The 217,730-nt window shown below is 43.1% G+C and overlaps 2 protein-coding genes across 3 annotated transcripts; both read right to left on the bottom strand.

The window, feature by feature from the left end:
* Positions 1-2,516: 2,516 nt before the first annotated feature.
* Positions 2,517-11,131, bottom strand: LOC115458931 (telomere repeats-binding bouquet formation protein 2-like; the record flags this gene model as incomplete). The annotated part of the gene is made up of 4 exons (XM_030188787.1): positions 11,061-11,131; positions 10,780-10,862; positions 3,688-3,769; positions 2,517-2,656 (listed from the first exon to the last, which is right to left on the bottom strand). Coding segments are annotated over exons 2-4 (286 nt in total), but the record flags the coding sequence as incomplete, so codon positions are not given.
* A 12,539-nt stretch (positions 11,132-23,670) lies between these two features.
* Positions 23,671-191,756, bottom strand: LOC115458932 (RNA-binding protein with multiple splicing 2). Of its 2 annotated transcripts, XM_030188788.1 has the most exons (8): positions 191,277-191,755; positions 110,291-110,368; positions 107,535-107,573; positions 97,687-97,749; positions 89,241-89,391; positions 65,151-65,299; positions 26,202-26,276; positions 23,671-24,785 (listed from the first exon to the last, which is right to left on the bottom strand). In XM_030188788.1, the coding sequence occupies exons 1-7, from the start codon at positions 191,334-191,336 to the stop codon at positions 26,211-26,213; spliced, it is 606 nt and encodes a 201-aa protein (XP_030044648.1). In that variant the 5' UTR covers positions 191,337-191,755; the 3' UTR covers positions 23,671-24,785; positions 26,202-26,210. The 2 variants fall into 2 exon arrangements, with proteins under 2 accessions (XP_030044648.1, XP_030044649.1); XM_030188789.1 differs by lacking the exon at positions 65,151-65,299 and having other exon boundaries at positions 191,277-191,756.
* Positions 191,757-217,730: the final 25,974 nt, after the last annotated feature.

The following is a 217,730-nucleotide window of genomic DNA, read 5'->3' on the forward strand; positions in this document are numbered from 1 at the left end:
AGCCGCTTCTGTGCCGTCGCCCAAATTAAGGGCGTCATAGGCATTAATGTCTCCAACCTCAGGGCGGCCCAGAGAAGAAGCCCGTCGAGCCGCGTGGCCGGCCAAGATGGCGGAGGCGAGGAGCGGGGGATGGGCGGTTTATGGCGGGAAAAAACGCCACGCCGGAGGAAGGGACCGGGACATTCATCGGTCACGAAACTGTCCCCAAACCAAGGGGCGAATCAGGCTTGAAGACCCCCGCATCCCCTCTAGAAGCGCTCAAGCGACCCGGGGAGCGACCCTTTGCGCCCTCGCCCTCCGACGCCATATGCCACGAGGAGAAGCATCGGGGAACCCCCTGCCCGCTCTAAAAAGGTAAAAATTACCTGCTGTCCGCTGGTGTCCCAGTGAGTAGCTGCAATAGACGCTTAAATAAACGTCGAAATAAACGCCTTTAAGGACGTTCAAAATTTTTTTTTTTTTTTTAACGGAGCCAGCGGGAGGGGGGGGAAAAGGAGGGACCTGGCACCACCAGGTTTGCACTTGCTCAAAAGAGCCCTCAACCCCAGGCACTCAACAAAACCTAAAAATTAGGCTTGGAGGCCTAGCCAGAGCTGCTGCTGTGTGTGACCACCACCTGCTGAGATAGAGAACATACTGAGGAGTTTCCGGCAGCACATGACCACATATAGGGAGGCAAAAGTTTGCTCTCTATCTCCACCTGCTGGTAGATGGACACAACCCACCAGTCTATGGATTGATCAGCTTGATGATATGGAAACCCATATTATCGAAATAACATGGGCGGCCATCTTTCGTTTCGATAATACAGTCGGGGACGCCCAAATCTCAACATTTAGGCCGACCTTAGGTTTTCAGCGATAATGGAAACCGAGGACGCCCATCTCAGAAACGACCAAATCAAAGTCCTTTGGTCGTGGAAGGAACCAGCATTCATAGTGCACTGGTCCCCCTCACATGCCAGGACACCAACCGGGCACCCTAGGGGGCACTGCAGTGGACTTCACAAATTGCTCCCAGGTGCACAGCATTCATAGTGCACTGGTCCCCCTCACATGCCAGGACACCAACCGGGCACCCTAGGGGGCACTGCAGTGGGACCTTCACAAATTGCTCCCAGGTGCACAGCTCCCTTACCTTGGGTGCTGAGCCCCCCCCCCCCTACAAAAACACCCAAAACCCACTCTCCACAACTGTACAACCCTAACATAGCCCTAAGGGGTGAAGGGGGGCACCTACATGTGGGTACAGGGGTTTGTGGTGGGTTTTGAAGGGCTCACATTTACCACCACAAGTGTAACAGGTAGGGGGTGGGTGGGCCTGGGTCCACCTGCCTGAAGTGCACTGCACCCACTAAATCTGCTCTAGGGACCTGCATACTGCTGTCAGGGAGCTGGTTATGACATTTAAGGCCGGCAAAAAATATTTTTAAGTTTTATTTTTAGGCTGGAGGGGGTTACTGACCACTGGGGAGTAAGGGGAGGTCATCCTCGATTCCCTCCGGTGGTCATCTGGTCAGTTTGGGCACCTTTTGAGGCTTGGTCGCAAGAAAAAATGGACCAAGTAATGTCGGCCAAGTGCTCGTCAGGGGCGCCCTTCTTTTTTCCTTTATTGCCGAGGATGCTCATGTGTTAAGCACGCCCCAGTCCCGCCTTCGCTATGCTTCCAACACGCCCCCGTGAACTTTGGTTGTCCCCGTGGCGGAAAGCAGTTGAGGATGCCCAAAATCGGCTTTCGATTATGCCAATTTGGGCGACCCTGGAGAAGGATGCTCATCTTCCGATTTGTGTCGAAAGATAGGCGTCCTTCTCTTTCGAAAATAAGCCTGATAATGTCATAGTTGTTTTTTGTCATTTGGGTATTAAGGATACACATTGTAATTAAAATAAAATTAAAATGCAAACTGATCTGCAAGTTAATAAAGTAGTGGAAAATGTGAGATACAGACATCAACCCCTGGAGAGTATATTTTATTATAGGGTTTTTGCTTTGTTCATGGAATGTTTATTAACATTTCCTTGTGTTTATCTTTGTATCTGTTATGTTTTATGGATGATTTTGTGTAGTGTTTCTATTGTGTAGTTTTTCTATTATATTAATGGATGCTTTTAATTTTATCTATTTTGTACACTGCTTTGTATAATTTCTATTTTAAAAGCAAGGGAAACTGTTTCTCAATATAATGAATATCTACATTGTTTTTTAAATTATGTCTCTAATGAAATCCTCTGAATTCCCCCCCCCCCCCCCCCCCCCCCCACTTACATCTATTAAAGCATCCATGTTTGGAGCCTTGTCACCAATGACATCATATAGGCACCTGCAGGAATCAATCAAGTGGCTACTGCTTGGCAATAGAATGGCAGAATTAAAGGAATTTTGAGTAAATACAAAATGGTAAAACAGAGGAAGTAATACTATTTTCTACTGTATCTCCAAATTATTATTAAGCACAGAAAGGTTGCAAGTTTCATTTAAAACAAAAGCATGTGAAACTTTTTTTTAAAAGATCAAACCTTTATGCAAGCAGGCAGGTGGTAGAATGAAGTGTCCCAAAGCCACCGCATTTCGAACTTTAGACTTGGCAGTTGCAGAGATATAACTGGAATGGAAAACTGTGGCCTTGTCACTCACATAATCTAAACTTTGGTATAATCTGGAAAAAAGAGATAACCAAGTTATAAAAATGCATATTTTTTTAGCAGAAGTTGTCTTCTTGTCTTGGCACTGGCTCCAGCATCATTGAACCTCTTATATTGTATGGACTTCCAGCTCTGCCAAAAGGCCAAAAAAACCAAATCTCAGCTCACAGCTCAGGTTCTGCACTTGAATCTTAGTCAACTAGTAGTGTCATCAATAATGATGTAGGGAGTATTACTGACACAGACATATCATAAAGACAGGCATAAGAAATGTTAAAACCAAGATAGTCAACTCCACTTCATGAGCAAATAGTTACGGTCAAATGAGTATTTCATGGATACTAATAATAAGAAGCATATATGGTTTGCAACGCCTATTTCAAAATTTTAAGCTTGAGCATACTGACATCTAGTGGCCAAACTGAAGCTGTATTCTGGAGGGATTCGTGGTCCATATCCCTGTCTAAAGACTGTTAGTGCAGCAGCCTGGTTAGGTGACATGAAAGATGTAAAAATAGGGGGGAAATATCCAGGAAGTTGCAAGTGAAGGTTTACAGTTCTGTCCAACAAAGGCAGATTCCATTTGAGATGGACATCCAGGACAGAAGAAATTGCTAGATCATAAACAGTGAAACATTCAAACTGCAAAAAATTAACGTTTTGTGCATCCTAAGTCATACTAATTGTATCTCGGGAATGATTTGCAATGCTGCAGTTTTAGACTTACAGTTATTTTCCATAGTATTTTATATTGGATATTAGGGCTACTATCATGTTAACAGAATTGACAAACTGATCTGATACGACCATTTTATGGTTATAAAATAAAAAAGGTTCAGAATCACTACTAACTTATGAAAAACAAACACTCAATAAACGCTAGGAAGCTGATTTTATGCAGGTTCTGGTGTCTTGTCTACAGTAAAATTATATTGCCTTAAAAAATCATAATGAAACTCCTGAAAAGAATAAGCTCTCAGCGAATTGTGTCAGCATGCCTTACATATGTTAGTACACGGTAATATAGCTACTGATGCCCATCTACCTCTGTGTGTCAGGGTAAGAAGCATTATTACTGAATAGATATTCAGCAGCAGGAGCATTGGTGATCACTCCTCCTTCCGTCACTGCAAAATAAAGGGCAAGTGAAAAAATTACATAAGCATTACTTTACTTACTTCTTATATTCTGCGTCTACCCATAAGAGTTCTGTGCAGATTACAATAAGTAGCAGGCATATCCTGCGAATTCACAACTGATCAGATAAATTACAATATAGGATGATAATAATTCTAATATAAAAAACTTCTTTAAAAATAACAGTTTTCAAAGCTTTTCGGAAGATAGCAAAATTCTGCATTTTTCAAACTTATACAGGCTGCCCAGGAGGGGAGGAACAATGTAACGGTTACAGTAGCAGGCTGCAAATCAGAAAAACCCGTGGTTTAAATACCACATTTTATTTGTTTACTTTTAAAAAAAATCCTTATATACTGTCTGCATTCCCCAACGCTATCAAAGCAGTGCATATTCAGGGATAGTGGGTACATTTCCATTCCTGGAGGGCTCACAGTCTGAGTTTGTATATAAGTCAACGGAGGGTGGAGTGATTTATCCAAGATCACAAGCAGCTGCGGTGGGATTTGAACCTGGCTCCCCTGGTTCTCAGCCCAATGTTTTAACTGGTAGGCTACCACCCTACATCACCCGCAGGAGTTCTTTATGACCTCAGGGCAAGTCCATTTATCCTATTGTCTCAGGTATGGCTTAGATTGTAAGTCCACTTTGGTATGGAAATAGATGGTGCACTTCAGTTTAATTCATCTTCAATTTAGAATAAATATAAAATCCAAAATTTTAAAAATTCTGCATAACAATACAAAATTTCAGTACGGATGTGCATAAGAAAAGCTTTTCACTACATCTCTCATCCCATTGCCATTAATGTTTTTTTGTTTTCTTTCACTTAGGGGTCCTTTTACTATGCTGTGGAAAGAACTGGTGCGCCTTTATGCGGCTTTTTCTCGTGTGTTGAGGCCTTTTTTTTTTTTTTACAGTGGTCGTAAAAAACACTATTTTTTATTTATTTTATTTATGGCTGTGAAGTAATGTTACCATTACCATGCAGCCATTTAAAAAATAACCACGGGAGCACTTACCGCCACCTAATATGAAAGGCAATTAAGGGCTCCCGCATTAACCATGCGCTAGCCAGTTAGCATGTGGTAATGTAGATCCACTAACTGGTATAGAAATGTTCACTCTCCACCACTGACATGCCCTCTCAACCCCCCCACCCCCCCACCCCACCCCACCCCAAATAAATAGCGTGCAGTAATGCATTAGTGTGCCAGGCATTTTTTTTTTTGCTGTGTTAGGCACAGGTTAGCACCTAATGCGGCTTAGTAAAAGGGCTCCTTAGCATGAACTAAAAATACAAAACAAAAACTTGTTTCTATTCTGTTTTTCTGATTAAATACAACATGAAGGAAAACTAATATCATTGTCTTCCATATCATTTTAAACAACTGGACATCCCTAAACTCCAGAAGAATGCACACAGATTACTGTATATATTATAGTATTCAAAAATCTATACGTGTTTGTTCACTTGAAATTTCCTCTCTGCATTGCAGTTGCCTTAACAGAGGAAGGGGACAATGGGGGGTCAGCCGCCGATGACCAGCGTTTTGTCCCCTGTGCAGCAAGTGTGGGACCGCTGTATGATGAGCTGCCCATAGATGACTGGGTTGATGAGTCCTTTGATTAGCACCGACGAAGGAGCGTCGATGCTCTTGGACCTGGAAACAACTTCATCGCTCAAAAATCATTTAACCACCATGTCCAAAGGGGTGGAGGAGTGAGTCAGGAGTGTATGCTGAAACGGAAGTCGTTTACAGCTGAACCCGTGTCGGCGGTGCTACTCCTAAACCCTTAAGAGTTATCAGCTTGGAGTTTTTGGCTCCCGTGGAGGTTGCATTGAATGTCATCTGGAGGGTGCTCCAGGACCTGACGGTGGTAGAGAATGACTTTGCTTCAGATATAGTCTTGTTAATGAGCCACATGGATAATCTAATCGAATCATTTGAGAATATACAGCAAATGAAGTTCTACTGAAGTAGAAACGGTTAAGATTTGAAAATGATAATAAGACCAGAAAAAATTTGAACAAAATGAATATTGTTGTAGATGATTAATATCGAGATTGTTGTTTTCCCAGAGTTCCAGGTATGACTCCTAATGTTTTTTTTTCCTCTGAAATGATTCCTCTTAATATATTAATTCAAAAGGAGTGAAGCCTGTGAAACTGGGATTACTTTAATCAGCGGGAATTGGATTGGAGATTCAAGGGTTTATATTGTTAAACAATTTCTGGTTTTAAAAGGGAAAAAAAATGAAATCAGGTGTATTACTTTCACTAATATTGGACAATAAGTATGTTTCCAATGAAATTGATGGACTATGCACCGTTATGGTCTTGAAGAAACCAACCAGATGATCAATGTGGAAAAATGATTTAGATAAATAATAACTGGGGATAATCGGGTTAATACCACGTTTTCTTTGTTTGCTGTTGCTTAAATTGATCTCCTTGTCTTGTTTCACTCTCCCTATTTATTTTGTGGTCTAAGAAAGAGAAAGATTGTACAAAATCCATTTATCTTGTTGAGATTGTTTTCTTCAAATATTGTTTTAATGTACAATCATCTCTGTTTTACTGTTTTGCAAGTGATCCTTGTAAAATGAAAAAATTATAAATAAATGATTTAAAAAAAAAAAAAAAAAATCTATACGTGCAAATGTGCACCCCACCCAGAGTCCGCCCATCTTGCTACCCTTCTTACAGAATTACCCCTAAGATGTGTAGCTCTTTCACAATGGCTTTCAAAAACTCGTCCATCGCTGGCAGAAAAGTATGGTGAATGGTCATGACTATGTAGAATAGTAAATACATGTAATACAAGAGCAAGCTTCAAACATTATTTTAATTTTTTATTCATTACAATATCTTCATTTAAACAAAGGTTATGGAGGTGGAAGCATTACTTTTCATCACTTGTCCTGACCTGAGAACACCTTTTTTCATAATATCTGGAAGTGTAGTTGCATACAAACATTCTGGGTGACTCTTCTTACTTATTTGCAGTGCCTCATGTGACATCCTTTACAACGGTCCGAAGAGGGGATTATTTTCAATAAGAGCTCGTTATTTGGGGCTCGAGTCTGAGGGGACAGCAGTTTTTGGGAAAGGCCTATATGGTGGGGGAGAAATGCATAATAAATCATTAGTTACAAGACTCACCTCCCACCTTCTGGTATTGGAGAAATAAACTCCACGCTCATATGGAGCTAGGACACACCCCAGGAAACTAATGTTTTGTTTTGTTTTTTTTTAAATCAATATGGAAACCGTATCTGTATGCAATATCCTCTAGAGCGAGAAGTCAAGTTTTGAACACTTTTCAGGACAATTCCTGGGCACCTTCATAACCTTTATTTATTTGTTGCATTTGTATCTCACATTTTCCCACATTTTTGCAGGCTCAATGTGGCTTACAGTATGCCGTAGTGGCGATCACCATTTCCGGAATGAGAAATACAAAGTGATATTGCATTAAGTACATAGATGGTAGAATAAAATATAGATTAAACTAGATAATCAGTTCATTTCGGCGTGAGAAATAAGGTGATAGTGTGTTAATGTTCATTAGTGATAGAGTTACTGAAGCAGTCAGGTATAGAGAGTTCAGTTTTGTCTAGTTCTGGAAGAGTTTCGTTGTCTGGTATTTAGGATGGATCATTGTGGTATGCCTTTTTGAACAGGTTGGTTTTTAGTAATTTTCGGAAGATTGTTAGGTCGTGCATTGTTTTTATGGCATTTAGTAATGCATTCCATAGTTGTGTGCTAATGTAGGAAAAGCTGGATGCATATGTTGATTTATATTTAAGCCCTTTGCAACTGGGGTAGTGGAGATTCAGGAATGTGCGTGCTGACCTTTTTGTGTTCCTGGTTGGTAAGTCTATGAGGTCTGACATATATACCGGGGCCTCACTTTAAAGTGGACTAACACAAAAAGCATACTAATATATCTGAATAATTATTGCCTCCTCCATTGGGCAATTTATTTCCATTGTCTCTGCTCTTCTAGTAGCCCATTCTGTTTCCCTTTGTTTTCATAAGAAATCTTTTTGGGGCCCTTTTACTTAGCTGTAGGTTTGGTTAGATTATTTAAACACAATAAAGAGTTGTATTTAAACTATGCCACGTATACTGTGCAATTTAAGACTTCTGATTAAAACATTTCCGTTCTATACCTCAACTCTCTACCTGTGGAAAAAACATTGACAATGTTCAGAGTCATGCTACCTACTTTGTCAAACATGGTCTTAAAATTAGTGTGTGTGGGGGAGAGGGAAAGTAGTACACCTATTTATATAACAGGATCACTGGCGGGTGGCGGCATGACCAGTTGGATTGTGAGACGCTCCTGCTAGGCTTTGAAAATAATTTCTTCTTTGCAACTATGCCTCACACGAAACGAAAGGGAATATTGAGGACAGTGCCCCCTCCTACCTCAACTTCTTCCCCGATACAACCAAGCCTGGAGTTCCAGGGTCGTCCCCTCCCTCCCTCCAAATTCCAGGGTCATCCCCTCCTTCCGAGTTCCAGGGTCGACCCCCCTCCCTCCCTCTGAGCTCCAGGGTCGTCCCCTCCCTCCCTCCGAGTTCCAGGGTCCCCTCCTCCCTCCCTTTCTTTGAGTTTCAGGGTCCTCCTCCCTCGTCCCTCCCTCCCAGTTCAAGGGTCGTCGTCCCTCCCTCCCTCCCAGTTCCAGGCCCCCTCCCTCCAAATTTTAAAAGTCATCTTCACTTACCAAGTCGGGTTTACGGCGGCCGGCAGCAGCAGTAAAAGGCGTGCAGGCTCGGCCCTTCTCTCTCTCAGCTCTGGTCCCGCCCTTGCAGAAACAGGAAATGAGGGCGGGACTAGAGCTGAGAGAGAGAGAGAAGGGCCAAGCCTGCACGCCTTTTACTGCTGCTGACGGCCGCCATAACCCCGACTTCGTAAGTGAAGATGACTTCTAAAATTCGAAGGGAGGGGTGCTGGAACTGGAAGGGAGGGAGGAAGGGATGACGACCCTGGAACTGGGAGGGAGGGGGACCCTGAAACTCAGAGAAAGGGAGGGAGGAGGGGACCCTGAAACTCGGTCCCCTGGAACTCGGAGGGAGGGGACGACCCTGGAACTCGGAGGGAGGGAGAGAGGGGATGACCCTGGAGTTCGGAGGAAGGGGGGAGGTCGACCCTGGAACTCGGAGGGATGGGACGACCCTAGAACTCGGAGGGAGGGGCGACCTTGGAACTCGGAGGGAGGAGGAGGGGGGCCCATGGCACACACTCTCATTCTCACACACAGTCTCTCTCTCACAGACACACTCGCACCCAGTCTCACTCTCTCTGTCACACACACGCACATTCACTCTCTCTCTCACACAGTCACTCTCACACACACTCTCTCAAACATACACACTCCGAGGAAAACCTTGCTAGCGCCCGTTTCATTTAGATAACGCAACAGAGTGGGCAACACTGTTGGTTTCCTTTGTTTCTGAACAAGATATTAATTCTGTTTTGAGACTCTACTTTAAAAATGCTAATTCTCACTTTGGAGGTGAGAATATGGATATACCCTGATGTAACAAAGATGACTCAACAGAAAAGAAAAGCTTTTTTGGTTATGAAAAAAAAGAACAGTGGAAGCAGGAGGAACTTTCTTTCTTGCTTATCCCTGTAAAGTTGGGTCAGCCGAAATACGTTTTTTATTCTCCTGATCAGCCGAAATCTTTTCTGGATTTGAAACAACTGAAATAACAACTGTTAAATTAGAATGGGGAATACACAGCCTTGTTTATTTATTTGTTATTCCTTGTAATCTTCTCTAATTCTTTAACGCCCCCAAGAGATTGTGGCCTAAGAAAGCAGAATAATCAATATATATAAAAGGCGAGTGTCGTACTCACTCGCAAATGCGCAGTAGAGACCTTCTCTGCCCCGCCCCTGCGTCAATACGTGATGACGGGGGGCGGAACAGAGAGGGTCTGCACTACGCATTTCTGAGGGAGGGACACCGCCGTCTAACGCTCCCCCCCACCCGAGTCGCCGCCACCACCCACCTTCTACCCGGTCGGGCCCTCGCTCCACTATTGAAACAGCGAGGGTCCGGGAACGCAGCACTGAGCTCTGCTGAGCTGCCGACATCGCCCTTCCTTCTTCTTCTCTGCCTCTGTCCCGCCCTCGACGACGTTACGTCACACGAGGGCGGGACAGGCAGAGAAGAAGAACGAGGCAGACGTCGGCAGCTCAGCAGAGCTCAGTACTGCGTTCCCGGACCCTTGCTGTTTCATTAGCGGAGCGAGGGCCCGGCCGGGTGGAAGGTGGGTGGTGATGGCTCGGGGGGGGGGTGCGAATTCGGAGGGGGAGGGGCAGCGGCGAACTCGGCGGCGGGGGCGGGCCTTTCAACCGACCCTTCCTATAATAGCCCGTTTTTACGGGCTCAAAGGCTAGTATGTTATAAGCAAAAAGTAACCTTTTTCTTTTAATGTAATTCTTGGATGAGAATAATTATTCCTCAAAACTGTTTTTGTAATTTTCTTTTTGTTATTTATCTGGCTGTATTGCATATGACAAGTGTACTCTTGTTAAAAGTTTAAAATTAATAAATAAATGAATCATAAAAAAAAGGATCACAGGCAAGTGGAACATCTATAATTGCCAACTCATTTATGTTTGGTGAACCAAGGAACACCCTTGTATAACATCAACCTATCTGCTCTACCAATGGTAGGTCGAATTATCACCACCCAGTCTCAACTCGTACTGTCACTTTTTTTATTTCTCCCCTTTCTGGTAGCCTTGTATTTGATGGTACCTCATCTGTATTCCTCTGCTGTGCTCATCACCTAAATGGCAGGTGAACTGCCAAGATGCACAATCAGACCAAGAAACTGGAGGTGTTGTGTCTGATCCAGCAAGTCCCATGTTATGTAAGCTTGCCTAAATAACAAATGCTTGGGACTAAGTAGTAAACGTACTTTTAAGCTTATCTGCCAGTAAATGGTAAATTATCAGTATATACAGACCTACCCCAGAACTCACACAGGTCCCGGCTCACGCTTTGGGAGAACCATGCCTTCTCACCTTGGAACATAAGGCCTGCCTGCAAGGAACTGTCAAAGAAGAGGAGAAAGCATAATGTGCCTTAATAAGCAATAAGGCCTTTATTAGCACCATTTGCCTTTGGCAGTTTAAGCTTTATAGTCTTCACTGGGTGGGGGAGTACCAGGGGCGTAGCTACGGGTGGGCCTGGGTGGGCCCAGGCCCACCCAATCTCGGCCCAGGCCCGCCCAGTCTTTTGCGACCCTCACCAAGTTCCACGACGACGACGACTTATTTTGTTGTCCGCAGCGGCGAGCGGCCGTAAAAGCAGCAAGCAGCGAGCCAGTCTCGACTCCGTCCTTTGCTTCCTGCCCTCTCAGCGTCCCGCCCACCCAAAAGGAAATGACGTCAGAGGAAGGCGGGACGGCACAGAGAGAGGGCAGGAAGCGAAGGACGGAGTCCAGACTGGCTCGCTGCTTTTACGCTGCAACTTCGGGAGTGGAGTGGAAGAGAGCCAGCCAGCCCGCCCATGTAGTCCATTGTAAGTAAAGAAGCGATTTAGTTTCCACTCCTCCGCGCAGCCGTCGCCGTTCACTCAAAACACAGGGCAAGCAAACCTGTGAGCTGCTGCATTCACATTCTCGTTCTTTTGAGGGGGGGGGGGGGGGCGGGGGAGACGCGAGATAGAATGGGGAAGGGGATTGAAATAAACAGGATGGGCAGGGGAGAGAGGAGAATTGCCGGACAACAAGGATTGATGGAGGGGGCAGGGGAGAGAGGAAATTTGCTGGAGATGGATGGAGGAGAAGGCAGGGGAGAATGGAGAGTTGCTGGACATGTATGGATGGAGAGGAGGGCAGGGGAAGGAGGAAAATTGCTGGACATGGATGGATGGATGGAGGGAAAAGGGGAGAGAGGAAATTTGCTGGGGATGGATGGAGGAGAGGGCAAGGGAGAATGGAGAGTTGCTGGACGGAGCGGAGGGCAGGGGAAGGAGGAGAATTGCTGGACATGGATAGATGGAGGGAAAAGGGGAGAGAGGAAATTTGCTGGAGATGGATGGAGGAGAAGGCAGGGGAGAATGGAGAGTTGCTGGACATGTATGGATGGAGAGGAGGGCAGGAGAGAGAATAGAAATTGCTGGACATGGCGCGGAGGGCAGGGGAAGAAGAAAAATTGCTGGACATGGATGGATGGATGTAGGGGAAAGGGGAGAGAGGAAATTTGCTGGGTATGGATGGATGGAGGAGAGGGCAGGGGAGAATGGAGAGTTGCTGGACATGTATGGATGGAGAGGAGGGCAGGGGAGAGAATAGAAATTGCTGGACATGGAGCGGAGGGCAGGGGAAGGAGGAAAATTGCTGGACATGGATGGATGGAGGGAGGGGAAAGGGGAGAGAGGAAATTTGCTGGGTATGGATGGATGAAGGAGAGGGCAGGGGAGAATGGAGAGTTGATGGAGGGAGGGGAGAGAAGTCAGGGTGGAGATGCGCATGGATGGAGGGGAGGGAAGAGAGGAGGAATGCTGGACATGGATGGAGTGGAGGGCAGGGAAGAGAAGGAAAAATGTTGGACAAGGATGGAGGGGAGGGAAGACAGAGGAAGTAGAGCACATGGATGGAGGGAAGTAAGGAGAAATGCTGGATATGGATGGAGGGAAACTGCTGAGTTAAGGGCTGGTTTGGAACACGTTCAGGGCAGATACTGAAACTCGAGGAAGGATAGGGACAGGGCTACAGATGGTAGACAGGACACATAAGGACACAGGAGGATGGTGGACTGGTGAGAGAAAAAATATCAGATGGAAAGAAGACACTGCATAAAACAGAAGACACTGGGACCAAAGCGAATAGATCAGACAACAAAGGTAGAAAAAATATTTTATTCAGAATTTATTAATTGGAATATGTCAGCTTTTGGAAATGTGAATCTGTGATATTTTGCATGTAAGTTTCAATTTTTCTGGTATTGCTGCATGCTGAGTCTGACTTCTTGAGTTAACTTTTCCAGTTTAGTATTTTGCCTTCATATTTTTTGTTTTCTAGTTCCTTGTGTCATGTCTATTGTCATGTGTTTTTCATGTGTGATCAAGGTGCAGTATTCTGCTAGCGTGTAGTATTTGCAGCCCTTTGGTTTTGCTTTTTTTTTTCACGAGGTAGTATATTAGTGTTTTACAGCCTAGTGTAATTACAGTTCTGCCTTTTCAAGCATAAGGTTGTAGCTCGTCCTGTCCTTGGAATTAGTGCTGTTATGGCTTAGTAAGGATATGAGTGTGTTTTTGCACAAGTTTGTGTATAGCATTTTGCAGTGGAGAGATTGTGGGATAATGTAATTATATTTAAAAATATCAATTTTTCCATTAAGTATGTATGTGGTTATACTGATGCAGGGCAACTGTTGGGCATCAAGTGAATTCTAAGGCATTATTTTGTAGGATCCCAAGAGACACTGCTCAAACTTATATAGACAGTGCATGCCCACCCATATTAGCTCTGGGCCCACCCAAAATCTCAGGTCTGGCTACGCCACTGGGGAGTACTGCCAGTTCTTATTAACTTTCAGCTGTAAATGATAAGGCCTGACCAATTTAATTTGTTAGAGATTTACCTGGTACAGATTATCTCCCACTCCCAACTGAGAACTGAAGGCTACCCTACATGCAACAGCTGAAGCCAAAAACAAGAAACTGCTGAGAATTTTGCAAACCCGGTAGACCTGCTTGGTTTACTGAGCCTTGTCTGCTCTCTCAGTAAAACCAACCACCAAATATATGAGGAGAAATTTGTAGCGATCAGTCGTCGCGTCGTACGCATGCTAATATAGTGTGGTTGAGTCTTTCAGGGACATGAGAACCAATCACAGAACAGAACACGTTTTAATGAACACCTGACTGACCCTAGAACCAGCCAATTAAGTTTGGATACTGTGCTGCGCATGCAATAGTTCAGGGCTGGTTCTATTCATTTGTCAGTTGGAGCTTGTGACGTTTCAGTTTGGAAAATATAAATATGGGACGTGGAATCTTTTTTCCTGTATCCTACTCGGTTTGGCAAGTGGTTTGCATTCAGCAGCTGGAGAAAGTACTACTTTCTCCAGCTGCTGAATGCAAACCTGAAAAGCCAGGATATGAGTCCTGTTAGACACAGACAGATAATACTAGAGCACATCCTAATAAGAAGGTAAAAACACACCCGATCCCCAGAATGGGGGGAGGAGAGCAGACTACTGCCTAGAGAAACCGGACTGCAACACACAAACCCTCATCAAATTTATTTACCGCATTTTTGAAATTGCAAAATAAGTACCACAGATCAGACAGGGGAACCTCAAATAGCAGTCTCACCCCCCCCCCCCCCCCCCCCAGCAATGTCGTACCTCTCCTCCCTCTCCTTGTTATTGCAGCAGTGGATTGTGGCCCCTACTGAGCTTAAGTTCCTACAGTAACTATCTTTTATTTTTTAATTTGGTGGCTCGTAGGCACGGTGGCTGGCCAAAAATTTCTTGGGGGACCGAGGTGAAATACATACCACAGCAGTACTTGGGGGGGGGGGGGGCGCAAAAGTAAGGTTCCCAGATTTTTGTTTTGGATAGCTGGGTGAGACAGAGATCAATTGACCACTATAATCTACTCGGGCATGTCTGAAGCCTTATGCAACCTACCTTCTGATACCCCAGCCGCTTTGCACCCTGTGTGGCCATAGCACCTCCACAGCCCTGAATTCATTTCCTTTATATCCTATTCTAAAGGCAGGGCTGTGTGAGCAATGCGGCCACATAGGGAATAATGAAGGCAGGATGCCAAAATTGCGCCCCATCTATCATCTGCCCTGCTTGGCCACGGCCACGCTGCAATGGGCGGGCAGGAATGACAGTGGACATATCGTGCAGGGATTTCAGCATGGTGCAGTCCTGCCTAATAGCGCACTCCTTGAGTTTCTTACCACAAAGATTATGATGCAGTGGCGTAGCCAGACCTGAGATTTTGGGTGGGCCCAGAGCTAATATGGGTGGGCATGCACTGTCTATATAAGTTTGAGCAGTGTCTCTTGGGATCCTACAAAATAATGCCTTAGAATTCACTTGATGCCCAACAGTTGCCCTGCATCAGTATAACCACATACATACTTAATGGAAAAATTGATATTTTTAAATATAATTACATTATCCCACAATCTCTCCACTGCAAAATGCTATACACAAACTTGTGCAAAAACACACTCATATCCTTACTAAGCCATAACAGCACTAATTCCAAGGACAGGACGAGCTACAACCTTATGCTTGAAAAGGCAGAACTGTAATTACACTAGGCTGTAAAACACTAATATACTACCTCGTGAAAAAAAAAAAGCAAAACCAAAAGGGCTGCAAATACTACACGCTAGCAGAATACTGCACCTTGATCACACATGAAAAACACATGACAATAGACATGACACAAGGAACTAGAAAACAAAAAATATGAAGGCAAAATACTAAACTGGAAAGTTAACTCAAGAAGTCAGACTCAGCATGCAGCAATACCAGAAAAATTGAAACTTACATGCAAAATATCACAGATTCACATTTCCAAAAGCTGACATATTCCAATTAATAAATTCTGAATAAAATATTTTTTCTACCTTTGTTGTCTGATCTATTCGCTTTGGTCCCAGTGTCTTCTGTTTTATGCAGTGTCTTCTTTCCATCTGATATTTTTTCTCTCACCATGTCCACCATCCTCCTGTGTCCTTATGTGTCCTGTCTACCATCTGTAGCCCTGTCCCTATCCTTCCTCGAGTTTCAGTATCTGCCCTGAACGTGTTCCAAACCAGCCCTTAAACTCAGCAGTTTCCCTCCATCCATATCCAGCATTTCTCCTTACTTCCCTCCATCCATGTGCTTCTACTTCCTCTGTCTTCCCTCCCCTCCATCCTTGTCCAACATTTTTCCTTCTCTTCCCTGCCCTCCACTCCATCCATGTCCAGCATTCCTCCTCTCTTCCCTCCCCTCCATCCATGCGCATCTCCACCCTGACTTCTCTCCCCTCCCTCCATCAACTCTCCATTCTCCCCTGCCCTCTCCTTCATCCATCCATACCCAGCAAATTTCCTCTCTCCCCTTTCCCCTCCCTCCATCCATCCATGTCCAGCAATTTTCCTCCTTCCCCTGCCCTCCGCTCCATGTCCAGCAATTTCTATTCTCTCCCCTGCCCTCCTCTCCATCCATACATGTCCAGCAACTCTCCATTCTCCCCTGCCCTCTCCTCCATCCATCCATACCCAGCAAATTTCCTCTCTCCCCTTTCCCCTACATCCATCCATCCATGTCCAGCAATTTTTCTTCTTCCCCTGCCCTCCGCGCCATGTCCAGCAATTTCTATTCTCTCTCCTGCCCTCCTCTCCATCCATACATGTCCAGCAACTCTCCATTCTCCCCTGCCTTCTCCTCCATCCATCCCCAGCAAATTTCCTCTCTCCCCTTTTCCCTCCATCCATCCATCCATGTCCAGCAATTTTCCTCCTTCCCCTGCCCTCCTCTCCATCCATACATGTCCAGCAACTCTCCATTCTCCCCTGCCTTCTCCTCCATCCATCTCCAGCAAATTTCCTCTCTCCCCTGCCCCCTCCATCAATCCTTGTTGTCCGGCAATTCTCCTCTCTCCCCTGCCCATCCTGTTTATTTCAATCCCCTTCCCCATTCTATCTCGCGTCTCCCCCGCCCCCCCCCCCCTCAAAAGAACGAGAATGTGAATGCAGCAGCTCACAGGTTTGCTTGCCCTGTGTTTTGAGTGAACGGCGACGGCTGCGCGGAGGAGTGGAAACTAAATCGCTTCTTTACTTACAATGGACTACATGGGCGGGCGGGCGGGCTGGCTGGCTCTCTTCCACTCCACTCCCGAAGTTGCAGCGTAAAAGCAGCGAGCCAGTCTGGACTCCGTCCTTCGCTTCCTGCCCTCTCTCTGTGCCGTCCCGCCTTCCTCTGACGTCATTTCCTTTTGGGTGGGCGGGACGCTGAGAGGGCAGGAAGCAAAGGACGGAGTCGAGACTGGCTCGCTGCTTGCTGCTTTTACGGCCGCTCGCCGCTACGGACAACAAAATAAGTCGTCGTCGTCGTGGAACTTGGTGAGGGTCGCAAAAGACTGGGCGGGCCTGGGCCGAGATTGGGTGGGCCTGGGCCCACCCAGGCCCACCCGTAGCTACGCCCCTGTTATGATGACTGTATATAATTCTAAAATTAAGGCATCAGTTTTGGAAAGTTGCTATAATACATTTCATCTTGTTTGTTTAAGATTTAGCTCACACCTGTTTCAGTAGTAACTTAAGGAAATTACATTCCGTTATAGAAGGCGTTCTCCAGTTCCCAGAGTAGTTACAAGCTAAGAGAGCCTGTGGTATCAAACCTTACCTCACTTTAAAAGATAGTTCTGAATTTTTATTGGAGGGAGCAGCTCGGGGGGGGGGGGGGGGGGGGAGTGGGTGGGACAGCACAAATCAGCACAGCCACAAGCTGATTAGCTACAATTAGCATGTAAGCCCATACTGCCTACAAAATGGGTGACAGAAAAAGCTTACATGCTAATTTTTGTTAATAGTCACACACTAATGGAAACATTAGCATATGGGGAGAACAAAAAGAGGAAGAGAAGATCCAAAATCTCACAATCTGTAGACATCAATGAAGTGAGGCTAATACAATGAGGATATTTAAAGATCAAGGACCTTTATTATAGTCCAAAAACAGCACATGTAGGACCCTACAGGGTCACGTTTTGGCATGTGAGCCTGCCTCAGATGTCATTAAATCTGTAAGCATATGTCAGTGCAACTACAAGTGACAATTAAAAGAAAGCAGTCCTGTGTTAAGTCAATTGCATCCATTACATCACCAGTTGGCCAGAGCTGTTAGCACATAGCAGAGGAGTGCCAGGAGCACTGCAATTGGAGGAGTGGCTTAATGGTTAGTGCAGCAGGTAATTTGTGGACCTGGGGAGCTGCGTTTAATTCCTGCTGCTACCTGATGGTTGATAGCGAGTTGAGATCCTGGGGAACCAGGATCAATTCTCTCTGCAGCTCCATGTGACCCTGGCCCACTCGCCTAACTCTGCATTGCCCCAGTATACTGTACTATTTAGACTATGAGGCCACTAGGAATAGACCCAGTACCTGCAAATGAAACTGTAAACTGCTTAGGGCTAAGCAGTATATAAATAATTAAACAAATAAACGACTTAACACAGGACTGCTTCACTTGCATTCCCACCAATATATTCTTACAGGTTTAATGACTCCTGAGGCAGGCCCACACACCAAAACACAGCCATGTGGGGTCCTTACATGTGTTATTTTTTGATAATAATAAAGGTCATTGATCATTAAACAGCCTAATTCACCTCACTACTTCGCTAACAGCATATGGTCATTAACTGGGAAAATATCAGTAATTTTCTGGCTGTAGCAAAAAAATGGCCTTACTGAGCAGGAAAGACCTACATAAGGGTACACTAAGGCCAGTTTATACTGCAGCCTAGTAAATGGACCCCAAAGTTTGTATCTAAGGCAATAGCAGACATGCCAAATCATACACAGACCCTACTCCAGCTCACATACTTTTGTGCCGCAATCTCAAGCATTGGTTCCTGTGGCCAAAGCAAGCTGCTTCTTCATTGCAGACACAGCTGTCTGTGGACTCTCGGATCACTGCTGCAGCACTCTGGTGCTTCCTACAGGTTATCAAGGCCTCTCACTCCACACACAGGCTAAGTGCCTCTTGCCCTTTCCCTTCACACATGTATGTAACTCAGGACAATCCAGGTGAGAGAAACCAGTGCTCCAGCCCAGGAAACAGACACTTCATTTATTATCATACAACCTGAGAGTATAAGTTGCATTATTTTTTTTCTTAGGGCAGACCCAACCTGTACTCTATAAGGGGACCCTCCCTGATCCCGAACCAGTATACACGCATTGCCATACTGGGACAGACCAAAGTTTGGTATCCTGTTTCCAACAGTGGCCAATCCAGGTCACAAGTGCCTGGAATGATTCCAAAAGAGTAAAATCAATTTCATGCTGCTTATCCCAGAAACAATGAGTGAATTGTCCCAAGTCCATCTTAATAATACTTTAAGGACTTTAGAAAAGTGCCCAAAGTTTTCATTAAACCCATTACGCTACTTACAACAGTCTTTGGCAACAAATTCCAGAACTTACACATTGAGTGAAGAAATTCTGTTTTAATTATACCAACAATTATCTTTATTGTGTACTCTTTCCAACTACAAGGGGTAGGGGGCAAACAAGCGAGCACATATACCTGTTCCACTCTACTTGTGATTTTATAGACTGGTCATAATACCCCTCCTTCATCTTCTCCAAGCTGAAGAGTCTTAGTCTTTTCCATCTTCCTAGGGAAGTCATCCCATTCCCTTTATCAGTTTGGTCACCCCTTCTCTGTATGTTTTTCTAATTCTACTGTATCTGAGATCCAGTGACCAGTGCACAAAATATTTGAGATGCAGTCACACAACAGAGCAAAACAAAGGCATGATATTGTTTTAATTCTCCATTCCTTTAATTTTTAAGATTGTAGTTTTCTTAGCCACCACTGCCCACTGAGCAGAGGGTTTCAAAAGTATCAGTGATGACACCTAGATAACAGTGTGGAGCCTTGCATCGAGTTGCTATAATTTGGGTTTCCCTTCCCTATATGTATTACTTTGCATTTTTTCACATGAAATGCAATCTGCCCTTATACTGGAAGATTGGGCTTCTAAATGGCAATCTTATCTCTTGCCTCAGAAAGCAGATTGCTTTTAGCTGTTCTGGGGGGTTGGTACACACAGTAAGAGGGAGTGGAGAGAAGGCTCATGGTTTTAAGTGTTACCTACAGTATCAAATTACCTTGGAATAGCTTGGAAACAAGACGTACAGCCATCTGTGATCCTTATCCTTGAACCCCAGTATGAAAGTGGATACAGTTTACAACTGTAAAATGGATTTCAATCCATGTTTCATTTACAAATCAATCACAGCCCCCCACCACACTGCTAGCTACACCTACAATACCTATGATAGTTTTGATATTTTCAGCCCAGCTCTCTAGTTTGAGTATGATACATGATTCATACAATATGAGCATTGGACACTGTTGTGATAAGCAAAGAGGACACAGTTTCTTTTTGGCAGTAGTATGTGTTACCTTTGTGTTCTACTTTATCATTATGATTTGGGGGGAATTTTTTTAAGTTTTATGGGGCATTCCTCAGATGTAATTTTACTATGTAGTTCCCCTTTTAAAATGTATTGTATGTATGTTTTTTATAGATTAAGTTGGTTTTTATTGAATTACTGTACAAGTTATATATATATATTAGATCCCTGCTCCAGGTGCTTGGTTACCAAAACACAGGCCATGTCAGGTCCATTTAAAGAACTGCTTTTGTTCTGTTCTGGAAAGGTCTTATGCTTTTTGTTTTGCTCTGGTTTCTTGTTATACTCAGAACCCTCTCTTTTCTACCTCAGTGTTGATAATGTAATAAGAATTTCAACTTAAGTTTCATACCACATTGACTGTATTTATTTATTTTGTTACATTTGTACCCCGCGCTTTCCCACTCATGGCAGGCTCAATGCGGCTTACATGGGGCAATGGAGGGTTAAGTGACTTGCCCAGAGTCACAAGGAGCTGCCTGTGCTGGGAATCGAACTCAGTTCCTCAGGACCAAAGTCCACCACCCTAACCACTAGGCCACGTATATGCTAACACCTTATTGTAGAACAATGTACATAGTCTTTTCCTCTCCACAGCTTAGCTATCAGATCAAAGATCCACTAAGTATAGGAAGTTGTTAGCAAGTGGGGCCAATCCACATCAGAACTTGTCATGATACCAAAAATAAGCAGCACGGGTGGTAGTACTGCTTTGGAACACAATTTGGTCATTATAAGGTAGTGATATTTGCCTTAGGCTAGTCTGCCTTTGAGGGGCTATATACGTTTCACTTTAGAGGTCCAAAGTCCAGGGATAACACAAGGATAGGGGATGCACTAGGTTAACCTTCAGCCTTACACATTGCTCCTGATCAAATCCTTCAGAAAATGGAAGAAACAACAGACTGAATAATACAAAACAGCATAAAGAATGTCAATTTAAATGTAAAGCACTGATAAGGAAGGCAGTGAGGTACTTTGAAAGAAAAAAAATGCACTGGAGGCACACACACACAGTAGAATTTTTTTTTTTCAAGATATATTAAAAGCAAGAAGCCGGCCAAAGATTCTGTTGGACTGCTAGATGATCGAGGGATAAAAGGGGCAATCAAAGAAGACAAAGCCATAGAGGAGCGATTAAATGAATTCTTTGCTTTGGTCTTCACCAAGGAAGATTTGGGAGAGATACCAGTGCCAGAAATGGTATTCAAAGCTGATGAGTGAGAAACTGACTGAATCGCTATAAACCTGGAGGATGTAATGGGGAAGTTTGACAAATTTAAGAGCTGCTAGCAAATCTCCTGGACAGGGTGGTATTCATCCCAGAGTACTGATAGAATTGAAAAATGAACTTGCGGAACTATTGTTAGTAATATGTATCTTTAAAATTGAGCGTGGTACCAGAAAATTGGAGGATGGCCAATGTAACACCGATATTTAAAAAAGGTGCCAGAGGAGCTCCGGGAAATTATAGACCAGTGAGCATGACATCAGTGCTGGGCAAAATGGTAGAAACTATTATAAAGAAAAAATTACAGAGCCATATTCAAAAGCATGGATTAATGAGACAAAGCCAACATGGATTTAGTGAAGGGAAATCTTGCCTCACCAAATCTATTACATTTAGTTGAAGGTGTGTACAAACGTGGATAAAGGTGAGCTGGTTGATATTATGTATCTGGCAAATGCCTTTTGAAAATCCAAAGTACCGTATGAAAGACTCCAGGAAAAAATTGGAGAGTCATGGGATAGGAGGTAGTGTCCTATTGTGAATTAAAAACTGGTTAAAGAGAGAAGACAGACTGTAGGGTTAAATGGTCAGTATTCTCAATGGAGAAGGGCAGATAATGGGGTTCACCAGGGGTCTGTGCTGGGACCACTGCTTTTTAACATTTATAAATGATCTAGAGATGGGAGTTCACTAGTGAGGTCATTGAATTTGCTGACAAGGTTATTCAAAGTTGTTAAATCATGAGAGGATTGTGAAAAATTACAAGAGGCCCTTACAAGAATGGGAGACTGGGCATCTAAATGGCAGACAACGTTTAATGTGAGCAAGTGCAAAGTGATGCATGTGGGAAAGAGGAATCCAAATTATAGCTATGTAATGCAAGGTTGCACATTAGGAGTCACCAAGAAAGATCTAGGCTTCGTCAATGATACGTTGAAAGCCATCGTAGCACACTGAGCAGAGGGTAAGAAAATAGAATGTTAGGTATTAGAAAAGGAATGGAAAACAAAAATAAGGACCTTATAATGCCTTTGTATTGCTCCATGGTGCGACCGCACCTCAAATATTGTGTTCAATTCTGGTTGCCGCATGTCAAAAAAGGTATACTAAATTAGAAACGGTACAGAGAAGGGTGGCGAAAATGATAAAGGGAATGGGATGACTTCCCTATGAGGAAAGACTGAAGTGGCTAGGGCTCTTCAGCTTGGAGAAAAGACAAAGGGAAGATATGATAGAGGTCTATAAAATAATGAGTGGAACAGGTATGTGAATAGTTTACTCTTTTCAAAAATACTAGAACTAGGAGGCATGTGATGAAGCTACAAAGTAGTAATTTTAAAACAAATCAGAGAAATTCTCTCTTCACTCATCATGTAATTAAACTTGAATTCATTGCTTGAGAATTTGGTAAAGGTGGTTAGCTTAGCAGGGTTTAAAAAGGTTTGGGTGGCTTTCTAAAGGAAAAGCACAGACCATTAATAAAATGAATTGGGAAAAATCCACTGCTTAGTTCTGGTATAAGCAGCATAAAACGTATTGTACTTTTACAGGATAGTGCCAGGTATTTGTGACCTGGATTGGCCACTGTTGGAAACAGGACACTGGGCTTGATGAACCTTTGGTCTAGCCCAGTGTGGCAATGCTTATGTACTTAGGGCATGCCAACTACCCTTCCCACAACAGTCCTGTAAAAATGCATACCTGGCCATCATACTTTTTAATATTAAACTTTGCTTTGTAAGTGCATGTGTATAATCAGGTTGATTTCCAGAAGTAATTTAGAGAGGTACATGGGCTGTTTGAAAAGTGGTCCATGTTGCCATGGTTCTTTGGTTTTGTGTTATTTTGCTTGACTGGTGCTGTTCTTTGCCATCCCTTAGAAGCAGCCACCTAGTTCGCTTAATGTTAAGGCAACCCTGCAAAAAACCTACTTGGTTTAATTGAAGTGATACAGCTATTACAGCTAAATGAACATTAAACTGCCCAATCAATGCCTTAGGAGTGGAGGAGTAGCCTAGTGGTTAGTGCAGTGGACTTTGATCCTGGGGAACTGAGTTTGATTCCCACTGCAGCTCCTTGTGACTCTGGGCAAGTCACTTAACTCTCCATTGCCCCCGTTACAAAATAAGTACCTGAATATATGTAAACCATTTTGAATGTAGTTGCAAAAACCTCAGAAAGGCAGTATATCAAGTCCCATTTCCATTCCAATATTGTGGGAGCTAACAGAACTGGCTCCTATGCATCCAGTTGAGTCCAATATGCATTCCTCTTCCAGTGGCCAAAATGGCATTTTCAGTTGATGCTTTCAAAGTTACTGAATGCTTTGCTAGTTTACTATTAGCCACAGCAGTAGAATGACAGTTCTGAAGACAGCAGTATGAAATGGTGATAAAAGCTTGGTGACCTGCTCCCTCCTAGCCAATGTGTCCTTGCAACATCCCTGAACCTCAGGGATTAAAGTATCAGCACCAAGTTTATGATGTGGATATTGCCACCCACAGCCTCAGTAGTAGAATAAAATATCAGAAGACAAGGATTTTTGCATTTCATATATTATCCAGTTTCACATTCTCCTAGGATCAGAAACAAAGCAACTCATTGCAGTCTTAATACAAGCAAGAGCCATGGTTGTAGATACTTCAGCACTTCAAGCAAAAGAATGCGAACAAAAACAAAAAAAAATTGCACAAATCTTAATGTTTTGTCCAACAGAATAATAGTCACTTTTTGGCTCTAACATTAACTTATCTTACAGATTACAAATTTTTTTTAATAATTAAATTGCACACAAATGCACACAAATCCTTTGATGCATAAATACTTTCTTATTACACATGGTACAAAAATACTCATACTTTTTTCTGTATTCCCACAAGGATGGCAATATTTGGCAAGACTGGAAAGTTTCCCAATCAGAAGAATGTGGTGGTAAGGGAGTAAGACACCTTATTTTACAAATGTTGGATGAAAGAAGAAAACCTAGGTTTCATACAGGATGAGAAACAGGAACAGTGCATTTAACTTAAAAAACAATAATTCCTCTGGTTTTACTGCAAACAGGAAAGAGACTAGTATTTGAAAGCCAAGTCCTCATTGAAGTAAGATAAATTATCAATAATTAGGCCAAGACCTGTTCCTATGGTTACACAAGCACTAAAAAAAAAAAAAGGATGTAGTTTAATTCATGCCAGGAAGCCATCATGCAAAACTGGTTTTTCTTCAGCAGAGCTCCATAAAGTTTGAGGAGACCCCCAAACATTGGTCTGTATTCAGTTAAATCTCATCTTGCACCCGTTATCCTGGTTAGGTAGAATAATTTTATTTTTATCCGGATTGAGCCTCTCAGACCAGGCTTTGGTTTACCAGAAAAGATGAGAATCTTGGTCAAGAAAAACTGATTCAGTTTTGGGGAGACATGAACAAGGGAACCCACAGCCCCTTATAAGGAGAAAGTGAAGTTACAGTACAGTTAGACACTCCTGGGTGCCTACAAAAGTTGAATTGATAGTGGGATCATTCCTGGCACATCACTTCATGGAGACAAAGTGAACTCAAGCTGAGAAGAGAATCTAAAGAGGAAAAAAAACACAATGGTATTAAGTGGCCACCACATTTACATATCCTATATAATAATTCTCACCACCAAAGTTCTAAAGTAGCTGCCTGTGTCCGTGGCACCTGGAGTTGCTGAGCTAGGCTCCGTAGCCAGGCTGACGTCACTCACAGCTGATTCCCAGGCGGGGGGGGGGGGGGGGGAGTAGGGAAACACACGCGGAGCAACTTGCTCCGCGTGTTTCCCTACTCCTCCCCTTGCCTGGGAATCAGCTGTGAGTGCACCGCTCAAACACCCCCTTGGCGCATCACCCAAGCCCCCCCGGCACATCAAACACCCCCCCCCCACCAAAGCACATCAACACCCTCTCCACCCGTAGCTGCCACTGGTAATGCTGTCCGGCCGCTGCTGCTTCTCCTGTTGAGCGGCAGCTACAAAAAGAAAAAAAGCCATAAATGTTTTTAAACATCAATCACAGCACCGCACACAGCCATTGGCTGTTGGCTCTGCAGCCGCTCCTCCTCTCGCCTCCACGTCGCTGCCCCTTGAGTAAGACCCTGGAGGAGCGCAGTGATGCGAGAGGCGAGAGGAGGAGCGGCTGTAGAGCAGACAGCCAATGCCTGATGGCTGTCTGTGGTGCCGCGCTTGATGTTTAAAAACATTTATTGCTTTTTTTTTTTCTTTTTGTAGCGGCCGCTGCTGCTCAACAGGAGCAGCAGCAGCTGCAGGTGGCAAGGGGGTTTGATGCGGGGGGGAGGGGTCCACATACTGTCTCTCACATACACTCTCTGACACACTATCTCTGTCACACACACAGACACTGTCTCTCACACTGTCTCTCTCTCTCTCTCATTCTGTCTGACACAAACACTCCATCTCTCACACACACTCCGAGGAAAACCTTGCTAGTGCCCATTGTCAGAAACGGGCCTTTTTTACTAGTTTAATTATAAGTTGTCAATTAGGGAAACAGAATATTACCCCATCTCAGTCTATTGAATTAATTGGATTAGATATCCCAAAGTCAGTCTTACACAAGTGGCACTAACTAACCCCCCCCCCCCCCCCAATGTCTCCCCCTTATGATCATTCTCCAAATTAGTCTATGGTTCATGTTCAGAAACCTGATATAAGTCTACTGGGCTCAGGCATGGTATGTTGTGCTCAGGTCTAGGAAGAAGAAAAAAAAATCTCCTTGGAGCAGTCAGTTTTTCTCTTGCTCCCAGGACCAATTAAAGTTCCATATGCTGCTTAGGCATGTTGTCTGGGAAGAACAAAAATCAAGGAGGGTGAAAACATTTATGATACAACCAGCTCTGTCCCTGTCCCTATACAGGTAACAGGGCTCAAATGAAGAGAGATTTCATTTTAGTTATGCTGCTACACCAATGACTAATAGGCCCAGATAAAAATGCATCAAAGTAGTACTTACTAAATAGCTTTAACAAAATTGACGAGACTTCCATCCTTGCTGTGTAGCTTCGGATGGAGAAGGATACCAGCGCATCTGCAAGAAAGTCAGTTTCTCAGTACTGCACAGAACTTAAAACCCGAATAGAATACATTTACTTTGCCAAAAATACAATTAAAAAAAAAAGTGTCCCTTTAGTGGTAAGTCACACTAAATACAAAAAACCTCAGCAGTTGCAAGCACATGCAACTCACTCATATGCTGTACTATTTGGCTTAATGTTCTGGTTGGGGCTATAAGTTTCATAGCACCAGTCGATACCATTTCAATTGACCTGGAGTCAATCTACAAAGAATCTTTGTTATGACTAGTGAAACCCACTTAAGTCATGTAGCATCTAATTCATAAAGGGGAAGGAAATAAAATTACAGTCTAAGGTTGTAAAGCAAGAAAAACCTTCCAGCAAGTAGCCCAGATTCCGAAAGGATCAAACTTCTTATGCTCAGTATCAGATTACCCCTTGTAGTAAAGTATGAATCCAAACCAAATTTTTTAAAAACTCACACAAACAGGATGCTCCTGCTAGCCCAAGGTCTAAAGCAAGCAGTGCTCTGGGTTCCTTGCCAAAAGCTGCGTTTTATGGAGTACGCATGCATCAGTACAGAAAGTCTGGTTCATGGGTTGCCCTCAATTGCTGGCAGCAGCACTAGTTAAAAATTCAAATGTCAAGTTAACACTTAAAACATAACTGTCCTCAGTTAATGCTGTATCAAAAGTCTGATACTTTTGAAACAAGGATTCTGTACAGTTTTTTTCCCCCTGCCTAAGTATTTCATTTGTACTGAAAGGGTAAATTCCCACATACCAGAAAATTTCAGAATTTCAGCCAGTATTTAAACACACATTTGAAAAGCATTTTAGTAGGCCAACAAAAGCCTGTAGCTACATTTATCTGCAGAGCATTACCCTCATAACCCTAGGTCAGCCTACAGTTACAGGAAGTTGGTCAGGAACTAATGTCCAAAAATTTGAACATGCTCAGCCAAGTAAATTTAGAGTTCCTGTACAGTTTCAAACTCTTACTCCAGACAGCAAAGCCTTTAGTCACAGCAACACTATGTATGAATGATTACAAAATATAAATATATATCTAATCCAATAGAATGTTAGCTCTACCCTGTCTAAGACCTGCTCTCCTGTGCACAAGTTGACAAAATTGTACACAGATGGGAGCCCAGACATCCCTCATACAAAATGATGGAAGGCAGAAGTGTTCAACTGTTTATACTGCAAAGACTGTGTTGCAGAACTGATGTTTCTACTCTGTCCCCCATTTATTTAGCCAAAGAGCTAGCAGAAATAATTCTCAATTACCTGCAGTAATGTAAGTCTTGCTGAAAATTATGAAACCCAGAGTTACTGCAAGGTGTTAGGGCAACCTTGGAGATTAGCAGCTTTGTACCTCCCTTGAATTTAATTGAGACATTGAGGGTGCCCCACCACCCCAGATTTTGATAAACTCAAATCATGATCACTATTCCTGCATATTGGATTATTATGCTGCTTTATACATGGATCCCAGGGGGTGTGATGTGCCACCTCCAGTTGTCCAAAATGCACCACCACATTTAATTTGTAAAGCATCTTGATGGACCTCCACTCAAACTTTGTTGGAAAAGTTACATTGGTTATTGGTAGAGTTATAGTTAAAACTCTATGGTTGACTAAGGGTTACACAGTACAGGTCCTCCTTATTTGAAGAATAGTAGTCGTGGCATGGTGTTGATGTACCCTCTCTGATATTTTAGAGAGGCTCATTTGAGAGCTAGAGCTTTATCAGTAGCTCCACCCATACTATGGAATATTACCTTTTGAGCTTCATTTGACTGATTATGGTAGACTCAGGAAAATGGGCTTTTGTATCTTACATTGTATTTTTATGAATTTTAATTATACATCGCTTGTAGGCTGTATATAAATAGTTGTATGTCTGTTGTCTCTACTTTCCTGTCATTATGGAGGTCTTCTCATTTTTTAAAAACATTTGTAGCTTATGAACCAGTTTGTTGCCACAGTTGAAAGGCAGTATTAGCAAACATTTGCTACTCCCCCTCCAGAAGGAAAATGCATTAATTTTCATTTAAAAATAAAACAAGCAGATCATTGATATAAGGTATGATGGTCATGTTTAACCATAATCTACATGCCTCTACTTGTAGAAAGCTAGTGGTTTGCATCTGAATTATTCTGACATTTGCAATGCTATTGCAAGGCATTAAAATTCCACACTTGAGATATTGACATTGGTTTCGCTCAACTCACTTCCATTAAAAAAGGGGGAGTAGACATAAGTATGTAGCAGTACCCTCTCTAGAATTTTAGCTCCTCTATTGCTGAATTAGGTGACAAAAGTAGATCTAGATTGCATACAATGGCAACAGTATAAGCATTCAGTCATGATTTGTACCAAAGCAACATTGACTAGGCTTGGAAATTCCTGCTGGCGTTTAATATACCTATAATCTGCAAATTTGTAGCAGCTGAAAAGCAAATACTGACCAAAAGCAACCAATATGAGTTCATATTCATTTGCACTTCAAAGAAAAAGCCTGATGACTTACTATGCCAAAGTTGCTAACTACTGTAGACATGCTGAAATTTACTGTATACTAGGCAGATTTGCTAAATTAATAGCAATCTTCATAACTTATCAACTGGTACTTGAAGCTTAGTTATACAATGCTCTATAATGGACCATGAGTAAATGACAAGTGGAGAGATTTAAGAGATTTTGAAAGATCTACAGTTCCAGCTTTTGAGAGGGAGGGGAGGTCATCCTCACATTAATATGTTTATAAGTTTGCATAATGCATTTTTTTAAAAAGGTAGGAACTTTGGCCTCATTTGGTGCCTCTTATCAAACCGCGCAAGCAGCTCCCAGTGCAGTAATGCCGACAAAGCCTATTCACTTTGAATGGGTTCTGTCAACAATGACGTTCAGGAACCACTACAGTGGCTTAATAGGCCCTTTGGTTTCCTTGAGACTAGTGAAGTTGTATCAAGCCTCCAGATAGATTCCGGCTCACTAAAAAGCCCTACATTTCTAAAAAAAAAACAAAACATTTTCTTAGTATCCAGTCCACTCTAGGAACCACTTCACCAGGACAAATATGCATGTTGTGGTAGCTCAATTTTTATTTTTAACAGAGCATTTTAGTAAATAAAATGTTCCCTTAATTGCACTGTAACTTATACAATAAGTACCACTGCTCTCCGAAATGTTAATTGAAAGAGCAGATTAAAAGGAGCACTGGCCTGAGCTCAGATCATGTGGTACTGTTAAGCAGTGGCGTAGCTTTGGCCCTGGACCCCCCTGCCGACAACCCGCTCGATTCCCCCCCTCCCACCGCCACCTGCCTTTGCTGACGATGGCAGGTTGGCGGGGGGGCTAAAATGTGCCTCCTCACCTCAGGCTCTGAACCCCCCACCCGCCGAAGTCTGGCTACACCCCTGCTGTTAAGCATAGCAACATCTGTTGAAACTGACAGCACACTTCAGCACCACCATGTTGAAACTGACTATAATTGTGCATATTTAAAGATAAACCAAAACCACTGTATTGTGCTCCAAGAAATACTCTTGATCTTCAGGGCTGTATAAATGTGACTTATTGTTGAGTGGAGGAGTGGCCTAGCGGTTAGAGTACCAGTCTTGCAATCCAGAGGTGGCCAGTTCAAATCCCACTGCTGCTCCTTGTGATCTTGGGCAAGTCACAACCCTCCATTGCCTCAGGTACAAACTTAGATTGTGAGCCCTCCTGGGACAGAGAACTATCCAGAGTACCTGAATGTAACTCACCTTGAGCTACTACTGAAAAAGGTGTGAGCAAAATCTAAATAAATTGCGAATTTTTAAAGATAAACCAAAACCACATTTAGCACTTGTAGCATGCGCCTACAAGAAATACTCTTATCTTCAGGGCTGGAAAAGTGTTAGAAATACAGTGAACGTTAATCATTGCCCAATATGCTCCAATCCACTAGGTTAATGAATTGCATATCTAATTGGAGATGCAGGCAAGCTCATGTGCATCTACCTTGCTTACAGTAAAAGGAAGAGGTTAAATCACCAGATTGATAACCCCTAGCCTCACCTTTTCTAACAGTGAAAATTTAACAATCCATTGACTTCTACCTCGTAATGTCATCCATTATCCTTTCCTATGTTTTTGGTCTCATGCATTACACCAGTGGTCTCCAATTGTTCTCACACTATTATCGGCTTTTGTCTCACCTAGAATGTAAACCACACTGAACCCTGGAAAGGGGATATTGATATTAGTGGTATACAAGAATTGATTTGTTAACAGAGTGCATCCTTCAGGTATTCTGGTCATCAACTTAATGTGTGCCCATCTATAAATGGCTCCAAAATTAGAAAATGTGTGCCAAAAGTGTCACTTAGAACTTAAGTGACTGATTTAAATAGTTATCTGGTGGGAATTTTGGGGGGGGGGGGGGGGGTCCTAGAACACAAATTGGGAAACATTTCTGTAAAGGCATTTACCTAAAAGGTATCACAGATTTACATGTATTTTTTTCTTTGGGGTGGTGGTGGGGGGAGGAGGTGCAGTACCCCAGTGACCAAACTGGGCTCACATACATGACTCTGGGGAAATTCATGCTGTGTGACCTTGACAGATTGTTCATTGCTAGCTGAGCTCAATTCAAAGGAAAGGAATAAAAGGATTTAAAATGGGAGAAACCCCTGAATCATATCATAGCTGTAGCAGTTGGCAGTTCCAGAGCAGCTAAGACATTGGGCTTGAAAGTAAAGAAAGATACCCTTATGAATTTATTTTGTTATATTTGTATCCCACATTTTCCCACCTATTTGTAAGCTCAATGTGGCTTACATAGTACCGGAGAGGCGTTTGCAGACTCCGGTGTAAACAAATACAAAGTGATATTGTGGTTAGATAAGGTTCATGTGGCACAGTCACATTATGGAATCGTACAACGGGAGAGTTGTGTTATGTCCATTACGTAGTTTAGTTTAGAAATCAAAGGCTAGAATGGGAGCAGGCAAAAAGAAATGTTACTCCACACAAATAGCTAAAGCCCTTCAAAGGGAAAATGTACTATATTTTATAATCACTTATTGAGACCCTGATTGCCCAGCCTCCCCCAGATCAGATACCATCTGTTGAGGATTTAGCAATCTTTGTTAATAAAATAACAGCTGTACGCCGCTCCTCCTTAACTCCCAGTTCTAGCAATTTCCCCCCCTGTGCCGAGCTTCTTCAAACCTCCCTCCATCTCAACTACCCAAAAGGCCATGCAGATATTAAAAACCACCGCAGCCCCCTCTGACCGCATTCCTGATATGATTTCAATCTACAGTACTTCCCTACCTGCATGCAAATTGTCCACAGTTCAAGGAATGGTGCCTATATATGGAAACAAGCACACATTTTTCCCCAAAAGACCCAAAACTAGCTTATTTTTCTATTACCCTATTACACAGATGCCATATATATCTAAAATAGCAGAACGTATTATCTCTGACCAGCTTGAAGACTTTAAAGAAAACTATGGTAATTCACTCCATCACAACAGGTGTCAGAAAAATCCCACAGCAATGAAAACTGCCCTTTTCCAATTAAACCCTGACAATTTCTTGAAAATTGGCGCATCTAGTGTCCCAAGGATCTGAATGTCTGGGTGTTAAGTCAAGAGGTTTAATACTGAATAAAGGAGCTATGAAGATATTAAACAGTATTGGCGCTAATAGTGAGCCTTGTGGACCCCCACAGGGCAAACTGAAGGACTGAGATACGGAGCTCTGCCACAGAATGGCCTGTGTACATTTTGACAAGATAAGAATTGAACCAGTCTCACAACCATTTCAATAGAGTATAGGCTATAGTATAGTATATGGTAGAAGCTATTATCAAAAACAAAATTACAGAGCACATCCGAGGACATGGATTACTGAGACCAAGTCAGCACGGCTTTTGTGTGGAAATCCTGCCTGACCAATTTACTTCAATTCTTTGGAGTAAAACATGTGGACAAAGGGGAGCCGGTTGATATTGTGTATCTGGATTTTCAAAAGACGTTTGACAAGGTACCTCATGAAAGGCTACAGAAGAAATTGGAGGGTCATGGGATAGGAGGAAATGTCCTATTGTGGATTAAAAACTGGTTGAAGAATAGGAAAGAGTGGAGTTAAATGGGCAGTATTCACAATGGAGAAGGGTAGTTAGTGGGGTTCCTCAGGGGTCTGTGCTAGGACCGCTGCTTTTTAATATATTTATAAATGATTTAGAGATGGGAGTAACTAGCGAGGTAATTAAATTTGCTGACGACACAATGTTATTCAAAGTCGTTAACTCGCGACAGAATTGTGAAAAATTACAGAAGGACCTTATGAGACTGGGAGACTGGGCGGCTAAATGGCAGATGACGTTTAATGTGAGCAAGTGCAAGGTGATGCATGTGGGAAAAAAAGATCCCGAATTATAGCTACATTATGCAAGGTTCCGTGTTAGGAGTTACGGACCAAGAAAGGGATCTGGGTGTCGTCGTTGATAATACACTGAAACCTTCTGCTCAGTGTGCTGCTGCAGCTAGGAAAGCGAATAGAATGTTGGGTATTATTAGGAAAGGTATAGAAAACAAGTGTGAGGATGTTACAATGCAGTCGTATCACTCCATGGTGTGACCACACCTTGAGTATTGTGTTCAATTCTGGTCGCCGCATCTCAAGAAAGATAGTAGAATTGGAAAAGGTGCAGCGAAGGGCAACTAGAATGATAGCGGGGATGGGACGACTTCCCTATGAAGAAAGACTGAGGCTAGGGCTTTTCAGTTTAGAGTAGAGACGGCTGAGGGGAGACATGATAGAGGTATATAAAATGAGTGGAGTGGAGCAGGTGGATGTGAAGCATCTGTTCACGCTTTCCAAAAATACTAGGACTAGGGAGCATGCGATGAAACTACAGTGTAGTAAATTTAAAACAAATCGAAGAAAACGTTTCTTCACCCAACGCATAATTAAACTCAAATTCGTTGCTAGAGAACGTGGTGAAGGCGGTTAGCTTAGCAGAGTTTAAAAAGGGGTTGGACGGTTTCCTAAAGGACAAGTCCATAAACCACTACTAAATGGACTTGGGAAAAATCCACACAACTCCAGGAATAACATGTCTAGAATGTTTGTACGTTTGGGAAGTTTGCCAGGTGCCCTTGGCCTGGATTGGCTGCTGTCGTGGACAGGATGCTGGGCTCGATGGACCCTTGGCCTTTTCCCAGTGTGGCATTACTTATCAATGAGATCAAAGACCGCAGATAAATGTAAAGATATTAGTATAACTGTCTTGAAATCCTGGTCAAGATAATAAATAAATGTGTTAAGGCACAGTGCCGTCTGTGCTTTGAAGTCTTCTAAACTCGGTTTGGTTTGGATGTAAGACAGTCTTCAAGAAAATCCCCAGATTGAACCAATACAAAAAAAAAAATTCAACAATTTTAGAAATAAATGAAAGGCTTGAAACAATGAAAATTTGCAACATTCTGGATGTCTAATAACTGAACAGAGGTGTTGCCTTCTTTCATTGTTCTGAACTGAGGCCCTGCTGAAGACTTGAAGTAACCACAGTGTAAATAAAAACAGTTATTGAAAAGCATACAATAAAACAGGAAGGTAAAGGATCCTGCAGAGAAGTGGTAGCTAGCTTTCCACAAAGCCCTAGTAGCATCTTGAATTGATGGAAGATTAAAAGATGAAATCTTACTCTTAGGCAAAACTGCTCAAGCAGTATCCGATTCTACACTCTAACAAGCTAAGTGGCAAAGGGGAAGATACAATAAAGGTTGATTGCATTGATGAAGTCCAGTAATCTTGTCAAAAATATATTTCACGATAAGAGCAGAGATGAATCTGAATCAGAGTATTCACAGGTTGCAGAATACTATACAATTTAGCAGAGCAGTAACTCTCCGCTTAGAAAAATATTCTTTTCGCCATCAGAATTGATTTATAATAGTATGCTATCATTTTATAAGCATTTAAGGCATCAGATGCTTTTTCCTCAATATGCATTCTTTTTGTCAAAATTAGCGTTTCAATAATAAGAGGAGATGGACCAATACCATACAGATTTAAGTACATATGTATTACCACACTGGGAAACAGCAAAGGTCCAAAGCCAGCAAGTTTCCAACAGTGGCCAATCCAGGTCACAAATACCTGGCAAGATCCCCCAAAAAAGTTCAATACATTTTATGGTGCTTATCCCAGAAATAAGCTGTGAATTTTCCCCCAAGTCATTTTAATAATGGTCTAAGGACTTTTCCTTTAGAAAGCTGTCCAAACCTTTTTTAAAACCCGCTAAGCTAACCACCTTTACCACATTCTCTGGCAATGAATTCCAGAGTTTAACTACATGTTGAGTGAAGAAACATTTTCACTGATTCATTTTAAATTTACTACTTTGTAGCTTCCTCGCACGCCCCCTACCTAGTCCTAGTATTTTTGGAAAAAGAGTAAACAAGCAATTCATGTCTACCCGTTCCACTCCACTCATTTTATAGACCTCTATCATATCTCCCCCCTCAGCCATCTTTTCTCCAAGCTGAAGAGCCCTAGCCGTTTCAGCCTTTCCTCATAGGGAAGTCGTCCCATCCCCTTTATCATTTTCATCGCCCTTCTTTACCTTTTCTAGTTCCAATATATCTGAGATGCGGCGACCAGAATTGAACACAATATTGGAGGTGTGGTCGCAACATGGAGCGATACAAAGGCATAATGTCCTCATTTTTGTTTTCCGTTCCTTTACTAATATCATCTAACGTTCTATTTGCTTTCTTAGCCACCGCAGCATACTGAGCAGAGGATTTCAAAGTATCAACGATGATTCCTAGATCCTTTTCCTGGTCAGTGACTCCTAACGTGAAACCTTGCATAACGTAGCTCTTTCCCACATTAAACGTCATCCGCCATTTAGACGCCCAATCTCGTAAGGTTCTCTTGTAATTTCTCACAATCCTCTTGCGATTTAACAACTTTGTGCAGTCAGCAAATTTAATTTAATTACCTACTCCCATATCTAGATCATTTATAAATGTTAAAAAGCAGCGGGGTCCCAGCACAGACCCCTGGGGAACCCCATTAACTACCCTTCTCCATTGAGAATACTGACCCTTTAACCCTACTCTTTTAACCAGTTTTCAATTCACAATATTTCACTACCTCCTAGTCCATGACTTTCCAATTTCCTCTGGAGTCTTTCATGAGGTACTTTGTCAAACGCCTTTTGAAAGCCAGATACACAGTATCAACCGGCTCACCTTTATCCACATGTTTGTTCACCCCTTCAAAAGGAGTGTAATAGATAAGATTTCCCTTCACTAAATCCATGTTGGCTTTGTCTCAATCCATGCTTTTGATTATGCTCTAATATTTTTTTGTTCTTTATAATCTCTACCATTTTGGCACCACCCTGGGCAACACTGAGGTAGTTGCCCAGGGTGGTGCCAAGTATCAAATGTCTTGCAAAGTAGCAGTCCATAACAGCCGTACATCTAGAAAACTTGAAGTCTCCTAGGAGAGAGAAAAAAAAAAAAAAAGAAGAGCAAAGTTTTCCCATGCTTAGTTTTAGGTCCCTAAATTCTCTTCATTGTGTAATTTGAGGAGCCTTGAGGTGGATAAAAAACGTGAACCTGATAAAAATGTGTGTGAGGCACCAAAATAGTATCCAAAGTATGGCCTGTGGTATGAGGACAATTATAAGGTTGATATAAATGTAAAATATTGAATATGGGTAGAAAACTCAGCTACAAATGGAGCCTGATCATCATCCAGGTGAATATTAAAATAACCTAAGATGAACAATGACTGAATGTGAAGCAGTGTTTATGAAGACTGATAAGATGCAAATGCAACAGGCGGTGGCACATAAACCAGTAAGAAGTCTTCAAATGTATGATCTCTTTTGGAATCATCTTCACGTCAACTAGGCTAAGTGTGATAAAGGTAGAACACGTAAGACCAAAGAACAATGAAATGGAATCGCAAGGTCTCCGATATGAGCATCTGTTGGTGCAGCCATTATAGTAAGCCAATTCAGAATCTTGAATCAAGTTTCTGAAAGGCATAATTATCTAGGTTACATTGGTGAATAAGATCCTGATAATGTGCGTTTGCTCAGAAGAAAACTAAAATAAACCTACCTGAAAGATAGTTGAGAGCAGAATCTAGAGGGCTCTGGAAGTATGGGCCTAAGGTTGCTCAATGTTCTTACCTGCAGAAGATCAGTGTGATGCAGGGACTGGTCTGCATCCTAACAGGAATGGTAGAGGTAGTAACCATATAAAAAGATGGTGCAATACTAAACAGCGTCTACCTGCAAAACAGCAGAAAAATAAAAATATGGCATCCTCAGTTGTGCACGAAGGAACATGGTCTGCTCCTTGTGTGTACTCCTTTAGCACACACCAACAGCATAAGGTGTGTGCTGCAGTGAGATTGTATTTAACCAAGACAGCTTCTTATATCATGTCCAGGGGCAGGACCTATCCACAATCAGGCTGGAATCTGCAAGGAAACAGAGCTATCTTTAGTACGATCAGTAAGAAAACTCTCAAGAGAGCTAAGAGTTCTATGCCCCCAAGGTGAGATGCTAGAACATTAGTCTTTTGAAAGGTTTACCAGATTTTTTTTGCTTCTGTCCCACATACAGTCACTACAGCTGTACATCAGACATATCCTTGCTGAACTTAGTGCACAGTGTGGCAGAGTTTGCAGACTCTCAATCAGAAAGGTGCAGCACTCTGGCTTACTAGCCAAGCAGGAGTGCTTTCAGCACTGGATCCAGGCATCTACATTGCTTTTGATGTGACATCCAGGAATTCTACATTAGGTATTGGCATGTGCAAACTTGTCCAGCTGTGTCAAGACCTAGAACCAGCGGTTCAGGAAAAACTGGTGCACGTCCCTTGCTGAAGTGACAGCTTTTCGGAGGACAAAGTGGAAGTCCTCATCAAGAAAAGGACTGATATCATGAAGTCCCTCTTGGCCCACACTTTTTGCAGCCTCAATTTCTCAGAGATTTTCTACTCTCAAAAGATGTAGGTATACTCGTGCACCCTTTCCCAGCAGTCCCAGGGGGACCTGCTCTAGATCTTGGCAGCAAAGGCCTGAAAAAAAAAGCCCAGCAAGCTAGAAATGAGCTTTTGACTGGCTCCAGGAGAGCATGGCTGCTATAAGTGACCATCCGAGATGGCCTGCCAGTATAGGGGAGGCAAATTTCCCCACACAAAATAGTCCCTTATACCCTCCGACCAGTGGGTTCTTATGATAGTCTGGGGAGGGGGGTTATGCCCTAAATGTGTGTCAAGTGCCTCAAAATTCCTGTCAAACATGAAAGTTCAGCTCTCAGCATCAGGCCATGCTTGCAGAGGAGCTCTCATCCCTTCTACAGGCCCATACCACCAGGGAAAGGGAGGAAGTAGTTCCTTGTGTCTAAAAAGATTGGAGGATTTTGTCCCATCCTAGACCTAAGGTTCTGAAAGAATATCTGGTCAAAATGTTTAGGACGGTTTCCCTGTGCACTCTGCTCCCCATGATTCAGGCAAACAGTTGACTATGCTCTCTGGACTTAAAGAATGCCTACACCCACATACAGTATGTCCATGTCACAAGAAATCTCAGATTTCAAGTGGTGAACACACACTACCAGTGTCACATATTGCCCTTTAGCCTTGCCATAATTGCAGCATGTCTATGCAGATGGAGTGCACATGTTCCCCTTAGATGATTGGCTGGTTAAGAACATACCCAAAGATAAACTCAAGAATCAATGCAGAGAACCATTTGGGTTTTGGAGCTTTTAGGTTGTTGCAAACTACCCAAAGTCCCACCTCCTGCCAGTTCAGTGATTGGAGTTCATTTGAGCCCTGAGACACAGTTCAAGTGCAGGGCGTCCTTCTGGATATCAGGGCAGCAGCAGGTCTGTCTCAGCCAGGTCACAAGCTCAGCAGATGTTGAGGTTGTTGGGGCACATGGCCACCATAGTGCGTCTCCATTTGAGAGAGGCTCAAATGGAGCCTAGCTTCTCTACTGTCTCAAGCCTCAGGGAACCTAGTGGCGATACAAAGGAGCAGATCACAAAATAATTCTTTTCAAAAGCATCTTTATTCATGTGAGGTCTAGAACTAAAATAAGTCTGACACTTGCTGCTAGTTTTGCTGCTGAATTGGTATGTGAGGCTGCCATCTCCTGGAATGAAGTGTTTTACAGCAAAGGTGGTAGAGTGGCTGTTCCATAATGCTTGATTATTCTCATCCCAACAGACCTTGGTCAGTATCTGGCTTATTTTAATTCTAGACCTCACAAAGTGCTTTTGAAAAGAATCCTCCATTTATGACCTGCTCCTTTGCATCACTGTTTGAATTTTGTGGATCACTTGCCCTGTTACCTCATATCTGCCATTCCCAGTTTGAAAGTCACTTTTGTGGTGGATGATTTAGCCCAAGCTGATCAGACTTACATTCCAAATTTCCCCCTTCCCCACAAGACCTTGACAGATGCATCCAACCTAGGCTGGGTAACTCACATGGATAGGCTTCACACCCAGGGTCACTGGTCCACTCTGGAGACTCTGCTTCACATCAGTTGACAGCTATTTGGAAACACACTGAAGGCTTTCAGAGATCAGCTGCTAAACCCGAAACCTTATCACATGACTGATCAACCCCTTTGCTATCAATGATCAAGCACTACCACCTTAAAAACCTTATATCGAATAGGGTCTCTCTATAATCGATGACCTAAAATATGTTACAATCCAATTTACTACTCAGGAACCTTCATGCAATACCATAATGTATTCTTCTTTACCATGTATGTATGCACATGGTATATATACATACCATGATCTGTTCCAAATACGTTATGTTCCATGTATATATGCACCTTAACGCATTACCATTTGTAATTCTGTTACCCGGAAATGGCAACTGCCATTACAGCAAATGTAAGCCACATTGAGCCTGCAAGTTGGTGGGAAAATGTGGGATACAAATGCTAAATAAAATAAACAAAATTCTCATCTAACCAGATTGCGAAGTACTACATCAACAAGCAGAGAGGCACAGGCTTATACCTCATTTCAGGATGTGGCAATGGGCCTCCAGCTAACGCATGGTGCTTAAGGTTATGTCTTTGGACAGCAATTACAACAGCCTGGCAGACAGACTGAACAGAGTGATCAACTGCACTAGAAGACTCCGAATATGGATGCAGCCTGCCAGAATTTGAGTGTGGGACACTCTTGGTAGATCTTTTTGCCACTCAGAGGCTCTCAGTTCCTACTCCAGACTTGAGATTACACAGCAGACTAGGGTTGAATGCCTTCTATCATTAAGGGAAGAGTCTTCTGTATCCAGAGATACTTTTCTGGGCACGACCTTGTTCAAACTCAGGCAGAATCGTGGAACCATAAGACAGATATGGCTCCCTCTACTTATGGAGTTAGAGGGGTGTCTTGCATCCTGGCCTCCAATCCCTAGCCCTCACAGCTTGAAAGTTGAGCGTGTAGTTTGGTCCCTCCAACTGTTTTGAAGTTGTCTCCCAGATCCTGCTTGCTTCCAGGAAAGGTTCCACTAAGAAGTCGTACAATGTTAAATACAAGAGGTTTGCCATCTAGTGTGAGGGCAAAGCTTTAAGTTCTTTCTTGAGGTGTAGGTACAAGCTAGATTTACTTTAAGTGAATAGCACCATTATGCCATGTCAATGGTGTGCACTCATTTTGATTTTTTGGTGATAAGGTATGCCATTTTACACAGAGATGTTAATGCCCCTATGTAAGTCATTAATGAGACCCCATTTGGAGTATGGTGTTCAGTTTTAGAGGCCATACCTAGCTAAGGACATCAAAGACCTGAAGCAATCCAGAGCAAAAAGACAAAAAAAATGGTATGGGGTTTGTGCCAAAAGCTGTTTGAAGAGACTTGATGACCTGAATATGTATACCCTAGAAAGGAGGAATAGAGGAGATATGATGCAGATGTTTAAATAATTGAGAAGTATGAATACACAAATGGTTTCCAGATATGGGGAAGTGGTAGAACTAGAGGACATGGATTCAGATTACAGGGTGGTAGACTTAGGAGTAATGCCAGGAAGTACTTTTTCACAGAGGGTGGTGGATGCCTGGAATGTCCACCCGAGGGAGGTCGTAGAGAAGAAAAAGGTGACGAATTCAAAAATGCATGGAAGAAAGACTGGAATCAAAACTTGTCAGTGCTTAGGCAGGAATTCCAGTATTGGACAGACTTCTACAGTGTGTCCTACTTACAGATGAGCAGGAGTGGGTTTTGATAGCAACTCCAGCAGTTGGGAAATAGGACCAGTTCCGGGCAGATTTCTACAGTCTTTGACCCAAGGATAGCAGAGACAAGATTAAGAACAAGTGTGTGTGTCACATTCACCAAAAGAGTTGATAGTGCAAACTGACATTTTACTTGCTATTTTGGATTGCTGGTTTAATCAAGTATTGAAAATGAATATGACTTTCCAAAACTTATAAAACCACTCTTCCTTGATTGTGTGACTGCCTTATTTGTTATGCCAGTATTTGATCACATCCAACTGCAACATGGAGTGGCAGGTGTGGCTCTGACTGCCTTATTGGGCAGAATAGATGGACCAGGCAAGTCTATCTGCCATTATATACTATGTTTCCTTCCCAATAGAAGTTGTCCAAGTGTAGAAACAATTGAACAACTAGTTGCATATCCATTGTGAATTGTCTTAAAACATTCAAAAGATCACCACATTCTTTGCCATATTCCTGCCGAAAGTACAGCACAAAGAAAGGATGCCGAGACTTACTAAAACCATAGTAACATTCAGTTTTAATTTTGAAAGCTTTAACCAGTCAGCTGACCTGCTGCATAGTATACTTAATATCTCCAATTTCAAGAGGGGACAATGTGGCTATTCATGAAAAACAATATCACTCGCTCCCCTTATCGGTTGATGCAACTTCCTGTATTCCTCCAAAGTAAACTTGGGCTGGGAGAGGTTCAGGCTACACTGACTGAATCCTCTTTCCCCACACAAGATATATGTTACCTACTTTTGTCAAGTTTACCTTTCCCCTTTGTGTGTTTTATTATGGTCCTCTATATCTGTTCTATTTAATCCATTGCAGTTGAGAAAAAGCACAAAAGACCTGGGATATTTCAGGATTTAGACAATTGTAGATTGAAAATCAAACTAAAGCATGATACTGGCAGCTTCATCTCAGTTCTTCAGTCTTTTTCAGCAATAGTAGGTCCAGGAAAATCATAGCTACCAGTCATGAATGGAAAAAAAAAAGTATCCATGAAAGGCTTCAAAGTAAAAACCACTACAGTCAATGTTGCTTCTATCACATGGGAATAACTATAGAGTTCAGGCCCATGTCAGCAGCTATATGGTTTTAGGCTCTGCAAAGTAAACATTTAGGAGAAACCAGCAACTTGTATATATTAAGAGGAAAATTTGTTGCAGCAGTCTTGCCTAAAAGGGGTCTGAAAAACTCCCACTGTATGCAAAAGACTCCCCCCTGTGGTGCACAACAGGGTAACATAGTAGATGACAGCAGATAAAGACCTGTACGGCCCATCCAGTCTGCCCAACAAGATAAACTCGTTTACATGGCATGTGATCCTTTATATGTATACCAAAGTTTGATTTATCCTTGCCTTTCTCAGGGCACAGACCGTAGAAGTCTACCCAGCACTGTACTTGTACTAAGTTCTGAAGCTAACGTCAAAGCCCCTAAAAATTTACACTCCAGCCTATCCCTATCTATTCAGTCACAATCAGGGCATAGACCGTAGAAGTCTGCCCAGCTCCCATTTTGTTTCCCCAATTACCAGCGTCGCCACCCAATCTCCCCGGAACCATTCATTCTAAACAGAATTCCTTTGTGTTTATCCCACGCATGTTTGAATTCCATTACCGTTTTCATCTCCACCACCTCCCGCGGGAGAGCATTCCACATATCCACCATCCTCTCTGTGAAAAAAATACTTCCCGACATTTGTCCCGAGTCTGCCCCCCTTTAACCTCAATTCATGTCCTCTAGTTCTACTGCCTTCCCATCTCTGAGAAAGGTTCATTTGTGGATTAATACCTTTCAAATATTTGAACATCTGTATCATGCCACCTTTGTTTCTCCTTTCCTCTAAGGTATACATGTTCAGGTCAACAAGTCTCTCCTTACAAATCCCATACCATTTTTCTAGCTTTTCTTTGCACCGCTTCCAGTCTTTTTACATCTTTACAACGACTTGTAGAGGAGCAATACCTCCTTTCTTCTACTGTTATGCCCCTCTCAACGCAGCATAGCATCCTTCTGGCCATGGCCATCGCCTCGTCACCTTGTTTCTTCACCTTTAGATCCTCAGCCAGCAACACCCCAAGGTGTCTCTCCTGAGTCGAGCTTACTTATCTCTCCCCTCCTATTCTGTTTCTCACTTTCGGGTTTCTGCACCCCAAGTGCATAACTCTACACTTCTTGGCATTAAATTTTAACTCTTATTACATGAAACCCCTTTTCCTTTTTTTTTTTTTTTTAATTTGCTCTTATCCTGCAATAAGCTTATATTACTACTACTACTACTATTTAGCATTTCTATAGCGCTACAAGGCGTACGCAGCGCTGCACAAACATAGAAGAAAGACAGTCCCTGCTCAAAGAGCTTATAATCTAATAGACAAAAAATAAAGTAAGCAAATCAAATCAATTAATGTGAACGGGAAGGAAGAGAGGAGGGTAGGTGGAGGTGAGTGGTTACGAGTCAAAAGCAATGTTAAAGAGGTGGGCTTTCAGTCTAGATTTAAAGGTGGCCAAGGATGGGGCAAGACGTAGGGGCTCAGGAAGTTTATTCCAGGCGTAGGGTGCAGCGAGACAGAAGGCGCGAAGTCTGGAGTTGGCAGTAGTGGAGAATTCCATAAATTAAATAAACTTTAAACGTGCAGTGCTCAGTTATCACCTATTACAACAGAAAAAGGCTCTTAGTAATAGTGTGTACCGGACATCATAGCACTGCTGCCCTGTCTTCCTCCTCTAATTATCCATTATATTGCAATATTATTTAGTTAAAGAGGAGATCCTCTTATCTTGTTCACTTATCTTATGGCTGCAGTGCCGTTCTTTGTTGATGTTGGTCCGCCTTTTCTTCTGGTGTAATGGCTGACAATATTGTGCTTGTGATCCTCTAACTAATGTTCATTATTCTTAAATCAATCCATCAGTTTTCTTTCAACTGGATCTTTTTGTTCTGTTTTGTTCTCTGTTTTGCTGGTGTCATCGCATCATCAGAACTTTATATCTCTGGTCTGGGACATCATTTCCTCCCAGACTCCTGAGGCAGGCCTTTGGCCGAAACACAGTACTGTGTCGAGTCAACAATAAAAGTTTACTCCTTTTATATACCATCTCATTCTATGTCCTGAAGTCATTGGTCCACTTCCCACTTTGTTTATTTGCATCTTTACCCCGTCGGATTTAGCATTCATCCACTTTGTGGAGACTGTACCCCATTTGCTTCCCCAACTTTTACCATAGCTGCTGTTTTTCTCCAATGCTGTGGAACCACTTCCATCTCGAAATATCCACTGCAGATCCACAAGGACTTTGTGCTCCCCTAGTATGCCAGGATCTCAATCCCATTGGCTTCATCCAGTAAGTTCATAAGCCATGAATTGTGGGTTATCTACTTCACTCCTGTATGTATCTATGCAGCAGTCTAGTGTTTTCTTCCATAAACAGTGAAGTTCATCCAGCAAGTCTGCCTTTTCCTTTCCAAATATTTATCCTCAGCATCTTTCAGTTTTGCAATGTCATCTGACTTGCCTCCTCTTCCATAACACCTAAAAAGTCTTACCTTGCTTTGTGTTTCTCCAGGACTATATATACTTTGTAAACACTATCCTATTAGCTTTATTTTTTCCAGTCAGCTCCTTGAAAAACCATATTTTTTCCACCACAATCTTTACTGTGACTAAGTTGGGTAGCTCAGAATTCCTAAGTATCAGCCAGCTAGAACAGTGGTTCCTAATCTGTGATGGCAAACCACCTTGGCATCATTTCTTCTTGCTGACTAAAAGTTTCAAGTGAGCCACTTGTTTCCTGCTGGTTCTGTGAAATCAGAACTTTGGAGGACCCTGCAGTGTTGCAAGATCCCACGGTGTTCCAACTTCAGAAGGAAGTCAGAAGAGGTGGTGTAGCAGCAGCAGCAGTAAGTCCCTCTACTGGCTGGAGATCTTTAGACAGGGAAGGAGCACCACCATGAATTATAGCTGTGACGTGCCTGTTTCACTGCATATATGTTTAGTGTGTTTCAAACTCAGTGGTGAAAGATTTATACGCTTCAGTAATGGTGTGAATCTTTTCTGACTTGCTTTGTAAAAAGGGAGATTTTATCACATACGCCCATATTTTGATTTTGTCATCTGCTCATAACTGACCTGAAGGATTTGCCTTAGTGTCAAAAAATATACAGTCAATAAAAAAAAGTATTACCGTATTTTTTTTCTTGCTTTTCTATTACCTTGCAAGGTTAAACTCTTGTGATTGAAACGCTGATAGCAATCATGGCTCCTGCACAGACCCTTACCAAACAGCACAGCATTCTAGTAGCTACCCTATCCAGCAAGCAGCACCACACCTCTAATATTTGGGGGGGGGGGGGCTACTACTAATAGTACAAGATACACACAACGCTGTACACTAAACATGGAGGCTGCATGACATCCATAATCCCAGTTCTGAGCAATAAGCTCTGCCCAGTCTGCCACCCAAACCAAAAGCACCACCCCAGGCCCACCTCAGAAGCCCTGGTTTAGTGACCTAACTAGAGCAGGAGAGCTCCCCAGTCACTCCTGCCCTTGCTAGTTCCAATCTCAAAATATAATGTTCCCCATGATTTAGTACAGAAAAGGTTAAGTTAGAACTGAATTGCCTTGGCAGACCATCTCCATAGACAAGTTATTGTAGCATGGCATGGACTTTAACTTGCACGGTAACACTAAGGGGGGCTTAGCAACGAGTGAAGTAATGTTTAACTCTGTTCAACTATTTTTAGGACAACATTTACTTCTTGAGAAATACCTCAAATGACATCTATATGCACATTGTCAGTCAAGAAATAAGGGCAAGAACATTTATCCCTCAATAAGGGCAAGAACATTCATCCCTCAAAAAGTCTCATTGAAGTGAGAAATAAACTGAAGTATATCACATTCTGCAAAAGATTACACTTCTATTCCTTCCACCCCCAAAACACTACTCTTTCCACAAAGGATTGATCAGTTTTAGGCAGCTGTGCCACACCCTCTACAGAAAAAGAAAAAAAAAATCATGTTATTAAAATGTCCTGCTTTAAAAGAGCAAACAAAAAAGAATCCACAAAAACACTAGGGCAGTTTCCCAACCTTGTCAAACTTGGGCCTAACTTTTTCAGAAGTACTGTGCAACACACCAACCTCTGCAGAGCACACAGACGCTCATGATCAAAAGCAAACTCCAGCGCTAGAGGCTGTTAATGCCATACTAGCGCTGGAGTTTGCTGCCGACCCATGATCAGAGCCCTCGGGTGCGTTGCTACAGCATGCAAATGCATGCTAAACAGGGCTCTCAGCGCAAGTAGCTTGCAAATGCATGGTAATCAGCGCTTAACACATTCATCCCCAATGATCAGCGGCCAGCGCGCCAAAGATTGGGTCGCTGGCCGCGGCAAAATCTACGCCAGCTCCGAGCTGGTGTTAGGGTTTGCACCGATCATTGGGAAGGAATGGTGAGCCCTGTCCAGTGGATCCGCCCGACGATCTCACCCCCCCCCCCCCAAGTTCAGGGAGGGCTGGAGATTCGGTGCGTTTCCAGCCCCCCAAACCCCCAGAAAATATCAAGTGGCTGCCGCCGCCAGCCAAACCCTCTCCCACCCAGCGAGCGACGGGGGGGGGGGGGGGGGGGGGGCTGGAGGTCCACCCCAACTCCCCCCCCACATTGTTGTACTAATCCCTGGTGGTCCAGTAGGAGTAGTGACAACCCCCCTCCCGGCACCCCTACCCTCTCCCAACCCAGCGAGCTGAAGCCACCCCAACTTCCCCCCCCCCAGCGTATACCAATCCCTGGTGGTCTAGAAGTAGTGACAACCCCCCTCCCGGCCCCCCCTACCTTTAGTTGGAAGAGGGACGCAGCCTGCCTCCCTCCTCTTCCAGTGGAGGGCATCGCAAAATGGCGGCGCCCAGCCCCGCCCATTGCATCCTCCAGCCCCCCACCCCCGTCGCTTGCTGGGTAGGAGAGTGGGAGAGGGTTTGGTCGGCACCGGCGGCCACTTGATATTTTCTGGGGGTTCGGGGGGAAACCGGAGGTCCGCCAGACCTCCAGCCCCATTTTGCCTTGCTCGGGGCAGGGGTAGTCAGGGCTTGGTGGTCCATGGACCTCCAGCCCCTGTGTTTGATAGGTTTGGGCTTTTGACAGCCCAGACCTGTCAAACAAGTGCAGGAGAATTGTGCTGAGCGCATGCTCAGGTACAATTCTCCCGCACTTCTACCCCTTGATCAGAGATAATTGCGCTGCTTAAATTTGCATGCATTATCTCTGATCATTGATGCAGAAAAGCCCTGCGCTTTTCCAGCGCTATTTTTAGAGCGCTGTTTGGAACAGTGCGGGGCTTTGGATCATGATGGCCACAGTGAGGACATGGGAATTGCATAGCTGAAAGAAAAGCTTAGGAATGAAAGTCCCACCAGAGGGTAGATGGACCCAATAGGCAGATTAAGAGGGAAAAGAGAAGATGCTGTACTTAGTTCATATATTTCACAAAGCAGGGTCCAATAGTTTGTGCCCTGCATGCTGTTTTGTTTTTTGGGTTTTTTTTTTTTTTTGTTGTTTTTTTTTTTACACACAGGTCATGTGCCGTTTAGTAAGGAGAACTTAACTTCCATATTGGGTCAAACCAAAAGGTCCATTCAGCCCAGTACCCTATTTCCAACAGTAGGAAAATCCATGTCACAAGTTCCTGGTAGGATCCCAAGTAGAAGATTTCATGCTAGTGACACCAGGGATAATCAGTGGCTTTCTTTAGGTCTCCCTTAATGGTTTATGGACTTTTCCTCCAGGAATTTGTTGAACCCTTAACCTGGCTTTTACCATATCCTCTCAAGTTACAGAGCTTCACTACATGTTGAGTAAAGATTCTCATAATTGTTTTAAATGTATTACTAAGTAAATTAAGGCTGTGGTCCCCTAGTGTCTATGTTTATTGGTATTTGATAAAACTGCCCTTATTGCAAATGCAAATCAAAGTGATGTACAATTAAAAAGAAAAAAAATATGAAAGAACACCATAGTAAAATAGGACAGTAAACATTCAAACCAGGCACAAACATACTAGAGGAAGAAGGGGAAAGGGCGCCTACTGGCAACAAATGCCCAAGCTTAACAGCCGTTTGCAAATCATAACAAAAGAGGAATGAAGTACCAACCATTGTAAGCCAATGAACTATCAAAGTTAGAAAGGGAGTACTCTGGCCTGAGTGAAAGTGGAATGTTATTCCATAAATGAGGGGCCAAGTAAAATGCAGTTTTCTTGGTGGATTCTAACTGTGCAAGAGGGGGGCTTTGGAGAACAAGTCTAAAGTCATTTAAAGATCTTAATTGTGGTGGGGAGTAGGGAATGGTTAATTTAGCCAAATAATTTGGGAGACTTGTACAAAGAGCTTTCAAAGTAAGCAGCAAAACCTTATACTGAATTCTTGATTCATCTGCAAGCCAGTGGAGCTTTTTTGAGAAGGGGAGTTACATGATCTCTTCGCTTAGCTTTACATAATACCCTAGCCACAGTGTTTTGCTTTTTCTCCATTCCACTTCACTCAGGGTCTCCCTTCAGTCATCTTCTCACAGCTGAAGTGCCCTAACCTCTTTAGCCTATCATATGTCTTGTTCCATCCCTTAATTATTCTGGTCGTCATCTGTACCTTTTCTAATTTTGCTATCGGAGATGCAGTGATCAGAGCTGCACACAACTCAAGGTTCTGTTACACCAAGGAGCAATAGAGACATGACATTTTTAAATTCACTATTCCTTTCCCATAACCTAACATTGTTTGCTGTTTTGGCAACCACTCTTCAGCATCCTTTTCCTAGGTGGAAATTCCTATAATGAGTCATGTAGTTATTCTCAGTGCATTTTTTGTAGAAAAAAAGGTGCCGGTACTCATTATGGGCGGGGTCACCACATATGGCCCTACCCCTATGATAGCCACACCCACATTAGCCACACCCCTTATATCAGCCATGGCGTATATAAACAGACATCATTGAAAATATACTAGTATAGGAGAAAAACAATAACTTGTGATTTTTTTTCATTATAAATCATTTCTGTAAGATGTTACAGCTCCAGTATACCCAGTGCAAAATAAGACAACAGATATAAGTTCTCAAATTGGACAAATTCCAAACACTAAAATGAAAATAAAATAATTTTCTACCTTTGTCTGGTGATTGTTTTCTATCCATACTGGTCCAAGTGTCTGATTCTGCTGCTCTCTATCTGTTCTCTTAACTCCGTTTTCAGGGCTTCCTTTCCATTTATTTCTTTACTTTCCTCCTTTCTTCTTCCATGTCCAGCATTTCTCCTCTCTCCCCGCCAACCCCTCCATCCATCCATGTCCAGCAATTCTCCTCTATCTCCTGCTCTGCTCTCCTCTCCATCCATTTCCAGCATTTCTCCTTCCTCCCCTGCCATCCCATCCATGTGGATCTCCTTCCTATCTTCCCTCCCCTCCATCCATGTCCAGCATGTCTCCTCTCTCCCCTGCCCTCCCATGTCCAGTGATTCTCCTCTCTCCCCTGCCCTCCTCTCCTATCCAAGTCCAGCAATTCTCTCTTCCCTGCCTTCCCCTTCCATCCATGTCCAGCAATTCTCCATTCTCCTCTCTCCCCTGCCCTACTATCCCATCCCCTCCATGTCCAGCTATTCTCTTTTGCCCCCTATCCTCCCCCTCCCTTCAATGTCCAGTGACTCGCCCCAGCCTCCACCTGCCCCCGAGATCATTCAAACCCCAGCCTCATTTGCCCAGCCCCCCTTGCCCACACACACACACACACCCAGCCCCCCTTGCCCCCCCCACACACACCCCCAGCCCCACACACACACCCAGCCCCACTTGCCCACACATCCCCCCAGCCCCACTAGCCCACACACACCCCCAGCCCCACTTGCTCACCCTCCCCTGCTGTTTGTATCCCGCCAATCCCTGCCTCAAACTTATTTTTTCATGAACCGGCAGACAAGAAAGAAAACAATCAGCAGACGGGCTTGCCTCCTTCCATCGCGTCGGCCGCTTCGTTTCCCTGCATTCTCAGCGCGTCCCGCCCTTGAGGAAAGGAAATGACATAAGAGGGCGGGACGCGCTGAGAATGCAGGGAAACGAAGCGGCCGACGCGATGGAAGGAGGCAAGCCCTTCTGCTGTTTGTTTTCTTTCTTGTCTGCCGGTTCGCGAAAAAAAAATAAAAGTTTTAGAGGCAGGGATCGGCCGGGTGCAAACAGCAGGGAGTGAGCAGGTGAGCCCCAGAAAAAAAGGTGCTGGTACGCCGTACCATCGCGTACCGGCACAAAAAAAGCACTGGTTATTCTTCCCAATGTGCATGACTTCCACATTAAATTTCTTCTATCATGTGACTGCCTAGTCTTCCTGCAATTTCTCAATTTGCATGTAATGCAATAATTTCAGATACTGTCATCTGCAAATTTAATCACATCACTCACTGTTCTGTTTCCAGATCATTTAAAAATGCTAAGACAGGTCCTAGTACAAATTCCTGGGATTCCATTAAGAAAACAGTTAAATGGCCAATTTTCTATCTTCTCAGTCCACAACTGGATATTGCCTCTTATCCTATGGCTTTTTAAATTTTATCTGGAGTCTCATTAAGAACTGTCAAGTGTTCTGAACCCCCCCCCCCCCCCAGATATACTATATGTTCACCTTTAGCCACATTAAAAAAAAATAGGACATTGGTTAAGCAAGACTTCCTCTGGCTAAACCCATGTTGACTCTCCCATTAAGCTTTGTTTATACATTTTGTTTATAAGAGCTCTGTTATTTTGCTCAGCACTAACATCAGGCTCACTAGTGTGTTTCCAGCATCAGCCCTGTAAAATCCATTTTTTAAAAAGGATTGCATTGGCCACAGTCATGATTGGGGGGGGGGGGGGGGGGGGAACCATTGTTCGAATTTCGCAGGCCGAAAAAAAGAGAAATCAGATACTCAGACTACTTCATGACCTCAAAAGGTCTAAACCGCTGCCTCTAAGTGTCCCACTTTTGCATAGAAACACAAAGTTTAAAAAAAAAAAAAAAAAAAAAAAAAAAAGAAACACAAAGTTTCAGCCTCTATTCAAGCAGGAGAATCTCACTGTCCTTGATCTCAAGGAGGCGTACTTGCATATACCCATATAGCTACAGCATTAAAGGTTTTACAATTTGTGGTGCTGGGCAATCACTTCCAGGTCATATCTTTGCTCTTCAGTCTTGCCATTGCTCCAAGAATGTTTACCAAGGTTATAATGGTGTTGGCCTAGACGACTGGCTCATTTCTGTGTCATCCTATTTGGTCAGCATGGTGGCAATGGACAGTGTTGTCTATCTTCTGTAGTCATTGGGTTGGGTGATCAATTTCAAGAAGAGCAGACTAACTATTGCAGGCATTAAATATCTGTGTGTTCTATTTGACACAGCAAGGAAGAGGATCTTCCTCACAGAATGCAGAAGTCAAAGCGGATTCAACAGAATCATCTTCTCAGTCAGGACAGGCCTAGAGTCTTGGGCTCCGTCCAGGTTCTGGGGTCAATGACAGCAATGTTGGAAGTGGTGCCACGAGCAAGGGCTCATTTGCTCATTACAGGAGTCTCTCAGCTGCTGGTCTCCAGTGTCACAGAAGTAAAACCATCTTCTTTGGAAGCTGGTTGCCAGATACAGTATGCCGTGGTTGTCACACAGGAATTTGACCGTTTGGGCCCCAGTCCGAGTTTTCTCCAACAATGTGACAGAGGCAGGCGTTGTTCGCCAAAACACAGATCAGTGTCGAGTGTATTAATGAAATGTCTTATTTTACGATTCATCTCCCCAGTGTTTTGGAGTTGTGTTGATCAGGCCTACTTATGTATTTTATTTCTACTCCCATAGTGGATCCAGTTTCACCACTTTTATGGTTTTTCCAGTGAATATTTGCAAGGTTTTGATGTGGCTTACATTGAATACTTTTGCCAAGCACTAGGATGGACATTGCAATGCGCTCAGAAGCCAGTTTTGGGGCTTCAGTCCTTAGGGCAGTGGCACCAGGATTTCACCCACTCTAGGGATTGCTTTTAAACATCCCACAGATTCAGGAATAGTGGGAAACTACATAATGGAAGCAGAAGCTAGGTCTTACCTGATGATTTTTTATTAGTCCTTCTCACTATTGTAGAGGCCCATTTGAGGTTTAGTGTTTACACAAGAAAATCCAGCCAGGAACAATAAGGAATTTGAACTAGCTTGTACAAGTAGGAACCCAACCATCAGTCTCATTTCAGCAGCAGATCCTATCTGAGCTAACAGGTGTGAAGGGCATACTACAGAAGGTTATATGGGGGAGATCAAGTGATGTGATGAGCACGGCATCTGTGCATAGTTGCAGGTCCGGAACCCCCAACCTCCATTAAGCTTTAATCTTCAATAATTTTTGAACCTTTTGAGAACCTGACTGGGAAACCTAACCGCACTGTGTGGAAAAATATAATCAACAAATCACCAGCAATGCACAGAAACCAATCCAAAAAGAAAAAGGGAAAGCAGGCAAACAATACATCACCCTTGCCCGATGTTTTTACAGATGCCCACTCTCCCAACTTACATTGGTGGTGGATAGGGCCTTGGAACCAAAGCTAGGGGCTATGTCCCACAAACTTGACACTTTTCAAGCTGCCTTGGATGGCTTAGCAGTTTAGACCGGAGAGGTGGAAACCCGCTTGTCTATGGAGGATGACGTGCTTCAGCAAGACCAGACCTATAGTGTCTACAGAAACAACTGCAAGAGCACACCACCAAGCCTGAAGATCTGGAAAACCGTTCCCATAGGAACAATCTTCAGATTATAGGTTTGCCAGAGGCGATACCTAAACATAACCTTACAACTTAGCAAGTTCTTTTGTAAGCCATTCTTCTAGCTATCTCAGACCACATGGGCCCTTTAGGTTTGCCAGAAGCAATACCTGAACATAACCTTGCAACTTAGCTAGAAGAATGGCTTACAAAAGAACATTGCTATCTCAGACCACATGGGCCCTTTAGTCAGAGCGAGTGCACAGACTGGGCTGAGTCTCCGAGGATCAGAATTGTTCCAGAATCATTATGGCTAAGATCCTGAATTACTGACGACATGATAATCCTCCATGGATTTCGGCTGAAGAAAGACAACTTACAAAGGACAACGCATGTATTTCAAGATTACTCCCCTGCGGTGCAAGAATGGAGAAAATTCCACTATTTGCGAATCATTAATACAGAAGGGAATCCGCTTTATGCTTCTCTATCCAGCTACTCTAAAAGTATATCACCAAGGCAGATGGTCCTCCTTTACAACAGTTGCAGAGGCTAACAGCAGCCTTTTTGATGATGCCACTGGACCAGAGGACACATGACGGGTCTTTTTCATTACTTTGGTGAATATGTGAAGTAGAACAATGCTTCCCAGGTTGCTTTAACTTTTGCTACAATGTCCGTCCGCCTGGCCAGGATGAACAGACGGATGCAGAAATGTTAAATGAAATTAGAGATGCAAACAAACTGGGCAACAATAAAATGGGTAATTTCAATTACCCCGATATTAACTGGGTAAATGTAACAGGGCACACTAGGGAGGTAAAATTCCTTGATAGAAATCAAGAACAGCTTTATGGAGCAGCTGGTACAGGAGCTGATGAGAGAAGGAAAACTTCTAGACCTAGTCCTTAGTGGAGCGCATGATCTGGTGCGGGAGGTAATGGTACTGGGGCCGCTTGACATAATATGATAAGATTTGATATTAGCTTTGAAGTATACATAGGAAATCAAATACGTTAGCGTTTAACTTCAAAAAAAGGAGACTATGATAAAATGAGAAGAATGGTAAAAAAAAAAAAAAAAAAAAGAGGAGCAACTGCGAGGGTCAAAAATTTACATCAGGCCAAATATATTCCGCGTATTAAAAAAAGGAGGACGGAAGACCAAACGACAGCTGGTGTGGTTAAAATGCGAGGTGAAGGAAGCTATTGGAGCTAAAAGAAAATCCTTCAGAAAATGGAAGGAACCAACTGAAAATAATAAACAGCATAAGGAATGTCAAGTCAAATGCAAAGCGCTGATAAGGAAGGCTAAGAGGGACTTCGAAAAAAAGATTGTGTTGGATGCAAAAACATAGTAAACAATTTTTTTTTAGGTATATTAAAAGCAGGAAGCCGGCAAAAGAATCGGTTGGACCGCTTGATGAACGAGTAAAAGGGGCGATTAGGGAAGACAAAGCCGTAGCGGAGAGATTAAATGAATTCTTTGCTTCGGTCTTCACCGAGGAAGATTTGGGTGGGATACTGGTACCGGAAATGATATTCAAACTGACGAGTCGGAGAAAATGAATTCTCTGTAAACCTGGAGGATGTAATGGGGCAGTTCTACAAACTGAAGAGTAGCAAATCTCCTGGACTGGATGGTATTCATCCCAAAGTACTGATAGAACTGAAAAATGAGCTTGCGGAGCTATTGTTAGTAATATGTAATTTATCTTTAAAATTGAGTGTGGTACCGGAAGATTGGAGGGTGGCCAATGTAACGCCAATTTTTAAAAAAGTTCCAGAGGAGATCTGGGAAATTATAGACCAGTCTGACATCAGTGCTGGGCAAAATGGTAGAGACTTAAAATTACAAAGCATATTCAAAAGCATGGATTAATGAGACAAAGTCAACATGGATTTAGTGAAGGGAAATCTTGCCTCACCAATCTACTACATTTCTTTGAAGGGGTGAACAAACATGTGGATAAAGGTGAGCTGGTTGATATTGTACATCTGGATTTTCAGAAGGCATTTGACAAAGTACCTCATGAAAGACTCGAGAGGAAATTGGAGAATCATGGGATAGGAGGTAGTGTCCTATTGTGGCTTAAAAACTGGTTAAAAGAGATGAGGGTTAAATGGTCAGTATTCTCAATGGAGAAGGGTAGTTAGTGGGGTTCCCAAGGGTTTGTGCTGGGACCGCCGCTGCTTTTAATGTATTTATAAATGATCTAGAGATGGGAGTAACTAGTGAGGTAATTTAAATTTGCTGATGACACAAAGTTACAAGTCATTAAATCGCGGGAGGATTGTGAAAAAATTACAAGAGAACCTTAAGAGACTGGGCTTCTAAATAGCAGATGACGTTTAATGTGAGCAAGTGCAAAGTGATGCATGTGGGAAAGAGGAACCCGAATTATAGCTATGTCATGCAAGGTTCCACGTTAGGAGTCACAGACCAAGAAAGGGATCTAGGTGTCGATGATACATTGAAAGCTTCTGCTGAGTGTGCTGCTGAGGCTAAGAAAGCAAATAGAATGTTAGGTATTATTAGGAAAGGAATGGAAAACAAAAATGAGGATGTTATAATGCCTTTGTATCGGTCCATGGTGCGACCGCACCTCCAATATTGTGCTCCATTCTGGTCGCCACAACTCAAAAAAGATATAGTGGAATTAGAAAAGGTGCAGAGAAGGGCGACGAACATGATAAAGGGGATGGGATGACTTCCCTATGAGGAAAGGCTAAAGCAGCTAGGGCTCTTCAGCTTGGAGAAAAGGCGGCTGAGGGGAGATATGATAGAGGTCTATAAAGTAATGAGTGGAGTTGAATGGGTAGATGTGAAGAGTCTGTTTACGCTTTCCAAAAATACTAGGACTAGGGGGCATGCGATGAAGCTACAATGTAGTAAATTTAAAACAAATCGGTTCACTCAACGTGTAATTAAACTCTGGAATTTGTTCCCAGAGAATGTGGTAAAGGCAGTTAGCTTAGCGAGTTTAAAAAAAGGTTTGGACTGCTTCCTAAAGGAAACATCCATAGACCATTATTAAATGGACTTGGAGAAAATCCACTATTTCTGGGATAAGCCATATAAAATGTTTTGTACTTTTTTAGGATCTTGCCAGGTAATTGTGACCTGGATTGGCCACTGTTGGAAAGAGGATGCTGGGCTTGCAGTGGCGTACCAAGGTGGGGGCGGTCCGCCCCGGGTGCACGCCGCTGGGGGGGGTGCCATGCGCCGGTCAGCGTCGTTCGTTTCCATGCTCCCTCTGACCTGGAACAGGAAATAACCTGTTTCGGGGCAGAGGGAGCATGGAAACGAACGACACTGACCGGCGCGCGGCACCCCCCCAGTGGTGTGCACCCGGGGGGGGGGGTTTCTTTCGCCGGGGTGGGGGGTGTCACGCTGCACAGGGGAGCGGGGCACATTGGCGATCCGCCCCAGGTGTCAGCGCCCCTAGGAACGCCACTGTGGGCTTGATGGACCTTTGGTCTTTCCCAGTATGGCAATACTTATGTACTTATGTAATTACCTGAGAGGGTGGGAACTGGGGGGGTCCCTTGCACCAGGCCCACCCAACGGTAGCACATGTTTAGCGGTAGCTGGTGGGGATCCCAAGCTCTGCCAGCTGAAGACTTCCCCCTGATGGTAATGAAAATGCTGCTCTCCACAATACTGGCACCTGCGCATGCTCAGTTTTCAGCGCATGCCTGCTGCAGACTACCAAGGTGGAGAGAAGCATTTTCCCAGCAGCTGAGATATTTTTTGGGTTGTGTGTGTGTGTGTGTGTGTGGGGGGGGGGGGGGGGGGGGGGGGGGGGAACATTTGGTGCCCACCACTTCTTGCCTAGGCCCACCCAAAATCTGCTGTCTGGCTACGCCCTTGCCTTGCCCCTCCAGTGATCTCCACTCTACCTGGTGAGATTCTCGCTGGTGAGATGTATGCAAAAAACTATTAGTGTTCTGGGGAGGAAGAGAGGGTCAGGGAGTTTGCTCTGACAATTTATGGTGGAATCAGTGTGGGTTTGCCTTAGGGGAAGGAACATTTGGGGTTGAGAAGGGAAGAGAACAATTGCACGGGAGGAATGACCTCCATGTATTAGTTTACTATTGGCTATTCGAACACTATGGCAGGCATACTAGCTTCTGGTACCTCCCGTCAATGGAAGACTGCTTGTTGGGGTAGGGCACTACAGAGAGCCTGGGCAGGCTGGGCACCTGGGTTTTGTTCCAAACAGATTCAGCAGTTACACACATTTTCTTTATGACCCAACTTACTATTGTCCACTGGCTAACATACTCCATCGGATAATAGGTTCCTGAACAGATTGGCTTTGTATGACATCGCCACTCAGTCCATAATGTGCGAAGCCTCCCTTTAGCCATTGCTCACTTCCAAGTCACTAATACACTGTCACTGAGAGTTAGCCTAGATACTGAAAAGGCATTTGATTGGGTAGGTTGGCAATATCTATTCCAGGTCGGTTCTACAACGCAATACAGACTTTGTATCGTCACTCTACAGCAAGTATACTGGGTGAATGGAACAAGGAAAGTTTTGAGGTGGAGCGAGGCATGCGACAAGAGAGTCCACTTTCTGCTCTTATTTCTTTCCTTGGAGCCCCTGTTGTGTGTCCTCAGAGCCGCTGAAGAGGTGCCTGGTATACAGTTACTAGACCATCATATTAAAACCCTTGCTTATGCAAATGATTTACTTGTGGTGCTGTCTGATCCAAATCACTCCTTACCTAACCTATTAGGTATTATTACTGATTATGGCCATTATTCAGGCTTTAAAAAACACTTACAAAAATCACAAGCCCTACCTATATTATCCACACTAAACTGAAATGGGCAGGGGCTTTCCCCACTTGCTTGGGCAGACAGCACCTTAAGTTCTTGGAATCTATATTCCATCAGAACTTAATTATATAGCTTAAATCTCACAAGATTACGGCAGACAACCCAAGTACGTTTGCAGGCTTGGCGAGCCTTTCCACTTTCACTATTGGGGCGAATAGTTAATTGTTCCTAAATGGTTATATGTTTTTCAGCTTCTACCATTATACTGTAAAATGCGGAGGTACACTGTTTAAAACAGATCTTTGCAGAGATTCCTCTGGAGAGGGAAGAGGGCTCGTTTCCCCATATCCACTCTTCACATCCCAGTGGAGCATGGAGAACTAGGATTATTAAATGTGCATCACCTTACCATAGCCAGCGGTGTGCAACATAATGACTGGTTTTGCAATACAGATGATTACAGTCCTGGAAACACAACAAACATCTGGTACTCATTTCAGCTACATTCTCACACATTGGGAAGGGGGGCAACATCCCCCAGTATTACAAAACTTTTATTCTGTCTACAGCAAAGGTGACTTGGCACTTGGATTTGTCACCTCCACTGTTTCTGTTCAGAGGTTAACCATACCTATTTGCAACAACCCAGCTTTTTCCTCCTGGTCAACATTATTCAGTTTTAACGGTGAAAGCGAGGAGTGGTCTATTTGCTTCATGTAGTGATGGCTGAAGGAAGTGTCCAAATCCTTTAAAGAATGCCAAAGAGATCTAACTGATGATGTTCAGGAAGAACTTGCAACTGCATTTACCCTGGGAGCACAACAAAGGTGCCTCTTTCCTTTCATCATCGGCACCTTAGAGATACGATATCAGAACTCAATCCAAGCTTGGTGGTTATTTGGAAGACAGAAAGTCAATTTAAAGTCCATATCCTATCTATGCAGGGCTCAAAGAACTTTGCAGACTTTACAGATTTTACATATCCAGAGATAAGCATTTCATATGAGGCTATCCTCTACAGGCCTCTTGTTTAAAATGTGGAAACTATTGGAGGTCACATTGGGGACATGTTCTGGTCTTGCCGAGATGCAGTCATGTTTTGGAAACAGATTTTGTCTTGGGTGTCTCGACACTGGTGTACAGGATGGCATTATGACCCCATGGCTCTTGTTTGGCAATCCTAAGTTAGGGCCTTCTATCCCTAGTGGATTTACAGCTTTTGTAACTAGAGCTACTATAATGGCTAAACAAGTTATATTGACAGTTTTGGCTTTCCTCGAGAGGGCCCTTTTTTCAACATGTGCACGTCACATGATTGAGTTATTGTACTTGGAGCGCATGACCCTTCAAGACATTTCTCCTGCTGCTGGAGTACAATTTCACAGCGCTGGGACCCTTTTTGGGGTACCAGTTCACCTAACAGCCGAGTCGGGTTTTGAATTTGTGACCATGTTCTTTTCCCTCGGGGTTTATGGGAAGGGTTTGAGAGGATGGGCGTTTCTATTAGTTTATACATATAAGGGGACGATATAGGTGGATTCTAGGGCTGGGAGGAATATCAAGTTGTATTGCTCTTCGGAAAACACTGTATAAGTAGAAAACTGCAATTATTGTACTATTGTTGGCAACGTTGATAACATACTTAAACAAGATATAATATGGACAAAGGGAAGATCTGGATCAGTTCTTAGCTCAGAGTCTGACAAGTCACTGAAGGCAAAGAAGCAACCTCATTCTATCAGCTAGCATTTCCTCAGAGCTCAGTTTTTATGATACCACTAAGGCATTTTCTTATCTCCCTCCCTCAGTTTATGGCTCCAGTTTCTACAATGAATTAGCTTTATTTGAAACTTTTAGAGCTAAGATACTATGAACTAAGGACCAGATGGCCGTTTCTCTCCTCCCCCAATGGCAAAACTTGACACTAGTTTCAGACATGGTACTCATGGGGCTAGTACCAGTACTATAAATAATGCTTCCAAATCAGTAGGGCTTGATTTTCAGTTCAGCAATTCAGTGATCAGAAATTATTTGTAGAGCTTAAGCTCCTGCACCATTCTAGAATTCAGGTCTTGAGAATCTGAAATTTGTTTTCTACAAATTTATTACATCTATTTGTATAGGTGCCCATTTCTCATGGATCCAGTGATACTAGTATGCTGGAAATTTACTTAAGGTACTAGGTGGGAGGAAAGATGAACATCTCTAAAGGCATGATTCCCTTCACAAGGGCAATCCCAAGAGGCTCTAAGGCTTTCCTTCAAAGCTCAACAAACAAGGAAACCAGTCATCAGGGCATCCATCGGCCAAGGGGAGAATGTTATGGTGGCATTAGAAGATACTACTAGTCCTGTCAACGTTTCAGCACTGTTAACTGCATTTTTATGAACTGTGTAAAACACTGGTTGACCAAGTTCAAAAGTCAGCTATGTGTATTATATCTAGATTCATGAATTTTGTTTTTTTAATGCAGTTAAAGGAAGATTACAGCCCGCATGTAGAAAGTCACTTCATTGATCTAAATGTATCCGTATAAAAATTGTGGTTAAAGCAGATAGCGTAGCAGGGTTAAAAATGTTTAGACAAGTTCCTGAAAGAAAAGTAAAAAAAACATTAATTAGACTTGGAAAAATCCATTGCTTCTTCCTGGTAAGCAAAATGCTTCTCTTTTGGGATCTTGCCATGTAATTGGCCTGGAATGACCACTGTTAGAAATAGATAATGGGCTTGATAAACCTTTGGTCTGTCCCAACAAGGCAATGTTTGTGCTTTCTACTCTAGACCCTCCCCTCTCAAAAGCATGCAGGAAAGGAGAGAGTAAGGCTGAAGCAGAGAGTTATTTTGCTCTTTAATGCAGCTCCTCCCCTCATTTCTGGAGAGCTAAATGCCATTATGCATATGCATATGTAAGAAAACCCATCTCACTTATTTGCAAACTTTCGGTCTGGGAACTAACATTTGCATAGCTTTGTTGCCCACTAAGGTGGCAGTTCTAGTGGGCACCTACATTTAGGTGGCCCAAGGCCATGAGAGTCCTGGGCACCAGGTTCTGTTATAAAATACTAGCAAGCCCCAGTATCAGTGTGGGTTAACATTTAGGCCCCTTGCAGTAGCAACCAACTCTAAGTATGGGCACTTGAATGTGGTAGGGGATGTGCATAATGTACGGTATTAAGTTATGCCTATTAAGAGGAAGCCCCATTCATGCTCACCCATGTGTACACTCCCCTTGTAAATACATATTACGAGCCTAGCTGTGCATGACATTTCTATATGCTGAAGTTCCTCTCCCTATTGTATCCATGTTTAGTCTTTGGATGATGCTGTTAAGTTACATGGGTAGTTACACAATAGCACTTAAGTGACCTACTAGTATTCTATGCACACAAGGGGCCCATGCGTCTAAATTATAGAATTGTCCTTTAAACCAGCTCCATCTGTACCTCCCTAGAGACAGTGGCTGTGCATCTAAGCAGTGGGAGCACCTAGCTTGTCCCTCCCCAAAGCACATTGCCCCACACCTGTCCTCCTAGCAAGGGGGTGCGTGGCTGTTCTCTGCCAGTCCCATCCTGAACAGGGACCAGCAGAGCCGACAGCCATGCACTTGCTCTGTGCACCCTCTTGCTACCTGCACCCAGAGCAGACCACCTCCACTGCCCCGCTCTTGGTATGCTACTGCACCTAAGTTAAAGGTCTGTTGATAACCATGACAGTTTTGATCAGTATACAACTTCCTCTGTACATCTCAAGACCAGCACAGTGGAGCCTAGGCTCTGAATTCAGACCAGTCTATGAGACACCATCCAAGTCACAAAACAGCTCAGGACTCTGTCCTGATGGTAGATTCAATCAAATCTTGCCAGGACCACTCCCTTCCAAATTCTTCCAATCCAAACTTTTCTTGACTAGGGAGAACTCCGCACAGGGTCTCTGATGTCAGGAAAAGCATCAGATAAAATACCTAGATACACTGATAATCTAAAATGCTCTAAGAAGCTATCTTAATCCAAACATCCAATCAGGTACTACATTCTGTGAAATATCAAGGGCAACCAGGATAGTTGCCACCAATGGGAGACTTCAGCTTGCACAGGTACATATATTGAAAAACCTAGAACAACATGAGCAGTCCCTGGATAGAGGGGTAGCAAAGCAAGATATTCCATGAGAGAGGAATACCCATCATGGATTTGTTTCTCATCTAAAAGTTATATTCAAGAGTAGGACACATGACAAATAGCCTCAGATGCTGCCTAGATTGGAGAAGCCTTCTTACACATGTATCAGATTTCACCAGCAGCAGACTTAGTCAAACAGAATTTCTTCTATTATAGTTGTCTATCTAGGATCTTAACAGGTTGGGGATCTTTCCCAACTTTAAGAGTGAACATCTCTCAAAAGCAGTTTTCCAGGTCCTTCAGCCTGATGTTGAAGGAGAATTAGTTCACATTCTGTTGATAGAAGCCACAAGGATAAGATATGGTACGAGACTCTCTGCCTGGTGGTCTTATGATAAGGGAAGGGTCTGCCACCCAGTACGAGGGCTGTGGATCCTTTTTCCTGTCCTAAACTCTGCTCAATAGCTTTGATATCTGAAGGTTTAAAAGATTTTAGGCTTCAACCTAGTGCAATTTGTATATACCAGGCTGAAGTAAATCCATCTACAGCCTTAGTAGTTTGCATCTTGCAGGGTTTGCATATGAAGTCTCCTATCAGGCCTCCCGTGTGTCTTGAGCCTTCAGCTTGTACTACCGAGTTTGATGAAAGCCTCTCACCACTGGACCCCTGTGAGCTGATGTACTTGACCAATAAAGAACCTATTCTTGGTTGCAATCACTGACATGTAGAGTCAATGGGCTCCAAGCTTTAATCTCATCTGCCTATACAAAAGATTGATAAGGGTGGTTTTGCACACAGCCTAAGGATTTTTTTTTAAACCTCAACTGTCAAGGCATCTCAAACCACAGGTCCACAAAAGGTGAGCATGCCATGCAGTGTGGATAGCAAAAGCCTTAGCCTACTTTAAATCCACTAAAGTCCTTTAAAATAAAAGCAAAAAGCTGGGTAGACTCACTAAACCTGGGACTGCTATAGCCAAGCACCCACTAGTTTGACAGATTGCATTTTACATATGCCCCAGCAGCTTTGACCCTAGAGGGGCATGTCAAGGCTCAAGTCCACAACTACAACAAAAAAGTGTTCCCCACCTAAAATCAGCTTCCATCTAACTGGGATTTGGAGAGATATTTACTATCTCAGTAGATTAGTGAATGAATCCTATAAATGAAGTTAGAATCTAACTCCATCCCCACCCCTTTGGCCTGTCTGGTAATCTGGAAGTTAAAAAAAAAAATGGTTTACTATTAGCATTTACCTTTTTTGTTGAGACAACCTACGTTTTGAGAAAACAGTTACTTGTTAAAAGAAAAATGAATATCTGTAACAGGTATTCAAGGATGAGGGAGGCAGGTAGCATCTGTCAGGACACATCTCTTAACAGTTGGCTTCCCTTAGCATAGCTTTACATAACTGAGGTAGCCCTATGTGACTACTGTCGCAGCTACCCACCTGCTCAGTGCACTGCTCTAGAAAACTAAGACTTCTATTGTTCCCTAGGTCTGTGTCACTGCAGACGGCGTTGATCCGGGTTCCCCAAAGGGAACGACTGGCGATCCGGAGGATTTTGGCGGATCTGCTTAATAACTCTGTGTGGCAGTGGCTGAGGACATTCAGCCGCATAATGACCGAATTGTTGGCAGCGATAACACTGGACATTGGCATGGCGATCGGGACTAGGCTGAGAACGGCCGTCCTTGCGACGCCTATTATTGTCGGGTGGGCCCCGTGGGGGGGCCTCATTGAGGTTGAGACCAGTGGCCACAATCATCAGGGTAATCATTTCTACGGTCTGGGCGGTTCGGGTTATCTAGCGAGGGGAGGTCACTGGGTCGCCTGCGGTCTCTCTGTGGCTGTCGTCTCTGCATCCGGGAGACATGCAGCGATGACAAGTCTGGAGGAGGTTGACGGTATTGACTATGAGGAAGGTGCTGGCATGGACATTCCACGGCGTAATGTCCCAATTGGAAACAACGGTTGTACTGTACTTCAGCTTGGTGGCTGGGAGTAGGCTGAGAGCGATAGTCCTGGCACTGATTGTTAGCACTAGGAGCATTGGGATTATGTGGAATGGGTGAATCATGATTGAAGGTGGCATGTGCAAGAGTCGTGGTATGGCGGCTTGTGTTCTGTGCAACACGATCAGGCCGGTAACCATCCCTGCATTCATAGGCATAATGACCAGCTTGGTTGCATCGCCAACAATGAACTTTGGAATGACGTGTATTGGGACGTGGGGGATGGATTAAGCACTGGACAACTAGAGGTGGCTCTTGCAGGGGGCCGTCTACCAGGCCCGCGGATTAAGATTGACCTCACCAGGTATCAATAACGATGTCAGATCGACAGTGTCTGGGATCACGCGATCAGTGATAGGTCGATACCCATCTACTGAGGATCTGCGAGTGGAGACGATGGGTGGAATCGGGTGTGTGTGTGTAAATAAAGTTTAATAACCTTTTGAGAATTTTGGTATTAAAGGTGCCCTTACGGGGTCACGAGAGTCAGGCTGAAACTTATTCCAGGAATGCCATATTTGGCAAAACTTTATAAGATTTTTGTGGTCTCCTGGGAAGTGATTTATCACTCTCTCAAGAGGCAGCATATTGAATTGGGTACCAGAACTCTGGTATGGCAGAACACCGATATCTGGGTTGTGTCAAATTGTACTGGCAAATCTAGTCTTATAGAACACCTATATCACTACTCTCTGTCACTATTATCTCCACAAGAAATCCGAATATAAAATTGCCAAAAGAAATCCGACTATGAATACTACTAAAAATCACCAACTCCGTAGGTTAATCACAACTAACGTGACAACAAACTACAGGTACACGGAGGAAATCCGAAAGGTCACACCAACGTCTCGGGGTTCCCTTAATGGCACACCCCCTCTACTGTGTTACCCTGCGCTGGGTAGACAGATAGATAAGGCGGGGGACATGCACCGTGCAAAATGTATGCTGAAGGACTCAAATGTCCGTTCCGTCATTCCCTAACTACTCTAACCATGCTCGCTAAATTCCCTACACTATTTCTGACTAAATCTGGGTTAGTACCTAAGCTGTATCCAAGTATTTACATGTCCTAAAACTATGTTTGTGTAGTCCCCTAGCTGTATCTAAACCCCTAACGATCCCTAACTAGGCACTGTCACCTACCATAGGGACAACACAAGAATTTGCCCCTCAGCAAGTGGAAGCCCCGCAGAGCATCAGTCCCTGAACTCTGTTTCTACACTATATCAAACATCTTATGTATCTTCTGTAATAACTCCAAAAAAACTCTTATGTATCTTTCATAACTCAAATATCTTTAATGTCTAGACCTTATGTAGTCTGTCCAAAGAAATAGGAACTCACTCCACCATCTTTCACTGCATTCTATAACTTGTGACATAAATCCAGTTTGTCATAAGGCTGGTATCTTTTCCTTAGACCTAACATCTCTCTTAGTGGCAATTCCTTTTAGAACTTCACAACTCCTTGATTACCCCAGTACTAGTGCTATTTAGAGATGGAGTCAGATTTAAGGTCACTCCAGCCTTCTTGGGGGGCTCGGGACCCCTCAATTCACAACACTTCTCAATTTCTGTAGCCTAGGCTCTGACATCACTTGTCCTGCTCTCCCCTCTGAGAACATGTTACAGGCAAGCAACTGTACAATATTTATTTCCACTTCTTGTTTCCCAAATAGGTTCCAAATTTTATTATGTGTACCTCCCATCAAAAAAAACCCCACACAAACAAGAATTTAGTAATCAAGCAGGTGAAAGAAGCCAAGTATTGATTATAGTGAGCAATGTTAGGCCAGCAGTACTGGGTGCCATGCACTGTGTGCTACCAAAGCACCTGGGAAGTGGGCATGGCCTTGAATGGAAGTGGTAAGCAGTGTGCCGGGCAGACTCACCTGAGCGTGAAGTGCTGCGGCAGCTGCAGCAGCCGCTGGGTAAGTGAACGCAGCATGGGGAATGGCTGGGGTCAGTTCCGTGGTGTATAGTGGATAGGGAGCCCAGGCCTCTGGGGATGCAGGGATGAGAGCTGCTCCTGTCAGGTCATCTAGACATTAAGAAAAATTTTATAGCACATTTATAAGGCAAAAAAAAAAAAGTTACTCCCATGCAGAGTGGTAAGAGTTTGGTGTCAATCAAGCGAGCACTCCCATCAGGCTTTTCATAGAATTTTACCATATAGTTAGATAAAAAATAGAACCTTCATGAAGTTCTAGTCAATACAAACACAATCTGCTCCATCAAGGAGCTGAATTATGTTATCTAAAAATTAAAGTTAAAAATCCTATATGCCAGAACATTGCATGTAATAAAAATAGCAGCTATAAAATGTAACCTAGGTTTACATCACTGGTTCATCAAATAAATTCAACACTAGTATTCTCCCCCACCCCCACCCCCCCCCCTCCACACACACACCTTTTGCCAATACTTTATCCCATACAGGACACACCCTGAAAGTTATAAATATAAAAAATTTAATAAACTTCAAGTAAAAAAACTGAAATCTGAACATTTGCTAAACCACAATATCAACTTCGCCTTTGTTGGAAACCCATGAAACAGCTATGTGGTTGTTGACATTAGCTTGAAAAAAATGTTTTACACATTCAGAAAAGAAAATTTAACCTAATGTGTATCCCAGGTCCCAATCTTAGATCTCTGAAAAGTTTTTACATAAATAGTATTGCTGTACTCTTTCCATAGGCTTAGGATTTTTGTTTTTGGTTTTTTTTTTTTTGACAATGGAACCCATTTATAACTAATCAATAGGTGTGAATGTGTCTTGTATTTCTATTTTCCAATTAACCGCAAAATGTGGCCCTAAACTGCCTAAATCTAGTCCTTTAACCAAGGTCATAATATAGCCCATGTACCCCTCTGGATGCACAGTAAATGATATGCAGAGTTTCTCTGGGGAGGTGCCTTCATCTTTCCCATGACTGTCAAGGAAAAGCAGCAGGTAGGCAATTCTCTAGTCCAGAGCTTCAACCCTCTCCTGGAGACACAAGCCAGTGGGGTTATTGGATTTATGAATATGCATGAGAAACTTGCATAAAATAGATATTCAGTGAATGCAGATCTCATGCATTCATTATACTAGTAATCCGACTAGCTAGGTTATCTCCAGGGAAGGTCTGAGAAGCTCTTCCCATCAGTAATGAGAAGTCACCTGACCCAGGAAAGGTGGATTATTACTGTCAAAATTCTTGGTGCAGTATGTCAGGAACAGATGCCATATGTATTGAATCCAGCAGGCTACATGGTCTTAAGCACTTTTTCATTTTTGGTGAATATTTATTTTATTTATTGCATTTGTATCCCACATTTTCCCACCTCTTTGCAGGCTCAATGTGGCTTACAGTAGGTGTGTACTGTCCACAAATATGAAGATGACAATTTGATGTAGGAAGATGTGGGAATTATTGGAAGAGTTTATGTAACCTTAAAAATCTATTTAGTGTGTACATGCGATACATTGTCATATGGCTGTTGTACAGGTTGGTTGGTTGTTATAATAGTATATAAGAAGGTATGGATGAGGCAGCAAGGTTTAACCAGAAGAATAAATTGGGTAACTCAGCAACACAGGAAAGAATACAGAATGCAAGTGGAGATCTATAACTGGCAAAAGCAGAATACATGACTAGAAACATAAGGAGTGTTTTTTTTTTGGTTTTTTTTTTTGGGGGGGGGGGAGGGGTATATTTGTGAAAGGAGGAAGGCTAAAGTAGAATTTTAAGATATAGATGCTGTGACCTGCTATATAGGGAGAAGGAAAAAGCAAGCATACTAAACAAATACTTGGTTGACTGGCAAAAGGTATATATGAGGAAAGTACATCATCACACTGTTCATGGAAGAAACTGTTTATGAACAAATTGAAAATGAATGTGGACAAAGCCATGGGACTGAATAGGATCCACCCCAGGATACTGAGGGTGCCTCATAGATTTTGGCAGGTCCTCTTACAGATATATTTAAATAAATCTTTAGAGACAAGTTCCACAGAACTGAAGAGTGGATGTGGTCCCTCTTCACAAAAGTGGTGGCACAGAAGTGGGAAACTGAGCCGGTAAGCCTCACTTCGCTAATTGGAAACAGAAGCACTGCTGAGGAAAATGATGAATTTCCTGGAATCCAACAAGTTACAAGATCTGAGACAATGTGGTTTTACCAAAGGTAAATTGTGCCAAACAAATCCAACTGAATTCTGTGACTGGGCAACCGGAAAATGGGAAGGACCCGTGGGCAACCGGAGAATTTGATCAAGGATACGTGCTAGATGTAGTCTACTGGGATTTACACAAAGCCTTTTTGACACTTGTCTCATAGGGTGCTCTTGAGGAAGCTCGGCAGGCTGAAGTTAGGACCTGAAGTGACGAACTGATTAGAAACTGGTTAACAAATGAAGAGGGTGGTAGAAGGAAATGTGAGTAGTGGCCTGCCAAGGATCAGTACTGGGGTCCAATTCTATTCAATATATTTGTGAGCAACATGGCTGAATGGTTAGAAGGTAAACACATGAACCTTATAACCTTATTCAACCACAATAACTTATGTATTTGTTTTTTCTGCCAGAGTTGAACTATATAAACCACATTGAGCCTGAAAATAGGTGGGAAAATGTGGGATACAAATGCAACAAATAAATAAAAATGATACCAGCAGAGTGGACATCCCAGAGGAAAAGGAAGGTCTACAAAAGTTAGAAGAATGTTTGGCAGTTTAAATTTAACTTTATTATGACAAGCAGCAAGTGCAGTGCTTCTATAATGTTCACAATGCCCACCTTTGAGTCTCAGTCTCTCTAGATAAAGAGATAGAGACCACTTATGACCTTATCCATTTTAGTAATTAATTTATAAATTCCTGGTACCTGAGAGCCATGTTGGTTTTTGGTTGTGTAGTGGAAGGACAATTCCTAAAGCTGTATTCCATTGTCAGAGCCCTCCACAACAACATCTGCTACCTATTTGAACTTTCCCCCCTTCTTCTGGCTCCTCCCATAACATTTAAACCAGCAATTTTTAACTGGTATGTTGAGAACACCTGGGAGGTGTATTGTAAGGCCAGCTGGTGCAAACAGCAGTAGGCAACAGCCCAGCATTGAAGATGCAGCTACAAGAACCCCAATGTCATTCAGGCAGCAAATCATGTTTACCAGTCTTTCACTTCTGGTGCAAGACACCAGAAATAAAATGTATCAATGCAGTTTGCTTTTTACGGTCTGGAAAGGAGCATGATGCTGGGGTTATTGTAGCCTCGTCTCCTGCAGTTTTTTGTTCCCTCCCAGCCTGGATTGATACTGCACTTTTTATGGGGGTGGGATGGGAGATGAGAGCTGCTGGACCATAAGGGTGAGTGGACAGAAGATGTCGGGCTACAAGTGGGAGGGGGAGGAGAGAGAGGCCAGGCATGGAAGAACCATGTGAAGGTAGCAAATGGGATTTAGTGTGGATGGGTGTAAGATGGTACACATGGGGAAGAATAATCTAAGTTATTTGATTCTAGGTTCCACCCTAGCAGTCAGTACCCAAGAAAAAAAAGATCTAGGTGTCATCATGGACAATACACTGAAATCTGCTCAGTGTGTGGCAACAGCAAAGAAAAAAAAAGCAAGCTTGGGGAATTATTAGGAAGGGATAGAAATAATACAAAGAATTATTGTAATGCTTCTACCACTCCATGGTGTGATCACACCTTGAGTACTGTGTGCAATTCTGATCACTATCTTAAAAGATAGCAGAGTTAGAAAGGGTCAAAGAAGGGCGGCCAAAATGATTAAGGATAGAACTTTTCTAGGCTTACTGAGAGAGAAACAGGGAAGCCTCTGCTTACTCCTGGTTTCAGTTGTATTATCTTGCTACTCATGACTTGATTGGCCACTGTTGAACGCAGGATACTGGGCTAGATGGACCACTGATCTGACCCAGTATGGCCATTCTTACATTAAGAAAAAGGCCACGGGGGTTAAGCAGATGAGGCTGGTAAGTACAGAGGGTAGAAAAGTAGGAATGGTGAGTGGGTGAAAGATAGAAGGGAGGCCGCCATGGAAGGAGTGGGGACAGGAGAAATGGGAGAGCTAGGTTGCAAGCAGGAGCTGGAAAGTTGATAGGTAGATGAAATGAGATATAGTGAACTAAAGAGTACAGTGAGTGGTCAGAGATGTGGTCACAGGACAAATAGACAGCACCCACTGGAAACAGGGCAGAAGAAAGCAGAAAGACTAGAACATGCTTGTAAAAAAAAAAAAAATATTAGTTTGATTTTAAAATTGGGAAATGCGCATAACTGATGTTTCTGTTGAACAGAATTGAGGACAAAAGGCACTTGTTTTTCTCAAGTTGTGGTACAAGTCGACTTGTCTTCATATTTCTATTTCTATTTGTGATCTCTTGTTCTGTCTTTGGTAAGGTCTACATTTTGCATGTAACAGGTGTGTGGTATTCTATTTCATATTGTTTGTGTAGAACTCTATATCAGTTTCACTTGTTCCATTGTACCAGTAGCAGATGTTTATTTTATTTCAGTATTTGTACCCCACATTTTCCAAACTGAGTGTCGGTTCAATGTGGCTAACAGATAATTATGACCTGTAACATGTTACAGATCAGGTTAGGGTCGGTGCAGGCCTTGATCAGTGTTGTAGTGTGATTGGCTGATGGTTTATCAAGATGGGATTGTTGAAGTAGGCTTTGAGGTGTTTTTGGAATGCAAGTTATTTGTGCATTTGATGTCTTGATAGTGTGTTCCATAATTTGGTGCATACGTATAAGCTGTTTTGTATGTTGATTTGTATTTTAGTCCTAGACATCTGAGGAAGCGTAGGCTGAGGTAGTTTCTTGCGTTCATGATTACGTTGCATATTGGAAGTTCTGTTAGGTTATATATTCCTTCCTTCCTTATCCGATCAGTCAAGAATAGCTCTAGGTCACTATGTATCAGTGTTCACCATATCTTCAGATCTCTCTCAGCTCCTTTCAGTTCTGCTATGTTCATTTTAGTACCTTCCTTGATAGTATCTATCAAGCAAGTTCTTGGGTATCCTCTTTCTTTTCCCACTAACCATTCCAAGCATGATGTGTTTCAAGAGACTTGCTTCACATGTGACCAAATTAGGAAAACTGTTTTGCTGCCTTGGCCTCCAGTGAGAGATTTTTTTTGTTTGATATGTTCCAGAACTGCTTAGTTTGTTTTCACTGTCCATGGGATGCGTAGCAGTCTCCAGCACCATAATTAAAATTTTCGCCTGTCTGCCTCAGTGTCCAAGATTCACATCCATATGTTGCTATTGGAAAGATGATTGCACTGACCAATTTACATTTGGTTGCCAGGCTGATGTCCTTGTTCTTCCAGATTTTGTTCATGCTGACCATCACACAAGTGTCAGCAGTCTCTTGATCTCAGGGGTGCACACCATCATGATTAATTTCAATTTATTCATTGTTGATCTTGATGTCAACATTCACATTTTTTTGCTGTCATGGTCTGATGTTCGGGTGCAGTCCAGCCTTCTCACTTTGAATTTCCTGATGAGATGTTCAAGATCTTTATTTTCAGCCAGCAGGGTGGTATCAGCAAATCGGAGGTAGTCGATGTTTCTGCCACCTACTTTCACACCAATCTTGGACTCATCCAGGCCTGCTCATCCATGACGGTTTCAGCATACATGTTGAAAGCTGCTGGTGACCGGATGCATCCTTGTGTGCCCTTTCCAATCTTGAACCAATCTGTGTCTCCATATGGCATTGGAACTGTAGCTTCTTGATCTCAATAGAGTGATCTTATGAGTTCAATCAGGTATGGTGGTGTACTCTTCTTCAGGCAGGTCCAGAGCTTATTGTGCTCAAGCACATCAAAAGCCTTCGAATAAATCGATAAAACATGTAGAGATCTTTCTGGTACTCCCTAGCTTTTTCTGTAATCCATCAATGGTTGGCAATATAATACAAGTGCCTCTGCCTTTCCTGAAGCCAGCTTGCACATCTGACAACTTCCTGTCAATGGTTATCCTCAAGCGCTGTTGAATTATCAGCAGGAATTTGCTTGCATGTTATCAGAGCTATGGTGCAGTAATTTGTGCATCCCTTTGTATCCCCCCTTCTTTGGAATTGGGAAAACAAAAAAACTGATCTTTTCCAATCTTTTGGCCACTCACATATGTTCCATACATATTAGCATAATGCTGTTAATGCTACCACTGGTACGGGCTTGAGCAGTTCTGTTGGTATACCATTAATTCCTGGGTCTTTCAGTTGGCTAATTGCTTCATTGCCCACATGACTTCGTCCAGAATATTTGGTTCCAGCTCCAGTCTCATCTTTGTCTGTCAGGTGGTTCTGTTCACCTTCATATAACTTCTCTGTATATTCTTTCCACTGATCATGTATTGCTGGCTGGTCATACAGTTCCTGGCCATTGCTCCCACAAACTGTTGCCTTGCAGTCCAGGGAACATATCTTGTGGTGCAAGGAAGTAGATTATCCTGTAGGCCAGGGAGCATATCTTGAAGATGTGCTTTGATTTGGTAGTCAGTGTAGGTCTTAAGTCTTGTAATAGCGGTCTTCCACTTTCAAATTGATTTTTTTCTGAATATTAGTCTGGCTGCTGTGTTCTGTGCCATTTGAGGCTTCTTTAGTGTTTGTTCCTTGCATCCGGCATATATTCCATTGCAGTAATCTGCGTGGGCGAGGACCATGGATTGGACTAGGGTGTGGAACGTGCGTTAGGAAATAATTTTTAATTCGCTTCAGTTTCCACAATGTGTGAAAACATTTTCTTCATGGTGTTAGAAGTCTGGGTATCAAGTGTAAAATTGCAGTCTATGGTGCTTCCTAGGATTTTTATCTGATATTGGTAGCACTGTTCCCATAGCATTAATCTAAGTGTTTGGAGTTGTATGGCGATGTTAGTATTAAAAAATATAGCAAAAAATGGCAACCCTCCACCACTAATAATTTGAACCATATACAACAGTCAGTGGAGCAGCTCACACTTATTTATGCTTTAATTAGGGGATCTCATATACTGTCACACAGGCACTTTTTTGTGCTTCCTTAAAGCCTCAGCTTTAGTGACTCAGTTATAATCATCGACTACCCCCAACCACCAATAGTGCTGTCAACTACCTCAAAATAAGTGTTCTGCAATAACTTAGTCCATGTTTCAACTATGCTTATATAACAAAAAATTCTTCTTTGGTTTGTATCAATTTTTTTATAAATTTTTATGCACTATCGTTTGTAGCTTATATACAGAGCTTACTCATGCAGAAACAATGTATTAGACAGTATTTTCCCTGTTCGACTTTAACTTGAAAGCCGATGCCCACAGTGCCATGGTGTTTAAGCAGTCTGTGATCTTGTCATTATTTCAGACAGGCTCTTTTTGAAAAAATAAAGATGGACACGTCATTGGCATATATGAAGGGGTTGAAGCCTTGTTTGGATAGGGATTGTGCAAGGGGGACAATCATTAAGTTGAACAGACATAGTGGCAAGCCCTGGGGGACTCCGTACTCTTTCCATAGAGGAGAACATAGCATGAGTAGCCATACTGGGTCAGACCAATGGTCCATCTACCCCAGTATCCTGTTTCTAAACAGTGACCAAGCCAGGTCACAAGTACCTGACAAACCCAAATCGTGCAAACATTTCATACTACAAATCCCAGGGCAAGCAGTTGCTTCCCCATGTCTGTCTCAACAGACTGTGGACTTTTCCTCCAGGATCTTGTCCAAACTTTTAAAATCCAGAGATCTTAACCGCTATTACCAAATCCTCTGGCAAAGAGTTCTAGAGCTTAACTATTCATTGAGTAAAAAAATATTTCCTCCTATGTTTTAAAGGTGTTTCTATGTAATTTCCTCAAGTGTCCCCTAGTCTGTACTTTTGGAATAAAAAAAAAAAAAAAAATTAAAAAGATTTTTTTTATTTACTTCTACTTGTTCTACACCACATGTCCCCTTATGTATTTTCCAAACTGAAGAGCCCTAACCTCTAGCTTTTCCTCATACGAGAGGCATTCCAGCCCCTTTATCATCATTCTGGTTGCTATTCTTTGAAGCTTTTCTAATTCCGCTATATCTTTTTTGCGATACAGCAACTAGAACTGAACACCATGGAGCAACAGAGGCATATAGTATTTTGGTCTTATTCACCATCCCTTTACTAATAATTCTTAGCATCCTGTTTGCTTTTTTGGCCACCGCACATGGAGCAGATTTCAGTTATCTACGACACCGAGATCTTTTTCTTGAGTGCTGACCCCCAAGGTGGACCCTAGCATCAGGTAACATTTGGATTCTTTCCAATGTGCATCACCTTGCATTTGTCCACATTAAATAATGTGCTATTTCAATGCCCAGTCTTCCAATTTCCTAAGGTCTTTCGTGAACACCAAAGACAGCTGCGCAGGGCAGTGAAAACAGATTAACCAAATGACTCCCTTGCTTACAGTGGACTAGATAGGCTCACTTCCACTCCAGCCTATTAAACCTCCTTCAAGATTCACCAGGAAAGAGAATAGAGAACCGCAGCACTAGGATATGACTGATCGCTGCATACTGTAAGCAGCGCCGGCCGTCAAAATAAAGAAGCGCACACTCTGTCACTAAACTTATTATCACGAGAATGCTAGATCCCGCTAAGTCACACCACTATGACATAACGTTACCGTCGCACGATGGAGGCCTTGCAGCTTTTAAGGAGATCAAGATTGTTCTCCGAGGACAAGCAGGCTGCTTGTTCTCACTGATGGGCGACGTCCACGGCAGCCCCTCCAATCGGAATCTTCACTAGCAAAGGCGTTTGCTAGCCCTTGCGTGCCCATGCGCACCGCGCATGTGCGACCGTCTTCCCACCCGAACCAGCTCGTGTTCGTCAGTCTTCTTTTGTCCGCACTCGGGACGGTCATGTTTTGCCGCCGTTTCGTGCCCCTCAAGTTGACCTCGCGCGTCTTCGCGATTTTCGCTTTAAAAAAAAAAAAGACCGATCAGGTCTTCACCCCTTTCCCGTGTTTCCAGCTTTTTCCCCACGTAAGTTTCCTTTCGCTTTCGGGACCGGCCTATTTGGCCTCGGTACGGGTTTTTTTCCTCCCTTCCTTTTGGTGCCTTTCGTCATCATCGCGAATTTTGATTTCACCGGCGTGATTTTTCCGCCCATGTCATCGAAGTCTTCCAGCGGCTTCAAGAAGTGCACCCAGTGTGCCCGGGTAATCTCACTCACTGATAGGCACGCTTCGTGTCTTCAGTGTCTGGGGGCTGGGCACTGCCCGCAGGCCTGTAGTCTTTGTGCTCTTTTGGACTCAGGTAGCAAGATTGGCCCAGCGGAACGTGTTGTTCTCGGGCTCTTCGACGACAACAGCACGGGACTCGTCGAGTGCATCGACGTCGACAGCATCGAAGTCTTCGACCTCTGCATCAGCATCGACTGCATCGAGGCTTCTACCTCCTGCATCGTCGGTACCGAGACATCGGAAGGCTGCGTCGACGTCGGTGGTACCGGGACCTCCGCTATTGCTGATGTCAGACGGTGGTGCTTCGTCTGGAGTGCAGGTGAGGGCTGTCCATTCCCCTGCTGGTGGCGGTGAGCCTTCGGGTGGGTCTCCTCCTGCCCTGAGGGCTCCTGCGGTACAGCCCCCCCCCCCCCCCCCCGAGATTGACCTTCTTCGGCCTCGGCCCCGAGGAAGCGACAGTTGGATTCTACGTCCTCCTCGTCGGTACCGGGAAGCTCCGGTGACATGCTTCGCTTGAAGAAGAAGTTGAAGCAGCATCAACACTGGTCTCCTTCCGGTCTCGGTACCAAGAGCTCTGGGTCGCCGCGGGAGTCGGCACCCAGTAGGCATCGGCATCGGGAGGACCGCTCACCCTCTATTCAGGTGTCATCGATGCGCTCCCCCCTGGACAGCCCGGAACCGCCTCCACGCCCGGAACAGACTCTGACCTCGACGCCTGCATCGGCTTCTCAGGCTCTCTCCACAGCCGCTCTGCACGAGAGTCTCTGGGCCGTTCTTCCAGAGATTCTGGGAGAGCTGTTTCGCCCTTCTCCTACTGTACCGGGGGTGCTTGCGCCACCGGTACCGTCGGGTGAGGCGACGGCTGGCCCTTTGCCCAAGGTGAGGTCTCCGGTATTGGTACCGCTTGCGGTACCGGCTACAGCCGCTCCCAGGCAGACTCCCCGACGACGTCGGTGGAGGGAGCTTCGCCAGTGCTGGCGAGGGAGTCCACCTCTCAACGCTCCTACCGTGGCCGTGTTTCCACGGAGTTGAGTCGGGCACGGCTTCAGACACAGGTTCGTGAACTTGTGTCTGATACCGATGGTGAGGCCTCATGGGAGGAGGAGAACATCAGATATTTCTCAGACGAGGAGTCTGATGGCCTTCCTTCTGACCCCACTCCCTCCCCTGAAAGGTAGCTTTTTCCTCCCGAGAGTCTGTCTTTCGCGGCCTTTGTCTGGGAGATGTCTACGGCCATCCCCTTCCCGGTGGTCGTGGAGGATGAGCCCAGGGCTGAGATGTTTGAGCTCTTGGACTGTCCTTCTCCACCTAAGGAAGCGTCCACAGTACCCATGCATCATGTCCTAAAAAAAGACATTGCTGGCGAACTGGACCAAGCCATTAACTAATCCCCACATTCCAAAGAAGATCGAATCCCAGTATTGGATCCATGGGGACCCAGAGCTGATGCACACTCAGTTGCCTCACGACTCTGGTGTGGTAGATCTGGCCCTAAAGAAGGCTAAGAGTCCTAGAGAGCATGCTTCGGCACCCCCGGGCAGAGACTCCAGAACCTTAGACTCCTTTGGGAGGAAGGCCTATCATTCCTCTATGCTCGTGGCCAAGATTCACTCCTACCAGCTCTACACAAGCATCCATATGCGGAACAATGTGCGACAGTTGGCGGACTTGGTGGACAAGCTCCCTTCTGAGCAAGCCAAGCCGTTTCAGAAGGTAGTCAGGCAGCTGAAGGCGTGCAGAAAATTCCTGGCCAGAGGAGTATTTGATACCTTTGATGTTGCGTCCAGGGCCGCTGCTCAAGGTGTGGTGATGCGCAGACTCTCATGGCTGCGTGCCTCCGACCTGGAGAATAGGATCCAGCAGCGGATTGCAGACTCCCCTTGCCGAGCGGACAACATTTTTGGAGAAAAGGTCGAACAGGTGGTAGAACAGCTACACCAGCAGGATAACGCTTTCGACAAATTCTCCCGCTGGCAGCCTTCAGCATCTACCTCATCAGGTAGACGTTTTTATGGGGGAAGGAGGGCTGTCCCCTACTCTTCTGGTAAGCGTAGGTACAATCCTCCCTCTCGCCAGCCTGCGGCCCCAGCGCGCTCGCTCTCGTCAGCAGCGTGCGCCTCAGCAAGGCCCCACGGCTCCCCAGCAAAAGCAGGGACGAGCTTTTGACTGGCTCCAGCAAAGCATAGCCGACATCAACGTGTCCGTGCCGAGCGATCTGCCGGTCGGGGGGAGGTTGAAAGTTTTTCACCAAAGGTGGCCTCTCATAACCTCCGACCGTTGGGTTCTTCAAATAGTCCGGCAAGGGTACGCTCTCAATTTGGCCTCGAAGCCTCCAAATTGCCCACCGGGAGCTCAGTCCTACAGCTTCCAGCACAAGCAGGTACTTGCAGAGGAACTCTCCGCCCTTCTCAGCGCCAATGCGGTCGAGCCCGTGCCATCCGGGCAAGAAGGGCTGGGATTCTATTCCAGGTACTTCCTTGTGGAAAAAAAACAGGGGGGATGCTTCCCATCCTGGACCTAAGGGCTCTGAACAAATATCTGGTCAAGGAAAAGTTCAGGATGCTTTCCCTGGGCACCCTTCTTCCCATGATTCAGGAAAACGATTGGCTATGCTCTCTGGACTTGAAGGATGCCTACACGCACATCCCGATATTGCCAGCTCACAGGCAGTATCTGCGATTTCGTCTGGGCACACGTCACTTCCAGTACTTTGTGCTACCCTTTGGGCTCGCCTCTGCACCCAGGGTGTTCATGAAGTGCCTGGCTGTAGTAGCAGCAGCGCTTCGCAGGCTGGGAGTGCACGTGTTCCCTTATCTCGACGATTGGCTGGTGAAGAACAATTCTGAGGCAGGAGCTCCCAGTCCATGCAGATGACTATTCGACTCCTGGAGCTACTGGGGTTTGTGATAAATTATCCAAAGTCCCATCTTCTCCCCAGTACAGAGACTCAAATTCATAGGAGCTCTGCTGGATTCTCGGACGGCTCATGCCTATCTTCCGGAGACAAGGGCCAACAATCTGCTGTCCCTCGTTTCCCGGGTACGAGCGTCCCAGCAGATCACAGCTCGGCAGATGTTGAGATTGCTTGGCCACATGGCCTCCACAGTTCATGCGACTCCCATGGCTCGTCTTCACATGCGATCTGCTCAATGGACCCTAGCTTCCCAGTGGTTTCAGGCTGCTGGGGATCTAGAGGACGTGATCCACCTGTCCACGAGTTCTCTCAAATCCCTGTACTGGTGGATGATTTGGTCCAATTTGACTCTGGGACGCCCTTTCCAAATTCCTCAGCCACAAAAAGTGCTGACTACAAATGCGTCTCTCCTGGGGGTGGGAGCTCATGTCGATGGGCTTCACACCCAGGGAAGCTGGTCCCTCCAGGAACGCGATCTGCAGATCAATCTCCTGGAGTTACGAGCGGTCTGGAACGCTCTGAAGGCTTTCAGAGATCGGCTGTCCCACCAAATTATCCAAATTCAGACAGACAACCAGGTTGCCATGTATTACATCAACAAGCAGGGGGCACCAGATCTCGCCCCCTGTGTCAGGAAGCCGTCAGCATGTGGCTGTGGGCTCGCCGTTACGGCATGTTGCTCCAAGCCACATATCTGGCAGGCGTAAACAGTCTGGCCGACAGGTTGAGCAGGATTATGCAACCTCACGAGTGGTCGCTCAACTCCAGAGTAGTGCGCCGGATCTTCCAGGTGTGGGGCACCCCCTTGGTAGATTTCTTTGCATCTTGAGCCAACTACAAGGTCCCTCAGTTCTGTTCCAGACTTCAGGCCCACGGCAGACTGGCATCTGATGCCTTCCTCCTGGATTGGGGGGGAGGGGGGAAGGCCTGCTGTATGCTTATCCTCCCATACCTCTGGTGGGGAAGACTTTGTTGAAACTCAAGCAAGACTGAGGCACCATGATTCTGATTGCTCCTTTTTGGCCGCGTCAGATCTGGTTCCCTCTCTTTCTGGAGTTGTCCTCCAAAGAACCATGGAGATTGGAGTGTTTTCCGATCCTCATCACACAGGATGAAGGGGCGCTTCTGCATCCCAACCTCCAGTCTCTGGTTCTCACGGCCTGGATGTTGAGAGCGTAGACGTTGCCTCTTGGGTCTGTCGGAGGGTGTCTCCCGTGTCTTGCTTGCTTCCAGAAAAGATTCCACTAAGAGGAGTTACTTCTTTTTATGGAAGAGGTTTGCTGTATGGTGTGACAGCAAGGCCTTAGATCCTCACTCCTGTCCTACACAGACCCTGCTTGAATACCTTCTGCACTTGTCTGAGTCTGGTCTCAAGACCAACTCTGTAAGGGTTCACCTTAGCGCAATCAGTGCATACCATTACCGTGTGGAAGGTAAGCCGATCTCAGGACAGCCTTTAGTTGTTCGCTTCATGAGAGGTTTGCTTTTGTCAAAGCCCCCCCCCCCGTCAAACCTCCTACAGTGTCATGGGATCTCAATGTCGTTCTCACCCAGCTGATGAAACCTCCTTTTGAGCCACTGAACTCCTGCCATCTGAAGTACTTGACCTGGAAGGTCATTTTCTTGGTGGCAGTTACTTCAGCTCGTAGAGTCAGTGAGCGTCAGGCCCTGGTAGCCCAGGCCCCTTACACCAGATTTCATCATAATAGAGTAGTCCTCTGCACTCACCCTAAGTTCTTGCCAAAGGTAGTGTTGGAGTTCCATCTGAACCAGTCAATTGTCTTGACAACATTCTTTCCCCCGTCTGCATTCCTGCCTGCTGAACGTCAGCTGCACAAATTGGACTGCAAAAGAGCATTGGCCTATCTGGAGCGGACACAGCCCAACAGACAGTCCGCCCAATTGTTTCTTTGATCCCAATAGGAGGGGAGTGGCTGTGGGGAAACGCACCATTTCCAATTGGCTAGCAGATTGCATTTCCTTCACTTACGCCCAGGCTGGGCTGGCTCTTGAGGATCATATCAAGGCTCATAATGTTAGAGCCATGGCAGCGTATGTGGCCCTTGAAGTCAGCCCTATTGAAGAGATTTGCAAGGCTGCGGCGTGGTCATCTGTCCACACATTCACATCTCATTACTGCCTGCAGCAGGATACCCGACGCAACAGTCAGTTCGGGCAGTCAGTGCTTCAGAATCTGTTCGGGGTTTAGAATCCAACTCCACTCCCCTAGGCCCATTTTTTTCTGTTCCAGGCTACACTCTCAGTTAGTTGGATAAGTTGTTAGGTCAATCTCAGTTATGTCCTCGCTGTTGCGAGGCCCAATTGACCATGTTTGTTGTTTTGAGTGAGCCTGGGGGCTAGGGATACCCCATCAGTGAGAACAAGCAGCCTGCTTGTCCTCTGAGAAAGCGAATGCTACATACCTGTAGAATTCTCCGAGGACAGCAGGCTGATTGTTCTCACAAACCCGCCCGCCTCCCTTTGGAGTTGTGTCTTTCCTTGTCTTTGTCTTGCTATATACGGGACTGATGAACACCCGGTTCGGGCGGGAAGACGGTCGTGCATGCGCGGTGCGCATGGGCACGCGAGGGCTAGCAAAGGCCTTTGCTAGTGAAGATTCCGATTGGAGGGGCTGCCGTGGATGTCACCCATCAGTGAGAACAATCAGCCTGCTGTCCTCGGAGAATATCTTCTACAGGTATGTAGCATTCGCTCTACGCAAATACAAGGTTCCGGGAGAATATTCTTCAAAGTTTAATACAGCAATAGTCTTCTTTTAAAAAATACAGCAAAAGTCTTTTTAAAAACAACTGAATTGATACCATAATGAACACCGCCAAACTGCTCCTTGCAATCTACTCCTTATCCCTGATCCACCTAACAATGACCACCCCTCTCGCAGAAAATATACCTATACTATTCAATAACCGAATACTGACCAGACACCACACCGACATTAACCAAAACAAAGGAAGAGAACCAACAAGCATACATCCTCAACAAAATGAAAAGAAAGGTCATAAAAAACCCACACAAACCAAGAAACAACAAAAGTCCGCATAACACCGAACGCAGAAGACCCAAACCAAAACGTTCAAATAGGCTACGTCAACTCCAGATCCATAGTAAACAAAACAGACTGGATCACATCAGCGAAACTTTATCTACTCCATCACTGAAACCTGGATCCATGATCATAAGGACCCTATCATCTTAAACCTATGTCCTCCAGGATATAAAATCACCCACTGGACCAGAAAAGAAAAAATGAGGGAGCATAGCGCTTATATACCGATCTCACTTCACGATTGAAACCACTGCAGAATCTATAACAACCCACCTCAAAATAGCCTCAATCAAAATCCACCATAAAACCCTGCTCGACCACCTAGATTGCGTCCTATTCTACAGACCACCATGCAACTGGAACAAAAGCCAGGCGGACTTCATGGACATCATTTCAAATATATGTGTATCCAACTCCAATACACTAGTATTAGGAGACATTAACCTTCACCTTGAAGACACAAACTCTACCAATGCACGAGAATGCAAGGATTTCCTTCATCTATGTGATCTTACATGGCCACACATGCAACAACTCACTCGAAAGGTCATACACTCGACCTCTTCTCAAACTGTCCACTGATCAGAACCTAACCATAACACAAACTAGATGAGAGAAACACCATGGACCAACCACTACAAACTAAACATATCCCTAAAATGGCGGAAAAGGGGCTCTCTCCACACACGAGAACACACAAGAGGCCAAATAGATCCGGATACTTTCTGGCAACAGATATACAACAACGATTGGACAGCACAAATGGAATCCATATATTACCTCTCAGAATGGGACAAAAGGTGCAGCCACATAATAGACAAAATAACACCCTTACAAACAAGGACTTCACGTAGACAACTCGATACTGTGGTTCAATGAAGAACTGAAAAAACTAAAAACAATCTAGGAAACTGGAACGCGAATGAAAAAATTAAACACATGGAAACTACAAAGGAAATACAAATACGCAATAAGGCAGACCAAAAGGTCGTACTACAAAACTAAAATTGGGCCGACCACAAAAACACGAAGAAACGATACCATCTCGTGAACAAACTACTAGACATAACGCCGGTCACCACAACCAACACTGGCATCCCATCTGCAGACAACCTTGCTAAATATTTCAATGAAAAAGTCATAAACCTAAGCAAAACCTTACCTCAGAACTACATGGACATAGAAAACTTCATTAATGATCTAGGCCCAACCCCTGGTGAATACCCTGCTGACCGAATATGGTCAACATTTGCTCTCCTCAGCGCCGACAGTTACCCAGGCGATTAAAAAAATACTCCCAACAGCCACTGTCAACTGGACACCTGCCCCAGCTACCTAATACAATCTGCCCCCCATTGCTTCATAACAGATCTCACATCCCACTTAAACTTCATGCTTCAGCACAGTTATCTACCCTAAAGAAAAAAAAGCAGCATCCTGCTCACCCCAATACCAAAAGAAAAAAAAAAACAATACCAACTACCGCCCAGTAGCATCTATCCCATTAGTAGTCAAACTAATGGAAGGACTGGTGACCAACAACTCAATGACTACATAAACAAATTCACTATACTACACAAGTCACAATCAGGTTTTCGACCCCTACACAGCACCGAAACAGTACTACTTACTCTAACCAAATTCAAGCAGGAAATGTCAAATTGGAGGAGGATACTCTTGCCTATTGCTATGTCAAGTGCGTTCGACATGGTTAACTATAACATACCGCTAAGACTCCTAGAATACTTCGGAATCAGTGGTGGCACTCAATTGGATTAAGGGTTTTAACCACAAGAACATCTCAATGAAATAAAAAAAACATCACCGTGGAAACCAGGCTGCGGAGTACCACAAGGATCACCACTATCACCAATCCTTTTCAACTTCATGACAACTCCACTAGCCAAGACCTTATCCACACAAGGCCTTAACCCATTTATCTACGCTGACAACATTACATTATATATCCCCTACAAACATGATTTGACAGATATCACCAATGAAATCAAGCTCAGTTTAAACATCATGAACTCATGGGCAAATGCATTCCAACTAAACACAGAAAACACACATCATCTCATCCCAATACAATACATACAAACCCACAAACATTATGAACTCATGGGCAAATGCATTCCAACTAAACACAGAAAACACACATCATCTCATCCCAATACAATACATACAAACCCACAAACATTATGAACTCATGGGCAAATGCATTCCAACTAAACACAGAAAACACACATCATCTCATCCCAATACAATACATACAAACCCACAAACATTATGAACTCATGGGCAAATGCATTCCAACTAAACACAGAAAACACACATCATCTCATCCCAATACAATACATACAAACCCACAAACATTATGAACTCATGGGCAAATGCATTCCAACTAAACACAGAAAACACACATCATCTCATCCCAATACAATACATACAAACCCACAAACATTATGAACTCATGGGCAAATGCATTCCAACTAAACACAGAAACACACATCATCTCATCCCAATACAATACATACAAACCCACAAACATTAACACCCCGGATACACCCTCCTTATCTCAGACAGCCTGAAAATTCTCAGAGTAACAATCGACCGTAACCTCTCACTAAAGTCCCAAGCGAACTCCACCATAAAGAAAATGTTTTTCTCAATGTGGAAACAAACGTGTGAAACCATTCTTCCCGAGGGAAATATTTCGTAACCTAATACAATCAATGGTACTAAGCCATGCAGACTACTGTAATGGAATCTATGCGGGATGCAAGGATCAAATCAAACTTCAGACCACCCAAAACACAGCAGCCAGACATATTTGGACAAACGCATTTTGACAGCGCCAAACCACTGAGAAAAACTGCATTGGCAACCAAAGAACGTATCACTTTCAAAATCTGCATGACTTCACAAAATCATTTACAGCGAGGCACCTTATTGACCTGTCAACCTGAAACACCACAAAATCTGCACGATCATACCTAAACCACTACTACCCAAGCAACATACAAATCCACCTATGCATCCAGCTTTTCCTACTTAAGCGCACAACTATGGAACGCACTGCCAAAAACAGTAAAAACTACACTAGAGCACCTAAATTTCTGGAACGCACTGCCAAAAACAGTAAAAACTACACTAGAGCACCTAATTTCTGGAACGCACTAAAGATAGACCTGTTCAGAAGAGCATACCCCACCGACCAACATAAAATACCTAGACAATGTAGCCAAAGACCGTAATGGACATTAGTAATACTACTAAACATTTCTAGAGCGCTACTAGGGTTACGTTGCGCTGTACAGTTTAACAAAGAAGGACAGCCCCTGCTCGAAGGAGCTTACAATCTAAAGGATGAAATGTCAAGTTGGGGCAGTCAAGATTCCTGAATAGAGGTGTAGTGGTTAGGTGCCAAAGGCGACATTGAAGAGGTGGGCTTTGAGCAAGGATTTGAAGATGGGCAGGGAGAGGGCCTGGCGTATGGGCTCAAGGAATTTATTCCAAGCATGGGGTGAGGTGAGGCAGAAAGGGCGGAGCCTGGAGTTGGCGGTGGTGGAGAAGGGTACTGAGAGGAGGGATTTGTCTTGAGAGCAGAAGTTACGGATAGGAACGTAAGGGAGATGAGTGTAGAGAGGTAAGGAGGGGCTGCAGATCAAGTGCATTTGTAGGTTAGTAGGAGAAGCTTGAACTGTATGCGGTACCTGATCAGAAGCCAGTGAAGTGACTTGAGGAGAGGGGTGATATGAGTATATCGGTCCAGGTGGAAGATAAGACGTGCAGCTGTGTTCTGAACGGACTGACTTCCTCCACCTCTCTAAGTTCCACCAATTATGCACCTTATCTACCACAATATCACCTGTATTTGGATCATAACATTTGTTCAGACCGGAATTGGCTAACGCCGTTAACAGTAATATGTAAACCACATTGAGCCTGCAAAAAGGTGGGGAAAATGAGGGATACAAATGTAACAAATAATATTGCAGTCCACATGTTAACAACCTTGTGTCATCTGCATATTTAAAATCACCTCACTTATTGTTCCAATTTCCATATCATTTATAAATGTGTTTACTAGCACCGGTCCCAGTACCAATCCCTGCAGCACTCCACTGCTCACCCTCCTCCATTGAAAGAAATTGCTATTTAACCCTACCCTCTGTTTTCTGTCCAATAACCAATCCTAATCCACACCAGAACCTTGCCTCCTGTCCCATGACTAATTTTCCCAGGTGTCTGAGGGACTATCAAAAGCTTTCCAAATAGAGGTGCACTACAATTGGCTCACCTTATATCCAATATTTATTCAGGCTTTCAAAGAAATGAAGCAAATTGGTGAGGCAAGACTTCCCTCAGCTGAACCCATGCTGACTCTGTCCCATTAAACCATGTTTGTGTGTTCTAATGTTATTCTTCATATAGTTACCATTATTTTGCCTGGCACTGATGTCAAGCTTACCAGATCACCCATGGAACCTTTTTTAAAAAAAAAAACTTCATTCTGGCCACCCTCCAATCTTCAGGTATTACAGATGATTTTAACGACAGGTTTTATATTAACAGATCAGAAATCAGTGCTCGAGTTCTTTCAGTACCCTTGAATGTATGCCATCAGGTACAGGTGATTTTGTCAATTTGGCTCAGTACATCTTCCAGGTTCACTGAGACTTTTCAGTTCCTCCACATCGCCACACATGAAAACCATTTCCAGTACAGGCAGATCTTGCATCTTGTTCCATAAAGACCGAAGTAAAGAATTCAGTTTCTCCACAATAGTCTTTGTCCTCCCTGAGCGGTCCTTTTGCTGTTTCTTGACCAACATCCCACGGATCCCTCGCAGGCTGCTTCTGATATACCTGAAAAGGTTACTCTGAGTTTTAGCCTCTGCGGCAAGTTTCTCTTCATATTCTCTTTTGGCCTTCTTTTTAATGCTATGCATCTGACTTGCAAGTGCTTATGTCACTTTTCTTTATTTGGGTCCTATTGCCATTCTTTGAAGGACAATCTTTTGGCTATAATATCCTCTTACTTCACCTCTCTCGCAAGAACCAAATATCACAAACACTTGATCTGGAGAAAAAATAATTTTTCTGGTTGTTTGGCTAGTTCACCTTATCGTAGAGTGATCATGAGTAGTGTTCCAGGTAGTCTTACATTCAGAATGCCATTCCTCAAGCTAGGGATTATCTGTAGGTCCAAGAGATTGGGACATCTCCACTATTGTGTTTAAATTGATGCTTCTGCTATGTGTAACCAGCACATAAACGTCCATTTCACTGTGCATTTTAGAAATGTGTCTATTTACAGATCCTATTCTATTTGAGATTTAAACCACCATCTTTTTGCCAAGGTGGTATACAGCTCAACATGAAACTTACAATTTTTTTTAAAAAGCAGTGGTAAAAGGACCGAATATAAGCAAAAATACATCAACGAGGTACACTTGTGATATAATCTTTTACTAAGATTCAATTTGGCTAAAAGCACTGTAAAACAGTATCAGAATGCAAAATACATAGCATGGAATTACATTCATGAGGGATATGTCAGCACAATATGAAACACACCTTAATAGGCATGCATTAGATTAGAACAGTCAAAGATTCTTATACTGTTCATACAATACAATGAAACATCTTAAGGAGACAAGGAGAAGTGTAATTGAAAAAAAGCTCAGCGTATTCAATTGCACTTCAATTCACAGAAGTGCAATTGAATACGCTGAGCTTTTTTTTCCTGTATCGGCAGTGGATTACAATTGTAGCAGAAGCCTTGCTTTCATTCTCTTTGAGCTTAATATTTGTATATTTATATATCAAGACTCCTGAAGAAGGCGTCTGTAGCGCCGAAACACGGCTGTGTTGAGTAGAGTGTATATTTAAATAAAGAGACTGTTCCTAACCTACGTCGCCTACTAGTGTTGTTCAAGAGCCTACTCCTCCTACTCCCCCTTTCCTCAGATTCTACTTTTCATAGGAATTTGTGTACCTCCACCCTCGTGGTGGTTTGGCTTGCATGCATGATTTGTAAACCACATCATATGCTTTGTGTTGTGGTATATAAATGCACTACCATACCTTCAGTAAAGGATGGTGGTAGCAGCAGCATTTATTGCTTTACAGCAGCAGGGACTAGAAGCTTGGAATGGGCATCACCATTTTGGAGGTGGTACTCAGAGGAAGCAAAGATCACAACCCTTTTCCATTCAAGGTAGTGGGTTCTCGGGGGGGGGGGGGGGGAGGATTGCAGTCAGTTGCTGCCAGTCACCACTAGACCACCAGGGTATGGTCTAGTGACCTCCAGCACCTTTTCTGTTGGAGAGGGGTGTTAGGGGGGCTGAAGATCCACTGGACCTTCAGCCCCCCCACCCCCATGATGGTGTCCAGGCTAGGGGCTTGGGCGGGTCATGGTCACTGGAGGCTGTGGAGGGGTAGCCCCTTGGAATGTTTGACAGATACAGGCTTTACTACTAACTACTAATCATTTCTATAGCGCTACAAGACCTGCCCAGCACTGTACACTTGAACATGAAGAGTGCCTGTTTGACAGCTTACAATCTAATTAGGACAGAAACAGGACAAAGAGATGAGAATTACTATGGTGGGAATGACAAAATACAGGTACTGAACGAGTAACTGTTAGAAGTTAAAAGCAGTATCAAAAAGGTGGGCTTAGGACTGGCATGCCCATAGACTATCCAGTGTCATCTACTTAATGGATTTTTCAACTCTTGGGGACGATAACAGACAATTGTTGACTCTGGTGGTATCGGCAGCTCGACTGTGGCGGCTGCATGGTGACAGGCAGAACCACCTACTAAAGACCAAGGGTTGCAAAAACTTGATAGTCTTAAGTTGACCGCTTTGAAATATGATCGGATGGGTCACTTTCAGTCACTATAGAAGCAATACAGTTTGTGGAGAGGTATCTCTTGAGGAGCTCTGATCATTCTGTTTGTAGTGGAGGGTATAAAGGGGGGAGGAATAATATGATTTGACGACTGTTCTCTTGTTGCATTTTCTGTATGGTTCACTGTTAGTCAGTTGTAATGTCTCTTTCAAGTTTAAAGAGTGAATTACTAAAAAAAAAAAAAAAAGTGGGCTTTTAGCCAAGATTTGAAGACGGCCAGAGATGGAGCTCGATGTACCGGCTCAGGGAGTCTATTCCAGGCATATGGTGAAGCAAGATAAAAGGAATGGAGTCTGTTAAGCACTGGAGAAGGGTGCCGATAAGAGAGATTAACCCAGTGAACAGAGGTCCCAGGAGAAGTGTAGGAAGAGAAGTGTAGAGGTACTGAGGAGCAGAGGAGTTTGAACTGTATGTAGAAACAGGGAGCCAGTGAAGTGACAGCCCGGACCTGTCAAACAAGTGCAGGAGGATTGTGCCTGAGCATGCAGTCCTCTACACTTCACCCCTATGATCAGAGATAATAGCATGCTTAAATTTGCATGCTTTTAGCTCTGATCATAGGGTCGGTATAGCCCCACACTGTTCCGGCACTATTTTTGAGTGCTGTTTGAACAGCGTGGGGCTTCTGATCATCTGCCCATGAAGCTGCAGTTTAGCCACCTTACAGCAGGTGGCACTAATCTGTCATGACAAGCTGAGACACAGGGGTGGGGCTCAGACAGGGGTTGGTTAAATGCCCTAAGAGCAGGGAGCCCCGAGGCAAGAGGTCTCCAGGAGCCCTAAGCAAGGATCCACCCAAAGAGTTCTGGCTTGGCTGCGGTACTTGGTAGAGAGTTCCAGTGAAGAGAAGCAGCCCTGGCTCAGACCTCTACATTCCTATATGATGTCTTAAGTCTGTGCCTCCAGGGATTCCAGCATGTGATCACAAATGAGGTAATAAGACTGCCAAGGTAGGCTAATTATCCCTTGGCTATTGAAACTGTGGTTATGATAAAGGAAGAAGTCATTGCATATTGGAGTGTAGCCAAGCTTGGGGCAGGCTTCTGAAATTAAGATTGAGAAACTAATTGAAGTACCAATCCTGTGAGCAAACTGGGCTGATCAGTCTCCTTGTATGCACAAAAGTAGTAGTTCTACTTGCAACCTGTGTATGTGTACTACATGTGTGTGAGGTCCAGCAGCCAGTTAGCTATCAAGACTTGAAAGACTACCGTCATGATTATCCCCATCCAACTCAAGTTTGTGCTATTATGTAGTTTTGATTCAAAACAATTAAATTTTTTTGGAAACTAGGTTAGGCAAATCACCTATGTCACAACCAAGGAATGTAACCACCTCTGCTCCGTAATAAGTATTAGTATCACTGGGCTCTCTTCTCAACCGCCTATTTCTTAGTGGAGATACTGTTTTCTGTTTCCTTAGTATTGTGCACTGCCTCCTGAATTGTGGACTATAGATGAGCAATTGACCAAATGTTTGAAAGTAAGGTTGAAATAACTATTTTTTGTTAGAATTTTTATGACAAATAGTCATATTTTCTGTTTCAAGAATTGAGATAAAATGTAAATGCAATAATAATAAAAAAAAAAATTCACTTCACCTGTTTGTGTACATTCACTTATATTGAATTCATGTCATCAGATTTGATGAATAGTAACCATCACCACACAGTTTAGATGAGCCAGACAGACAAGCACAGGCTTAAAGTACTGAATTAACTTCATTACAAAAGAATTGCTTTTATCAGATTTAAATGAAGTTATATAAAAACAATCCTTCCTGCCATTCAATGTGGTTTTTGTTTTTTTTAAGCTTTACATTAATTTGAGACCATCTACTACTCACAGGGGTCCCTTGCGATGAAGTGTGCTCCCAGGGCAGGGTGGATATTGGTAGGGTTCGGTGTGGCCATTAGCTTGTTTTTTGCCATCTTGGTGTTGGCTTTTGCAAACTCTAGCCGCAGGGTCTGTGGGTTCTCTGGGTCAAAGCGAATGCCCTACAGGATGAGAAATTTTAAAAATAAGATACCAAGCTATATATCTCCAGCCCTTAAAACATTAGATCTAACCTAGCAAAGATAGCCAAAAATTATGTTCTGAAAAGTTGAGCAAGCAGTGCAAGTTGGAGTTCTTTGCTTTGATCTCAATATTACTTTAGTAGCCATTTGTTAATCACCAAGAGGTCACTGTTTAGTACAGTGTTCAAAAGCTAGCATTAGCTTGTCTGCGTGAAATTTAATTTACCCATACTGGCCAGTTCTAGGCAGTCAACAGTAATCACACTTTCATTCCAAAAATGCTCAAGATCTGCCTAGATGGTTTTAAAAGTACCAGTTGCTAGTCTGCTTAGTACAGACTATATACTACTTTCCATGTAGAGGAGGAATTTGTAATAGATTTCTAAAGTTTGCACAGAAATGCCCATTTAATGAATTTCACACCAAGTTTAAGATCCCTATCTACTAAAGTATCTCTTCCTTTTGCATCTATGAGAAAATGCTTAGAACTAAAGGTGGTTAATGTGTCTAAATGTAAAAGTTGTTCACTGCTTCTAGGAGTAGGAATCCCAGAGGTAGACATGGGTATTTGTGTTTATGCTTATGTACAGTAGGTTCCTTTAGGAGATGGTCACAGCAATAGCTGGACCACAGAATAAAAAAATAAAATAAAAAAAGATGGAAGGGAAATACCAGTGGAGTGGCATCTAGTGGTTATAGCACCAACCAGGGAAACCTTGTTCAAATCCTACTGCTGCTCCTTGTGATCTTGGCAGGACACCTAATCCTACATTACCTCAGGTACATTACCAGGGACAGAGAAATATCTAATATCTAAATGTAATTCACTCCGAGCTGCTACTGAAAAGTGTAAGAGCTAAATCTAAATAGCTACAAAGAAACCTTCATTGTATTGTAGCCTAAAAGTTGCTAGGCAAACCACTTAGCATCTGGGCTGGTATATTGACATCCTGTACGCAGAGTCAATCATGATTGCCAGGAGTTGACTGACTCAATAGCCAATTCATGCAGGAGAGCTGCATATTCCAATTTTGAACAGGGAATTTTGGAAGGAAAAAAATACTTAAAAGTTGCTCATCTGTAACTGGTGGTAATCCCTGAGAGCAGGATAAGGGCCTCATATGAGATGACTGCCATCAGGGCTCAGATGGTACCCTAGATGTAGCAAGTTTAGGCCAACTCAAAGCTTAATGAAAAAGCTTTAAAACTCAGGACAGGTGGGAGTTGTGTAAGACTATCCTATCCAGAAAATACCAGCTTACCAATTAGTTAAGCTTTCTCCATTGGCAGAGGTCTGCGCACGATTTCTGTATTTTGCCACCGCTTAGTGATGTTATCTGCCAGAATCCATTTTTTGCAGCTGTGTGGCTTTTTGGATCATATGGCTCCTCTTTAAAGCTCAGGAAGTTACTAAATTTATTCCAACAGTACCATAGTTAGGGATCTGTCCTGGGATCTCTTTTCTCCATCTATACTTATTCCCTTGGTGCTCTGATCTCATCCCATGGTTTTCAGTATCATCTTTACGCTGACTCCCCCCAGATCTACCTCTCCACCAGAAATCTCAGCTGAAATCCAGGCCAAAGTATGAGCCTGTCTGACATTGCTGCCTGGATGTCTCGGCGCCATCGGAAACTAAACATGACCAAGACTGAGCTTCTTATCTTTCCCCTTAAACCAACCTCTCCTCCTCCCCCATTCTCTATTTCTGTGGATAACACTCATCCTTCCTGTCTCATCAGCTTGTAACCTTGGGTTCATCTTCGACTCCTCCCTCTCCTTCTCTGCACATATTCAACAGACTGCTAAAACCTGTCATTTCTTTCTCTATTACTACCAAAATTCGCCCTTTCCTTTCTGAGCACACTACCAGAACCCTCATCCACCCTCTTATCACCTCTCGCTTAGACTATTGCAACTTGCTTCTCACAGGTCTCCCACTTAGCCATCTCTCTCCCTCTTCAATCCACGGGCGTATCTAGACTCCGGCGGTATAGGGGGGCCAAAGCCAGAGGGAGGGGGCACATTTTAGCCCCCCCCCCAACGCCATTGCCAGACCCTCCCCCCGCCACCGACTCTCTCCCCCCCCCCCCCCCCAACGTCAGACTCCAAGCTGGATTCAACAGCTTTCAACAGCAGCACGGCCACGGAGGATGAAGAGAAGAACTTTAAAGACCTCAGGTTGGCTGGCGGGGGTTGGGGTCCCCCGCCAGCTGAAGAAATATTTTTAAAGGCAGCGGACCTCGGCTGGCGAGGGTTGGGGTCCAGGCCCCTGTGGCCCCACACAGATACGCCCCTGCTTCAGTCTGTTCAAAATTCTGCTGCATGACTAATATTCCACCAGTGTCATTATGCTCATATTAGCCCTCTCCTCAAGTCACTTCACTGGCTTCCTATCCGTTTCCACATACAGTTCAAACTCCTCTTATTTATAAGTGCATTCACTCTGCAGCTCCTCAGTACCTCTCCACTCATCTCTCCCTACATTCCTCCCCGGGAACTCCGTTCACTGGTAAATCTCTTATCTGCACCCTTCTCCTCCACTGCTAACTCCAGTCTCCGTTCCTTTTATCTTGCTGCACCTATGCCTGGAATAGACTTCCTGAGCCAGTACGTCAAGCTCCATCTCTGGCCATCTTCAAATCTAAGCTAAAAGCCCACCTTTTTGATGCTGCTTTTAACTCCTAACCCTTGTTCAGAACCCTTATTTTATCATCCTCACCTTCCTGTCATCACCTTTTGACACTGGAATCATGACTTACTTCTTGCCACACTGTCCTCATTGGGTTCCAGGCTCTGTCCCTCTTCCTGGTTCTCCTCCTCTCTCTCCCACCGCACCTTCAGAGTTCACTCTCATGGAGCTTCCTCCACCCCTATCCCCCTATCTGTTGGTGTTCCCCAGGGATCTGTTCCTTGGACCCCTTCTCAATCTACCCTCTTTCCCTGGGCGCCCTGATCTCATCTTATGGTTTCCAGTATCATCTCTATGCTGATACCCAGCTATATCTGTCCACACCAGACATCGCAGAGACCCAGGCAAAGGTATCAGCCTGCCTATCCGACATTGCTGCCTGGATGTCCAACCGCCACCTGAAACTGAACATGTCCAAGACCGAGCTCATCGTCTTTCCACCAAAACCCACGTCTCCTCTTCCTCCACTTTCTATCTCAGTTGATAACACCCTCATCCTCCCCGTCTCATCTGCCCACAACCTCGGAGTCATCTTTGACTCCTCCCTCTCTGCGCATATCCAGCAGATTGCCAAGACCTGCTGCTTCTTCCTCTTTATCAGCAAAATTTGCCCTTTCCTCTCTGAACACACCACCCGAACTCTCATCCATGCTCTCATTACCTCTCGCCTTGACTACTGCAACTTACTCCTCATGGCCTCCCACTCAGCCATCTATCCCCCCTTCAATCTGATCAGAACTCTGTGGCACGTCTCATATTCCGCCAGAACTGATATACTCATCACCCCTCTCCTCAGATCACTTTACTGGCTTCCAATCAGATACCACATTCAATTCAAGCTTGTCCTTCTTACCTACAAATGCATTCAGTCTGCTGCCCCTCACTACCTCTCTACCCTCATCTCCCCTTATGTTCCCGCCCGTATCCTCTGTTCACAGGACAAATCCGGAAACGGTTTGAGATTAATACTTTTCAAATATCTGAACATTTGTATCATGTCACCCCTGTTTCTCCTTTCCTCCAAGTATACATGTTCATGTCAGCAAGTCTCCTTGTATGGTTTGCAACGCAAATCCCCAAACCATTTTGTAGCTTTTCTTTGCACTGCCTTCCAGTCTCGATACATTTTTAGCAAAATATAGCCTCCAAAACTGTGTGCACGATCAATTAACCGACGTTTTCAGGAAAGGTCAAGGTTTATTTGATGCATTAAAATTCTAATAAAATAAATCAGATTTTGTCCATTTTCTCCTATGCTGTCTGTGCTGTTTTGGTAATCTGCCTTGAACCAAAGAGAACATAATAAATGTGACCCAGGTATCAGTAATAGCCCCATAGATAATGGTGGAGATAAACTTATGCTTTTCAGGTGTGGAACTGCCCTGTAAGCAGCTTAAAGGGATCACTACTCAGTTTTTCTAGCTGGGTCCACAAATGGTATGTGCCCAGAATGCACCTAAGTATCCTTAGATTAAGATTTTGTTTTTGTCGTCTGCCAGAGCGAGCCTTAAAAACAATTCAGGTCTCAGGACAAAAGGGTAAATTAGTTCTTACCTAATTGGTTTTCTTGAGTCTTTCCACACCAGAGGTAGGCAACCACAGTCCTCAAGGGCCACAACCTAGTGGGGTTTTCAAGGTTTCTACAATGAATGTTCACAAAATTTGACTTGCACATAGTTTTCCACAATGAATATGCATATCTACTTGCGTACAATGGGAAAATCTTGAAAATCCCACTGGGTTGTGGCCCTCAAGGACCATGGTTGCCCACTCCTACTCCAGACACTTGGGTTTGTATTGTCCTGCAAGCAGGTGGAGACTTCATCCTGTGCAACCCCCTCCCCCCAGCCATTAGGTATTTATAAGCAGAGGGAATGAAAAAGAAAAATTACTCCTATAAGAGCTAATGAACACTCACCACTAACAAAGGATAAATATCTCCAGACTAAAGAGCCCAACAAGAATAATGAACTAGCCAAAATCTTTTACACTTCAGGAGATACATGGATGCTGATAAGCATGGATGCATTCTAGACTGAACTGGAGGAACTCACAAGGAACACATTAGAAATTAAGAACTAAATCTGCCTGGAAATCTGACTAGCTGTCAAAGATCCTCCATGTAGATGAGTTGTAGTTCAGTCTATTTCTAGAGACAGAAGTGATTTGTGTTGAAATATGACAGTAAATTAGGAGGCAAAATTTGGTGCCACTAATAGCAGGTTTGCCTATTGACTTCATTGTCCATGTATTTTCCTGGGCTGGCAAGATGCAAAAGCTTTGACTATGCAGAAAAGGACAGTATGTGTTTAGTCCCCCCCCCCCCCCCCCCACGTTGTGTGTTATGGGGGGGGGGAGTTAAACCACAGAAGTTGACGTTAAACGTTAACTATTTCCATAGCCATATACGTTAGTACATAAGTATTGCCATACTGGGAAAGACCAAAGGTCCATCAAGCCCAGCATCCTGTTTCCAACAGTGGCCAATCCAGTCAGGTCACAAATACCTGGCAAGATCCCAAAAAAGTACACAACATTTTATACTGCTTATCCCAGAAATAGTGGATTTTCCGAAGTCCGTTTTCCTTGCCTTGTTAATTTTATTTAAGACTTGCTTCACCTCAGGAAGATGCACTTATTCTGTGTCTCCTTATGGAAGAACTTGATATACCACCTAATTTGAACTGCTCATGCGTTTTGGCTACCAAGATAGCTCGGAAGACTTTCCACAACATGGAGCATGAAACAAAATCAAAGGAAAAACCTCAGCCCATCAGCCTTCAGGATGAACCACTGCTGAGAGATAACCCCCACCGGTTTGTGATTTTCCCCATCCAGTTCTAAAACTAAAACAGTATTTTAGATAGAATGGATGGCTTTTGGTGTGCCTGTCTTTCCTGTTTTTTGGTGTGTTTTTTTTTTCTTTTTATTAGAATTATTTTGAATTTTGTAATCCACCTAGACATGTTCTGAAGTTAGTAAATATAAAGTCGTATAACACATTGAATTGCACTAACTTACCTCCTATCTTGTGTTACTTCCATATTTATGGCTGAACCGTTTAGTTATTTTGACTGATACCGCAAAGCTTATTTTATGTACACTCACTCAACTGCCTTCTTAAGCAGTAATAAGAGTGGGTGTGATTAGATGCCAACTTTTGCCTTCTTTGAAGTCATGGTGGTAAAAGTTAACTTCACATAAGAAAACCTTTGACGTCTACTGATTTTAATGTCTAAAGAGATTTGAAATGCTTGGACTGAAAGACAGTTTCAGAGTAAGTTAGCATGGAACACCAGAGTCTGAAGTTCCATAACCCTTGGAGATTTTGTGCTTTAAAATCCTGATCAATTCCTTGGCAATATATTTTTGGAGTTGATCTGTAGAACATGTTTCTATTACATTTAGAATTCCATTTTGGCACTAGCTTCTCATCCACAGTAAAGATTATATCAGCTAAGCTATACAAGGTAATACTTAAAATAATGCTGAACCTTAGAGCCAACTTAGCTTTCAGAAAAATGTTTGTGAAAGAGTCTGGTGATCAAGAATGAAGCCATAGGACCCATCTAACTTTAGGATCAGAATGTGCAGACTAAGTGGTGATGCAAGGCCTCTTCATGTCTACTAATCTTACTAGCTACAAATAAGGTACTATCCAAACCTCAATGCTTTCATCCTACATGTGAGACCAACTTTTCCCATGGAGAAATAATAAATGCAAACCTAGTAGATTGCTTGTTCATTAAGTTTGATATGGATGCACATAAAAATCTACAAGCAGTGAACTTATCTGAAATACTACTGAAGTTCAGTCCTTAGGACCAGAAAAAGCAAGAAGATACCCAAAAATAACTTGCAAACTTGACACCTATCACCATCTCATCTCTCTCTCCTCCCCCAATACCTAGAGTGGTGGTATAACTTGAAATTTAGAGTATCAGTGTAGTTTGTCTAAATGTAAGGTGCCTAAAAACATCCAAGGTATCCGATACTAAAATTTCTCCTCGACAATTCTTTTGATTCACCCTGGAGGTGTCCCAGGTTGAGTGAATTAAATCTAATGAAGCATCCCAGAGGTTTATGTTCTTTCCTTCTGGCTCCCTCAAAGAGTCTAGGGCTACGAGGGCCTGTTTTAGGAGCGCATGCACTGGGTTAACTGAGTAGACGTTTGAGCGATGTGGAACTCATCTCAGATGATCCAAGCTTTAGGAAGTGTATATTCTACCATAGGTGTCTTGCACCATAGAGTGCCAGTTCGTGTCCTGTCAGAGAATGGCAAATAGAAACCTCAGAAGTGGGAAAGGATCTTATTCTGGGAAAACCACCATGTAGTTCCTCTACTGTACAAGTACTAATTCATCTATTTAGCTAGCAATGGTATTCCCTCTCCCCCCACATATATTGGGTAGAATTTAATATCCAGATAGGGCGCCAAGTCAATCCCTGCTGCTGCTTCCTTTTTAAAATTCAATTAATTTATGACTGGATTTATAAATCAGTTTACCAAGTTCTAAAATGAATTTAAACCTTTGTGACTGGTAGTGTGTGCAAAGGTATATAGCCAATATTCAGCCACTGCAGTCAGTGTAACACACACAGCTGCAGCAGGTAGATAAATTCAATTCTGATTATCTGGAAAGTGCTGCCACTATCTAAATAACGGTGACATTCAACCTCTATCTGGATAGCAATTTGTGGCTGAGTAGTTATCTGGATAGATAACTGAATAGATAACTGAATATACTATCAGTGCCACCCTTGCTTTACCTGTACATTGCCCTAGCATTATCTAGATAATGCTGAGAAACGCTAAGAATGTTCACTGGCACTAAGATTTATAGTCAGTCCTGCTAAAGCCATTTATCTAGGTAGGGGTGGCAGTTATCCAGATAAAGTGCTTTGAATATCAACTCGAGTTCAGAGCTTTAAGGATTTTAAAATCAAAACTTCTTCTGTTGAACCCAGGAGCCTTGTGTGAACCAATAGTCCTACAGCTCTGACATTGTCCTGAATAAGTAGGACAGACATTTTAGGAAACTCCAGCCTAAACCCAGAAAACCATGACAGCATAGTAGGGAAGAACAAACAAAAATCCGAACACCTAGGGGTCCTTTTACAAAGGCACGCTAGCATTTTTAGCGTGTGCTAAATGTTAGAGACACCCATATATTTTTATGGGTATCTAGAGTTTAGCATGCACTAAAAATGCTAGTGTGCCTTTGTAAAAGGACCCTGTAGTTAGCACAAAAATAGCCCAATAAAGAGAATTTTATCAGCCATGTCTCATGTGGAAATGGCTGGTTACAAAATTGCACTTTACAAGTACCTGTGGACAATTATGCCGACTATAAACATTCATGATGTCTGGACAGAGCTAAAAGGTACATGTACTTTCACATAGAATGAGAAGTTTGTAACTGCCTTTGAGAGGTGCATTTTTATGCAAGAGCATTTGTGCTCTTTGTTATACTAGGAGCTTATCTTAAACACATACATAGAATAGGCATTTGAAAAAGAGATGTCCTATTCAACACCCATCTCAAAGGGCTGCATTACATTTAACTTTCAAAAGTACTCACATTTAAGGCATTCTTTGCTGCTTCAGCACCAGCCCGATTATCAAACGTGACAAAACCAACTGGCTAGAAGAAATTTAACACATTTTAAAATAATCTTAAAGAACAAAATGCTGCAAAATTTATAGTTTTGTTCAAACTAGTTATGCAAGGAACACACTTAAAAAGCCCATGCAACATATCAACAGAACCCCTATTTAAACAACTTCTCTGGTTATCATTGTGCCCCTAGTGGTAAACAGTCATGGATTTGATATACCTTGCTTTCTGTGGTACAACCAAAGCAGTTTACCTTTGATTATATGCAGGTACTTTGTCTCTTGTCTAGTGGGCTCACAATCAGCTTTTTGTACCTGGAACATTGGCGGGTTGGCCGATTTGCCCAGGGTCACAAGGAGCCACAGTGGGAACTGAACCAAGCTCCCCAGATTCTTGGCCCACTGCACTAACCATTAAGCTACTTTTCCACTCAAAATATATACAAGATAAAGAAAGCAGGAAAATATAGCATGAGAATGAGTTTCTAGCCATCTCCCCCTCTTCCCATTAGATAAGTGGGTGTGGAAGTGAATAAAGGATGCCCAGAATTCTTCTGTAAATTTAGATGTAGGCACAAATGAGAAATAACTAGCCTCCTTGGAGAGCTACGAGCCATCAGTTATTTAGTTCAATCAATCCTTAGTGGGCAGGCACCAGTGCACTTCGAAATCCTACAATTATGTTATATTAAATTTGGTTATTCTATGTTGCTGTAGAATCAAACCTAGCATCTGTATAAACAAACACTTAGTCCCACTAAATCAAAGCCATCCTTCAACAATGATGTCATAAGAAAAAACACAAAGTTGAACGATGTATTGTCTCAGCTACAAGCCCAGTTCCTGACAAGTCACTTAATATGACAAGGCTATCAGAATAGAATATTACATCCACTTTAACATTCGATTTCCAAATCATTTTAAATTTATTTTTTGTGGCACACTTCTATTTTGTACCTAAGGCTGGTTAACGGCAAAATAAATGCAATCAATACATTGCGTTTTCAGCTCAGGCCTCAAGTTACACATAGTAAGTCAGGTTTTCAGAATACCGTCAATAATACAGATTTTCATACAGTGGAGGTAGTACATGCAAATTTGACTCATGCATATTGTGGGTTTCCTGAAAACCTGACTGCCTAGGTGTATCCCAAGGACTGTGTTGAGAGCCACCTGTCTAAATGTAATAGATCAAACTAAACAGCACATCAGGACTGGATGGTACTCACCCCATAGTCTTGAAGGATGAAATAGTGATTACTAGTAGCCTTAAGGACTAGCGGGTGGCCAGTAGTACCAATTTTTAGATGTAGTGGTGATCTGGGAAAATTATAGAAAGGTGAGCTCGATGGTGGTAGTGGGCAAAGTGGTTGAAGTATACTAAAAACTGACCGTAGACAGACGGATTTGTTTAATTGGAACGAGGAAGGACTTGAAATGCCTGAGCCCATTTACAGGGTCAGTAGTGGAGTTCCAACAGTTGTAGTGGGACCTGTTTTGTATCATTCATAGATAGAAATGAGTGATGTGATCAAATCTGCAATGGTACAAAAATTTTCAAAGTTGTTAAAATGGCAGAGAAGGAGAAATTAGATCTACTTATTTCCTCTAGTTCCAAAGGATCAGTCCAGACTTGTGTATTATGCCTATCTGCCAGCAGGTGGCGCTAGTATAGATGCAAATTACAGGCTCCATTGTTAAGTTATTTCAATAGCCAAGCAGTAGTAGTATGCTGTGAAAATAACTCCAGCCTCCTCCAGAATATAAATAGAACAGTTGAAATGAATGTAACCTATAGCAAATTATGAATGAACCGAAGAACCCAGGGAGCTACGTACAGGAACAGATAGGGACTAAAGGATAAGTCCAGAATCCACCCGAAGGAAAGAAAATTACAAGGTAATATCGAATTTTTCCTCTTGTTAAAGGATTAAAAAAAAGTCCAAGTTGGGAAGGAATGAGGTACCCCCACTGACAGAACTGAAGCCCCAAAGGAAACTTCTGTCCTGGCTACTACATTACTACTACTATTCATTTCTATAGCGCTACTAGACTTACACAGCGCTGTACACTTGAACATGGAGAGTCCCTGCTTGACAGAGCTTACAATCTAATTAGGATAGACAAACAGGACAAACAAGACATAATGGAATATTAAAGTGAGGATGAAAATAAGGGTTCTGAACAAGTGAATAAGGGTTAGGAGTTAAAAGCAGCATAATAAAGGTGGGCTTTTAGCTTAGATTTGAAGACAGCCAGAGATGGAGCTTGACGTACCGGCTCAGGAAGTCTATTCCAGGCATATGGTGCAGCAAGATAAAAGGAAAAGGAATGAAGTCTGGAGTTAGCAGTGGAGGAGAAGAGTGCAGATAAGAGATGTACCCAGTGTTTACCCATTTAAGTGATAATGATAACCATTAAGTGATAATGCTTTGAAAATGCATATTTCATCTGAAGATGCTACATGAACTTCCACCAAAAAAAAAAAAAAATAGAAAGCACCCTAGCAGAATGAGCCCTAAGATGCAAGGTTGCTGTTTTCCCTGCTAGTAAAATAGGCTGAAGCAATAGGATCTTTCAACCAATGAACAATATTTACCTTTGAGGCAGCCATTCCCTTCTTAGGGCTCAAGAGGAGAAAAAAGTGACCACAACATTTGAAGTCGCTTATCATGGAAACTCAAGATTAGTCCAAACCATGATCTTCTTTTTATAAAAGGATGGTAAATAAAATGGCTGATTTAGGTGAAAAGAGAAACCTTGGTTAGGAAGGAGGGTACTGTAGCAGCAAAACCCCTTCTTGGATGAAAAGAGAAACCTTGGGTAGGAAGGAGGGTACTGTAGCAGCAAAACCCCTTGTGTGACTGTATATGAGAGCTTGATATCAAATACTACAGACCTTATACTGCATGAACTATGCCCCAATTCTACCAAGGTCCAGCATCAACAAGGACAGGATGGCTTGTGGACAGATTGCCCAGTTCGATCACCTGACATTCTTACTCAGTGACATGCACCCTAAGTCACAGTGACAACTGCTTCACAGCCTGGGCCTAGAGATTGAAGCTAGGCCATGCCACTTGATCATTTGGGGTCTGAGACCCTAGAGTTGCAATTTGCTAATACAAGTACAGTAACTCCCTAGGGCAGAATATCCAGAACATGAGGAGCTTGCCAGTTTCAAGGACTTCTTTACACAGTTTTGATGGAAGCAGAAGTACTGGAAACCAAGGGAAAAAAGAAAAAGCTGGATTTTTCCATCCAATCTGATGCGCCACTCTGGTTTCTCCCAGCCATCTATGCCACGTGCACTGCTTGACCTCCTTGGGGGGGGGGGGGGTCTTCTGTATCCAGCTCTATCTGCTGCCCTCGTCTACATCCAGGTTGTACACTTGAGACTGATAATATGAGCATAGCAACACTGGCAGAATTTTGAACAGATTGAAAGGGAGAGAAATGGCTTAGTGGGAGACCTGCGAGAAGCAAGTTACAGTAGTCTAAATGAAAGATAAAGGAAAAGGAATGGGCCTGTGTGTGGTTTTTTTTTTTTTGGCAACTACATTCAAAGCAGTTTACATAGTATATATGCAGGTATTTTATGGAGGGTTAAGTAACCATAGTCACAAGGAGCTGAAGTGGGAATCGAACCCAGTTCCCCAGGATCCAAGTCTGCTGCACTAACCACTAGACTACTCCTCCACTCTTGGATAAGGGTTTTGGTAGTGTGCTCAGAAAAGAAGGGATAAATTTTGGCTATATTAGAGAGACAAACGACAAGTTTTTGTTAGATATCCTATAATAAAACGCACCTCCAACATTCTGAAGCCGAGAAAGTGAAGCCTTCAAGCATTCCTGCAATGTTCCAGGACTACATGTCGTCAATTGAGATGGAGCCTTACAGAGCGCACGAATACTTCACTTTCTCACACAGTGTCTCACACACTCTCTCTTGTCTGACAAACACACACACACACTCTCTCTCATTCTCTCTCACACACACACTCTAAGGAGAGGGGGGGGGCATGGAACTCAGAGGGAAGGGGGGACAAGAACTTGGAGGGGATGGGAGAGGGGAGGGAGGGCCTGGAACTCTGAGGGGGTCATGGAAATCTGAGCCACACACACACTCCGACGAAAACCTTGCTAGCGCCCGTTTCATGTGTGTCAGAAACGGGCCTGTTTTACTAGTGTTCAGAGAAAGGAGAAAAAAAAGAGTCAAAGTTGACTCAAAGGTTACGAACTAATGAGACAGGGAGGCGGGGAGTCTTATCCACAGAGAGAGAATGGGGGAAGAGGGGAGGTGGGTTTGGGGGGGGGGGGGGGGAGATTAAAAGTTCTGTCTTGGTCATGTTTAGTATCAGATGGCAATGAGACATCCAGGCAGCAATGTCAAGACAGGCAGACTGATACTTGGGACAATAAAACTGAGAACCAATAGGTTAAGTGGAGAAATGGGGGGGGGGGGGGGGCAGAGAAGACCATTTCATGAAGCATTAAATTATGATTTTGGAAAAAGTGGAAATGCCATTGAAGTGCTAAATCACCACCCACTCTCTTAAAATGTTTATTTTTCACTTTTTGAAGCACTGAAACTATGTGATCTCAGGCTAGAGAAAATATGCAGTATGGGAGCAAAGTTGTCATCTTAGATGAAGTATAGCACTGCACCACATAAGGCCCTAGAGCTTTAATCCCCAACTCACCACTCCAAAGTTTATCTTAGTGGCCCTTGCACCCCTCAAGACCCTCAAGCTCAGCTCCAGAGTTCGGAGGCAGGAGTGGTCTTGCCCCTTCTTCCACCCATATGTCCTGGAAAATGATGTGCCTGACCCTACATGATGCATCATGGCACACCACATGGGGTCACAATCTGACAAAGGAATTTTTGCCTTACATAATAACCAAGCACCTCTTTAAAAAAAATCTATGCATGCTGCAGTGCACACACATCATAGACATCCTACGCTGCCATTTTACAAGATACTTTACCCAGCTATAACTTCTAAAAATTGCTTATTTTCTTTATAACAGAAGAGACACGAATTTGACTATGAAGAAAAATGGTTTCTTCCCTGACTTAGCTAGATATCAGATAAGGAAAATGTCATGTTCCATTTAAAATGTTTCTTGATCACAATATTTGGAGAAATGAAGTCTGAATATTGATATATATATATATATGGTTTTCAATAGAAATTGAAATAAAATATGATGTAATATCTAGAGACAGATATAGAGCTATATAAACCGAGTATTGGTATAGGACTTTGAACTTTTTTCCTATTTTTATTTTTTTTAGCATTTAGATACGAGATGGCACCCTATGAACCAGGATTTAGATGCAAACTTGAAGGGCAATGTAAGTAGTGCACAAATTTCCCCATGTAAAATTACATGTTATTTCTGAGATGAGTGCATAACTTATTTATTGGTGTTAATTGGCAACAATTTATGTTTTACATGCAAATCTTATAGCGCACAACTCAAAAGGGGGCATGGCCATGGGAGGGACATTCACTAAGGATGCATGCACTATTACTGAATACCGTATGCATCAGAATTTTACACCAGTTTCAGTTGTGTAAATCCTCACGTCCAAAGTTTGGCATGGATATTGACCTCCACAACACCTGTAAGGCTAAAACCCTGCATAAGGCACTACAATTCAGTACTGGCCTACAGTATGAACCTGACTTTTACAGACCTATTTTGAGACTTATGCAGAGGCTTGGTACTGTGTAAATGAGGTGCATAAAAGCACACTTCTTGGACCATAACGTTTTGTTGTTTTATTGCTATCAGCGTGGCATCACTACAGGGACTTCAGGTCATCATGTTCCAGACCACTTGGTACTAAGTTATAGAAACCCCCTTCCTAAAGGTGTTATCAGTTGGCTGGCACGTGAGCCACTCTTGGAACCTCAGTAACAGCCCGCAGCTGCATCAGAGCCCTGCTATCCAATGAAGGTTTGTTAATCTGTGGCATCACTGACTTCCCAGCTGGGGAGTCCACCTGCTACCTCTGATCCTGATTCGTAATGTACCAGATCTATCATCAGCGCCTATGTTGCTTCCACGTCCAGTGCTCATGTGCCATACCATCCGTCAGGTCTGAACTGTTATCTTCTTAGTGCCTATGAGTGCCTGGGGTTGTTAGGTATCAATTTCAGGATTAGGAGTGTATGCTCTCTTGGCTATACCAACCCTTTACCATCGTTTTGGGTTAGCTAATTCATTGTCTCAGATTACATCTATTATTTGCTACCCATAGTCTGGTACAACAGCTTATAACATCTGAGCCTTGTGTGCATAATTGTGGACTGTGGGTTCGGATTGCAGGGAGAGTTAAGTTAATTTGCAGAGTGCTACAAATAAGTTATTCCTCTCACCCACTAACTCCATTCTAGAGGTTTGGTAGAAATGTAGTTAGTCCCTACACACCCAAATCAGTGTCTTTTATAAAAACATGCTTCATGTAGGTTTTAGTACCCTGCCATTAACTGAATCTAGTCCTTGGTACACTAAATTAGGTCCAGTACTTAAAGAAACTCTTCTATTATGTAACTTCCACTATTCTAGAACCTGTAGATAGTTGTATCAACCAGCAGGTGGGAGATAAATATTGAGGCGCTAGACCGGATGCCAGAATACGTCTCAGCTCATTTTTCAATTTCTCTCTCCAACAGGTGAATGGACACTTTTCAGCCTCTGGTTCCAAGTGCCTTGCTCCTAGTCCAGTTGGTCAACTGGTCCCCAGTTGAGCTTTGCAGGTGGCTCAAGTCTATAGAGTCATACCTTGAGGTCTTCAGATCCTCTGGTGCCCCAATGAATTTGCTTCTTCCCTACCTTCACCTCTCCCGTTGCCTATGGAATTCTCTCTTCCAGCACAACCACCTTAAAAGGAAAAAGGGTTGCTGGAGAGTATGGGACAGTATCAATCCTGACCCTCTCATCTGTGGTAAGATTTATGGAGACAGCTTTGGGGGGGGGGGGAGCAGCCAGGAGTGGTTAAGTCCAACTAAAGTGACTTGGAATCACTTGGAGAGCTGCATGTTCTACTTGATGCACAGGATGCTGACACTTCTTGGGACATGTTCTGTGCTTGTGATAGTTGGGGTAAATGACGACTCCATGGAGGCAGTTTCCCCACTATGGGACCTGCCAGTGTGTGCAAGCCAAGAATCCCGTGGGACATGGAGGAAAGTGTTGGCAGCAGCATATCTGCAGATTTGGCGCATCTGAATAGCCTGAGTTTATGGGCTCTCTGCCAGAGCCAATGCATGGTTTGATGCAGGAAAGCATGGAACAGGCACTGTTTTATCAGGGCTGACTGGCAGTGAGAAGCTGCCTCTGTCTGATCACATTCAGGGCACAGCTGCCATTTTACAGCCTCAGGGCCCGACAGAGCATTCAGCTGCATCAGGATCTTTGTTTTCTATGGAGTTTATTTTGCTCTTACACAAGGTCTATTTACTGAAGCAGGGACAGTCGGTTGCTGCAAGGTGCTTTAGTTTGTTTCTCACCCTGCTGCCCCTCTAGTTCCTAAGAGATCTTTAGACCTCCAGGAATGGGCGGATGAGACTCTCTGCTTCTCCCTCCTTATCTGATGTGGCTTCTGTCTATTCAGAGGAGCCATCGTTGAAGCAGTTAGAGGGGGATGATCCAAAAATATTGGGTTTCATAAAGAGGAGCTCTGAATTTTTATGAGGCAAGTCAGGTTGGGGAGCTCATTACAAGTTCTATCTGGCACAAAGCACCTGGACAGGAGTCTCAGTGGACAATAAGATTGCCTGGAGCTCACAGCAGTTCAGAAGCTTGTGTGACTTTGCTCCCTTTCTGGCAGGAGGCCCCAGTTTGAGTTCTCTGATAATGCAGTGGCAGCTTATATCAACAAGGTGGAACCCACAGCAACCCTTATAAGTTAGGCGGAGAACAAGTTTCTCTAGTTGTCAGCAGCTGACATCATGGGGTTTTTGAACACGAAGCAGGCTCTCCTTGGAAGTGGACTGATGGGAGTTCTCAGTTTCTAGAATTGGTGTCAAAAAAAGAATGCCAGTGTAGCCAAGTTCTTTAGCTTCTGAAAAGAACCAGGCTCAATGAGGGTCAATGTGCTACTGCAGCCCTGGTCAGAGACATCTACTGTAAGTCTTCCCTCCTTGGCCCACAGTAGGCTGTGTGTTGACGAGGATTGCATTATACCAGGGTTGAATAATACTCAGCCCTGGATTGGCCTCTTGAGACAGTGGTACATGGAACTGATTTGACTGCTGGACAGGGGTCCTCTGTTTTCTGCAGCCACACGGCCTACTGAAGCAAGGTCCAGTGCTTAGGGAGGATCCTTGCCCCTTTGGTCTTGTGGCTTGGCTATCAAAAGGGCTCTGTTGGGACAAAGGTTATTCTGATTTGGTCATTGCTACTTTGCTTCAGGCTTGGAAAGCTCTACATCCACGGTGTTACGTGAAGGTGTAGAGGATATTCCGAGTGTGGACTTATTTCCCTTCTCTGCACATCCTAACAATTTTCCAAGCAGGTCTTCAGAAAGGATTGGTGTTTTGTTCTGTAAAAGTTGAGGCTTTGACCTATTTTCAGTGACCGACTACAGAAGACTTCTCTTGCAGTTGGCTATTGTTCCAGTTCTTGTGGGGAGTGGAACCTTTTTAGTTTTTTGGACTCTTCAGAAACCTCCTTTGAGCCACTCGGGAAGGCCTCCTTGAAAGATTACACACTAAAGACAGCATTCATGGTGGCTGTTGGGATACATTTCTTTCAGAGGAAGGATCTCCCTGCATATGGTTCCTTCCTTTCTTCTGAAAGTAGTATTAGCAATTCATCTCAAGCAATTTGTGGAGCTAGAGGACAGAAAGGCTCAGTATTCCTCCTCAAAGCTTCTCATTTGCATAGAGTCCTTATTAGATATCTGGAAGTCACAAATGAGTTTTGCAGATCAGATACTGCTTTTTGGTAAACGAAGGCTTGGCCTCACGGCTTCTAAGCCTACAATTGCTAGACAGCTGAAGGAGACTTTTGCATCAATTTTTTTGCTCAGACTGATGGGGTTCTCCGCTCATTCTACAAGGCCTAAAGTGACATCCTGGGCGAATTCCCCCTCTTCTCCTCCCTGTGTCAGCATATACTACTTGATTTAAATGCCCAGATGAGCAAAGGCATGCATAAAACAGTTGGCAGGAAAGCCAATGACCCCAGCAAGCTCATACCATTTGAAGAGCTAAATTAAATTCTGAAGCTCCCTAAAAAGGAGCCATTTTAGATGAGCATGAACATACTAAAATGTCAAGATGTATGGAAACAGTTCAAGTAAACCATCATTTGTTTTTGAATTGTGTTACCATGCCACCTCCCACCATCTCCTTTATTCAGTTTCACCACCAGTCCCCATCCCCACTGTGGCCAAGGTTCATAAGAACCACAAAAGTCACATAGCTCTTTCCCAGGAGCTGAGCGGGAGATTGGCCTCTGCTGGCAGGCATTTGGTAATTTAGCTAAAAAAAAAAAAAATGTCAGGAGGCAGTGTAGTAACAAATATACACTGTGCATGCACTGTACCTCCTAGTAAATGTTGAAGTTTGGGGGGTGGGGGGAGGGAGAAAGTGGCTCTCCCACTCCCCCTATACATGCTATTGCAGGGGACTCACTTGAGTTGTCTAATTTGATCTTACTACTGAGCACACATACAGAAAGTTTCATACTAAACCATAAATTAAATCTGAATTCACATCCTGCCAACTGTCCAGTTTGCATTTCAACTCTAAATTCAAACCAAGCTGTACTGTATGAACCAGAAGAGCACAGTACCTGTTTTGATGTTAACTTGATCAGTGAACCTTCATACCCCTGAAGGGAAAAAAAAAAAAAAAAAAAAAAAAAAAAAAGAAAAGCAGGTATGTTAGTGTTAAATTCTTTTAAAAGCAATGCAGTTTAGTTCACACATTAGCCAATTTTATACTCCCCAGGACAGATAATCTAAATCCAAATACCTATATTGTGTGCCACAAGCATTTTTCACTGGCAGCACCTACCAGTTAGAGACCATGATTACAGGGATCAGAAGCAAGCTTTTAAGTTGGTTGTTACTGTAATGGGCAAGGGGATATAGAAGGAGGGGCAATTCATGGGTAGTTGAAAAAGCTTAAAAAAGCGATAGCTCACAGCCCAGTAACTGAGCTGGAACCCAAACAGGAGGAAGCCACCAGTCTTAATGTTGTAGGTGAGGAGAAGCCAGTATGTTAGACCAGGGTTACTACATTGAATATAAACAAGTTATGCATATGATGGTCTCAGATGCAGATTTCTCATGCATATTCAGTGCAGTAATCCTGAAAAACTGATTGGCTAGGTTTGCCTGCAGAAGCATGAGAAACTCTTGTTAGGTCCTGTGGTGCTTCTGCAGCCCCTTTGTCAATCACAGAACAAATTGGTTCAAATTGGCTAGAAGCCCAAGTAACCCCCCTCCCCCCCCCCAATGAAAGTTAAGATATTAGACACCAAACAGTTGCATTGTTTAGACTTATGGAATTTTCAGAAAATAGCAACAGTCCAACTTATATTTACCTACTTCCACAATCTGCATGTTAAAACCTTACCTGTATTCTTCCCCCTCCAACCCCCTCCTCCCCCCCCCCCCAAATAATTGGGCTGAAAGCAATGCTTGATTAAGTGAGCAGAGTCTAGACTAGGGACAAGCACTAATATCCAGACGCTCAAAACTCCAGCACCAAGTTTTACCAGCACAACAGCACCGAAGAACTACTTCCTCAGGACTGATGCCAATAGCATGCAAATGATATGCATGCTATTAGCTTGGAGCTTAAGGAAGTAGAAGGATGCACTGAAGAGTCCTGAATCAAGTACAGCTCTTCAGCACATACTTACAACACTGGGGGGGGGGGGGGGGGGGGAGGAGGAAGAAGTGCTGACAGTGCTCACAGGAGTTCAGAGGTGGGTGCAGTACTACCAATGCCAATGCTCTCGAGTCATTCTAAACTGCACTTCTCTTGATATTTTACAGAGCCTAGGGAGTCTTAACACAGCACAAACTTTATTATGTCTTCACTTTACAGATCAGGCTCGCACAGCTGCTCATCCTTGCTGCGATACAGCCAGGACCAAAAACTCCCCATTAACGAACTTGTTCTGCCAGTCTAGTCTGCTTTGCCTCCTGCCCTAGCACCAGCTCCAAGCTGGAGTAGGGTTTAAGGCAGTATGGTGCCACTATTCAGCATGCTGTTTTTCCGAGCATGGGACAGCTTCAGGAAAAGAGCGCATCAGTATACATTAGCATGCTACTTACATTGATAGGCTACATACTCGTTCATTCCCATGCTCTGTGGCTTTGAACATTAAGCACAGGTAAATGCAGGTGCTAATCCAGCAGCAGATGAAAAGGACAACTTCCTGAAGTCTGAAGTGTCAAGGACAGCTTTAAAGTGATGAATTGGGTAGCTACCTCTGACTGCATTCAGAGGAGCCGTCCTATATCAGCTGGTTATTTCCATGGGCGGCAGTGGTTTATTCCATACATGTAATTGGTGCTGGTAGAATTGCTTAGCAAGATGGGACTTGTTTCTATCAGCAACCCATGAAGCCAATTTGGAGTACCCCAAAAGGATAGTAAAGAAAAGTTTACATTAAATTTGCATATGCAAATATACTTGATACATTTACTATAATTTAAATGAAAAAATTATTGTAGATGAACCAAATAGCTTGGATACTTGCTTAGTTTATCCAAATACCAATTAGGGGCCTTGAGAGTTTACCTTCCTTCTTAGGATTAAATTGCATTTTGGGAGCAGGAGAGGGTAAATGTGTCAGGTGGAATGTGTTAAGTTTGTGGTTTGTATTTGAGATCTATTATGTATATTTACCTAAGTGAACACAAGGGGTTTGCGAGTGCACGTGCTTGGGGTAAGGGAAGGAAATCTATATGCTTGTCATGCAAGTGGATGATTCAGCTCTTCTTAATTCTGTGGGTAGTTAATGGTTGTGGTACAAGAGATCAGTCTCTCCCTTCCTCCTGTCTGCTTACCCTCCCCTCTCTCCTTTCCATCCATTGTGCAAACTTCTTTCCTACTCCTGAACACAGGGCAGCAGAGTAGTAGGAGACATTTTGGCAGGGCATGCCAGGACCAGATGCCTTTTCTGCCACCAGCATGACTACCTCTTGATCAGAGGATCCAGATAGCCACACTGATTTGGTTTTAGTCCCCCACCTACACCTTTATTGCTGCCCACATTTAAACATTGATAGTGCCCTTCACTAGAACACTTCTAATATGTACAACCTACGTAAAGAGATAATAAGCTCTGCTTTGTTTTACCAGTGCTTTAGTGAAGGTAAATGTTTTAATTTAGCTGCACCAAAGTTCTTGTAAAATCCCAAGGCCACTAACAGTCAACAAAACTGGTGTAATCTTTAGCTTCAGTTATTTGCCCCAGCCACCATGCATGCATCCTACAATAGCCCAGTTGGGTCAATAGTGACTATCACTATGAACAAGCAGGGAAGTTACTGCAGACTATTGTAATGTACACATTTGATGAACTCTTACCTTGAATGGTCGAAAAAGTAGGTAAAGTTCTCTGGGCTTAATATCCACAGGAAGTCCACTGACAAACAGTGTTCGCACCTACAAGAATTTTCTTAGTCTGATTATCTTATTTTAAAAACAAATTAATGCATTAGTAGAATGTCACATCATTGCAAAAGGATTACATACAGCCATTAAGTGAAACCTGAGAATAAGGATTGACCACACCACACATGAAGACCACCGGGCAAATCATTACTCCTAAGGAAAACTAGTACTAATTGCATGTCCCACCCCTAGCACAACTCTTCATTTATAGTCATTCTAATATCCCTAGTATCTAGATACAGACAACAGCAAGAGGGGTGCTATCCAGTCTTTTGCACCAAGTATCACATGTATGATTATCTCCCATACAAGCTCCTAGCTCAGAGCATGAGTCTGTTCTCTTGAGGCTAGAGTTAACAGATTTGAAGGAGCTGAGGGAGACAGAAGTACATAGAGAAGGCCTACAGGGACGTTGTAAAGAAGTTCCACCTCTGGTCTGGCTGTCTTGGAGGAGAGAGACCTCCTAAATGGAGTGTATGACCCTGGTGATGTTGGAAATAATCCTGTAGTCAGGAGCAGCCCACCAGGGGATGCAATAATCCTCCTGGGATGCCTCTCCAGGAGCTTCTGCCCAGTAGGGAAGGGTTAGGACAGCTGTTGTAGTTGGAGATTTGATTAGACATGTAGATAGCTGGGTGAACATTAGGATCGCCTGGTGACTTGCCTGCCTGGTGTGAAGATAGCGGACCTCATGCATCACCTAGATAGGACAGGGCCAGAGAGAGAGTGAGCCAGGCCCAGGCTGCCACACCAGAATCGCTGCCGCCGCCGCCCCCCCCCCCACCCCCAAAATAGTCACCACCGCAGTCCCCCTCCCGAAATACCTTGGCTGGCCACACCAGCCGCAGGCAGCATGGCTGCTTCCTCTGCCCAGCATTGCCTGCCCCTGTGGCTGCTTTGTCAGGTCGCACATGCTCAGTCTCAAAACTGAGCATGCACGGCCTAAGGGCCCAGCAGCTGCTAGGCAGGCAATGCAAGTGGGGCCCGGCGCTGGGGTCTCTCTCTCTCCTGCTCCTGTTGGGACGCAATAACCCAGGTCCCATCAGGTTCCCCAGGCCCGGTGAATTTTGCCCCCCCCCCCCCCCCTCTCCTCTTGGCAGTTATGAGATAGGAATTTAGTTAGTGCTGGGAAGGAACTGGCTGTCTTGGTGCTCGTAGGTACCAATGATATAGGAAAACATGGGAGGGAGGTTCTGGAAGCCAAATTTAGGCTCCTAGGTAGAAAGCTGAAATCCAGATCCTCCAGAGCAGCATTTTCAGAAATGTTTCCTGTTCCACACACAAGGCCCAAGAGTCAGGCAGAGCTCTGGAGTCTCAGTGCGTGGATGAGACGATGTCGCAGGGAGAAGGGTTTTAGATTTGTTAGGAACTGGGCAAAATTCTGGGGAAGGGGGAGCCTATTCCAAAAGGATGGGCTCCACCTTAACTAGGGTGGGACCAAGCTACTGGCATCAGCATTTAATTAAGGAGAGAGCAGCTTTTAAACTAGAAACTGGAGGAAGGCTGACAGTCGCTCAAAAGCACATAGCTTGGAATAAGGTATCTTTCAAAGATACCACCTAAACAGGGAAGATAGGGCACCTCGATAGCGGTATTGCAATAGAGAACATAGTAGACCAGGAGTCTAAATAAAAAAGCAGACATTTTCAGGATTGCACATTGTCACTGTCAACTGCTGAGCAAGATATAAATAGGTACAGTCAAATGTCTATATGTGAATGCCAGAAGCCTAATAAAATAGGAGAGTTAGAAGCTGGCAAAAGAATCAGTTGGACCGCTAGATGACAGAGATAAAAGGGGCAGTCAGGGAAGACAAAAGCTGTAGTGGAGAGATTCTTTGCTTTGGTCTTCACAGAGGAAGATTTGGGAGGTATATTAGTACCAGAAATGGTATTCAAAGCTGAGTCGGAAAAACAATGAAATCTCTATAAACCTAGAGGATGTAATATGGCAATCTGACAAATTGAAGAGTAGCAGATTGTACTTAGTCCCCCCCCCCAGACAGGGTTAATTCCCAGAGATGTGGTCTCAGGACAGCGATGTTATAGTCGTGGCTGCTGTCAGAAAACACACTCAGGATTAGGGGACTAGTGCAGGATACTATCCTCGTCTTCCGCCCTCAAAGGACGGAAGAGGAATTAAAACTAAAGTTCAGGATTTTTCTGATAAAGGAGAACAAACTTAGTTTCCCATGATGTTTTAAACAGTTTTAATTTAATAACTTAAGCATTTAAAACGAACATAAACTCAACTCTCTTGTACAGTTAATCAAACTTTGCTTAAAACTCTATAACCAAACATATAATACCTTTTTTTATTATTAAAATAACTTTTTATCTTCCTACAGATAAATCAAACATCTACTTGTATTCAGCGCACTGTCAGATAAGTGTCTCTTTCTTTAACCTTTTCCTTGGGAGATGTAAATGTTATTGTGTATCATTCACGTGAGTATAGTTTGACAAGAATTTGATTCTTTGCTTTTCTCTCTTTTCAGGTTTTCAGCCAATTTTCTTTGCCATGGACTTTGGGTAAGTATCTCTTTTTTTATTTTCTTTCATGTATTTCTGTGTATATTTCTTTCCTATTATGTTTCTTGTTCAGTGTATACAGTTACTTAGCTGTAGAAGTTTTCTTTCTTTCTCTTCCCGGCCTTGCTTGCGTTGGAGCTCGTGAGTTGTCCGGTTTTCTTCACTTTTTCTTTGGTCTTCCTCCTTCACCTCTCTCTTAATTAAAATAATTGGAAGGAAAACCTTACTCTTCCTACTTTCTTCTTTTAATAATCTTTATCAGGGAGTGCTGTCAACAGCGGAACTGTGGGCTCTATTTAAGTAAAATCAATATAAATAAATGGCCCTTACTTTCCAGAGCCTATGCTATTGATTTCTTTTCCCTACTTATTCAGAGAGAGATTGACCGTCCCTTTCACACAATTACTCTTGCACAATTCTCAATCACGGTTATTCAAACTCCCATTGGTAAATTTTCCTTAAACTATTACTCTACTTCCATTGAATTATTCCTTAAATTTATCCCTAAAACCTTACCCAAATACACCTAAAGCTACTATTACTATTACCCCAATAACCCCTTATTAACAAATTCCACTTAACTCCTACCCTGTACCCCAGTTCATACAAACCTAACAAAATTTTAAAACTTATACTAGAAATCACATCCTCCTTACACACCTTACTTTCATTCACCAACAATTCCCAGAAATTTCCCCCAAAATCCTCACTTTTACTTTTGAAACCCTCCTCTCACTACCAGCACCTCCTCAACACCTCCACTCTCTCTGACCAACAATCTCACTCTGACCAACTGCAACACCCCGGTTGCCTTGGAAACCAGCCTTGGCTTGCGTTCCAAACCAGCCTTGGCTTGCGTTCCAAGACCCTTCCAGCCAATCCCTGACTAGTACCAAGATTCCACTCTCCACTGCTGACCAGCGGAATTCTGGCCAGCAGTGCAAAATCCCCATTTTAACCCCATAGAAACTAATGGAAAAATAATAAAATTAAATAAAAACCCTATAAAACTATATCCGAATCACCCCAAAATTTCTACACCAATTAAACTTCCCATTCCCTATTAAATCCTGCTTTTAAAATTTAAAAATACCCCTTTTTACAGTCCGCCCGCAATTATCTCTCCTAAACCCCCCTCAAAAATCCCAAAATAATTTAAAACCCACTCTAAAAATTCAATCCCCTTCCCCTCTACCTGCTACGTCGAATTTAAAATTTTACCCCTATATTAACCCCTTCAAACTAGCACCCCTCCAAAATACCCCCTAAAAATATTTAAATTTAAAAACTAACCCACCCCAAAAATAAACAAAAATACCCCGATCCCAAATATGCGAAAATATTTCCAATCCGTCAAACCCCCGATTTTTTAAAAATAAAAAACCCAATTTATGTAAATTAAAAATCAACCAATTAACATTTTGGGTCAAGTAACCCCTTACCTGATCCGGGATGTTCTCCTCACTCGATGGCTTCCCTGGGTTCTGATCCCGGACGTCCCTACGGAGCCAAAACAAAAAAAACTCCGAAGCCAGCCCAAAATCTAGGCCCCGGCTTCGGCCTACTCGCTAAACCGCGCGCCGCCGATTCGTGCATGAGGCGCGCTGCCTCATGCACGCTCACGCACGACTCCCTCGAATCGCCGGCCATCTTCCTCTGGCTCCAATCACGAAACGGCCCCCTCCTCGGCCGAAATCGGCCCGCAAAACCCCAACGCGCTGCCCACAGCGCATCGCTCCAGCGCTCCTTCTCCAGCGCTCCCTCTCCAGCGCTCGATTCGACGACCAGCCCCGAACACAACAACGGGCCCAAAACAACCTGCCAGACCCAAACCCGGCCCCAAACAGCGGACTCCCCGCTCCCAGTGTCTCTCTCCACTCCCGGGGCCATGCCCAATCGTCCCCGGGAGCTCAAAAACGGCACTGCTCCTCCAACAGCGCCCCCCCTTCTCTTCAGCTCCCAGTCATCGACGCCAGGAACCCCCCTAGGCGGACCTTCCCAGGTAAAAATAAATAAAAAAAACTTTTCTATTTTTTTTTCTCTTTCTACCCCCTGTTACATTCGGCCGGCCTTAAAATAAATATTGTCCCCAATATTCACAACCCACCATTTCAACCATTCCAACAAATATACAGGCCCGAAGTATCAGACTTACTCAACACAACCCTCATCCACTAACAAACTATTTATCACATTCATCATTTCCATTCTCCCATCCCTCCTTTCAATCCTCTCAAGCCCCAGTTCAGCAATTTCACCTAAAACCAACTTTGGATGTACATTTTAAGCATGTAACAAACTAAGCACACTTCATCCCACCAATCAACCTTTCACATTTAGCCCAACATTTTCACATAAACATTCCTAACTTAATTATTGAAAAAAAACATAAAATTTTCCAAAATATCATTGCTAACTTTTCTATTCAATAAATAACATTTCATATCAGAACTCAAACAGTAATACATTTTTTCAGTCAGCATTCAAATAATCTAGAATGCGTGTGGATGAGGGAAAATAGAATTTTGATCTGTGATCTATCAAAATTCTTTACAATGACCATCCCTCCTCCACCAGCTTAGCTCTCCCCAAATCTGGAGATACGAAGTAACCAACTTCATTTTTATCAATACAACAAATATCTAACTCATTTTAATATATAATTTTCCGTTAGAAATGTTGAACACACCCCTTTATTACTTCTATGTGAAGTTCTCACTTTTCCATCAATTACACATTCACTTGTCCAAACCCCAGGATTAAACACAAATTCGGTAATAACAGCATAACCCTTTTGTTTCTCTTTTGGAAGTACTACCGGAATACCTTTCTTATCCTCTGGAAAGACCAATTTTTCTTGAATTTGTTCCCCTTCAATATTTATTTCCTCTAACACAAATTTTCTTAACAAATCCCTGTGAACTGTTTTATCCCCAAACTTTTCATTTCTGATTTTTATAACATTGAAATTCTCCCCAAACATTTCCACCACGCTATAAGGAAAAGGTTCCCAGGTGTCCTGTATCTTGTGTCTGCCTGGAAATCTCTGTCTCCGCAACAAGACCCGATCCCCCTCCTGCAGCACTCAAGACATCTGTGAGGAACCTGGACCAACATCCTTTCTTGTGTCTGGAGGAGATACATAAACTCTGGTTGAATTTCTCTTGGCTCAAGGACGATTCAGCTGCTGGACCCTGTCTGGCTCCACTGACAAGACGACCAGAATGAGTAACTGTCCCAGCCTTCCTTTTCAGTTCTACCGCCTCAGCCTCTGCGTACTTCTTGTCTAACACATCCACACTTTCAGGATATTCTTCAGAATCTGTATCATCCAGAAATGGGCGGTTCAACTCTTGAAGACTTAGTCCCATGGCTTGTTTAATGTGCACGTCTTTTTTCAATTTTTGAGCCTCCAGTTTCAGGGTACTCTGTGCTAGTGTTTGCTTCCGATCCCGTCTGTCCCTCTCACGTTCCAGACCATACTGCTGCAGCCAGACCATCTCACTCTGGAAACTTGCAGGCCTCCCGTTCTCTTTGCTCTCTTCAAATTCTTTGGTCATGTCCATGATGTTGGAAGGATCAGGATCCGCCTCACGTGGTACCACCAACTCTGCTATTTCCAACAACTCAAAGTTACCCAGCACTTTCTGTATCTCTTTCTCTTCATTTTCAGTGTCCGGGCAACTGGTTAGCTTTTCCTCTTTCTTCTGTCCAAAAATCAGCATTTCCTTCTTGCTCATTTCCAAGCCAGTCACGATCACTTCTTTTTTTCTCTTCCCACAAAAGTTACCTCTTAACGATTGATCACTGTCTGTTCTGGTTTGTTTTTCTCTGTGCTTCTGTATAACCAGGGTATCAGCTACTAGGCTCCTCTCGGGTAAGTTCATCTTTTTGGTAGCAGAAACCAGTACCGCTGCTGTACTCTTCCTTGTTTGTTGACCAATTAAGAACTTTTCTGGCATTACCGGTATGATTTTGCTCACATTTCCCTGCATCTTTATCGTGCTAATAGATTCCCTACTTTTGTTGCAACGCTTCTGGGAAATGCTGGACCGAATACTCGCCATCTTCACGGGCTCGCCCATCAAAGAAAACAGGTCTCTGAATAATCCTTCCAGGTACCGAAGGACATTCATGCCCACTATGCCGTGTACTGTCTGACTCTCTACTTGTCCATTATTGAAATTATCTAACAACGAAAATGCATCGCTCCGGCACTAATTGTCCCCAGCACTGGACATCGGCATCTATATATCCAAGCACAGGCAGATCAGTCCCATTCACTGCTACCAACTTCAGTTGACTGGCATCTTGCAGGCAAGCGGTATCCGGGAAGTTTTTATAGAAAAAGCTCGCCAAGATGGTTGAGACACTGGAGCCAGTATCTACTGTGCAGAGCGTTTCCACTCCATTTATTAAAACTTTTAGTACTGGGCTGTTTCCAATCACTCGCTCCCCAAAATAACTTTCTTCCGGATTCTCTTCTTTATTCACATATTTCTGCATCCGGACAGATGGCTTTCCATCACCCCCCTTCACAGGAGCCAAAGTATCCTCCCGAGCATTATTTGTTTTAAAAGTACCACTTGTACTGGGTTGTTCTGGGTTATTCCTGTTGTCCCTAACAACCGGATATTTGCCTCCCTGCTCATTTCTTGGAAGGTTACCTCTCTCAGACTGGCAATTCCTAGCTATGTGCCCCGGCTCCTGGCATCGATAACAAATCAGCTCACCCATGGCAGTTCTTGAGGGTCTCTCTCCATAGGAATTCCTAGGGTATTCTCTTCTAATATTGGAGTACCTCATTTGCTCTCTCTCCATCCTTTGACGTCTCCATTCTTCATCTTGCCTTTCACATAATTTAGCAACCATGTTAATCAACTGCTGCATCATGGAAACCGTTGCAGACTCCTCAGGACGATAATAATCTCCGGCATCTTCTCTCGGTCTTTGTAGAATACGTTTAGGCCCTGACTCCCAGGTTGCCAGACCTCTTTCCTCTCCAGCCCACCTGATGGCTGCTTGCATCAGCTCCGCGAAAGATAATCTTGGGTTGTCCTCGCTTCGCTTAGCCACTTCTCGCTTCAATGACTCATCTCTCAAACCCAAAATAAACTGCTCCTTCAATGTCTCGTCAGGGCGATGATTGCCTCCAGCTTCTCCTGCAATTTATATGCATACACTCGGATAGAATCCCTATCCCCTTGGCGAAGATTGTAGAATTCTTGGATTCGTAAGCCCAACGCCACCTTGTCGCCATACACCTGCTTCAACAGTTCAAAGATCTCCTCAACTGTACAATCCCTGGGAAGAGAGTACTTTACTGTGTCCAAGGCTATCCCCTTCAGATGGTCACGCACCATGTCAACCTGGTCTTCTGCTGGAATCCTCATAAGTCTCATCCGGGTCCTCATTTTCTCAATCCACTCACTGATCTTTAAATCCTCTGGTCCTTTAGGAAATCCACTAAAGTCAGGAACAGACCTGTCCTGCGGGATGATCACCGTATGCGCTACGACTTGAGGCACGGGAACAGCGTGAGCTCCAGATGCTTCCCCTTCCATGTTCTTCTTGCTCCAGGAACGGGTGTTACCACCGAAACAGAGACTCCAGACAAACTCAAGAACACCTAACCAGAACACTTAACCTTATCCTAAATAAATCACACTTTTATTTTTTTAATTAATTATCTTTATTGATAGTTACCTCCCTTTAAAGAATCTCTTCCGGAGTGGCTATACCCACACTCCAAATTCTGCAGATTAACCCCCCAAATTCAGGAAAATCCTGCCGACTACGCCAAATCTGTACTTAGTCCCCCCCCCCCCAGACAGGGTTAATTCCCAGAGATGTGGTCTCAGGACAGCGATGTTATAGTCGTGGCTGCTGTCAGAAAACACACTCAGGATTAGGGGACTAGTGCAGGATACTATCCTCGTCTTCCGCCCTCAAAGGACGGAAGAGGAATTAAAACTAAAGTTCAGGATTTTTCTGATAAAGGAGAACAAACTTAGTTTCCCATGATGTTTTAAACAGTTTTAATTTAATAACTTAAGCATTTAAAACGAACATAAACTCAACTCTCTTGTACAGTTAATCAAACTTTGCTTAAAACTCTATAACCAAACATATAATACCTTTTTTTATTATTAAAATAACTTTTTATCTTCCTACAGATAAATCAAACATCTACTTGTATTCAGCGCACTGTCAGATAAGTGTCTCTTTCTTTAACCTTTTCCTTGGGAGATGTAAATGTTATTGTGTATCATTCACGTGAGTATAGTTTGACAAGAATTTGATTCTTTGCTTTTCTCTCTTTTCAGGTTTTCAGCCAATTTTCTTTGCCATGGACTTTGGGTAAGTATCTCTTTTTTTATTTTCTTTCATGTATTTCTGTGTATATTTCTTTCCTATTATGTTTCTTGTTCAGTGTATACAGTTACTTAGCTGTAGAAGTTTTCTTCTTTCTCTTCCCGGCCTTGCTTGCGTTGGAGCTCGTGAGTTGTCCGGTTTTCTTCACTTTTTCTTTGGTCTTCCTCCTTCACCTCTCTCTTAATTAAAATAATTGGAAGGAAAACCTTACTCTTCCTACTTTCTTCTTTTAATAATCTTTATCAGGGAGTGCTGTCAACAGCGGAACTGTGGGCTCTATTTAAGTAAAATCAATATAAATAAATGGCCCTTACTTTCCAGAGCCTATGCTATTGATTTCTTTTCCCTACTTATTCAGAGAGAGATTGACCGTCCCTTTCACACAATTACTCTTGCACAATTCTCAATCACGGTTATTCAAACTCCCATTGGTAAATTTTCCTTAAACTATTACTCTACTTCCATTGAATTATTCCTTAAATTTATCCCTAAAACCTTACCCAAATACACCTAAAGCTACTATTACTATTACCCCAATAACCCCTTATTAACAAATTCCACTTAACTCCTACCCTGTACCCCAGTTCATACAAACCTAACAAAATTTTAAAACTTATACTAGAAATCACATCCTCCTTACACACCTTACTTTCATTCACCAACAATTCCCAGAAATTTCCCCCAAAATCCTCACTTTTACTTTTGAAACCCTCCTCTCACTACCAGCACCTCCTCAACACCTCCACTCTCTCTGACCAACAATCTCACTCTGACCAACTGCAACACCCCGGTTGCCTTGGAAACCAGCCTTGGCTTGCGTTCCAAACCAGCCTTGGCTTGCGTTCCAAGACCCTTCCAGCCAATCCCTGACTAGTACCAAGATTCCACTCTCCACTGCTGACCAGCGGAATTCTGGCCAGCAGTGCAAAATCCCCATTTTAACCCCATAGAAACTAATGGAAAAATAATAAAATTAAATAAAACCCTATAAAACTATATCCGAATCACCCCAAAATTTCTACACCAATTAAACTTCCCATTCCCTATTAAATCCTGCTTTTAAAATTTAAAAATACCCCTTTTTACAGTCCGCCCGCAATTATCTCTCCTAAACCCCCCTCAAAAATCCCAAAATAATTTAAAACCCACTCTAAAAATTCAATCCCCTTCCCCTCTACCTGCTACGTCGAATTTAAAATTTTACCCCTATATTAACCCCTTCAAACTAGCACCCCTCCAAAATACCCCCTAAAAATATTTAAATTTAAAAACTAACCCACCCCAAAAATAAACAAAAATACCCCGATCCCAAATATGCGAAAATATTTCCAATCCGTCAAACCCCCGATTTTTTAAAAATAAAAAACCCAATTTATGTAAATTAAAAATCAACCAATTAACATTTTGGGTCAAGTAACCCCTTACCTGATCCGGGATGTTCTCCTCACTCGATGGCTTCCCTGGGTTCTGATCCCGGACGTCCCTACGGAGCCAAAACAAAAAAAACTCCGAAGCCAGCCCAAAATCTAGGCCCCGGCTTCGGCCTACTCGCTAAACCGCGCGCCGCCGATTCGTGCATGAGGCGCGCTGCCTCATGCACGCTCACGCACGACTCCCTCGAATCGCCGGCCATCTTCCTCTGGCTCCAATCACGAAACGGCCCCCTCCTCGGCCGAAATCGGCCCGCAAAACCCCAACGCGCTGCCCACAGCGCATCGCTCCAGCGCTCCTTCTCCAGCGCTCCCTCTCCAGCGCTCGATTCGACGACCAGCCCCGAACACAACAACGGGCCCAAAACAACCTGCCAGACCCAAACCCGGCCCCAAACAGCGGACTCCCCGCTCCCAGTGTCTCTCTCCACTCCCGGGGCCATGCCCAATCGTCCCCGGGAGCTCAAAAACGGCACTGCTCCTCCAACAGCGCCCCCCCTTCTCTTCAGCTCCCAGTCATCGACGCCAGGAACCCCCCTAGGCGGACCTTCCCAGGTAAAAATAAATAAAAAAAACTTTTCTATTTTTTTTTCTCTTTCTACCCCCTGTTACATTATCTCCTGGACAGGATAGTATTCATCCCAGAGTAATGATAGAATTGAAAAATGAACTTGCAGAACTGTTAGTGATATGTAATTTATCTTTAAAATCAAGCATGGTACCGGAAGATTGGAGGGTGGTCAATTTAACACCGATTTTTTTTTTAAAGGTTCCAGAGGAGAACTGGGAAATTATAGACTGATGAGGCAAGACTTCCCTTCACTAAATTCATGTTGGCTTTGTCTCAATCCATGCTTTTCAACATGCTCTGTAAATTTTATTGTTTATAACAGTCTCTACTAGTTTTCCCGCCACTAACGTCAGGCTCACCATCTATTACATTTCTTTGAAGGGGTGAACAAATGTGGATAAAGGCGAGCTGGTTGATATTGTGTATCTGGATTTTCAAAAAGCATTTGACATAGTACATCATGAAAGACTCCAGAGAAAATTGAAAAGTCATGGAATAGGAGGTAGTGTTCTATTGTGGATTAAAAACGGGTTAAAGGATAGAATACAGAGTAGGGTTAAATGGTTAGTATTCTCAATGGAGAAGGGTAAGATAGTGGGATTCCACAGGGGTCTGTATTAGGAATGCTGCTTTTTAACATTCATAAGTTATCTAGATATAGGAGTAACTAGTGATGTAGTTAAATTTGCCAATGACACAAAGTTATTCAAAGTTGTTAAATCACAAGACAACCTTACGAGACTGGGCATCTAAATGGCAGATGTTTAATATGAGCAAGTGCAAAGTGATGCATGTGGGAAAGAGGACCCTGAACTATTGCTATGTGTTGCAAGGTTCCATGTTAGGAGTCACCAACCAGGAAAAGGATCTAGGGAGTCATTGATATTTTGAAACCCTCTGCTCAGTGTACTGAGGCAGCAAAGCAAGCAAATAGAATGTTAGATATTAGGAAAGGAATGGAAAATAAAAACAATGTTATACTATCTTTGCATTGCTCCATGGTGCGACTGCACCTTGAATACTGTGTGCAATTCTGGTCACCGCATCTCAGAAAATAGTGGAATTAGAAACGGTACAGAGAAGGGCAATGAAAATGATAAAGGGTATGGGATGACTTCCCTTTGAGGAAAGGCTGAAATGGCTTGGGCTCTTCAGCTTGGAGAAAAGATGGCTGAGGGGCGATATTATAGAGTTATATAATACCGAGTGGAGTGGAATGGGTAGATATCGCTTGTTTACTCTTTCCAAAAATACTAGGACTAGAGGGCACGCAATGAAGCTACAAAGTAGTAAATTTAAAATGAATGAGAAAATATTTCTTCACTCAACATAAAATTAAACTCGAATTGACAGAAAATGTGGTAAAAGCAGTTAGCTTAGCGAAGTTTAAAAAAGGTTTGATAACTTCCTAAAAGAAAAGTCCATAAGCCATTATTAAAATGGACTTGGGAAAATCCACTTAATTCTGGGATAAGCAGCATAAAATGTAGTGTACTGTTTTGGGATCTTGTCACGTACTTGTGACCTGGATTGGCTACTGTTGGCAACAGGATACTGGGCTTGATGGACCTTTGGTGTGACCCAGTATGGCAACACTTATGAATTTATGATACACTGTAGTGCAACAAGGGGAGTTACACAGGAGATAATGTAAAATGCATTTTTTTAAGTTGCCTCACAAGTATGCACAGTACAGTTTGGCAGGAATATGTATGCAAATTTAGAGTAGTTTGTTAAGGGAAAGATTTAGGTGAAGTGTGAGCAGAGAGTTTGTATAAATAGCACATTTTACAAAATACATCCATGTTCCTTTACTCATCAATAGGTCTATTAACATTTGCTCTTCCGTCAGTCTTTTTGATTTGAACTATTCATGTTGACAAGAGGTTTCAGAACATTTTTAATTTGTTACTGTACAGAGCATGTACTGTCGTGCAAAAAGTAGTATGGAAGTTCACAGTGCTTAAAAATTAATACTATTGGTGCTAAACATTGATAGCCCATTTTGCTAGAAGTGATTGAGAATAGACAATTCTATTTATCAGCAAACAAACCTCCAGAAAGTTGGATGCCTCCAGTATTGTGTGCATGAAGTTTAAAATGAATACAGAATCCAAATCATTAACCATCTACAAAATCTAGTCAGTTTCCACTATTTGATTTTCAGATGAAGGTGTTACAAAAGCAGAAATCAAAGCCCCAACCTCCACTCTATTTTTCCTCTCATACCACCCCAGTACATATCACATTATCAAAACCTGCATGACTTCATAACTCAAATGACAACCTGTCTCCTTTATTCCACTGTTTAAAGAATCAAACTTTATGCTTTATCTTTTTTTTCAAAATGCAGTTTCAAGCAAGGACTAATGCCTAGTGTTGAAGCTATTTCAAATATTTTGAATTTACACTGCCTGACATGTTCCAAGAAACCTAAGTGTAAATGCAAACATGTCACAAATTCAATAATGGCATTTATTCATCTAAGTGTATGTGGGATAGAGGAGGAGATCTACACAAGGGCCTAAAAGCAATTAAGTAGGTCACCTTGATCTTTGCAAGATCTCTCTCTGCCATTAAAATCAATAGCTTGAGTTTGACAAATGGCATCTACCCAGTGACCAATTAAAGCCACTAGGGGTGCATTAATGTTAGAGTCCGTAGGTAACAGTGGAAATGGAATTTTTAAACAGAAGCTTTTAATATGTCGGAGGGATAGGGAACGAGACATACTGAACTTAATCTGCTCATCTACTTTGCAAAAACTAGCTTACATAAATTTAATTCCTCCCAAGAACCCACTTGTTCAGACTATGAGAGAAAGCAGCACATTCAAGAAACAGATCAAAATATCAATGCATCTAGAGTTCACAGTTTAAAGAGAGCTTTTAAGCAAGGAATAGTCTGCCCATATCATCTAAGAGTACATGAATATATGTGGTTGTAGGTGTTCATTTGCATAGCAATGGAGGAGATTGCAGGAGAATTCTGAACATTTTTGTTGGGCAATACTAATAGCTCAAATATATTTTTCATGTTAATGCTACTAGTGTCTATCCCACTCCCACATTTCTAAGGTTCAAAACGGTTCTACATAGACATACATTATGTAATAAATCAAAAATTCTATTCTCAAATATCAATTATGATTCTAAAAACTTTTGAACATGTTTTAGTTGCTTTCCTAAAAATTTCATAAGATTAAGAAATATTTAAAGGCATAGAATTCCAGATCTTAACAGTAAATGGGACACATGATCATGTCGATGTCAAGACTAAAAAGTAATCATATTTTGCACTAATCAGTTTGATAAACTGGTATATAGTGCATTACAATAATTTAGTGAGATCACTGACTAGACTAACCCTAAAGTGCTGCTGAAAAAAAAATGAGCGCCAACTGCAATTGTCAAAAAAAAAAATTGACCAAATTTACTTGTAGCTCCACAGCAGAATCCCAATACACTCAAAATTGAAAATCAATTTTAAAAGTTCAACTATGAATAGAAGATAGAACCAAACCACAAAAAAAAAAAAAAAAAAAACTCTGTATTGAGTTTCAAACGAAAAGTCAAAAACCTTTGCTTAACCTATTCTAATCTGTCAATGTACAAAACAGTTCCCATCTGAACAGGAATTAAGAAAATATCAGCATACAAATACAGCTGTTCTCCAGATTGCAACAAGATCAACTTGAAAATACTCAAAGATTGTACACAAAATGGAAGAGGGAGATATTTAAGAACCTTGTGGCATCCCACATGGTTGGACCCAAAACTCTCAGAATAAACATCTTTAAACACTGATTTTCTGTTTTTTTTTTTTTTTTTTTTTTTTAGAAAACCTTCAAACCATTGCAACACCATTCATGTTACCCCTATCTGACAATCTGCACAACATACCATGATTTCAGACATCACATTGCAGCAACATTTGACCCCCTTACTCAATTGCATTCTTACACATTATCTATTCAATCAGTGTTTCTGTACAATAAAAACTTCTAAAACCATGTTGGGATGGCAACATTTCCTTGTCTATAAACTAATTGGGAAGGTACCAAAAATTCAGTTTTGCAAAATACATAAAAAAAGAGAGTGGGGGAAGGAAGATACCTGCCACTGGTCTAAAACTAGATGTCAAAGATAAATCCATTATTACACCTTTAGGAGGAGGAAGAGCAGAGCAAAGGCTCCAAATGATGGAGAAAACCAGCCTGGAGCTAAAATAACATTCACTATGTTAACCATTCAATAACTTTCACTGGAGCACTAGCAAGCTATGCATATGTCCAAACAATTTGTTCTTGATAGTCTTTACAATATATTCAACCTCTCCAAGATGGTCACTGCACTGGATGTGTGAACGAGAGCTCTGGTGATTTCCCCCTTTGAATTCGCCCCAAGGAGCGCTCCCCGTGAGAAATGGGGAAGAGGAAAGGTAAAACAGTGGCTCCTACCTCCTCGAGCGCTGTTTTAGTCCCGCCTTGGTGCAACCCACGCTGGAAACATTTGGAATCCGTCCACCGGGACCGATAGAAACTGCTTCTAGAATCTCAGAAGGGGCAGCTACGGAGCACAGTACCGACGCTACTCTTAGCCCTCTTGCAGAGATTGACCCTGCCACAACCTGGAAGCAGAGGTGGACGGGAGGTAACGCTGCTGGAACAGGCGTCCGATGAGGTCGACCTAACATCGGCGGTAGGAGGTCCGGTCCAGGCCTCTACTCCAGGTAGAAATACAGCGTCAGGGGGATATTTTCCCCTAGCCTTAACCCATGAAACGTTGTTTTCTGGGTTAGGAGGAGGTGGTGTCGAAAAACCTGCAGTAATCACTATGGATGTGATTTGGGAGGCCATACAGGGGCTGAATATATCCCTTCAACGTATGTTTAATGCTACTCAGACTGAAATAAGTCAATTGAAGGAAAAATCTGAGCAGCACACCACTAGACTGGATACTCATCAAGAAAAATTTTCAAATGTTGATTCTAAATTACAGTCTATTCAAACAACAGTGGTGGCTACCATAAAAGAAAACAAAATCCAAGCTAGGAAATTGGAGTATATAGAAGACCAGAATAGAAGAAATAATCTTCGAATACTTAATTTTCCTATTTCTGCATTTATTACATCAACTGAACTATTGAAAAAATATTTTTTGAAAGTTCTGGATATTCCCGTTGAAAGCCACCCTATGGTGACTAAAATGCAGTATATTAAAAAATCTCCAGTTACTACTATTAAACCAAAAACTCAAGATAATCTGACTGATTTTCTAGAGCCGTCTGAAATTTCAGATCGAGCTACATTGCTTGTGACATTTTGTGCATGCGCTAAAAATGTTAGCGCACCTTAACAGGGCTCCAAATGATCTAAGGATATTAACATTTTCAGAGAAACAGTTAAATCCTGCACCTTTGGGTTGTTGACATTCAACATTCATCTTTACAGAACAAGTCCATTCTCTCAATTCCAAATAACTTTGGAAACTCCAAACCTACCATTTTGAATAGTATTCCTTTTTAGCCTGAGCATTGTCCTGAAAAACTTCCATTTCTTTATCTTATGATTTCCTCCATGCATGTTCTACTTATCTACACTCCCTTTTTAATATATGTTCTACTTATCTACACTCCCTTTTTAATATTTTCAACACATCAGAATACCAAGGATTTTTACAATTGGTACTTGCTTCTCCTTATATGGCACTATCATCTATCAGGATTAACATCCTCAGTCTTCAACAACGTAGTCATCCTATTCCAAAACATATCAGAGTCAATGTCCTCTAATGATAACTATCCTGGTACCTAAACACTTGAAATAAAAACAAAGTGAAATTACAAATAAAATGGTCTGGCAGTGGTATAGGTTGCCAATCACAGTTTGAAAATAATTGGTCAGCATTTACTTGAATGGCATCCAATGAATGACCCTTCTCATGAGAAGGAGAAATCTGGAAAAAATGAAGCACCTCTTAAAAAAAAAAAAAAAAAAACTCCTTCACATCCCCATCTAACATTTTCTAAATGTAAATGAAAATCTCCCATCAGTACAAAAGAACATGACAGAAGCTTCTAAAATATATTCTATAATTTAGCATTAAGCCAAGACTATGGTGGTCTATAAACCCCAGCAGTTGACCTTTAAGATGACAAACAAAATTTTAAGCCAGGCTCACAGTAAGACTTCACACCCTCTTTACATCGTGTACTTCTGGGAATATTCAAGCAAGCCCTTAGCTGTAACCACTCCCTTCCTTTTTCCTGCTGTTAGGATAGCCTTGGACATATCTGGGAACATCCTTTTCATATTCTTGCAGCACATCCTTATAACTTAAGAAAAATATTTCAAAATTAAGTTACCAATAAGTTTAGTAGAACTGCAGCTACTATTTTGCAAGATCGATGCTAGCTCCAGCATGCATATCAAAAAGGGCTCGAGATGCCTACTACACTAAATTAAAAAAAAGGGGGGTAATACTATGTTCAAACTAAGGGTATTGCATTCTTAATTTAAAAAAGAAAACATATTAAAGAAATTGAGAAGCATCTAAACCTTGTTCTAGACAGACTGATTCCATGTAATAGAGTTGCTCTCAAAGTGTCTTCTCCAGACTATCAAGCCTTGGTTTGCAATTCTGGGGTTTTAAAGAATTAGAAGGACCACGTTCAGATCACAACTGCTTAGACATTTGAGCAACTTCCCCAAACAGCAACATCCAATGTCCAGATTAATAACCTAAACTTTAGTGGTCTCCAGCTTCGGAGTCCTGTGGTATTACTCAGATTAACAAAACAGGAGATCATGCCTTCACCAGAAGGTCAATTGAAGACTTGCTTTTTTTTTGTAGGAAAAAAAAAAAAAAAAAAAAAAAAGATGCTGGTACTCACAGTGCCAGCCTCAAGGACAGTGTCACTATCTATGGCTCCACCCCTATAGTCACACCCCAATAACAGCCACACCCATTTTACCAGCTATAGAACATATAAAAAGGCATCTGAAAATAGTACACAAGTCCCTAGGTCCAACAAAAGAACCTTTAAGAATGACTATCCTCCTGGATAGTCTGGACCGATATTGTTCATATCACCCCCCTCTCCTCAAGTCACTTCCGTGGCTTCTGATTAGGTACCGCATACAGTTCGAGCTTCTCCTACTAACCTACAAATGCACTCGATCTGCAGCCCCTCATTACCGCTCTACCCTCATCTCCCCTTACGTTTCTACCCGAAACCTCCGCTCACAGGACAGATCCCTCCTCTCAGCACCCTTCTCCACCACCGCCAACTCTAGGCTCCGCCCTTTCTGCCTCACCTCACCCTATGCTTGGAATAAACTCCCTGAGCCCATACACCAAGCCCCCTCCCTGCCCATCTTCAAATCCTTGCTCAAAGCCCACTTCAATGTCGCCTTCGGCACCTAACCTTTTACCTCTACTCTGGAAATCTAGACTATCCAGCTTGACATTTTGTCCTTTAGATTGTAAGCTCCTTTGAGCAGGGACTGTCCTTTGTTAAACTGTACAGCACTGCGTAACCCTAGTAGCGCTTTAGAAATGTTAAGTACTGTCCTTGAATTTCCATAGTCTTCATTGAATCCTGGGCAAAAGATTATATCCTGAAAAGTAACTGTGCAAGACCTTAGACAACACTTGAGGCACCTTGTCTACATTACTACTACTTAACATGTCTAAAGCGCTACTAGGGTTACGCAGCGCTGTACAATTTAACATGGAAGGACAGTCCCTGCTCAAGGAGCTTACAATCTAAAGACAAGTGTACGATCTAAAAGACAGGTGTAAGCTCTTTGAGCAGGGACTGTCTTTCTTCTATGTTTGTGCAGCGCTGCGAACGCCTTGTAGCGCTATAGAAATGCTAAATAGTAGTAGTAGTAAATCTAAAGACAAGTATACAGTCAAAAGACAAGTGTAGAGTCAGTCTGATAGGGCATACTATATTTCACGAAAGGTTAGGCGCCGAAGGCAGCATTGAAGAGGTGAGTTTTAAGCAGAGATTTGAAGATGGGTAGGGAGGGGGCTTGGCGTAGGGGTTGAGGAAGATTGCTCCAGGCATAGGGTGAGGCAAGGCAGAATGAGCGGAGCCTGGAGTTGGCAGTGGTGGAGAAGGAACTGAAAGGAGGGATTTGTCCTCTGAGCGGAGGTTACGGGCGGGAACATAGGGGGAGATGAGGGTAGAGGTAGTGAGGAGCCGCAGACCGGGTGCATTTGTAGGTAAGGAGGAGAAGCTTGAATTGTATGCGGTATCTGATCGGAAGCCAGTGAAGTGACTTGAGGAGAGGGGTGATATGAGTGAATCGGTTCTGGCGGAATATAAGACGTGCGGCAGCGTTCTGAACGGATTGAAGGGGGGATAGATGGCTAAGTGGGAGGCCGGTGAGGAGTAAGTTGCAGTAAAGGCGAGAGGTAATGAGAGCGTGCTCAGATAGGAAAGGGCGAATTTTGCTGATGTTGAAGAGGAAGAAGCGACAACACTTGAGGCACCTTGTCTACATGAATGCTGTTGTATGGATTTACCATCTATCGAGACCTGCTCACATCTGCTTATTTCTCAGTGTCCTGGTTGTGATCTGCCACATCAATGCAGGTAGCTTCGGGGGGGGGGGGGGGGGGGGGGAGAGAAGATTGCTCATGGACTCTATATTATGCTTCGGCAAATCAGATATTGATTTCAAGAGCTACGCCTGGTGTCATATTGTAATCCAACCTCCATAACAATTTCACTTGTTTTGTAGTACAGTGTAGGACAGACAGATTCCTGCATTTGTCACAGCCCAGCTATTTCCAGATTTGGGGAAGGAAAAGGTAGTTCGCGTGGTCTTACTCCTTAGCATGGCTGTTGCAGTTTCAAACCAAAGCTCTGATGCACGGTGACAAGGTCAGGCCTCCTTTCTCTGTCCCCATCCCTCATGGGTGCTCCCTGAAAAGGAACTGCATGTTTGAAATGAACCATCTTGGCATTCTAGATCCATCACCAGGGAAATTAAGCCCAACTATTACACTATGACAATTTCTGCTATACACACATAGTAGTCATACTGGGTCAGACCAGTGGTCCATCTAGCCCAGTATACTACTTCCAGCAGTATCCAATCCAGGTCACAAGTACCTGGCAAAAACCCAATTAGCAACATTCCATGCTACCAATCCCAGAGCAAGCAGTGGCTTCCCCAAAGTCCATCTCAATAACAGACTATGACTTCCTCCAGGAACGTGTTCAAATTTCAATGTGACCAACTTAAAATGTGAATATATCACATCTTACAGCCACAGATATGGTATATTCACATTTAAGTTGGTCATGTTAAATATTTTGTAAAGCAAAGTCTGGTTCTATGCATTAGTGAGCTCTGTTTCAGATTATAATTATATATTTATACTCCCAGATATTAGTTGAATACAAACTTTCTTAAAACCAGATGTGCTGACCGCTGTTACCAAATCCCTTGGGCATTGAATTCCAGAGTTTAGCTATTCTTTCAGTGAAAAGATTTTTTTCCTACTATTTTGTTTTAAAATTCCCACGTAAATTGCATTGTGTCCCCTGGTCTATTGATTCACTTCTACCCATTCTACACCACTCAAGATTTTATAGACCTCAAATCATATCCCCCCCCCCCCCCTCAGCCATCTTTTCTAAGCTGAAGAGTCCTAACCTCTACCCTTTCCCTCGTATGGAAAGAATTCCATCTCTTATCATTTTGGTTGCTCTTTGAACCTTTTCCAATTCTGCTATATCTGAGATACAGCGACCATAATTGAACAGTACTCAAGGTGATTTTTGAACCATGCAGTAATACAGAGGGGCATAATATTCTTGGTCTTATTTTACATCCCTTTCGTAATAATTCCTAGCATCCTGTTTGCTTTTTTGGCCACCGCCACACACTGGGCAGAAAATTTCAGTGTATTGTCTACAATGACAGATCTTTTTCTTGAGCACTGACTCCTGAAGTGGACCTAGCATCAGTTAACCGATTCGGATTATTCTACCCAATGTGCATCACTTTGCATTTGTCCACATTAAAGTTTCATCTGTTCTTTGGATGCCCAGCCTTCCAGTTTAAGGTCTTCCTTCTCCTCCACTGCTAACTCCAGGCTTCGCTCCTTTTTCTCTCGTGACACCTTATACCTGGAATAGACTTCCTGCACCTATATGTCTAGCTCCATCTCTACCTGTTTTCAAATCTATGCTGAAACCCCACCTTTTCACTGCTGCTTTTAGCTCCTAGCCACAATTGCCCTCCCCTTGTCCCTTCCTCCCTTCTCACCCATTACTTCCCTCACCCATAACTGTCTTGTGTCTGTATTATTTAGATTGTAAACTCTTTTGAGCAGGGACTGTCTCTTTGTATCAGATGTTCAGCACTGTGTGAGTCTGGTATTGCTATACAAATGCTAATAATAATAATTCTATTAATGTTAAATAGCACCATTCCCAGACCCCTGTGACACTCCACCCTCCTCCATTGAGAGAAATGACCATTTAACTTTACCCTCTGTTCTGTCCAATAATCAGTTCCTAATCCACAGAAGCATATTGCCTCCTATCCCATGACTTTTTAATTCTCAGCAGTCTCATGAGGAACTTTGTCAAAAGCTTTCTAAAATTCAGATACATTACACCTACACTACACGAACCAGCTCATGTTTATCCACATATTTACACCCTCAAAGAAATGAAAGAAATTGAGAAGACTTCCCTTGGCTGAACCCATGCTGACTGTCCCATTAAACCATGGAGTTTTTTTTTTGATATATCACAAATCATAAGCCCCCCACATCTAAGAAGTTTACAAAAAAAAAAAAAAAAGAGGGAACATAAGGGAAGGGAAATGGTACTATACCACTTTTCTGTGGTTTTTGCAACTACATTCAAAGTGGTTTATGTAGTATACACAGGTACTTATTTGTACCTGGGGCAATGAAGGGTTAAGTGACTCTCCCCCAGAGTCACTAGGAGCTGCAGTGAGACTAAATCCCAGTTCCCCAGGATCAAAATCCGTTGCACTAACCACTAGGCTACTCAAGACTAGGATTACTACTACTACTACTATTTAGCATTTCTATAGCGCTACAAGGCATACGCAGCGCTGCACAAACATAGAAGAAAGACAGTCCCTGCTCAAAGAGCTTACAATCTAATAGACAAAAAATAAATAAAGTAAGCAAATCAAATCAATTAATGTGTACAGGAAGGAGGAGAGGAGAGTAGGTGGAGGCGAGTGGTTACAAGTGGTTACAAGTCAAAAGCAATGTTGGGACAAACCAGTTCTCAGGGAAACAGGGGAACAGAATATTACTTACAATATATTCCTCGAACATGTAAAGGGATGCGGTAAGGTTGCCAACTAGATCCAGATTCATCTGACAGGGTTGATCCAGTTCTGGGCTTACCCCAATACATGCAGGGACTTGCAGCCTTGTTTTTCTTAGGTAAGCCAATGGGGAAATCAGAACCACAAGTCCCTGCATGCAGTGAGATAAGCACAGGACTGATTAACTATGTCAGGCAAATGATTTATTTGGCAATCCTAGATGGGGGTAAAAAAAATCACAAGAATCACTGCAGCTGCCAACTTGGCACAGCCTTAAATTTGAGGCATGCTTGGGGAAAAGCCTGAGCCAAGTAGTAAGATTTAAGGGCATTTTTAAAAATTTCTGAAATGAAGTCCGATTATCAATAGAAATCAAACAATAAAACATGGAAAAGAAAATACCACCTTTTTTATTGGACATAACTGAATACATTTCTTGATTAGCTTTCGAAGGTTGCCCTTCATCAGATCGGAAGCTAATCAAGAAATGTATTAAGTTATGTCTAATAAAAAAGGTATTTTCTTTTCCATGTTTTATTTTGTTTGATTTCTATTGATAATCTTTAAGAGTGGACTAACACGACTACCACACCTCTCTACTTAAGTCTAAGAGACAAAGGGGAGTGAATTTGAGGGATGGGGTGGTACCACTGAAGCAAGAGTCACTCATAGTATCTAGCTAAATGTGACTATGGGAAGGTATAGTGAATATGCTGATTGAATAAAGAGTATATGAAGGTATATACAGTGGTGGAAATAAGTATTTGATCCCTTGCTGATTTTGTAAGTTTGCCCACTGACAAAGACATGAGCAGCCCATAATTGAAGGGTAGGTTATTAGTAACAGTGAGAGATAGCACATCACAAATTAAATCCGGAAAATCACATTGTGGAAAGTATATGAATTTATTTGCATTCTGCAGAGGGAAATAAGTATTTAATCCCTCTGGCAAACAAGACCTAATACTTGGTGGCAAAACCCTTGTTGGCAAGCACAGCGGTCAGACGTCTTCTGTAGTTGATGATGAGGTTTGCACACATGTCAGGAGGAATTTTGGTCCACTCCTCTTTGCAGATCATCTCTAAATCATTAAGAGTTCTGGGCTGTCGCTTGGCAACTCGCAGCTTCAGCTCCCTCCATAAGTTTTCAATGGGATTAAGGTCTGGTGACTGGCTAGGCCACTCCATGACCCTAATGTGCTTCTTCCTGAGCCACTCCTTTGTTGCCTTGGCTGTATGTTTTGGGTCATTGTCGTGCTGGAAGACCCAGCCACGACCCATTTTTAAGGCCCTGGCGGAGGGAAGGAGGTTGTCACTCAGAATTGTACGGTACATGGCCCCATCCATTCTCCCATTGATGCGGTGAAGTAGTCCTGTGCCCTTAGCAGAGAAACACCCCCAAAACATAACATTTCCACCTCCATGCTTGACAGTGGGGACGGTGTTCTTTGGGTCATAGGCAGCATTTCTCTTCCTCCAAACACGGCGAGTTGAGTTCATGCCAAAGAGCTCAATTTTTGTCTCATCTGACCACAGCACCTTCTCCCAATCACTCTCGGCATCATCCAGGTGTTCACTGGCAAACTTCAGACGGGCCGTCACATGTGCCTTCCGGAGCAGGGGGACCTTGCGGGCACTGCAGGATTGCAATCCGTTATGTCGTAATGTGTTACCAATGGTTTTCGTGGTGACAGTGGTCCCAGCTGCCTTGAGATCATTGACAAGTTCCCCCCTTGTAGTTGTAGGCTGATTTCTAACCTTCCTCATGATCAAGGATACCCCACGAGGTGAGATTTTGCGTGGAGCCCCAGATCTTTGTCGATTGACAGTCATTTTGTACTTCTTCCATTTTCTTACTATGGCACCAACAGTTGTCTCCTTCTCGCCCAGCGTCTTACTGATGGTTTTGTAGCCCATTCCAGCCTTGTGCAGGTGTATGATCTTGTCCCTGACATCCTTAGACAGCTCCTTGCTCTTGGCCATTTTGTAGAGGTTAGAGTCTGACTGATTCACTGAGTCTGTGGACAGGTGTCTTTCATACAGGTGACCATTGCCGACAGCTGTCTGTCATGCAGGTAACGAGTTGATTTGGAGCATCTACCTGGTCTGTAGGGGCCAGATCTCTTACTGGTTGGTGGGGGATCAAATACTTATTTCCCTCTGCAGAATGCAAATAAATTCATATACTTTCCACAATGTGATTTTCCGGATTTAATTTGTGATGTGCTATCTCTCACTGTTACCAATAACCTACCCTTCAATTATGGGCTGCTCATGTCTTTGTCAGTGGGCAAACTTACAAAATCAGCAAGGGATCAAATACTTATTTCCACAACTGTAAGGGATAAGACTGGAGAGGGGAAAATGGCATTCCAAGTAAAGTTTGTTAGATATTTTAAAGGCATACAAAAAGGAGACTGGCAGCCACTGTTCAGAGATGAACAAAGTCATTTGATGGCTGTATTTTGGATTAGCTGAAGACATCCAAATTGTGTTAGTTGGAGACCGTGATATAGCAAGTTGCAGTGATCTTAAATGCTACTAGAGATAAGAGAAGATAGCTCAAACATAAGGCAGACCGAATGAATCTGAAAGTCAAGACAGACTAAATTACATTGAAGAGCTGTTTCCTGAAGGATGGTATGATCAAGAATAAATCCCAGGACTTCAATGGAGGCTTTGAAAAGGACATCAAACACCATGTATTTTGGTTGAGACTGCAAGGAAAAAAATAGTGTCAGATTTGGTAGGTTATGCTTCATGGTTAGGTGCAAGCCAGTTGGCAATTTTGTCCTGATGTGAGATTATGGTCCCTGGCACCAGATGAAGAGTAATAGGACTAAAAGTTGTGTCAGTATAAAAAGCGTAGGACTGAATTAAGCAAGTGAGGAGAGGAAGTCGTGAAAGAGGATAATTCTCAGGATCAATCCCTAGGCATACAGGAGACAAGATCAGTGGAACTAGGTAATATTGAAACCATGAGTGCGCAATACCATGAAAAATTAAATCAAAACACCAAACTAGAGTGTGCATAATGTCAAAGGCAGTTGAAAGGTCAAGAGAAATGAGGGCATTCTGGCCAATATTAAGATTTAGTTTCACACTAGTAGTAAGGCCAAGAAGTGAGTGCTGTTGATAGCAGGGGCGTAGCTATGGTTGGGCCTGGGTGGGCCCAGGCCCACCCAATTTCACCTCTGGCCCACCCACCCAATCGCACACACACGCCCTCCCACTTTTCTTCCAGGCCCACGCCAGCCCCAGCTCCCATTGCCGGCCACTGCTGCTTTTCCAGTTGAGCAGCAGGGCCAGCGCTACAAAAAGAAGCGCTCAGCTGATTGAGCTGAGCGCCAACGCTAACGAGAAAAAAAATGCTTAAAAAAAAAAAAAAAAAAAAAGCGCGGCACCAGGTCCGCAGGCAGCCTTGAGGCATTGGCTGCTGGCTCTGCAGGCTCCTCCCATCTCCCTACATCACTGCCCCTGTTTCGCTCCAGGGGCAGTGACGTAAGAGAAGGGAGGAGCCTGCAGAGCCAGCAGCCAATGCCTCAAGGCTGCCTGCAGACCTGGTGCCGCGCTTTTTTTTTTTAAACATTTTTTCTCGTTAGCGTTGGCGCTTAGCTCTATCAGCTGAGCGCTTCTTTTTGTAGCGCCGGCCCTGCTGCTCAACTGGAAAAGCAGCAGTGGCCGGTAATGGGAGCTGGGGCCTGAATCAGGAGAGGGGAAAACAGATGGAAGGATGGGCAGAGAAAGAGGGGAGATGGATGAAAGGATGCAGAGAGAAAGGGGAGAGACGAAGGATGTGGAGAGAGAAGGGACACTGAACAGAAAAGGGTAGAGATAGAGAGACACTGGTTAGAAGGAGGGAGAGAGAGACAGATGGAAGGATGGGGAGAGAAAGAGGGAAGACGCTGGATGGAAGGGTAGGGAGAAGGAGGTGACAATGGATGGAAGGATGCAGAAAGAAAGAGGGGAGACTACTGGAAGGATGGGGAGAGAAAGAGGAGAGCTGCTGCATGGAAAGGGGGAGTAGTGAAAGATTGAAGAATAAGAGGAAGGGGCATGGGGAGAACAAGGGTGATAAAAAGATGAAAAGCCATAAGTAGATGAAGGAAATTAAAGAATGGATAGTAAGAATGAATTAAATCAGGACAGAGAGAGAGAGGCAGAAAAATATTGAAGAAAGCTAAGAAAAAGGAGAGAAAAATGAGAAATGGCCAGGAAACCGTGGCAGAAGAGTTAAGCGAAAACAAAGGAAAGCAGAATCTAGAGACTGGGAGCAACACAATGAGAAAAAGTAAATGGCCATACAACAAAGGTAAAGAAAATAATTTTATTTTTAATTTAGGATAAAGTAATATGGTACCTGTGTTAATAAAGTTTCAGAGACCAATACTTCCTTCCTTAGGTCAGGAGAGGATACCATAACAGCATTATACTGACCTGAGGCAGGAGGTTTTGGCCTCTGAAAGCTCACTGAAAATGTGACTAAATTTTGCTGGGGGAGGGGGGTAGAGAGAAAATGTTGTGCCCACCCACTTTGGGTTCAGGCCCACCCAAAATCAGCAGTCTGGCTACGCCACTGGTTGATAGACTACAGAAGCCTGTCTGGTATGGAAAAGTTGATCAAGGAAACCAACCAGTTTTTCCAAGTTTAATCTCCCCTTTCTCTCCAGAAATGGGCCAAAACTATGCAAAAGACTGCCCTTTGGGTTTTTTCACAGTGAAGGTGGACCATAACTCGGATTTCCATCTCAGGAAAAATACCAAGGGAGAGACTTGTCACCATATTGACCAGAAAGGATAGCAGGGGATCAATAAAATGTTTCAGGAGGCAAGCGGATCAGTAAAAGGGAGATGGCTTTGGGTAAGAAAGTCTTGGCAACATGCGAAGTAGATGGAAGAGCAAAATGTGACATGTAGGATTAGGGGGTGGCAGAAAACAAGACAAACGATCTGCAAAATCCAACGTGGAAAACAAACCAGCAGATCAGTATAACATCCAAAAAAACTTTATTGAAGATACTGTGTATGAAACAAATGCCCATACACGGTATCTTCAATAAAGTTTTTTTGGATGTTATACTGATCTGCTGGTTTGTTTTCCACGTTGGATTAGGGGGTGGGTCAATGTCAGCTTGCAGTGAGGGAATAACCAATGTCAATACTGGTGGAAAGTGACAACCTTATTTAAAAAAGCTTTGCAAAAGCATCAGGTGAGAAGTGGGAGGCACTGAATCAAGCTCCATCAAGAGGTCATACAAGTAGGAATTTGCATCATATTGCAGACATGTTTGGGCTATGTTGATTCACACATAGAAGTTCCAAAAAGAGTGAACAGGTAGGAACGGCATTCATCCCTTGACCTGTTACCTCATAAGTGTATGATACCAAGGCTGAGCTTTTTTCTAAGTATGGAAGGTAGTTTATAATGGAGCAATTCTGTCCAACATTCCTTGAAGAGTGGAATTCCATCAAGTGACTTGCTCTTCCAGAGATAAAAGGGGGAAAAAAAAAAATCAGGAAAACTTACAGCACATTCAATTAAAAGAAAAGGACTTATACCCCCTTCCCCTCACCAAATCACTTTTAGGGTATAGCCAATGGAACATAAGACCAAAAGATGGAGGCAGTTATGGTAAAGGAGTGAAGGTTATATATAAGGGCATGTAAAGTACATCCAGCTTGGTGAGTAGGAAAGCTGGGAAATCAAGTTCAGATAGAAAAGCACTACAGTCATGACCCATCAGTAGGGTGATCAACATGAATTTTAAATCATCCAGAAGGAAAGACTTGGAAGACTGGATCTGAGTGGACAGATCATAGAAGCCTTGGGAGAAGTTAGAGTAACATGGTGTGGTTCATATAGCAAAAGGGCATCCAAGGAGGGAGAGATCCTAAAGCTCAGGTTCAGAGCTTGAGCTTTGATGAAAGTCAAGAATGCAGAGCTGAATGTGGGTGGAAAAAAGTGAATGCAAGGCACCCCCTATACTTTCCACCCACTTGGTGAAAGATTGGCAGTGTCAGTCAGGAAGCCAGATTTATCTATGCAAAAAATTGTCAAGAGATTTATGAAGTCCCTTATCAGGTGTGTCTTCCTGCATAAGGAGTATATATTGAGGTTGCCTATCTTAAGCAGGTTAAAGGCAATATGATAAGAGGTGGGAGGGAGCAGAGGACCATGAACGTGTGGAGCATCAAGATTCTTACCCAAGGTGAGCTAGAGGAAGAAAAGGAGATATGGGAATACTTTTACTAAGGTTCACCGAAAAGTGGCCTGTGCTGGTATACACACATGTATTGGACATGTGCAGGTCCATTTTTCAGTGCCCCTGCAAAAAGACTTTTTTGGCCAAAAATGGACATGCAGCAAAATAAAAAAATTGGCACATGTCCATTTTGGGCCAGAGAGCTTACCGCCACCCACTGAATTAGCAGTAAAGTCTCATGTTAACCAGTGCATACACTGCCAGTTAGCACCATGCAGTAGAAAAAATTAAATATTTTCTGCTGTACGTATTGGACGCGTGTAAAAAACAGAATTACCGCCTGAGGCTTGTGGTAGCCGGTAGTTCCAAATTGACAAGTAGGCGCCTACATGCCTTAGTAAAAAGGTCCCCATGGTCCTTTATCTGCACCTTTCACTAGGGAGAGACCAAGTTATAAGGAGCAAATGTAAGATTGAAGAACGGAAGAAATACATAAAAGCTAGGAGGTGCATGAGAAAGATATGCCAAGGAGTCCGACATGCTCTTTGTTCATGATTCTTTGTCGCTGCATGTGCCACCAGAAATAATTCCATATTTTAAATAAATTTTTAGGAAGTTATCACTTCCTCTGGGACGGGCTTACACCACTATAGAAGTTTTAGTGCCTCCTAGTCATGTGTGCTCCAAGCGTACAGAATTTTAAAATTTTAGATTTAGCAAAAAAAAAAAAACTTTAGCATCTGTCTCAGCTGCATTTTTACACCAAATCCTTGTTAAACATATCAAAACCTAAATGGATGTATGTGTACTGTTATTGACTATTTTGCTGTTATGACAAGCAACAATTACACTTACTATACACCGAGTTGGGTGAATTTATTCACTAGGGCAGTAAATTCTATAATATTGTGCAGTGTATTTTTATATTTAGCATTTATTGAGCCCTAAATATAGGAAGTTTAATTATTTTGTTACCACTCAAGTGGTACTATCCCTTGTTCTACTTTTGGGTTTAGTTTTTTTTTTGTTGTTGTTCTAATGTATAATCCTATCAAGTTATATATAATCCTATTCTTGAGTTTGGAGATTTAAGGCAACAATGTTGAAATTAATATCTGCTTGTTTCACCCCTTTCCAAGCAGTATGCAATTGTCTTGTACATGAAGTGTATATCCACATTTTATACTAATATTGACAAGCAGCATGCCAATTTTGATATTTGAAGTACAAATACAGCATAGAAAACAAATGAGAACTCAGACCTTGGGTTGGGCACAGCAAAAAAGATTTAACTCCTCCTCAATTTGAATATAAAGATGCAGGCAAAAGTAATGAGATGGAATGTGTGGCATTTCAGACTTGATATAAATCAAGAAAATTGTGTTGCGTTAAACTGTTACTGCTGTACAGCGTGCCTTGGGTGAATCTTCATAAAGGCAGTTAATACCAATAAAATAAAAAATATCGTTGCCATATTGTACCATATTTTATCCATTATACATAATTTTAAAAAAGGTCTTTAGAATGATTTTGCACTGGAACAAGATCTACTGAATATAAAAGGCAAAAATCTTATTCCCACCCACAAGACATTAGCAAATCAGGGCAGTATTAAGTTTTGTGGGCCCTAGGCAAAATTACTGCATTGGACCCTCATTGTGATAAAACATGCAGAACACCCAGAGACAGGGCTCTGAGCTGTTTGAGAAAATCTGATGCAGCATGCTAGCAGTACTGCTCACTAATTCTTCCCTATTCTTCTTGCATTGCACTTCAGCTGGCAGAAGATACTCTCCGCAGTTAGTGGCTTAGTAGTTCCAGCTCTTCCCACTTCTGCTTTCAACTGAAAAACCACAGCAAAAATCTGTGTTCCACCTGAGAGGGCTGCTCAACACTTGCCTATTTTACCTGTGCTTAATCCTCCCAGTTGGTCATAGATCATTGAATTTCCTATAAGGGGCTAAACCAACAGTGAGGCAGGGCTAAACTAAAAGGGGTAATCATGTTGCCAATTCAGCCCTTCCAGCAAGAGGGGATTGTATGCTTAAACTGCCTAATTCAAAATCTCACCACCATGAGTCCAGAGCAGCACTAGAATTAAATATTTGTTTTGTGCATACAAGGGTTAAACAAATATATAAAAATATATGATACTGGAATAGTTGAGACCAGGCTTTTTGAGAACCAATTTTAACAGTTCTGCCCCCCCCCCCCCCTCCAAAAAAAGTTATATGAAGCTGTTAGACTGGCTCACATTGATATTTTGACAATTTGAAAAGAAAAGGAAAGTCAGACCCTCGGCAGTTAACGTTGAAAATCTTTAAAGGATTCAGATAAATTTTGCGTATAAGCTAAGTCTTCCACAGCTTCATGGTTAAAGCAGTAGGCTAAAGTAGGAAACCAGGTACAAAATGCCAATGATGCTGCTTGTGGCTTTGAGCAAGTCTTTAACCGTTCCTTGCCTTAGATGCAAGCTTTGTTATAAGCCCTCTGGACACCTGAATGTAACCTACCTTGATCTACTCTACTAGACTAGAAGTGTGAGCTAAGTATACACATCCAATGTTAACAGCATGATGGGATGCTAAATAGCTGAGTGATCACAAACGGCAAATTGCATCCAAAATTTTGCCCATGAAGATCCTGGCCTAGGCCTATTTCCCCTCAGTCTCTCACCCTCCTCCTGAGCTACTCCAGGCTGTAGTTCCCATTGCTGCAGCCCACCCCCAATCTCAACTGATGGAAAACAAAATTTGGGCCTAGGTCTGCCCACTTAAATGCACAAGAGCGCATGGAATTGCAGCTATTTCTTCGTTGCTGGCCTGCAAACCTCTGCACCTCTATGGGAGGAAAATCTCAAGAGGGGAAGTACTATTTATATCAGCAGCCTACCACAGGATACCTGTTGCTTCAGAAGGGCAATCCACTCCAGATAAAGTATAGTCAATTTCTATAGTGGAGGTACAGGACATTAACCCAGGTGCCAATTTGAGTAGACATGCCCAGCTGATATGTTAGTGCTCACTTGACCTCTTCAGTCAGGGACCTTGGCACTTTGTCAATTCTCACCTAGATTGAAGTGGCACTCTAGATCGCTGGCATTAACTGCAGAGTAAGTTTGACATTCCTGTCAAGTTGATTGAGCATATGCTAAGTAGCATACCATTTGGAAATGTTTGGTTTGCTAATCCAATGTAGCCATAGCCAGACTCCACTATTACTACTAATTTCTATAGTGCTAATAGAGATATGCAGTGCTGTACACTGAACGTGTAAGACAGTCCGTACTCGACGGAGCTTACAATGTAAATCAAGGCAAACAGGACAAATAAGGGAGATTTATTTAAGATGGGAATTATAAAACAGTCATGGGTACTGAACAAGTGAATAGGAGTCAAAAGCAACCTCAAAAAGGTGGGCTTTTAGCCTAGATTTGAAGACAGCCAGAGCTGGAGCCAAGTACTGATTCAGTAAGTCTGTTCTAAGCATATCATGCAAGATAAAAGAAACAGTCTAGGAGTTCAACAATGGAGCAGTGCAAACTGCACATGGGGCTATCCAACACATAGGCTGGTTCTTCTCAAACATGCTATAACAGGCTAAAATGTGGCCTGTACTAAACCACAGTAAAAAGTGAGGTTTTGATCCAGTTGTCACCTCTGATTTAGTGGATAAAGCCCTGCTATTGTCTAGACAGCTCAACTTCCATCATATCTAAATTAAATAGATTGTGCCTCTCTCTCCACCATGCAAAGGGATGGAGGATCATTCTAGGTTTCTGTTCTAGACTAGGGCTAGTCAAAATAATGTAGTCTATTCGGGGGAGGGCAGGAGAACAGCCCAAGGGCAGTTCCTCAAGCTCTAGAGGAAAACCCTGTCAGAAAAGGGTATAGTCACAAAGGGTATCCAAGTTAAAACTGTCAAGCTAGATGCAAAGCATTAATGAAGACTAAAAGAAAAAAAAATTTGCCATGGAGGCAAAATCTCATAGTAACACTTTTCAGGTGCATCAGTAGCAGAAAGCCTGTGAGAATCCATGGAACCATTAGATAATAAAGGAGCAAAAGGGGCTCTCAGGGAAGACAAGCCCATAGTAGAGATTTCTTCTGTAAAGACCAAAGCAAATCAAACATGAGACCTACCTACTGGAAATGGTTGACAAGGATGACGATACAGAGAAAATGAAGTCTCCATGAACCTGGAAGGCATACCGAGCCAAATCAACAAGTTAAAGAGTGATAAATCACCTGGACCAGATGGCACATACTCCAGGGTACTGAAAGAACTCAAACATGAAACTGTTTATCTGTAACAGTTAAAATAGTCTGTAGTACCTGAATATTGGAGGGTGGCCAATGCAATAACTTTTTTAAAAAAGGGATCCAGGGGTTATCTGGGAAATTACAGACTAAGCCTGAATTCCATGCCAGGCAAAATAATGGAAATTTATAAAGAATGAAATTACAGAACAAAAACATGGTTTAATGGGCTAGAGTCAGCATTAGTTCAGCCAAGGGAAGACTTGCCTTACCAGTTTGCTTCAATTCTTTGAAGGCACAAATAAGCATGTGGATAAATGCAAGCCAGTTGGGATAGGCAATATCCATCTGTGGATTAGGAATTAGTTACTGGACAGAAAACAGAGGCTAGAGTTAGATAGCCATTTCTCTCAATGGAGGAGGGTGAATAGTGGTGTGTCACAGGATCTGTACTATGTAGCTATTTAACATATGTAAAAGAAAAAGAAACCAATCTTCATGAATGGAACAAACCAAAGGCAAGTAAAAAAAAAAGTGGAGTAAATAAAAGTTGGAACCAGATGATTACACTCAGCCGCTGTAAACATGGGAAAACCCAACAGCTGTGTTTCAGCACAAACATGTGCCTGCTTGAGGGGTTACATCTGTAACAGAAATAACTACTAAGTAAATGAATGCCTAACAAACACTGTAAACAATGTATTGGAACACCATAGAAACAGACAGTAGGTGAGGAAATGTGGTCTGTACAGTTTATATTTATGGTTCAGAGCATGAATAGTGGTATCATTGATTATATGCATACTAAAGGCTCTATGAAATAATCATTGCTATTATGCAATCTTCCAAGTTATTCAGCAAAACATGATACATGAATATAAAATATACAAAAATGTGCTCTGTTCAACATAAGATGCCTTGTATAACAATTGTTGCAAGTCAAAAACTGGTTCTGTACACAAGTATTTTTTTTTATAAGTAAACTCAATGGGGTTCAGCAAGTCAAACTGTCACAAGATTAAAAAAAAATCAGAGATAAAAAAAAAAAAACTCAGATGTTTATCCATGCTATTGTAATTTGAGATTTTTTTCTGATATTGCATCTGAAAAAAATGTATCGGAAGATACTTGCCATCAAGTAATTATCAAAAAAGTCAATGTGATAGAAAACTACCAGAGTAAAAAAAAAAATAAGGCATATATAAAGAGCCATTAAAACAAACCCTGCTCTTGCAAGCTATCAGTTAGTGCCATTCAATTTATATTGTTTACTGATTTGAAATACAGGCGTCAGACTAAAAACAAATTTTCAGCAGAGTCTATTTCTCTTTAATGCAACATCAAGAGCTAGTTAAGGGGGCATAACAATATTACTTATAAAAAATACTTAAGACAAAGCTTCTCGGTTACAGACTAAACAGCTAAGATAGAATGTTCTTTAAATTGAAAGAGGTATGAGAAGTGTCTAATGAATAATGTTACTTCCTGTATACATGACAAAAAAGTGGAAATCACTCAAAAAGAAATAACGTTTCAACTAAAGATCTTTAATATATTTTGATGAAGCAAGATGCAGATGTCAGGAAGATTGTCGCCAAATATTTGTATATAGCAGCTGCTCAGCAAAAAAGATCTGGATTTAAAAAAAAAAAAAAAAAAAAAGAGCATATACAGAGCACCATTAAAAATCATATCCCCTAATGCAAAATACACTGGTTAGCACCAGTTTATAATATTGCTTCATAACTAAATATAAAAATCCATTGGTTATATATTCAACCATTTCTGGCTATATGCAACATCAAAAAGTAGAGGCGCATTGTATAAGGTCAATGATGCTTATGGCAGGATTTGAAAAGGGGAAGGCACATGGCTTCTCACTGAGAAGTCAGATGACTATAATGTAACACTTTCAAAATCAAAGATGGCAGAAAAAAGGACATGTATAACGAATCCACTTCCTATCTTTTATATAGGAAAAGTGCAAATATGTGTTAAGTCTACATCAGAGCAACTGACATCAAGGAGAAGGAAAAAAAAATGCTGGTTAACAGTGCTCAAGAGCAAATCTCAAGCACTGCATGTTCATCATTGTATTAAAAAAATGCTATAGAGGACTTCTGAAAAATCAAAAATCTACCAGTATTTATTACATTTGTATCCCACATTTTCCCACCTTTTTGCAGGTTCAATGTGGCTTACAATACATCATGAATTGTGAAAATTTGTAGGAAAGTATACATTTAATATTGCAAGAGGATCTCGGATAGCGTGATAATAAAACATGATCATAACACATAATAGAGTAGAAGAGTTCTGGTTACATGTGGAAGAGTTCACGTGTTGATCATTGTGGTATGTTTTGTCAAAGAGGTGGGTCTTCAGTAATTTGCGGAAGTTAGTCAATTCATAGATCGTTTTTAATTTGCATGGTAAAACGTTCCAGAATTGTGTGCTCAAGTAGGAAAAGGTTTGACGCGTGTATTAGTTTGTATTTCAGACCTTTGCAATTGGGGAAGTGAAGATTAAAGAATATGCGGGATGATTTTTTTTAGCATTCCTGGATGGTAGGACTATCAGATCTGTCATGTAGGCTGGGGCGTCACCGTGGATGATATTGGGGCTCATTTTCAAAGCACTTAGCCTTCCAAAGTTCCATAGAACCTATGGAACTTTGGAAGGCTAAGTGCTTTGAAAATATGCCCGTTTGTGATGAGTATTTGCTCCTTGCAGCCAGTGTAGATTGCGTTACAGTAGTCTAGATGACTGAGTACCATTGACTGAACCAGGTTGCGAAAGACTGTCCTTGGGAAGTAAGGTCTTACTCTAATTTTCACATTCAGTAGAACATCTTTTTGGTTGTGTTTTTCACGTGACTCAAGTGTTAGGTGTCGGTCAATAGTAACTCCAAGAAATTTTAGGGTTTCCGAAATTGGGAGGTTCAGTTTTGGTGTGTTAATGGTGGTGAATTTGTTCGTGTTGTGTTGAGAGGTATTAGGCATTGGGTTTCAACTGAAATGCATCCGCCCATGAATGCATGTGTAGACTTTGGTTGATGTCATTTGAAATTTCGTTTAGATCTTGTTTGAAGGGGATGTAGATCGTTACGTCGTCTGCGTATATGTATGGGTTAAGGTTCTGATTTGATAGTAGTTTGGCCAACGGTATCATTATTAGGTTGAATAAGGTCGGTGAAAAGGGGGGATCCCTGTGGAACTGCACATTCAGGTGGCTGATGTGATCGAGTTAGATATCACTTGATATGAGTGTGTGGTTAGGAACCCCTTGAACCAGTTGAGAACGTTACCTCCTATTCCAAAGTACTCGAGGATATGTAGTAGAATTCCATGATCGACCATGTCGAAGGTGCTAGACATGTCAAATTGCAGAAGTAGTATGTTATTGCCAGTTGCTATCATTTGTTTGAATTTAGTCATGAGTTACTAGTACTGTGGTTAGATCAGAATCCTGACTGGGAGTCGTGTTAATATTGAGAATTTGTTTAAATAGTTTGAGTTGTTTGGTCACCATCCCTTCCGTTAGTTTGGTTATTAAGGGGATGGATGCTACTGGCCTATAGTTGGTTAGTTCACTAGCACTTTTCTTTGCGTCTTTGGGTATGGGGGTGAGTAGGATGTTTCCTTTCTCCTTCAGGAAGAGTCCATTTTGTAGCATAAAGTTCAAGTGGTTTGTTAGGTCTGTTATGAATTGTTGAGGGGGCAGTTGCCATAAGGTTTGGACATATGTCTAATTTGCAATGAGATTTGGCGAATCTTTTGAGCATTTGGGAGGTGAGAATACTAACACTCATGTACACAATAACAGTCCCAAAAAAACAACAAGGCAGACAATCCACAAACTCCAATGTGGAAACAAAGCAGATCAGTGATAAATTGAAATTCTTAAAGATTTGTTCTAATAGCATGCCCAATATAGGCAGTGTTTTGCCCAAAGGGGCTGCATCAGGGGCTATACTGTGATCTTCATCACCAAAATAACTAAAATGGTGTATTCAATTTCTACCATACACAATTGGGAGTCAATTGAGTATGTCACCAGGGCAGATTTAAAACTGAAGTAGAGATTGTGCTGGTTTTTTTGTTTTAAGTAAAAGGTGCTCTCCAGAAGATGGTAGCTGGAAAAATTGCTGAATGCAGCGAACATGTCATGTACCACTCTCCAGATGATGATTAATGTAAGCAAGTGCTCAGTGTGCGGCAGCAGCTAGGTATTAGTAAAGGAATGGAAAAGACAAGAGGATTTTATTTAGATTTTGCTCACACTTTTTTCAGTAGTAGGTCAAGGTGAATTACATTCAGGTACACTGGATATTTCTGTGTCCCAGGAGGGCTCACAATTGAAGTTTCTACCTGAGGCAATGGAGGGTTAAGTGACTTGCCCAAGATCACAAGGAGCAGCAGCAGCGGGATTTGAACCGGCCACCTCTGGATTGCAAGCCAGTGCTCTAACCACTAGGCTATGGCTTGTCTTCCCAAGTACCCCTTTTACCTCTGTCATCTAGCAGGCCAACTGATTTTTTTGCCAGCTTCTTGCTTTTAATATACCTACAAAAGTTGTGTTTTGGCCTACAAATGTTTTTCAAAGTTCCTCTTTGCCTTATCAGCGCTTTACATTTGACTTGCCATTCCCTATGCTATATTGGATTTCCTGTGTGCATTATGACCACTTAACAAGCAGCCCCAGCACCATTACCTCCTGCACCAGATCATGCACTCCACTGAGGACTAGGTCTACAATTTTTCCTCCTCTTGTTGGCTCTTGTACCAGCTGATCCATAAAGCAGTAGTTGATTTTGTTAGGAATTTTACCTCCCTAGCATGCCCTTATATTACCCAGTCAATATTGGGGTAATTGAAATCACCCATTGTGTTCCCAGTTTGTTAGCCTCCCTAATTTCCTTTAACATTTCTACATCCGTCGGTTCATCCTAGCCAGGTGGATGGTAGTAACATAGTAAATGACGTCAGAAAAAGACCTGCACAATCCATCCCGTCTGCCCAACAAGATAAAAACTCATATGTGCTACTTTTTGTGTATACCTTACCTTGATTTGTATCTGTCATTTTCAGGGCACAGACCGTATAAGTCTGCCCAGCACTATCCCTGCCTTACAACCACCAGCTCTGGCACAGACCGTGTAAGTCTGCCCAGCACTATCCCCACCTCCCAACCCCCCCCCCCCCCTCCCACCACCGGCTCTGCCACACCATCACTATCCTTTTCCTCTTTACACATGGAATTTCAATCCATAGGGATTCCAAGATGTGTTTTGTGTCCTGCAGAATTTTCAATCTATTTGGTTCAATCCCCCCTTAACATACAATGCTACCCCTCCATCAATTCGATCCACTCTATCACTATGATATAATTTGTACCCTGGCATGACAGTGTCCCACTGGTTATCCTCCTTCCACCAGGTCTCAGAGATGCTTATATCTAATTTTTCATTTAGTGCAATACATTCCAACTCATCTTAATTTCTTAGGCTTCTGGCATGCACATATGGATATTTCAAACTATGTTTGTTTCTATTTACATCTTGCTTAGCAGTTGATAATTTGTAATCTTTTGTCTGCTTAAAGACCTGTCTACTATGGTCTCTATTGCAACCTTGCTATCAGGATACCCTATCTTCCCCTTTTTGGTAATATCTGAAAGATACCTTATCCTGAACCATGTACTTTTGAACTTGGCATTCTCCCAGTTTCTATTTTAAAAGCTGCTCTCCTTTAAATGCTGATGCCAGCAGCCTGGTCCCACCCTGATGGAGCAAGCTCCCCCTTCCCCAGAATGTTGCCCAGTTCCTTAGAAATCTAAAACCTTCCTCCCTGCACCATCACCTCATCCACACATTGATACTCTAGATTCTGTCTCTCGGGCCCTGCACACGGAATGGGGAGTACTTCTGAAAGTGGTAAACTAGAGGTTCTGGATTTGAGCTTTCTACCTAAAAGCCTAAATATAGCTTCAAGAACCTCCCTTCCACATTTTCCCATGTTTGTTTTAAGTCCTCGATCCTGAGTACATACCTAAAGCGCCTCACTTAACCTCCCCTAGATCTCAGGTTGGGATATCCTCCAGATGATCCTGCAGAAGTCACTGCCAGATAATGTTCAACATTACCCCAATGCTCTAACCCAAAATCTACAAAAAAAAAAAATCAACATTCATGCTCTTCGGTCATCTTCAAAAATCCCAGGAAATACAACTGATCACTCCTATAGGGAGATTTTCTCCTTCCTAATAGGGAAGGGTTTCTCCCAATTTTTTTTCATGTGCTTGATATACAGTGGGGAAAATTGGTTCCTCAAACAGAATTTGCCTGCTCAGTGATTGAGGTGGGATGCACCTAGTAGGTTCCACTCAGCCTCAAGTATGCTCCAATAGCCAGACATTTTGGTCCTGCTCCCAGAGAACCTCTTGAGGCTTTCTGCCTTTTCCAGATCTTATGTTGCCCGTCACCCTTAAGTTAGGCCTAGCTGGCCTAGGAGCAACAGCTCTGTGCCCTCTAAGAACTAGCCAACCATTAGACAGGCAGCTCCTGCTTGCTACTGAGCTCCACCAAGTTCCTGTAGTGCCTCTAACCAATTCAGGCAGAAGTCTCCCACATTACTCTGAAATCTAGTTATGCAGAAGACTACCCTTAGCCAAAGGCTGAGTCCAATATATTACACTGCATAGTTCAGAAGCAGGACTCTAGTCTTCCTCCTTTCTAAGCATAAAAGAAATATTGTGCAGTCCTGCTACAAGTTTACATATTTTTCTGTTCTATTATCTTTGATTTTTGAATAATCCATAATAATTTTAAGTTTTACCAAGCTAGATTGAAACAGCCACAGTCTTCTATAGCTTCTGCCAAATATTTGCTTCCTGTGCAGTTCAGGGACATGTTTGTGCTACTTTCACAACAGCAGAAACCACCACAAGCGTAACTCTGAACTGTGCTGAAGAGCACAGAAGTAGTCTACTCCATCTAGTTCTTTAAAGATGCTACCTTTCAGCAGAAAAAAAAAAAAACCTTTTCTTGCACCTACTCTTGATGAGGTAAGGTCACAATAAAGCCGTTGTGCTTTAGTATAGTCAGCACACACACTCACTGAATCAGAATTTACTTGATATATAAAACCATGCTAATTTTTGTTTTAAGCTTTCCCTTTATGCAGAATCTACTTCAGCCTATAAAATGACAATGACAAAGTTTGTCCCCATCCCCACAACAGTACAAAATGTGCGGTGGAGTTTGTTTGTGAGGATGGGAAAAACACAACTTAGTTCTTATTGTCATTCTCTACTTCAGCCCAAGATGAAGTGAAAATCCTATAAAGGAACAGCAGGGTCATCTAGGAATAGAATTAGCACAAAATACAGCTGCAAGTGATATTTGGAAGAAAGATTTGAAAAAGCAAAACCACTGCTCCAAAATCTACATTGGCTACCTGTCAAATCACGTATATCATTGAAGATATGGTCACTGGCCTACTGAATAATCTTTGGCCAAGCACCAAAATATATGTCAAACCTAATGAGGTGAAGGGGCAATGCCATTCTCTATTTAAGCCCAAGATGAAGTGAAAATCATATAAAGGCAACTTTCTTGCTTCTGCACAGATGGGATCTGACAGAAGGCCCAGATGCCAGCCAGAACAGCATGCCTTAAATTGCTAACAACAATTAAGGTGAGTAAAGGACCCGGGGTGGTGTGTGTGGGTGAGGGACATTGAGATGTTACACTACTGGCTAACCTCCAAAAGGAAATTGCAAATGGGGGAAAAAAATAAAATTCTGCCACTACAATTTAACATGTCAAGCGCTTTTGATAAAGTCGGTATTGGAGGGAACGTTCTTGAGTGGTTCCTAAGATTCCTGACCACCAGATCCTATCAAGTAAATTCTCACCTTCATGGAAAGTGGAATACAGTGTTCCCCAGGGCTTACCACTCTCACCAACACTACTTAACCTACCAATAGCCCCGCCTGAACACTAGCCAAGCAAGGTTTCAAGCCGCATATATACGCTGATCAATTCACATCCCCTTTAAAAAAAAAAAAAACCTTAACGAAATCGCAGCCAGAATAACGGACGGCATAAATACAATGGAACCATAGGCCGCAACGTACAAACTCAAAATTGAAGAAAAAAAACTCAAGTGTTTGATAATCTCATCACCACACAATACCGATCACTTCTCAAACAATCGTGGGCATATCCCTTCCAATAACTGAATCTAAAATCTTAGGAGTCATCTTTGACCACAACCAACCATTCAATAAACAAATCTCGACCACCACAAAGAAAAGTATTCCAAACCATGTGGAAACACATACACTACTTCCCAAATGATTTATTCCACTTACTAGTCCAATCCATGGTCCTCTCGCATGAAGATTACTGAAACGGAATCTGCACCAGATGAAATGAACTATTAAATAGAATTAGCACAAAATACAGCTGCAAGTGATATTTGGAAGAAAGATTCAAAAAAGCAAAACCACTGCTCCAAAATCTACATTGGTTACCTGTCAAATCACATATCATTGAAGATATGGTCACTGGCCTACTGAATAATCTTTGGCCAAGCACCAAAATGTGTGTCAAACCTAATTGAAGTACCTATACATAAAGCAAAGGAGCAAGAACCTACCTCACACTACGCTTCCCTAAGTGCCAAGAACTAAAATACAAATCCTCATAATCAACCAACTTTATATACATCTGCCCTAAGATTTAGAATACCAAGAGCAATAAAATGCACAAATGACTACATAACCTTATGCAAACACCTGAAAACCTACTTCAGTAAGTTCAACGAATCCACATAGTAGGCCTGAACAACCACCAACACACTTTGCTGCTTGACCACTAACAGATCATGAACTAAACTCAACTCAAACATTACTTTATCCAAAGTAAAACGTAAACCACATTGGACATCTAGATTGAAAAATGTGGGGCACAAATGCAGAAATAAAAATAGGAGGGACTTCCGGTGACATCAGCAACCTCGATGGCAGCCTGAATCCGTCGCTCCGGCTCAACCCCACTAAAATAGCTACTTTTCCGCTCTATAATTGACTGACTTCAGCGCAAAACAAAGGCAGGAGAAGTCTACAAGAGGCAGAGAGAGAGAAAAAAATGTCACAAATCGAAATTCGCGGATGCCAAAGCAGGAGTGCAAGGCAGCCTTCGAAACGCTAAAACCACTAGCAGCCACACTTCCTCCCGGGAAGAGGCGGCCTCAGATTTTGAATCTGCTCACTCCGACGAAGATACTGTTATAAGTAAGGCTTCACAGTTTGCCAAAGTGCTTCGGGACCTCCGTAAAGACTTAGCTCGCATGAATTCAGACATTGTGGAACGCATTGAAAATTTGCGAGGCGAGATTAAGGAAATTGGTAATCGCGTGGAGGATCTTGAGGGCCGGGTGGACGAGCACGTGGAACTGATGAACCAAATGAAAGAGAAAGAGGAGGATTTTGCTAACCAAATGGAGGAATTGCAATATAAACTTGATATCGAGAACAGAGACGACGAAATAATTTACGGTTTCGGGGCATTCCTGAGGCTGGAGATCAAGAAGATGTCCCCCAAACTAATACATGAACTGCGTAAGCAAATTTTGAAGGGAACCCCAGATCAGCAGGTTCCAGAAATAGAACGAGCTCATAGAGCGCTGGGCAAGTCGCTCCCTAATAAACCCAGAGGTATTGTGGTTCGCTTCTGGAAATACTCTAAGAACACCTGCATGGCCTAGCTAGGCAACAAAAGGACTTGCGTTTTCATGATACACCTATTTCAGTATTTCAGGACTTATCAGCCTATACTCTACAACAAAGACGCAATATGAAACCGATTCTGGAGGTTTTGGGGCAACATAACATTAAATACCGATGGGCTTTTCCCTTTGCTGTATGCTTTACCATTGCTGGTAAACTACACAAAGTCCGCTCCCCAGGGGCGGCACAGCAGATCCTACAAGCAGCAGGTATGATGGGGCCGACTACAGAATCAAATTTGGAGATTGCAGTTGACAAGAGATAAAGTGCGACAATGGCAACAAGTTTTTAATAAGGCTAAGAAACCACGACTGACTGTGCATAATACTTGACTAATATTGCTCCAAATTGAGGCAGTGGACAAAGTGAGCGAATGTCAATATTTCTCTGTTTCATTATGATCTGTACTCTATATCAAAGATAAGTCTGTTGATTATATGGATGATGTAATGCGCAGTATGTCCGGGGGTGGTGAAGACGGGCTGTATACTGGGAGGGTTGATCTTGCTAGGAAGTGAGTAAGTGGGCTCCTGGGGGGAATTGTGTTTCTCTTGGGGGTCTGTTGCTCTACCTATGAAGGGGACATGGGAGGAGGGGGAGGGACAGGACAAGGGGAAGAGGGGCATTACAGTGTTCTCAGGTGACATTTAGACATGTAATTGATTTTTTTGGTTATACTCTATGGTATCTACTTTAAAGATTATGACTTTCAATGTCAAAGGCCTAAATGCTCCTAGAAAACGACAGCTGATTTGGCAAGAGATAAATAGGTGCAGACCCCAGGTGGTTATGTTGCAAGAAACCCATTTGAAAAAGGGCACATGGGAAAATTAGGTTCTTACCGTGATAATTTTCTTTCCTTTAGTTATAGCAGATGCAGCCATTACAGATGGGATGTGTCCATCAACCAGCAGAGGGAGAGAGAGAGAGCACACTTTTTTTCAGTGCCTCATACCAGCTTGCTCCACTGCCTCTTCAGTATTTGAAGCTTCCAAAGCAGTATGGCAAACCGCAATGGGAATAACATGAGCTTTCCTCACAGCGAACGATGGCTCTACAACAAAGGGCATTAACTCAGAATGGAGGGAATGAAACATCCTCCTGGAGGGAATAAACTCATCCTCCAAAACATGAAACTGGAGGGAATTAAGTCATCCTCTAATTGAACAAGAATCCTGAAGACTGTTTTCCGACTTTCTCCCAAGGACGGAATCTCCCGGAAACATGAACATAATCTGAAATAGATTTACAGCAGACAGCATTCAGACAGGGAGGGATCATGGCTGCATCTGCTATGACTAAAGGAAAGAAAATTATCACGGTAAGAACCTAATTTTCCCTTCCATGTCATCAAGCAGATGCAGCCATTACAGATGGGATGTATCAAAGCAATCCCTAGATAGGGTGGGAACAAGCCACACCACGCGCCAGCACTTGCGCTCCAAAATGTGCGTCCCTCCTGGCAGCCACATCCAGCCTGTAATGTCGGGCAAAAGAGAGCTTAGAAGCCCATGTTGCTGCACTACAAAATCTCTTGGAGAGAGTGCTCCAGTTTCAGCCCAAGAAGAGAAAATTCCTCTAGTGGAATGTGCCTTAAAGGCATCAGGCGGAGGCCGGCAAGCAAATAAGCTGAAAAGATAGATTAAGCCAGCGGGCAATAGTGGCTTTAGACGCTGGAGACCCTCTGCAAGGACCTGATAGCAAAACAAACAGATGATCAGAGGTCCTGAAAGAGTTAGTAACTCGCAGATACTGCAGGAGAGTCCTGCGCACGTCCAACAGGTGCAATTGCCCAAAAGATTCTGGAAACTCCTCCTCGACAAAGGAGGGCAAGAAAGAGAGATTGGTTTAGGTGAAACGCTAAAACCACCTTAGGCAAGAAGGAAGGCACGGTCCGAACCGTGACCCCGGACTCTGAAAACTGCAGAAAAGGTCTCTACAGGACAGCGCCTGGAGCTCTGACACCCGTCTCGCCGAAGTAATGGCCACTAACAAGACGGCCTTCAGTGTCAAATCTTTCTCTGAAGCACGCCGAAGCGGTTCAAAGGGAGCACCCTGAAGGGCCTTCAGCACTAGCCCCAGGTTCCAAGCTGGACAAGGTGCACACATGGGAGGACGGAGCTGAAGCACCCCTCTAAGAAACCGTGCCACATCCGGATGAGCAGTTAAAGACACGCCTTCAACCTTGCCACGCAGGGAGGCCAACGCTGCCACTTGCATCCGCAGGGAATTATAGGCCAAGCCTTTTTGTTCACCATCCTGCAAAAAGTCCAGAATCGGCGAAACAGGAGCTCCGCAGGGGTGTGATCTCTCTGGAAGCACACCAGACTTCAAACTGGCGCCAAATCCTGGCACAAGCCACGGAAGTGGAACGCTTGCAGGAGAGTGGTAATTACTTTATTGGAATAGCCTCTGCCTCAATTGCGCCCTCTCAATCGCCAGGCCATAAGGCCAAATCGGCCGGCGTCCTCATGGTCACCGACCCTGTGACAACAGGTTGGGAACCAGAGGTAACTGAAGGGGATCCTCTACGAGCATCTGTCGGAAGGTCCGCATACCAAGGCCTCCTGGGCCAATCCAGGGCGACGAGAACCACTTCTCCTGGATGCAGCGAATCCGCAGGAGCACTCGCCCCTATCAAGGGCCACGGAGGAAACACATACAGTAGGCCCGGAAGCCAGGGTTGAGCCAAGGCATCCAACCCCGCCACGCGAAGATCTCTCCGTCTGCTGAAGCAGCACGGGACTTTGGCATTGGTGCTTGTCGCCATTAGATCCATCACGGGCTTGCCCCACTTGGCACATATCTGCAGGAACACTTCGGCTGCAAGTTCCCACTCCGCTGGATTGATCTGATGCCTGCTTAGATAATCGGCTTGCACGTTGCTCTGACCTGCAATGTGAGCTGCCGACAAACTGTAGATGCAGCTCGGCCCAGTGGCAAATTGTTCGGCCCTGCGCGGCCAGTGCTCTGCACTGAGTGCCGGCCTTGTCGATTTATGTAGGCCACTGCTGTCTTGTTGTCAGACATCACTCTGACAGCCAATCCTTCCAGGGTCACTTGAAAGGCCAGAAGCGCCTGAAACACCGCTTTCAACTCTAGGCGGTTGATGGACCACTCCGACTCCTCGGGTGTCCATAGACCCTGGGCATGCTTCCCCTTGCAATGTGCGCCCCAGCCTTTCAGACTGGCATCTGTCACCACTAGGCACCAATCGGGGAGTGCCAGCAGCATTCCGTCTGAGAGCCACCACTCCATGCTGAGTCGGGCCGCAGGGAGCCAAGAGATACTGGTAATCCTGAGATACTGGAGACCATCTTTGGAGTAGAGCATACTGTAGAGGTCTCAGGTGCGCTCTCGCCCAGGGCACCAGTTCCATGGTGGCCGTCATCGATCCAAGCAGCTGGACAATGTCCCAAGCTCACGGGCAGGGCATCCTCAGGAGCAGACGGACCTGATTCTGAAGCTTGCACCGCCTTTGCTCGGGTAGGTACACATACCCCGAGGCTGTGTCGAACCTGGCCCCCAAATATTCTAGAGCCTGCGAGGGGGGTCAGGTGACTTTTGGCCAAATTGACGACCCAGCTCAGAGATTGAAGTACTGAGACCACTCTGGCTGTGACATGCTGACTCTCTGCAGCAGAGTTTGCTCGAATGAGCCAGTTGTCCAGGTACGGGTGAACCCAAATACCCTCTCGCCTTAGAAAGGCAGCTACTACCACCATAACCTTTGAAAAGGTGCGGGGAGCTGTGGCGAGGCCAAAAGGCAAGGCCCGGAACTGGAAATGCTTTCCCATCACCGCAAACCTCAGAAACTTCTGGTGCGGGGGCCAATTGGCATGTGCAAGTAGGCTTCTTTCAGGTCCAGAGACGTGAGAAACTCTCCTGGCTGTACCGCCGCAATGACGGAGTGCAGGGTTTCCATGTGGAAAATTGCCGCACTCTCAGGGACTTGTTTAATTCTTTTAAGTCCAGAATAGGGCGAAAAGGACCCGCCTTTTCGCGGCACCCAAAGTAGATGGCAGTAGCGGCCGCAGCCGTGTTCGGCGGGATTGTACCGGGGACACGGCCCCTATCTGAATCAGCCCTTGTAAAGTCTCCTCTACCGCCGCCCGTTTGGGGCGTCGAATTCTATTCGTAACTGTCTCTGATCAGGTCCAAGACCCACTGATCTGAGGAAAGTTGGTCCACTCCTCGGCAAAGAGGGAAAGAGTCCTCCGATGACAGGACTCGAGGAGAGGGCCGGCGCACCATCATGAGAGGGTCGCCCTGAACTCCAGGCCTTGAGCCAGTGGCTTGTGGAACGTTTGTCCGAGTGAAAGGAGTTCCTCTGCTGAAAACGGACACGAGAAGTGAACCCAGCAGAATGCCCGGGCGGTACCTTCAAGCTTCATGGAAGCGAAGTCTGTAAGAGGAGTGGACCGCCACACCCTTAGAGGAAGGCCGAGGCCTATCTTCGGGCAAGCACTGGGAATTAGCCTACACCAGGCCTTCACAATTTTCTCCAACTCCTCACCAAACAGGAGCAGGCCTTTGAAAGGGCAACTTCACCAACCTTTGCTTAGAGGCCATGTCCGCCGCCCAATGCCGTAGCCAAAGAAGCTGGCGAGCCACCACTACTACTGCCATATGTTTAGCCGAAGCTCTGACAATATCATAAAGGGAGTCAGCAAGAAAGGACAGGCAGACTCCCTCCGCGGAGCCACATCTGAAAAGGGCTCCGCTCCATCACCGGGCTGTTCCACTGCCTGTTGCAACCAAGCCAGGCAGGCTCTAACAGCATAACAACTGCATGCAGACGTCCGAATAGTGAGACCTGCAATTTCAAATGACCGTTTTAAGTGCTGATTCCAGTCTACGGTCTTGAATATCCTTCAGGGCAACACCTCCTTCAACAGGGAGGGTAGTTCCCTTTGTCACAGCTGTGACTAGGGCATCCACTTTAGGCATAGCAAAGCAAGCCATAAGCTCCTCACTCAGAGGGTATAATTGCCCCATAGCCCTGGAAACTTTCAAAGGTCCCTCGGGGTCAGCCCATTGAGCCGAAATAAGCTCTTGGATGGCTTTTTGGTACTAGCCATCCTAGGCTGTGCCACTGGCAGGGTCCTCAATAGAGTGAGCCTGCAGGGCATCAGAAATAAGCGCTGGCAACTCATCATGGTGGAAAATCCTCACCGCGGAGGGATCGTCCAGATCCTGAGTCACTTCTGCACCAGAATCTGGCTCCTCAGACCATGAAGGCCTGCCAGAGTCCTCCGAATCCTCGCAGCCCGACCACGGGGGGGGGGGGGGGGGGGATGGAGGTGCAGCACTTTCTGAAGGGGAATGAGCCCTTCTGCGCTTCATATTCTGCCAATTATCAGGGAATAACGCCTCAGAGGGCATACCCAGGCTAGAATCCACCGGGGGGGGGGGGGGGCATTAGAAGGGGCCCATGCTGGGCTTTGGGGGGGGGCTCTTTTAAGCACGTATGTTTTATGCATTAATAAGAAAATCAGGGGAGAAACTCACCCTTGGCACCCGGATCTCTGCCGGGGCTAGTAGCTCCCATATCAGGCTCACTCCAAGGCCTCCCCCCGGGCTCAGGACTCTCCGTCTCAGCGGAGGTCGCGCCATGTGGTAAATTCAAAATGGCGCCCGCTGCCAGCTCAGACCGAGAAGAATCGTCGCTCGCCACGCTCGGGCCGGCTCTAATATCTGTACAACACAATTTACGGAGCAGAGGTAAATAGAACTACGGAGGCTCAGGTGAGTGGGAAAGGCAGGGAAAAGGGCGAACCTATGTGCCTGCATTCAATGTTGGTGGGGAAGGACAGGGAAAGCTAAGCGAGTGTCCACCTGCACGGAGGTATGGGTTAAGGCAGGGAAAGGGCGAATCTATGTGCCTTTAAAGTGAAGGCTGCTATAGCCTCCAACACCCCTGCTAACAACTGGCAAAAGCACAGGAGCAACCTCCAGGCAGATTTTAGATGGAGCTTTGAAGAAGCTGTAGCCACTCTTGCTAGGGGAGATAGAGAATACTGAAGAGAGGCAGTGGAGTAAGCTGGTATGAGGCACTGAAAAAAGTGTGCTCTCTATCTCCCTCTGCTGGTGATGGACACAACCCATCTGTAATGGCTGCATCTGGCTTGATGACAAGGAAGAATTATTGTTTAGACATGTTTATTACTCTAAGATTTACTTTGCTTCAGACATGTCGACAAGAAACAAAGAGGGGTAGCGATATTGTTCCAATCTGACTGCCTATACAAATCCATCAGGTGAAGAGAGACCAAAGGGCAGATATCTTCTACTTAGGGGGAACATTTGAAAACCAGGTTACTTTGGATCTATCTATGGGCCAAATACTAATCAAGCATCTTTCTTTCAATTACTTAAGAAACAAATACATACAGTGATAGGTGGTCAACTTCTATTGGGCGGTGATTTAATGCCACTAGGCCCCGAAGTGGACAAATCGGGATGTAACTCTGGTCTTAGCCAAACATTTTACTACTTGTCAGCGATATGGAACTTGACTCTTGGAGAGATATGCACCCTACAGAACGTGACTATTCCTTTTATTCCCCAGTGCATTCCACATATTCACGGATTGATTATTGTTAGTTGATAAGTTATTAGGAGGATTGACTCACAGTAGCACATTAAATAATATTACAGGTCTGATCATGCTCTTGTGAGATACAACTGGATTGGCAGATGGGGAAACAGCGGGTAGGGCACTGGACGCTAAATAATGGGCTGTTAAACAGGAAGCAGTTTGTCAGGAATATGTTAAGCAGTGGCGTAGCCAGATCTGAATTTTGGGGTGGGCCCAGAGCTAATATGGGTGGGCACTATGATATAGGTGTGAGTAGTGTTCGTGGGATACTACAAAATAGCCTGCATCAACATAAACCCATACATAAAGGAAAAAAATGATATAGTTACATTATCCCATATCTTAAACTTGACCAGATATATGTCTACTATAATGGCAAACATCTCAACACGTGTGACAGGATCCTGCAATATAATTACAGCAATGGCATATATCCTTCAAACTTTGCTCTAAAACAAATGTAAACGCATGATTAAGCAAAACAGGTAAATACCTTACATTTTTAAAAAATGTTAATCTTTGTCCATTCTTCAACACATAAAAAAAAAAAAAAAAAAAAAAACGCATGAAGCAAAGCCCCCCGATTCTCCACTGATAAGAAAAATCCTACTGTCAACATCAAGATTTTTTTTCCATCTGCTGTGGAATCTGTAGCATAAATCAATATAGCTAGAATGTTTCTTTTACAGCTTTCCATAGGGAAAATGTATTGAAATTCTGGTAGCACCTAATCCCTTCACTGCCAGGTACAGTACATTGTGAACACTAAATCCTAAAAGAAGCTTCTTAGAGCCCGTATCGCAAACCTTAACACCAATTCTGAACCACGAATACAATAACTTTACCTTTAAAAGACAGCAGTGAATATAAACAGCCGCAATGCGCATCCCATTGGAAAAGCTAGACGTCAGACTCATAGATCCCCACACAACCACATAATCAGCAGAATCTCTCACCTGCTCGTTCACAGGCAGAACACAGACACCAATTACCGAATAAGGACCAAAAATTATAAAGTGTCCCATAGATCGGCATCAGCCCTGCCCTACCCTTCCCTACATCTGTCCTACTCTCTACCTATCCTCCTATAGTCTGGCATCTCCTCTGCCCATCCCAGCCAGTCTTCCATGAACATCCCACCTACATTAAATGTTTAAAAAATATTTAACAACCTAGGCACTGAAGGACCATCCCCATCCAAAAAACCCACCAATATGAATATACAACTTTTTTCATTTTAAACTAGGTACTGATCCTACCCCCACCAATAAACCCAACATTAAAATTTATTGTTGATGGGTTTCTGAGTGAGGGTTGGCTTTTCACTGCCAAGAGAAAAAAAAAGTATATTAAATAAATATACATTTTTCCCCTAGGTATTGAAGAGCTCCATCCCCAACCGGAAGCTCAGAACCAGCATTATACTGTAGATACTTTTAAAACAAGAAAACAAACAACATTTGTTTTACCTGGGCAGGTGCAGACTCAAAGAGCACTGCAGTGTGTTCCATGCGCTGGCTCTGTGCCTATCTGGGACCAGATCGACAGGAGCATGTCGAAGCGATGTACCCAATAAATTCTTGTTTCTGTGCTGGCATCTGCGCACGTTTGCAGGGGCAGCAGGGGGCCAAGGCAAGAAAGGCACTTGAGAATAGGCCCGTCGAAGAGCAGAGGAGCACAGCCACATTGACAGCAGTGTTCGTCAAAGCACTACAGTGGCCGTCCCCAACCCGGACCCAAGCACTTAAAAAAGAAAATCACGTAGCAGGGGCAATGGGAACCAAGGCAAGAAAGGCACCAAATAGGCACGTCGAAGAGCAGCAGAGCACAGTACTACAGCGGCCGCCGCGGCCATTCCCAAACCGAATCCGGACCTGCGCACTTAAAAAAAAAAAATCACGGTTCGGGGGGGGGGGGGGGGGGCAGGGGGAGTCAAGGCAAGAAAGGCACCGAAAGGCCGTCGAAGAGCAGCAGAGCATAGACTGGTCGCGTCGAAGCACTACATTTTGGCCGTTCCCAACCCGGTAAAAAAACTAAGCAGGTTACTGCAGTGCATTTTGGCAGCCAGCTCGCTCTAAAGCTGTTTTTTGCTGCCGGCTGCTCCTAAACGTGCAGTGCACTCCCAGAGTCCTGGTGCATTCAATTCAATTGGACAACCAAATGGGGACCCGTAGCTACACCCCTAATGTTAAGGTCCTGAAGGAATACCTATCTTTTAATTTAAACTCTGGACCTTCGATTGCTGTGGTATGGGAAGCGCTTAAAGCAGTATCCAGAGGTCACTTTGTTAAAGTAGCTGGAAAGCTTAAGAAACAGAGGATGCAGGCCACCACGCAGCTGAGAGAGAATTGATATCCTAGAAATTAAACAAATTCACAGGCTCTCTTAAGATATACAGATAGAGCTTTGCAAGCTGCCAGAATACAACTAGACGCCCTGCTAGCTCAAAATCTTGAATTTATTAATGAAAACCTAAAGCTTCATACATATACGACTAGAAATAAGATCAGTAGGCAGTTAGCTATTAAGCTGCGAAAATTAAGGGCAGACTAATATCTATCGTATTAAGGGCCCCAGAGGGGAGGTGCTCCGAACATCTCCAGAGATTAGATCCCGTTTCAATGATTACTATGCTAAGCTTTATGCCGGAAATGGGGATATACAAGAGGAGAGTATTTGGTTATACTTGCAAAAATATATCTTTGCCAACCTTAACACGAGATCAGCAACAAGTGCTAGATGCTCCTATTGAAATGCAAGAGGTACTAGCAGCTATTAAAACCCTGAAAACAGCCAAATCACCAGGAGTGGATGGCTATACTGGTGAATTTTATAAAAAATTTGCCCTTATTTGGCGCCTGTTTTAAACGGATGTGCTTAATGCTGTACAAAAAGGGTGATAATCTCCCACCAACTATGAAGAGGCATGGATTGCAGTGATCCTGAAGCCTAAGAAGGAGATGACTGAGTTCTTCTTATCGCCCCCATCTCCGTGCTAAATGTGGATGTCCGCATCCTAGCTAAGGTATTAGCAAGTAGACTAACAGGAATTCTGCCGACCCTAATACATCCAGACCAGGTTGGTTTTGTCGCCAATAGACAGGCCTCAGATAATATTAGGCGCACCCTGAATGCTATGTATATTGCCAGTCAGAGTAAAATACCATATTGCCTATTAAGTGTGGATGCTGAAGAAGCATTTGATAGGGTGCATTGGCCATTTCTACACCAAGTTTTGCAACACTTTGGATTTGGTACTAATTTTAGGGACTGGATTAAAGAATTATATACCCAGCCGAGAGCGGGGGTAAAGATTAATGGACAGATATCCGCCTTCTTTGAGCTGAACAGAGGAACACGTCAGGGGTGCCCTCTATCGCCACTTTTATTTGCTTTGGTAATGGAACCATGGCGTGGGCTATTAGGAATCATTCAGGGATAAGGGGAGTGAAGGTGAAAGACTGGGAATCAAAGGTGGCATTGTTTGCAGATGTCCTCTTGACCCTTACGTCACCTTTTGACTCTATACCCAGGTTATACATGAATTGGAAGCCTATGGGCGGGTGTCTGGGTTTAAGATTAACTATGAGAAAATGGAAGCATTGGCATGTGATATGGCAGAGGAATACTATCAGCGTTGTAAGCAACTATATCCCTTAAGGTGGGTGACTAAGGGTCTTAAATATCTGGGGGGTTTCCTTACTGCCAAACTGCAGGGCATTACTGAAGCCAACTATGTACCGTTATTGAAAGATATTAGAGAGGATTTGGAGCGATGGGAGCCCCCCTCAGCTTGTCCTGGTTTGGGAGAATAGCTACAGTGAAAATGAATATATTACCGCGATTACTGTATCTTTTCCAAGCCCTGCCGCTTCCTATTAGCGACCATGTGCTTCACTCCCTGCAGGTACGACCTGCAGAAATTCATCTGGAAAGGAGGCAAATCTAGAATCCACCCCTCAATATTGTATACAGACCGCAAGACCGGGGGGGGGGGGGTCTGGGGGTCCCTAGACTGGACTTATACCATAGAGCTGCTCAGGCTAAATCCGCTGTGGAATGGTTTCAAGAAGCCCCTCACAAACTTTGGGTAAAGATGGAAATATATACTACACAGCCCTTTGAAGTTGGGCCATTTACTCTGGCTGCCGCCTAAAACATCGTTGTTTGGGGGAGAAGGGTGAGCCCGATCATTGGGTTTACCTTACCTTGTTGGGATAAATTGGAACGTTCAAAACAAATTTATCGTTCCCGGCTGTCACCTATTGCTTGTAATTTAGCATTCCCATTAGGCTGCTCACGCTCAGTTTTTACTAGATGGAAAAGGCAAGGGTTAGATCTATGGGGACAGTTGGTCGAATAAAGATACTTTTATATCATTCAAGAATTGGCAGACACATCCAAGTTACCTTCAACAGATCATTATGCCTATACTCAATTGATTCACTTTTTTACATCAGAAGGGTACTTGCGAGATAACTTGTATGTTAGCCACAAACACAGGGTGTTGTGGGAGAAAGAATTAGGGGTGAGTTACTCGGCAGAGGAGGGCAGAGAATGTAGCAGGTGCTCCGTACACATCTCCAGCAGTAAATATTCAAGAAATTTAACAAAAGTATTATACCGTTGGTATCTAACTCCGGTAAGGCTGAGTCAATGTTTGGATCGGTTTCCCCGACCTGTTGGTGTAAATGTGGTCAATGTGGTACATTAGGTCATATTTGGTGGACATGTTATAAAGTAAAAGCCTTCTGGAAAACTGTCCAGGCCCGGATTGGATATTGGGTGGGAGTTGAGATACCGTATGACCCTGCTGAATTTTTATTCCATAAAACTATTCTGGGTGTGAGTGACCATGGTCAAATGTTAATCAAACACTGCTTATGTGCGGACAGATTGCTTATTGCTTCGCTCATGGAAACAAAGTAATAGCCCGTCCGTAGTCCAATGGATGACCCTATTGCGGAACATTGCAGAGAACGATTGGTGGCAAAGGAGAGACACCAGTTGCCGAAATGGACTAAGATCTGGGCGCCTTTGGGTATTCCGAAGCGTTAATGAGCTATAGAGAAACATCCGCTATGTTGAATTATTGTTGTTACCTTAGATACTGTAAGGGGGGGGGGGGGTTGGATGGGAACTTGATCAATAGCTTGGAAATGTTTTGTTGTAAACTGTACAGGGGGAGGGGGGGGGGAAATCTGTAAAATAAGAATTCTGAATGTTTTATTACTCATTGGACGAGTATTGGAAAAACAATGTTTAAGTTTTATAGTACACACTAGAGCCTGTGGGCTTAATGTTTTGGCTGTATTTACATTTTGCCTTACTTGTTCAATAAAGATTCTTGTTTAAATAAATAAAAAAAAAATAGGAGAACCTGGAAAGACAGGAAAAGAGAAAAAAAACAGAAGACCAAACTGAATGGAAAACAAATGCTCAGGCTAGAAAAAGTAGAAAAACTATATTTTGAATCAGTTGGACCATGCCTTCTTTGGAAAGTGTGCATCTCTAATGCTTGCACTTCTGTTTCTCTAGTATTGCTGTGTATGCAGAGACACTCCTTGAGGTTTGCCTTCATATCATTTCTCCCACAGCAGGAATGCTGTAGTCTCACTTTTTTTTTGTTAAGTGCTGGTGATTGCAAGTATATTTATATGTGCACTGGGTCTTTACTGCATAGGGACAGGTACTTTGACTCCTGACGCAGGCACACATGCCAAAGCATGTCTGTTTCGAGCGTTAGACATTCTGTCTTGCTTATAAGATTAAAGGTTCTCTTATCTTTTGGAATCCTCATCTTTGTCACCTCACTGTTGCTGCCATGATCATGTGTCATCACCAACAAGAATGACTCGGATACAATCAGCAGAAATAGCTGTGTAGATAAAAAGCTGGAAAGCAGTTAAAGAATTCAGTAGGGGGGGTTATCATTGGGAGACAGCTACTGGGATGGGGCGTGTATGCTACAGGAGGGTATATGGGGTGGTGACTGACTGATCATGGGGTTGCTTCCGAGGAGGCAGAAGGGGACAGCTGTGTGTGCACGCTGGGGGAGACAGAGAGCTATGGGGGGGGGGGTGTACATAGGTGCCAGCAGTATGGATACTTGAGCACCCCTATTAAACAAAGTGTCTTCTGTCCAAGGAGGTATTTGTGATGGGTTGTAGGTAAGAGGCAACTGCTCTTCCACACTACTGTTAAAATAACCTGCTATGCATCATCTTAAGCACATTATGAATATGCAATTTATAATGTGAATAGATTCCAGTAACTCCAAGTCTGGCACCTAGATCCTAATAAACTTTGCCAAGCCCTGTGTTACATATTTCAGCTGTAGCAGTACCACCAGGGAAGAAATTTTGTTCAAAGTGATATATGGGGATCACAGGGTAACATGCAAGTAGACCACTTAGATGGTTGGTATGGATGTTTTGCCTTTAGAGATATAGTGGAACATGAAAGTGCAATATTACATGTCATTTAAAAATGTTTGGAATGCTAATGCTTCATGAATTCAAGTTTTCAGAAAGAAATGAGTTAATTTCAAGGATATGTTTAGGGCTGTGTATTAATATTAAATTTTACTGACCATTGAGTCTTTAAGCACCACCTGTGTATAAGTGTATACATAGTTCACTATTGTGGGCTAAAGTATGTCCTTTACTGGATAAGGTGATTGAATTTTATGGCTATAAAATACCCAAGATAAGTCTTCCCCTAATGCTTTGTTCTTTGACTACTGATTTCCTCTTATCTTTCCTCACTTTTAGTTTAATATACCAAATGGGGTTTTTTTCACTTATTTTCTTTATTGAATTTTAAATTTTACAAAGATTAACTTTGAACATATACCAATATATCAACTTCCAAAAATATGTTTCAAATAGATAAAATAAACATTGTCCACTAAAGATATCTTTACATTGGATTATAGTCCACAATATGGAGGAAGGAAGCAAAAACTTATGAATGCCATTGGAAGATGGCTTATACATAAAGAAAAATCAAGTAAGAATTAACCCCTACTTAAACAAATAAACCCCTGATCCTATGACTGCTCTGTAATACTTTGCGCATTAAGAAATTCTCGCAACTGTTCAGGCTCATAGAAAATGTATTTATTCTCATTAAGAGTAAACATTTGCATGGAAATCTCAACTGAAAAGTTGCCTTTTTTCCATAGATTCTTTCTTCGTTTCCAAGAACTTTTTCCTTCTAATTTGCGACCATTTAGATATGTCCGGAAATAGATATTTTTCCACCTTTAAACTCTGGCTGTATTTTTTAAAGTATAATTTCAACAAAGTTTTGGTCCTGCAAAACACAAATGATCCACCAGGGTAGATAGAGTCTCAATGTTTTCTAATGATTTTTCCAATAAATCTGTAACATTCATCATTATTTCTTCTCCTTCACTTGTTCCACATGTCTTTGCTGTTGCTTCATTTTCTGTCTCAAGTAATATATTCTTTGTAGTTGGGGAAGGACTTGTTCTGAGTAATTGTATATTTCAGTTAAGCATTTCACAAACATCTTAAATGGGGTTTTTTAAAAGTCTATTTATAAGATTTTATAATACAAAATATATGTTTATAAGAAATGAACAAGCACCATACAGTATAACTAATAGTCAACATTTTCAAAACTAAAATAACCCCCCCCCCCCCAAATTCAAAAACCTATCAGTAGGTTAACAGAAAATAAAGCAAAACAGTAGGTGTATATTTTAAAAAAGGTCGAATTTACCTTCTAATGTAAAATGTTCTTTAGTTAGTTTTCCATTGGCATTTTGCAAATGTTCACAGCATAGCTGTGTACAAGCAGGGCTGTGCCTAGGGTCTCTGCGCCCCCCTGCAGTTGGCCCCGCCGGCGCCCCCCCCCACAAAAAAAAACGATCGCTACACTACCCGCCCCTCTCTCCCAGATCCTTTTCCTTTTGTTTAAATTTACCTCTCCGGCGCGCGGCAGCGTAGCGTTAGTGAGAAGGAGGCGGCGCTCCCCATCCCCGATGTGTCTTCTTCCCTTCGCTCAGTGTCCCGCCTTCTTCTGACATTTCTGACATCAGAAGAAGGCGGAACCGAGCGAAGGGAAGAGGCTGACACGTCGGGGCGGGGGAGCGCCACCTCCTCACTAACGCTATGCTGCCACGCGCCGGAGAGGTAAATTAAACAAACAAAAAAAAGGACAAGGATCTGGGGAGAAGAGGGGCGAGGTAAGCATGGTGCGGCGGGGCGCCCCCCCAGAGGATGGCGCCCTCCTGCCATGCTTACCTCGCTTACCGTGTCGGCACAGCCTGTGTACAAGGTAGACTCAATTACTTAAAATGTGCATTTAAGAAAAGCTCAGAGATTTTCATGTGCTATATACCATAAGCCTTCTGTCAAGTACCTGTGATTCCCCTCACGTGTCTAATGCCTAGCTAGGGAGTCCTGGCACCATGAACCAAGCTGTGACTCTGGAACCTGTGAGTAAACAGCCTAAATTTGGCCACTGGTTGTTGCTATCTTAAGACCCTACTTCTGGTCTCCAACACACCCCCCTCCTCCCAGCTCCCAGGGGTTGTGAATACTTTCCATCACTCCATCAAGGCTGGGAATCTAAGTGGAGGAGCACTGGTCTCGACATCCAGAGATGCCCGCTTCAAATCCCTCTGCTACTCCTTGTGATCTTGGCAAGTCACTTAACCCTCCATTGCCTCAGTACAAAACGATTGTGAGCCCTCCTGGGACATGGAAATACCCAGTGCACCTGAATGTAACTCACAGCTACTACTGAAAAAAGGTGTGAGCAAAACCCAAATGTCAATTCATAGGACTTGCCACTAAGCTGGTCCAAAAAGCAGACACTGAATTTTTACAGTAGTATAGGATTGCCATCCCTGCTCTGATTTAGCTCATAGGTTTGATTACTAATGAAAGAGTAGGGTTACAATAAAAGACCTACTGCGTCTGAAAATTAAACTGCTTCCAATTACTCAACTTTACTTAAGTCTAATGCAGTATGGAGTATCTCAAGAAGACATGGAACACAAATTAGAACTATACAACCATCCTGTGGTCAAAATATTTTAAATATTCAGTCAGGCACTTGCAGAATTGGTTTTAACACTTCCTATTTTAATGAGATTTTTAATCATTTGGAAAACCTCGTTTCAGACTGCAAATAAGCATTTAGTATTTTTAATCATAGGTGCTCATTTTCACAGCACAAACTTACAAAGTTACATACTATGTAACTAAAAGTCTATAAAATGAGAACCATAGTGTTTAAGCATTTTCAGAGAGGTCATGCAAAAATATTGCTTTTAATATGGCAATGAGCCACCTTTTCACCTGGGCAAGCAGCTTCAGGACTGTTACTACTGGCATTGCAATGCTCTTCAACTTTTGTGCACTAGAGTTCTAGGAATAGTCACTTGGCTGACTGGTTGTGTGGTCTAAGTTAACATTTCTTGGTCTTACTAGACCTGCAGTGACAGATGAAAATCACAAAATCAGAACTAGCAATACCGCTATTTCCTTAGGCTTAAATTTATTCTGTGGTTTGAATCCATAAAAAAAAAAAAAAGATAAGCCTATGGTAAAATCCATCAACATCTAAAATAAGTTGATCATGGATGTTGTGCATTGAGCACAAAGTGAAAAATGCACAAAGTGGATGAACTGCAGTCTATTTGCTTGAGAAAAGTCTAACAAGGAGTTTTAGGATTTATTGCCTTTGAAGAAATTCACTCAAGGTAGTGCACAACAGGCATAAGCAATAAATACAAAAGTTAAATAGACAGCATCCATTTGGCATAGTATGCTTATATCAATATACATTACGAGCATTGTAAAACATAGCAGGAAGGCAGTAGTTGGACAGATGAGAGTAGTAGAAGTTAAATAGAAAGTTAGTGACTTAAGGAAAAGAATTGGCCAAAGTCAAAGACACATTGAATGATCCCAGCTAGGGTAGGAGTGTGGCTGGTAATTGCCCTGGGCCCCATGCTACAAGAGGCCCCAAACCTGCCTACATCTAGGGTTTGGGGTACCCCTCCATGTCTTCTGCCGTGGTCCAGTGTTCCTTCTAAGATGTGTGTGTGTGTACAGGTCAGAAAGGGAGCACACATTCCTAGCAATTTTGCACACAAAATTTGCTGGCATTATAAACAGACTATGCTATACCATTGAGTCTGAAAACTCATTCAAGATGTTTTTCATGTGCACATTAGCTAGAGAGAACATTGCCCTGCTCTGATTCTTCAATACACCTTCTCTGGAAGCTGCTGCTGCAAAACATTCCCAATGAAGAGCTTGAAGAATAGTGAAGACCGTGGTTCCTGAGGTAATATACTCCTTGTGAATTTTATCAGTGGTATCTGAACCTTGGCATCTAGTTCTCAGCCAGCTCCTCTATTCCTTGATTGAGAGACACAGGCTCCTGCCTCTGAAGGCCACAGCACAAATCATTTAAAGTTTGTTTTGTTTTTTTATAGTGCCTACAAATTAAACAAAAGTAGTGTACAAATGAAAACACCATTTGTTCAATCCAATACATCATTGACCTTTAAACTAAAATATGCTCATGTGACTTTCTTCAATAAAAGCCTTACCTAGTCCACCTTTTCCTACAGGCTCATTGTGCACTCAACTATGACCACTTAAGAATCCAGGCAGGGACAAGCTCTTACATATATCCAACATGTGCTAGTGTTCACTCACATTGTAACAATAATAAACTTGTAGCATTACTGTTTTATATGCCAATGTTATATAGCCAAGCCATCAATATTCCAAAAAATCCTGCTCTTTGTATAGACCGCTTCCCGAGTTAATTGAAGATTTCCCTGCAGTTGAGTCATGCTATGTTAACACCATAATCCTGGTGCAGCCATTGTTCCTTCCACTATGAAAAACAAAGTGTTAAGAGACTTCCCCACTAGTCAGTCTTGTATGATTGCAAATAAAAGCCACCAGTTTCAATTTTGGAAATAAGCAGGCTTTCATCTAATATTCTGTAAACTTAACTAACCAGCATCAATGTCTGACAGCCCAAATATAGGCATGAAACTATCCTCCAAAAGGCAAATAAAAATTACATCTTCCTTAACTACCTGCCAGTATGTCCTGTTGAAAAGTAACCCAGTTAACATGGCATACAGCAATGAGCTCTAACACAGGAAGATATACCAAGATATGTTGTGGAAAAATCTCTGTGCTGGGTGCCACTGGTTTAATTAAAAGCAGTCTCCAGGCACTCCTTGATAAGTTACCTATATCTCTTACATACTATGACCATGTTCTTCACTACAATGCCTGGGGCCAATGGCAGCCCCTAGAAACCTCTGAGGCTGCCATTTTCTGGCTTTATTCTGCTCTGCCTCTAACCAGTGGCGTAGCAAGGGCGGGGCAGTCGGGGCGGTCCACCACGGGTGTCAGCAGGTGGGGGGGTGCTCCGCTCCCGCTGCTCCCAACCTACCTTTAAATAAAAATCTGAAGCGGTGGCAGGCAGGCAGCACCTCCGTCTGCCCTGCTTGTAAACGAAGTAGATCATCTCGTCGCGCCTTCCCTCACTCTGTCCTGCCCCGCCCTCGCAGAAATAGGAAATTAGAGGAGGGCGGGACAGAGTGAGGGAAGGCGCGACGAGATCTACTTTGTTTAAAGCAGGGCAGACGGAGGTGCTGCCTGCCTGCCACCGCTTCACTGATTTTTGTTTAAAGGTAGGGTGGGAGCGCCTACCTGCAATTAAATGTAAAAATTAAAACCCTGAGCTGAGGAACGGGTGTACTTCCCCCCTCCCCTCCCACACACACACCTTTGCAGCTTTGTTTCCTGGACAACAATAAAACAGTCATTCAAGATTTACAACTTAGGCAAGTTAATAGAACGTCTCACGTTCACATGCAGTCACAAAAGCTTTCAAAATTTTGTTTCTGATAATGCAAGCTGTATTTCACTTATTGAAGCTTTGCATTTTAAAAATCTCTGCTTATTGTTTTCTACAATTCTAGGTTGCAACACCTGCAGAGTCTCATAATCTTCAACAGTTTGATACAATGTCAATATTCAGATTCCTGCTAGCTGTTTTTAGTGTACAAACTTCTTCAATCACCAGTTCACACAGCTTAGAGTACCTGAACCTATGCTGCTAAGAAATTACTAGCATTCTGTTTCCACATTCATTTCAAATGTTCAGGTATGCCGCAGTTAGGCTTGTAAAGTAGATTGCTGATCTTGCCACATAGCATCAGAGGAAGAGTCAAGTAGTCCGTTGTTTAAACCAGCTGTTAGCACAAGGGTGTATTTGTGTTTGTGAAAAAGACATGGCTTTCAGTTGGCATTGACTGTGCAGGATCAACATCTGTACTATTCTGTCTGGTTTCGTTTACAATAAGTGATTGATGTTCTAGTGCTCACTGTAGTAGTTTAAGATTTTTTCCTTTCTTGTGTGATTCGTAGAAATGACTGCTTATGGTATGGTAGAATGCTCTATAGGTCCTGAGTGTTTTGTATTCTCGGCATGCCTAGTACTAGATTTTTTTTTGGGGGGGGGGGGGGTGTTAAAAAATGACAGGCCCACGGGTGTCAACTACGCCACTGCTACCTGCTAATTTGCTATCCTTTAGTCCCTCCAGACTTGCCCAGCTCCCACACACAGTTTATAATTTGTTGGTATTTAGTTTGATGGGAGGGACTAAAGGAAAGCAAATTAGCAGGTAGGACCTAAATTGCTCCTTCCTTATTGTCCCTCCGGACCGGCCCAGCTAAACTGATGGGAAGTACCAAAGCAGTCCATTAAGAGCCCTGCAAACACCCTTTGAGCAAAAGCAGTGTCCAGTTGTGCCTGAGCATCCACTCTAATGCTTAACAAAAGGAATGCAATGAGGGCCATGTGGCTGCTTTGCAAATATCCACCAGGGCAACTAAGCAAAACCACTACGATCACCACCAGCAAACAAATGTTCCGATTGACAGAAAATCTTCCATCCGCCTTACATACTCTTTCAACACCCTATGGACATCTAACTTACGCAAAGATCTTTGTTCCTCTGGTCCTACGGAAGATCCCAAGGACAGTAGAACTAAGGATTGGTTGACATGAAGCTGTCAAAAACCTGGCCTCAAAACCACTCAATCTGGCAAAAATTGCAAAAAAAAAAAAAAAAAGCCTTGCAGGACAAAGGACTGCAACTCTTGACACTCGCCATGCAGATGAAAATGGCCACAAGATAGTTTTTAAAGGTAAGATCCTTGAGAGAAGCAGTTAACGGCTCAAAAGGAGAATAAACCAAAGCGGAGAGAACCAAATTAAGATCCCAAAAAGAAAAAAAGGACGCAGAACATTAACTCCTCTCAGGAATCTAAGGATATCTGATGACTACTCAAAGGCTTAAGCTTTACCTCTCCCCCGAAAGGAAGCCTAAAGCTGCAAGCTGAACTTTAAGTGAAGCTAAGGCAAACTTCTATACAAACAATCTTGAAGGAAATTCAAAACTTGTGGTATGGAAGCCTTTAAGGAATGAATTCCATGATCTTCACACCAGGCCTTGAAAATCCTCCATACTTTAATATAAAACATAGCATACCCTCTGCCGAACAGCCATGGCTTCTAATCTAGCCCTTTCAAGAGCCAAGCCGCAAGACATCGTTCCAGATTTTGCATAACTACTGGCCCTTAGAATAGAAGTCAGACCTCCTCTGAAAGATGCTCTATGAGGAGGCGCCTTAGATCTGCATACCAGGGCTGTTTCAACCAATCCACAGCTATAAAGATCTCCAGACCCAGATGGCAATTCAAGAAGGAAATACATAAGAGGAAAGCCATTGGCCTCCGATGCAGTAATGCGTCCAGACCTTCTGAGTTCTGTTCCTTCTACAACTGAACAGGGAACTTTGCCATCAAATCCATCGCAGGACAGCCCCATTTGGAACTATGGTGTCAAAGGCTTGTCAGCTTAGAGACCATTCGCCTGGATCCTGCACATGAGAACTCCCGTAGTGCCACATGTGAGACAGATCTAGGAGAATGCATCTGCGCCCACTGCATGTTGTCTTGCGTCTCTTGTGCTAGAGCGGGACTCTTCGTACCTCCCTGCCGGTTGATGTATGCTATGGCCGCAGCATTGTCCTACAAACTCGTACTGCTTTGCCCTCGTGAGGCCTTGAAATGAATCAGCGCTAAGAATTGCTCTGGTCTCCAACAGATTGATGGACATGGACAAAGTCAACTGCTCCACCGACCACTAACCTTGTGTCAAGATTGCCCAGGCACAGATCCCCAGCATCTTAGACTGCATCTGTGGTTACTTCCATCCACTGTGGAGAGTCTAGCAAGTGCCCAAGGTAAATTGCTTGACTAAAGCCACCAGCAGAGATCCTGATGTAACTTGAAAGGTAAAGGCAACCTGACATCCAAAGAACCTCTCGGGGGGGGGGGGGGGGGGGGGGGGACCATATGGAGAGAAGAGAGTTCTGAAGGCTTCAGGCTCTGGCACCTCACCTCTTCTACAGACACCACCATAGACCCGAGAACTTGATAAAAGCCAAACAAGGAGCTGGCTATCTGCGGACAGCAGCCACCTGCTTCTGAATCTTGAGAGTACCAGAAGAAACACCTTTCCCTGAAGGGTGTCGAACATGACCCCTAGTTAAGTCTGCAAAGGTACTAAACTGCTTTTGAGCGGATTGACTACCCAACCTAGATTTGTAAGAATTTTACTACCAGAGTGGTCACTTGACACTTAAGACTTTTCTCGGATCAACCAATCGTCCAGGTACAGATGGACTAGAATGCTTTCTTGTGAAGAGCCGCAGCCACCACTACCATGGGAATGTCTGATGAGCTGTCGCCAGGAGAAAGGCAGTACACAAAACTGGTAATGGTGACCAAGGACTGCAAATAAGGAAGCAATGGTGTGAGAGATATGGGAATGAAGATAAGCTCAAGAGCTGAGGAATTCTCCTGGGCGAACAGCCACGATAACTGATCAAAGGGTTTCCATACGGAACAGTGCCACTCAAAGCTCGGTTGACCCTTTTTAAGATCCAAAATGGGTGAAAGAACCTCTTGGCACCACAAATAGATATATCTACCCTGTACCTGTTCGTGCAGAGGCACTGGACAAACTGCTTGTAAGGCTACCAACAGAGCTAAAGTTTCTTACTGCTTGAGCCTTTATCCAAGACCAACAAGGAGATTCTATAAAAATCTCTCGCAAAGAGGAGCGTAACCATCCCAAATGATTTGAAGTTAATTTGGGCCCACCTCCAGTAAAGTCTTAACAACCCTCAATCGAATTAGAGGATGGACCTGCAAACCTTCATTGTGATGGATGACCAGAAGACTGGGAGGAAAAGGAATTCTCTGCCTCCCTACCATGCTCCCCAAAAGGGCTTAGTACATTGAAAATACCAGGACCTTTGCAAAAAGGTACCTCTGCCTTGCTTAAAACGTCTAGCATCACGCCCTTGACCTGTTACAGAAGAATACCCCTGGCCCACCACCCTTGGACGGTCTTCCAGAAGATGGAGAAACAGTATATCCTAAACTTTTAGCCAGTTTATGTAAATCATCCCCAAACAGGAGAGACCCCCAAAAGGAAAACTGAACTTGATGCTGCAGCCAACCAGCCTCTAAGCCAAAGCGTCCTATGAGCCGACACTGCCAATGCCATGGATTTAGCTGATGTTCTAAAATCATAAAGAGCTTCTGACAAAAAAAAAAAAAAAGCTGAGCCCATCTCAATCTTAGCTAAATCCTCCTCCTCTCTATCCAAAACCCATTCTGACCACCTAAAATAGGCCTGGGCTACTAAAGCTCCAGAGATAGCTGAACTACTAAAGCAGGAACAAAGGTATGTTTCAAGAGCATCTCCAGATGACAGTCCTGTGGATCCTTTAAGGCAGAGCCCCCATTCACTGGAAGTGTGTTTTTGGTCATCACTGACACTGCTGAATCTACCACTGGAGGAATCTCTGTCCTGCTAAGGAATCAGATAGAGAAACCAAGGAGTAAGCAAGCTTAAAAGGAGAGTCAGAGACATCCCACTATGCCTGAACATTTCTTATATCCTGATGCATTGGGAAGGATCTACCTGACTTATGAACCCCTTTAACTAGAGTATCCACTTTACGCCAACCACAGCTCCTGCTTCTCCTCAAAATTTAATGTAGCAGCTACAAGAGCAATTAAGTCCTGCAAGTCTTCTTTATGAAGGACTTGTGCCATGGACAGGTCCTCTCCAGGCTGTTACGTCTGTCAAAATAAGGAAGGGGTCTTCCTCTCCCTCAATCCTCTATATCAACAAAGGCATCTCTATTCACTAAGGACTCAGAATCCAGAGCTCCTCTATTCAGGAAATCTAGACTGCCCCAACTTGACATTTAGTCCATTAGATTGTAAGCTCCTTTGAGCAGGGAATGTCCTTGTTTGTTAAATTGTACAGTGCTGCGTAACCCTAGTAGCGCTTTAGAAATCTTTAGTAGTAGTAATTTCCTGATCTTCCAAAGAGACCCAAGGTCTCTTACTGGAGGCAAATGGACCCTCAGCCTGATTAGTGGCCAAAGAGGTCTGAGGAGAAGCATTTCGCAGTAAATATGCCTTTATACATAGCCAAAACAAAATCTGGAGGGAAACCCTCCTCAGGGCATCCCTTCTGTACCTCTGTCAAGAGAGCAGATAGCTAGGACTGTTTAGCTGCGCTCTCCATAGACTGTTCTGAAGCAGCCAGCGATCAGAAGTTCCCACTGAAATCAGCATCTCCATGGAGGTCTGAGCCGACAGAACAGGATCTGCTGAACTGGATACAGAAACACTATTGGAATCCAGAGGCTCTAGTTCCAACATGATACAAATACCATCTGCAGAAACACCACGGCAGTGAAATATCACAGAGCCAAAGTTTGTTAGACATGTCCGCCAAGCCGCCAGCACTCACTGCTCTCAGGAAACAGCCTCTGCACTTAAAAAGGGAGAAAGCAGCAAGTAGCTTCACGCTGGTCACTGTGGGTTTTATTTTAAGCTGCTGCAGTGCTCTGACAGGAAAACTTCTCCCTTTTAATTTTTTTTTTTAAGAGATGTGACTGTTCCTGCAATTCTATGAACCTTCCCATGAAGGGGAGTAGACCAGCCTTCATGTATTTTAAAGTTTAAATTTTCCAGAGCATAAAGGAAGGCTCGGGGTGAGAATACAGAGGAGGGACTTGGCCACCCAAGTGTATACTCCAGAGGCAGTAGAAAACCCCCCATGGGTCTTCAGCCTCGATCAGCAAATGCTCTTGGTAGTGCACAGATAACATAACTATCCCAAAAATAAAAGATAAGACAGTGGGGTAAAGGAAAAAAAAAAAAAAAAAAAACTTGGATTCACATCATCTCCCACTTGCTGGAGATTGAGAATACTGAGACTTGAGAGGGCTGTGCTGGGCTCCTATTGGCTCTCTCAAGAATCATTGTTCTCAGTCTCCACCTGCTGGAAGGCGAGCACAACCCATTAGTTCAGCTGGGCCGTCCAGAGGGATAAGGAAAGGAGGAGCCACATGCTTGAAGAAGGTATCTCTCAATAGACAGAGGATGCATTTGGAAATGCCCATCTCCTTGAGAACACATCCAATTAAAAAAAAAATAATGTTTTAAGATGGGCTGGTGGAAGTGACTATCATTAACATACACTAGTAGCATGTTGGGGCCCACATAGGAAGATTTGGTGACTCCTTCAGCTCATTTGGATCCTAAGTGGCTCTAACTTTAAAAATAGTGAAGACCACTGTCCTATGAACTACGGAAGGAAGCAATCTAGTATGAAGCCAAGTACTACACTGAATAGCAGTAAATTTGAGAAACAAAAAGGAGCAATATAGTAAACTCTGCACTAGAGCTGTGCAGCTTGGCTCAGTTTCCTAATGCATGTATATTTAAAAAAAAAAAAAGCTAATGCCCAAGGCAACACCACAAAATAAGTTGTGCAAAAAAAAGTGTACACCAGTTGCACAAGAAAAATTGTTGCATGGACATTCGAGAAATTCTATAAAATGGGTGCAGATATGCAAGTTGTAAATGCCAAAATTCCAACCAAGCACTATTCTATAATATGCACATAGGTACAGTCTGGATGGGGATACACACAGTTTATAAGTTACATGCATTCTCTGGCATTTAAATGCCAGCATTTAAACCAGTTGTATTACTAGGGTGTGTGAGCACTTGTAAGCACATGCAGTTAATGAGAAATAAGTACCTATTTTACTTTATATAGATATATGCCTGTGTGTATGCTGTTATAGAATCTCCCTCTCCCCATGCTATTTTGCTCCCATTCTGTCCATTGCCATGCACTGCCTATTTATCCCTTGCACTTTTGACAAGTCCCCTTCAAGAGAGAGTTGGTCCTTCATACTCCTAATAAAACAGGCATGAAATCCCACAAGTGCTAGCTGCTGCAGAAGAGTTAATATTTTTTATTCCTCTTCAGATAGTGTTAAAGCTCCAGCATTAGAAATCATGTGCTCAGCCTTCAGGTTTTTTGCCCACTTTGCAACTGTATTTAAGTGAGCTGTATACCAATGTCTACCTAAGCATTTGGTCTTTCTGCAGAGGAGCGAGATTTATTGTCATCATGGAATGACAAAATTAACCTATCCCTAGCTTTGCTTCACTAGATCAATTAAAGACAACATACTACTGGCCACAACTATAAATGTGTTCTACAGATCAATGTAACTAATATTGTAAATAGCATTCATGTTTTATAGCTTCTATCCTCATGAATACCTGCTTCTACAGCTGAACACCAATATCACATTGCTATTCCATCATCGGTACCTGTAGTTTACTAACCCTGTATTGTGTGGCAGTTGTCCACTGTTGATAATCTTGAGATCAAAGTTGACTACATAATCTATAGATAACATTAAGAGGATGTATCATATTCCATATCTTAACTGAAATCGGAGAAAATATCGTCAGTTAAAGCCTGTAGGGCCAAGAAAAGCTGAAGGCTAAATGTTTTAACCAATAGTCAATATGCAAGCTAGGATATTATATGAAAATTTTATGAAATTCTTGCAGATGCAGCCTGGTTGCTTTGTTTTTCCACCTGATATAATCTCCCCACCACCCTGAGTTACAAATACTGAAAATGAGTACTAGCATATAAAAAGCATTCATTTACAAGTAGAATACCTCTCTGCAATATTGTGTAAAAGCCACCAACTATGGAAGTTACCACCTTCTACAATGCTTTACTGTAGAAAGAGTTCTATACAATTACACTAACCAACACATTTTGGCACAACCTTAAATTGATAGTGGTATACTCTGAGTAACCTGAAATCCAAAAACTTCAGTAAGTCAAAAGGCTTTAGCTGTGGCATTCTGGGTTTTAAAAAGGATAATACATGGAATATGAACTGCCAGTAATACTGAAGATCCAGAAGAGCAAGTAAAAAAAAGAAAAAACAACTTTGCAATAAAGGAAATGGCATGAACAGGACCATTGAGTACCATTAGTAAGTCTCCTGAGTTTAGCTGTCACAAGAATCACTTTTTGGATTAACAGCATTAGCCTGTAACTATCTTTGCATTTGCTGACTGAAAGCTATAAAAACAGCTTGTGCATAAACACCAATCTCTTCACTAAAAAGGGCCAGTAGAAATATATAGATTTAAGAACTTTCTAGATCCCCTTTTAATTCACAGCAGGGCTGTATACAATACAAATTCACTTCCAAGTACAGATTTATAACCACTATTAATACCAACATTATTAGTTTGCAAAATGAGTATGTTTTAACACCCAGGCATAGTCTGAATATACCCAAAGCTGATTTGCTTCTGAACAGAATATCAATGCCTCAAATCAGTGTGCGCATTGTTATATACCATAAAATAGAGGTACATAAGAAGTCTACAAAATGATAAAGAGGCTTTGTGAACAGCTAAACCAGAGATGCCAAAGAGTGAGATTGAAGGCCAAAGATTTTTCAGACTTTACATCCAGGGTACAAATCTAGAATGATTTTAAGTGTAGTATTGCTTTGTAAATGAATCAAGACAGCATTAAAATATTGGCTTTCCTTTGGAGCCTCTGAATGAAAGCTTTTACTACTACTATTTAATATTTCTATAGTGCTACAAGGCATAGACAGTGCTGTACATCATACACACACACAAAAAAGTCCCTGCTCAAAGAGCTTACAATCTAGATAAGAGGTAAACAGACAGAACAATTAAGGGTAAGGTAATAAATAGGCGAGGTAAAAGGACAGGGCAAGTGAGTAGTGGTTAGGAGTCAAAAGCAGTGGTAAAGAGGTGGGCTTTAAGTCTGGACTTCAAAACGGCCAAAGACAGGGCCAGACGCAAAGGCTCGGGAAGTCTATTCCAGGCGTGAGGTGCAGCAAAGGAACAGAGTCTAGAATTAGCAGTAGAGGAGACGGGAACAGATAGATTTATCTACAGAACGGAGTACCCGAGGGGGGGCGTAGGGAGAGACAGGAGTGGAGAGGTAATGGGGAGCAGCAGAGTGAACACACTTATAAGTCAATAAGAGAAGTTTGAACTGAATACGGAAACGGATAGGGAGCCAGTGAAGTGACTTAAGGAGGGGGCTAATGTGAGCATAGCGACTTTGGCGGAAAATGAGTTGCGCAGCAAGTTTTGGACTGATTGAAGAGGAGAGATGGCTAAGAGGGAGGCCGGTGAGAAGCAGGTTACAATAATCAAGACAAGAGGTGATAAGTGTGGATAAGGGTTCTGGTAGAGTGCTCAGAGATGAAGGGACGGATTTTGCTAATGTTGTAGAGAAAAACGACAGGTTTTGGCAATCTGTTGCATATGAGCAGAGAAAGAAAGGAGTCAAACTGTCCTAGTCACCCTCCTGGCCAAATTCAAGCAGGATAGCCATAGGTAAAAGCATACTCCTCCTCCAGTTTAACATGTCGAGCACATTCGACATGGTAAACCACAACATACTAACTACTTGGCCACTTGGGATTGAAGGAAATGTACTAAACTGGATCAAAGGTTTTCTAAACCACCAGAACTTATCAAGTAAAATCAAAATTCAAAGCAGTCTGCGGAGTACCTCAGGGATCACCATCACCACCAATACTCTTCAACATGATGATTCCACTGGCACAGTCCCTATCCAATCGAGGCCTTAACCCATTCATCTATGCAGATGTTACAATCTACATCCCCTTCAGACATGACCTGACAGAAATTACCAATAAAATCAACGATGGCCTGAACATGGACTCCTGGGCAAACTCATTCCAACTGAAATAGAACACAAAACATTGCCTCATCTCCTCTCCCAACATAAGTACAAACCCACAACCATAAACACCCCAGGTCAAACCCTCCCTACCTCAGACAGCCTGAAAATACTCGGCGTCACACTTGACCACAACCTTACTCTCAAGAGCCAAGTAAATTCTGTAAGAAAATGTTCTATTCAATGTGGAAGCTCAAACGATTAAAACCTTCCCCCCCCCCCCCCAAGAGCAACCTTTCGAAACCTAATACAATAAATGGTCCTAAGTCATGCAGACTATTGCAACGGAATCTACGTGGGTTGCAAAGAACAGACCGCCCAAAATACAGCAGCCAGGCTGATATTCAGCAAAACACACTTTGAAAGTGCCAAACCCCTTCGAGAAAAGTTACATTGGTTCCCGAAGAATGGATTATCTTCAAAATCTACACCTTAATCCACAAAATCATATACAGCATAGTCCTTATAGATCTACCAATAAAAACAGTCAGATCGTCAAGATTATACCTAAACCTACACTACCCGAACTGCAAAGGACTGAAATACAAATCAAGTTACATATCCTGCTTCTCCTACATAAGCGCACAACTATGGAATGGCCTCCCAAAGCTGTGAAAATCCATGACCACCTGAACTTCAGGAAATCACTAAAAACCAACCTCTTCAAAAGGCCTACTCCAATGACCCCACGTAAATCTCTTCACCCGGAAACACAGCATGACTATGATCGTTCTGGACAACACACCTCATCCCTTCCAACCCCCCCCCCCCCCCCCCCCCCCCATATACCTCATTCGATCACTATTCAACCTTGTAGTTATCAACCGACTGGGCAAATGCCTCTGACGGTACTATGTAAGCCACATTGAGCCTGCAAAGGTAGGAAAATGTGGGATACAAATGCAACAAATAAAAAATAAAATAAGACTATAAAAAATTTTTTAATGTTACTATTACTATATTAGTTAAGAAAACAAGACATTTACCATAATACAGATTAATAATCAACTGTCATGAAGTTGAAGTATATAGAAATTATGGTAAAATTTGCCATATTAGATGAGGTTTTAGAGTATTTTGCAAAATATATTGAGATGTTTCTTTATAACATTCATGCCCATCATGTACAGTAGTCTTGATTAACCAAGCTTCGCTAATCTGACCCCCCCCCCCCCCCACACACACACACACAGTCACATTATTGTGTTTCTTTCTATTTTCCAGTGTAGCACAGAAGGAAGCTCATATCTGAGAATTTGTTTCAGACCTGGGACCCTGCTTTTATAGCAAAACAGTGCCATTGTGACCTGGGACCCTGTTTTTACATTCTTTATGCATTGTTTCAGGGGTTACTATTTTCCATATTATCTGAGTTTTCACTTACCCAACAATGGGTTGGTCCTGTTTATGTTGCGAATTGAGACTTTGCTAATTACAGTTCAGACTGTCTAGTGCCACCCTCCATATTAACCTTGCTCCCTCTCCCCCTCCCCCCCAGATCATCAGTTCTGGTTACACGACTGATGTAAAAGAAGCTGAGTGGCACTAGTACAGCAGAACAGTTCACACTAAACCAAGATAACCAGCAGTACCAGAAGCAGCAATAAAAATCTACTTTCCAGTATTCAAGTGGGCTTAACAGAATCCACTGGTGTGGGGGCAGCAACTGTCGTCCACCACAAGACATTGAGGGCAAAGATTGGACATAAATTGCTTCTTTATAAGACCAAGATTTTATCAAGTCTGGTTTTAGCCACAAACAGTACACATAGTGGCGGAGTAGCCTAGCGGTTAGTGCAGTGGACTTTGACCCTGGGGAACTGGGTTTAATTCACACTGCAGCTCCTTGTGACTCTGGCAAGCCACTTAACCCTCCATTGCCCCAGGTAGAACTAAGTACCTGTATATACTATGTATACTGCTTTTAATGTAGTTGTAAAAACCACAAGGCAGTATATGAAGTCCCATTCCCTCCCCCCCCCCCCCCCCCAACCCCTTTCCTGCCATTGAGAATTTGTTCACAGGGCATACTTGTAGGCAGGAGATACTTTGCAGTCAGGCCAGACTGCAGACTATTGTGTGTTCAGTATGCCAACACATCTGCTTGTGGCAAATGAGCCCTGTAAGCTACTGCTGATCACTAATCTACAGCTTGTGTCAAAGACCATCATGGAGAGACAGGAGAGCATGAGGTAGTTGACAATACTGCTTTATGGCATACCTACTTTTTCTCCTGCTGAATCCCCACTGCTCCTCTGTACCTCTATCTGAATCCCCAGTTTCTCTCTCCAGTAACTCGGTGCATTGCAGAAGTTGGCAATTCCATGGGTCACAGGGTGGCTAGCATGTTGATATCCTCCTTGGTGAAGGTTTCACCTGCTTTGCACAAGCAAGGAATCCACCAGCACCTAAATCTGATACCAATCCCCATCACCAAAATTACTTTTAAACTACTTTCAAGATATTCACTATTGAAGACAATACAAGGTGACCTTTCTGGAACACTTCTATGGCATCCTTGAAGAGGGTCAGGATCTCTATGACCTAGTCATGTTTCTCCAGTCATGTAGCCCCAGGGGGCTTTCAGTACTGATCTTGTCCATTGTTTGATCAAGGCTACCTATTGCTCCACTAACCTCTCCAGCAGATAACTGAAATGCCACCAGGTGCCAACATCCTGAATGAGCTGTTGCACAGGTACCTGCTGCTTTCAAACTTAACTGCAGTTCACACTCACCCTTCACATTCAGGTGAAAGCAGAGCCAGCTCTAGGTTTCCTGCTGTCCAAACCATTTTTGGTCCTTCCTTCTGAATATCATCCATCCGTTCCAATGATTTTGGAATTCTTAAGTGTACAGAACGTAAAACATTTACAGATTATATGCATGTTAATCCATAGATTTGAATGTATTAAGTCTATTGTGATCGTACACAAAATCATCCACGGAGACGCCCCGACCTACATACTAAACCTCGTGGACCTGCCTCCCAGAAATGCCAAAAGATCATCCCGAAAATTTCTTAACTTACACTTCCCCAGCTGTAAAGGACTAAAATACAAACTTATACACGCGACCTCCCTTCTCCTACATGAGTACGCAGTTGTGGAACGCACTACCAGCTGACCTGAAAACAATTGACGAAATATCCAACTTTTGTAAATCCCTGAAAACGTACCTCTCCAATAAGGCCTACAAAGAGGACCCATAGCTTAACTATACCGCCTCACCAATCCACCCCTATCCGAAAGTCATCTTTCTATATCTATTTTCTTTGTACTTCTTTTCATCCTTAATCTCTATGCAGCACCAACTGTATGACATCCTGGAATGGCAATGCCATAACAGACCTCTGTAAGCCACATTGAGCCTGCAAATAGGTGGGAAAATGTGGGATACAAATGCATAAATAAATAAATATGCTAAAATTAACACAGAATGAACCAATATGCTCCAAAATGTGCATCCTTAGTGGAAGTACTCTGCTATATTTGGACCTTTGACTTTGTGACAAGACTATCGTGTCCCTTGTTCCCCAGCTTAGTTTTTACTACAGATACAAAAGCCACTCCCCCTTCTCTGTTTTGTTCTCTACAGTTTTACAAAATAGCCCAGAACCATAGTACCCTAACCTAGCTGCCAGTATCATTGCCCTTATTTCCACTAGGATATGGCCATTGACTGAAGCCAAGGTGGAGGGGGACTGCATTCCACAGTTCTGGGCCTTCTATAGAGAATATAGAGTGCAGTTCCCAAGTACCCCTTGCCAGTCAGGTTTTCAGGATATCTGAAATGAATATGTATGAACTTGATTTGCATACACTGCCGCCACTATATGCAAATCTCATGCATATTCATTGTGGATATGCAGAAAACATACTCCAGGACCAGACTTGGGAAACTAGTCTAACGGACTATATTTCATGAAAGGAAGGAACAAGTTTACTCTGCTGGAAGGAACGAAGGTTGCAGGATGGATAGTAAGGAATAAGATATTGAAGTAGAAATAAGGGATGACCAGTGGTACAAGTCTTGTATACCAGGAGCTTGAACAGGATGCATTGAGAGATAGGCAGGGAGCTTTGACTACTCCAGATAGCGCTAGCAAATGCATTCTTTTCCCCTGTCTTTGCCAGCTGTGCCCTCAGCTGATCACTGTATTTATGTAGACCAAGGATCACCCACCTACAAGAATTTGACCTGGAGGCTACTTGGTAATTGTCTGTTGGGAAAACTATGCTAGCTCCTCCATGGCGGCTTGTTTAGATGGGTATTGGGGCTGCCTGCCCCTCATGAGAAGCTGAGTGTTCAGCTTGGGAAACCCATTTCCTCTGACACTTTCCTACCACTGCTACTTGCTGAGCAAGATAGGACTCACCACCCTCCTTTGAACCTTGCTGAAAATTTAGGTGGCTCCTACTTCTCCCAGTGGTTCTGGTTTGTCTGCCATGCTCCTCCCCTGCATGGGCACTGGGGCATTTGCTTAGTTTAAAAAGTTTGTTTAAAGGCAAATTGGGGGGGGGGGGGAAGAAGGCCCTCATCTGTCATTTACCATTCATCTAAAAATGAACACACATCACCATCATTAACTATTTGTCAAGCACGAGTTACTTTTTTCTTTAAGAAAATGGACTTCATTAGCAACTGCTGGGTACTTGCAAAAGACCCATTTTGGCTACTGTCTGAACCATTGATTTAACAAAGCACAGCATGTATATGCGCTTAGCTATGTAATACAAGGTTATGAACTAGAATAATTTAGTTATAAGACTATACCATAGGGGAAGACACCTAGAAAAGGGGGGGGGGGGGAACTACTACTGGTGGGATCAACAGATGCCATGAATTTAAAGGTAATGAATAGAACATTGAAAAGAAAATCCTTTTTAAACTTATTTTCTGATTAGCTTTCAAAGGCAATACCTTCTTTAAATCAGCAATGAGCAATTGCTGGCAAATATAGGACTATATAAATGAAACAAAAGCATTCCAATAACACAGTCTCACAGGAGAGGGTAGAGGTGGGTTAGCTGAGAAACAGGGAGAGATGGATGGGTGATAAATAGGGTGACAAAGCAGTATAGTTTTATGGGTTATGCGATAGATCTGAAGTCCTGGTCTGTTGGTGTCAAAATATTTTATCATTTTGACTTCAAAGGTCTTACGTTCCTGGGTTGTCTTAAAGTTTCCTTTAGTATTCGCACCATAAAATTATTGATGTAGTGTTCTGGTTTGTAAAGTGCTGTCCCACAGAGGTGACATGCTGGTTGGAATTGTAATGTTTAATACGTCTGTGTAAATTGATTCTTGTCTATCAGGTTTGTTTCTCCAATGAAGCACCTTTCTTCACACTTTTGTATTGAATGATATATGCCACATGAAGATGAGCATGTGCAGGAGGGATCCCCTTATGCTGAATGTGTTATTACTTTTAAAAAGTGGACTAGCACACCACTTTACTCAAAGAAAGAAAAGAATGACTTAATTATTAAAGCTTAAATCAAAAAGGCTATTTCAGTGCCTCCCTGGTTTGATATGTTTTTGTCTAGAGGTAATTGGTGTACTGTTCCATCTCCTTTTCCCTGGTCTGATTCTGATCCCATCATCTGTTCTATATTGTTACCAAAACTGAGTCACTAATCGACTGGCATCTAACCCTGGAAACCCAAATCAATTGCACCTCAAAGAAAATGTACTACTCAATGGAGAATTAAACGCATAAAACCTTTTCCTCTAAATGTTTTCCCTAATTTAATACAATGGTACTAAGCCATCTGGACTATTGTAATGTAATCTATGCAGTTGCAAAGAACATCTAATCAAGAAACTTTAGACTGCCCAGAACACAGCGGCGAGACTGATCTTTGGCAAACCTAAATTTGAATCTGCCAAGCCCTTTCGTGAACAGCTACATTGGCTTTCCATTAAAGAACATATTGCCTTTAAGATCTGTATCTTGATTCACAGGATCTTTTATGGAGAAGTTCCCAAATACATGCTAGATCTGGTTGACTTACCACCCAGAAACAGTTCCAATTCTACCCGATCCTACCTAAATTTACATTACCCCGATTGTAATGGCCTTAAATACAAATCTACCTACGCCTCCAACTTCTCCTACATTAGGTACACAACTATGGAATGCATTACCCAAATCCATAAAATCAATCCAAAACTATCTAAATTTCAGAAAACTATTGAAGACCATCCTGTTCAAGAAGGCTTACTTCCCAGACTCAACCTAACCATTCATGGTTCTCGGCAAGATTTTCCGACCTTATTAACTTAGCTATGTACTATCTTTGATACCTTTGCTGTTTAAAATGATACCTAATTGCTTATTACCTTACTTTTACATTGTATAATGATACTTTCTGTACTGTAGTCCTCCCTACAGTTCTATGTAAGCCACATTGAGCCTGCAACTAGTGGGAAATGTGGGGTATAAATGTATTAAATAGAGATGTAGTCCAGTGAACTTCTGAAACATGCTATGAGGAATCAATCAGGTCCTTGTTTGTAGTCTACTTGGGAGAAATGGAAACTAGATTTTTTTCTCTCTCTTTGCTTGAGATTTCATATTGTGTTTTGCAATGCAATTTAAAAAAAAGCATTTGATAGGATAGGCAAGGCAAGGATTTCTCTCAAGTTATTCAAAAGATGTTGCTTTTCACCTAGTGTTGAACATTTGATTTTCTCTAATAAAAAACTTTCTATACCACCCTGCGCTTTAGATACAAAAGCAGTTCACACTATGGTATAACTAGTAAATCAAAAACCAGAGAAAGGATAACAGTAAGATTTAACTAGGAATCAAAGGTTAAAATCCACTGGACAAGTTAACAGCCAACCACACCAAATGCCTGACAAAGAAAAAAAAAAAAAAAAAAAAAAAAGAGGTTTTTAACCTTGGTTTAAATTTAGCAAAAAAGTAGACAGCATTCCAAAGGGTGGGGCCAATTTATTTTTAATGCTGGATAACATAGACCATCAACAAGTTCATATGCTGAGAGTAAAGAGGTCTAGATGTGTGTATTTATGAACCATTAAAGTCTTGATATACATCTATATAAAATATTAAACAAATCCCTAAACACTGCATGCTGTTTACCTGCCATCATTTACTATCATTGGAATGTATATCACATCCCCTAGTAAAGCACAATAGTCCATCACAGAACACCATGCCTTTAATTATTCCCATTCCATAAATATCTCAAAGCATGTGTCCATTCTGCAAAACAATGCCCTTACAGCTAGATTTCTGGTAGAGGATAAACCTATCTCCAGCAAAGCAGGAAGTCGTTCAAATCTCTGCTGTAAAGAGCCTAATGGACTAGATGGGGAATGCTACTCTAGCTTACCAGCTAAATACTGAGGCTGTCCAATAGATGCTGGTTCAGCCTAGCATCCAGTTAAACTTTGGAGCTGGGACCCGTTCGACCCCACTTACCCCCCCCCCCTTCCACCCATGCCCCCCTCCCAATAACTCTCCGACACTAAAGCTGGGTAACCATAGGCCGCAGCTTGCTTTATTAACCATGTACTTCATAAATTAATTAACATGAACAATGTGACCCCCCTACCCCGAGTTACATATGTCCAGGCTTAATAGTTAGCAGCCCCCCCCCCCCCCCCCGCATTAGCAAATCGGCAATTTGTCGGCATCTTCTGGGCCCCACCCTACCAGCAAGGGCCCTGATCCGTGCGGACCTCCGCACATCTTCCGGGTCGCCCGACCCGCCTGTCACGCCCTGGCTTAGCCCCCATGAGCCATAGCACCTGTAGCTCGGGGTTTGATTGCTTCTTTTACTGCTGCGACGAAACTCCCAGGCCATATGCTGGAATGAAAAAACACAACCAGGAAACTGCCTCTATCTCCTCCTCCCAACCACATGCCAGGGCAGGAGGGTGGGCAAACTGCCTCCAAGGAACAGGAGGACGCCCGTATCCTCGGAGGAGCTCTTTTCACTCTCCCTCTTAGCCCCACCCCACCCCACTCCGCCATCCACCAATAGCGGCCCCCCACACGAGGCCCGCCGAGGGAGCAGCTTTTAACTGGCCACTCACAACGCGTCCTTCCCGCGCGTCACACCCATGGCACCTCGCACCCCTTCCCCTCGCTCTTGCCCTTCCAGAAACTTCTCTAACGGGCCCAGCCCTCGTTTAACGGGGCCCATCGAGACCAGCTCTCGGGCCTTTTAATCAAGTCAACTAACATTTTCTCATCCCCATCAAAAAGCTTTATTGCATTTCTGCACAAACTGAAATTATCTATTTTGACACTTACACAGAATAAGATAGTAGAAAGTAACATGCGTTTTAAAAACCAAAAAATACACCGGAAAGATTCAGATGTAATACCAGAAGATGACTAAATACGATCAATCTTAAAAGCATATGGAAACAAATTGAAGACCTTTGAGAAAAGGATAAGGAGTTTGGTCAAGCATCTCTGAAGTTCTTCTGAATGTATTATTTACAGAAAGCAAATTTCCAAGATATTGGATGAACAAGTTTTATAGAGATCCAGACGCACATTAAAGAGCCTGCATTACTAGAATTTCTCTCCATTGCACTGGAGTCTAGACCACTTCAATGTAGTATTGTCCTCCTAATAGAAGTTACTTTCATACCAGCTACCCCAGAGAAAGAACTATAGAAGTCCAGAGTTAACTATCCCAATTCATAACCTTTAGGATGGGCATGCAACAGCCACCCTAGAGAATTTGGGAGGCTCATGTTAAACTCATTTTAGTGTAACACAACCAAGTTTGGCCAATTTATCCTATTGACTTTGTACTAGCCATCTTGTCCCATTATATATCAACTGCACTTGTCCCCCTGGCTACCTGTTAAAAGTGTTTCATTGTAGGAACGCTATTAGCATAATATCTGCTATGTGAATGCTTTAATTCATACTACTAAAGATGTATGATTTCTGTTGTGCTGACATAGTATGTTATATGAATTTCTTTCATGCTACCTATTATGATAGCATTTGTGTTCTGGTATTTATCATATTTGTTTTACAGTGCTACGTGTTTATATTTCTGATATTGTATAATGTGAGTCCTATTACTAGGATTCAAGTTGCCATCTCCAAGTTTACCCAATAAATTACTCAGGTGTACAGAAGAGCTAGAAGCTTCTCTCCCTCCAAAAACTCATGATCCTATTGGCCAGTGCTAGGGACTACAGCTCCACTATCTTAACACATTAAAACAGAAATGTCCTATAAAGTTTATACATAACCACAGAATTGGAATTCTGACCTACCCAACTTAAGCTCCTCTCAGAAAGGCCTAGATCTGAATAGTCCCCTACATATATTTATTGTGTCAAGGACAGACTAGGCAGGGCTAGCCTTAACATTAGGCAAGGCTAGGCAGTTCCCTTGGTTGGCAACTTCCATGATGAGAGCAGTAGATGGAAGATGCAATTCAAGACAGTAAGTCCCGACAACCACAGAAAAAGGGATTACTACAGGAAATACGATGCCCAATTATGTATTTTTAAATAGTTGTCCATTGATTACCACATTGTAGAGATCATTAGAATTTGGAAAGGGTAAGCCAAAGGAGTTAATGCTTAATGCTCACACCTGAGGCATCAAGGAATGTAGTTATACGTCTTACCATGTTTGAAAAATTAACAACACTTATCCCAACTCCTTGTCACCCACCCCAGATTTAAAAAAAACAAAACCATCCAGCTCCGAAAATTTGTAAAGAGGTCATTGAAGTTGAAGCCAAACGCTGCTCTTATACTTCACTTAATATACATTTACTACTAATTACATTTAGACCAGAAACCTAAAACAAGGCCACATTGGCATAGTTCGAATTGTTGCCCAACTCGATTATTTACTACACAAACAGCTGGCGGAAATCGGTCATCCCGCAAGAACTGCGCACAGCCCATTTGTGACCCCAGAGGCACCTTATAGAGTTTCTTTCTTCTGCATTTTGAAAGACGAAATCCTAGAATGTTTTAAACTTCTTTACATCAGACCACAGACCCTATAGCAGAAATATAGGCCCATACAAAGTTTCTTTTAGCCCATTCTGCAGCACAAGAACTAGCCCGGTCCAGAACATATGACCTGACACTTTTGCATCCCAGCATCAGTGTTATCAGCTGGTTACCCCAACATCAAAGGAACAAAAGCAATTAAAAGACATCACCGACCATCACCACCAACTCCAGGTTAACGCCACACTGAACCTCAACTTTTGTTACTCACTGTACTTAAAAAAAATATATATATCCTTTTCGCCTACAACTTAATACATATTAAACCCAGTGCTAAAAGCAGAATGAAATTCACCGCTTCCTTGGGCGGGGGGGGGGGAGGGAGACTCCAAATTATCCCATGCCCAAATCTTTCACACTTTCTCTTCTTTTATAAGCTCGGAAGTTGACTCAGACTTACCTCCCTCGTATGGCTAACCAGCAGTTCAGAAATAATTTCAAAAACGAAGTCAGATTTCTTTCGTTTGGAAATCTCACATCAAACCAGAAAGGCGAGTCCAACTCACCTCTTCCTCACTGTTGCTATTGCTCTGCTCAATGTCTTGCTGCTGTTTGAGGTTGCTCATGTTGGAAAGTTTCACAGCCGCTTCGTCCACAGATTCCACAGTTTATTTTTAAGGTTTTCTTCTTCCTCCTGGATAGTGGTGCTTTAAAGAAAGTACTTTTGCTTCCTTTTTCTTTTTTAATTCAAAGTGTTTTATTAAGAAGGGGGGGAGACCTTGGTGCTTAGCTGTGAAAAAGGTGCTCCAAATGAAACTCCAAGGTTTACTTTGTTTTGGAGAAAGAAAGAAAGAAAAAAAAAAATGAAGTAAGTGGACAAGGTGCGCTGTGAAGGTGAAAAGAGAGTGAGGGGAAGTGAGTTTTTATACCCTATGCGTTCACATGTAGCTTGCCGGTACTAGATATTTAATGAAGGGGGGGAGTGAAAATTGGTATAGAGAGAAAGCAGTTCCGAATGAAGCCCTGATCCTGTTTCTCCTCCTTTTCTATTCCATCATCAATTAAAGTTTAAAAAAACGGCGGGGGAGGAGGGTAAGGAAAGTGCTGCCGTGAGGTTAGAAATGGGACTCAGCTGGAATCAGATCCAGCCCCTTCCCCACTGCATCACCGTCGCCCTGGGAAACCGCCTGGCCAATTACTGGCCAGCTGCAAACTTTTTTTTTTCTACGAAAACTTTTTCAACTTCGATGAACTTGCATGATTGAATTTTTTTTAAGGGGGCAGGGATCTGTTTCACTCTCTTTAAAACATCCAGTTTGGAAGTGGTTCTCCTCCCAGGGGATAAGGCTTTGTGGAAGGGATTCTTTTACAAGATAGCTCCTTATTAGCTTTCTTTCCCAATCCAAAACGTAATTGTCATATATATATATATCTTGAGAATAATTATGCGCTTAAAAGAGTGGAAACACTGCTGATTTCTGTAGAATAATATTTCCAAAACAAAACATGACAAAAAAACCCCCAACAGTATTCTCCATTTTATAAGATAATCACCTGAGCTGCCACTTATCTAGCTCCAGGAGGGAGATTTGTTTTGTTAGCCCTGGTTTTGAACTTGCATTCCAAAGAAGTTATTGATTCTACACATTGAAATTAGTGCTGCAGGTCCTACAACAGAGGAGCTTAGTGGTTAGAGGGAATGGGACTTGATATACTGCATTTCTGTGGTTTTTGCAACTACATTCAAAGTATATATGGGTACTTATTTGTACCTGGGGCAATGGAGGGTTAAGTGACTTGCCCAGAGTCACAAGGAACTGCAGTGGGAATCGAACTCAGTTCCTCAGAATCAAAGGGGGTGCCTGATTCAAATTCCACTATTGTTCCTTGTGATATTGTGCAAAGTTACTTAGCCCTCCATCGCCTCAGGTACAAAATTAGTTCGTTACCCGTCTAGGGACAGGGAAAAACCTAGTGTACCTTCAATGTAGCTCACACTGAGCTACTACTGAAAGGTGGGAGCAAATCCAAATAAATAAATAATATATTATGATAGATCAGGGAGTGGTCTTCCTCTTGAAACTGATAACTTGGAACTTCTGCACCAATAAGGAAATGTCAGTAAATCAGGGTGTTGCTGCACTGTTTATTATTAAAACCTATTAATTTTACCATTAGGGTTGTCATTTGGCATTATTTTTTAGAACCAGTTTATTCAGTCCAGATTTTACCACTAGCAAGAATGGATTGTACTTCTGATTCCAATATTGATATTTCAAAGAATAGTAGGACTATTTTTGATGCTGAGATTACTGCTCCCTTCCTATGGGACCAATCATAGACACAAATTACTTCTCTCTTCTTAAGGAAACTGAGAAAAGAGATCTAAACAAATTTCAAACAAAAATATGTTATTCTGTAATAGTACATCATAAATGAAATAGTGCACATGTAATGGGGCAGTTCGGCAAACTGAAGAGTAGCAAATCTCCTGGACCGGATGGTATTCATCCTAGAGTACTGATAGAACTGAAAACGAGCTTGCGGAGCTACTGCTAGTGATATGCAACTTATCCTTAAAATCGAGCATGGTACCGGAAGATTGGAGGGTGGCCAATGTAACGCTCATTTTTAAAAAAGGCTCCAGGGAGATCCGGGAAATTATAGACTGGTGAGTCTGACGTCAGTGCCGGGGAAAATGGTAGAGGCTATTATCAAAAACAAAATTACAGAGCACATCCAAGGACATGGATTACTGAGACCAAGTCAGCATGGCTTTTGTGTGGGGAAATCTTGCCTGACCAATTTACTTCAATTCTTTGAAGGAGTGGACAAACATGTGGACAAAGAGGAGTCGGTTGATATTGTGTATCTGGATTTTCAAAAGGCGTTTGACAAGGTACTTCATGAAAGGCTACAGAGGAAATTGGAGGGTCATGGGATAGGAGGAAATGTCCTATTGTGGATTAAAAACTGGTTGAAGGATAGGAAACAGAGAGTGGGGTTAAATGGGCAGTATTCACAATGGAGAAGGGTAGTTAGTGGGGTTCCTCAGGGGTCCGTGCTAGGACCGCTGCTTTTTAATATATTTATAAATGATTTAGAGATGGGAGTAACTAGCGAGGTAATTAAATTTGCTGATGACACAAAGTTATTCAAAGTCGTTAAATCGCGACAGGATTGTGAAAAATTACAAGAGGACCTTACGAGACTGGGAGACTGGGCGGCTAAATGGCAGATGATGTTTAATGTGAGCAAGTGCAAGGTGATGCATGTGGGAAAAAAGAACCCGAATTATAGCTACGTCATGCAAGGTTCCACGTTAGGAGTTACGGACCAAGAAAGGGATCTGGGTGTCGTCATCGATAACACACTGAAACCTTCTGCTCAGTGTGCTGCTGCGGCTAAGAAAGCAAATAGAATGTTGGGTATTATCAGGAAAGGTATGGAAAACAGGTGTGAGGATGTTATAATGCCGTTGTATCGCTCCATGGTGCGACCGCACCTTGAGTATTGTGTTCAATTCTGGTCGCCGCATCTCAAGAAAGATATAGTAGAATTGGAAAAGGTGCAGCGAAGGGCGACTAAAATGATAGCGGGGATGGGACGACTTCCCTATGAAGAAAGACTAAGGAGGCTAGGGCTATACAGCTTGGAGAAGAGACGGCTGAGGGGAGACATGATAGAGGTATATAAATAATGAGTGGAGTGGAACAGGTGGATGTGAAGCGTCTGTTCACACTTTCCAAAAATTCTAGGACTAGGGAGCATGCGATGAAACTACAGTGTAGTAAATTTAAAACAAATCGGAGAAAATTTTTCTTCACCCAACGTGTAATTAAACTCTGGAATTCGTTGCCGGAGAAAGTGGTGAAGGCAGTTAGCTTAGCAGAGTTTAAAAAGGGGTTGGACGGTTTCCTAAAGGACAAGTCCATAAACCGCTACTAAACGGACTTGGAAAACTCCAAAATTCCAGGAATAACATATATAGAATGTTTGTACGTTTGGGAAGCTTGCCAGGTGCCCTTGGCCTGGATTGGCCGCTGTCGTGGACAGGATGCTGGGCTCGATGGACTCTTGGTCTTTTCCCAGTATGGCATTACTTATGTACTTATATGTACTTATGTATGTTAAATATTCAAGCCTAGAATATAATTCTCCAGAGAAGGACATGAACAAAGTCCTTCATTCAGTAACAAAGTTGGTGGAGACATCCACTGAACCAGTCGACACAGCAACATAGTGAGCAGCTTGTAGGTGAGAACACATCACACATCATTGTCTAGAACAGTATCCTAGAGTCTAAGGGTTTCTCCCCAGCTAGGTGTTGCCCCCTCCCCCCAAACTTGTAGATGGCAGATTTCACAGAAACCCGGAGGAGACCAACCAACAGATCAGATCAGGTTTTCTGAGTTCTAGGTTCCTGAATAAGAAGGGCCCCAAAATGAAGCCAGAACTGTAGTAACAGGTGTTTAAATAAAGTGGCTGCAGCCCAGCTGAAATATAACCATGTAAAGGACAGACTCTATCCTCCCACCAAAGCAGCAGGTGAATATGGATCCCATGAAGCATGCTAGGAAGTCACCCATGCTGACACAATTATGCAGGATTATCCAGTTCAAGCCCAAATGAAGTGGGTATGGATAAATATGGGAGTATAAGGATTCCCACCAGGGATCTTTATCCTCAGATGATGGGATTACATGCTGGCAGACAGTATTAGGGCAGGAAGCGTATGGTGTGCAGCACAAGTGAGTAAATGTTCTGCTTTAATCAAGTGCAAAGTGACCTGGAGGTAAACTCAGACAATATGAGGAAAAAACTGGTTCATGGGCTAGGACTGGGGATTCTGGAAAAGATGTTAATAATTAACATGGAGACCAATGGCCTGTCTAGAAATGAATTTGGTGTAGAGACTGCTTTTTCCTCCATGACAAAGCTGGTTCCATTCTACTGAATTTTAGGAGAGTTATTTTGCTTCTAAAATGGAACATTTTCCAAGCCCCTTTGTGTAATTCCTTTTTAGCGTTCTATTAGGTTGGGAAAGAAGAGAAATAACTTTCTAGATCAAGAATTTCAGTTCTTCTATTCTGAGTGTAAAAGGCTGATTCATGAGCTGTGTTATTACTACATTGATGTTAAATGGAACTGTTGTCGGGACTGTCCGTTGTTGGAGATTTCTTCTGCTACTGAGTTCATCTACAATTGCATTCTGTACTTCCAGAAAGTCTGTGCCAAGAAGAACATCTGCCTAGAGATCTCCCAGTCTGAGACCTTTAGCACCTTCTTGCAAAGGATATACAGTAAAATACAGTTTTTATTTGTTAATATTTATTTGCTTAGCTCCATTTCATTATACACTTCATCAAAAGAATGCCCAAAGTGAGTTGCAATCAAAATTTAAATCCTACAACATTTAAACCCTACACTGCATCAAGTGTACTTGAGCTGTTTTAATGACTATAATGTTGATTTTTGACCAGTTAGTATTTAAACATCACAGTTGTGGATATTCTGTGCTAGGCTATACCCGGCTACTGGCATGGATTATCTGGGTATAACGCAGCGGCTGGAATTTATCCAAATATCACCGATATTCAGCAATATCTACTGCAATTCATTCACTTAGTTCACAAGCTGTGATAAATGATGAAACTCCATAAGGCAAACTTTTCTGTCATTTTGCTGTGCACATAATCCTCCTAGAGGCATTTCAGAAACAAAGAAAAAGAAAATGTGCTTAGGCCTAGTACTAGAGTATGTTGCTCACTCCCTCAGTGGACAGTGCATAATAAGCTGACTTTTGAACAAGCAAAGACAGATCAGCCTAATGCAGAAAGTGAAAACAGAAGGTGCTCTCAAATACAACAGGTCTCACCCTTTCTAATCCCTGTGTTACTGCTAACATCATCAGATCTTAAAGGCATGCTTTGCTTTACTCAATTCTAAAGCTTAAACCAACGACGAATTACTGAACATATATAGACAGCATGGAGTCCTGTATTCAGAGTACTTTCTTGCTAGAGAGCTTCCATGGTGTTCACTATTATAATGAGGGGAGGAGCTTAGTTTTGGAGCGAACCTTCCTAGGGTACAAAATCCTGTGCTCAGTTCAAATCTGTGTCTTTGGCTCTTTGGTTCCCCAGCTAAATGACCTGCTCTAGCTGTCTAAGTCCAAGCAAATGTAGGAGAGATACATGGCTACCCTAGTCAAGGCAATATATAAGGAGAAGTCTAGGAGCGTTTGCAGTGACAGTGGCCACTTAAGCTCTAGGAACCTGCTGCACCCAGTCCTAGGACAAAGGAGTACAGGAGAATCTTAGGCCCCTGTTTACAAAGCCGTGCTAGCAGTTGGCGGTGCGGTACTGCCGACGCAGCCTATTCACTTCGAACAGGCTATGTCGGCAATACCGCAAAGCTTTGTAAACAGAGGGGTTAGCTTGGTTGTGTATTTTCAGCAGGGCAACCAGGGCCTTCTATCATCTCTACAGGTTCCTGGAAGAGCTCTGGAAGCTGAAAGATAAACTACAAACCACTTACAGCACCAAATCTTCTGGGGACCATCACATATCCCATCAGGACCAAACCATCTGAATCACTGCTTTGGAATTTCAGAATTTTTGTTCCTCCCAGCATCTCTAACATCTAAGACTGTAAGAGACAATCTTCTTTGATACGTATTTATACTATCTACTGCACTGTTGTTAAAAATACTACAGCTAACTTCATCCCAGAAAAGAAATTGAAACCTACCTCAAAAATTCCAAATCTAACTATATAAACCATTGATGTCCTCTCTACCTTCCAACTAAGAACCATGAACACATAAATAAATAAATAAAGTCACCAGAAACAAAAAAAAAATGAAGTTTTAATGAATTCTGTTAAATCAGGCAATTTGCAATACAACAGTCCAAAAACCCCATCCTTTTATGTGAAATATTAAAAAAAACGTTACAGCAGTTCAAACGTGTAACTTTCTAAGACTGCAGCATTTTGGATCCACTACTTCAGAAGGAAGGAAGAAGGAAATGATACAAAGGAGATATCAAGAATTTATATATACTGTTTATTTACCACCTCTGCCAATGTGACTGCGGCTACTATTGTTATTGTCCCATTTACTTGCCAGAACAGATTGTAAGCATATTCGTTGGTTAGAATAGTCTACCTTGAGAGCACTGCTTGGCCACTTCAGGAGAAGAGCCATTTACTAACCAATCATCTAGATGAGGGAAAGGGAAATGGGACTTGATATACCACCTTTCTGTGGTTTTTGCAACTACATTCAAAGCGGTTTACATAGTATATTCAGGTACTTATTTGTACCAGGAGCAATGGAGGGTTAAGTGACTTGCCCAGAGTCACAAGGAGCTGCAGTGGGAATTGAACTCAGTTCCCCAGGATCAAAGTCCACTGCACTAACCACTAGGCTACTCCTCCGCTCCTATTCTATTTTATTTTATTTTTTGAAAAGGCTGCCACCATAGAAGCCAACTTTCCAAAATTATTGGGCCAGTGGAAATAACCCCTCCTTGGACACATACAAGAAATATTCTCAATATTGGGGGTGCTCAAGCACCCACAGTACCCATAGAATCGGCTCCTATGGCTGCCACCATTGCTAAACATTTTGTGAAAACCCTCAGAACTACTGAGAGTGTAAAAGAAAGCATCCAGTGTTGATACTGAACTCCCTATACTATGAAGCAAAGGAATTCCACCTCCCCCCCCCCCCCCCATATTTAAATTCTGTGGTCAGCGTTTCCCTTGAATTCTACCACAATGTTTAAAGATACAGCTGAATTTTCAGTGTCAGTCACTATCCAGATAGTTGATAGAGTGGATGCAGAAGCAGGAAAATAAATGAAAGAACGTGTCAGAGATGGATGTAAGGGAGGAAGTAAAGACAAGAAGAGGACTGTGAACTGCATAGGCAGGAGAAGCACTTGTGGCTGGAACTGCAGGTTGGAGAATCACTGGGCCCACTGCACTGTCAGCTGTGTCCTCCTGCAGTCAGGTGGACTAGGACTGCCTGGGGTGGGCGAGCAGGGGCCAGAGATGATGATGATGTGTGTTAGCAGGGGAGTAAATATAAATATTGGGCCCCAGGTGCTGGAAACCTAAGGTATGCCATAAATTACACAGAGCTTCTGGTTTCCATTTTTGGTGGCTGGCTTTGTGCTAACAGAGAACCTTAAAAGGGCCCTGGCTGATCGTCAGCAGTTTCCCATGCTCAGAAAGGTTGTTATAGTTTCCTATCTTCCAATAGCACAGATAAAGTCTTCTCTTGCCAGTTAACCAGTTCCAATCAAGAGCCAGTACAGAATTTGGGTTCAAACAGCAGATCTATACTCAGACCCAATTGTTCCTTCACCAACACAAATCAGAAGTCAGGAACGAGCTCCTTTCCAGCAAGGGTCTTCTTGACTCATCCTATTGGCAATGTACATCATTTCTTGTGTAAGGTAATTTCTGGCAGAAAATGCTTTTCTGGCAGAATAAAAGTGGGAAAAACTAAGGGATCCTGTATATGTTATTGTAAATTTTGTCAAATATATACAGAGAAACTGCCTACAAATATCTTGGCCATTATCCATAGTGACATAATGAGGTTTCCAGCAGTCAGCTAAGGGAAGTCGCCCCTTTTCTGGATTTCCTCCACAATTGTTCTGCTAGTTCCCCTCTGCTTGGCTGAAAGAGTACATTGGGATAGAGCAGTGAGGAAGTGACATGTCAACTGTAAAAAGGAAATGAAGGCATGGCTGGTAAGGAGGTGAAATGGTGATTCACATCAAACAAATGACTGAGACATGAAATAGGTTTATAAATACTGGTTAGTGAAATACCATGAATTCAATTCCATCCATCACAGATTCTTCTCATGTGTCATGGTATAAGTAAATGCTTCTTCACAAAAAGGATGGTGGGATAGCCTCCCAGTGGGTGATGGCAGTGGTGGAGACACAGACAGTACCAGAATTTAAGTGGGTACGGCATAGGCACATAAAAGATCCTTAGTTGTAGGTAAAGTTTGCCCTGGGACGCATGCCTCTGCACCATATCTCCTGCAACTACACTCCACAAATCTAGCTACACAGCCTGTACATCTGCACCAGCATGGGGAACAGCAGTTACATGCACCACTGCTAATCAATAGATTCTGTATCAAAATTAGCTCACAGGAAAAGGAATTGGAGTCACAATACATGAACATTTTCAGCATGGTGTGCAGTGAAATATTTTATTTATTAGGATTTATTTACCACCTTTTTGAAACAATTCACTAAAGGCGGTATACAGTAAGAAGAAATCAAACATAAGCAATAGACAATTACAGCAGTAAAAAATATTCAAATAACAATACAAAGTATGGCGTGGAGGGGAATAATCGAATGGGGCGCCCAAGTTTTCCTGAGGGCGTCCTCACAAGACGTCCCCGCAAAGGGGCGGGGAAACACGTATTATCAAAACAAGATGGGCGTCCATCTTCGTTTCCATAGGCGGTCGGTGGCCCAACTGTTTGGGGCTAAAGGGGGCGGGTTAGGGTGGAGCCAGGGGCGGAGCTTATAGCCACAATTAACACAGGAAAAAAATAAGTAAAAATAAAATAGTCACAATACCTTTTATTAAATTTAGATATTAGATATGTATCATATGTCAAATAATAAGTGGTTGCTCAAAGCATATACTAACCACAATCGCTCAACTGCAAAACACTATGCACACATTTGTGCAAAACACACTCAGAACCTTACTGTACCATAACACTAGGCAGACCCTAATACACCAATATACCACCCATATAGAAAATGCAGACCGTCAACAATATGAAACAAGGGATCATAATATCACAATTCTCATGTAGAGCCACAAAACACCCTTTTAGGGTGGATAGTGTTCACAATGAGCTCCTTTTATTAACAACTATATGTAGATCCTTCAAGAGGTAGTGTGTCATGATTTAGGCTCCCTTTCCGATGTTTTGGTGCCACCTCAGTAATGCCAATACACAATCTCTCCACTGCAAAACACTATACACAAACTTGTGCAAAACACACTCATAACCTTAGCAAACCATAACAGCACTAATTCCAAGGACAGGATGAGCTACAACCTTATGCGTGGAAAAGCAGCACTGTAATTACACCGGGCTCTAGAACACCAGTACACAACCTATTGAAAAAAAAAAAAAAAAAAAAAAAAAAAAAAAAAAAAAAAAAAAAAAAAAAAAAAACAAACAAAAAAGGGCTGTAAATACTACACACTAGTAGTACTGCACCTTGATTACACATGAAAAACACATGACAACAGATATGAAGGCAAAACTGGAAAGTTACCTCAAGAAGTCAGACTCAGCATGCAGCAATACTAGAAAAATTGAAACTTACAAGCAAAATATCACAGATGCACATTTCCAAAAGCTGACATATTCCAGTTAATAAATTCTGAATAAAATACTTTTTTCTACCTTTGTTGTCTGATCATTTAGTTTTCTATTCTTTGGTCCCAGTGTCTTCTTTCCATTTGATATTTTTTCTCTCAACATGTCCACCATCCTCCTGTGTCCTTATGCGTCCTGTCTACTTTCTGTCGCCCTGTCCCTATCCTTTCTCCAGTTTCAGCATCTGCCCTCAAAGTGTTCCAATCCAGCCCTTAAATTCAGCAATTTCCCCTCCATCCAAATCCAGCATGTCTCCCTCCATCCATGTGCATGAACTTCCTCTGTCTGTCTTTCCTCCCCTCCATCCATGTCCAGCATTTCTCCTCTCTCCCTTCCACTCCATCCGTGTGCATCTCCTTCCTTTGTCTTTCCTTCCCTCCATCCTTGTCCAACATTTCTCCTCTCTTCCCTCCCCTCCATCCATCCATGTCTTTCTCTTCTACCCTTCCATCCAAAGTAATCCCTCTTTCTCTCTCCATCCTTCTACCCATTACCCTCTCCCAATCCTTCTGTCTATTGTCTCCCTCTCCTTCCATCCATTGTCTCCCTCTATCTCCCTTCCTTCTAAACAGTTCTCTCTCTCGACCCTTTTCCATTCAGCATGTCCTCTCTATCCCCATCCTTCCAGTGTCTTTCCTCTTTCTTTCCCTCCCTACCCTTACGTCCAGTGTCTTCCCTCTTTCTGCCCCCTCCTTCCAGCATTTTCCCTCTTTCTCCCTCCTTTCATTCAGCATTTCTCCGTCTGACAGCTAGGGTCTCCCCCAGTTTCTCCCCAGCCCCTTCTCTCTCTCTCTCCTCCCCCTGTCCCCTCTTTCTCCCCCATCTTTCCACTAATCTCTCTCTCTCCTCTTCCATCCAGCTCTTCTCTCTGGCTCTCCCATGCTCTCTTCCATGTCCCCCTCTTTCTCTCCCATCTCTCTCTCTCTCTGCTCCCTGCTCTTCCATGTCCCCTCTTTCGCTCCCCATCGCTCTGCCTGTCCCCTGCTCTCTTCCATGTCCCCTCGTTCTCTCCCTCTCTCTCTGACTCTCCCCTGCTCTTTTCCACTTTCTCTCTCTCTCCTCCAGCATCCTCATGCATCCCACCTTTCTCTTCCCTCCCCTTCTTGCTCCCATCACACTCACTCCTTTCTCCACCCCCCTTTTCCCATTCCCTGCCATTGCTTTCCTTCCTCCCTCTTCCCCTTAGATGTGGCACCTCCCATCCTCACTGGCTGGCATGATGCATCGCTCTCCCCCCCCCCCCCCCCCCGGACTAGTTCGGTATCGCTCTCCCCCTCCGCTCCTGTCATGTCTTTGAACGTCGAGGATTCCTTCCGGTAGCAGCAGAATCGGCAATGATGTAAGCGCTGCTTTCAGCCTGCCCCAGAAGCCTTCTCTGGACAGCGACAGCATCCCTCTTACGCGGGAAACTGTAGAGAGAGTGCTTCCGGGCAGGCTGAAAGCAGCGCTTACATCATTGCCGATTCTGCTGCTACCGGAAGGAATCCTCGACGTTCAAAGACGACGTGACAGGACAGGAGCGGAGGGGAGAGCGATACTGCAGTAGTCGGGGGGGGGGGCGTAATGATCGCGTGGTCCACGGGAGGGAGGGAGGGAGAGAGATGTTCAAGGCAGCGGGAGCTGCACCCGGGGCAGTCCGGTCCACCCGCCCTTGCTCCACTTCTGGCTGGGGAGGCTTAGCCTCCCCAAGCCTCTTATACCGGGCGCCTATGTTCGTTTCGATAATATGGTCGGGTACACCCAAATCTCAACATTTAGGTTGTCCCCAGTTTTCAGCAATAATGGAAACCGAGGACACCCATCTCAAAAACGACCAAATCCTACTCATTTGGTCATGGGAGGAGCCAGCATTCGTAGTGCACTGGTCCCCCTGACAGGCTGGGACACCAACCGGGCACCCTAGGGGGCACTGCAGTGGACTAACTGATGCACTAACTGAACGGAAAAAAAGCCTTTCCTTTACCGATCCCTTAGCGATTCGGAAAGGAACGGGCATGCATGAAGGAAATCGCATGCAAATGAGCTGCTCACTGTTAGCTCATTTGCACACGATTTCCTTCCTAAGGAGGGGAAGCCAGTGCAGAGCAGCCAAGCATTATGCATGGCTGCTCTGCGTATCCCAAAGACGGCTTCATACATGCAGACAAGCTGCGTGTATAATAGCCGTCTACAGCCTTAAATAAATTGTCATCTACAACCTTAGAAAATACAAGTCCAGGTGCTTGTCAGGGATGTCTTTTTTTTTTTTTTTTTTTTTAGAGTATGGGTGAAGGATGTCCTTCACTATGCCTCCATCCCTGCAATGGCAGTTGAGGACGTCCAAAATGTGGATGTTTCTGTGAGAAGGACATCCATGCCTGCTATGCTTCTGCCACCCCCTTTATTTTTGGATTTTGGATCACAAGTAGCAGTGGTGAGATTGAAGTGGCCACCTCTGGATTGCAAGACCAGTGCTCTAGCCACTAGGCCACTCCTCCACTCCATTCCATTCCCTTGAAATTTGGCTGTCCCTGTGGGGGGGGGGGCAGTTCAGGACATCCAAAATGTTTGAAAGAAGGACGTCCACGCCTTCGCTATGCCTCCGCTGACACACATACCTCCTCCTCCCAGGGACCTGCATACTGCTGCGATGGACCTGAGTATGACATTTCAGGCTGGCAAAAAAAGTTTTTTAAGTTTTTTCAGGGTGGGAGGGGATTAGTCACCACTGGGGGAGTCAGGGGAGGTCATCCCCGATTCCCTCCGGTGGTCATCTGGTCAGTTTGGGCACCTTTTTGAGCTTGGTCATAAGAAAAAATGGGCCAAGTAAAGTCGCCCAAGTGCTCGTCAGGGACGCCCTTCTTTTTTCCATTATCACTCGAGGACGCCCATCTGTTAGGCACGCCCCAGTCCCGCCTTTGCTGTGCCTCCGACATGCCCCCGGGAACTTTGGTCATCACCGTGACAGGAAGCAGTTGGGGACATCCAAAATCGCCTTTCGATTATACTGATTTGGGCGACCCTGAGAGAAGGATGCCCTTTGTGTCGAAAGATGGGCGCCCTTCTCTTTCGAAAATAAACCTGATAGTATACTACTTACAATGTCAACACAATATGTAATAGAACATTTTAATAGACAGCATAGGGTATAAGCAAAGATGGAACTATAGATAGGTAAGAGAGTAAAAGAAGTTAGAAAATAAGGTGACTAATTTAAAGAAAGTTGCACATGGGGTCAGAAAGATGATTAAATGTCATCTCAGCTAGGCTAAGAGTGAATAAACATGTCCTGCTGCAATATGTGCAGCCTGTGTCGCTCCTTGTGTATGTGAGTGAAATGAACAAGTTAGTAACTTCTTCCATTAAAGGCCTGGTTGAAGAGCCAAGCTTTCACCTGTTTCCAGAAGTAGAGATAGTCTTGTGTTAAGCGGAGCCTTTCAGGGAGTGCATTCCAGAGTGTGGGGGCTACTCCAGAGAAAGCTTGCTTGCGGGTATCACATCGTGTAATGTCTTTTGGAGAGGGTGTGATTAGGGATACCCCTTGGGAGGACCTTAGTGTTTTTGGAGGTTTGTAGAGGGTCATCCTCTTCTTCAAGTACTCGGGGCCATTTCCTTTAAGGGCCATTACCCATAATAGTAGCAAAACATGGAGAAAATTATAGGAAACAAATTTGTAAATTTCCTTTCCGCCAAGTTACCCAGTTTGAAGAGGGAGATTTAAGGCCAGTCCTTGCTTTCTGACAAACCTATCATGACATATTCTGGAACCTACAAAATGGATTTCAGTGGGTAGAATCAGGACTATAAATCTTACACTGTTTGGGGGTGTAAGTTCAACCAGGTTTATCCAAAAAGTCTCCCTCCTGAAACTGAATAACTTAGCAGCTCTGTATTAGAGTTTCCTTTTGAAGTGTTTTCAGTGGTTCCTGGAAAAGAGGGGTGGGCTTTATTTGCCTGTTCCTCAAAGGAAAAAACTTATGCTGGGTTACTCCCCTGCTGGATGAAAACAGTCCACTTTTGTGCAGTTTGAAAGATTTTGTAACTGCCATGATCAAGTATGGGATGCCCTCACCTGCTCCAAAGATTCCTAAATATGTGTCATTAAACTGTGTTTCAAAGCCACCTGCTTACAAGACTCCAAATCCTGGTATTCCTGTCCTGGGGCTACATCTACCTTTACTTCCCTACAGTGGAGCTGGGAGTGAAAGAAGATTGCTTTTGCCCCACACTATATCACCAATATCCCCATAAGTGTTAGGAAGGGTTCAGTTGTCTCTTCAGTGGGGATGGAGGGAGTGATACTTCGCTTAATTCTGGTGGTGGTGAGGGGGTCGGGTTGGTTTGGTGATGTTCTTAGGGAGTTAGGGATTGTGATTGAGGGTCCATATGCAGTTGGGGGATTGGGGTAGTTTACCACAATCTTTTTTCTTTTTCTTTTTTTTTTTGTTTGTTTGTCTTTTTTGGGGGGGAGGGCTGCAGCAGCCACAGCTGCCTGTTAATTAACAAAATTGTTCTGAAATAAAAATGTATAAAAACAAAATGAATATGTATAAAAACAATACAAAATGGAAAAAAAAAACCCTGCAAACAATACAGGAAAGTAAACAACATGAAAAGTTTTTGTCTGCACATTCCAGTACTTATTGGGGTAGCAAGTGTTGCTATTCAGATAAGAGCTGCTGATTGAGGTCATATCTGGATTTCTCTACCCCAGTTCTATCTGTATTGTGCCGGGGCAGAGCCAAGGGCTACCCAATAACTTAGGACTGCAAAAAGGCTGTTCAAGCCAAGAAAACATTTTAAAAATCAGAAAAGCTGTCCTAAGTTATCCAGATAATGGCGTTGAATAATCATGGCTCTGCCTGTACTCAGTTCCGATATCCAAAGAATGGCTAGTGCTGAATATTCAGGCATAACATCAAACACTGCAGCCAGCATTTACATGAAACACCAATCATGGAGTCTGAATATTGACCAGAATATATACACAAATCAGAAGTACAATATCCAGATGCATATAAGTAATACACATACATGCAGATATGCATACATGCAGAACTGCACATTCATTGACTCCCGCATAGACCAGTCTAATGCAAGGTTATTTTAGTAACAGAATACAACAGCAATATCAAACCACTCTCATAATGTCTCACACAGCATTATAGCATGAATCAGTTTACCAGCTGTGATGCTGTATGAGAGGCATGAAAGTGGTTTGACATTGCTCTTTTATTCTATTACTGAAATAACCTTGTGTTGACCCTGGGATTTACTCTATCATTGTATTCCTGACACAGCCTGAGGGCGAAACATTGGCATGTTAGATTACTAATGAAGGATTACATCTTTCAAGGACCATTTTTATCCATGGTTATACTGTCCTTTGTCTTCTGGAATTCCGTATTACGAAGTCTCTATGGTTTTCTTCCCTCATAGACCTCCATGAACAAATCTGAAAGCACATTCACCCATTCTAACATGCACCTCAACATATCTACAGTAGTATTTACATTCCTGAATCCCACACTGGTGTAGCTATATCCTAAAGCAGATGTTTATAAAAGGAAAGGAAGCCAGTAAAGTGAAGTCTGCCCTTTACACTCTGGTGACTGATTGTATGGGAGCTGCTAAATGTTTACCCAGATTTTATGAGATCAGCCACAAGTGACTGAAGGTCACAGATCTGTTCTCTGTGCCTCATTCCACTCTGTTCCATCCACACTGTACAGTTAAACACTCATGCACACACATACATGCGCAAATTCTTAGGACTGGTAGCAGTTAACTGTCCTTGATTCATGTTTCCTTGGGCTACCTCCACCTGATCATAAGGAATATATTTATTTTGCTTCCATATAGCAGCATAAATAAGTCCCACAAGGAAAGGGGGTCTTTAAATTTACAGTCAAAGTTATATGCATGAGTAATTCCCTTTTCCCAGACCCCATGAGGAAAATGACAAAGCAAGCAGGAACAGAAAAGAGTCAGAGTTGACATGTTCGGAAAGAAAGATTTACAGGACGTTTGTTTCCACATTTGTTCCTGGAATCATTCTTGTTTGTGTGCAGATACATGCAGGCCAATATTCAGTGCTATTTAACCAGCTATTCGCGAATATTCAGCACTTTGGCCAAGTTAAGAAGCCAAAGTGGGCCACCGAAATAGCAGGTCTATCTTTGATGCTATAAAGTTAACCAGCTAGCGCTGAATATTAACTTAGCCAGTAAAATTTACAGCAGCCAAAAAAAAAAAAAAAGATATTTAATGTCAGTCACTGGAAATAGCCTTGCATTGAATATTCGGTCATAGGTCCGATCGCGGGACTTAGCCAGCCTGCCATGGGCTGAATATTGGCCCCATGATGTGTAACCCAAGACAAATTACAGTTCTAATCTAATACACCTGTATCCCACCTTTTTGATATCATAGGGAAAGGGAAGGGAAACATTCAAAGCGGTTTACTTAGTATATATATAGGTATTTATTTGTACCTGGGGTAATGGAGGGTTAAGTGACTTGCCCAGAGTCACAAGGAGCTGCAGTGGGAATCGAACTCAGTTCCCCAGGATCAAAGTCCATTGCACTACTGCTCCACACAGGACTACACAAAGCGGCTTGCAGCATGTCAGAATACATTTCATAAATGCAGCATATTAAAACCATAAATACAAATGTAATATAATTGATAAAAACAGCTCCAAACAAATCCTAACAGGGGCTCTTTTACTAAGGCGCGTCAGCACCTACGTGCGTACAACGCGCATCAAATTAGAACTGCCACCTGGCTACCGCATGCCCCAGGCGGTAATTCTAATTTTTACACATGTCCGATACGCGTGGCAGAAAATATTTTTTATTTTCTTCCGCGTGGCGCTAACTGGGCGGTAATCGGCAGTGTACGTGCGCTGATGATTACCACCCGGTTAATGTGTGATACCTTACTACTAAGTCAATGGGTGGTGGTAAGGTCTTAGGCCCAAAATAGATGTGTGCCAATTTTTATTTTGCTGCACATCCATTTTTGGCCAAAAAAAGGCCTTTTATGCAGGTGCGCTGAAAAATGGACCTGTGTGCGTCCAATACACGTGCCTGCACTTTAGCTCATAGAGTCTGTAAGCTTCAGGTCCTAGTAGCTGATCCACCTTATATGAAGTTTCATCACAACACAGTAGTTCTTCACATGCACCCTAAGTTCCTTCTAAAGGTAGTCTCTGACTTCCATCTTAACCAGTCAATTGTTCCTGCCAACTTCCCAAAACCTCACGCCCATCCCTGTGAAAGCACACTTCATACCTTAGAGCAGACCTAAGCGCATAGACAGTTCACCCAGCTTTTTGTTTCTTTTTCCAAACAGGATGGGGGTAGCCATCGGCAAATGCATACTTTCCAATTGGCTAGCAGATTGCATCTCCTTTGCTCTGGGCTGACTCTTGAGGATCATATCACAGCTCATAATGTCAGAGCCATGGCTGTGTCAGTAGTCCACTTGAGGTCATCCTCCATCAAGGAGATTTTCAAAGCTGCATTGTGGTCTTCCGTTCACACATTCACATCTTACTACTATTTTGCGCAGTATATCCAACATGACAGCCGGTTCGGTCAGACAGTACTGCAGAATTTATTTGGTGTCTAGAATCCAACTCCACCCTCCTAGGGCCCAGTTTTGTTCTGTTCCAGGCTGCACCTTTACAACCAGTTTGTATATAGGTTCAGGTTAATTGATTTCAGGACCTCAAGTCTCTATTGTCCTAGCATTGTTGTTTTTGATGAGTCTAGTAGCTAGGGATTCCCACATGTGAGAATACCTCTGGCCTACTGGTCCTCAGAGAAAGCAAAGTTACTCACCTGTAGCAGGTGTTCTCTGAGGACAGCAGGCCAAGTATTCTCACATACCCTCCCACCTCCCCTAGGAGTTGTCTTCTTCAGCTTTGTCATTAGACTCAGGAACTCACACTCGTGCATCAGGCAGGAAGGCACCCACGCATGCGTGGCGGGATACTGCTAGAACTTTCTTAAAAGCAATATGCCTGTATGCAATGTCTTTATTCATCTCTACTGGAGGATGCAGTAACAGCGGTTAGCGTATCGGTTTTAAAAAAGGTTTGGACAAGTTCCTGGAGGAAAAGTCCAGACAGACATGGGGAAGCTATTGCTTGCCATGGGATTGGTAGCATGCAATGTTGCTAATATTTGGGTTTCTGCCAGATACTCATGACCTGACTTGGCCACTGTTGGAAGCAGGATACTGGGCTAGATGGGCCATTGGTCTGACCCAGTACGGCTATTCTTATGTGCTTACTTTGGACCCCAACTGTTGATCACTCTACCTCATTAACTCAGATCTGAATCTTCCTTTTGGTTCGTTAGTCATTGAATCAGATCTAACACTACCAGAATCTAAACTATTAAACATTCTAATTGCAGTTGCTATTAAGGCTATACTAAATAACTGGAAAGACAACTACTTTCAGTACATTTTGGTGGCTGTCTATTTTATAGGTGCACAAATTTGATACATCTCTAGAAGATAAGCTTGGTAATTTCATTTGGTCATGATTAAATATATATCTTAAAGAAAACTCTCAGTGATTCTAATAATTGTTCAGATTTTTTTCTGTCAATTTAATACCCATTAATAATTTTAAGATTAATTATTATATAAGATCTCTTAAGCATGATGCTGTGCCTATGATAAATATCATAGGCACAGCATGCTTAAGAGATCTTACTAATATCTGTATTGTTTTTTATGATGTATAAGCATCACTCTGTTAATTTTTCATTTTGTACCTTTGAATATAAAAATAAATAAACTTGGACTAAAAAAAAAGCCTTCCCTCCAACAAAAATCCACTATCAGGGTAAAGAAAAACTTTGAGAAATAAGAAAAAAAACCCATATCCCGATATTGAGTGTGACTCTGCACAATAAGGAATGGACTGAATCAGAACTTATCTGAACCTATGATATGGTTGATTCCTCCTGAGATCAGGTTTATGCTTTTAAAATGCTTAGAAAGAGTCTAACAATCTTGTCTGATGTAATTTTGTATATTTCCTCTGAAGTGCACTAGGCTACCATGAGGTTAGAAGAATTGGCTGCATTTTGTAGCATATCAGGCTTATTTTCGAAAGAGAAGGGCACCCATCTTCCGACACAAATCGGGAGATGGGCGTCCTCTCAGGGTCGCCCAAATCGGCATAATCGAAAGCCGATTTTGGGCGTCCTCAACTGCTTTCTGTCACAGGGACGACCAAAGTTCATGAGGGCGTCGGCACTGTAGCGAAGGCGGGACTGGGGCATGATTAAGAGATGGGCGTCCTCGGCCGATAATGGAAAAAAGAAGGGTGTCCCTGACGAACACTTGGACGACTTTACTTGGTCCATTTTTTCTTGCGACCAAGCTGTGAAAAGAAGCCCTAAATGACCAGATCACCACCGGAGGGAATTGGGGATGACCTTCCCTTACTCCCCCAGTGGTCACTAACCCCTCCCACCCTAAAAAAGAAATTTTTAAATATTTTTTGCCAGCCTCTATGCCAGCCTCAAGTGTCATACCCAGCTCCATGACAGCAGTATGCAGGTCCCTGCAGCAGTTTTAGTGGGTGCAGTGCACTTCAGCCAGGCGGACCCAGGCCCATCCCCCCTACCTGTTACACTTGTGGTGGTAAATGTGAGCCCTCAAAAACCCACCACAAACCCACTGTACCCAAATGTAGGTGCCCCCCTTCACCCCTTAGGGCTATGGTAGTGGTGTACAGTTATGGGGAGTGGGTTTTGGGGGGCTCAACACCCAAGGTAAGGGAGCTATTCACCTGGGAGCAATTTGTGAAGTCCACTGCAGTGCCCCCTAGGGTGCCCAGTTGGTGTCCTGGCTTGTGAGGGGGACCAGTGCACTATGAATTCTGGCTCCTCCCACTACCAAAGGGCTTGGATTTGGTCGTTTTTGAGATGGGCATCGTCGGTTTCCATTATGGCCGAAAATCGGGGACAACCATCTCTAGGGACCATCTCTAAGGTCAACCTAAATGTTGAGATTTGGGCGTCCCTGACCGTATTATGAAAACAAAAGATGGACGCGCATCTTGTTCGATAATATGGGTTTCCCCGCCCCTTCGTGGGGAAATCCTGCAAGGACGCCTTCATGAAAACTTGGGCGTCCCGTTCAATTATGCCCCTCCACGTATCCCTTCTTCCTGACTGGATCGGGGTCAACACTGATTGGATGAAACTCAGAACCCAACTGTCAAAGCCTCTGCAATTTCCCACCTGGTTCTCTTGCAATGTATTCCAGCTGTTGTTTGGATTCTAAACATCATGCTAACATTCCAAATTGTTTTCAGTTTTACATTGTGTAGTACTAAACAACTAATTATGACAAGTATATTTGGGAATAGTTATCTTCTGTTTTACAAAGTAACTTAGGTTTGCTCGATATTTACGCCCTCAAGTACAGACAGAACCTGGAAAAGGTGTTCACTTAATTATAAACTACTAGTAAAAAAGGCCCGTTTCTGAAAATGAAACGGCGCTAGCATGTGGCTTTTTTGTGTGTGTGTGTATGTGTCACAGAGTTATTTTGTGTGTGTGTGTGTGGAGTGTGTGAGGGTGCGGGGTGTGTGCAGGTTGTTGATGTGTGTCTTTTTTGTTTTGTTTTTTGCTTGGGGGTTGTGGGATGTGCTGTGCTGTGCTGGCAAAGTGGGTTGGATTGGTGTGTGGCTTTGAAGGTGTGTTTCTGTGTATTGTTTGTGTGTGGTTTTGTCTGTCATGGAGGTTTGTGGAGGGGGGTCTTTCTGTTGGTGAAATGTAAATGTGGTTGTAGGGGGGTCAGCCTTTGCTGAGGTGGTTTTTTTCCATGTTTTTTTTTTTGTGTTGAGCTGAGGCAGCAGTGTTGTTTTAGATGGGTGGAAGGTAGAGGAGCACGTTCTTTGTCTGTTGGTATTTTTTGCCATTTCAGGGCTGCTGTAGGGGAACGCTGGAAGAGAAATGTGCTGTGGGAAGCAGCGCCATCTTTTCCATTGGGCTGGGGTTCTGGGCATCCTGGAGGTGGGTGACGGCTTGCCTGAGGACGGGGATGGTTGTTTTAAGTTGGCGGAAGGGAGAAGAGCACGGTCTCGGGCCGTCGGGGGGGGGTGATCCGGTATGTTTGGTCCATTTCAGGCCGGCTGCAGGGGAATGCTGGAACATTTATACGCAGCAGGAATCAGCGCCATCTTTTTCCGGGTGCTCGGGGAATCCCCGAGGTGGGAGATAGCTTGCCTGAGGCTGGGGATGGTTGGGCACGTCCTTGGCCGCTTCGGCAAAAGGGGAAGAGGAAGGGGGTGGGGAGTTACCTGCAGCCGCCTGAGAAACCATGTATTCTTTGTTTGTTTTGTATTATTAGTTTGCATTTCTGTTGAAGAAAGAGTGGATGCCTTTCGAATGATGGGGTGGTGCATCGCTGTGCGGTTGTTTCGTTAGTTGGCAGCCAGTCTCCAGCTATTCCTAGGCAGGGAAGGAGTACCCCCCCTTCCTTGGTCGCTGTTTGCTGCTGGCTGGGTCGCGGGTAATCCTTCCAGCTGGGCCGCAGCTTGTCCTGTTCGCCCACGTCCCAGATGGTGACGGGCACGTGTTTTCCGGCCTCCGACTCCATGTCAAGCGATCCCAAATATAGTCTGTGCTATAGGCCCTATGGCACTCTTCAGTACTGGCATTAGGCATTTAAAAATTTCCCCCCCCCCCCCCCCCCCCCCACCCCCCACCCCCCCCCCCCCCCCCCCCCCCCCCCCACCCCCCCACCCCCCCCCCCCCCCCCCCCCCCCACCCCCCCCCCCCCCCCCCCCCCCCCCCCCCCCCCGGTCTATTTTTGCACATACCCACAGCAGGAATATTCTTCTCTCGTTCCAGCGGTGGTTCTGTGCTCTCCGTGCTGCACAGATAATGAGCCATTCTGCTGGGGAATGCTCCCCCTTATTGTCATGTAGTTTCCTCTGATTGGTCCGTCTTACGTTGCCTAGTGTTGCCTGGGAACGGTGTTGTGACGGTCCTTGTGTTTCAGAATGTTGAGGGTTTTTTTCTGATTGGTCCATCATGCGAGGGCGGGGCAGAGAGACATGGTCAGTGTTGTGCTTCACCACCATGAATCCATGAACCCTTCAGGGAGTGACTGAGTGACTTCAGAACGTTGTCTTCAGAACGTTGAGGGTGAGTTTTATTATAGTAGATGTAGAATACAAAGAGCAACAGTGAAGCATTCTGATTAATACTCAACTACTGATCTTGGAACACTGTCAGTTGTAAACTAAGCAGTGAGGGCCCTGTTTACTATGTTGCACTAGCATTTTTAGTGCACGCTAAAATTAGCATGCGCTAAATGCCAGAGACACCCATATATTCCTATGGTTGTCTCTAGCGTTTAGCGTGCGCTAAAACGCTAGCGTGCCTATAGCATGGCTTAGTAAACAGGGCCCTGGGTTTGCATCTTCCCAATTCTTTACATAAGTACTTAAGTCCATTGCACTACTGCTGCACACAGGAAAAGACCCAGCATCCTGTCCACAACAGCGGCCAATCCAGGCCAAGGGCACCTAGCAAGCTTCCCAAACGTACAAACATTCTATACATGTTATTCCTGGAATTGTGGATTTTTCCCAAGTCCATTTAGTAGTGGTTTATGGACTTGTCCTGTAGGAAACCGTCTAACCCCTTTTTAAACTCTGCTAAGCTAACCGTCTTCACCATGTTCTCCGGCAACTTTGTCAAGTATTTTTTTTTCTTATTATTTTTCTTATTTTCATGTAACACTGCCATCCTGATGGAATTGTCCAGCTTTCTGGGATTTCCTTATGGAAATCTGGTGACTGAAAAGAACAGAAAAGTGGCCCAATGTAGGTGCCAGTATTTTGCCAACCACCAACCTCTAGACCAACAGAGATCCCTTTCCTTGTCCTCTGCTCCACAGACCTTTTATTTTCATAGCAGAGACCAGTCCAAAGCCTAACTGATTCAGCAGCAATAGCTCATTATGAATTTGCAGGGCCTGAAGACTGAGCTAATGTGTGCTTGGCTCACAAGCCCAGTCCTTGTGCCTTAACTGTGACCTAGTACTACTACTAGTGCTATCATTTCAATGATCAGGGTTTGAACCAGCCTCTGTTTCAAAAGAAAAGGTCTAATGGACAGTGGGAATTGGCAAGTAGTAAAGTTAACTATAGATGGGAGGGAAAGGATAAGCGAGGAAGAGGCATGTGACTTTTTTTATTTTGTTTTGTTTTTGTTTTTTTTAAGTTGACTACTATGGGGCAATAATCAGCTGTCAGTGGTTTTTATGCTGCTGAGAACCAAAGGATTAAGATGTTTAATGCCAGCCCATGTCTTGGCTCCTGAATTGAATATCCAAGTCAGTACAATCACCCAGAAGTTAACTGGGCCCCAACTGAGATTCAGACTGGTACCCAATTAGCTTGGTGGCTAAAATTAGGATAGCCTTTTTGCTGTCATAATTTTATCTGCCTAATTGCCTGATTAGCAAACTGGATATTACCAATAACAAGGTAAATCCTGGCTGTGCCCTGATTCTGCCTCCAGGCTACCCTGGTGGTCACTGGACAGTACCATGACAGTTGGAGGAGATATTCACTGGCACTTCCTAGTTAAGTGCCATTGAATATCCCCTCCCAGCATGCTCAGTGTAGTTTAGCCAGCAAGTTACATGTGTAGGTGGGAACTACGCCTATGCTCCACTCCTGAGTATGGCACCTTGTAAATATGCACTATGTAAGTTAAGCCTGCTGGCATATATACCTGTAAATTCACACATACATGTGCATTTGAAAGGTATTAATCCGCAAATTAACCTTTTCCGTAGATGGGAAGGCAGTAGAACTAGAGGGCATGAATGAGATTGAAGGGGGGCAGACTCAAGAAAAATGTCAGGAAGTATTTTTTCACGGAGAGAGCAGTGGATGCTTGGAATGCCCTCCCGCGGGAGGTGGTGGAAATGAAAACGGTAACAGAATTCAAACATGCGTGGGATAAACATAAAGGAATCCTGTTCAGAAAGAATGGATCCTCAGAAGTTTAGCCGAGATTGGGTGGCAGAGCCAGTGGTGGGAGGCGGGGCTAGTGCTGGGCAGACTTCTACAGTCTGTGCCCTGAAAATGGCAGATACAAATCAAGGTAAGGTATACACAAAAAGAAGCACATATGAGTTTATCTTGTTGGGCAGACTGGATGGACCATACAGGTCTTTTTCTGCCATCATATACTATGTACTATAGTGCTCATTTTCAAAACACTTAGGCTTACAAAGTTCCATAGGTTACTATAGAACTTGGTAAGTCTAAGTGATTTGAAAATATGCCTCTAGTCTGTGTTACCATGTACGTATATGCTAATATTCTAAACATGCACAAAATGCATATGTAAATGTTACCACCTAGGTTATAGAATTGCTGTCATAGGTGACAGTTCTATAAGTGGGCACCTTCTTGAAGGCCCCTGATGCCAAACAGTGAGATCCTATTCTATAATGGCATCTGGGTGCCCCTTAAGAACCCCCATGATCCACCATTGCAAGGATCTCCCCTCCCTCTCCTTCTTATACTCTTGTAGCCTAACATTTCCCTGTCTCCCCCCCTCTGTCTTCTCTACCTCTGTGGGCCAGCATTTCCCTGTCCCCTCTCCCTTCCCCTTCATCCTTATAGTCCAGCAACTCCCTGTCTCCTCTCTCCCTTCCCCCTTATGGTCCAGCAACTCTGTCTCCTCTCTGCCCTCCACCCCTATGGTCTAGCAAATCCTCTTTCCCCTCCCACTTATAGTCCAGCAATTGCCTGTCCCCTCTATTTATCCCTTTCCCTCCTTATAGTCCAGCAACTCCCCTATCCTCAAAAAGTGCGGCTTCAGTGTTCAGAATTTTGCAAGTTTTTTTATAGTATCACCTACCTTTAAAACAAACTCAAGGCATGCATCATATATATGAGCTCTCCTGTGTGTTAAGGATTCATTTCCTGCTCTGTCACCTCACTCTATCCCAAAAGTTTAGATTATTGTTTCAAGAAGATGATCCTGAAAAGGTAAGGAAAAAACAGACACTGTTCCAACACAGAGGATAAGTGAGTTTAGCAGTAAGCCTGCCTACTTCTGCAGCAAATGCCTGATTTATGGATGCTTAAGCTACAATATTTACTTATACTGAGCTATTTTAAAAACATAAAGAGGAAAAAAAGAGCAGAACTCTGCTTTATTTAAAATTTTCCCAGAACTCTTGCCTTAGATAGTCAGTGAGCCCAGAGAAGGCAGCAGGTTCAAGAACTCGTGTTTGCTAAAGGCTTAGCAAAGAGAGTAAAAAAGTTGTAATATGTGAAGTGCTAAGGTCAGGAGAGCAGAGGAATATGGTACATGATAATGGTACAAGCAGTAGGTTGATATCACCCCATTAGACTTAGATGCTCTAGAAGATCAAGACTTTTGGTTTTCAGATGCAAAGCTTCAAATTAATCCACTTCAGAAGAAAGGCTTTTCACCTTTTCTATTTCATTTAAAAGTGGGTGCAATCTTGCAGCGTGCCTGCTTTTTACACATGTATACCTTGGAGCAATTCTCTAATATCCTGCTTGCAGTGTAAAACAGTGGACGTAGCTGGTGGGCAGTAGCGTAGCTAGGGTGGGTCTGGGTTTGTACAGGCCCGCCCATTCTTGGTTCAGGTCCACCCAGTGGCAGCACCCCACATCAACTTCTCTCCTCCACTACGGCTGAACCCCGTCCCTCCCTGGTGTACCTTACAGACGTCCCCAGCGCCTGCAGCGATTTGATTATTGCTGCCTGCGCCAACTCCACAGGCTTCCATCTTCCGGGTCCCGCCAGACAGGAAATAATGAAATGTATATCTCCGGGGAGAGTGCCGTTCCGTGGAAGGACCAATCTAAGTTAGCTCTGGGCCCGTCCAAAATACTGGGTCTGGCTATGCCATTAAGAGGGCATCTCTGGGGCCTGGGCCCCTTCACTTTTGGCTCGGGACCCCTCTGGTTTCCTGGCTGGCGGGGATGCCATGCCCCACCAGCTGAAGATCTCTCCTGCCTAAGTCTTGCCTGCAGCAGCACTTATTCAACAGGTTCACTTCAGCCACTATTGCCAGCTCTCCCGGGCATGCACAGTTCAGGTCTGCCGAGGCATGACACAGGCAGAAGAGGTCTTTGGCTGGCAGGGCTTGGCACCCCCACCAGCTCAAGTATTTATAATTTGATGAACCAAGGGTGGAGACCAGGGGGGTGGAGGGAGAGAAAATTGCCCACTGAGAATTGGCCATCTAGCTATGCCTCTAGTTAAAACATGCTTAAGATGCAGAAAATCTTTATAAAATGACCTCCAGATTCCTCAAAGTATAAACACTGCAGCTCTGTAAAGCATATTTCAGTGGAGAAGTTCTGGAACAAGAGATTATGATGTGAAGATAGAAGTGGATGTACTAAGGAGGGAACGTTTTTTTTTTTTTTAACTAAACATTATTAATATGACCAACATCAAAATTACACAATAAGACAGATACACAGTGGTTCCTTCAGTGCATCTATCTAGTACAAATATAAGAACATAAGAATAGCCATACTGGGTCAGA

The sequence above is a fragment of the Microcaecilia unicolor genome, unplaced genomic scaffold (assembly GCF_901765095.1).
Source record: "Microcaecilia unicolor unplaced genomic scaffold, aMicUni1.1, whole genome shotgun sequence".
Taxonomy (NCBI): Eukaryota; Metazoa; Chordata; class Amphibia; order Gymnophiona; family Siphonopidae; genus Microcaecilia; species Microcaecilia unicolor.

Bases quoted from the DNA above. Each gene is read 5' to 3' on its own strand.
- LOC115458932 (XM_030188788.1), bottom strand. From the start codon at position 191,336: ATGAGCAACCTCAAACAGCAGCAAGACATTGAGCAGAGCAATAGCAAC. The intron at 110,369-191,276 runs GTGAGTTGGACT...AAATTCTTGTAG, and splicing joins ATAGCAACAGTGAGGAAGAG to GTGCGAACACTGTTTGTCAG. The intron at 107,574-110,290 runs GTAAGAGTTCAT...TTTTCCCTTCAG, and splicing joins TACTTTTTCGACCATTCAAG to GGGTATGAAGGTTCACTGAT.